Consider the following 288,358-nt stretch of genomic DNA (forward strand, 5'->3'; position numbering starts at 1 on the left):
AGAAAATCAAGAAAATATGACGAGAGAAGTGTCTGAAGACCTGCAAGACATAACTGCGAAGCATACAAGAGCATTGAAAGGACCTGAACGCCCACAAGCTTGAATTGGTTTCAAATGGAAGAAGATTGAGTACAACAGTCTTTGTTTAGCTGCACAGCCGAACTGACTTCTGAGGGATGAAGGCAACAGATAATGGCAACCATCCCTGCAGTCAGACATGGTCTGTATGGCATGGCTAACGGTCACATTCGATCAAAGAGTGACTTTACATTATAGGAGAGCTGACATGAACACTTTTCTCATTGTAGGATTTAGAATAGAATAGAATAGAATAGAAAAATACTTTATTCATCCCCCAATGGGGGAAATTCAAATTAGTCAAGTAGCTCAAAAAATTATAAATATTTACAATGATTGTATATTAGACAACAACTACAATACTACTACTAATAATAATAATGATAATAATAATAATAATAACAATAAATTACTAACTAAATTAATTTGAGAAGAACATGTCAGCAGTCACTGTTAAGAAGCCTTATGGCTGTGGGGACAAAGGACCTCCTGAACCTCTCAGTCCTGCAGTGCAGAGAGATGAGCCTCTCACTGCAGCTGCTCCTCTGTCCTGCCAGGATGCTGTGGAGAGGATGTTCATTATTCTCCAAAACAGAACATAATTTCCTCCTCATCCGCTGCTCCACCACAGCACTGAGAGGGTCCAGCCTTCTGCCTACAACAGAACCAGGCTTTACACTAAAATACAAGAAACTGATGTTAGTTGTGCTTTAAATATGTTATAGAGTTTAGTCCAGGGTGTTGGGAAGGAGGAGCAGATGAACCAGATCTTTACCCTCATGGAGCTGCTGAGGAGAGTCAGTTCACATGTGTTTTGTGGACTTGAAAAAGGCTTATGACAGTGTGTCTCTCAGGGTCTTCTAGGGCAGTGTTTCCCAACCTCTTTTGGCCTGAGTACCCCCTGAGCCTTCTTGTCACACCACAAGTACCCCCTCACACATACAATGCGTCCGATGATTCTCCAAAAGTAGAGCAACACAGTGGTTATAACATGAAAATCATTTTTATCTAATATCCTTAAAGCAACACAATGTAACTTCTCAAAAAGCCCACTATGGAGCTCCCCCTACAGGCTTGGAGGTAATGTACGGTTACACTGTCGTAAATACAACACCCTTTCGCTTTCACGTTTGTTAACGAACCGGCGAGGAGTCAGAAGGTGCAAGCTATGTCAACCGAGAAGGTAAGAGTAATCAAATGTACCTGGGAGCGTGAGAGGGGTCTATTTGTTTTTGCGGTAGGTGTGCCAGAAAGCAAGTCGAAGTACTTCCGCTCAGCTCCCGGGCCGCTACCGGGCCGCTCCAGCAAAGTTACATAGCGCAGTTTTTCCAACTCAGACCCCCGAAGGGTATAGGAGACAGGCCAATCGTAATATTAAAACTCATTCTAGCCGCGCAATTTTTTTCAAGCTGTTATTTTAAGGTAGAAATGTTACATAGTATTGCTTTAACTTGAACATAAAATTCTCAGGCTTTTTGTCTTTTTTAACCTCAGTTGAATTCAACATAAGAATAAAAAACATTTTCTTGAAATATAAATAATTAACCAAATAGTATAAATACTAAATCAAAATAATCTTCCTTTGTTATCTAACTTAAACAAGTAACATTTCTCTTTTTTTTAAGAATACATGAACATAACTCATTTCTCTCTCTTTTTAAGAATACGTTTCTTTAAAATTGTATTAAATAAATAGCATATTACTAAATTCCACAGCAGACATTATTTTGTCCACACATTACGAGCTTGGGACTAAACACTTTTGTGTGACGCCTTAAAAAAAAAACTCCCCGTGCGCCGCGTACCCCCCGGTTGGGAAACACTGTTCTAGGGGGCACTACATTGTACCAGAGTTGCTTTTGCAGGCCATTTGCTTCCTGTATATCAAAGGCAAGTGTTGTGTCTGCATTCTTGTTACAAAGTCGAGCTTGTTTACATGTCGTGTGCATGTTGGACTCCGCCACAGCTTCCTCTTGTCACCATTTCCATTTGTGGTGTTCATAGACAGGATCTTGAGGCATTGCCAGGGAGAGATCTCTGCTCTTTGCAGATGATGTGTTTTGTTGGCTTCCTCACGCCACGACCTTCAGCACACACTGCGTACAGCTGGGATGGAAATAACCTCTCCAAATCTGAGGCCATGACTCTGAACTGGAAAAGGGTGGAGTGCTCCATCCAGGTCGAGGATGAATCTTTCATTACCCGACACCCTCTGATGCTGTTTCAGAGCAAGTCAAACCATTCAGTCAGAGACATCTTTATATTAATTATGCCTCTGCTTTCCACGCTGCCACAAATCTATGAAATCACTGCATGTTGTAGTGCCTCACTCCACATTCACCGCTGCTCATGTGTGAAATGTTTTCTCATGCATCTGCGTGTTGGCCCACCTCTCAGCTCAGAATGTTTGCATCACTTTACAGGACATTGCATCATTGATTTTCATTAATTTCCTGGAGACTTACCCTAACCCAGACTGAACTTTCCAATCCCAGACCTTCAGACATTTTTAATCCCCAAAATAGGAGTAAGACCAGAAAGCACACACCTGGTTGTCACACTCAACCACTTGTTGATTGAACATGATAATGATCATCATGTGTTGAGAATAACATCAGGTTTTATAAAAGTATATACACATCTAAACCTCCTACTGTTTCAAAGCCGTTGCCAGATGTTGTTGTGAGATGCTACACTTTTAAAGGTCAGTCTGTCTTAGCACTCAGAGATGCTCACCGGAGAGGATGAAGTTCATCAAGCCTCCCCTGTACACAGTATAGAGATTACATTCAGAGCAGGTCCTCCACTAGATCATTAAAGAAAAGCTGCACTGCTTCATAGGCCTGGAGTTTGAGGCCAAATTACCAGCTGATCGCTGTTATGTATCACAGTATTGATCTGATTTTCTTTCCCTTTTCACTTTATTTTAAACGTGTTGGACTACTGTAAAATGTGTGCTTCATTTTATCTGATTGAGTTTATAATCAGTGCGTTAGTGAATTTGTTACTATTTTCTACTCCAAGAGGTCTTCACAAAGCCAAGACCGCTCATTGACTTTGAATGTTTTGGGTGTTGACTGTGTTTGCACGTTACAGTTGTATTCATTCGGACTTGTGTAAGCGTGGTCATGTATGTCATTATTTCTCTTTCTTCCGTTTTTATTTCATTCTTTTGGTTGATGATGAAATAGAGTGACTCTTCTTTGATAGCACAGGGGATCGCACTCATCCCTCTCTGGGGCCGTGAGAATAGACCACCTTTATATTACCAGCTGTGTGTGCATTATTATGGGAAACCCATCTGTTTTTTACTCTCAGAAGTGGATTGAATCCAGACTTTCTGGAAAAACAGCACCCGCTGAAATGTGGTTGCAAAGTCCTCTGCCTTGCTGTTTTTCAATTTTATTTGACAGATAGAAAGATGCAGACGAAGTTAGAAAGAGTATAGTATATTTGACATGCACTCCACATAGTGAGGATTCTTCTTGTTGGTGTGTTTTCTCTTCTTGGATGCATGCCACATGCATCTGTGTGTCAGATAATTGAACTGCATAAAAACTTTTTTCCTTTTCAATATTTTACTGTGAGCTCATTATAGAGAAATCCGGTTTTGCCAACTGTAAAAAAGAAAAGTCAAAACTCTTTTAGTCAAGTTGGTAATTGGTCCCTTTGTAACCTACTGAATTAATCATTTTACATTCAGTTCAGTTCAGTTCGGGTAACAGTCGGCTCCGATCCTGTCAGATATAAAAAAAATCTTGAAATGATTATGCAGTTTATGTTCACATAATATCCTTGAGCTCTGGGCTCCCAACCCCATTCAATGAGCAGCCTTTTTCCTCTGATGGTGACACTGTGGGGCTCTCGGTGCCCATTAAAAAGTCTGCTTTTTCTGCCTGGTGTTGATAGTTGAAACCTGCTGGACACAGAAACCTCTGCTTCTGGTTTCTATTCACTTATTTAGCTCACACATTCGTTCAGTCAAACTCATTACTGACCGATTATGACACCCGTTAAAACTCGTGCACAAAAAGACATTTGGGACTGACTAAGGAGGGTGCATTTTTATTAAGACAGACACAGATTTGGGGTATTTACAACAATCACGTACATAGTCTTTTGTAACCTTTGCTTTATCGAGCGCTTGAGTTAATTCACGATTTCTCTATAAATGCACTTATCATTAGACATTCACACGTAAATACAGACAGCGTTTGGCCACACCTCATCTATGCAGTAATAGAGAAAAGGCGCTGGTAAATGTGATGCGCAATTACGCGCGGCCTGTCAACACATACCCCGCACAGATAATGGTTATTTAACAAGCAATGTCACAGTGGTCACCTCTGTAATATTTTTACACAAAACAAATCCATATTTGGGTAGCCCCCTTACCCAGCTGGGGTGATTTTGCTATTGGATTTAGCCACATCACACTTTACGCACGGCTTTAAAGACAAAAAGCGATGATAAAAGTAACATTTTCAGAAGGAGAATCGGGCCTGCAGAGGCTCATATGTCGAGCGCATCCGTGCGTCTTGGTTACAGTTTGCCAACACATTACGCGCCTCATAAAACACTACCCTCTGTGTATCAGACCCCGCAGTTTGTCCCTGAACTCCTTCCTCATGAGGCAGTAAATGATCGGGTTCAGGCAGCTGTTGGTGTGCGCCAGACACACGGTGAGAGGGAACACATACGTGTGCACGATGTAATACGCCTTGTCCCAGTTTGCAACGTTCAGTTTGACCAGCACGCTCCATAGAGTGATGGCATGGTTTGGCATCCAGCACAAGAAAAAAGACAACATGACGATGGTGATAGATTTTGTGACCTGGGATCTGCGTTTGGGGTTACTTGTTTTCATACTGCGTTTACGGATGAAACGCAGCAGCATGAAGTAGCTGATGGAAACGATGGACATTGGGAGGACAAAACCAACTATTATTTTCTGTATGTGATAAACCGCCAACCAGTACTGTCCACCCGGGAATCTCAGCAGACAGAGTTTTTCTCCTGTGACGTTGCTGACTGTAGAGAAAATCGACGTTGGCGCGGTCGCCAGAGTCGCCAGAGTCCAGATAATTGCGCAGACCCATTTGGCGGAACACGACCTCTGCACTGTGCTGTTATTCAGAGCAGAGGCCACTGACCAGTAGCGGGTCACACTCATGGCAGTGAGGAAAAACACGCTGGCGTACATGTTCATCACTGTGACCGAGAGGATGATTTTGCACATCGCGTCTCCAAACGGCCAGCTGAAGTCCAGCACGGTGTCCACGGCCCAGAAGGGCAAAGTGAGCACGAACTGCAGGTCCGTCACAGCCAAGTTGAGCACGAAGAAGTTCACCCTGGACTTCCTCCTCTCTTGTTTGACCCTGATGAAGAACAGGACCAGTAAATTGCCCACCAGACCCGCGGCACACACGACGGAATAAACGAAGCAGATGAAGAACCTGAGAATCGGGCTCCCGTCGGCTGTTACGTCGATGTCCTCCAAGTTGCTGAAGAGGTCCAGCTCCATCAGTGACCGGTTCAAAGTAACGCTCTCATTGTCTTCACTCATAATGTCAGCAGCGAACAGATACTTTAAGAGATTTTAGACGCCAGTGTGCGGTTTATACTCGAGGACAACATTTACGTCCAAATAGAGCTGGATCCTGACTACATCCCAACTATTCTTCTCTGTTTCCATTCCGCCCTCGTGCTGTCCCCTCTCTTCTCCAATCACACAGCATCAATGCTTTCAGCTCGAAAAGAACTGCTCCACCCTCCGTCACTCTTTGATCCAGCCCGTAGGTGGAGTTTTGGTGTTGATTGGTGAGCACCTAATGAGCCCCTCGGTCTTGTGCGCAAAAGAAGGAAACTCTCCCTTGTCGGTTTAAATCCTAAAAATCAACACATAGCGCCTATTTCGCATTCTATTTTCATATATCTAATGATTGACATGTCCGCGTTACGTATGGCGCATGTGTTAAACTGCAAAAGCGCGACAGGACCTGGATAAATGGTGCGTAAATGACTTTTACTGCAGAAAGTGGTGGTGTTTGGGGGGGTGGTGGTGGTGGTGGTGGGGGGGGGGGTGATCAAAACGGACCTCCGACGCCACCTTGTGTCCACTTGTAGGTGTGGCGGGATGGTTCAATTTCATCACTTACATTAAATAAGGAGAAACAGACAAAGAAGTAGCAGAATGCATTTTATTACATCTACTTTTCTACATAAACAAGTAACATTCAATAAGTAAACAATTTCTTCCATTGCAGGTAATAAATATTTGTTTTCACTCAGTATATTTGTACAAACTGACATGGGTTTTCTGTACACGTGTCTTCTCCTTTCCCTCCTTGAAAATCCTTTCTTATTTTTTTTTCTCATATTGGAGCTGTGAAACAAAAACCTGTGAATAAGGCAGTGAGTGCAGATGTCGACTCGAGTCTGACTTTGAGATCATTTATTTTATGTGAGACTCTTTATTGGCCACAGTCATTTTTCTTAATAATAGTACAGCTTTCATTTTTCTAAAAAATATATAAATTATTTTATTCTCTCGCTCTGAACTGACACACAAAAGCATACAAACGGACATCAAACACCCACGTTTGGATCTGAACATTTCCTTTTCAGGGCTCGACATACAGAATATACACACTTTTCCCTTTTGTTTAAGGTCATGACAACTAGAGTTGAGCTGCTTATTAAAGTTGCCAGCGAAGCTCATTTGTTAGAGAGTGAAACATGGAAATCCCATCTCAATAACGACTGCTTGTTCTCTACTACTAACATTTATCACTACTAACACCACAGGAGGAGCGCTGGACTCTGGAGGGGAAGAGGAGGAGGAGGATCGGACTTTTTGGTAATCCCATACAGACTCCTTTTTATGTAGAGCACTTCAACACGGGACACATTCAGCACGGTCTGCTTTCGCACGAGGACACAAGTTTCAATAAATTAAATCGTGATCAAATGCATTTAGTCACAGCGACCGTCTCATCAAGTATCCAAACACTGGTGATTAATATTCAGTCTAACATCAGAGCAGGCCGGTAACACGTCATAATAGAGGCACAAACACACAACTGTTCCTGACCATTAAGACACACTGTCTGCATGACAAGTCGACACTCACAATTGATGGTTAACGCGCCGCTCATGCTTCTGAGTGAAATCCACGCTTTGATTGAAAGCAGCTGGTTTTTAAAATCTTTAAGACCAAGGACAGTCTTTTCATGAGTGTTCACTGGAAACTTCCAATTAATCGAATTTAGACACAGGCTTTAATAGAAAAGGACATTTCAACCTTCTGGCTTTGACCCGAAGGCTGATGATCAAACTGGGTTATGAATCTGTTTAACAGCAACGGTTTTTTTTTTTATCTCAGGAGGAACATTATCAAGTAGTTAAAATGTTCAAAGGGCCTCACATTTGAAAATGTCATACAAGCATATATAATTTTGCTTTATTGAACAAGCTTTTTTTTTGACAATGTGCAGCTAATTATTGCTGGATTTCCATCTGCTTTGCAAAGGTGATCTAAAACACAACTTCCTGTTTTTTTCTTCTGTTTTATCTGCAACTCCAAGTTTGTGGCATGCTGAGTTGATGCCGTTCTCTTTGAAAATGGTGATATTCTCTGAGCATATCAAAGTTTCTGCCCCTGAAAATGTTCAGTTTTCCACTCTTGGTTAAAAAAACACAACATTAATCTTTTTGAAGCACTCATCTCAAGTCTGACCTTCCTAACCCGTCACTGGCTGAGTACTTGAGGCCTATTTTACTCCGACCTAAATGCAGACAGTTGTATCAGCTGGAATAAAGTAAAAATGGCGGCGGAGATGTTTCAGCTGCCTTCAAGATTCACAAAAAGAGAGTTGGTTTTTTACAGATCTTCTGTCCCCTCGGGTCGTATTTTGCCCACAAGTGTTTTAAACTCTGCTTTCGAATCCTGTCCATTTGTTTTAGCTGAGATGCAGCGAAGCCCAGAACACCAGCATGAGCCGCTTTGTGAAAAATAAGGAATGTTTGTAAAAGGAAAGTGTGTATCCGACTAATGAAATGACAAAGATCAACACTCGTGGGATAAACAGCAGGTGAAATGTTCACCGTCTCTGTTTAGCATGTTAATATTTGATCAACAGCGGAGGGAGATGGGAGCAGTACATGAAGTATCTGACTAATTAAAATGTTTCTAGCTGAATGTGTGATTCATCGTTAGGGAACTATGCAGATCATATCAGCTGACCACCTGATCCTGCAGCCCATCCACGCCTGCATTAATTAATACATTAATGAATCCTGCATGTAGTAATTAAGCGTGTGTTTTGTGCCCTTATTAAAAAGCATCACCGCAGTCAGCTCCCAAGTTAATACACAGTCGCATTTCCACGGTGATCACTCTGCAACACCTTTCTGAGAAGTCGTGCTGCTGGCAAATAATTATCAAACGCTTTTTAAATAAAATCATATCACAACGGCTCCCATGTGGCAGTGACTCACTTACTCTCAGCCATGGAAGTCAACAATTTGTAAAAATATAATATATAGACATATGAATACATAATAAATAAAATACTGCACAACACAGGAAATACACAGAACTTGTTCCGACAGATGTTGGAGTCAGTTGGAGAGGTGGGGTTTGGTTCCCGTGAGAAGAAAGGTTCAAAATACCAAGAAGGAGGGAGGAAAGGAGGGAGGAGGGATGGCTCTGTGCCGTCTCCCGGTTAGTTGTCGAGGAACAGGACAGGGGACGTGAGGTGATGGCGCCTGCTGTCAGAAGTGATTATATCGCTATCGCTGGGATAATTAGGCTTTCAAGCGCGCTGCCCGTCTTTAGAATCTGGAAGGAGGGCGTCAGGCAGAGACTGATAACAGCCGACACCGAGAAACCGTTTCAAGGACGCAGCATGGGTAGGGGAGGGTTGGACAGACAGACCAGGACAGGAGGGACGCCGGGTCTACGGGAAGTGGACCTGTTTACAGTGGATCTCTGCAACCCGATGTGTCCAGTCTTAGAAATGCACCATACATTCACGAGCAAACCCTGCACGTTCAGCTGGCTACATCGAGGTATCCTCACATCTGCACGTCGCTCTGACACACCGACGGTCTCGTAGGGGTTTCCAGTTCCAGGCGGGGCATGCATCTTTTAACCACCTGGCTCAGAGCCGAGTCTAAGCCGGCATGCTGAACAGCCCGCTTCCACTTTTCTACCCTTTTCCACAAGTGCTCTACTCTCCGATTCCTCCCCACATGTATAAAGATATCAGTCACAGGTCACAACTTCTGCTAATGCTGGTGCAGATGTTGAGGATTCAGATTTAAGACGTTAGTTCGAAGTTTCCCCAAACGCGCTCTGAAGAACACACATAAACAGGCACTAGTTTAAACTTGCTCACACGCCACTGACGCCGCCTGTGTTTTGAAAAGGCCCGATGCCGCTACAACAGCTTCACCAGGTTTCCTTTCTAACAGTCGACCGAGAAGATGAGACGACAAAGGGACAGAGTGTCTTAAAAACCATCGATCGGAACTGCAGAAGCTGACTGAAAACACTGGCACACAGATGCACTCCACTCTGACTACTGTGATCATTTTCAGAAGTACCTATTTTTTTGGCATTGTGCAAAAAAAGAAACAAACTCTTACAGCTCAAAAGTCTAAATTGGCAAGTATAAATAGTTTCATCTCTAAATGCTGTGTGCCAGCAGAGTCTTTACACGGAGTGAAAGTGAAAACCCAAAAATGGCTAAATTCGGCCAGCACACTCCCCACAGCATTAACCTGAAGGTCAAAGGGAATGCATACATAACTGTATTAAATATCATACATAACTTAAAAGCAGAATAAAATTACAAGCACATGAACAAACTGTAAATTCAGCGTCTGAAAAGTTCTTGTCACCAGAGAGAAAATGCACAACGAATTTGAACATGAGCGACGGCAAAAGAGAAAGAGAATCGAAGTTTAACGTCGGAGCGATGCAGATGGAAAATTCAAACGGGATAGAGAGAAGAGAGAAGAAAAAGACGGCAACGTGGCATTTGTAGAAGCTTTTGTGAGAAGAAAAAAAACTCAGTCCTCCATGTACAGACGGCGACAGAAGCAGCTCACTAGACTGAAAATGTTCAGATTTAACATACAAAAGTAAAGGAGGAAAATATATTTTGTTCTCTGTACACGGCGCCACTCCTTGATTTTGTTAAAAAAGGAAAAGAAAAAGGGCCTTGCAACTTTGTGTTTCTGCTCAGGTAGCATCTTTGCCGTTTGTGCCACGTTGGTACCAGTATAGAAGTAATGTGGGGTCACACGCTGGACACGTTTCTGATCTGAACACAAAGTCCACAGCTGGCCCCTTAAAGTGATGTCACCCACTCATAAAATTAGTGCTCTTCTCTCGCCATCACGACTCCACAAACGTTCAGAGTTTGATGACTTGGGGTCGGTCTAGTTTCTGGATCAAAACCTTACCCTGCAGTCGGGCTGTGATTGGGTTTGTTACTGCATTGACGTTGGGTCCAGAGTGTTTGTTTGACTCTCTTTGGGTCAGTCCAGCGATATGACGTCAGGTATCCCGCCGTAAATGGCTGCCACTGCCGCTTCTGCGCTGCTCCGGCTAGCCACCACCCCGGGGTGCGAGTGTGAGGAGTGTGAGGCTGTGTGGGAAGACGAGTGTGTGGAGTGAGTATCTCGGAGGCTGCCGGACGACACCAGGCTGCTGCTGCTGCCCGAGTTGCTTGCCGCCCCGTTGGTCGGCGCGGTCAGCGAAGTGGCCGAGGAGGCTCCCGATTGGTCGAGGAACAGCTGGGAGGCGGAGGAGGGGCTGTAGGGCAGGAAGCGGTTGAGAAGCAGCTCGTGGTCATCTGAGGCCGAGGCAGCAGCGGCTGCTGCCATGACCATGTTGTAATGCTGCGGAGGAGGAACACAAGAGAGCAGTCAGTGAGATACTGCTGATCGGCTGAGTGAGGAGGAAAGCCTGAAATCAAATGGTAAATGGTAAATGAACTACACTTGTATGGCGCTTTTCTAGTCTAGCTGAACACTCAAAGCGCTTCAACACTTCACCCATTCACACACACTCATACAGCACTAGGTCTACGTCTATACACACACTACGAGCTTTCTAATCATTCACACACACATTCATACACCGATGGATGCATCGGCAGGCAATGTGGGGTTCAGTGTCTTGCCCAAGGACACTTCGACATGTGGCCTGGAAGCCGCAGTCGAACCACCAACCTTCCGATTGGTGCAAGACTGCTCATCCTCCTGAGCTACAAATGAATGGGTGATGTCATCCTCTGGGGTGTCTGGTTTGTCTCCCCACTTCACCTGAGACGTTCTGCGTCTTATTCACCTGTATTTTTTGTTTTAAATCGAAGAAGTCTGTCTTTGTGTGCCTTAGTTTTGCTTCCTGCCCCTCTGTTTCACGGCTGGTTTCAGCTGTCTGATCGCTCGCCACCTGTTTCCAGGTTAGCCTGTGACAGACGGGCGACCTGTTCAGGATGTACTCTGACTGTCACCCAGCCTGAATAACCTTCAGCCCCCTCTGACCCTGAAGAGGATAAAGCGGGTATGAATAATGGATGATTTAATTAATCAATAAAAAATAAGATTGAATAAAGTTTATGGGTATTTGGTATTGCAGTAATGTCTTCCATATGAGCTATTTTTAAAAGGGCTTTCACTTTAAACTGAAATGAAGAGAAAAAAAGAAAATCTCAAAAGACCTACATTTGTTTTGTTAACGTGTTTTTTTGTGAGTGTCCAGTTTCAGCTGAATTAATGAAAAAGAGATTTATTTTGTATCTGGCTTCAATACCAACTTGGCTTCTGTTCATCAGATGAAACTAAGTTAGCAGAGTATGCACAGCTTAGAGTAAACCTTTGTGAACCCAGATGTGGATTGCAGAGGAAACCCTCCCATGACATGAAAAGGAAAAGCTTCTCTAAAGACCCCAGACGAACTGGGTACAAATAGAGAAAAAGCAGGACTGTTGCTAGTAGTGGACGCTCTGCAGAGATCACTTAATAAACACAAAGTTCAATCCTTAAAAGGGATGAAAATATTCCGAACGGAATGCTAAATGAAATCCCAACAGCTTGCTTTATCGTTCACGGGCCTATTACAGTGAAAACACTGAAAGAAAACTGAAGGACATCATGATGGAAACCATGGGTATCAAACATGGCTGCACAGCGTAAGCTGGAGGTCCAGTACAACTTTTAGTTTTTTTAAACCAAAGAAAGAGAAAACAGGAAGTCTTGAGCATGAACACAGCACTACATATAGAGCAAGCAGGCTTGATTCCTCAGAGCTCATACGCCTGGCTGTCACAGCGGAGGCGATTTATTTAATTAAGATGTATTAAGATGTTTTACTGGGGAATATCTGGGCAGTGGTCCCTGACCAGAAGCTTCAGAGAGTTTAAGCAACAAGAGAATGGACCGAAACCAGAGCAGTGAAAGAATGGTTGAAAAAGAGGTTAACTGGTGTTTTGGAAAAGCCTAAGGTTGAGATGTCGCTAAATGACCTGAGGAGGGTTGTTGAATCAAGATATCCTATAAATGTGTGTGAATGAAACAGTTCTGCAGGGAGGAAGGAGTCCAAAGTTCCTCCTCTTCGTTATGCAAGTATGTTGCTTATCTATAGGCGAACATGTGACGAAGGTTTTCACTGATGAGGGAGGTGCTCCAATTTATTAAATTAAAGAATTCACATTCTTTTTCCAGGCTGCACTGCGTGGCTACTCACCACCTTAAAAAACAACTAATAGCGTCCAAGCAGGGGCACAGATGGGATGTTTGAACCGGGGGAGACCAAGCTGTCAACAAATGGCAAGAAGTTATTTTTGAGTAATTTGGGCATTAACTGGCGCTCAAGTAGTTACTTTTGCAATACCCTATGGGTCAATAGTTTGCACTAAAAAGCCATTGTAGAATTATTTGAAATCATTGATAAACAACAATGAACATTGTTAAACTAAGGCCTACCCAATTAACACCAGTCAAACATTATGAAACTGTCTGGAATACCAATCACCCACCAAAACCTCATGCTTTACGCAAAATACGTTTTATCTAAACTTTTGTGTGTGAACTCAGAAGTGGAAACCACGACATATTTTCATAAATAAAAATAAGTATGCATACTGTCAATGAAACTCACATTTTAAATGACATTAGTGGTACTATTAAGAATTCCCTGTAGTGCAGCCAAACAAATTTATTTTCCAGAAGCAGACTCAATGAAGGACCCACAAACATCTCTCCTCCTTTCTTTACCCTGAACATATTGCTGGGCAAAAACGCTCTGATTGTCTTTCATTTCTTCATTTTCTTTCTTTTTTTCTTGAATTGAAATCATCCGCTCCGTCATTGACACGTGCGGCAACACGTTCCTCTCTAGGGCCCTGGGGAGTGACAGTCGTCCCTTTTGTATGTTCATTTACAATGAAACTCCAAACTTGGAGCTCGGAACAATGTGACCCTGCAGTTGAGCACTCCCAGCGCATCCCAGCCTTACAAACATACAAAAAAAGCACGTAACTACTGTTTACGTGAGTAGCAGATAGCATGCATTCTATGTAGGGCTGGTAAAATGAATCGGGGTCACTATGAATCTGGGGGGGGGTCATGTCCCCCCGTCCCCAGTGCCATCTGCGCCCATCAGTTCAAGTATTTGTATTAGTTAAGTCAAACTGTGTTCATCTATAATTGTGTCTTGAATTATATTACTACACCATTTCTTGCAACTCGAAACTGAAACAATCTGGCAATTTGTCACAACTCAGCAATTAACAGGAGCTCCACAGAAATACTCTTCTAAATATTTGTAAGGGCAACATATCAACATGATGATGCTGTTTATAGTTGTTAACTTTTGCTCCATTAACACTACTTACATTGTAAATGTTTTTAGAAACATTGCTCATGAAGATCCATCACAATCAATGTGACCCACAGGCCTTTTATAAACTGATTGTTGTGGAGTTGAGTGAACTCACAAAAGAAAACAGACGTCATCCATAGCGAAAGGCTGCTGAGCCTTTCGCTATAGAGTACAAACTACTTTGTTCTGTAAATATCGCTGATGGTCACTAAAAGCTGGGTTCAAACATCTCAAGTTCCCACAGACTCTTATTTAAACTGTGTCCACTTCTCTCATCAGTACATTTAATTGTGTCATTCGTTAGCTTCACTCCTTCTGATTAGAGAGCTAGTGGAATAAAATGTTATAGTTGATTGGACATTACGCTTCAAGGGTTGGTCTTTAAGAGTTTTACAGTGTGACTGGGTTGATTTGCATTCATGAGAGACTGCTGAAACCGAGTCTCATTAAATTAAGTTTTACATACAGCCCTTATCTAGGTACGTTTTCCACAAATGTCTGAAATGTTTTAAGACAGAGAAACAATTACTATCACAGGTCATTTGAATTGTGGAGGCTTTCTACCCAAAAACGACAGTGAAAACACACAAAACTCGAAGCTTCCAAACATCACAACAACCATGGGTGGCGTCATAGTTGCTATGTCCAGCTTTTATGTACAGTCTACAGCTCCCAATAAATGAAAGACAACCCAAAAGGAATTTTATTATAATCCATCCATCAACAGGATTTAAGTAAATAACAAAAATGGTTTTAGTGACCCCTGGCGGTGTCCATCTGTGCAGGAACTTTGGCTGTATTTGATCATGTTTGGAGGTAACTGCTTTTGGTTTTAGTGAAAGCGACTAACACTGAGGTTTGCAGACTGAACAGTGTAGCAAGTTAGCCTCTTTTTTCAGTAGCGCGTGTGAAATCCCATTTATCCTCACAGTATCAGGCTGGCAGCAGAAGTCTTAAAGGCAGATATCTCATACTCTGAGCGGCTGGCTATTGCCAAGTGAGTCAATGTTTTCTGCAGAAGACAACTCACATTTGTCAAATGTTTTGCTCTCATGTCTCCTTAAATAGCCCGTCAAAACTAACGCACAAGTAGCAGAAACAGGAACGCTGTAAACGTATTATGGGAAATTCCACCAAACATCGGGTTTCAAATCTGTTTTATTTTTAATTTCTGAGTGGCTCCCTCTGCATGAGAGACCCTCCATCACGTTTGCTTTTCAGAGAACATTCAGAGCCCACCAGACTTTGCTTTTGTTTTTGGGAACATTTTTTGGTCACATGTCGAGTTATTTATCTTTCATTCTTCTAAAATGACCCTTTGTCACAGACCACCAGGATTTTGTCTTGTAGCAGCTAAATTTATCCGTATTTTCACATAGCTCGATGAAGCATTGTTGAACGTACCTGATGATTGTCTCCTTGGAGAAAAGAGAAGAAGTTCAACTCTGGAAATCAAGAAAAGTCAAAAATCAATATGACAGATCCAAACATGGAAATGTTTAACAAAGAATGAAAGCCTATTTAAAAATAGGTCAGCTGCTATTTCAAGACAACATTTAAACTCAGATAGTTGTTGTACCGCCATTAAATTTCCTTCAAATGTTACCTTATAATCGTTGCAACAAATTCTTAAAGGAGACATTTCATCAGTCTCCTGAAGTCTTAATGAAATGTCTGTGACATATTTTGGTTAAAATACAACAGAGAGTACAGCAGCTCCTTTTTTCCACCATGAATTTCCACCTCTGTTCACACTGACCTCTCCTCCACATAGGCAGCCTTTGTTTTTAAGGATTGGCCATGCTCGATACCCCTTAAAGCACATTATGAGCTCACAGTAAAAAGCCTGCGAGCTCACAGTAGCACACACAGCAAACCCAGCTCAGTCTATCACCCACCAAACTGATATACTGAAAGGGTTTTTCTAAAATACTTTGATTTCCCTTTTCTGCACTTCGGCCAGGAACAGCTGGTACTGGCCTAAGTTGTTACAACATGCACTGCAGAACGTGACGGCCAAAACAAGACTGGGTTAACACTCCAGTCAAAAGTCATGCTGTGACTCCTTGGCTCCATTAACTCTGGGCTTTACTGTCGGTCCAGCTTTTAGGGGCTAATGTTAAGAACTGTTGCTTATGTGGGCTAATTTCAACCAAAGTTAATATGTTTGTTTCAGTAATGGTGGAGCATTCAATGACAATAACTTCAGTTTTGGGGAAAACATAAAGAATGCCAAATAAAACTCAGACTTAATGGTCAGAATATAAAACATGAAACTGGGACTTCACCCCAAACAAAATTGATGTGAGTTTTAAGAACTGGGCCAATAGAGGCCTAAAATTCTTACTGAACCTTTTTCAACCAGAGGACTCTGTGTGACTTCCAGACCTTGAAAAAAGAATATGGCTTGGACAACAGTAGTTTCTTTTAGGTTCCTTCAAGCACATCCCATATCACGTTTAATAAAAGAAGGTCGGTTGGAATTTGAAAACGACTCGTTGATGTCTTAATGCGCCTACAAGGCAGATTCTGGGTCCAAAGTGATTTCAAGATTATTCAAGCGTCTTCAAGAAACTAAAGTAACAAGCATGAACTATCACAAAATATCAGGCAGACACGGGAGAGGGAATCTAACAGTTACATCTCAGAGGACCAGTGGATAAAATATTGTGAAGCTCAATTGAAAAATAATAATTGCAAATTCAATCTTTTGGAGAGCATTTGGCTGTAGATCCCTGGTCCAAGAATCTCACATTTCAGGCTCCTCTAGGGACTGGAGAAAATGTGGCTCTCAGGTAGCTGATTATTTTCACTTATTTTGGACCTTTTCATAAGCCCTAACTTTTTGGAGAGTCTTTTATACACAACTATTATATTCAAGATAAAAAAAAAAGATGAGGTTTCATTGGGAAGAGCAGCTTTTTGTGTTCCCACACAACATCTGCAAACAATAAAATAACATATTTGTTTGGGATATTAAGCATTGCAGCTAGGAAAGCAATTAAAAAAGAAATGACTCAAACCAGATGCTACAGAGGATTGGTACCATATAATTTATGAATTTTTTATAATGGAAAGAAACACCTTTTCTTTTAGGCCTCAAGAAGTGAAACTGAAGAAATTATAAGAGACGTGGGGAACATATATAGCTTTCTGAATGTCACTCCCTGTCCTCAGAGTTTTATTTTCCTCTTTTTTTCTTCCTCTCATTACCTGGTGTGTTCTTGTTATAACATTAATAAAATTCACCATGTAGAATTTAATAAATAAGGATGCACTGTAGCACTTCTGTTAGGCTAATCCAATCACATTATTCTCTCATTTCTCAAGCAAAGTCTACTAAACAACCAATGATACTAACAAAGTAGAAGCAAGAGGACAGCCGTTTTAACGTACAGCAAATGCAGCATGAGCTGAACTTGAAGCTGAGAGAAGATGAAGAGGAAGAGGCTAGATAATTCTTCTCTGAACTGTTAGTACAGCTCACTGACTGAGATAAGGTCAAACCGAAGAACCCCAAAACTAAGTACCAGGATTGTGTTTGTTGGAGTTTTCTAAGTTGGCAGTGAGTTCAGACACTCAAACACGCACACCGATTAGCCATAACATTATGACCACCTGCCTGATACCTAGTGTGCTCTCCCCATCCTGCCTGCAAAAGAGCTCTGACCAGTCAAGGCGCGGTCAAAGAAAGGGGGATTTTTCTCATATTATGCCCCCTTTAATATTTTCCCCACACTATTTGGCCACATCACTGTACTCTCATCTGATTTATTATGCAACCGTAATTATTTTTAATACAGAAAACTGCAGAATTACTACTTAAACGTTAGTTTGTAGGTTGTACAGATTGTGGAAAGTTGGAAAAGTTTGGACAATTTGAAAAACTGAAACTATGAATGCAAAAAAGACGGATTCAAAAAGATGTAAATGCACTTGAATGTCATGCCACTTTTACTATTTTTTAACAGCTCTCATGAGTATTCACGAATAACATTGAGTCTGCAGGTGTCAATACCTGAAAGGTCGTTGGGGGTGTGGTAGTAGGGTCTATAGTCCTGGATGAGTGGGGGGACAGGAGGGATGTAGCCGGTGTCCATCGCTGGAATGCTGGGGGTGCGGCTCACGGGAGAGGCCTGGTGGTGGAGGTTCAACACACTGAAGGCAGACACAGAAGAAGAGATGAAGATGCCGCTTAATTCGTAATTACAATTTGACTTCATGTCACATCTGTTGCGTAAGTCACACGACGTTCTGTCTCCTCCACTGAACTCAAAGTACAAACCTCTGAACGGTAGCGCAGGATTCATTAAAGTCAAATGAAGCAGCAGATGCTCTGAAGTCGTGATGAATTTTAATCTGGCAGAAAATGCAGCTGTTAAAGTCTCAGGGAGGTCTGGATGAATCCTCAGTGAGATTGTTTGTTATCTAAAAGTTGACTAATCTTTCATGGTCCTGCTGGGTTTTTCAAGCATCTAATTCAGTTTTATAACAATTTCTTATGCTCGTGGAATTATGACTGGCTGAACTTTAATCCTTTGTTCATGCTTCTGTGCAGGAAGGCAGAGAGATTAATCTTCCTCCTCTGGAAAGTCACCCATCTCATCAGACACAAATGTTTCTGAGTACCTACCTTGAGTGCTGATATGAAATGTCAAAAGACACTTGTGTGTTCGAGTGCACAACTCATGAATCATTTAACATGTAGACACACAAATACTCGTACGAGCATCTAAAATGAGCCTGAATTTCACTTTCAATTAACTTGAAACGCAAACTTTGTGCCGAGATGAAATTATAGTCTCGGGTGTGTGTCTCACCCTTTATTAATGACGGGGGGCGAGGTCGGGGACAAAGAGGGACACGCTCTTTTGACAGGAGGAGGCAGCGGTGGAGGCGGCGATTCTGGTCCCTCCTCGTCTGAGGAGCTGTCCAGTGTCAAGTCGATCACCTCCACTTTCTTGCCGTTACTGCTGTTGCCGTGGCTGGAGGATGATGAGCTCAGCTGATCTGAGCCTTCGGACGTCCGACAGGAGCCTGCAGAGCAACACAGACACCTCGGTTTGTGCTGGGATTTTCAGGCGCAGCGCAATGCAGAAAAGAAACCGCTACAAAATACTGCGAGGGTGCAGAAACACATCTACCCCGCTGTAAAAGCAGCTAGAAAGTCTTTGTTACTATGGAGACAAGCGGTTAACGCAGACGCAATATGACTGATGCTTCAGTAAATTAGACAAAGCATAAACAAATAAGCAGAAGGTACAAACACATGTTTCCCCTTTTCTTCCCAACTCTTTGCTCCCAATTGTATTACTTCCAGCCTCCTCACATTGATTTTGTGTAAACTCTGCATTCCTCACGCTCCCCCGACTCACCATCCAGCCCATTGTTGTAGGAAGCTGAGGACACTTCCTGCACTTCCTTCTTAGACCTCATGGGGGCCCAGCTGCCATCTTCCTTAAACTGGATCTCATCACAGTCCATGCAGCTGTTCAGGATCTCCACAAAAAGCCTGAGAGCAAATGCACACATCATACACAAACAAAGCCAAGACAGAATGCAGATATGCACTAAGAAATCCTAAACAAAGGCCAAGCAACGTGGAAAATACAGTCCAATTTAAATTATTTTAACGGGGAAAGTTGATGTCAACACTGTTTGTGTCTTTGTATGAAAGCCTTTTAATACTGAGTGAGTCTTAGGAACGCATGCAACAGATTTTAAAACCACATTTCTGAAGTGGACCACAGTTTCTGCAGTTTGAGCATGTTGCACACTAGGGGTGGGTATTGGCAAAGAAGTCACGATTCGATTCGAATCACGATTCACATGCCACGATGCGATTCTATCACGATGCATCACGATACTTGAATTATTGCGATACATCGCGATGCATTGCGATATTTTCACTGAACATACTTAAAAAAAAAAACAGCCATTACCAGTGGCTGACTGGCTGTGTATGATCTGGATAGTGTCTTCAATTGATACATAACTCAAAGCAAATCAATTCATAACTGCATTTATTGAAACAACTTTTGGAGGTATTGCCATTAAAACAAATATTACTGGACACAAATATTACTATTACTGGACACACTCATCACAAAAAGTGCATAGGATTTATAAAACTGAAAATAACAAAATAGGGATGATCAGTACCGACAAAAAAAAGTGCATAGGCTTTATAAAACTATAAAAAATATATACATATATTGCAAACATCCCTTGAAGCGAAATGCATCAATTGCATGTGTCCTATCATTAAAGGCATAAAAAATATATATATATATATATATATATATATTTTTTTTTAAATAATCGATACTTGGCGTCCAGAATCGATGCAGTAGATCGCGAAAATTAGAATCGCGATGCATCGTCATGACGATTATTTTGCACACCCCTATTGCACACATGAGATCACACTTCACAATACTTATAATACAAATCTTACAGGTCACATATAACCACATCTAAATGAGATTACCCATCAATTATGAGGTGCTCATAGGGGGCCTTCTTGTCACACACAGGACACACCCAGGTGGGCTTTTTCTCATTCATCTGGATGTATAGCGTGGCGTCGAAGCACTGCAGGTGCGAGCATGTTAGCGCCCGGCATGGAATCATCAGCCGCATCTTCCCCAGCTGCACAGCGAGCGTGTTCAGGGCATCGAGAGGAAAAAACACAGCAGGGATAAGGGGTGTAGCAAACACAGATGGCTTGAGAAACACACATGATACGAGATGGGAAGATAATTTGACAGGTGGTCATGTTCATAACTATGAATCACGTGCATGAAGCCGTGCTGAGACTCATGTAAAGAAATGAAAAAACAGACAAAGACAGGAAATTGAATTAATGAGGAGCAGGGACGGTGATTACCGGGCAGAGCAGCGACACTCGAAGGCTGGTTGTGGCTATTTCACTGTCGGGGTCTGCCGTTAGCTTCTCTTTGACTGCAGAGCGGAGGTAAAGAACAACATACATACACATGAATGCCCGACAACCAAACAGATGGACTTCCACTGCATTCTATAAACGTATTCAGGTGCTCCTCATACAGCGTCGGAACCTTCTTATATTGCCTTTCTTACATCACAAAATGCATAATTAATGATGAAATCACAAAATATACTGCACAGCCTCAATGTAACTAAATATTGGCCAGCTAATATCTCAGTTTACAGTCATTTAAAAGTCCACAGACACTAAGAAGAGAGTGAAATAGAGCAAAAACGCACACTTGATAGGTAAAAGTTGTGTTTAAGCTTCCCTCGAAAGAAAACCTCACAGTAAAACAAGTCAATGTCGTGATGGCGTATAAAAAGTTTTTAAGAAGCAAAGATGAGGAGGGCTCAACACATCTTGAACACTGTGTCCTCACAGAGGAGAGGAAGCAGCTTTTAATCAGCTCACAGTTTCAAAGCCAGCATCCAGGATGGTGCAGGGGTGCATTAACGCACATGGAGGAGGTACATCTGTGAGCAGCAAATTATGGAAAATGATGCATACAGGACTGGAGCAATATATGCTGCCATCCTCACTCAGATGTCTTTTTCAGGGAATGCCAAACACGACTCTGTAGTTAAGCATCTGGTTCCAGACCTGCCACCCTCTATAAACATGTGGCTCATTATGAAACGAAAATATATAACGAAGGAGGCTCCGAGGCACTCTGCTTCACATGCACGAGAGATGTGTGTAATTAGGAGCGCATGTGACATATTGTTGAAGAGCAGAGACGCATGCCATTTTATCGATGCAAAGCATTTTACCAATCTGAGACCACAGAGGGAATGATAAACACCAGAATGGAGATGACTCACTTCAAAAGCCTCCTGCTAACCCACGAGTTAATATTTTCCAACAAAATAATTTTTCTTATTAACAAAGGTTTTCGATTATCCAGTTCAGCAAAACTTTAAGCCCAAAAAATGGCTGGTTCAGTATATTCCCACAGATTACTGCGCCATGACATAGCTGGCAGCTGCGCCTCATCTTTCAAGTATTCTCCTCTGTGAGTTCAGTTTGCATGTAAACATTATTGATTTAAGAATAAAGTCAGTGTTGTTAGCTTTTGATTGACACCTCACTTGAGCCTGTAGGAGCCCACATGCGTGGACATATACCTGAATAAATAATTCATTTATCTTTTGTGCTTTGGATTAGGACTGGATAATACATCAGGGTGTCTGACGGTGTCTAAAGGCACCTGTTTTTAAAATGAAATTGGATGGACAGAAGAGGTCCCTTTTTCACTGGGTCCGAACATCTTCAGCTCAGTCCCAGAAATAAACTGACCAAAAAATAAATAAAATAGGAGTGTTATCTTTCAAAACAGACCAAATCAACCATTTATTCCATATCAAACAGCTCTACGCTACTCCTTTGCTTTAGGTATGCTATGAAGAGGCATTTTAGGCTACAATATGTGGACATCTGCACGTTCTTTTTCCAAACCTTTCTGGAAATGGGGAAGTACTTAATAAGGTCGGTATTGGCCCTGGGAGCAATCCAACATATTGAACTGTGTATCTTAAAAAAAAAAAAAAAAGAGAGGCTGTTAGTCCTTACTGAGTGCTCTGGAGTGGTCTGGGTTTCTGATGCCTTTCGCCCGTAGTCTCTGTAACAGCACTGTGGACGACTGCTGCTTCACCAAATAAACTGCCATGGAGTAACTCTGTGGACACACAGGAACATTTATAAATATCACAGCACATCAATGTGTCAGGTGATTACCTTACATCCTGCATAGAGCCGTATTCAGTCTGCTATTCAGTGTAACCTCAGATCATTGCCATCACAGTCTTACTGTCTAATGTGAAGTCAATATTGCTGCTCTCAGACATTTTTCAGTTCAGCCGTGCCAGCAAGAAAGAATGAAAGGAAGGAAGAACTTGTGCACAGGCAGTGTACATACTCCTGTTGGGAAAAGCTTCCTTTATTACCCTTCAGAACAACCTCAGGCTCCACCCAGTCTTCTCTAAGCATTCTTTTTCGGAGGCTTTCAAGGAAGTTGTCGCTGTACCAACTCTGCTGCAACATTTAATGCTCTGGTCTGTCTGTCGTTCTTTTGTTTTTTGTCTGTTAGAGGAACACACAATGTCACTCTGTGAGCTTCAAACTGAATTAAAAGCTTTTGTGCTTCATGAAAGTGTTTTTTAAATATACCGTTCATCTCTTTTAAAACACACAGTCGTCCTCTTCTGTCACATGTCTCTTGAACTTTACTTTGTAATGGGGGTGACAACAAAAACAATAAGTGTGATGGTGTTTCGTACAGTAGATCAGTGCCAGTCTAATTTGTTGAAGATTAGCAAGCAGGTTTAAAAACAATGATTGACTTTTTCCAAAGCTTCTAAGGCTACGTGCCCACGACAACGCTCTGAAGCATAAACGCAGATGTCCGTTTTTTTCCTCCACAATTTATCTGCGTTCTCACGAGTGTCTTGGGGGTGGATATCTGTCTATCCATGGGAACAGGGAAAACGTATAAAACTCATAAAACTCGCAGTTTGCCTATGTAGTATGCACGCCCCGTCAGTCTTGCTGTGAGAATAATACTTGTTGTCAATGTCAGTTTATGAAACTGCCCAATATACAACAACGTAGGTGGCAGTAGCATTTGTTGGCATGATTCATGCATAGTATTTAACGCGGCTACTGCTACACGTTCATCCATATTGTTCTCAAAGGGCAGGCTCAAATTTGGCGGTAGAACGTCAGTAGGCTACTTCCAGATGCGTGTGCAAAAGAAACGTGTGCAAAAAACGCACTTCTGCATTTTGAACTGTTCCTACGGCGACGAGAGGTTGGAAAGTTTTCAAGATCTCCACTCTGGAGGGCGTTTGTGTTTTCTCCGTTTTGAACTCCTAAAAACGCCGTCGCCGTGTCGTGTGCAAGATAGGCACATCTGTCGAAATGTTCTGCGTTTATCTGTCGTTACCGTTGTCGTGGGCACGTGGGGCACGTAGCCTCTGGTGGCAACTGAACATGTTGGTGTCATGTGTGAATTAAATCTCTGCTGCTTCTCCATAACATTTTGAGATGGCAGTCTGATCCGGTTGGACCTGGAAACATATACGGAGCGCTTCCAACATAATAGTGCCGACGCTGTTCAAAAGAATCCGACAAGTCGAGTTGTTAATACGCCCTCTTTTCCAGGTTTTTAACTATGACAATCAGCATCAACATCTGAGCCAAATGAAGGACAGAAACATGTTTTAGCTGCAGCTTCTGCTTCCTGTCTGATCTTATATTAACATTTACAACTACTCCAATCCACCTTTTAGTTCAACACAATTCTACATGTTGGTTAGCTTGATCTGTTTCATCATTCTTACTTTTTTCCATAGCAAATAACATGTTGTTATGACAAAACTGTAACTCTATCGGGACTTACAGAGCATTGTGTGATGGTGCTGCTTAACTTCTGACAAAAGGACAGTCCTCAGGTAAAGCACACACCAACTTTTCCTCCAAGTGACAACAACTGCGCTGTTACAGTAGCAAAGCTAAACCCTCCTTCGCCAATACTGACTGTTCAATAAGCTTTAACATTGTTGTTTAACACGTGGCGTTTGTGGCGATGGCATTTGGGAAAACTGTGACTTTTTAAATCTTTTATGTCATGCCTCACTTTATTTAGTGTCTAATCGTACACGAATGATGTGCACCGCTGCTCTTTCTGTCACATCATGATGAACATTAATGGAAATGACAGTGGGTTTAACAAATTGTAAGGCATTAATCTCTACCCAGCTAGATGATTAATATATAAATATATAAAACTATCTTGGTAGCATATTTAAGTAGATTAAGGAGCACATCATGATAGCTGAGGTGGAAAATTACTATTATTTTTCTGATGTTTTATCAATCAAAACATGCAGGCAATATTCTAAAATGTAACAAGTGACAAGCCAATGGAATGTAAAATAATATGAAAAATAGTTTTTTCACATTAAAAAAATGGAGATAAGAAAGTCAATCTTTTGGGAAGCTGCTACTATTATATGTTAAAATCTGAATTTCATCAAGCATCTTAACAGTTACTGAAACACAGCTGAAGGGTTTGGTTCCTACTCTTCCGATCTCGGCCGTCCACGACACCACGATGGTATTGGGGACTGTGGTGGACAATCTGACCAGTGAGGTAATGTTGATGGGCCGGCTGGGCCGCTTGGGCTCAACACCGTTTTTGGTTGGAGGAAGATAACCCTGGAAATCAGACATAAATATGACGAACATTGTAATTCTCGTGACAGGTTTTTAAAAGTTTCCGGATGTTAGGCGATTGATTCAGGGCTCCTCACCGGTAGGTTACATGGCTTCCCGTTGACTTTCACACACAGATTGGGGGGAAAATGGTCTTCCTGAGGACAGCTCGTCTCCGACAGGCAAAACCGCAACTGAACTTGAACTGAGAAGTCACATTTGGTCCCCGAGATGTCCCTTTGAGGACAGAAATAGATTTCTCATCATGTATATTTACAGACTATTCATTAAAAATGGCAACATCCTGCATTTGTGTGGTTCTTACATTGAGCTGCTGATCTGCTGAACTTGCTGCGGCGTTAACGCAAAGGCAAAACACGTCTCCTGAAACCGCTGGCTGTTGTCTGATGCTGCAGAGACACAGAGAGAAGAGGGACAGGAATGTTTAAAACTGGGGATATCACATTTAAAAAAGAAGGAGTACAGTTTAACTGTCACACATTATATGCATCAAGTTTTTAACTGTGACAAAAAGTTGGCAAATTCCAAACAATCTGTGGCGCTCAGATTAGAAAAATCTTCTCCAAGTAAAAGCAAACATGATGACATACGTAATGGTAGTAAACCACCATGAATCAGAGCAGTACTCATTCAGAATAATAAGGGAAACCTTGTATGCAAGAAATGATTCACTAAAGAAAACCTGGACATCAAAACTAAACCCCACACAGGTGAAGATAAAGAGCTGCTCTATGTATAGGTCCAGCCACAGGTGCTGGAAATAACTGCTGCTACTAAACCAGCCTGCATTAAAGAGATGGCAAGTTCACAAAGTCTAGAAAAGTCTATGGAGGAGGTCAGCAAGAGACAAGGGAATCTGAGGATTCAAACATAACTGAGCTCTGTGTTTGGACTTATGATGTCATAATATACTTTTTCTGGTTTTCCTTAATTTTCACTTATCTTGAATGTTAAATGTCTGCAAAGGTACAAAAAACGTATCTAAAGGAAAGCTGTGACGTTTGCTAAAAGAGCAACTCACTTCTCTGTCCTTTATTTACTTCAGATGTGGCTGTTTTCTCAACATGTTAGGATTCATTATGCAGGAATGAGAAGACTGTTCTTTCATGAAAGTAAGCATAATAAAAGCAAAGCACTGAGTGCAGTAATAATCAATTATTTAACGCTGTAGAGGTTGCATGGCGCAAATTAGCAAAACAGTAATAAAATAAAGCAAGTCAACAGTGGACTTGGACACAACACAAACATTCTTACGCGATATTCATTTGGGCCGCATCACTTTGCTCCCAAAGTTGCATTTTTTTTGTAAAGGAGAGTGGGCTAAGATCTTAACCAAACTTCAGGATGTGTCTTATAAGTCTACATAATCAGAATTAATATGCAACAAAGAGTTTTAAAAATATGGCTTCTTATAAAAAAAAGTGTTCCCAGTTGATCCAGGTGTGAAGGAAGCAGCACCTCGGGTCTAAAGTGAACATCAAACTCAAGTTTAAAGATAACTTGCCTCCTTTAAAAGTACTTTTTTTTTTTTTTTAAAGTAGTTAGATCTCCTTTCCTAAAATAAAAAGATTCCAGCAAGTTGTTATCTTCCCAAAAACAGTAAGCTTGTTGAATAAAATTCAATAAATAGAGAAGTAGAAGGACCATCTAAATGCATTGAAATTAATAAAACACTTTAGTCAAATAAGTCAAAAACAGTCTAAATGTAAAAATAATTACAATCTAAACTGAGCCAAAGTTGTTTTCCAACCAATTAACACCACCACAGTAAAAACTGCTAAATACCTTGACATCTTATTCCCCCTGTTAAAGCGTTTGTGAAGCTGCTGAATCTCAGTGGGAATCTTTTGGTCAAATGACTTACAGAAACATTTAAAACAGTCAGTGAGTTACGGCCGAAACCCATACAGAGAACCTGTGCGTGTACTTAACGATGCACATGAGCACTCACACACACTCAGCTGCACAGGGTACGTAGAGGTAATTTCTTTCTGTGTAGGACGTTGAGGGGGATGAAGTCTACAGTTCCTGTGGATGATTACTAGACCAATCATGTCCCCTTCCTCATAAGCTTTTCAAAAAGCCATTAATTTTCCCAGTGATGACCCATCTCAACCCCCACTGTTTATAATCTGTGTGCATTTATTGTACATCTGTGTTCCCGTGTCCTTTGAGCTGCAGCCTGTTTACTGCAGAACAAAACCAAGAGCGAGTGTGCTTTCGAACAACAGTCTTCCTCCTCTCCGGGCACACAGGTTATAAATAGAAAGTGCGCTCTGCACTCTCCCTCTCCTATCACTCTAAAACTCACTCCCTCTTTGGCAGTGGATTTGGTGGATTTGTTTCTGGTGTTTCAATGCATGTGGTTCGGAGAGATATGAGAAGGGCTGAAATGAGCTTTGACGGAGGTCTTCCTTTCCCTTACCCCATCACACGCAGACTCCCTCCGACAGTCGCTTCTTTAAGATGCAAACACAGTGTCAGATGTCATCTTTAGAAATGTTGTGCGCACACAAGAGTCTGGAGTATTGAAAACTTTCAAGAGCTGAAACTACACTTATGTTGTTCTCTACGTGTCATGTGAAAGGTTATATTGCATTTATTCTATGAGATAATGAGGCTGTTAGCTCGTTTAAAAGGAGCAGTTTGATGTGTTTTTTCCCTGTATTTTCAAAAGTTAGTTGAGAAGTTAACATTTCACAGGTAAATGTGACCTACTATCAGCATGAGGTTAGCATAAACACCATAAGGGGAAACTGTTAGCCTGGGAATGTCCACACGCAACAAAATCTGCCTCCCAGCTACCAAAGCTCACTAATGAAGTAAGTTTGAGTCCCTGTTTACAGAGGAATGACAGGAATAAACAAATAGCATGATGGAAAACAGTAAAGTAACAGCTGGGTTCAAAAGTAGACTTGGAGATGGTATCCTTTTTAAATGGGGGTTTACTCTGCATTGATAACTCTGCTGAAGTGACAGGTTGGTGTAGAGAGTATGTTTTTCTGTTATTAAGTAAAATGTAACATTAAGTTACACAACTCCCCTTGTAAAGCACAAACTGGAGACATTTAGTCATAATCGTTGTTGTGAGAGGCTGACTGATGTAACTAATCAGTGTAATTGCTTGGTATCTCTCATCTGTACATAACCCAACTATGCACCGGTAGAGCTCAGATCAGGTACTCTGTCCTCAGACTGTATTTGTGATTCAGATGTTCATCTGCATTGCAAAGCCACAGAAAATCCTTCCAGACAGCAGACACAGTTTTAAACTTGGCTCTTTATCAAGAAACCCTTCCTTTTTCCTGTCACTCAGTTTGTGACTGTTGACTCAGGTGTTTTTGGTTATAGTCATGACTTTAGGTGTATGCTGGCGCGGATAAGTAGTAAAATATGTTTTGTACTGGAATCCAGATTTTGTGTTTGTTTGCATGCTCTGACTCAGAGCTGAGCATCTCCTCAGAAAAAGTTCCACAGTCTAGCTCTAAAAGGCACATATTAGAGAAATAATCAACTTCAGAGCAAATATTTGGACGTCTGAAGTCATTTCCACCAGAAAAACTCTGAGTAAACACAAGTCTGGTGCTTTGTATGGGGCTGCTTTGCTGAAAACATCTAATTCAGTCTGTCACACTACCAGCTAAATGCAGCCTCCTCATCTTTATGTCTTCCCAACTTTCAATCATGCTGCATTCACTGTACCTTGGAAGAAGAAACTACTTCCCTCTTCTCTTTTGCTTTGATGTTAAAGGCCAATTATCATCACAAGTTCCGCAGCTAGCATAAATTAAACACCTGTATACTGATGAAATCTGGAAACAAGAGACTCCAACCAAAACGTGTTGAGGCAAATGTTTACTGAGGCTAAAAGTGGGGTAATTTTCTCTCAGACTTCTTCTTAATCTAATATCTATTTACAGCCAGTGCAGATACCACCTGCTGGCCATCAGAAAGAAGGCAGGTGTACGGCACAGCCTAATTTCTTTCAGATCTGGAGGCTATGTCCATCTGTTATCAACAGTGGTCCTTTAGGATGCAACCCCTAAGTTCACCACATCCCATGAAGAATAATTACACACACAGAAAACAGTTAGAAGTTATCTTCATTGAAAACAAACGGAATTACTGTTAGGAACATTAGCTATAACAAATCAGAGTATTTAGCACAACTAAAAAGGAGTTTGTATAAGCATTTATATGCAATCACACTTCATGGAGCATCAGATGCTTACTCTGAGGTTTAAGTTAAGGTCACATTTTCCCTCCCTTTTTAGATTTATTTGGGGATTTTTTTTAAGGCATTCTTGAATAGCTGTCGACAGAAGGGGTGTGGGGGTGTGGGGGGGAGACGACGACGACACACGGCTTAAACGGTTGGGGGTCAGACTCAAACCCAAACCGGCCAGAAACCCAGGCTCTGTGCACGCTCCACCTGGTGAGCTACAAAAAATCTGAAGGCACAACATTGATATTACCAAGCACAAGTACTTTCATAGTTTACTTTAAAAACTGCAGGTTTATTTGGAATTTAAGATAGACTGCACGCTTGAAATTGAACTTCAAAATCAATCCGACTGTTTTGAAACTAAACATAAAGTTTAAGAAATGACAAAAATGGGACTATGAATGATGCCTGGTGATTGACTATTTAATATAAAAAGCTGTAGATTCTACAATCTTCAGACCCCTGCTTTACTTTCCACAATGCTGTGTTTAATGATGTCTTTGGAGTTGTTAATGTATGTACAGCAGATGGTGGGAGGAGTGAGAAATGGGCAACATGACCTCCAGTGGGTTGATGTTTACAGTGATGAGGAAACAAATCATGGAGGAACAAAAATATAGAGCCTTCTTAATTTGTATATGGTGTTTAAAATGATACATAAATCATTTATAGAACATGTTTCAAGGTTTAAATGAAACCATCTGCTCATCTGATTGTAATGTTCTTGCAAAGAATGTATAATATTCATGAAATATAAAATGCACAAAACAATAGAGCCCTTTTAAAGTATGAGCCATAAGATACTATTTGGAGCAACTGCCACCGGAGTGGCTTGAACAGTGTTCACAACAACTGAAACAGGCACATAGTCAGTGCTTTCTGTAAAAATGCTGCTTATCTGAAAAGTGTGTTTCATAAGGAAACAAATGGGATGGATATCCAACACAGCAGTGAGAAAATCAACAAAAACCTTCATGTTTTACCTTCTGTTGAATCTGCCAACTGGTCACTAAAACATAATTGCAGACGTCTCAGGTCTCTACACTGAGTCATCCCAGAATTACAAACTTTGGATATTTATGTTTTAAATGTAAATTAATCCTCCAGTGGTCACACTTGTTGTAGAGGCACAATGTAGATACAACACAATGACATTTCTCTGGTTTTTCTACACATCTTTACCAAGTAAGACACTGAAAATATGGGTTAAACTCTACGCAAACTTGCCTGTGGCTACCAGTGCCTACTTTTTACAAAAAGTATGAATATTCTAACAATGCAGCAAGCAAAAAACTAGAAAACTCAAGTTTTGTTCTGCTTTGAAGAGAAGACGTGTGAGCTAAACTTCAGAGAATGTGCTCGGCTCTACAGCCTGTCTTCAGCACAACAAAGCCCAGCTGGAATTTATTAACTTGTTAGTGGCTTTGCTACTTTTCCTCTGCACCACAGGCACAAACGCACAAGGGCAGCCACACATATGTGCACAAACACAACATAAAACAACATTCACAGGCAGCACAAAGGCAAAAAATTCTTTCAGTGTCACTCAAATGTGAAGCGACGATGCTAGAAGGATCCGCAACAAAAGGTCAGATCAGGATGTTACGCCCAGGCGCACAATGTCAAGTGAAAACTTTCCAGAAGTGTTGCTAACTGCACCCCTGGCAGCAGTGATTACCTTTTATTATCTGCATATGGGTGCTGTAAAGTTACACAAACTGGGATGGCTCATTTAGGCGTCCCAGTGCACATACAGGGCTGCTAAGGCTGGCGTTAAAGGATTTTGGTTGGTCTGCCATCTCCATCAGTGTGTGTAGCAGGCTACACGCAATATATGCCACACCCAAGTCAGTACACAATAAATCTCACAAAAAGTGATATCAAATGCATGGGAAAAGCATAATGAGCAGTGGAGGTGATGTTTGAGATCAGCTAAATGGACAGAGCCACAAATGTTTACAGTATTTAGGAGATGGGTCTGTCTAATCAAGCAACTTGTGGAAACGATGATGAACCAACTCAGACAGAAGAAAATAATGTAGGTTTAATAGGCTCTGAGAGATGGAAGCCATTTTGTGCAGGCTGTTTATAGTTGAGTGCAGCCGAGGCTCCTTTTGTTGATGTTCATTTGCAGTGAGAAGGCTGAGTTGTTTACAATGAGATGAGGATTTTACTGTGGATCACACAGGGGTCAGAGCGTGAGCCGGTAAATATCAGGTTGTGTTTTCACATGGAGGGAAGTGGTTGGTTTCTGTACTGAAGGTGTGGAGGAGAATCACCACCAAAGCCTGCAGCGTATTGCTGATAACAGTCTTGTGAAAAAGAAACTAAACTCTCTTTCGAATCTGAGATTTTACACATCAGGACAAAATAAACATAATCTGGCACTTTTCAGGTCAAAAATGACATAAATACAAACTGAGGTTAACTTTGTATGAATAAATAAGTACACCCTATTCTTCAGTGGCATACAGAACCACCTTTAGCAGTAATAACTTGAAGAGATTGTTTTCTGTATGACGTTATCAGTCTCTCATAACGTTGTGGAAGAACTTTGGCCCACTCTTCTTTATAGTGTTGCTTCAGCTCATTGAGGTTTGCAGCATTGGTTCATGCACAGCTCTCTAAGGTCCCACCACAGCATTTCAGTCAGGTTGAGGTCTGGACTTTGACTGGACCATTACAACACCTTGATTCTTTCCTTTTTCAGACATTCTGCTGTAGATTTGCTGCTGTGTTTGGGATTATCGTCCTGTTGATGACCCAGTTTCAGCCAAGCTTTAGCTGTCAGACAGATGGCCTCACATTTGGCTCGAGAACACTTTGGTATACAGAGGAGTTCATGGTGGACTCAATGAGTGCAAGGTGCCCAGGTCCTGTGGCTGCAGAACAAGCCCAGATCATCAGCCCTCCACCACCGTGCTTGACATTTGGTATGAGGTGTTTGTGCCGATATGCTGTGTTTGGATTTCTCCACTTTGGTCTGGTCTATCCAAAGGACAATGGGCCTCATGCAAGAAAATTTTCGTATTTTTATCCTAATTTCTCTCACTTTTTTCGTGAGAGGGTCTCGTACGAACACGCCACGTCAGATTCAACAAATGCTCTTAACTTCAGAAAAAGTGTGTAAACGACCTGCGTAAATGATGAATGTCACCTGTGCGTATTTAAGTGCACGTGCACGAGGATAGTAAATTTGCATACTCCACGCCCAAAATTATACCATATTAATAGCTGTGCTTCCTCTCTCCTGTGCCAGGAAGTGTTGAGTGTTGAGTCATGAAAATGGCATCAAGGCGCAAAAAGAACAACTTTAGGGGCTCTGAGATTGAAGTTCTGCTTTCAGAGATCCAAAAAGGAAAATCTGTCATTTTTAGCTGTGTCAGCAGTGGAATTACGGGACCTGCTAAAGCCAAGAAATGGGAAGTTATTACGAGTGCCGTTTATTGTCACCTGTAGTTGGTGATGTCACCGAAATAAAAAAAGAAATGGTTTGATATGAAAATGGCTTAAAAATGGGGGGCGGTTAATGAGGGGGGTCTTCTGGCACCACGCCTTAAAAATGGTATAATGTATATATTTATTTATGTTTGCTTCAAAGTAATTAAATATACAATCCACGAGTCAAGCAAACTTGATTGGAATAACAGCGGACTATTTTACGAAACTCCTACGACAGCTCTGGATCACTCGTAAATTCTGTTTGCACCTGAAAGAAAATGTAAAATACAAAAAGATTGGTGAATGCACAAATTCTCTAAAATCATTCGTACGCACGATTTAAGAACAAAGCTGTGCGTGCGTACGAACGGTTTTTGCACGAGGCCCATTGTTCCAGAAATCTTGTGGTTTGTTCAGATGCTGCTTTACAAACCTAAGCTGTGCTGCCGTGTTCTTTTTGGAGAGAAGAGGCTTTCCCCTGCAACCCTTCCAAACAAGCCATACTTGTTCAGTCTTTTTCTAATTGTACTGTCATGAACTTTAACATTTAACATGCTTACCGAGGCTAATAGAGTCTGAGATGTAACTCTTGGGTTTTTTGCAGTTTCTCTGAGTCTTGCACAGTGTGACTTTGGGATAAACTTGCTGGGACATTCACTTCTGAGAAGATGGACGGCTGTCTTGGGTGTTTTCCACTTACAAATGATCTTCCTCATTGTAAAATGATGGACTCCAAATAGTTTGGAAATGGCCTTATAACCCTTCCTAGACTGATGGGGAGCTACAATTTCTTCTCTAAGATCATTGCTGATGTCTTTCCTCCTCAGAGTTGTGTTAACACACATCTCAAAGCTTCAGATCATAAAAATGCCAAAACTTCTGCTTTTATAAGGCCTCATAAATTACTTTCAAGCTGGGACTGACGCGCCCTGGTTCCACATCGGTGTCATCTGTGAAAGCACAGAATCAAAATGGGGGAGTTTGACATTGATCTGCTACTGATACATCTCTGAGTTGACAAGAGAGGTAGAAACAGAGACAAAACAGTCCACTGATGCTTGTCCATTCATGGCACGGTGTGGTTTGGTACGATAGGGCACGACATTGTTTTGGTTTTCTGTTGTAGGCATAACTGATACTATCTGACACTTTTTCTTTTTTGGTACGACCTCAGTCGAGGTTCCAAGTGAGCCGAGTTGATACTATAGAGTGACGTGGAAACCCTTCAGAGGGTTGACAGCTCAGAAAGAAACAAAGCCCTGCACACAATTAACACATAAATCTCAGATATCTAATTTGGGAGCAGAGATCGCATACTGTGTGTGCATAACTAATGACGAAACAAGCATGTTTACCAACTATGAGTATTAATTCATCAATCCATCTCTGTTTTTCTGCTGACAGAAGCTGAGCCTTGCGGCAGTCAGTGGTTATAATGGTTATTCAAACGCTTCTGAACTAAAACTCTGTTGCAAACTTGAAAGTCGCTGTACAGGTGGTCACGTTTGCTGCCAGTTCATGAAGTGCATGTGATTACCACCACCTGCCTGCTACACCGCTGACCCTCTTCATGCCCATGGAGGCAGTATGGGTGTGGTCAGTTTTTCAAACACTGCTTACACGTTTCAGTTTGCTCAGGGAGCCTCCAGCAGGGTACTGAAGTCCATTTACAATCTCTCACATTCTGCTGCTTTTAGCTCGGTGTCCCACAATGAACTTGAGAAATCAGAAATGTATGTTTGATATTTACTGTTGCCTGCTTACTCTTAGATGGAGGAGACATGCCATTGTTAATTAAATGTATTTGTTGAACTTGGAGTGAAATTTCTCGTGGTAGCCAAGCTTTAAATACTGTTTCAATCTATTATTTATTAATTCAAGATGACTGTATTTTAATGTGCTTACTTTATAAAAGGGCATCTCATTATTCCTACGGATATTTCACAACACGAGGAACACGATGTAAAGGGAGCAGCAGAGGAAACAGAAACATTCCAAGTAGAACAACCGTAACACATAGCTAACGAGAAATAAAGGCTTGTTTCTAATGACAACCTGGTTCTTCAAATCTTTTTTTCTTTTAGTTACTGACTAAATTATAAAAAAACATTTCAAATATAAGGGGAAATATAGTAATGAACTCCCTGATTTATCAATATGTACACAGGCATTAATAAAATATCAGACAAAGCTGAGGTACTTGAAGGCCACAGTCACAACGTAACACTTCATGTTGAACCGAGTGCAGTGCTGTATATTACAGGACAAATGTTGACATGATTGCTCTAGCATTCATATGTCGATTCTCTAATCATTGTCTGAAGTTAAGGAATAACTGCACGCTCTGCAGGTTTATAGTGTTCATGTTTTCAAAAAATGCTAAAACAGTCAGTTATCCTTCCCTGATAATCATAGAAAGCCTTAACAAATATTGCCTTAAACATGTCGTACTTCAATCACTAACAAAATATTACACAACATAGTCGAGCCCAACTTTTACTAAGAAAAAGTAGTCTGAAATTACGTAAAACACAAACTTTTCTCTGGATGTACTGTTCATTATTTAAGTCCTTGTTACATACATATGAAGATTATAAGACTCTCAATACAGCAGAGAGAACAAAAATGAATTCATTACCAGAATGCAGGATTCTTTAAAAACTCTTTAGATATTCATAATTAAATTAATTCAAATCAGTTTGTGGCTGTTCAAAAGGTTCCAGAGCTGCAGAATCTCCAACTACAATCGACACGTTACACAAGAAACACCATTAGTCAAGCGAATGAAAAGAAACATTGTAACCATTTTAAAGCAAATGTGCAGTAATCTGCATTTCTACAGCACACACAGGAGTTGGTATTAACATGAACTTTAAATAAAAGAAACGCAGAGTTAAAGGATGGAGGATTTCTGATTGTTAAATTAATTAAGCAAAAAGTGAAATGATTAATACATCAGGCAAGCAGATGAATCATTTTTGAAAAACTTGCTAGTTTCTGCCTTACTCAAAAATCAAGGAGACAATATGTACATACATTTTGATACGCACATAAACAAGGAGGTGGAAGGCTGATATGATTTACGTTCTGGCTCTAAAGTCGGCTGTTTGCAGTGCGGAAGGTAGAAGTTTTTACCCAGACATCTGAAAAATATACACGGTGGGGTATTTTCTTTCTCGTGACTATTTTCGTCCTGCTTTTCAATACTTTTGTGATACCTCACAATAACTTCTGCTCAAACCATAGGGTTTGCATTCCTTCTGAACAGTTTATATTTTTGCTCCAGTCCCCTTTTATGGAAAACATTCTTTAGATATTACAGAAAGGAAAAACCATGATGAAAAACGACGCTGAAGGTGATGCATTCATTGCTCGTTTCTCATTTAAAAAAAGCTGATTTCTGACAACATCCAGCTGTTGGCTGTGAGCACAGCTGCAGCTGCCCGGCTGCAAAAAGCCGAATCTGTGGCTGAACATGGATTGGGTTTTGGTTTGGATTTTGACTGCTGAATTGGTTCAATCTATGGCGCGGTGGATATGTCCAGCTTCTGCTGCTTAAACCTGTGGTGCGCCTATGACTGTTGCCGACATAATAAAGGAGTTCAGGAAAACCTGAGCTTCATTAGAGAAGCTTTAAATGAAAGCATCGCTGCACACTCTGAGCAGCAGCATTTAGTCCAAATCACACCAATAAAAAAACTAAAGTTATTGCCAGAATTGTCAACAAGCACAGTAATGTCGTGACTACATCCACAGCCACAGTGACATCTCACGGCTGAAGTCATGATCAGAGTAGCAGTCTGTCAGTGAGGAGCTTGTGAACCAGCTCTAAAAAATTCTGGCCACGACCGCAGCAGCACAGTCATCATAACACAAAAACACATAAGCATTACAGTTGGCATACATGTGAGCATGACTAACACCGCATGCAAACATCAATGCAACCTATAATGCAAAAGTTATATCAACATTATGCAAACGTGCTCTTAAAAAACAAACAAACAAAAAAAGCAAGACTGAGCTACAATTTAAGAGATTTTTAAGAAAAAAAGAAATGATGGGCTGAACCATGTCTGAAGAAAACAACATCAAAATGCTTCATCAGACATTTTCATTCCATTATTTTACTCTAAAGAAGTCGTCTCAAACAGTGAGCCATTATGCACAGAATTCTCATCAAATCCATAATGAACCTGCATCCTTTCCCAGACGATATGCTGATGTGATCAAGTATAATGCATGTGTGATATTCATAATGAGCACAGGGGTGTAGTTTTCTATAAAGGAAGGACAATGATAGGGATGAGACTCCATACAGGGAGTGAGGTCGGCATGGTAATGAAGGCAAAAATGAAGCAGCAGGGGTACGCTGGCAGGGCCAAAATGTGGGGGTTCTAACCTTTATTCCTCAGACAAGACGCAGAGAGCACAAGACTGAACCGGTGGGAGAGATAATGATAGGGAGGGAGAGCGAAGGAGGAGAGGTTAGCATGAGAGTGATAATAACTACATTTACATGCACAAAAGTAACCCGGTTACTGTGAGAAATCAGGTTAAGGCAGGAAATTGAAGAACACGTTCACATGCGACACAGTTCCTCAGTTAATACAAACCGGATGTATATGCAGCTGATTAGTAAACATGTTTCTCCACAATCCCAATGTGTGAAGCATTCATGCCATTATCCAATCCTATTAGTTATATATTCTGCTGCGGCAGAAGAATTTTTAGCATTTTGATTTATGTTGCTGCATTTAAGACCAAATTGAAGGGCATGGTAACTCTTAAAAATACTAGAAAACCATACAGTATATGGATCAAAATATATCAATGTCTAAAACTTAAAAAGTAGGTAAAAGTTAAGACGAGATTAAAGTGATATGGATTTAATATATAACAGTTATGAGGCAGCTGCAGTGAGAACAAGAGCAGCAAGCATCATAGGCTGAGCAAAAATGCTTAAAACAATAATTCAGAGCTGCGATTGTACATTTGTATTTATTGATCAATCTGAAAATCGTGTCTTCAGCTAGTTGGTAAACAACCAGAGCCATTTTTAAGTTGAAGAGTTTTTCTGTAAAAGCACCACAGGAGAAGTAATAAATGATTCTATGTCATATACAAATAGATGAGAAAAAAATAGAGGAAATCCCTGAATGCTAATTTTTGGGTCCACTTATCCCGTCGTTGTCACAGTACTAAAACCAATTAGGAAAGTGTCCGAAATGTTGGAAGAGCGTCAACCGCTACCACTGACGTCTCCGAATCAACCAACAGGAGCAAAGCACGAAGAGACGTTGGCGCCATTGTCTGTAAACGAATGTAAACAGTGTGGATGGAAGCGAAATGAGCTAAACCTAACTTGTGGAATTCAAACAAAGAATAAAATATGAGTCGTTTGTATGATGCGTGCTCCATTCTAGACCAGGGCCACGCAAAGAAAGACGAAGCACACCAAGAGAATAGAGGAGAGTTTTTTTTAACAGATATCCAGTGAACACATTCGCAGACACATTAGGAAACTTTAAGTCCACCTGCTCATGACACCTACTTTACATAAGCTTAACGTTTAAAATCTGTTTTGTTAGATTATCTGATGCCCGTCGCACAGTGTGGCTGGCAGTGAACTTATACAGTTGCCAGTGTAAAGCCAGCTTTAAAAAGGTCACTGCAAATCAATATAGGGGTGTTACTATGAAACGTCTCTATCCTGATGGGACTGGTCTCTTCCAAGGTGAATATTGTCGCATCCAAAGAACGCCAAGGGTCACTGAATAATTTGATGAGCGTCACCTTCTACGTCAGTCAATTACGGAGATTTTGGAACAAAGTGGTACACGGAATTCTCCACCGCCACCTTGACAACACGAAATGAATGAATAGATTTTGTAGGAAATGTATTCCAACCCCACAGTTGAGTTCCTGAGTCTTTGAGGATAAATGTTAGGGTGTAAAGCTTGCAGCTATCTCCCACATGTTGGTGTAACGTCTTACTCAGTCATTTCGTTCTAAGTCTGTAATACACGTGCCCTCTTGTAAAACCTTCTTTGAATCCTGGTTAAACACACAAACCGTCCAAAAAAAACCATCAGATTTTTCCAGAAAAACAAAAGGAAATAAAATTCGCAAACCAAGAGGGCAAGCAAACAAGGGGGGGAAGGGAGTCAGAAAAGATGAGAGAAGAAAGAAAGGCGAGGCAGCAGGAGACACAACAGCAGGGAGGGAGAGAGGACCTGAGCAGTAATCAGTACTGTACTGTATGAAAGAGAGAGATCAATTAGAGGAGAGAGCGCAGATGTCTTAAAGCAGACGAAAGGGAATCTCCACATTTGTCAAAGCGGATGTAATCACACTTATTCAAGTGGTTTTATTGCTGCCCTGCATAAGGAACAGAGGATCATCACCTCAAAGCTCCAGTTTAATTTTTTTAAGCAAATTCAAATATTTTGCTTTGTGTAATGATGTGCAACATCCTCCTCAGAGTTTTTCCTCCCATCACTCATCCTTCCGCGCTTCTCCGAGAACAATACGCCCAACATGCATTATTTATCGGAAAGTGCGATTGTGTTTTGAAAGTATTGCAAGTGAGAGTGATGGGAATGTACGATTCAAATTCGAATAGGGGGAGGGTGTGTTCTGCGGGCACGGGTGCACGCCTGTGTGATTTCATCACTCTGCATGCAAATTTTGACCGAGGATGGCCGCGGAGACGGAAGACGGAGGTAGAAGGAGGTAGAGGAGCCTGAGAGGGATGGAGCATGTGCAGGAAATGGATAGAGTGAGAAAGAGAAAGGGAAAAGGGGAAGGATGGCGTGATGACAGAGCTGCAGGCCGTGTGTTTGTGCATGCATCTGCCGGCAAATTAATCAGTGGATGGTCTCTTACTCTATTAAAATGCTAATGTAGGAAAATCTAGACATTTCCATATATTTGCAATATATCCCAGAGCCCAAAGAGTGTTATTATGCTAAGTGCAGGCTGTGTGCTGGATGAAGACCAATTGCAAAGACAAATCTAACCAAGATAAAGCCCAGATTAAAAGTCTGTTAGGTAAAGAAAAAAAGATCAGGCAGGGAACATGTTATAGAGCTAAAACTCTAGCTATTCATGAAGAGTTTGGATATTTCCACAAGCCTCTTACTGAGTGAAGATACAGTATCTCCCATGAACGTAACATGAACACAGTATTTTCTGACTGGGATTAAACTGTTTCAGATATTGCACAAGACAGCTTTGAGTATTTGATGTCGCTGTGGTTTTGTCGGCGTGGTTTGATGAGAGAAGAGTAGTTGAAAACAGGCGATGTCACATACATCCACAGACCAATCAGGATCGGGAGGTCGGTAAATTGACACCTCTGCAGAGAAAACTGGTTACAGTAATCTTTGATCGCCACACGTCACAAATAATACAGTTTATGTTTAAATATCCTTTTACTTAAACTCTTACCAACATATTTTCGTTTGTACAATTATGTTTTTGCTGCTTTAAGTTCTTCTTGACTGGCTTGGAAGAAGTAAAAACAGTTGCCATCGATTGAGATTGGAGATTTCTACATACAAAATCTCAAAATCTTTAGGCAAGGGACAACATTTAATAACAAAAATGCATTTGTATTTGAAGTCTGAAATGAGTAGGTTTGGTTTCAAACCTACACTTAAAAGTGTAAATAAAAAACGTGAATCCATCGGCCATCTTGACACCACTGGGTATTGTTGGATGACAATTAAGCCTTTTATCGGCTTTTTAAAATGAACCTGTATTCACACTGTGTTTGTCCAGAGATCTGCTGGCTATACCAAAAGTCCTAAAGTTTTTGGCTGTTGTTCTCAGATGCTCAACAGCATCATATGAAAGCTAATGTGTCCTCAGATTGTGATTACTTCCGCTCATCAGTGTAAACTTTTATGATACAAAATCGGTTGTCCTGCAAAATAGAGCAATTAAATCCAAATAGCTAAGTGGATTTATCAGTACATTGAGGATATTCTTTTATTCAGGACCCTGTACAGCTTCGTACTGCCACAGGGAAACCAATTAGAGTTCTGTTCGGGGGGTAAATATATGATGCTGTTAAGTGGAGCTGGTGCAGTGATGAGTTAAACAGGAAATGTGTTGTTCAACATCTAAACTGAATCATTCCACACCAATTCAAAACTGCCCTCAGAGTTACAAATATATTTGTACAATGAAAAATAAGCCTGTTTGTCATGAGGAAACCACACTTCACCCATCTGAAACTAATTCTATTGAAGCGCTTCATATGTAAATATAAAAAGATACAAATAAGACCAAGAATTCATCTATGATGAAAACTGGAAGCTATCATATGGCTGTGTGTGACTCTTAAAATGACTTCAGATGCAAGCAAAAATAACTATCTATAAACAACATGTTGATTTCTAGCATGTGACTTAATGCTGATTTTTTTTGCTTAATAACTGTGTGAATGCTATTAGGAGAAGACAGAAACTGAGGAGGACAATTATTATGGATAAAATACTCAATTACTTTTTTCACTTACACCCCTTGGGAACCAACTATGATATTTTTCTACTCTGAACACTTAGTAAATATAAAAAGATGCTTTTCCAGTAACTTTTCTGCTCCCTATAAACACATTAGCAGAACAACACCAACAAAGTATAAAGTGGATTTTAAAAAAAAATACAAAGTCAACATTTTCATTGCCTGCTGCCATGATTATTATTATTGGAATAATACTAATAATAATTATGTATAAATACCTACGTTTCTCATAATATTTTCATGACAGTTTCACATTTTTCAAGTAATTTTGACATTAAAGAATGAAAGGAAAGGAAACGCTTTGTTATTTGAGTCAGAGCATGCACAAAGGGATTAATGCATCCATCTCTCATCACAAAAGCAACACTCGCACATATTTCTCACCGAGACTGGTCGGCTTGATGAGCTCGTCCAGCATGTCGTAGAAGGGCAGCCGCTGGAGCTTGACATCTGGGTGCACCGGATGTAGCGTGGCCGAGGTGGGCAGGTGGTGCGTGAGTCCAGTCAGCTCGTGTTTCCCAGGACCGAGCAGTGAGAGGGGCAGTAGGGCAGCGGGCGACGGGGCTCCACCGTGTCCGGCGTGACCCTCGTACGCCAGCTGTGTCAGGCCAGCAGGCAACGCTGCGCCTCCTCCCCCGACCATTCCGGCTGAGGCCGGGTGATGCGGCCCAGGCAGGGCTAATTCTGAGTGGGAGACCATTTTGGCAGGGAAGCGTCGTCGGTAGAGCTCTTTGATCTTCATGTGCACGGCAGGGCTGCAGCCGGCTTTCAGCAGATGCAGCGCCTTGGTGAGCAGCTCGTGCTTGCGTCCGTGCTTGTTGCGCCCAGCGTAGCCCAGCAGCACCTGCAGCTCCGACACCCGCAGGCTCATCACCATTTGCTGGGATGAAGGAGGAGACGAAAGTCAAATCAGTTGCAATGGCAATGTTTTTTCTAAATGTTATAAACCATAAGCTTCACAGAAAAGATACACATAGCCACTGTGACGCCACTCATTGGTCTGTGGACTACCAATTAAAGCCTCCAATTAGTCATTTGGACATTTCCATTTTGGGTTTTTGGAGCCAAAAATGGTGTTCAAATCTGACTGAGAATTCTGTACATATTCATGGTGGCGATCATGGCGTTCTACTTTTAACTCATGTGCAAAACTAAAATAGTTTATTACGCTTAAAATGGTGTTATAGTAAACTTGACTCTCCATACAATTGTCATAAATAAAAAGTAGCTCTAGAGACGGACAATAGAGAAGTTTGTGAACCTTAAAAGTTTTGATGTCCATTGACTTTTGTTATGTATTTTCCTGGAAGTGAAACTGCTCTAGAGGGAAAATAGCATAGTTCACAATTTCGATTTCCAGCCCCGCACCACATCGTTTTTTTTGTGGGCTTTGTAGCATCTTCAACAGGATAATAAACTTGTGTGTGGGGCTGTACGTGCAGGGTTCACATGGAGATGTGTTTTTAGCAAAAGAGCAAATCAATTTGTCAAATTCTCTTGTGTTACTTAAAAAAATGGGAAAAATAAGATTGACTCAAGTGGCAATTCTCCTGAATCTCTTCACTTAGAATTAATTTCCTTGCCAGTACCCGAGACAACATCCCCCTTTCAAGGCACTCATGTGCATTCACCTTGATACAAAAATGATAAATTCATCAGTCAGTCTTGAGTTCAACCCTCACCTACATGCACAATTTACGAAGCATCTGAGACTGTGAATCAAAAACAAAAACTTTGTCACCAAAGCACAGCTATTCTAGCCTAGAAATCTAGACGCCCCTAGCGGCCGCAAATGGAATTGGCCCCGGAGCAAATTGCTCCGGGGCCAATTTCGGTGAATCGAATGTAATCGAATATGTCCTGGGTCTCCTTATGTAGTGACACGTTTAATTTACAGGAGGTTCTTACATAGAGACTCAAAAGCTGGAGGGGTGGGGCGGTCGGTGGCATAGTGGGTTAAGCAGCCGCCCCATGTACAGAGGCTACAGTCCTCGCTGCAGCTGGCCCCGTTCGAGTCCCGCACTGAGCGGCCCTTTGCTGCATGTCTTCCCCATCTCTCTGCCCCCGGCTTCCTGTCTCTCTCCAACTGTCCTGTCATTAAAGGCATAAAAAGCCCAAAAAAATATTTAAAAAAAAAAAAGCTGGAGGGGTGGAAGGTTGCTATTCACTGTGAATATGGCGTTGCAGCTCAACCAACGCCTGATGAGCCACAGAGATTTAAATGACATCCAACAGCTTTACAGGGGGACGCTGAGAAAAGCTCAGTGTGAGCAAAATGTTGGCAACAAGCAAGCAGGGGCCAACTGTGCCCGATAGATTCCTAAAGAAACACAAGCATAAAGTTGTCGTTGTTGTCTACAACAGTAGAGCAGAGAGACATGCTTCCTGTGCACATACAGCACTACAAAGTCTTGCCCTACTTAGGTGTAACTTAAACAAGATGCCGTCACAAAAGACAGAAAAATGCTATTTTCAGCTAAAGGAACAGACTGTGCGACAGAAAACAAAAGAAAATTAAAAACGTCCTTCTGCGCAGTATTTTGTCACAATACTGGAGGATGGATTTCATACATGGTCATTAGCCTTAATGAAATGCCTCTATTTGGCTCGATGCCTCTGTTACCTCGCAATGATACCAAGAGACTGAGCCGTATCCTTTATTTGAGATTTCTTGACAACACACAGACTGTTTGGTTTTCCTCCAGGAAATTTTCATTAAACTGTGCAACATAATATAAAATGATCTGTATAGCAGCTTCATTTATGAGAACAGCACCTGCGTCTCAGGAACACAGAACACACACACTTGGAAGCAGTGCGCTCCATGCAGCATTTTTTAAAATTCAAATGAGAAAAAGGATAAAATAAGAAACTTTAGCCAAAAAAGGATTTGCTTTTTTATGGCTCAACTTATGGCTGAGTCTGTAAACCCCAGGGGGTAGTGGGATGGAGTGGCTGCAGAAAGAGCCTTAGGAAAACAAGTCTAAATTTTAGGCTAATCTTAGCAGTATTTTTTCTTTAAAAAAAAGCTGTGCTTTCTTGGATCGGAATAGGTGAGGCTAAACTTTCTTCAAAACAGATAAGATGTGGTGTCATTACAGTAGTTATTTCAGTCATACATAGCAAGAAATAAGAGACATGATAAATGAGGAGTTCAGCAGTGAAGGTGGGTGAAAAAGTTCAAGTAAAGCCTTCATTTGTCTATGTGAACCACGCTGATGGCATATCACAGATTCACAAAAATACACAAAAATGTAAACTGCTGTACCTCCATGTTGAAATCAGCTCCCCACACAACACACACCTACGAGAGCAGGCCGACTTCATCCCTTCATCTTCTTTAATGACAGAGCATGGTAAAACACACACCCCTTAAATGACAAAGTGTACACGGTACCCAGCGTGATATATTCCTTTAAGCAAAACAATGCAGCACTCACACATGCAGCACTTAGAATTTTTGAGTACAGAATATGAAGTAGTAGTATGCTTACAACGGATTAAACCTTTAAGCCTTAGTGACTTTATTTTTGCTTGTTACGTGAGGCACATTCTCATTCGGTGACTTTTGGGTTTTGCATTCAATTGACATTTAAAAAGTCATAAATGACTGCTGTGGGCTATTTTTGAGGATCTGTCAGATTGTGGTTTATAGTTTAAAATGCACATAAAATGACAAAGCAATTCCTAATGAAAGGATTTTAAAAAGAATTAACTGTTAATGAAAATAAATATATGAAGACAAACAAAATGAGCACAAAACCAACACCAACAGTCATCATCCTGGTAATATTCAACAGTGTACAGTATCTATACACTGATTTCTGGTGGATTGACTATCACTGCACAGCTGTATTCATCTAATATGTGTACATATATTATATTTACATACAGTTAGGTTATTTATCCATCTATCTATCTATCAGTGCTCAGCTAAATGTTTCAGGGGAGTGCTATTTGCTTCTCCAGAGAGGGTGCCACCATTAAAAAAGCTCAAGCCTTTTCTGATTGGATCGGTTCCATGAGCCACAGCTGGGAAGTTTATTTGGGGGCAAAATTACTATATGCCCCCCAGTGTAGGATGAGTTACTAAGAAACCAGAGATGTGATTATTAAGAATAAATACAAATACACTTTTTTTTCAGTACTTTGGACATGGATTGACGTGGCGTGGCATGAAAGGTGAAAGGATCTCACAATGAATGTGAGAAACCAGAGAGACTAAATACTGAGGGAAACTGATGAATGAGTGGATGCAGCTGAAGACAATGAACAGGTGACGTGAGTGAACTAATGACCAGAACATGGGGACTGAGGAAAAAACAATGGCAAAACTATCCATCCATCCATCCATTATCTATACCGCTGAATCCATCGGTTGGGTCGCGGGGGGGCTGGAGCCTATCCCAGCAGTCAATGGGCAAGAGGCGGGGTACACCCTGGACAGGCCACCAGTATGGCAAAACTAAAACATGGCAAAACTAAACTAAACATGAACTTAAAACTAAGACGTGACATAAACTAACACATGATAAAACTCAAAAGAACTAAAGACATGGGGAAAACCCCATGGACATGACACGAATACTGGTGTATAAGCGATGGAGTGTAAACGAGGAGTCATAAAACCATTTAAACATTGATTCTGATCAACATATTCATTCCAGATAACGCAGCTGCTCACCACAGTAGTGTAATTTAAGCTTTGCTACAAACTGATGACTTGCTCTGATTGTTCTGCAGTGATGAGGAGAGAACATTGACGCTAAAAAAACAAGGTTTTCAACATTTAAATAACAGTTATCCGAGAAGCTGGGCCTAAACAGTTTAGCTTTCTCATAATCAGCCATAGCCACCTCTGTTGGCATGCGTTTCTCAGGTGAAGCCCCGTTCTTCAGCATCAACAACATGACAACTACATCAGCCACAATGCCGCGTTTTAAGGAGGAAAACTCTGCTGGTAATAGCACAAATGCCCGATTTAAATAAAATTTCAACAGATTACAGATTTAATTTTCTAATAACTTGCCATCCCAAACATATGGAAATAATACAATTATATTCATGTTACATACCAGCTTGTGTTTGTATCAAAACAACACTGATTCAACTAGTGCCATTTCCCAACAAAAGTAATCTAAAGACACTGTAAAGAGAAGGTAAGCAAGTTTAATATCATCCAATTGGAATCAGTCAAATCTAAACCAATTATAATCCAATTTATTAAATCCAAATTATTTCAGATTTAGATTAAGACAATTATATCAATCTCAATGGGCAATTTGTCTGTAGCTTTCCAGTTCATACATTCAGTAAAGACCAACCAAACGTATCAAAAACTGGTCTGGAACAATAAACACAGGCAATAAATAAAAGTGATAAATGAAAACAATGATAGAATGCCAGGACCCCAGGTTTGCCAGCCAAACGCTGCATATTAAATTGTGGTGTGATAAATGTTAGTAACTTCACCTGGCAGCAGTTTAAACGCCATGACTGCTTGGTTTATGTAGTCTCCTCACCCACAATTACATTCTAAATCCTTAATCAAGTAACTGATTTTGCTCTATGAAATGTCAGAAAATAGTAATACTGTAATGTCTTTATATGCACATTGATCACTGTAATCGACTTGTTTAAAATGAAAACATTCTGTTTAAGGCTTCAACGGCACGTCGTCTTGACGTCAGAGCTGTCGATACGTCGTTCTGTTTGCCTCCACCCTGTCATGCCCACGGGACTCATGTTTTAAGTTTCATGTTTTAGGTTACGTTTTGGTTTTTAGTGTTAATCATGTCTTAGTTTTCTAGTCCATGTTTAGTTTTTAGTTTTGCCATGTTTTAGTTTCCCTTCATTCAGTTCATTAGTTTCACTCACTCCACCTGTGTTTTTCCCCTCAGCTGCACTCACTCTCCAATCACTCCCAGCCCTCTATTTAGTTTCTCCCATGTCACTTTGCAGATCTTTGTCTAATCTACCTGACCTTGTTTTCCATACTTACCTGACCTACCTTACCTCCCATGATACCTGTTTTTTTCCCATGATATTCGTCACCTGCCAAGCTAAGTATTTATTTATCCTATGCCATGCCAAGTTCTTTATTTATTTTGTCACAGTTAGTTTTTTGAATCCGGCTTAGCCGCCCGCGCCTTCTGTTTGATTTGTTTTGTGAAATAAACCAAGTCTTCTTTTGAAAGATCCGTGTCCTACCTTCACCACCCCACCCCTGACAGAAAGATCAGGCCAAAAATGGACGCTGCGGACTTTGACCAGTTCTGGGACTTTTACGACGAGATGTAGCGTTGTTTGGAGCGGGACTCCTCCTCGTCTGAGAAACTGTGGGTAGCTGGTGAGCTCCTGGTTTTCCTGTCAACGAGGCGGGGGCTTCAGGGGTTGGACTTCTAACCTGGAGGGCGCGTGGACCCATGCCGGGACTGTGCAGCGCGCTGCCTCGCTGGACGTTTTCGGCTTGGAGCCAGAAGAGGTAGTTGAACTCTATAGCTCCTCCCCCTCCTCTCCTACACCACAGCCCCAGGACCTGCAGCCCCAGGCCCCAGCAGTCACAGAGCCTGACCATGCCACAGAGGCCCCAGGGCCAACCAAGGAGGCCACAGAGGCCCCAGGGCCTGACCAAGCCACAGAGGCCCCAGGGCCAACCAAGGAGGCCACAGAGGCCCCAGGGCCTGACCAAGCCACAAAGGCCCCAGGGCCTGACCATGCCACAGAGGCCCCAGGGCCAACCAAGGAGGCCACAGAGGCCCCAGGGCCAACCAAGGAGGCCACAGAGGCCCCAGGGCCTGACCATGCCACAGAGGCCCCAGGGCCTGACCATGCCACAAAGGCCCCAGGGCCTGACCAAGCCACAGAGGCCCCAGGGCCAACCAAGGAGGCCACAGAGGCCCCAGGGCCTGACCATGCCACAGAGGCCCCAGGGCCAACGAACCATGCCACAGAGGCCCCAGGGCCAACCAACGAGGCCACAGAGGCCCCAGGGCCAACCAAGGAGGCCACAGAGGCCCCAGGGCCAACCAAGGAGGCCACAGAGGCCCCAGGGCCTGACCAGGCCACAGGGGCCCAGGGCCAACCAAAGAGGCCACAGAGGCCCCAGGGCCTGACCATGCCACAAAGGCCCCAGGGCCTGACCAAGCCACAGAGGCCCCAGGGCCAACCAAGGAGGCCACAGAGGCCCCAGGGCCAACCAACCATGCCACAGAGGCCCCAGGGCCAACCAACCATGCCACAGAGGCCCCAGGGCCAACCAAGGAGGCCACAGAGGCCCCAGGGCCAACCAAGGAGGCCACAGAGGCCCCAGGGCCAACCAAGGAGGCCACAGAGGCCCCAGGGCCTGACCATGCCACAGAGGCCCCAGGGCCAACCAACGAGGCCACAGAGGCCCCAGGGCCAACCAAGGAGGCCACAGAGGCCCCAGGGCTAACCAAGGAGGCCACAGAGGCCCCAGGGCCTGACCAGGCCACAGGGGCCCAGGGCCAACCAAAGAGGCCACAGAGGCCCCAGGGCCTGACCATGCCACAAAGGCCCCAGGGCCTGACCATGCCACAGAGGCCCCAGGGCCAACCAAGGAGGCCACAGAGGCCCCAGGGCCTGACCATGCCACAAAGGCCCCAGGGCCTGACCAAGCCACAGAGGCCCCAGGGCCAACCAAGAAGGCCACAGAGGCCCCAGGGCCTGACCATGCCACAGAGGCCCCAGGGCCTGACCAAGCCACAGAGGCCCCAGGGCCAACCAAGGAGGCCACAGAGGCCCCAGGGCCTGACCATGCCACAGAGGCCCCAGGGCCTGACCATGCCACAGAGGCCCCAGGGCCTGACCATGCCACAGAGGCCCCAGGGCCAACCAAGGAGGCCACAGAGGCCCCAGGGCCTGACCATGCCACAGAGGCCCCAGGGCCTGACCATGCCACAGAGGCCCCAGGGCCTGACCAAGCCACAGAGGCCCCAGGGCCTGACCAAGCCACAGAGTCCCCAGGGCCAACCAAGGAGGCCACAGAGTCCCCAGGGCCAACCAAGGAGGCCACAGAGTCCCCAGGGGTAACCAAGGAGGCCACAGAGGCCCCAGGGCCTGACCATGCCACAGAGGCCCCAGGGCCTGACCATGCCACAGAGGCCCCAGCACCTGACCATGCCACAGAGGCCACAGAGCCTCACCATGCCACAGAGGCCCCAGGGCCTGACCAAGCCACAGAGGCCCCAGCGCCTGACCAGGCCACAGAGGCCCCAGGGCCAACCAAGGAGGCCACAGAGGCCCCAGGGCCAACCAAGGAGGCCACAGAGGCCCCAGGGCCTGACCATGCCACAGAGGCCCCAGGGCCTGACCAAGCCACAAAGGCCCCAGGGCCTGACCATGCCACAGAGGCCCCAGGGCCAACCAAGGAGGCCACAGAGATCCCAGGGCCTGACCAAGCCACAGAGGCCCCAGGGCCAACCAAGGAGGCCACAGAGGCCCCAGGGCCTGACCATGCCACAAAGGCCCCAGGGCCTGACCAAGCTACAGAGGCCCCAGGGCCAACCAAGGAGGCCACAGAGGCCCCAGGGCCTGACCAGGCCACAGAGGCCCCAGGGCCTGACCATGCCACAAAGGCCCCAGGGCCTGACCAAGCCACAGAGGCCCCAGGGCCAACCAAGGAGGCCACAGAGGCCCCAGGGCCTGACCATGCCACAGAGGCCCCAGGGCCAACCAACCATGCCACAGAGGCCCCAGGGCCAACCAACGAGGCCACAGAGGCCCCAGGGCCAACCAAGGAGGCCACAGAGGCCCCGGGGCCAACCAAGGAGGCCACAGAGGCCCCAGGGCCAACCAAGGAGGCCACAGAGGCCCCAGGGCCAACCAAGGAGGCCACAGAGGCCCCAGGGCCTGACCATGCCACAGAGGCCCCAGGGCCTGACCATGCCACAGAGGCCCCAGCGCCTGACCATGCCACAGAGGCCCCAGCGCCTGACCATGCCACAGAGGCCCCAGGGCCTGACCAAGCCACAGAGGCCCCAGCGCCTGACCAGGCCACAGAGGCCCCAGGGCCAACCAAGGAGGCCACAGAGGCCCCAGGGCCAACCAAGGAGGCCACAGAGGCCCCAGGGCCTGACCATGCCACAGAGGCCCCAGGGCCTGACCAAGCCACAAAGGCCCCAGGGCCTGACCATGCCACAGAGGCCCCAGGGCCAACCAAGGAGGCCACAGAGATCCCAGGGCCTGACCAAGCCACAGAGGCCCCAGGGCCAACCAAGGAGGCCACAGAGGCCCCAGGGCCTGACCATGCCACAAAGGCCCCAGGGCCTGACCAAGCTACAGAGGCCCCAGGGCCAACCAAGGAGGCCACAGAGGCCCCAGGGCCTGACCAGGCCACAGAGGCCCCAGGGCCTGACCATGCCACAAAGGCCCCAGGGCCTGACCAAGCCACAGAGGCCCCAGGGCCAACCAAGGAGGCCACAGAGGCCCCAGGGCCTGACCATGCCACAGAGGCCCCAGGGCCAACCAACCATGCCACAGAGGCCCCAGGGCCAACCAACGAGGCCACAGAGGCCCCAGGGCCAACCAAGGAGGCCACAGAGGCCCCAGGGCCAACCAAGGAGGCCACAGAGGCCCCAGGGCCAACCAAGGAGGCCACAGAGGCCCCAGGGCCTGACCAGGCCACAGGGGCCCAGGGCCAACCAAAGAGGCCACAGAGGCCCCAGGGCCTGACCATGCCACAAAGGCCCCAGGGCCTGACCAAGCCACAGAGGCCCCAGGGCCAACCAACCATGCCACAGAGGCCCCAGGGCCAACCAAGGAGGCCACAGAGGCCCCAGGGCCAACCAAGGAGGCCACAGAGGCCCCAGGGCCTGACCAAGCCACAGAGGCCCCAGGGCCAACCAAGGAGGCCACAGAGGCCCCAGGGCCTGACCATGCCACAGCCACAGAAGCTGACTTTGCCACAGAGCCCATGGCGCCCCGGCCCATGGACTCACAGTTCCGAGCCCCTCCCTCCCACCCCCAGACTTTGGGGATGTCTGGGATCCATCCCTTAAAGGGGTGGCTCCCCCCTCGTCGGATGTCCGGCCGCCCGCCGGACGGTCTCCGGCTTCTCCTCCTGCCACGTCGTCGGATGTCCGGCCGCCCGCCAGACCGTCCCCTGCCGCCACGTCGCAGAAAGTCTGCCCGCCTGCCAGACCATCTCCTGCCGCTCGAAGCCGGAACTCTCGCCGCATGCCTGATCGGCCACTGCAGCCTCGCCGCCAGATGTCTGGCCTCCCGTCGGACCGCCTCCGGCTTCGAGCCCCTCCCTACCTCCCACCCTCAGACTTTTAGGTCGTCTGGGATCCGCCCCTTGAGGGGGGGGGGGGCTCTGTCACGTCCACGGGACTCATGTTTTAGGCTACGGCTACACGGAAACGAAACGAATTTTTTTTTGAAAACGGGTACGAAAATTCTTGCGACCACACGGAAACGCGCTGCTGTCCAGACGAAAACGGATGAAAACGATGAAACGATGCAGTACACACGCCACTGTGTCACGCCACGCTGTGAGACAATAGAGAAGTGTTAAAATTGGCTCACAGCGTCAACGTGTGACTGACGCAAAAACGTTTTAGCTGTAACAATGGAAATGAAACGAGGCCGTTTTCAAACTTTCCCACTCTGGAACCCGTTTTCAAAAACTATCGTTTTGGGGTAGTGGGAACGCCGGCTCCGTGTGGCCGCGACAGCGAAACGATAAGAAAAAGTATCGTTTACAGTGAAAAACGTTTTCGTGTAGCCGCAGCCTTAGGTTACCTTTTGGTTTTTAGGGTTAATCATGTCTTAGTTTTCTAGTCCGTGTTTAGTTTTTAGTTTTGCCATGTTTTAGTTTCCCTTCATTCAGTTTATTAGTTTCACTCACTCCACCTGTGTTTTTCCCCTCAGCTGCACTCACTCTCCAATCACTCCCAGCCCTCTATTTAGTTTCCAGTCTCCCATGTCACTTTGCCGGACTTTGCCTTTGTCTAATCTACCTGACCTTGTTTTCCATACTTACCTGACCTACCTTACCTCCCATGATACCTGTTTTTTTTCCCATGATCTTCGTCACCTGCCAAGCTAAGTATTTATTTATCCTATGCCATGCCAAGTTCTTTGTTTATTTTGTCACAGTTAGTTTTTTTAATCCGGCTTGTTTGATTTTTTGTTTTTTTTTGTTTTGTGAAATAAACCAAGTCTTCTTTTGAAAGATCCGTGTCCTACCTTCACCACCCCACCCCTGGCAAATCTTCCAAAGTTTTTTAAACGGAGACCTCATAAAGAGTGCACTTTGCAAAAAGGAAAAAGCCTACAACAGCAGCACAACTACTATGCAAGAAAATCTAAAAAGAAAGCATCCTGAGGCTCTCCCACCTAAAAACAGGGAGATGGCACAGCAAGTATTAATAACCTTGTGTTATTTCTAGCTAGGCTAGCATAGCAAAGCTACTACTTTTGATCAGGTTTGCAAGTTGGAGGCAGTTTGTTTCTGCACAGGGCTCAGCGACTAATTGAATTTTAAACAGATTTACAATTATGGCCTTCGAAGATAATGAAAACAAGATAATTGGCATAAAATGATTATTGTGCTGCATCCCATCTCACAACAACGCTCCTGCTTTGTCCTCTGTGATTAATGGAGCGCATCCCTGTCACACACATTTGCCATTAAAGCTCTAACTGACCCTGCACGACTGTGTGGATGTTCAGTTTTTTTATGAGCCGCTTAGAGAAAATGAGAGTCGGAACGACTTATGGAAATTTGCTCATAAGTGTACCTTTGGAGTGTTACTCCATGTGGAGCCCTGGGTCTCCCGTCTGCACCCGAGGAGCTCCACAGGTTTCAAGACGGGTTTTACAATCAAAAACACTCCGTAGTCCCGTCTGTACAACTCCTGACCAACGACTGTGTGTTTCCTACTACCTCCACTGCGGCATTACTCTTTTTACATCCGTTTTCATTTGAAGTTGTATCTCACCCTATAAAGTTCAAGAAAATCTGATGTTGAAGAGACAAATTTCAATTAAAAAGACCCAATAACTTAAAGCTGATTTGAAACGGAGTCGTTTTGTTAAGATAATATTGACCCAAAAAAAAAAAGGTTTGAACTATAATCTTTCAATGAAATATTCATAGAAGCTTGGGTTATTATCCATAGATAAATCACCCATAAAAACATGATTTAACTTAAGAGATAATGATAGTTAAGATTAACTGACAGAGAAAAAAATAAAAGACATATTCATCGATTACAAAGAAAAAGTAGTTATTATTTTGGTTACTGTCACAAGCATTGAATTTGGGGCTTTTGCCTTGAAATGTACCAAAACAATTAATTTTTAGCCTTTTCACAAATCAATTATCTGTTGAAGATGAATGTTATTATATTCTCCAAGATGACACAGTTCATGAGGTTTTGTACCGCCTACGGGAAAGGACTGTTTCCCACTCACTGGGCTTTAACCGAGCCTCAGAGACAGATCAGAGGCTACTGTTTACAGAACAAACAACACATCTTATGTGCACTCTCTCACATACACACTTGTTTCCATCTATTTACACTGATTTGGAGTGGTTTCTGGACATTTGTCCAAACGACAGTCACAAATTTGAACAATAACCAAATCTTCAGGCGCAAAAATTAAAAGAAATTTGAGATTTCCCGTTGTGATACGTACACGCAGAGATGTGCAAATTTTACCTGTAAAAACTTAGACCTGGTCTTTGTCAACACACAGTAAAGGCAAAAAACAGGAGACAGGCAGGCAGGCAGGCAGGCAGGCAGGCAGGAGGCATATGTGAATGTAATTCTAATGTCTTTGGTCTGAGCCACACTGCAGTCATAAAAACACATCAGTCAAACAGACGTCTCCTACAGCAGGAAGCTGGATCACAGGTGCAGCACACGCGCAGCAGCTGTCAGTCTATGAATTTTAAAAATCTATATGAACTGAATTGGTTCAACCCTGGAACTTTCCTCCCCCGACAAAAATGACCAGTTCCACGGAATGTGCACGGAAACGTGAGGGACGTGAAGAAATGGTGACACTGGCTGCCGACCATTTCCTACACACACACGCTCGCCAAGCCCCCTCGCCCGCTATAAACGCAAACACGCACAAAAGGGAGGTAAATACACAAAAGCACAAACACTGCCTCACATAAACCCGACACACAGAAGTCACAAATGCACACGCTTCCACCACACTGCGGATGTGTAACATTCCTCTGGCTTCGAGTAGAAAAAAAAGGAGAACAAATAGAGAAGAGAAAACAGTCGGGGGGGGGGGCGTGATAGAAGAACAGTTCTCTGCTCTCCCTATCTTCTTTTTCCTTTCTCTCATCTGTCAATCATTTATCCTCCATCAAACGCCTCCGTCTCTTTGTCCAACAGCATCTGAATGGAAAGTGGCTTCTGGCTCTGGTTAGGCAGTGAATTATTTGAAATGTTCCACAAATTGCATCACATCTTTTTCATTAGTTAATGTTTCTAAACAGAGGAAGGCATCTGTTCCTGTTCTACCTATAAGATTAGGCTTAAAACTTCCCTCTTCGTTAAAGCTTATAGTTGGGGATGGCTCAGGTGACCCTGAAACATCCTTTAGCTATGCTGCTATAGGCCTGGACTTGTCGTCATTAACTTGTGTTTCTGTTTCTCAGCAGGTATCCTTGGCCTGGTGTTACGGAGCTTGTTGTCCCCTCTTTCCTGTCCTTTTAACCCCCAACTGGTCGTGGCAGATGGCCGCCCTTCCTGAGTCTGGTTCTGCTGGAGGCGTCTACCTGGTAAGAGTTTTCCTCTCCATTGTCGTCACGTGCGCGAGATGTTTCGATGCAATCTGTTGGTTCCCAAACTTTTATTGAATTTGCATTATATGAATTGGAGTATTTTAAAGAAATTAAGAACACCTATAAACAAGGCATTGTTTGCAAGTTAACTTGGGTAAAATCCCAATACCCTTTAATTATTAAAGCAGCAGCTAGATGAAACGGGCAACCTGTGCTTGATTTAACAGCTCGTTTATTCATGACACCGATCAAAGCCACCAATTTAAAGTAATGTATTCACAGCCGGCGTGGCACATGTTTTCTCCTGCTCTTCTGGAGACTATAGAGTGAAAAACATTTTAACTTCATTAATCAAAATGTCCTTATTTCTATGAGAAGCAGGTTTGAACAAAGCATGTTTGTGTGATAATGAGCTCCATTGTACAGTTTTACTAAAACAGCTTGACATGTAGGTGCAAATGGAAGCTGCAACAAAGCAGGAAGGGGGGAAACAGGAGTTTACAACACAACAGGCTAACCAGTGTTAACAAGGGAGATCTCACTCACAGACATAAAAAGCATCGAGACCAGTGATTTTGCTTTAAATCTACCATTTTGTATTTTGGTAAAAATATATCCTGTATACTTAAATGTGAGTTTTTGTGCGACAAATTAGCATCAAACTGATTAGAATTTATCACAAAATGTTGCCATTGCGATGGAAAGGCTCAGAGCAACATGTGTCATTAAAACTGAAGCCCACAAAAACCCCTTCAGGCAGAGAAAAAAAAAAAAAAAAAAGATCTCCGATATTCACCAGACACAACTCAGTTTACAGCTCAGATTACAGACCATTCAAAAACATCAACAAGGAGCGAAGGACACAGCTTTAAACCATTCATAAGCTGGGATAATAAGGCAGCTAGAATTACAATTGCAAGAGAGCTTGCATAGAGACAGACGTATGCTCTCAGAGATGAGTCCAAAATCACCATGGACTGAGAGATAGTGATGGTTTCTGTTAAACAAATCCAAGAAAAGAACGACGACCAGGCCTCAGTGATGATATTTGGTAAAACGTGGCAGATGGATCGTCAAAATCTAATGCTTTTTTTTTTTTAACGGTAATATAGCCCAACTCACATTTATTGATTCACATTTGTTTCTAACTGCGAAGCAAAGACACAAATTTTTGGATGCAAGTCAACTTAAAAAGCAAAAAACGATTCAGGTGACAAAGATTCATCTTTTCAGGTCATGTTCAGGTCTCCGAGCGGCTCTCAGGGCCCTGACCTGCATATGACACCTATGGGATGCCATAGAGAAATGTCAGCTTACTGTTGGGGGACGAAAAGCTGCACTGGCTTCTCCATGTTTATGCAAGTCCAAACATCTCTCTGTATTTGAGCAAATTTATTCTACCCACTTCCAAATATTGTATTTTCAGCAAAAGTCAACACAGCTAAACTTTTCGGAAAAGTTTTACAAATAAACAGAAAATGAAACCTCCGTCCAACTCGACTGACCTGACAGGAAGAGACTTTGAAACGCACTGTCTCAACTTGTAGATTAGGCTGAGATTATAGCTGCTTTTTAACCTTGTGCTCATGTAGGCAGCCACCTCTGTTATCTACGTAATTGTTGACATACTTTCCTGTATACTATGCCTTCAACTTCAAGATTCCACAAGTGAACTGTGATTATACTGAGTTTCATGATTTATAGTATGTTAACAAAGAACTTGGAGTACTTAGTTTATGTTAGCATCAGAGTAGAAAAAGCAGGAACTTTGGCACTGTAAATGATATTTAACACCACTAAATCAATTAAGTTAAATATATGCTCACATTTAGGCCTTCACTGCCTCTACTGGTCATCACCATATTGAATCTGGTGTTAATTTCTGAGGAATGTGCACAACCAGTGCCACAAAAAGCAAAGTAGCCATCATAAACTTGCATACACATAATTAAAAGCAACCGTATTCTCAGTCTTGCTCTTTTTAAGAGCAGCATTGTTTCCCGTTTGGTAACACAAGCTGCTAAGACTGCTGGACAAGCTCAACGAATGCCCAAATGGTCACTTGCAAAGCAAAAAGACGCACTTGTAGTGATTTCTGTTCAAGTCTGTATATAAAACTGTGTTTATGGAACAAATTACTTGACAAACATATAAGTTCTTTGATGAAAAACAGGGCAGGTTGCAGGCTGTAACTCTGCACTTACCTCAGAGAAATCAGTTTTTTTCATTGGTCAAGTAAGCGCATCACGTGCACATCAGCCCAAACAGACACACTCACATGCCAGCCTGTCCTCTGTGTGGAAGACTCACAGCTAGTAAACTTTAATAGCTGTAGGAGGAACAACCAAAAAAACATTTGGGACAGCAAACTCAATCTGACACTTTAAAAAGCTTCACTTCGCTGAACACGTCCACTTTGGCAAAGCTAACAAAGGCAGTAGAGCACGTGGTCCAACACAAGCCGGGAGTCTCTCATACAAGAAAATCATGAAATTCTTGGTATTGGATGACCAGTCATATTCCATAGTCAGAGACAGTAGTTTCAGTTATTTGATATTTCACTTGAGCCCAAGATACACGATACTGAGCAGGAGATGCTTCTTTCATTACTCAAATTGTTCCATATTTTTTCATGCCACCATCAACTGAAAGCTAAACTCAAAGCAACAATCAGCTACTGTGATCCCTTTTAATTGGATTTCATTGTACAAAAACTTCTTACCAGTAACGTGTGGCATTTTATTGTTAGATTTCAAGTAAAAGAGGGCCAAAGCGCTGCAAACCAACAGGTGGAATTTTAGAGAAAATCTAAAATATCTTACCTTCAAACAAAAATAAGCTCATCTGAATCGGCCAGGAAAACTGCAAGTTCATCTCAAATAAGAAAATAAAGGAAAGAGGAAAAAAAACAACTGCTAAACTATGTGTTGTAAAGCAGTAAAGGTGTCCACAAAGAGTCTGTGTGGAGGCTTAATGAGCTCAGACTCAGCAGAGTGAGGTACAGTTTTGTTGTTAGCTGACTAAGACGGGGGAACAAATACACTGCAATATGCCGCAATTTTAGCCATTCCAGTTGGGATGAGTAGCTTTAGACATTAGACAAAGTAACTGTAGTGTTAACTTAATGGCTTTTACACAATCAGCCATTCAGTTCACATTGAACTTGGCTTTATAATGACAGCAAGTACAATGAAACTTCTTTTTCTACAGGGTTTGTTGAGGTAAGTGTGAGATATTTCATGAAAATTGTATTACCTGCCAAAACCCAAAAGCATGACTGAACGGTATCACGATTTTGGTATCTACCAGCCAGGAATAAAATCAACTTTTAACCATATATTTGAATTAATCATAGGAATGTGTTCCCCAATAAGCAGAATAGAAGACTGTATCCAGCAGCAGTGGATACTATATGCCCAATGGTCATACTCCACATAAAGGACTGCAGAGCATTCTATCCATTCAGCACCATTCCACCTTTAATTTGTATAATGTCTCCTGACAGCCCGCTATCAGATAGGAAAGCAACGCACATCACTACATATGAGTGAGCAAATATCCACAGCTTTTTCAAATTAAATTCAAGACTATTATATACCTTATTGAGGAAACAAATTCATTGCTTTTTAAGACTTTTCGAGCCCTGCAGACACCAGCAGATTCTTGTCAGACAGGAAAACTGTGTGTAGGGTAATCATTTTCTGTCCAAAGCAAGTGAGAATGACGGATGGAGGGACGATGGGGGATGGGGAAGAGAAAGCCTGCAGCTGAGCCTCCAAACAGAATGAAATTCTCCACAGCTCCAGTGAAAACAGGGGAGGGAGGGGGGAGGGAGGGAGGGGGGAGGCTGGAGGTGGCGGTTTAGATGGACACATCAGAAAAGATCCACATTTCTGCACCGGTCAAGATGTTAACGCTGCAATGCTGAAGCGCAGAACAATATTTTTAATAGATCATAGACAATACCACATCTTAATTGCAATTTACACAATATATGTGAAACAATTGTAAAAGTACATCCATAATGACAACATGCTGAGGCACAGCAGGCTGACAAAGCACTGTTTGGTGGCATGTAGGCACGTTACATCTGTTTTCATTCACATCCATATGAAATCTAATCTAACGACGAAGGATTCTTCTATCTTAACTCGTAACTGTAGGAAATTATGCTCTTAAGCTCGATGCTGTAAGAGGGTTTTTCTCTTAGAAACGCCACACCTCTCCTGCATTCCACTATCATAATTTTGCGGGTAAACTTTTTGGTTATTTCAGATTTTGTCATTTCCTGGAAAACTTTTTTTTTTTTTTTTTTTTTTAAATCGAGTCATCCTGCACTTAGGAGAATATACAGGCTGTTAATCCAATGTTTTCTTGAATTTTCAAAATGCTGGCAGAGCTTAAGCGGATTTGGGGGTAGTGGCTCTTCATTTCTGTTGAGTAAAACAGGCTTTTTCTGAAGGAGGGTAGGCTCCCACCTTGCCTGTTTTGACGGGAAACATGTAAACACAGCTAAGCAAACAGCGAGGCATTTCATCGGCACATGGGAAGAAATAAAATGCCTGCCACTGTTTCTCAGAGCTGATCGTGTTGTTGTTTGTTTATGCATTTGGCAGACGCTTTTATCCAAAGCAACTTACAGGTAGGCAGGCGGGGTAAGGGGGTCTTGCAGGGGATTTGAACTCAGGTCACCAACATGAAAGGTGGCTATCTTGCCATTACACTTTCCAGTACCCTGATCACATGTCTAATCTGACCAACACTCCAGCAGACATATGGTATACAATGATATGATCATTTCATGTGTTGCAGCTTGTGTTTCTGAAAAGTTTAATCTTCCACGAGCAGTTTTATGCTTACACTTCTTACCAGAAAACACTTTGGGAGTCATGTTTAACTTTGCTGAAGCATTCCGCCTACAGGCTTGCTCCTTCTGACACAAATGTATGACAAGGTTACTCAGATTTATTTGGGAGTTTTTGGATTATCCAAGCCTTGGAAGTGCTCCAAATACCATCATCTGATACAGCACATGCAAAAAAACCTAAAAGGGACTTTTGCTTTTGGGACACCTGAAATAATACATCCTGTTTCAAAACTCTACTGCTGTGATAAAAACAGAGGATTCAGATGAAAATAGCACATGCCCATGTGTAAGAAACGATTCAGGGACACAGGGAAACACTGCTGTTGGTGGTTTAGATATACATCCACACAAAAAACTTCACCAAACATGCAAATGAACTGCCACGTGTCACGTCTCTCCCTTCTCCGACACACCTAATGACCCTCCCCTGCACCGTGAACACGCACCTGTTAGAGCTGCACCTCAGGAGCTGACTGCACTGTAGCCATAATGAGAGGAAACAGGCAGCACGGAGGCCTGTTTTATGAGGAGAGACACGTTGGAACTGGCCACTAGCCGAGCCACACTGAATGGGCTGTTATATCTGTCAGGAGGCACATTGGCTTCCAAAATGGCAGACTGGTTGGCATCGTGTACAAGTTTCTGAGAAAGTCCTGATCGGTACAGGTTACCAGCTCCACATTCTTCTGTTCTGATTCACTTCCCGGAGCAGTATTCTTCTTTTACTTGCATATTTGACCAAATGCGCAGAATTCTTGAGCCACACATTATTTCTTCAGATTTCGCTTCCAAAGAACCAGATCTTATTTGAATCTTTTAAGAGGTTGAGACCAATAATTCTCCAGGCTTTTCTGAAGGTCTTTCAAAGTTTTTGGACATTGGCTGCTTTTTCACACATTTTCAGTCCAGTCCTTGTACCTCATCATTGTAAGAGGGATATGTTTTTGTTTGTTAAGCCACTTAACTTTATCAAGCATAGAAAAAAAGGCTCAACAATGAAACTGTTGTGTCTACACATAAAAGACAATTTAGCAAATAACCTAATTTAAATGGTATATTTAGGCAGTTTGTTACAAACAGGTTTTTGCAGAAAAACATCATTTTCTTACATTCTTTTAGGTCCATCTCCCAAAAAATGCAGAAGATAACTCAGTCTGACAGACATAAAATAGTATTTCTGCACCAAAGCGACTAATCCAAAAGAGCTATTAGCTGAAAACTTGGCATATCTCAGCATTGTGCGCAGTGTGTCCTTAAAAAAAAAAACTGGAAACTGAACAATTTGAGGACAAAGGAAGAAATGTCAGGTCTAAATAACTATCCACAGCGGATAGACAGTATCTGAAAGTGATGTCCTTAAGAAAGAGGAAAAAACCCAGCAAAGACCTGACACAGGAGCTGAGAGATGCATCTGGACCTTCAGCTGATCCATGTACTGTTCAATGAAGCCTCATCAGAAATGGGCTCCATGGAAGGGTGGCTGTCAAGAAGCCGTTCTGAAGGAAGTGAAACAGGGAGAAAAGGCTGAGCTGTGCCAAATGACACAAGAAGTGGACTGAAAATCAGTGGCAACAGGTCTGATGGAGGGATGAATCCCCCCCAGAACCCGGACCTCCACATTAAGCAGAGTGGGATCATGTTAGCAGAGAACATCCAAAGAAGAGCTTTGGGATGTCATTCAAGAACCCTGGAGAACTGTTCCTGAAGTCTCCTTAAAGAAATGACAGAAAGCTCGTCTAAGAGGGTTCAGGCTGTGTTGGAGAATAAAGGGACTCATAACGAATACTGACTTTCCATCTGGTTAGGACTGTACAAACTTTTAATATTGTATTTGCTTTAATATTTGCACATTTTAATCAATCGCTGCAGATATTTTACGTTTTCTTGTTAATATATGAAGATATAAGGGGTCGCTCATGACTCAGCCATTTTCTGCATGCTGCTATTTTTTTCTTATATTACAACTAGAATTGTTTTGAATGGATATCCATCCACGTATCTATCTATCTATGTATCTATCTATCTTTTTATTTGGTTTTAAAACCACCACTGAAAACATTAAAGAGATGCCAAAACGATACAGGACTTCAACAAATGTAATTAGCTTATAACATTATAACACAGGCTCCAGTTTTATTCTTAGAATCAAGCATCTGCTGTAAATCTCTTTTCTCTTTTCCCATCCCGACTTTCCCAAAGCCCAAAATGTCACAGCAGCTACAGTCCAAAATTAAATTGAGCTAAGTTAACCTCATAGAGAACTTGGAAAGTGTGAAAGTATTTACTTTTATTAGGTGTAGAAGTAAAGAATTCTGCTCTTACACCTCCAGATTTCTTTATATAATGTCTTTAAATGATTCAGTTTTATTCTCTTGTTCCACTATATATATATTTAATGAGTTTTTGCAGCTCTAATACATCACGGCCTATGTGGTGGACAAAAAATACACCATAAAATTATTTTTTCCCCACCAAGTTCACATCAGCATTGGCTCAGTACGGTTTATTGGAGTTTTGACTTTTCCTTTTAAAGGCGGTGATCCCTATTTTTCTCATGTCATTGTCATTATATTTTTGTTCTATATGCTGTTGTTTTAAAGCTTTTACTAGGTGTAAATGATCTTTCAGTAAAATTCAGCGTTTAAGCAGTCATACAAGTGTCTTGGCGTGATTATTTCTCAGTGCACATAATAATCATTAACTAAGACTTTGCTTTCTTTAAAAGCCCTGGTAAGTTATTAAAGTGTGTTAGTCACTCACAACACAACAATTCTCATTTCACTCTTGAGCTGAAAATAAGAAGCTTAAATTTAGACATGTTCATCTTTATAATTCACACCTGCACCTGTGTTTATTCCACTTTAATAAGAATTCGGATATCTGTTATGTTGCAAAAATACCTGAAGGTGAGCGCACGCTTCACATCTGGCAGGCAAACAGTCAGAACATGTCCTCACTCACACACAACTCATCAGGAGCCACGCACACAGCGGGAGATCATTAACCTCGCTGTGGTTGCATGTGCTGGCCAAATGGCTGATGTGTGTGCAAAACCTCACATGCACCAATCAGCCACATGATCATCATGCGACACGCGCACACACACGATGACATGTGTGTGAGAAAAATCTGCTGAGAAGCCTTCCAGCTCAGGACCTCCTTCCCAAATTAGCCGAGAGCGATCTGAGAGTTTTTTATAATGATGATTAGCTCCACTAATGTTTAAAAAGAGGCTGGGCTGATAGTTTGAAATGGTCTGTTTTATATTAAGATGGTTTCATTATGTTTTTTTCCATTGCCTGAGGGGACTACAGGACACCATAAATATTTTCCTCCCTTCATGATGACACAGAGAAGTAAAGCAGTGAAATGCCTCCTGACCACACCTTGATACTGACTCTAACTTGCAGCCTTCGGCGATATCCTGCATTCACAACTTCAAACCTTCAGAAAAAAATGTGCAGTCATCTTACGGTGCACTGAACGTTGGATGAAAACATGTGGATGGCTTTTAGAGCTCAAACTGTAATCAATTGCCTGAAACAAACACTCCACCTCTAACTCCATGACACAGTCTCTAAGGTTCATGAACTAACACTTAATATAATTAGCAGACAAAGTGCTGGCACAAGGCAAGCAGAGCTTAACCCACTCAGGTGGAGGTGTTGCACATGAAATGAAAACAGCTTCCTATTAACCGAGGGCTTTCTAAAGAACTTAAAACCAGACGGAAAAACCTCTTTTTTCCCCCACCTCTGATGAAGCATTCTGAAAACATTTGGGAGGTCAAACCTTTGGCCTCAAAATGAAATGTAAAAGCAGGCAATAGTTGCTCCTGGTCTCAAAGTTTTAAGAAGACACTGCCTGAATGCATCAAATGACAAAGTTTGTCCACAGATTTGGAATCAAAATGACCGAGCCAAGGTTTTCTAGTGACATGAACAGCGTCTCAACTCAAGCCTCGATCGGTAGGCACGTGCCAAAACGCACTTACAGATTCACCAGCCAACAAAACTCTATAAACCAAGAATATCTTTTTAAAAACTGAAGTTATGAATTTGCCCTTTGGAGTCACTTAAATGCTCAAGCCATTCAGAGTGACTTAAAGTGCTTATGAAACGAATTTTAATTGTTGGAATTTCACAGTTTTTGCTGCTGATTCTAAAGGTTCCAAGCCTTGCGATTAAAATGAGATATTGTCTGGATAATAATTTATCCGGGAAGTCATGTTAAAACGGGCTCAAAAGGAGCCACATTTTGTGTTTTTGTGCGAATTCTTTTTTTAATGCGTGACGTCATAGGGTTGACACAGAAGTTCTAGTCGTCTAACTGTAATGGCGGCGTCTATGGCTAAGACATCAAAGCACGGCAGAAAATATTGTGTTGCTGGAGGAACAAATGGTGTTAGTTGCAAAAATAACAGCTTCACTGAAGGGATCTCTCTGCACATGTTTCCCAAACCAAAAACTACTGGAACTGAGGCTGACAAGGAGAAGGCAAAGACAAGAGCACGGTGGACAGTTTGTACGGAGGCATCGTCGTGATTTTGAAGTGTCCTCAACATCCGTGTTGTGCTCCGTACATTTCCATCACAACTGTTTCACTAAAAATGTGGAGATAGCGGGAATGGTTGGGAATAGGAGACGTCTTTTAGCTGAAGCTGTTCCAACTATTGACATCGCTGGACCTGGTGTGCCGACGGAGACTGTCCCTGCTCGAACTACTGCTCGGGCGCGAAGACAGGTGAGTCTGAAATTTCCAGATCGGACATTACTGGACTTGTTTTTTTTTATATATAATAATGTTCGCTTACTGTTCGCTTCTGAGAGGCAAGTGTCGACCACTGCTATTGGCTGAGAGCACGGTGGATCGTATCACTGCGTGCTGCCGCCTGCCGATAGCTGCACCTGAATTGCTGCTCGGAAGCAGGGGACTGCTCGCTTTGCTCTTCGGTCTACACACATATCCAGCTAGAATTGCTGTCTGGTCTCTCCGGTGATTGCGCCGGCTACGACATCCGAGGCTCCGTGGATCAGTCCTACCGATGGCTGCTGTCAGTCGTGCCGAGGCCGGGTGCCCATCTCCCTGCCGCCGACCCGTGAGGATCCGCAGACGGGGCCGCGCACTGGAGGATCTCCGACCCGTTAATCCACGCCATTGTTTATTAAGTTTACATTAAAACCATGTTATTATCACATACGTTTTTTTTAAGTGGCTGGATTTCAAAGAGCCACTTCGTTAGGTTTCAACGTGTCAAAGACAGCGCAGCAGAATGCCATATCTGCGAAACCGGCATGTTCAAATCTTTTCCAGTTTACCACAGCAAACATACACTATTGTGTCATTTGATTGATAACATCTTAATAATAATCAGCGTGTAGTAGGAGCGATGGCTGTTTTGTGCCTGTCGATCCTGTGCCAAAAATGGTAACTTTCTTTCATTTCCATTACCCATACGGGAGGTGCAGAGAGCCTCTACAATATAGATATTAAATCGATTTGTGTGGCTTAAATTCAACGAAAGTTTTTCCACATAATGTTAGAGGTGTGTTCTTTCGACCTGCTGATGTTTGTATCAGAATTTTGGTTCCTTTATGAGATATAGGTCCATCAAATGTATGTTATTATCGCAGCCAGCCATACTAGCAAATAAGGGAGTCAACCCTATGACGTCACGGTCATGTGGCCAATTTCGCACCAAAGGCCACATAATTCACACTTTTAAATGGCCGTTTTAACAAGTTATGCCCGGAAAATTTAGTTCAAGTTGGATTGATGGTTTTAGAAAAAGACAAAAATTTCATTTGAATGATAGATGAACATTCGTTTCAGTTCATCTTTAAGGTGATGAACTAAAATGACTGCTGGAGTCAGAAAATGGTCATTGGATAAGTTGTTGCTTCGTATATTTAAACAAAAATGATTGAGACTACAAATGTTTTACTGGGTGTTTGTCTTTTGGTCTACATAACAAACAGGTTAGTGGATCATAGATGCACAGAAAAATCAATGAAGAGAAAACATGAAGCATGTGTCCACGCTGTTTCCTCTTGTTCTCTCCTCTGTGCGCCTTTGTCTTCAATTACATTTAAATGTCAGCATGATTCAATTTAATTTCCATTTCCAACAAAGGGTACCCCGTTCACCAAAGGCTGCCAGTGTCTGACCTAAGTTCAGCCACTCCTAAGCAAAGGTCAGTCAACAAACAATGAGCCATTCAGATCACCTGCTCGGCGTGGGTTTCACCAGCGGCACAGCGGCAGGCTGTGTGGTGTACAGTGAGAATCTGAAAACCTCCTGATGGTTCTCATACAGAACCAAACCAAAACAATCTGCTGCACTTTTTGGTTTTGAGGAGGTGGACAGTGAGGCGGCTCTTCTGAATCCCAAGGGAGCGGGAGATGGTGATGATGGCTTATAATGTTGTGCCGAGCAGCTTCTGCAGGATGTGTGTGTTTGTGTGTGTGGGTGTGTAGTGGTTGTGTAGGCGGATGGGGGTGGAGATAAGGGGGGGTGGGTTGCATGCTACCTGGCCATTATATAAAGCTCCCACTCTCAGCTAGAGGGCTCTGTACTGTGCCAGCTCCCTCCCCAACCTCCTCCCCTCTTTGTCCTCCCATCCCCCCACCTCTTAGCCTTCCAGCTTCTCTGACTCAGGCTTAACTGTGAAATACCTTTGCCTGTTTTTTTTCCCCCCTCCTGCCTCTGTAGTATCAAAATCACCGTGCGCATTGTGGATCAAACAAAAGAGAGAATCTGGGACAAAGATTTGGGTGAGGGTAATCATTCCCTCAGCAGGCTCAGGTCGTGCAGCCCACATGGCCAAAAAGACTTATCTTTTAATCATTAAATGCCGTCCCAGCACACCTGAGGCTACTGAGGTCTAGTACCAACTTGCCACAGGCAGCTAGAGATCTAAGGCCAGTCGTGTCCAGTGCTGAGCGGCACATGTTGTTGACAAATGCTTCACTGATGTGGGGCCAAAACAGTGCAGGTACATGCTGCTGGTAGCAACCAAACAACAGTTTAATGCCACGAAAGTGGACAAAGACAACAGGCAGGAACAGCTCGGACAGAGAAGTACCACTAATGAGCAGAAAAACAAAAAAAAAAATGGCTGCGATTATCACCGACCTCACCCCTGTGTGGAAGACAGAATGAAACAGCTCAGAAAGGAAGAGGAGTACAAAGACACAAAAGATGAAGGGGGGAGCTGACACAGTAGCAGGAGACTGCAGGCGATGCAGCAAACATGTTGCCTGTAGATGCAGGACCACAGGTGGCTTTTGGTGGTTACAATCGGTATTGAATGACTGCTTGTTGTGCGTATAAGCTCCGATCTGTAGTGAAATAAATGTAACTACTGGGTGGGAGAGTGAGTGCAGCCCCAAAATAAGTTTTAAAAGTACATATTTATTGACCAAAATGTTTCACATTCAGGCTTTAAGACTGATAAGAGCACCAATTCCCCTTGTGGGACGAATACAGGTCTTCCTTATCTTAACCCTCAGATGCAAGCAGACAGATGTGAATTTGTTTTGCCGGTCTATATGAAATCTGGCAGCTTGCTTTAGGCTACGTGCCCCACGTGCCCACGACAACGGTAACGACAGATAAACGCAGAACATTTCGACAGATGTGCCTATCTTGCACACGGCGACGGCGTTTTTAGGAGTTCAAAACGGAGAAAACACAAACGCCCTCCAGAGTGGAGATCTTGAAAACGATCCAACCTCTCGTCGCCGTAGGAACAGTTCAAAACGCAGAAGTGCGTTTTTTGCACACGTTAAGTGGGTAGTTCTCCATGAACGACTCCCATATCTCACTATATTTATTTTGGACACTCTCCCAATCCATATTATCCACTGCCTTCCTGGCTTTGTAGTTCAGTGTTGTGTTCAGGAGCAACTGGACCTCATCATCTGTCCAAACAAAGTTTGAAGGCGTACTGTTGTTGCCGCCGCGCTTCGCCATTTTCTTCCAACTGACGCGGAGGAAGTAGCCACAAAACAGGCATTTCTCAAATTTATTAATATATATAACTCATATAACAATACCAAAGGTATTGTTGCTACTGCCACCTACGTCCGGGGCGTGCATACTACATCGGCAAACTGCGAGTTTTATGAGTTTTATATGTTTTCCCTGTTCCCATGGATAGACAGATATCCACCCCAAGACGCTCGTGAGAACGCAGATAAATTGTGGAGGAAAAAAACGGACATCTGCGTTTATGCTTCAGAGCGTTGTCGTGGGCACGTAGCCTTAATGTGCTTTCATATGGGAAGCGACACCCACTGGAATGAAATCATTTTGAGTGTAAGGTAGGGGGTGGGGCGGACCTGACGGCAGTAGGACGCTTACCACTTGCATGCAAGGTGCTTTCACCTTCATTTTGGTTCCGTTTGCTTACACTAAAAGCACATTTAACCTGACTTTTTTAGACTGCTACTGTAAAATAAGTCAAAAATTTATTCGGATTGAAAACTCGATGTCATGTTATCCTGGTTGTGGTTTGATTATGGTTTCTATAGTTACCCTATTGCACAAAGTCTTGCTTCTGCAACTCTGGACGTTCCGTTTTTGTCTTTTGTGTGAGATGTGGGATGGGAGGGTGTTAGACGCAGAGCAGGGAGCACTTCCCCATCTGAAAGCTGCTTTAAAGGCTGACTCCCACCTCGTTAGAAACTGTGGTCCACCACAGCCTGTAGGAGAGTCAAATGCCAGCACCTTCTGTTGTAGTAGTGTACAGAGCTATGTGGGGAAGATAACTGGAATGCAGGTACCAGCACTCTGCGAGTAACATGGGAACGGACTCGTGTTGTTTTAGCAAGAGGACCTGCGCTCCAAAAACCTGCATATAGCTACATGCTTATTACAGGGTAAAAAGGGGATGTTTTAAGAGCCTGAAATGGCTTTGAAAGCTCTACTGAAAACTATACATCTAAATTCTTGAAATAATTAGTGTCAGAGGCAGCACTGATTGACAGTAACACAGCTTCACAGTGACGGTACACTTTGGATAGTATTTGGAAACCCAAAGAAATCTTCATCTCACAACCGAGTGGCAGTGCAAGCAGCTTTATGAATCAATGCAATGTCGGTGTTATTTCTTTATATTTTCTGTTTGCTTCGTTGCCTCAGCAGAACTAATCAATTCCTTGATCAGAAAATAAAACAACAATCTCAGCAAATCTTAGGATGAATATTCAAGGCAAATACAGGTGTTAAAAAGCAAGCACAGCTTTTATGAGATTAACCTGGATAACAAATTAGAAACACAAGCGCTATCCACTTCAGGCCTTAGTGCGGTATCTGCCAATATGAGGAAGGGAGATAAATTAGCATACTAATCTGTTTTCTGACAAATACAGAGGGATTTTCCACTCACAGCGGGCTACTTCCTTAAGAATGAACTGTGTGGTGATTCAGTGCCTTCAGCTGCACTCCCTCAGGTTACAGGTCACTGGAGAGGCCACGACTGCTCAGAACTCAACAGAAACATCTTTCCCAGTTTGCTTCATTCTCTGTGATGCCTTCACCACGAGTAACAATGGGCTGCAGGTGTCACAATCCCACATTACTCAGGCAGAAGACGAACGGGTTTCCAAGAAAGATGAACACCGGGGAATTTGCTTATAGTTCCACACGAGAGACTTTCTTTTCGTCTCCCCTTTTACCAATACGGAAAGAGTTAACTCATCAGTATCTGCTCTATCAAGAGCCACTTGAGCATATTGATTTGCGACTGAACATTAATCTAGCGGCTTCCTTATCTGGATATTTGTCCCATTTTTGTAAATGATTGTTTGTTGTAGGCGCTATCAAGGACTGCTGGCAACACGACCGCACCGAGGGATTCCTGCATACAGCCAAGACATTAGATTGATACGAGACTGAGAACAAAAACCGATGCGTATTATTTGCTAAATGTGTTGCCACGTTGCAGCAGATCATGAGTGAATTACGAGTTGAAAGTGATGAAAATGGTTCTGCACATCGCTGCAGGTGGAGAGACCCATTATCTTTATTTGGAGGGTCTAACAAACAAAGCCACCTCCTGAAGTAGAGTACAGGAATACTCCAACAAAAGACGTTTTTATTATTCATTTATTCCTCTTGATTCACAGCAAAATCTGTCTAATATTCCAATATTCAAATTCCTTCAGAATGTGCCAGGAGGGTGGCCAGTGAAACACCTTTCTCTCTCTTCCAGTTGGAAACACACGACTGAGCTCCAAACTGCTGCCTACTCATGTCCATCTCAAATGTGACATGTTTCCACGGCAACAGGACTGTGTAACAAAATCACCACAGGAGTTAAGAAAAGCTCCGTCTCTCCGAAGCCACACAAAAGTCGATGACGGCCGACAGCGTGCGCTCTCGCGGGGCAAAATTTCTGACAATAATGGAGCTTAAATGCTGGTTTGACTGAGCAGAACGTGTACAACAGAGATCATGTTGCCAGAAGTGACAAAGCACGTTTGTTATCTTCACCCAGCAGCCCCAATGGTAAACTTTACAGAATACTCAGAACATGGAGGAAGGCGATAAACGCTCTTCGACAGTTTGTTTCAGCTGCTTCAACATTAAACATCTCTGAAACAGAAGAAACATGCAACATCTGCACCAAGTTTTGCATCGTGGGATGTTTACCATCTGCTCTGCTCTACCATACGGCCCAACTCTATCACATTCTCATATTTACAGTCTGCTGCTGGTTGGATGCTAGGAGCCATAAACACCATAAACACACTAACGTATGAGAGCAGTTATTATTCACTTGGGAAGCGGCCACCTGAACGTATACTTGTGCTCAAACTGAAAAAGAACGGCGGCGATAATGACAATGAGAAAAAATGGGCAGGTGCAGAAAGGATGCACGGGAGCAGAGCAGAGGGCCTGTATCATTAGGGATTAACCTAGCCAGAGGCTCTACAAATAGACTGTCTCCACCTATAAGCCGCCAGCACACAGGCAGTCATTTGTATTGCCAGGTTGCTGCTGCAGCAGCCTCAGAGAAGAAAGAAGACAGTTCAAAGAAGCTGAGGCGGATCGGGACTCCTCTCAGACAAAATGCGATGCAACAGGACACGTTTGGAAGCCTGGCAACATCAGAGGCTTTCACAAGCACGGATTTTTATCTGAGCTGACTGAGCCAAAGCTTTATGCACCGATCCTGTAGAAAGTATAATAATATACAGCCTGAGGCATTTCTGAACAAAGCATGCAGCAAAGCAAATCCATATATACACTAATGGGCCAAAACACCATAACCAACTCTGCCTAATGTTCTGTTGGTCCTTTGCTTTGAGTTGAGGCCTGGTTGGTTTTTTCCTTTTTAAAATGGTAGTGCTTTTATGTCCTTTAGCTTAAGATGCATTGGACAGTCTCTAATGAAAGCGAAGAAGACAACAGCGTCCCACAATTCCAGGCGGCTGCAATGTTCAAAGCAAAGTTAAATAATTCATAATAATTCAATTGTATTTCTATACGAGGACAGGAGCTTCGAGCATCTTTCAACGAGGCTGAAAGACCGGGTTAGATTTAAAAGGATCTGTTGCTATAGTTAAGACAGCGGTGGCTCGATGATAAGGCTCTGGATTACTGATAAGAGGGTCAGAGGTTTAAGCTCACTGCCACAATTCAGCTCTTGAGCAAGGCCAATTAATCCTCAGTTAGTGCCATCCTCGCTGAATTGATTTAGTAATTCAGAAATTGTTGGATAATAAACGCAATTTTTTAGTTTCAGCGTCTCATTGTGAGGATCTGTTGTTTCCCTTTTGTTCGCTGAACAAGTGAACTGGATATCTGGAAGTTTTGGAGGCACAACTTTAAGACTCCCCAGAATAAACAAAGCAGAGCACTAGTGCAAACATTTTCAACACCTTCTCTCTTCATTTATACTCTCAGTTTGCTCTTTCGACACACTTAGAAGCTCCAGCACATGACAACACATCCAGGTTTCTGTTCTTGAGACTGCATGATGCATACAGAAGGAAAAGACATGTTCTCTTATTCAAGAAAGGCTTACTCTTACCTCAAGTTTGAAAAAAGCAGTGCATTCATGATGAACCAGAACTACTGCAGTCCAGTTATTTATTTAATGCTTTTGTGTTCCTGTGAATATACCCACAAACCAAAGGAGAAAGGGTGGGGGGGGCATTAACTTTCTATTGGAAAGATGACTGCTTTGATGGGCAGTCATCCCTCAATGATAAATCCTTTTTTAAGAGAGTAAAAAAGAAAGAAAGAAATTACAGCTGTGAAAATGGATGTCAACCAAAGGTAATTCGTTTAAAACTCCAGAAGAGTCCAGATTTTTCATTAAATGCAACAAAGCATCGTCGAGTGTGTCAACTGCTGCCTGAAAAAAGCTGCCCAGCTTATAGTCTTAAAAAAAACACCCTCGTCTAAATCCAGAAATCTAAAAATAGTTTGCGTGTCTGTGAAGGTTTAAACTAGAGTTTGTGGCAAACTGAAATAAACCAGCTAAAGTTGATGTTTCGCAGAGAAAGTTCTCGTCTCGACACAGTTTACCCTTCACTTTGGTTATCGATAAGAGAACTGTTAAACAAGCCAACTTTACTAAACACACAGAAAACTTCAGCATTAGACAGTCTGCTCGTGTGTTCAGTTGTGTGTAAATTTCTTGTCTTTACGACACACAGCCCATGTAGAAAACTGTACTTTCCATACAGGAACAGAACATATTGAAACATTTACAGCCTGCACAAAAATACAACATACAATCATTAATTGGGGATTTTCCAGCCTCGACTGGGCAATAAAGTTGCTCATTTACCCTTCATGTTACATTCAAGGGCTGTAAAACTCCAACAAGAAGTTGTCCCCTTAGGTGGCCGTCTTGCACGGGACTGTGAATGGATGCTGGGTGATATGGCGTTCTGAAAGCTGATAGCTGGGTACTCCTTTGGGCACAACTGCGATGAACTCAAAGGACGGCACAAACTACGAATAAAGCAAGGATGCAAAACTTGCCCTATAATGATATGTGGAACAACGTTTAGGAACACAGGCAGCCATGAAGCAGACCAATCAGCCAAGAGTTAACAAATTGCTGTCGACTTTATGCCCCCACTCTTAGAAAGAGAGGAGAGTTTTCTCTGGTGGAAAACCCCAAGTTTCACCAGATGTTGACCACTTTGGAGCCAGAGTTCAATCTTCAAATAAATTTTTTTTAAAAGTCACTTTACAGAAACAGCTTTAAAGTCAAACTAACTTTGTAACAAACAGTATGATCAGCAGTGAGGCGAGTCACGGAGATATCGGCACTGAAGAGACGCAGCTTTTTATATAAACTGAAACACTGAGTTCAGACTGATCCGACCGCCTGAGTTCACAAATGAAACAGTAGCTATGTGCGGTGATATCTTATAATGTGAAGATGCAAGACAGCGGGGAGCTATGCATCAACTCTTCTGCAAATGAATTGAAATAAAGTGGAGCTGTGAGGCCAGGAAAGAATCACACCCACTGTGTGAAAATTACGGGAGGTGTACCGAGAATTGACAGTGAGCTGACTCCATTTTAACTTTTATACCTAAAACATCAATACTTCTGTTGTGAATTCAACAGAGGTTTGAAGTGTAAAACTTTTTGTTGGAAAAACTGGATTAATGGCAAATACGACCACTACCAACACTCTGCTATTGAACAAGAGGTCAAACATGGGGCAGATACTCATTTAAAAATAAGAATATGATAAAAACGTTTCCCATTGTAGTGATATAAACAAACTAATCACATCCACCGAAGTAGCCATCGCCTCATGTCCGTTTACGACTGATTTATTAAAGCTCGAATCCCGTTCCAAGCAGGATTTCTGCTGAGCCCAGGCCGGAGACATTTTCCTCCCAGACATGTTGCCAGTCCCGCGAGATGAAAAGCAGCTTCTCAGTCAGGTTCGCTGCCCTGCTTTGTAGATCTAACAGTTGAGCTGAACTAAACAGGCTCATCGGGGACAAAAAAGCAAGAGTGTAAAGAAATCATCACAGACCTTGTAATCCAGCATCATACAGTTTATCCCAGGTGGTGGCGTTTCATCTAAACAAGACATTTTACTTGTTGGGGCAACTTTATCAGACCCTCTGAAGCCGTTCCGTCAAACAATATTCACCGGCTGGTCATATGCACAAGCTAATTAAGCAAAAGGGTAACAGCCATCCGTTGGAAAACCACTCCTGTGATGTTTCAGCCCGCATAGAGCGATGCAGGGAGTATCTTCTCATTCCTTCAACAACAATATATGAAGATGCATTTTTTGTTCGTGGAAAAGACGGTACTCTGTTTCCGAAGGGTCACCAAACAATTAAGGAGATGGCTGAAACTTGGAAGACTGCGTCAAGGAAAGCCCAACGCATTATTCCAACCCGGAGGAGAGTGGTGAGCCGGTCGGAAGGAAACCTTTAAAAACGGCCATCGGAGGAGATCCCTCAAACTTTTGGTGAAATCAAACTGGATAAATCAACAGTTAGAGCATTTCCACCTGTACATTGCGAAGAAAACTCAAAGTGTTGGGATTAAACAGGTGGGAAGCCTGAAGAAAACCTAAGGAACTGGAAATAAAAATGGCTTCACTTTGCTCGGGAGCATAAACATTGGACCCTGGAGCGATGGAAAAGGGTCATGTGGTCTGATGAGTCCTTTCACAGATGGACTGGTCACCACAGAGTCCGAACCTCAACCCACTGAGAATCTCTGCCTTGCGCTGGAGAAGATTTATCATCATGAAGACAAGACCAAGATGGAAAATAACTGCAGCTCACAGAAACGACGCGAAAGAGGGTCCAACAAAATATTAACGTGCGTGACTGTCAACAGCAGCAGTCTAAAAGCGGCATTTTGTTAATCCCACCGTATTCACTGTGTTCTATTCTCACATTTACCTTTTCTCATGTTAAAAACAACATCACAAATCCCCTTTGCTGGAACTCAACCAGTCAAAAGTCTGCACACACCTTCAGTCGACTTACTGACTGACAGTAGATCAGCGGGTGACAATAACACAACTGTTTCAGCCAAGCAAGAGTGAAAAAATAAACAGTAGGAGCTCCGGCTTTCCAGTTTTTATGATTTGTTTTTCATATTGTTTTGTAAACTGAGTGGCTCTTCAGAGTTTAAACAACTAGGCTGTAGATTTATCACTTTTGCTGGCTATTGTTAGATCTAGAAACTAACTTGCTGGTTAATGAAATAAGGCTGCAGCCAGAAGTGTAGCGGTGCTCGGAGAGGTGCATATATTCTGACTTCTGGACGTTTTTTTGTTTGTTTTTTTTAAGCCGCCCATCCAGCAGTTAAACACCAAGCGTTATAAACAATGACATGAAAGAGTGCTTTTCTATATTTAACCGACCTCAAAATCAGTAATGACACAGTCTAAGATATCTTCAGCTTGTTGACATCGGGAAACAAACACTGGGAGGAAATCAGAATCCCAAATCTGATGTGTGAACCTTATCCACCCATCAAATGAAGGCAACTAGTTCTACTGAGTGAAAGGCAGAGAAAGGTCCATCTTTAAGAAGACAATAAGAATCTCAGCACAGTAATGAATGCGATGCAGACATTACACCACTGGTTTCAGGCTTGTCCTCCAGTGTTCAACTTAAATGATAAAAATGTGAAGTTTGAGCAGGTGCAACCTTCTTTCCAGAGAGAGCAGTAGAGAAGTAACTCATTTCAAACAGGAACTAAAACCCTCTCAGTAAGACTGCACCTGCCTCCCCCCAAACTCCCCTCCAAAAAGCAATAAAGGTGTTTATTAGTGTGCAGCTGAACAGCAGCAGCGTGTATGGATCCACAGAAACAAACCGGGAAAAGTCTAAAAATAGCCCAGGAATCGGATCAATAACTTCTAGATTTAATCTGAAAAGCTCATTTAAAGCAGGAGGCTTCCACAGAGGAGCATCAAGGTGCTCATGTGAAGGCAGGTGATGTTCACAGAGGCTGACAAACAGATTGTGATGCTGATGTAACGGGCACCCGCTGCCAGTGCACCGTTATAAGTTGCGGTGTCTCATTATGCCTGTATCAACAGGTAAAAGAGTCACAGGTATTACCAAACAGGCAGGTTACCGTTACTTCACCCGCAGACGCACGCGGCTTCAGCTCGGGCACAGTGTGCGGTTTGAACAATCAAACTTAGAATCGTTATTAACGCGCTCATGTGGCGTTTATTAAAAACATTCATTTACAAGCATGACGCCGCTGTCATGTTCAAACCGCCTCTCAGTGTACAGGCAGTCCGCGCGGCAAACACTCGCGCTCACGTTAATTTTTCTGAGACTATCCCCAAAGAAGCCGCACACATACTGTTGTGAGACCACGAAAAAACAGACTTATTCGTAATTAAACAGCGCGCTCAGGACGGGTATGAAGGGACTGCCTCCCCGCCAGGAGACGGTGTGCTGAAGAAAACGGTCCGTTCAGCCAAACCACCGCGTCTCAACATCAACATAAACATGCTCGTGCGAGCGTTGGCGCTCGCGGATTCAATAAAGTTCCTGTTGTGTTTGTGCAGTAAACCTAAAATCTGACAAGGTCTCAGCTCACCGAGGCTTAAGCCACTCAACAACTGCGCGACATGACAATCAAACGCCCCGCAACCGGGTAAATTTATAATGATTTCAGGCTGCGCCTTACCTTCAGTTCCGCACTCTCCGCCATCTTGTATTTCTTTGCGCAGGCGTTGTTAGGCATAGCGTTAGGGGTTGTCACATGATTGGGACGCGCAGAGCGGTGCGTGAACGCGCATACGGCGACAGTGATGCATTCAGGAACACAAATGAGGAGAGGAAATACAGCAATAGAATGTTGTAGAATTGTGAGTAGAATAGAATAGAATAGAATAGAATAGAATAGAATAGCATATAATAAAATATCTAAACTATATTGCAGGTAGTTGGTGGGTTATTTAGTTTATCTTTAAACAACTTAAAGTAAAACTTTCACATAAACAAAAGCAATCTGAATCTAAATACGCCCTTAAGTTGGGAAGATGAGACCAAGAGACAACTGTTACTACTACTAATAATAATAACAATTAGTTGAAGTGGTAAAATTATAAACAGATGATCAAATATATTTGATCATTTTTCTTTCTATTTTTGACATTTACTTGCGTTTCATACAAAGTATTGTACTCATGGTCTTGATCGTATGGTTCCCCTCATGTGAATTATCAAAATTTTTGGCTAATTCAAACATTTTATTTATTTTACCCAGTGTCAGTCCTTTTAATCCTATTTATCTTATTGTACAACAAGATTTCTCCCAAACATAACTTGAGACAGATGTATTTGTTATTTAAACATTAAATATCATAAAGTATCATACAGCAGGCTGCAGCAAAATAAGTTTCCAGGTCTTTTACGTTGGTAAAGGTACCAACACACCAATCTAAAACTCTGCATGAAATCGTACTCAAGTAAAAGCATGTAAGTGTTAGCAACAGAATGTGGTTGAAGTATTAAAGTGAAAACACTGGCACAAATCTGAGGGATCACGAGACTGGAAAAAACATATACAAAAAAAAAAAGCACGATTCAGTTTTCAATTCATATCAATCTTTGATACATTGACAACAGTTTGTCGTTACCGTTATCTCGTAAATCCCAACAAAGAGGATCAGGACTACAAGGAATATTAAAATTATATTTCATAAATATCAGAATGAAGTAATATGTTTAGGTTTTGCACACAATTGAACAAATTTAATTATCTAAGGTGGTCTTTTGACAGTCAACACATAGTTGGCTGACAACATATTATGTTTAGGAACTCAGTTTTTCATGGTAGAGATGCATGTGAGGGCTGGTGTACAACAACTTGTAAAATGTGTTGTGAAAAATTCTAAACTCTGGGGTGTCCAGTACATTTTATACTGTTTCTATCATCCAAGGTGACACTGAATATTTTCTGAAAAATTGAATGTGAATTGAGCGTAGGGATGTCGTAACATGACAAATGTGTCTTCAAACTAAAGTCAGACACCTTTAAATAAGGTGAAATTCTCACTAGTTTTAATCTTTTTCAGTTGCTAAACAGGCACCAGTACAGGCATGTGTCGTTTCATAAAAAATTTTTAAATGTCACACCTACCGATTCTTAATTTTACTGTGACATAAATCAACTGCCCTTGTCACAGTGACTCCAATTCCGTTGATCTTAACTTTCAGATACAACATCAACCTAATTTTCGTTCTTACTTTACAGCCATAAAGCCAAAAAGTTCTGTCTATCTACCGTCTATAAAACTATCTGCTGTGGCCATAACAGCTACATGCTACGACTTACTCATATGTGATTCTGTTTCAGGATATCAGAACTTCTTGAGCGCCAGATAAACAAAAGCGTCACTTCAACTTGCACACAATATGAAGTGACAGACCCTACCATCAATCAAGTTCTTCATTCCAGGTTTACTCTCACATTAATTAGGTATTAGGCTTCTTTGTGCTGTAATTTCAACTCTTTTCAACTGACAGTTCCCGTTTCTTAAAAATAATTGATTGTGACCATCCAGGCAGGTGTTTTCACACACCTCACCTGATTCGATCTCTGGTCAGGTGTAAAGTTGGTAAAGCTGTGGTGGGAATTACATTCAGTTGGCAGTTTGTCACGTAGAGCCCTGACTAAAACTAATGCAGGGTGATATTCCCACGTGTTGTGTTCAGATTTTGTCATCAGTGTCTTAGAGAAGCTATGAGACACTGCAGCTTTTGTTGGTGTTAAACTCTAATGCCTTCATGTTCCTGAGTTTAGACTGTGAGAACCTGTTGTAAATGTATGCCGAGTTTACAACAACGAATTGCTGTATTTGATAAAGCAACGGCAGGTAACTGCGATTTATAAATAAGCTTGTTTTCTGACAAGAAGAAATAAAGTGAGAAGATAAAAAGCCAAAAATAAATAAATATTGAATGTGAATAAATGAATATTAATGTTGACCTCAAACTCTACATGGATGTTTCCTGATTACTACACAGGATTCTGGTGTCATTGTGTATGAAACAAATTAGAAAGCTGATTTAAGATATCTACAATGGTTTTGGTGGATATTTTAAAATGAAACCCAGTCACACTGTTACCCAAAATACTGAAATATCATGTAAAAATACCGTACATCAGAGTAGGTACATGATTTAAAAAATAAATCAAATTCTGTCATCTCTGCTGACACTATTTTACAGATATTTGATTCAAATGTGTGGGTTAGATTACAGGAACATCTCTCTGTGTTACACACAACACTTTGACAGCACCACAAACTCCAAATAGACCATACATTTCTGTCATCACCTCACTGAGTCTCAACAAAAACTCATCACCATAACTTTCATGAGTGCTGCATTAGATCCTGGATTTACCTCGGTGTTAACCGCTCACTGTGACTGCAACAAACTCTGTGGGCGGTTCCTGTGTAAATTACCAACGGCACTAATAACTCAACTTCAGTGAAACCACCTCACTGCGGGTGAACAGCTGCGTTACAAATAAATGTGTGAAGTAAACCGGTAACATCAAAGTGCTGCTTAAAACTGGGATTATTTTTGAAGAGAAAACAAAAACAATACACTTCCATTTTGGATATTTTATTACATCTTTCTGTAAAAATACTTGAAATGAATTATATTTCTAATTCTACATCTTGTAAACTTTCTCTATGCTGAAGTTTCTTTCCCTCCCTCAGCAGATGGCCTGGGCTCTAAGGGGTGCTGTGTACATTTTAATTGGCTCCTTTGAGGTCTTCATGTCTTCTTCTATGGTAAATTATATTTGACACCTTTAAGCATGTTCATCTATAACTGCATTGGTTCCCTCTAGTAATTCTGCATGGAGCTTTTCAAACTTTAAAATAAAGACTGTTTTTAGAAAAATGGTTGCACGATGATAAAAATCTAAACAGTTTCTACTCTTACTGATGACTTAAGCCGATCATAAATCAATCCGCCACCCCTAAACACACAACTTTTGGATATTCAGCTCCTCAACAGCACTTTTTTTTTTCTGAAAGCACTGCATTGAGCAGCAGATTTGCTGAACAAAACTACCAAAAGCATTTAATGTGGTCTTTTGATAAGACTTGAATCGTGACACTTTTGGTTAAAACTTATTTTTTAAAGCATAAGACCCAACAGAAACTAGTATTGTCACAAAACTGGGGATAGCACAGCCCAACATTGACCAAAATACGGATCAAGGGGGAGGATAGCATTTAAAGATTCAGTATATTTAGACTTAACAGCATTTTGGTGAAACTTGATGATTAGCATCTAAAAACTCTTTGTTGTTTGGAGATTAAGAAGCATTGTAGTGTTACAGGAATAGACTAGAAGTACAGTATTTCTAAAATTCTGCCTATAATATCAAGAAAAAGTGGAATTTATCACTCGGGTATTAAAGGTGCAGTGCTGGGAAGGCCAGTAGGTGGTGCTCTGTCATTTAAAATGGGGATGAAATCTTCAAAGACACCTCTGAGCTTCTCCTGTACAATTCCCAAGTAATGACGTCCGTGCCTACGGATAGATTTATAGCTCTATACAAATACATACATAAATAAATCAGAATTACACAAAACACATTAAGCTTTGTGTCCAAATCCATTATCAGGAAACACACAAAAGGATCTATTGACAAAGTAGTTGTGCTGCTTGGCTCAGAGAGGAGAATCAGAGGTTTCATTATATCAGCATGTATCGCTGCCATCTGTTGCATTGTTAATGACCAGTGATGGGGCAGGTGTCTCCTGACCAAACATGTTTATACAAGCAATACAAGCAAATGATTAACACACAGGACAGACAACAAATACAGAGAAACAGCTGGAAAAAAAAAGAAGGGTTCTTCTGCTTTTGAGCTGTGTGATATCACAGCGAAGGGATTAGCTGCTAGATGCACTCCGTGTGGCTGATTACTTCAAGAACATGTAATGTGACACGTGAGCGAAATGTTTAATGACTCTGAAATGGATCATAATAATAATAATAATAAAGGATAATACAGTTTTCATGATATAGAATTTCAACAGTGTAACCTTTTAGTGATGAAACATCTTTCATGTTGATGCTGCACTTTTCTATCACATATGTCATTTTGCTTAATGTTAATATCTACCTTTGATACTATGCTTTCAAACCACCCAAAATGTCCATCCATCCCTTTTTTACTATGCCCACTTACTCCAATTCAGAGCCTCAGAGAGGCAGAGTACACCCTGGACAGGTCACCAGTCCATCACAACCAGGGTCAAACAACCATGCACACTCACTCCCAGAGTCAATTTAGAGTCACCAATTAACCCAACATGCATGTTTTTGGACGGTGGGACGAACGCTGAGTATCCGGAGAGAACCCACTACTGCAAGCAACGCATTCGAACCAGGAACCTCCTTGCTGTGAGGCAAAGATGCTAACCTATGTAAATATATATCATGTATTCTAAATATATCAAAGAAGCATGTTTATAAAAACAGGAATGATAGTTGTTGACTAAATCGCACACATAATAGTAAAACAGCAGCTGAAACCCTGAAATGCTGCATACATGTAAATGTATCTTTAACTTTAGCCCTTGAATTATAACCAGATATCAATCACAGAAGCAACTCAAATATTGTTGTATACTGTTATTTTCTTAATAATGTCCAATAAAATCTCAGGTTCTTTGTATTGTAGTATACTTCACATTACTGTAAGAAAAGCCAACAATACATCATGCAGCTGCAATTATGAATTTAGTGTAAGTGAGCAATGAATGTAGAGTGTGATGTCAGCGTATACATTTTGCCGAGAGGAAAAGCAAGACGAAGCTTGAGGAATATACGAGGAACAGCATTCTGGAAGCTGTGAGGGGTCAGGTTTGGATATAAAAGGAGCACCCAGCAAAGGCTCGGCCTCTCTAAGCATGATGGGTCGAGGCTCACCACTTTGTGCCAAACTCAGTCAGAAAATCCTTCACCAGTTCAAACAATATTTCTCAAAGCAAGATTGGAAAAAGTCCTCTAAACATCTACAGTACAAAAATACTGTGAAAAGGCCAAGGTCAGAAACCTCTGCTGAACACAAGTGACCTTCGAAGCTTCAGGTGGCACAGCGGGAGAAAACGTCACGTCAGCGTGAGCAATGTCGCCACACAGGCTCAGGGGTACTTAGGAGAAAAGTCAACACAGTCCATTGCTGCATTTAGAAATGTAACCTGAAACTGTATTACCCTAAAGAGGAAGCCATGGATCAGTTCTGTGGAGAAACACCATCGGGTTGTCTGGACACGAGCTCATCTCAGACGGACAGAAACGTGTTCTGTGGTCAAATGTGTGGTTCTGTGTGCTGAAGATGAAAAACCAGACTGTTATCGGGGGAAAGGCGCAAAAAGCCAGGGTCTGATGTTGTGAGGGTCAGTGGCCACGACAGATGCTCCCATCAAGGTGAAGTCTTTCTCCTGGGAGGGCTGTGGCCTTATCAGTGTGACAATGCCAGACCTCATTCTGCAAGACTTAAAATAAAGTGACTTCACTGATGCATCGTGTGTGCTTGACTGACCTGCCTGCAGTCCAAATCTGTCTCCCACGGAAAAAGTAAGAAGCGTCACGTAGAGGAGAATCAGATGACGGCCACCGTGGACTGCTGAGCAGCTGAAATCTTGTATTCATCAAGGATGGATAAAGATTCCTCTTAAAAAAACTGCAACAATTTGTCTCCTGAGTTCCCAAATGATTAAAAAAGTGTAACTAAAAGAAAGGTTGATTTAACACAAGGATAAACATGAGTTTTTTTTTACTGTGTGCTGCTAGCACATCGTTTCACTTTTGTTTACATGTTCTAAATACAATCAAGTTGATCAGTGAAGAACCTGAAAAAAAAAAGAATTAAAGATTGAAGTTTTTGTTGCATTTTAGAGATATAAACTGTTGTGGTAATGGGGGATTGTATATCCAACAAGTCCAATTCCAAACATGTACCACGGAGTAATGGGGAAACGTGGCAGGTTGCAAACGAGCCTCTTATGACCTGCTCTGAAGTCCAAAGAGTACCATGAAATGATCAGATCAGAAGTTGCCTGTCTTCACACTCATGTGAATTTTCAATTTACAGTTTGACTTTGGAAGGTTTTAGAAATGCTTTAAATCACGTTGAGGAAATGTTTGATCCCAGGTATCCCTGCAGGATGTAATGGGGCCACAAATAGAAAAACAACAAAAAAACAAAAGGAAAAAAAGAGGAACAAGAACTCCCCAAGGGGTAACTAAAGAAACCCTAACAACAGAGACATGTTAACCAACAGGGAAATGCAACATAATCACAAAGAGTCACAGAATATTCACTTAGATGCAAAAATGTCCATTGAGAAATGTAATATGATCACAAGGGGCACGAGATAACCTCAGAGATACAAGATAACAACAAACAGCATAACTTGACTTATAACAATACATCCACACTGTAATAGATGAAAAAAAAGGAAGATAATCACAGTTTAAATCCGACTACAGAGAGGCACAAATGAAAAAATAAAAAACGACTTAAAAAAAGACTAAAAGGACACAAACAACCAGACACAAAATAATTAAAAAGAAACAAAAAAAACCCTGACACAAAATAAAGACAACATTAAATGACCACAAAGGAACAGAAAACAAAATACCCCCCCCCCCAATAATTAGAAAATAACCACAAAGATGCACAAAATGAAAACACACAGATGTAATATGATGACACTTAAACTGTAACATGATCCAGCCATGCTTGTCATCACACATCAGCCTCCATAAGGTTCAGCTAAATAAATAAAGATGAAAGCAGCCATTCATTTCCACTGTAGTTGGGTTCATTCTTCGACCTTGTTAGTATTCAGAGGGAATGGGTTTTTCGCCACAGAGGGCAATTACGCTCACTGAAAATTAACATTCATTGTGCATCAGTGACATTATGTGAGTATCTGTCTCAGTATGAAGCACCCAGGGACTGCGAGCCGTGTAATCAATATCTATTAGTCCTCCCATCAGAAGAATTAGATTTCACTATTGGATCAGTCTGCTCCCCCGACTCGACGTCAAACATTATAAGTTGACTGGACATGTCCTGCAATGATGTAGCTGCTTAATGAAAGAGATCATGTTGAACTCAAATACAATATGAGGAAATGTGATCCGCTCTGAGGGCCCGCAGTTCCGGGCGGAGGCCAGCAGGTGTCAGGCTCACACCGGCGACAGAGGCGAGGAAGTCGGGGTGGAAAGCAGAAAGTGGCTCTCGCCTTTTATTCATATCGACATGGGTATATATACACATGAACAGGAAAGGGATGTGTGATTTACAACAGAAACCAAAATGAGTTCCTTTCAGAACGTTTTTTTTGTTTTGTTTTAAACCAAATTTAAACAACAGAGAAAGTGAGATGCAGCTGTGCCAGTGGCAGTTTACACATTATATTTATACAGGGTCTTCTTATTATAAAAAGACCATAAAATGACAGAAAAAAGTTTTGGTTCAGTCTGCTGTGACTCACAGATGTCTGCGTAATGATAGAAAACTCCCTGAAACAGAGAAATTGCCGGGATCTCATTCCAACAGTACACAGCATCATCTCCTAAGTTTGTATGAAACACAGTCCTGTGAGAGGGAAATATTTTATTGTTTGATGTCAAACCTGAAGGGCTGCTGCAGTAAGTGCTCTGAACAATGTGCTGTATTTAAAACACAAAGATGGTTTTGATGAAAGAATTTGGTTTAGGACGTCATGGCCAAATTGAGAAATGTTGCCCATTTAAAGTGCTTAACAACGTACACAGTGTTACAAACAATCTAAACAATAAGTTAAACCAGATAAATAACAAATATGTGTAAAAACAAGCAACAAAATCTAAATAATGGGATACATTGTAAACTTAAAAGCACAATTATACAAGCCATTGCACATTGTCACGTGATATATATATATATACGTATATAGTGTCGTTTCTTTCTTTTCAGAATAGCTAATAGCTTTGATTCAGTGAGACTTCTCGGGTCGAGCTTTGCAGCTTCAGATCGAATATCCTGTGATTCACAACATGAAACAAACTCCATTTTTTTAGCTGAATCCTGATCTCTTTAAACCAAGAGCTCAATTGTTTTAAAGGAGACGTCGCTGCCAAAACCTTCCCGTTTGAGGAGTGACGTGTTCACTCCGGTCAGTGCTAGAATCGGTGGTATATGTACAGCAGGGTCGGTAATCCTTGGGGTTACAGGTGGGAGGTGAGCATGAGACTTCTCGAGGCGGATCTTTGTGTGTTTCATTTCTTTTTCTTTATCTTTTCCACCCCAGTCTTTTTTTTTTTTTTTGGCTGTGGGGTGATGCCAGATGTCAGACGGTTATTACGGAGGCAGCAGCGGGGGTTTGAAGGTGCAGGCTCCGGTGCACTGACGAGGAGTTAGCATCTTGCAGGAGAAATGGTGAAGGGCGTCATGAGCTTCTGGGGAGGAACAAGCCCATCAGTGAGAACATGTAGACAAAAGCAGAAAGAAAAAAAAAAAAGAAAACAGCTTTGTGTGGTTGTCTTCACCCTTTAGATTGTGAAATTATCTCCCTGAAAACAATATACATCTGTAAGTAAAGGGCAACTTGTTACATTTCTGAATGAAGGAAACCTAAACCTTCATCAGTCAAATAAAACATTTGAGTAATATCATCAAGTATTTAGAAAAATGAGAGAATTTGACATATTTGTGAGTGGCAATTTCCAGCAACTGCTGATCAGTCGGGATTGGGGTTCATGACCAACTTTCTCTTGAAGTTCAGTTCATAAACAGGATTTCTGACAGCAAATTTGCAGCAAAACAGGTTCAGAAAGGTCAAAGTGGGATTTGTTTTCATCTTCGGAGTTCAACGTTCAAACTCAGTCCATTTTTAGTTCCACTTGGAAGAAACTGGACAAATTTTGAAAACAGTGTGCTGGTTTCTAAGGCTTTTGTCTTTTTACTGTCTCATTGACAATGGACGTTAGGGTTTTTTCAGTCCTTTAGGTACACATTGATTCGAAGCTCTTTGAAAGCTTCTTTAAGAACTCTAAATTGGTAAGATTATCTCGATTCTGCTTAACTTTACAGACCTCTGTTGTCCTCTGAAGCTTCTCTCTAAATACCAGATAATTGTGGAGCCTTGTGGAAATCCATCACTGCAGCTTGTGTGTGTTTTCACAGCCAATCTCAAAAGAAAATATCGAACATTTACGCATCCAGAAGGTAGTAGTGTCACACTAAAGGACCAGAAACTGAGGTGGTAATGTTTTCCATTGTTTTGTGCAGGGAAGTGCTATCCTGGAAGCATTTATTCATTTATATTTAAGCCCAACCATGTGTTTTTATCACCAAACGCAAACCATAGTTTTTATCCATGTCTAAAACTAACCATGTATTTTTTTTATGCCTAATCCTAATCAAATGTGTCTGCAGTTTCGTGTAAAGCTAAATGTACGCATGCTATAATCTACAAAAAGAAAATGGCGACACATACTGACTTTGTAGCGCAGATTGTGCCTTTTTTTTTGTGTGAAACTTCTATGTTCTGCGCTGTGTACGCCAAGGTGATTACACATTCTGGTGTGAGACTGTGTTGTTTTGCTATTAAACTTGACTTAAACTCACACATTGAGTATTGCTCGTCCTGCTCTCTCAGCAGTCAGTTTTCTCATGACTAATTTCAAAGTCAACATTATTCTCAGGGAGGGGCCGGTGCTGCTAAAAGGCAACAAAAGCATTTCAGGAAGGAGTCTTAACTGAACACGCAGGTCATGCTTTATATTAATTCCCATAGATCTTGTTTAACTTTTCTGCTTCAGAGACATGCGAAGAAAATTCTGTTAATTTTTCCTAGTAACGTGCTGACAACGCAACCTTCGGTGATAATCATCACACTCATCATCGTCTGTTTCATCCGCTTGAGTAGCCTGTCCTGTGCTCATTCGTCCTCTTGAAAAATATCTCTTAGTTAGGCACATTTGGCTGCATCACCCTGTGACGCCTTTCATTTTTCACACCTGAAGTTTGCTGGGCCCTCCTCGCATCTTTTGCCATTATCAAGGGATGAAGTGAAACAGCTTGTGAAGCCAGAACTCGATTGTATGGGCTCAAGTGCTTTTGACAAGTTGGCAGGAGGTGGGCGGTGTCGCTTTTGGTGGTGTCCCTCAGATCTACTGTAATCCTGAGGCTGCGCAGTCACTAGAGCAAAAGGTGATGCAGATTAATAGGTGTAAAGACTGTTAAAGTAGCCTTTATTGTCCAACAGAAACACAGGAAATACTCCTGAAAGTCCTCATTGGCTACGAGTCCAAATTATGATACTGCCACCACCATGTTTCAGATAGGATAAGCTTTTTATTCTCTACCCAAACGTCACACTAATCATGAATCCGTTTTTCTTGTTACGTTTTTACATTTTCATTCAATGAATGACAGGTGGTGGGGCACGTAGTCGGTGCCAGTAAACCACTGCAGAAGAAGTTAATGATGCGCTGAGATGGCATAATTAGAAAAGCACCAAACAAATTTCAAATGGGGAAAATAAACCAAAACATGTTGGCAAAATGCTGCATTTCTGTCTTTTCATTTGAGGGTATTTTGTTTATTTGCAAAGTGTGCACTGTTGTTTTTTTTTTTTTTTTTTTAAAAATCGGACCTCTTACTTTTTTTCTCCTCAGCAAAGCAGAAACTTTTTTCTCAATTTACGTTTTCTCCTGAAGTTTTTTCTTTTCTTTAAACTTCACGTGGATGAAAAAGCAGCGATAAACAAGAGGGTCAGAAACACAGAAAATACAGACTGTAGTAAAAAAAAAAAAGTCTTTGCACATAATAAGGACTGTGGCTTTTCCCATCGCTTACAGTAAAAATGCTGTTTAGCCTGCGTGAACAGGAGGAACAAACAATGTGGTCAATGGTGCTTTCAGTGCCCGTATGGGCATGTGAGTACTGCCTTAAGAGAGACCTGAAAAGTGTAAACCTCAGTCTGATGGTGTGTCACGGTAAATATTGATCACTGATCAAAGGAGACGTTGAAAAAAAAAGTAACACTTGCACATTTAAGTTTGTAAAGGTTAATGTATCTAAATGACCTCTTAGCTTCTGCTGGATTGCATAACAAGCCTTTCTCTCTTGGTCCAACTCGCTGCACAAAGTGCCCATCAAAAAATAAAACGAATAAAGAATTAAATAAATGGTAAAAAAAAAAAAAAAAAGGAAATGTGAGCTGTTGCATTGCATCTGAAGTGGAGTGTAATGCATGCCGTTTGCCCCTATGGTATTTAGAGTGACCCCTCTGTGTACTTGAACCCTGTATTTAAACTAGCGTAACATTAAACCAATCCTTTAACGGGTGGCATTAGTTGCTGTCTAATGCATGTAACTGATACAGCTCTACATAATGGTCTGTCTATTCAATTTTCCAGAGCATGATTTAGGAGAAAAAACCTTTGCAAACAAAACAATGTGGTTTCAGCTTCACCTTTTGATATCAATTAATCTTTCAAGCTGCGGGAGGAAAAAAATGTGGAGTTTACAGGAAAAAGCCTGGAATTAAATTGCCAATATTTCAATATGCAAGTGTCACCTTTCCGCTTTCGTTTGCATTAAGAGGCTAGTCGGTTCAGTTTGATATGACCTATGCTGTAACTTTTGAGAGAGGCTTTTATGTTTTTCCCTCCATAAACTAACTTAAAGAGCATTGATCTACATCCGTTTGACAGTCAGAGTCTACGCAGGCACAGAGTACAGAGAGAGACCAACCTCGAACAATCTGCAGCTGCTGGACCATTTCCTCTCTGTAGGACAGCTCACGCTTCATTTGATCCTGAAAATTATCTGAAGAGTACGGAAGGCCACATCAGACGGAAACTCTCTGACAATGTGCGGATGAATTTAAAGACACATTCCTGGATTTAAGGCACAAAATGAGCCCCTCTTTTCTAACTCCAGACAAAGATGTGCAAGTCGTCCCTCTGTGGCTTTAACTGACAAACACACTCACTTTTCTCCTACCTTTTAAATGCTGAAATTCTCTTTCCAACTTCTTCCTCAGCTCCACTTGTTCCGCAAGCTGCTTCTGCAACTCCTCTGGAAACAACCATTAACATAAAACACACATGATCCCGTTTATTCTCCACATACTGACAGAATGAAACTAGGCACACACACACACTATTCTTTCCTCCTTCTCTCCCTTCATCAAATTCAAATCATATTCTTTCATTTCTGCACATAAAGATTAGTATGAGTCCAGTAAACCGACTTCAGGTGCGTTTGCGTCCTTAATAACAACCATTTCCCTGCTTTCCTTTTGCTGGCTGCCACAGTAATTGCCATGCATTGCCTGGAGGTGGAGACGATAATAATGGAGTCCCAGGGTTTTTCCAAGCGTTGTAAAATAATTAGCTGCCGTGCCTCGGGGTTATGGCTCTGTTCGTTAAAATATTAATAGCCTCTAAACGATTTCCCCTTACAATAATAAGTCAAAACTCCTACATCTCGTGATTAAGTGGATAACAACTATGGAAACACTGAAGGCCAATAAAATGTAAATTCACATTTAAATTTTGGCACGTCATCTTGAGCAGGTTGTGGGCATTCTGGCTTCATTTCAAATCAATGTTTAACACATATCTAATGTAAATATTAAGATACACACATTTTATGTTTAATAAAAACAATCCCTAAAGGTCAAGTCCAAATTTTGGGTTTATAAAGTGAGAAGCTGCACCTCGTTGGTAAATAAAGAGCTGAATTGATCTGATGGTGAAATTTAAAAACAACAACTACTCGGCCAAGCCCGAGCTGTGTGCACCCGAACTGCGATCACAACGCGATTAATTGCAGATAATTAATACCATCGGCTTCATTTTTTTCCTCTCGAGCCTGAAAAAAAAAAAGCCTCTTACCTTTCGCCATGTTCTCCAGATCTCTTTCATGCACGCTGATGTCGATGCGTAGAGCTCCATCAGCTGCACAGAAGCCACAGAACACAACAATTAACTCCAAAATGAGCAATCTACGTGATATTTAAAAGGCTTCTGAGGAAATACAGAATGCAGCTAAAGCAGTAAAATTTAATTAAAAACCTTGTCTGTCCTTTTGCTCCACGTAGGCCGCTGCAGTGCGTTGGTTTTGTATTTCAGACACGTAATGAACGCCTAAAAATAAACGAGCACTTTCAGTTCAAAGACGCCTCAGATTTGCACCAATACCTGCACCGTAAATCGGATCAGTAATTACCGTTGGATCTGCTGGGGCTGCTCGAGTGTTTGGACCCATAAGAAGACGGCTCGCTCAGAAGCACGTGGCCGTCCTTTTGATGATTGTACACCTGTAAAAGCGAGCAGACAATCGTGTTGAATAACGGGGACCAATTATATATAATTTGCAGCGGTTCTTCACATAATTTAGGCCTTTTTTTTTTTTTTTTTTTTTTTCCAAAAGACAGGAGCCTTGAAATGTATTTAAAGGAATTGGGTTTTGATTTCAGAGGCATTGATGGTAAAACGTCTAAAAGCTGTGCAGACACACATAAAAGGACCACCGTAAATTGGTGTGGCTCTCTTTGATTTGGGTGTTAAAGTAAAAAGTAAAAGGGGCGACTTACTGATCAATTTGGGGAGGATTTCTCTAACGTCGGTCTTATCTGCTGTCACAGCTCCCCAAACACTCCGTGTAATATTTCTGTGTACATTTGTATGCGTGTTTTAATTTGAATTTGATTCAAACTCATTGGCCCCCTCTCTTCTATAAACTTTTTTTTTTTTTTTTTTTTACTAAAACTGCGACAATTCAACTCCCCCTCAGGGGATCATTAAAGTTTCATTTAATCTCATCTTACCTCGTGGAGAGGGGAGCCGTTACGCATCTGTCTGTCCTCATCTGATGACCTAGTGTGAACGGAGTCCTGCGGTGATCCTGCGGCCGCCCGCGGGCTGGACGCTTCAGGGGGCTCCGGGCTCTCCTCAGCACCAGGGGAGACCCGGCCCGGCACAGGAGAACCATGGAGCTCCCCGCCTGGCGAGATGAGGATGGACTCGTCTTCGTCTGGTCCCCGGTTGGACTCCACATCTATGTCCGGGTCCTCGTCGTCCACCATGCTGTCCCTGTCCGGTGACATGGATCTATAACTGGAGCTCTCGCTGATAAAATCCGGGGACAGGTAGCCTGGGCGCGCGCCGTAGCCGTCCCGGTTGCCGTAGAGTTTGGCAATGGTCTCCGCGTCTTTAACAACGGGTCTGAAGGCCGAAATGTAGCTGATTTTCCTCTGAGAGGCCTCGTCCCCGGATTTGTCCTCGTCGTTCCTGGTGGAGGAGGACTGGGAGCTGGAGCTGCGCTCATCTCCGTCCCGCTGATGGTGAGGGTGGTGGGTTATTTCTTTGGGTGTGTTTGCGCCCCGATCACTTTGGTCTGATAAGTCGAGCTCGCTTTGCCGGACGCCCGGCAGCTCTGGAGGAGGTTTGGGTGGAGAGCCCTGAAAGGGCGGCAAGGGAAGGCCGCCAGCTGTAGGCCAAAACATGGGGAAAGCAGGGTAGAGGGTGTCCTTTGCGCCTGGCCAAAAGACACCAGAGACATTGGTTTTGTTCGCATCGAGCACCCCGTCGCTCTTTTTCGGACACAAGCCATAACTAGGGAACCCATAAGGGTGGTGAGGGAACAAAGGTGGGGGGATTTTCTGAAGCATGCCGAAGCTCTTGCTGGGCACTGGGATGACCGGGTAGCTCCGCGCGCTACTCGCCACACTTAAATTAGTCCCCTGCTCCTCGTCGCACCGTAAAGTTTTGTGAGGGTTCTCGGGGGAGCTCCTTTGAGCCAGACTGGACGAGGCCTGCGATTTCAGCTGCGAGGACATCCCAGACCCGCTCATAGGCAGAGTCCTCTTTCTGCTCCCCCCATTGAACATGGCTTTTACATCCTCCCACGCGTGGTTAATATCCTCAGATGGTTTTTTCTCAGTCAGTTTAAGGTGCCTTCTCCACGAATTGAAGTTGGCCGCGTCCGGCTGCAGATACTTGGATTCTGGGGTACGATGGGAGTGGAAAATGAATTTATTTGGAGAGAAATACATGTTGCAGAGGCTGCATTTGATGCACTTAGCTCTGGAGCTATTGTATCTGGCGGGTATGAAGCTGCCTCTGCAGCCCCAGGCGCATTCATGAGACACATCAAATGCGAAGTTTTCTGGCAGCTTTGGTGGGCTGTGCGCACCCAGGAAGGACTTGCAGAGCCTCTCGGCCTCCCGTTTGGTGATCATTCCGCAGCGCCTCGATGAGATGGGCATGGCCCCGGCGCGCCGCAGGAGCTCCAGCTGAACGGGAGTGCACTGCACACAGGTGATGCCCAAAGCCACCCGGCGGTTGTGGATCTCGTTGTAGCTATAGTTTTTCAGCAGGGTGTTAGAAATCTGCGCCAGGCAGAGTCTCTCCTTACCGTCTATGACCAGAGAAACGATGGGCACCCCGTACAGGGAGGTCTCACTCACTTGGTTTGGTTTGAGGGAGCTGGGGCTGGAGAAGCTCTGTGCGTCCTGCTTTAAACTCGGGGAGGAGCTGGCGTCTCGTCCCGCGTCTCGAAGATTTCCGGGCATCGACTCCATCCCTGGAAGCCTGTCAAAGAAATCTGGAGTTTACTGGAAGCCTCTTTAATAAGTATCAAAAAGGACATTAATTAAAAAAAAAAAAAAGAAGATAATTTCATGGGAACAAAGAGCAAATATAAACAGACACAAAAATTACGACTAAAACAAGAGTCCAACATGTTGAGGGGAAAACGCTTTTAAACTACAAAATAGGAAATAATCTCATTATTACTATGATCTTATTCGTGAAATAAACAGTAATGATGGCCTTCTGAAATAACGGCAACAATAACAAAAAAATAATCATAACAAATTTGAAAAGAAGACAAAATAACTAACACGAGCAGTCTCAGGATGCTGTACACACGGAAAAGTGAAATCAATCTGAGCCCTCGTTTATTTCTCTCATCATTTCATTCCTCTGTGTGTTCCTGCCTCTCCTCTCGGGTTCTACGCGGCTTCCTGCGCGGAGGTGGATCTGTGCTGCTCTTCTTATCTCCAAATCGGCTCAGCACTTACGGGGCAACTACTTAAGAGTCGCATAAGATCCTTATACGCGGATAAGGACAGAAGGAAAATTCCGCCTGAGCTGCGCCAATGCGCTTAGCGGAGAGGAAAAGAACAACCATAAGCTGCTTTGCTGGTAATTACACGGATCCAAGCGTGCGTCCGCGTACTGTTAATAAAAGACCAGCCCTATAGCCTATATATAATTAAAGCTTCTGAGCAGATTAGCCTCGGCCAGTTGCTTGAAATTAGGCTGAAGCGGGCCTATCTCACGTTTACCTGCGCATACTTACTTTTTGCGCCGCGTCAATGACATTACGGAGGCCGCTGAAACACAAGACAGCAGTCTGCGGATTCCTCAAGGCTCCTAGCTGAATGAGTATTTTCGAGGCGTAGATTATCCAACATTTGATGGTTAAAATTAAAACGAAACACCCACATAAAACCTGTGAAAGGTTCTTTAAATTTGGGTTGAATGAATTAGAAGAAAGAAAAAAAAAGACTACATACCTTTCTCTCCTGAAAAGACAACACACTCCGCTGAGGTGAGTGATGGGGAAATAAATAATATGAACGTAATCAGGTGGAAATTCAGGCCCGTTGAGTCCAGAGAGAAGGCGGTTAAAAACGAAAAGAAGCTTTGACAGAAAGAAGAAACCTCTGAAGTGGAGTCTTTATTTCAGAGTGTTTCAGAGGAGGAGGCAGCAGCACACAGGACCTCCATCCTGTTGGGAGATCGGGGAGGTGAATGGCGTGTAGACAGGAAGCACATGGCACCTCTCTCCTCCTCCTCCTGCTGCTGTCATGCTGATGTGTAATAGCTCCCCGTCTCTGCACCCCCCCTCACACACACACACACACACACACACACACACACACACACACACACACACACACACACACACGTGCTGACATACGCACCACTTTTAATAATTCACAAACCTGATCAGAAATAAATAAATAAAAAATTAGACCCCTGCTGACCCCCACATGTAGACAAACTCAAGCCTCAAGACTAATGTTTATGAATTTATCCTTTTACTTAATGTAAGAAAATTTCCTCAAGAGATTTGGAGTAAAATGATGAGCGCCAGAATTGAGACTCCACCCAAACTATATATATATATATACACACACACACACACGTATATGTAACATGATGGACCACTGGAAAGGAGTCTGAGCAGCTCAATCCTTTTCTCGTGGTACCTGCAGCAGTAACCAACAATAAATATCAATCCCACTTGTTTTAGAGCACAAGATTCTCCATGATGACATGATGAAGATTTTTCAACTTACAGCCGGTTTAACCAGGGTGACATGACGGATGTCATTTAGTTTATTTAGTAACTGTTTGTTTCAGACTTACAATAAATATAAAATACATATTTTGAGGTCATTAACCAAATAATAAGGGGGTGGTATGAAAATATTTATCTGCGTCATGTTGTTGTTGACGCAAAAATAAGTTAAAAAATAATAACAATAATTTAAATAAAGAGGGTTAGGGAGAAAATCTCCCTGTCGTTGATAAACATGAAAGTGGGATGGAGTTTATCACTTTCACGTGCATATTAAACAAGTTGGGACCTGGAAAGCTTCACTGGGGAAACAGTGAATCTTTTGGATGGTCTCTATGTCGTTAAAGCCGTTCCACTGTTCCTCTGGTATAATCTACTCACCGACACTTCAAAGGAGTCTTCCTCCGCGGCTAAAAATAGGCCCCCCGAAAAATGCAACAGTTTGACTGCTTTGCTTAAAAAAAAAAAAAAAAAAAAGCTGCTTTGTAAAGATTATCTGTTTCTACAAACCTAAAAAAAAAAGCGTTGTAATTAAGCGTCTTCGGTTTATATCTTTTCATTTAGTTTGACCATCACATAATGGACTGACACCAGTGTGTTCAAGATATTTGTTAGTTACCAGTGTACTTGTTTTTTTTTGTTGTTGTTGTTTTTGGGGGCGGGGGTGGGGGGGCTGATAGATGATGCAGACCCCCAGAAAGTCTGAGTCCGGCTCTGCCAACAAACTGACAGCTGACGTAGTGTGAATATAAAGAAAAAAAAAAACATGTGTTTAGTAGGTTCTGGACAAAATGAAATGAGAATACACCTCACACTGTCACCGATGTGTTTGTGTGTCTAAAGTGCGCGTGGAGAGTGAGAGACGAGTGTGTATGAATAGCGTCAGCACGAGCCCGCCTGTTTTACCTCCCTGCAATATTGATGCCGAACCTGATCCTAAGCGCATCCTCTCCTCTTTCACCATCAAGAGGCTTTCCCCCGCAGCCCCCTCCAATAATTACAATTTTATACTGTAATTATTCCTCTCCTTTTAATTATTTAGGCCGCCGACCTGAAAGCAGCCTTTTGTCGCTGCTTATTCCGGGGGAAACGTGAGCTGACGTGGCCGCAGATCAGCAGCGAGGAGTTTTTAATTAGACGTTTCAGCGGTAATTTCAGGCGAGCTCTTTATTGTTCCTGTTGGATACAAATTGCCCGGCCCTCATTGATATGCGCCCGATTGTTTCAACAAACCTTTAACTATGAAAAATTAATGCGCTTCAGGTTTAAGTCATGAGGAGCCCCAACTCACCAGGTGAAGCTGACGGATTATTTATCCTAAGCCCCCCCCAACCTTTAAATAACGTTAAATAATAGTTTGATTAACTAAGTTACAGATTGTGTCTTTGCTCATTTTCGTTTGGCAGACTGGAAACTTTGGGAGATATATTTAACCAACGTGCTCACAACTGTCTCCAATCTTTATATTTGCTCCTTTTTTTTTCTTCTTTTTTTTTTCAAGAGAGAGAGAGCACAAATTTAAGTTTTTAATGTGGATATTAGAGCACGTTCAATCGTTAATTCACTTTTACGCGTGTTTTTAATACCCCGTCGTGTCTTTAAATTTGATTTACATCCAACTGCACGCTTGTCTAACGAGTCTCTGTCTTGTTTTGAGAACAATTAAGTGAAATAAGTCGACAGGCGCGTGACAGTGAAGCAGCTCATGCTGATGGAGCTTTAAGGGAGAATTTATGCCCGTTTTTTTTGTTGTCCTTGTAAGTTGATTTGTTTTTATTGATTGCCTTATTAGCATCTGGAAACCATTTCATTGCCTGTTTGATCACGTGTTGTGTTGCGTTTCAATGCAAACACTTAAAGGACATTACACCAAATAAGCGTCATCCAAAATTAGGAGTCATACTGTGGGGACAAAAGCGCAAACATTTACTGTAACACAAGTGACTGTAAAAAAAATAAAAAATAAAAAATAAAAAAAAAAACGCCAGCCATCCCTGCCCATCCTCTGTGGGACTGAAGCTGAAGCATGATCATATTTCTCTGCTTCATCTTAATGGACGCTGGATTTTTGTCATGTGATGTAAAAAGACAAATCACGCCCAGCTCAATCAGGACAGGTTTAATAACAGCAGCAATTGAGTCCAAATGTTTTATAATTAACAGTTGTATCAGCACCCCATAAAACCATGACCCCTATAAATCCCATTTTAGAGACCAATCAATCCCCCGCTTGGACTAAAGGGCCTATTGATCCCTGCTGCTCGGCTCACTTAAACGCTTTCTCCGTGTCCCCCTTTTTTCTTTTTCTTTTTGTTTCCTGTGAAAAGAGCATTGCGATTGCACTTTTTATTGGAGGAAAGATTCCGCCGAGAGGAAAAGCAATGGCTCGAAAATTAAACGGTGACATTTTAATTACAGGACATTGATAAAGGGATCTGGGTGATGGCTGTGTACAGGGCGGCCGCGCGTCGTCCCGCCTGATGTGCTAATCAAGTCGGACTGCTCTGGAAAAAGGTCATCGGCCGACGGAAAGCTGAGACGCAGCACGGTGGGAATTTGGGAATATGAGGGTCCCGGACTGCCCGAAATGAAGACGCATCTCCAAACAAAGCGCGGTCAATATCCCAAAGAGGGGCCCGCCAGACGTATTATCACCATAGGTCACACGAGGCGCAGCCATAGATCATCTGATGCTACAATTTACATGTCACAGAAAGCGTTTGTGACAGGCGGAGCAGCCACAACACGGCTGGACTGACTCAGTCATCAACATCAGTGCTCCCTGCAGGCTGCAGCTTAGTTAAATCAACACACCAGACCACCGCACATGAGCCATCACGCCGGGTTTATGACCTAAATATGCGCCGAACATTATTTGTAAATACGTGACTTAACAACAATGCCAAAATGTAGGCTTTGCTTCCTCCTGAGATGTGGCCAAAGCTCGGGTTTTCTTCTGTTTTGTAACGTTAAATGCTGACGACTTGACAAGTTGATCATTTTTGTGATACTCGTCAACACACACGCTACAAAAGCCCCTCATCAGGTCTGAGAGGGTTCGTTGAGACTTGGTTCAAACGTTGCTATGTCACAAAATCAACGGGTAAATTTCCCCGAAGACGTGATTTGACAAAATATGTTGAAATGATTTGATCATCGACCTCAAACAGCCTCTTTGTGAAAGACAAACGAGTCATTAAAAACTCACCATGTGAAACGTTCAGCTGTAAAATTTGTAAAGGCCATCCAGCAGGGCAGTATCAATCTGGTTGTTGCCCAAGGGCAAAAAGCCCCCCCCCAAAAAAAATAAAAAAAACAGTCTTAGAGGGGGACATATGCTGGCTGCATACAGAGACCAGTGTGGGTTAAAATAAAGACAAAAAAAAAATCAGTTACATAAAGAATCCAGAATTTCCAGGATTAAAATGGAACATTTCTGAGGAAAGAAGGGGTTATTGTTTGGTCTTGTTGGAGCTGTGTGTAATAATATGTTTATACTCGCCGCTTTCACCCTTGTGCCAAAACTGACATCACGACTGCAACTACTCCGGGCGCATCAAATAAACAGAGTTTTTGTAGCTATAAATAAGCACTGCTAATCATCCTGCCATACAAAACCCTCAATCTTTCCACGTAAAAAAGGAAAAAGCCACACAGACAAACTATGGCATTGTGATAAAGAGACTTTTCACCTGCCCAGATGTTGGTGATGTGAGGACACCCAGCTTCTTCAAGTTGACCTGGTGTATACCATCCCTCAGAAAATGGCCACGCTTCATTTGCAAAGTTTGATTAATCCACCCTCAATCCCAGTGCTTGCCATAAATTTTGCCTGCAGTGGAAGACGAATTATACTGCAATGAGATTTATCGGTGAACACTCTCTGTACATATAACCTTAATGTTGCTATGAGCTTGTGTTTCTCTGGTGTTACGGTGCTCGTTGTCCCCTCTTTCCAGTCCCCTCAAACCTCAAACCTCGGCTCAATCAGCCGAAGCAGATAGCCACCCTTCCTGGTTCTGCTTCTGATGGAGGTTTCGACCTGTTAAAATGGAGTTTTTTTTTCTTTCCACGGTGGCCTCGTGCACGCTCAGGACGCGAAATTGGATCAAAAAGAAGTTTTGACGCAATCTATTGGACTTCTTAGCTGGGAAACTCTTCTTTTTTTTATTTGGCTTCGAATGAACTGGACTAATCTAGATTTAAATGAATTAAATCTGATTGGCTTGAATAGGACTGAGTCTTTGAAAGTATGGCAAGCCATTTTAACATTTAAAAGCTACGTTTGATTATTCAGAAATAACATTGTAGATATCAACAACGTCTTTCTGACTAGTCGCAATTACATTTTGAATAGTTGGACTTTTCACTCAAGATATCTGTAACGTAATTCATCTGTAATTCAGTTTAGCCTCGGCACAACTAATTTACGCTCATTTTGACTAGTCATAATTCCAGTTTCAGATATCTACAACGTCATTTCGCCGAGTCAAAACTTAATTTAAGATATCTGAAAAGGGAAATGTAGAGATCTTGAATTGAGGTGAATTAAAGATATGTCAAACTGGAATTACTACTAGTTGTAATTCAGTTACAGATAACCATAATTCACATTGCGGATATCCGCAACTGAATTGTAGACATCTGTAATGACAAACCCCATACCCAGGAATGGCAAAAGTGATGTCATTTGTCCTAGCAAGAATGTAGTTGCAGATATCTGAAATGTTCTTTTTGACTAGGCAAAACAGAATTACAGATATCTGCAGCACATATCCAGTCTGCCTTTTAAATGTTAAAATGGCTTGCCATATGAAAGGGCTTTAAGGTGAGATTTGTTGCTCTAAAAATAAAGCTGAACTGAACACAAACTCACTCCCGATGCTTTGCCTCAACTTAATGCATTGCTACCTCAGAGAGATTTTTCTACGTGCAGGATATTAATCTACATCCACATTTTGCCAAATGATAAAACCCACATTTTGAGGTTAGAGTGGCGGTGGGGGAATAAACTACGGGACAGCAAATCAGCAGAAAGATTACACTCAGAATCACTTTTTTGTTATCACTCAGTTTAGGCGCCAAAACCACTTTTTTTTTATCTAATGGAAAGTGCCATGAAATGGGTTGAAAAACCCCTTTTTCCATCAGTACATTTGCATCATGCCCACAGTGTTATGGCTCTCTATATGTATCATTTAGTGAAACGAATGAATTCTGATGTAAAATGGTAAACGTGTGACAGACACTGCGCTGTTAAAGTAACTGCAAAACTGCTGATGTCAGCAATATATTTCATTCACATCCACTTTTTGTTTCCTTTGGGAAAAATAAAATGTCTTAACAGAGAAGGCATTTTAAAAGGTTTTTGAATGGAACAAACCTCTATCATGAGCTCTGCAGTGGCTTTGATGAGCAATTACCAATATTTTGAGACATTGGGCCTCATGCAAGAACCGTTCGTACGCACAGATTTGTTCTTAAATCGTCCGTACGAGTGATTTAAGAGAATTTGCGCATTCACCAATCTTTTCGTATTTTACGCTTTCTTTCAGTTACGAACAGAATTTACGAGTGATCCAGACCTGTCGTAGGAGTTTCATAAAATAGTCCGCTGTTATTCCAATCAAGTTTGCTTGACTAATGGATTGTATATTTAATTACTTTGAAGCAACCATAAATAAATATATGCATTATACCCCATAATGATGCTGACATTATTCTGTTGGACTTAAATTATGCACTAATTGAAGGTTAATTTGACTCTGTATATAACAAGGTTAATGGGAAGTGTAACCAGCGGCTGACTTGCTACTTTAGGATGCCTTAGCGCGTCAGGCTAAGGCGGAGACGGACGAATGGCTGACATCGCGATTAAGACTGCGAAGGACTGTGCTGCTGCAAATATGCAGCTTGCTAGAGCCACAACTCCAGAGAGAAACACGCCGATCAAACCCAATTCCACCACACGTCCAGGTCCTCACCACTCTTGGATTTTTGGCCCCTGGAACCTTTCAGAGGGAGACTGGAGACAGATCGGGGGTGTCCCAGTCCTCTGTGAGTCGTGCGCTCCCCTTGGTCATCAAAGCTCTCATCAGTTTATCACCCATGGTACATCAGATTCCCATACACCGCTGTCCAACAAGTACAAATTAAGAGGGACTTTCATCCCGTGGCTGGACTGCCAATCATAATTGGAGCACGAGACACATATACGCATCAAAGCACCCGTGCTGTTGTTGAGCTCACTGAGCTAAAGGCCAGGTGGGTGTGTCTCGATACAGCTGGGGGCAAACTGCACTATAGCCCAGAGAAGGCATGCCAGATTTGCACAATATTGCCATGAACGAGGGTCTCCACCTGAACCAGACCAGAAGCTGTGGTGCCAGAAGACCCCCCTCATGGACCACCCCATCAAAGTGCCATCATGATGAGGCAACAACTGATTGCACGGCTTTAGTTGCAGTCATGGAGCGCCTGCTCATGGTGAGACGTTTTTTTTTATTTTAAGCTATTTTCATATTAAACCTTTTTTTTTTTTTTTTTTTCATTTCGGTGACATAACGATCGTAATTGCTTCCCATTTATTCTCTTTAGCAGGTCCCGTAATTCCACTGCTGACACAGCTAAAAATGACAGATTTTCCTTTTTGGATCTCTGAATGCAGAACTTCAATCTCAGAGCCCCTAAAGTTGCTCTTTTTGGCCTTGATGCCATTCTCATGACTCAACACTCAACACTTCCTGGCACAGGAGAGAGGAAGCACAGCCTAATATGGTATAATTTTGGGCGTGGAGTATGCAAATTTACTATCCTCGTGCACGTGCCACTTAAATACGCACAGGTGTGATTCATCATTTACGCAGGTCGTTTACACACTTTTTCCGAAGTTAAGAGCATTTGTTGAATCTGACGTGGCGTGTTCGTACGAGACCTTCGTACGAAAAAAGTAAGAGAAATTTAGAATAAAAATACAAAAATGTTCTTGCATGAGGCCCAATGGTCCCATTGATAAAGGAGCGGATGTCCAAGGTTATTATCTTTTTAAATATATACAGACAAAAGCAAACAATTTCCTGTTTGGCAGGAGTAGTGAAGGATGCGCTACAGAGCTGCGTCTGAACCTCTCTTCTAACCAACATTCTCAGACATGAAGCACCTTTCTCCAGCGCTGTTAACCGTGAGGCTCACACAGCATAGAGACACTTCTCTGAAGTGACACGCTTAAAGTGAAAGAATCTGTCACTGCAGGACGATCATGACTGGTAACCTCTGTTACAAGAGCATTCAGAGACATATTTCATGTATGGTTAAATAAAGTGAGAGTATAGCAACTAGGAATGGGCCTTGAAAACATACAGCTGCTCTGCTTTCTGGGGCTCCTTTCAAAAAAATTGGATAAAAGACACCAGCTTGAGTGCGTGTCAGGGCCCTGAAATGCTTTTGTGGCTGCGCTCAGATACATACGGCGGCATAATTAATTAATTTTTTAAATTTATTTAAATGGCTGCATTCAGACAAAGACTTGCATCAATAGCATCGTTCAAGGTCTCTGACTGAGAAGCAAAGTACAACTTACCGTAAGTGAGACAATAAAGCTGTAAAGGCCACAGGGAAGACGCGGATAAATATGAGATTTGGATAAATAGGAGGTTTTAGTTTAATTTATGGTGGCAGCCAGAAAATTAATTTTTTTATCTTGATATCAGGGTTATTTCAACATGACGCTCCTGATAGTTCAGTTTGAAGACCCACAAGTATGTCACACAGAGCATACAGGGAAGGTGGCAGCAGGTGACCAAATTAGCAGAGTAGAAACAGTGGCGCCGGAAAGGTTGTGGTGTGTAAGCCAAAAAACCCAAAACAATTCATTTGTGCTTTCTTAAACCTGTCCCTGTGCTAGAAAACAAAGATTTGATGTAGAGTTCATATTACTTGGCTTCATAATTCTGTAACAGCAGATGAGTGCGACGTGGAAAACGGATTCTCTGCATGAAATGCATCCACAAAACAGATGTGAAGTCGACGGGGAAGCGTCTTTAAAGGCCGATCACAGTCATATTTGCAAGGTGCTCGCTACAAAACACATTGGGCTTCGACAGGGAAGGCATGTCATCAGACATGTGACTGACAGCAGACTTTTCCACTTTCTAGAAAACAGACAACACGTCTCTAATCGTGACAAAAATAAGGATAATTCACCTCACGTTTAGGTCGCCAACGTCACAAAGTTGATCAACAGTATTTCTTCTAAAACTGTCTAACACTAAAGAAAGAATCCAAAGATTTTGTAAGATCTATTTGTAAGAGAATCCGTTGTATGACGTCACTAAATGGCCTCAAAACTTAATGCACAGAAACTGTGTCGGTGTTTTTTTATTTCAGTCATCTCAGTTATCAAATGCAGGTGACAGTTTTGATTGTCAACACAGAAATAAAACAGAGCAGTAAAAAAGTAAAAAGCTTTTCCATACCGTGCTTGTATATTGATTGAAGCCATCATTCGACTGTTTTCAGGGCTGCTCGTTGCTGCCTCTGCTCAGCTCTGTGCATGCGAGCGTGTCCTTGTGGACCTGGACTGAGTGAGGAGTGGCTCTGAATAGAGCAGGGAGAGGGGGGGGGAGACACACTTTATTTTAAAAACTCTGGGTGTTTTTTCTGCTTTCCTACGTGAATCTTTCTGTCGTACACAAAAACATCAGGAAACCTGATTTCTGGCCAGTCATTAATGCACGCCATCCACAGATTCTTTGGTAGGTTGCAAAGCTTCCTGTCGAGACCAAACGACTTTATAATTTAATATGATATTAATTTATTATACACCAAATTCAACAAGTAGAGCGGCAGCTATGTTGGCTGTTTTGCCTCTCAGGGGCTGTTAATTCTAGTTTAGATAGAACGGTGACGGGGGCGCATACTTTCTATAAACTCAGAATTAAAAAAGGATCAACTTTGCTCATGAATTACTAAACCAATAAACCGATTTTCCTCAATCATTAGCTGGAGTCACTCCTTTTGAGCTGTGTGCTGGTGAGAAACCAATCACAGACTGGTGGCTGATGTCACACTAACTCTGTTGTACTTACAGGCTATGACTACACCAGAGCACCTTCTGGTTTCTTGAAAGCCGAATTGAACTGTCAGTTATTAACATCTTTATTCACTTTGTAACAATTGGCAGTGTATTCTAAGCTAAAGGAAGCACTTAAGCAGTTTTTCTGAGCGTTTAAGGAAACTCAGCCAGCTCTTATCAAAGCTGCCACTTAAACACTTCGGGGTCATTTTGGAAATGAAAAAAATAACTCGGGTGATGGAGCAGGTGGCAGCGGCTGGTCTGGAGAGACAACTAGAATTCTCCTTTAAAACTTCCCAAAACATCCCAACTACGGCAACAATAACGAGAGCAAAGTCAAAGTCCTTCCAAATCTCACAGATTTGAACAAAAAGCAATAAAAAAATATCATTGTCAACCGGTCAGAGTGAATTTGATTCCCCCAGAGGGAAATATAAATTATGAATGTGTCTAAAAAACCTTTTCAGAATATCCAATTCTAACTAAAACATGGCAATTTCCAAACCCGATCTCATGTCTATGCAAAATAGCATATATTCATATGCAATTTAAATTTGTGACGTGTCACTTTACGCTGTTAAAATATGAATGTTAATGGTGAGGGTAAAAGTACACAGCAGGCGTCTCACAGCAGGCGACACGAAACGCAAACACACAAAACTACAAAAACGCCCACTGAAAACACCACTTGGTGTGCAATGACTAACTTTTTTTTTTTTTTTTTTTTTTTTTTTTTTTTTTTTGAGGCCTCGGTGGAACGCGACGAAAACGCACCCAGCTCAGGGGGGTTCAACCTCATGGGAACGTGAACGTTGAGGTATTTCAGTCTGGACCAAAGGGACAAACATCAAAGAAAAATTAATAAACTGAGTTTTTGTATAGATTATAGAGCACTGCTAATTACACTGAACTTCATTCTTTTTTACAAAAAAATAAAAAATAAAGCCCATTAGTTCATCAAAGCCTTGAGTTACATTCCTGCTACTTCCAAAGCTGCTTTTGCTGAGCCGCCTTTTATCTGAAAGTGTATTTCGGGACAAATTAAGATCAAACTCATTCGTCAGCTTTAACATCTTAACAATAAAAAACGTCCGTGAATGTAATTTAATGTATTATATTTAGTTACTGCTTGGATAATGTTTGTAAATGTGGAATTTCTGAACAAAATAACAATTTTTTCAGTGGTGCAGCATCTTTGTACTTCATTGGGACGCACATCAGGAAAACATCCGGATGAGTTAGAGAGGTCTCTCTGCGGGGGTCTGAGGTTAAATTTCTGCTCATGTTTTACCTCAATGAGCTCAAAGCAGGCGTGTGCACTTTTCCTTTTGGAGTTAATGAAGTTCAACATCATGAAGTGAGAGTTTCGTCTCGTGCAGTCACAATAGATCCCTTTATGTTCAAGTTTACCTGAAGTTGAGGGAAAAAGAAAACACGAAAACGTCCTTGGTGCCTTAAGACAAAACACGGCACGCGTTCTAACCACAATGGTTACGTTGAACTCCGCTTCTGTTCTTTGAACTTCCTTTCACAGGTTAAAACACAAATTAATAACCAAGACTAAAGCAGGTGTTAATTAAAGGTTGACTGAGATTAATTATGAAATGCAAATCATCGCTACACTCTACTGAAGGGTAGCGAGGTGCTCACAGGTTTGGGTCATTCTACAGCAAGACGTATAAATGTCAAGCCATTAATGAGGAAGCCATCACTTTTCTATCCTCTTCAGGTCATGTGAAGAGTCGAAGGCGTCCTAAAGGCTGCTTAAAATTTGTTGTCATTTTAATAAAAACTCCATCTTGTTGGTTATATGCGCTCACACCTCGTTACTTTGCTTGTTGATGTGGGTAGGTCAGGCTAACGCAGTATAAAGGTTGTCGGGTTCATGATTTCAGGAGGCTGCTGGCGGCTAACGATGAACACCTCATTTAATGTTCGTCAGATCCTGCAGATCAAAACGAGATATCACTTGGTGTTTTAATAAGTCTTATCGAGACTCAAAGATGATCAGTTTCAGCAGAAGCTCACCGACTTGTTTGCATTTGAAGAACAGGGACGATGAAAATAAAACCAGGTTTGAAATATTTTGCCATGTTTTATAAATAAGGCTATAAATGACTTACGGAACAGGAAGATTTGGTGTATATTAAGAGCTCAGTCTCACCAGAAACCAAGTAATACGTACATCACATATTGTATATTAATTTAACCCTATTCATGTGCTTTTAGCAAAGAAGAAACGTGGAGGGACACTGGAAAACACTGATAAACACTGGAATAAGTTCAATATTTTTAATCTAACTGCATTCAACTGGTCTGCTAAGCGTTACTACTCATTTTCTTATTGTGTTTCCCTTTTTACATAAAATGGGCTTTAAATCCTCATAAGGCTCCATAAATATCTGTTGCTCATTTAAAGCAAAGTAAGAAACACGCAACGTTTCCGTGCCAGCATCAGTAAACGCTGGCTCGACTTTGTCGCTCCTCCTCAGCCTGGTTTGCTCAGCCTGGTTTGCCGTACGTGAAACCACCTGAGCCAGGATTGCTTTGACGAGGTTTGGTCAAGGCCCGCTTTCTTCTTCTATCCTGGATTACTAAATTCTACTTTTGTGAAACAGCCCTCTGGAGGAGGCAGCGCTTCTGCTAAAAAGCTAAAAAGGAAACATTCAGTTGAAAAGTAAGCGCAAAGTTGGATGACAAAAGATATTGAAGTTAAGATAAGTGGAAACCAAAATCTCAAACGTAGCCCAATAGCTTTGTTTAAATAAACTTTATTTAATATAGTTGGAATATGTGCCAACAGAGATAATTACAGAGAAGGCCAAAGTGAGTCAGTGTTATCACAGAATCTCCTCACGGTTGAAACAGACGGTTGTTATGACTGGAAAAGGGAAAATAAGGAGGAAAAAGACCAAAGAGGTGACATCTGTGGTAAGCAGGCTAAAAAGTATAAAAATAAAATAAATATTTTCACTTTTATAGCAGATTCGTACTTGAAAAATAAGAGTGATGCTGTTGAAAACATCTACAGGTTTCATTTGAGCTGCAAGAACCGCTTAACACTGTGTGCAAACACAACACTCTCCGTATTTAATTGTTTTTGGTGTAGCAGACAGCAAACTATACCTCGATATGTCAGGTGGATGTCTCACAGATCGAGAAAAATGCAAAAGACAGTTTTCATTCATTCACTGCTCAACGCAAGATTTTCTTGTGAAGCAACTTTCAGTGATTTTAGCTTTAAAATGACGACATCTTGGAGACAAACCGTCCCCAAACTTCAAGTACAGGTACGATAAACGGGATAAAAGCAAAAGGCCGGGTCACATTTGCAGCTTTCTGAAGCCAACGGTGGTTAATGTGGGAGGGACTATGACATACAGCTCAACTGCTGGTTGTGCCGTACCGTTCCCCTGTTACACAGAACAAAGCACACAGTGCCAGGAAGTGCTCATTAAACTAAACTAACATGGTTAAAATATGAATTTAAGGTGCTCTGGAATCCTTTCGGAAATTCACGGAAAAATCCTCTCTCTAAAGTTTGACCACAACCAATTTCATTCGAACATCCGAACCAGACGAAGCTCTCATGTTTACTGACGGGACGAGTCCAAATACAATACTTTTTGTTTCAGTCAAATCAGGTCCGTCAGTTTTTATCTTCTGCTGGTAAAATAATGAAAATAATCATACTTTTATTAACAAAAATAAAAAATAGTTTGCACCCAAGTTAAAGCGCTGACGAGTCTTCATCAAAAACCTTTGATTTACTCTTCCTCGGGTCTGGAGACAGCCAGGAGACATTTCTGGAGCTGTTCTACTATTTTCTATGAACTGAATATGGCACAACAGCATCACTCTACGCCACCAGTTCCAAAGACCTGGCCAATGCTCCACTGTGTGGTACGTGTGTACATGCTTGCACTGCAGTTGGGTGTAGAACACATTTCCCCATCTTCTATCTGGATTAGATTCCGTTCTTAAGGACAGAACTAATCCCTTTAAGTGGCATTAGCTGCTGAATGTTTCAGCAATTCTGGAAACTGAATGCAAAATGAAGAGGGGGAAAAGAAATTGCATTGCAGTCCTGGCATTTCCCAAATTCTGAATGTTTGTTCTCTACAGGAGACGTGTTGTCAGGTTTGGATGATTCAGTTATATGCCGATATTTAAAGCGTCCTCACAATAACACACAATAGTTCAACTGAACTGTGATTAACTGGTGCCTTTTCTACTGCATTTTATGTACTGTATGTGTGATTCTCACACTACACGTCATGGCACTAAATTTCCTATTAATTTAATTGCACTTAAACACACTTTATCCATTACATTCGCTTCCATTATGAGAAATCCATGTAATTCACCATTCGGCCATTCTTTGGTGTCGCCTGCACGGCATAAATGTTTTCCCTTTAGAACATCATCAGACAATCCCATGAAAAGCCTCACTTGTCTACAGTGCGTGACCTTTCTTTCTGAAGCAAGGACTTTTTGGTTATAAAGTGAGAAAAAAAAAACAACACAAAAGAGGAGTGTTCATAGTTGTTCTAAGTGTTCTAAGCTGTTCATAGTTTCTTCTTCGTCTTTATGGTTTCTAAAAATACAAACTAAATGTATGAAGTTGCTCCGGGACAACTTCCACCCCGACCATCTTTTCAGTGGTTTTAAATACGAGACAAAGACAAATGAAAGAAACTTTCAACCACATTATAAACAAACTGAAATTGAAAATAAAGCCCCCCCACCCCCCCCGAGTTTTTTTCTTTACGCTCCAACTGTGGGGTGCCACTTCTGCTCGAAATATTTTCAGTTTCAGTGTCCATGTGCACAGACCGATTGCGACTTTGTGGAAGTGCATCTGGCTCCAACTATCTTACCAAGCCGGTCTGTTATGTTGGTGCATTTCACATTAGGAAGAAAAATGGCAACATCAGCACAGCAAGAAGAGGACATACTTGTAGGTTACGCGCATACTTTTAACTACCGTTTTCGTCCTCCTGGTTCATGCACGGTGGCATAGAATAAGGGTCAGAGCAAACCTTTATGGACTTGGGGAGATGATGAAAAAGCATGAGCATCTCTCTGTTACAGCGATAAATTAAAATTGCTGAGGTAATAAATTACAGCACTGAAAAAAAAAAAAACAACAGGCACAGAAGAAGGCAGTTACACACGCGCACGCACGCACGCACACACACACACACACACACACACACACACACACACACACACAGAGAGGAAAAAACCTTGACATTCATCAGTAAAGCACAAGAAGGTCATTTAGATTCCATCACAGAAGCAGAACGCAACTTACACAGAGTATTACAGTCTTCTTTGAGGATTTTTGTCCTTTGATCAGGATCATTTATCTCCCTTCATCAGGTTGTGGTGCTAAAAGCGCTTCAGGAGGCTTCCGAAAAAACTGGAGGAAGCATCGTGACACATGCTAGAAAGAAAGTACAACTGTTTGGACTCTGGATATTAACCCTCTCAGAAGCTGCCGGCTCCTCCACGTTGCAGTGCACAGTTGTTGTTAAACAAAGAAATACATAAAGTTCGTCTCAACTAGTGATTTTTGTCCATATACGTTAAGTCACTTGAACAGTGCGTGTGGACGTACTTGACCCTGAAGCCTTTGATAAAAGTTCAAGGTTTGGAGTCAAACGTCTGGGGTCCATCGTGGTCGGACGGTAGGAGGACGTCAGTGAGGATGCTGAGCTCGCCTCTCCTCCAGACAGCGACAAACCCACATTGACACCACCTCTGCATTTCCATCGTTGTACTGGGCGATGAAGGAATGATCCTACAAAACAAATAAGACACAAGTGGTCAGTGACCTCAATTTAGGAAACAAATGACAGAGCAAGGAAAGCGTGTCCTTCATAAAAAAAAAAAAAAAAAAAAAAAAAAAAGGGAGAATTTAAATGTTTCATTTGAGTCCTAAAACCAACTGTCCAGAGAAACTTAATTAGAGAAATACACACAATCTCTCTCTTTTTTTAAAAAACAGCCTTTAGAAATATTATTTTTCCTTTTTCAATTGGAAAAGAAATCAAAATATTCAATAAATATCTATCAATCCAACTCCTTTTATAACCTTCAGAATGACGGTTATGTGATAAAATGAACTAAAGTGATGCTAAAACCACAAGTAATGAGCTTTCTCATAATAAAAAGTATAAATTCTAACAACTATTAAACTGTTTTTCATCCCCTCTACAACATTAGTTTCCTCATCAAACAGATTGAAGCCATAAAAATGATTGTACCTTGATTTGAAGTGTATGAACAAGCTGCACTAGTTTATTTATTCTAAACCATGAGCCACAAAAGGGTGATAAAACGCAGATAAATTAAACCGGAGCATCATTAAACCCTGTTAAATATTAATGTCCAACAGATTTTAAATGATGGCTTGTCAGGGCATCTTCAAGGAATATTTAGACTCTAATGATCCACATGAGTCATAACACCATGTAAAATGAGCGTTGTTAGAAGAGGTAGCAGCGATTCTGAACACTTATTTTACCACCGTTTAAAAAAGGAATGATCTTGACTGCTGTTTATCAGCTGAGACAATAAATTAAAGTATGTCCCAAATGCGACAGGCAGCTCAGAAAGTCTGTTCAACGCCGACAACGTTCAGTTGCTGAAAGATGTCACATGTGATATCTCACTGTCCAGTCTGCAGCCTCATCTGACCGACTCTCCCGACCAGAGCCGGGGTCGCAGAGGTCACACAGAGGTCACACAGAGGTCACACAGAGGTCACACAGAGGTCACACAGAGGTCAAGGGTGAGGGGGATGTAAAGTGGGACAAATCAACTCAGGCTAAGCAGGAATTTCATTTGAGGTGTCTCGATGTCCAATTAGGTAACCGGTGCTCTGGCTTGTTGTTCAAATGAAACTGTCAACACTGATTTTAGCAACGTCTGTCCATAACAAAAAGAGACCTCTGTTGTAAGCACGGACATTAGTCACAGCAAAAACACACAAAGACTGTTACAATTAAAAAAAAAACTCCAGTATGAAAACAGCCCACTCCAACATACTGGTCCCCATTCGCTGAAAGCAAATACACTGACGTTGGTGTGTATGTGAGCCAAGAATTCAGAAAGACTACTTTCATGCCATGCAAGCAGCAGTTTGATCAGTCAGTCCTCCGCTCTGGTTCTGACTAAAACATCAACTGTCAGATGGATTACGTGACAAACATGAATGGTCTCCAGAAGACGGCGTGGGCAGACTTTTAAATTTGAGCTTTCAATTCAAATATGCTTCAATTTAGAAGAGACTATACATCATTTTAGCCTCGACAATACCAGAAGTACACAGTGTCAGGTTGTTCTGCCCTGTCCTCAAAGGACAAAGGACAGCTTAGCTCTTTAAAGTGGTACGGTAGGGCCAAGAGGAAGGAACTGGCTTGGGAGTTACGGGGTGTCCAATTCGTCAATAACAAACACCTGAATCTTGTCAAAATAAAAACCAGATCTCCTAACAACAATATCACTAATTGCTAAGCCAAAAAGTGGATCCAAAGTGAGCATTGTTGTCGTCAGCTGTTTCTCCTGAGGTTGTTAAATCCCCTCCGGCCACAAACAAACTGGTACAGACCATGTAAGATTAGCAACAAAGTAGGACACACTGGTCCACTTTCTCCCTCCTGAGATAGGTGAAGCTGAGGATTATGTTTAAAAGAAAAATTAAATCACATTCAAGGCAAGCACAGTACTAGAGAAGCTTCTTTTTTTTTGAAAATATCAGAATTTCTTTAGCAAACTTACGGACGCCGGTTTTGCAGCTTTTTTTTGCGCACCGTTGTTTCACGGTTACTGAACATTTAATGGCCGCTGTAGTTTCACATCTTTAAAGAAAATGGTGACACATTCCAGTTTGCTCCAATTGTGCACAAACTGCAGAGATTGCTAAGGACTGGGGGCATCAATCCTGTTGTCCTTCTAATGGGCAGCTGGGGTTAAAACAGTCTGAGGTTAATTACTCTCATATCAGTGAGTCTGCCTGCGTGTGTGTCTCAGTGTAAGACAGGCGCAGTGGATGCTTCTGGGTGCCCCCATGTTCTGGACACCCATCTCATAAATCATTCTTCCTTGCCTCAGTAGAGAAGGAGTGATACAGAAATAAAGTGGGAGGTCCTCGGTGATGGTTTTAAAATCAAGCTGTACAACCTCTGCTCCAGAAATGAACCCGGACACACCACAGACATCTGTTGGCGTTTGACCTGGATGAAGGCGCATGTCATAACAAACGCACTCACACGGGGAAGGTGCACCGTGTGGTGGCTGTGGCTCTGAAAGAAGGGTTCAGACAAATGTCCTGCATTTGTACACCAAGAAGCACAGCTTCAAGTTGAACTGTATTGTATTTTGAGTTGTTAAGAGGATCAGAAAAATGTGGGAAACAAATGCTGTCAGTTCAGAACGTTTATGCACACAAGCCAAGACACAACAGAGACGTTAACTGTGGCCTAACTCCCCACTTCTCCAAGAAACCTACACAGATACAACATGCACTGCAAAATTTGGTCTAAATATGAGTGATATACTATTATAAAAAAGAAAGAAATAAAGGAAGAAAAAAGAGCAGGCTGTCCAGGGAAGAAAACAACCTCTTTGTTCGATCAAGATTTATCATTGAAATCTGTGGAACAGCTCGACTCGTTACGAGGACAAATAGGACAGTATTTCACTTATTAAGTGCTGTACGAGTGCGTGCGTGCGTTTGTGTGTTAATGGGTGGATGAGTAAAAAAAATTGTTTAGGACTTGTAGAACCTGTAACAAATTTAGAAGAACCTGACAAATGCAGGCAGCTCATATGAAAAAAAAATACCAAATGTCCTGCTGGAGTTTTGATGACCAAGGATCAAACTGGTGAATAAAGCCGAGCTAAAGGCAACAGACTGGAGTCTAAGACATGCCTGTTTGTATTCAGGATAAACTATTTCAAATGAATCTATGCGTCAGTCTAATCTAACTGTTTTAAATGTATCATTATGGCATGAAACGTCTCCCATCTCTCATAAATACAGCGAAAGAGGAAAAGATTCAGGTTGCTGCTCTGCTCAAACTTTATCTTGGAAACTTAAAACCTACATTTTTCTTCCCATCTTAAGATGCCATTTTATTCTATCAGATCTTATTTTACACAGCAATCATATGCGGATGCAGTGATCCACCAAACATAGTGTGGGACAGGGATGTAAAGCTGAGGGTGGCCCCTTTTTAAAAAAAAAAATTGTTTTCTAAAAACAAGCAATTCTTTAAAAAGACAATTTTTTTTTAATGGTAAAAATCTTTCTTTCTTTCTTGTGTTTATCCACATACAAGAAAACCACAGAGGGGAAAAAATGCGCACACACACACACACACACACACACACACACACACACACACACACACACACACACACACACACACACACACACACACACACACACACACACACACACACACAATCATCTAGTAATTAAATGACTTACGACTTGGATGAAGCATGAAACCTGTAATGGAAGCATTACAAATACCTGGTGAATAACTACTCCTCAGCTTAGGTGACTGAAGGTGTCCGACTCTGCTGTAGCAGAGCCAAGAATGGAGCAGGACTCGTTTTAAAGTTGCATTAATCACTGTCCTGCCATATCAAACCGGGATAATCACCTGAAACTGCTCTGCTCAAATAGAAATGGCCTGAACCCAGGGGAAATTCTACCTAACACTTTAATTGTTTGAAGCCTTTGAAGGGTCTGTTTAATCTAAGATTAATATATGCAATTTTAAATAACTCAATGTATGATTAATACGCTGAGAAGAAATTAAAAGGAGTTTGAGGCAATTATAACTAGGGACTGGTCATCACCTCATTAGAATAATGTCGGAGGAAACATGGTGTGTAAGAGACACAGAGGAGGGTGAAGAGGTAGATAGAATAACTGGGTCTTTACAGATTTGCATGCTAATCACTGGCTCCCACTGGATACTCGCCTGTGTTGGTTGGTGTGTGCGTGAATGTAAAGTAGTGTGTGTAAACTCTGACCAGTCTTGGTGGACAGGGAAGGTAAAGAAACTTCTCTTAGGAGACTTACAATGACATTTCCCCATTACACTTAATAATACGCATACCTAAGCCACTTCCAAAAGTCCTTCCTCTGTTCTTGAGATAATCACCGCACTTTGAGACACAACATTTGACCTCCTAACTCTTACAAAATAGACCCTGGTCCCCACGCGAAGACCGTTCTTTTACCTCCAGAAACTACTTCCATTTTGACAGCAATGCTTATATTTTACAATTACCGGGTTCCACTCGTTCCAAAGAGCCAAGAGAAATTAAAAATGGATACAAAAAACATGCTTCGATCTTCAGAGGTCAACGTTAGTCACAGAAATGAAAGAGGTAGAGGAGATAAATCAGGAAAATCAAGAGAACAAGACCACCATCTTTCTCAAACCTCCACTACAGAAACAGACGGGATTCAATCTCTCTAAGTTTTAGTCTGTGGCAGATAAAACAGAGGAAAGATGAGAGAAGTAGTAGTACAACAAAGAAGAGGTTACTAACCAAGTGGCAATAACCAGGCTTATAGTGATGTAGAACTGGTAAAAACAGAGCAAAAGTGGATTAAAGTAATGAGAAAATGACTAAATACTCACGTCAACAATGATGAAGATAATAATAATTTACAGAAAGAAAGCAGCAGGTTTAATCTCGTAAATGTTTTTTATTTCATTTTTTAGTTTCTTTAGCTGCTGAGAAACTAAATGTTACAGTTGACAGTTTGAAGTTTTCCAGAAAACTCAGAATTAAAAAATGTCTGAATTCAGAATAGGTTCAACTTGACTTGACTTAACTTGAACTTTGTCAATATTTATCACCTGTATGCTAAGTTATAATAGGGCAACATTATTCGCATCTGGCAAAAAAAAAAAAAAAAAAAAGAGTATTCTTGAAATTTGAGGGTTTCTCATTTCTTGCGCTCTGTACATCCACCGTAATACTTCCTCAGATTCTGCCAGTTACCTCCTGCTCAGGAGACAGACTGTGCTGCAGAGTACTGCACAACTCCAGTTTGCTTTCTGCTTCAGTGATAACCACCAGTGACATTCTCTAAGCTACTTTTGAACCAAATGGTTTCAGCTAACTTCCCTGGTTAGAAAAACACCAGCAGAGCTGAGGTTGAATGGTACTTGGTGCCCGATAAGATATGTGGAGCTCATCAACAGGAACAGACTGGACTTTTGGGACTATGGACGGCCTTCCTAGATTCAGCTTTTTAAAGGAAAGACATAGGCAGAAAGTTTCTGAGTGAGGGAACTACAGAAAACCAACAGAACTGATCCAACACTCGGCAAATGTGACAAGCTTGTTTAATCTATAACAGGAATTTCTCTTTAAATCCCATCTGTAAGTCAACAAAAACCATCAAATCAAGGTTGTTTGTTGTAGAACAAGTTTTAAATGATTGATTCTTTCTTTTCTTCATGCACAAATTTGAGTTCAGCTATCATCCAAACCGACAGAGCTGCAGCAGTACCGCTCTGTAGTCCCAGTATGTGTAAATGGGGTTTACATAAATGAAGACCCAAGGGTGAAATGTGAAAACATTTGGCAGGGAAGGCGCTGACAGGAAAGTTTAGGGAGGAGGGGACACCAGTGATTTGTCACAAGTCTTCAAAGAGGTGCGTGGCTATGTACGCACGCATGTGAAAATCCTTTTCACACGTGTATCCATGTCAGCATTAAGACACGTACTCCTCAGAGTAAAACTGCCTCCAAAGTTTTAAGCTGTATGATAACTGCAACTCACCCCGAAAATGAATGGAAACCACAAATACATAGATGTTGACATGTGCAATTTTAATTTATTTTTACAGAAGAGTCAATGCGACACCTTTTCATTTGCTTTCAGAGAGTTTGAGCCAAAATGTAGCTGAAAAATTCTGTAGTTATGTAGAAAGTACAAGGAAAATGTGCCCCATTGTGTACCCACATGCAGAAGAATAGCAATGAACAAATTTATCTTGAGAGTAAATGGTCACAATGATGATGCGCTTTCTGAGATCATAGTATCAATTTACGGTAGATAAACTAGGCAAGATTAATTAATTTAAAACTGTTTTTGGTCAAAACTTGATGCCCCTCAGTTTCTATCAATATGTGTGTGTGTGTGTGTGTGTGTGTGTGTAAGAGAGAATCAAAACTACATTTGGGCCGAGTCAGAGACAAGAGGGGGCTCCTTTGTAAAAACCGAGGGGCTCATCTGGTGTCTCTGGGGCTGAAAGGGGGTATGAAATTTGTGCGTGTGCTTATGTGTGTGTGCCTATGAATAGACGAGCAGAACAGGAGGGCTGCATTGACAAGGGTGCTAAAAGGCTGTCTGAAGGCTGCTGGCTGGGGAACAAGGGACCAAGAGGGGGGAGGCAGATGGACGGACTGGGGGGGGGGGGGGAATTAAGTGTCCATCAAATCCCAAACAGCATAAGGGTTCAGGGATAATATTTATCCTCATTCTTGCACACAAATACAAACAATAATCTTGGTTTGTTTGTTCAACAAATAAACAGATGACCTAAAACTTCCAACATGTTCTTGCCCCTAATGCTTCATGAATAAGCCATTAGGTGATGCACAGACACAAGAGGGGTGAGGAGAAACGGCTTGCTTAGATAAAAAAAAAAAAAAAAAACAAGAAACCGCAGACAGGACAGGCCATCACCAAATACCTGCTGCACACGTTCAAGGAGCAGGCAGTGGAAAGTATCCTCAGCTAACCGACGTCATTAGCTTATGATGACAGGATAGGGTGTCTACAATAAAAGATGCATTAGGATGAGGAGAGAATAAAGAACACTCACTTTCCTCTCTGATAGCTCACTGTGCGATTCTTTATAAAAGAAGAAAGATCTTTTTCAAATACAGCCGAAGCATTCAGCCTGACACAGTAAGCTCAGATATTTCCTCTTCACTGGGGTCCAAGAAAACAACAGTCAACTGTGCACGTATCACATCAGCAGTTCTATTGGTTCTGCACTATTTTTATTGGTAAATTATCCAATAATTAGTTACAGATGTGCTTTACATTAAAGCAATACTATGTAACATTTCTACCTTAAAATAACAGCTTGAAAAAAATTGTGCAGCTAGAATGAGTTTTAATATTACGATTAGCCTGTCTCCTATGCCCTTTGGGGGTCTGAGTTGGAAAAACTGCGCTATGTAACTTTGCTGGATCGGCCCGGGAGCTGAGCGGAAGTACTTCGACTTGCTTTCTGGCACACCTACCGCAAAAACAAATAGACCCCTCTCACGCTCCCAGGTATAAGGCTAAGCTAGCGCAACATTGTCAGTACGATCATCATGGAAGAGGCACCGAAGAAACAGAAGAAGACGTTGACTGATGAAGCAAGGAAGAGAAAGAGAGAGGCCGACAAAGCAAGAGACCGGACTAGAGTTGCTCTCGGAACAGCCTGTAGGGGGAGCTCCATAATGGGCTTTTTGAGAAGTTATATTGTATTGCTTTAAATCAACTATCAGGAAAACACAGCAGTGTGCATCAAACGTGAGAAACTTGAAAAGATAAAAAAAAAAACTGTTATTTGAAAAATAAGTCAATCTAAATGTATACAAGATGTAGCTAAAAGTAAGCACTGTTTGACGATGTTTCAATAACTAAATGTTTTCAACCATGATTTTTTTTGTCAATACTGTAAGAAACGGTGGTAAATAAAAAAATTACAAAAAGGAAACCACTTTCATTGGTGTGACTTTAAAGTGGGCATAAGTGACGTTCATACTAACAAACAGGATTGCAGTGCAATGGTTTTTTTTACAGGAATATAGCTAGCCTGCACATTTGCTAATATTTAACAAGAAAATCGACTATCAACCTAATTACTGTACCACTGAGATTACTGTCCACCATTTCTGCGCTAACGGTGCGTTCAGACCGGTCGCGGTGCAAATTTCTCACGCGACGCGATTACATACAAAGTGGAGAAGGCGGTGAAATTCTCTGAGCTGAGTGCACCTCCGGATGATGTCACTGACCCAGACACGACGGCGTGTGCGTTTTCCGACGAATCTCGGACTGCCACAGCAGGTACAAGGACGCGATGGTACTTATATCAACCATGGTTGATGACAGAATGAAATGGAGGGAATGGCGCCAAATAGCCCCTTGAGCAAAAATTCGCTCGTTGTTTACTCGCGCAAATAACCCGAGTAAATTCAACTACACCCGCAGCAAAACTTGCGCAAGTGACGCGACGCGAAAATTCGCACCGCGTCCGGTCTGAACGCACCGTTAGACTTCCTGCTCCGTGCACAATCATTGTTCCAATGCAAATAAATGGGAAGAAAGCTTAAAAAAGCAGATGATGGCCAGTTGATTTGAGATGCAGTGTGTTCCACATCTGTTGATCTTTATGTGACTGTTTTTGTGCATGCAACCGCACTCCACTCAAATGCATTAGATCAAAACTACTTTGACTACAAAAGAACTACAAATACTAAAAAAGCTTTCGCCACCAACAATGACCTACAAATACAGCGTTATCATAACAGAAAATACACCAAACTAATGTGCCAGCCAGGCCTCTGGAATGCACAACATGCAAGATGGTGAATGTAAAACTTTAAAGAAAATTGGTCTGAAACTGAAACAAGGGGCTGAACTTTTTTCACCTTTTTTTTTTCCTGTTTCCTGTCCCTGGCGTTCCTTCCATTATAGAATTAACCTATAAAAAGCTGTTCAATTCATTGGGCGCCTTTGCTGAGTGCAGTTAGGAGAGACACTAGCACAGGTAGTTTTAACATACAGCATCAACCTTCTGGGATGTAATCAGACGGTTTAAACATGACTACAATGATGTCAGTAAAAGCTCTACCAGTGATTGGAGACACCACAGCCTGAAACCTGATGAGCAAACTAGGGCTACTACGCGAGTGTGTACGTTCACAAAGCATCATTATTTGCTCAGTGTCTACACTATTCGGAGATTTTCCACATTACTTTTTTGTAGCAGAGAGAGAAGAGAAAGGGGGAGCGGCAGCAGGGTGCATTAACATACAGATAGAATAGGTAAAGAGTTTTAATGTACTCAGGAGGCCGGGGGAATTGAGAGGTAGAGTGAGAGGTGGGGAAGAGAAGAGAAAAAGACAATCAGCAGGCTGGTGTCACGAAGGCAGGCATCCATGACCTTATATCTCTGTTCATCATGTAGAGACAGAAATGAAAGGACTACAGGAGGGAAAAAAAGGTGCGTAAAGAAAAGACAGGCAGGATGGAGGGAAAGACGGAGTCAAAAATAGAAAGAAAGAACTGTGGGCATTCGAAAAAGAGCTCTGGGATCACAATGAATACGAAAGAAGTGGGGCACGGTGAGAACATGAGGGAGCAAGAAAGAAGAAACACTGACACGAGCAGAGATGAACATGCCACGGTCACATATACGATGACCTGACCCAAAGCACCTGAAAACTCGACCAAGAGAAATGCCTAAAAAAGGAGGCAACATTAAGTGATGCCCGAATATCAAAGTTGAGCTCACACTGATGCTTCATAACGGGTGCGAAAATAAAATAGATACTTGGCAAATCAATGATTTGAACTCGGGAGGTCGGGGAAAACAATCCTTTCAGAGTAAGAAAGAAATATCCTTTCTCGTTGTGAAGGATGGGTTGGATGACGGTGAAGGAGCCAGTCGGATTATGAGCTGTTTGGTAACCCTGCAAAGAAGCTGCAGGCATGGGTTGGGTTCCCGCTTCATTCTTCATTAATGCCTCGACTGAACCCGCTCTCACCTGCCACGTGGAGCTTAAACTTCCTTATTTAAGGGTTTCAGTAAACATATTTTTAATATCATGTTCTTGATTAGTGGCTCTGTGACATCTTTTAAAATGTTTAGAGTTAAAAGTGTTTAAAGAGATCTTTTTAGATTAAGTAATACTTACAAAAATGTGTTCCCTCGTCGTTTCAGACACCAAAACTGTAAAGCCAAGTATACTAAATCTATCCAGAGTTGCTTACATTTACTGTTTACTAGCTTTGTTGGCAACTGTAGCCTTTCTTTATGAATTACTGCCATCGGTGCTCATACACAGGCGTGAGCAATCAGTTCAGACACTAATAAAATGCACAATTTGTAATGCGGTTTATTGATAACACTGAAAACTTAAAAGTCGTTCAGTTTGACATCAACCAGTAGCTCAGTTTGTTCCTACAGTTCTCTTTTTATTCCTTTAAATAAAAGCACCAGTCCAGGGACATGCAGACCGTTTAAAAGGTTTAACAACTGGTAAGAAGCATGTCTGTTTAAGTAGGAAACCACACAGAAAACCTTACAACACTACAGTATCAACATGAGCCACTGGACAGTCTGGTTTACAGGATGCCCTGAATCAAACAGGTTTTCCTAAAATAAGTAGCAGATAGCAGATGAGATGGAAACCCTTGTTCCTTCCATTATTTTTCAATAAATGAAGAATAGAGAGATAATTAAAAACCAAAAACACACTCTGAAATATAGCACTTTAGTGTTCTTCGTGGTATAAATACATAAGCACTGGGCAGGGTAAGATAGACTCGGATGCAGACTAAATAAAACCTCCTCCAGAACAGCCACAGAAACAGACTTAGAAAAGTCAAAGGTGACCATGAAAAACATGAAAGTTTTGTTAGAATAAAGATGAATGCTTTGATTGACATGGAGAACGAGCTAATCTCCCGCTTTGCCTAGTGGGCCTCAAATCCCCATTCACCCAACATTTTCCTTTACTCCTCTTTTCTGGTGAGAGACTGAGAACAAGCAGTCTGTTAGCAGCTCTGCATTTACACCCTCCAGCCCCCCGTCCCCACAACACAAGCCTTCACCACTCGTCTCTCTGCGGACCTAAATGTCGCTGTCCTTGGTCCTAATACTGTATCCTGAGTGTGTTGCAACTCTTAAAAGGCAGTTTGTGTAAACGTCTGGTGAGAAGTGAGAAAATCGTGAGGTTCGGCCAGGAATGGAGGCCCGTGGCTGGACTCGTCAGACCCCGACAGAAAGAGCTGAAACTTGCTAAAGTCACTTCTCTTATTTATAAAAATATATCAGCAGAGTCAGAGTGCACATAATCTTTGGCATCTCAATATTACTCAGCTTGTGGCTGCTTTAACTTTACTTACACAATATCTCAATAATATGCAAGTTAACGCTCGCATATCTTGATTAGATTTTTAGTCAATCCCACATCTGATGATAAATTACATCGTTCTAGAATGCGCTGCTGAGGGTGGAAGCACGTTGGAGTAGCTCTGTACCTCACATTGAGATTTTTCTTTTTTCTAAATTTCATTCCTGTTATTTCTTGGAAGAAATTGCATTTTTTGGACAACTGTTCCTTCCTGCCTTGGATGCTGTGCAGCTGGATTGATTTTTCCCAATACTTTTGTATATTTTACTCTTTTGTTACGATGCATAACCATAGCAACAAGGTGGTTTACAACGGGGAGCAGCTGATTAACATTGGAAAAGCAGAAAAAAATCAACAACTGAAGCCAGAAATCCCACTGGAATTGAAAAGGAGGCGTCGTGGATGCAGAGCAGGAGCAAAGAGGAGAGAAAGAAAGAAGAAGTTCAAACCATCTCTGCCATCCGTCAACTTCTATGAACTTCTAGCCTTGACAAGGACTCAGCAAGAATATCGGGAATGTAGCATTATGTGTTTTACTGAGACATGGCTGCAGGATCATATCCGACTCCAGCGTCTCTCTGCCGGGCTTCCTGACTGTACGAGCAGATCGAGATTTAAAGAGTAGCAGGAAAAGGAAAAGGGGTGGATTGGCAGTGCTTGTCAACAACAGATGGTGTCACCCAGGACATGTTACTGTGAAGAGTCGTCTCTGCAGTCCTGACATTGAACTATTGGCAGTAAGTTTTCGTCCATATTATTTGCCAAGAGAGTTCACCAGTGTTGTTTTGGTGGCTGTTTACATTCCACCCTCAGCTGTTGCCGACACTGCATGTGATGTCATCAGTTCCGTTGTTGCTAAGATACAGACACAACACCCCAATTCTTTTGTGGCAATATCTGGTGATTTTAATCATGCCTCACTCTCTGCTACACTGCCAACTTTTCAACAGTTTGTCAGCTGCTCTACCAGAGAAAACAAGACATTGGATTTGTTTTACACAAATGTCAAGGATTCATACATTTCCAAATCAAGACCTCCCCTGAGTAAATCAGATCACAACCTTGTTTTTCTCTGTTCAGCATATAAACCCCTTGTCCAGAGACTACCTGTCACAAAAAGGACTGTTAGAAAGTGGTCACAGGAAGCTGAAGAAGCCTTACAGGGTTGTTTTGATGCAACCGATTGGATTTCTCTTTGTAAGCCACATGGAGAGGACATTAATGCCATGACTGAGTGTGTGACTGACTATATAAACTTCTGTGTGGACAACACCATCCCCACCAGAACAGTGAGATGCTTCCCTAATAACAAACCCAGGATCACCAGTGAGCTAAAGGAACTATTGAACAAGAAAAAAAGAACCTTTGGGGAGCGAGACAGACAGTTACTGAGGAGTATACAGAAGCAGCTCAAAGTCAAGATCAGAGAGAGAAAGGAGGTGTATAGAAAGAAGCTTGAGAGTAAACTGCAGAGGAACAATATCAGAGATGTGTGGTCAGGAATGAAGAAGATCACAGGCCTCAAGCAGAGGGAGGATCGGATGGATGGAAGTCTGGACAGAGCAAATGAGCTGAACACATTCTTCAACAGGTTCAGTTCAGGAACAAGCTCACCATCCTCCCCTCCTGTTCCCAGCCAAAGAGACATCCCACCCTCCTCTGACCCACAGCTTTCCTGTAACATCTCCACCTCCACCTCAGTCATGGATTCTTCTGCTTCCACTAGTTTGTCTTCAACCAAATCAGGAGATGCTGCTGTCCCCTTTGCCTCCTGTTTCTAGAAGTCAGGTGAAGAGGCAGTTGGAGAGACTGAACCGGAACAAGGCTGCAGGTCCAGATGGTGTCAGCCCCCGAGTCCTGAAGGCCTGTGCAGAGCAGCTCTGTGGGATCCTGCAACACCTTTTCAACCTTAGCTTGACCCAAGAGAAGGTACCACTGTTGTGGAAGACATCCTGTCTGGTTCCGGTACCAAAGAAAACTCATCCTTCAGTCATCAATGACTAAAGACCTGTTGCCCTGACATCCCACATCATGAAGGTCCTGGAGAGACTCCTGTTGAACCACCTGTGTAAGCAAACCAGCACATATCAGGACCCCCTGCAGTTTGCTTATCGCCATGGAGTTGGAGTTGAAGACACTATCATACACCTGCTTCAACAAACCCACTGTCATCTGGACAAAGCAGGCAGCACTGTGAGGATCATGTTCTTTGATTTCTCCAGTGCATTTAACACAATTCAGCCTGATCTGCTTCGTCTGAAACTCCAGAAGACTAAGGTGGAGGCCTCAACAATCACCTGGATTAATGACTACCTGACAAACAGACCACAGTTTGTCAGACTGAAGAATTGTGTGTCTAACCAGGTGATCAGCAGCACAGGAGCACCACAGGGGACTGTACTCTCTCCATTCCTTTTCACTCTGTACACTTCAGACTTCCAGTACAAGTCAGACTCCTGTCATCTACAGAAATATTCAGATGACTCTGCAGTGGTCGGGTGTATCAGAGATGGACAAGAAGCTGAGTACAGAGAGCTGGTGGACCGCTTTGTGGCATGGTGTGGGAACAATCATCTCATCTTGAATGTTAACAAAACAAAGGAGATGATTGTAGATTTCAGGAGAAACAGGGTCAGATCAAACCCTGTTTCCATCATGGGAGAAGAAGTGGAGGTGGTTGAGGAATATAAATACCTTGGTGTTCATGTGGACAACAGACTGGACTGGAGACACAACAGTGAAGCCATCTACAAGAAAGGACAGAGCAGACTGTACTTCTTGAGGAAGCTAAGGTCCTTCAAGGTTTGCAACAAGATGTTGCAGATATTCTACAAGTCTGTTGTTGAGAGCGTCATTTCCTCTTGCGTCATCTGTTGGGGCAGCAGCATCAGAACCAGGGACCTAAAAAGACTCAACAACCTGATAAAGAAGGCTGGTTCTGTTCTGGGGACGACTGTGGAACCTCTGGAGACAATAATGCAAAGAAGGATTTTGCATAAAATCAAGAGAATTATGGACAACCCTGAACATCCTCTCCATGAGACTGTTATCGGAAAACAGAGTCTCTTCAGTCAAAGGCTTCTTCAGTTTGGATGCAAAACGGACCGCTACAGGAAATCTTTCCTGCCCACAGCCATCAGCATCTATAATAACTCCTTGATTTAATTGAGTTACATCAACATTTAATTTCCCTCTGGGATAAATAAAGTATTTTTGAATTGAATTGAAATCCGTTATCAGGCGTTTGGGTCCTCACTGTTTTCTCATTTTTAATAGAAAATGATGGGTTTGTGCTATTATTCAAGCAAAACAGAACTTACTGCAGCATCACAGAAAAGAGGGCAAAAAGGATTTTTTTTCTCTCTAAATGAGATTGCCCTTGATGTGTATAGTATGATTCAGCCTTTGAAACACATTCCCGTGTTAATTTAGGCCTCAAAGCCTTTTTTTCTTTACATTGTCCAAAGAAAGTTATTCTAAAGATTCTGAATAGATTTGTGGAAATGAATCGGCTCAAAATTCTTAAATCAAACTTGACTTTGTTCTTGATATGAACACATTATAGGACAAAAAAACATTCTACGGATGGCTAGACCATTCTATGACTTAAGAATGAGCTTTATAAGAAACAGATGAATGAACTGTTAAAGACTACAAGGGTTTTTTCCTGCAAAGGGATTGCCGCGCTGTTCGGAGCCAGAGCCTTAAGGCCTGTACATACTCCGCAAGAACAGACACATTAGTTTGTTTTCTCGAGATGGCAAGAACAAGAACAAAGTTAGTTCTGGCCAGGAAATTTCATACTTCACGAGAAACTGAAGAACTCCTTTTGTGCGACGCTCTCCAAGAACTCCCAAACCAGGGTCGGCGAGAGAGATTTGATTTCTCTGTTCTTGTGGAGTATGAACAGGCCTTAAGGTAGACCCAGCTCTGTGGCTCTGTGTTGACTCTGGCTGTGGAAAACCAAACCAACTCTGGTACCAACCCTAAACCAGAGCCTCATTGGTTGAAAAATAATTTCCATTAGAAATTTCAATATCTTCCATTTACATCTGGTCATTCAGCGGAAGCTTTTATTCATAGTAGCTTTTAAAAGAGGAACAACATTGATTTTAGCAAGGATATCGCAGCTCCATCTATTGAATGTGTTCTGAATGAGTAACAATGCTATTCTGCAGTCAAGAAAATGGCAAGAGGGCGTTTAAAAAAAAAAAAAACAAGATAGAAATCAAATGTGTTTTGTAAAATAAATGTGAGAGCAATTATGACTTGCATCTACTGAATTAGGAAAATAAATCAAACAACGTCTCTAGTTTACAAATGAGACTTGAAAGTTAACTCTGCGGTTTCTGAGAGCAAATTGGAAAGATGGTGAAATGAGAAAGAATTTTGCTTTGTTTCTGTCACACGCACAACAACAGACACACAAACACAAACATTAAACTTCACGGGATTTATTATTCTACTTTCTTTTTGTCAGTTGGTCAAATTTCACAAGGTTAGGAAACGTTATTTTTTTAACCAGAAGGATTTGACTTGTTGTACAGCTAGGCGTGGATCATTTGGGTTGGTTCCAAAGCAGCCAATTGAATGAATTACTCTATAAGTGGGTCTCAATCCTGCCTCAAGGCTTCTATCTGACCTCTTTCTGACATCCTCATTGGTAGCAAAAAGTTCATTACTGTTGTTTCCACACAGCAATGCTAACTTGAAGGGTCCTTGACCCAAAACACCTCAATCACTGCATGAAATACAACTGCAAATTCCAAAAGCTAAAGAGATAATAAAACTATGTTTAATTGAATTATTTTTTGAATGCATGAATACGAACACCATCTGTGCATATTTATTCAAAACCTATATTTTGAGGTCCTTGGAATCCTGTTTAAAGGAAGGCTTGGTTTAACTTACCATGAGGTTATTAGGTGCAGGTCTCTCCTTGGGGTTCCGCCGCATACTAGAAGAATAAAAAAAGATGAGATAAAAGAAGCCACTAAGCAAGCAGTGAATAGTAGTTGTAAGGCAAGGCAAGGCAAGGCATCTTTATTTATATAGCGCATTTCATACCACAGGCAACTCAACGTGTTTTACATAAAGACAAGGCATTTAAAAGAACAGAAAAACAAGCAATTTAAAGAGAATTAAAAAATTAAAACACAGTTAAAAGCAATCAAAGAAGAGGGGAAAAAGAAAAATATAAACTCAACGATAAGCACACTGAAAGGGAAATGTTTTTAACCTGGATTCAAAAGTGCTTACAGTTGGGGCTGATTTCAGTTCTGCTGGTAGTTTGTTCCAGTTGTGTGCAGCATAACAGCTAGAAGCTGTTATGCTGCACGATCTGACCTGAGTCAGTAGATCTCAGAGCTCTACTGGGTTTATACTCTACTAGCATGTCATTCATGTATTCTGAACCTAAACCATTCCGTGATTTGTAGACGAGTAGCAGAACTTTAAAATCTATTCTGTATTTGACAGAATGAGCTGCAGCTATTTGAGACTCTTTTGGGGGAGTCCAGTCAGAAGACCGTTACAGTAGTCAAGTCTGTTGGAGATGAAAGCATGAATCAGCTTCTCCTGATCGGTTTGGGACATGAAACCCTTAATTCTGTAATTGTTCTTAAGTTGATAAAAGGCTGATTTGGTGACTGATTTGATATGATAGTTGAAGGTCAGGTCTGAGTCTATCAGCACACCGAGGTTCCGGTCTTTAGTTTCTAGAGACAGTGACTCAAAATGTTTACTGACAGCAAACCTCTTCTCTTTGTTGCCAAACACAATGATCTCAGTTTTTTTCTTGATTTAACTGAAGGAAATTTTGGTTCATCCACTTTTTGACTTGCTCTAAGCAGTCGCACAATGACTCTACAGGACTGCAGTCATCTGGAGACGGTGCGAGATATATCTGTGTCAACTTCATAGCTGTGGTAGTTGACTTTAGAGTTCTTCAGAATTTGACCCAGAGGCAGCATGTATAGGGTGAACAGAAGCGGTCCAAGAACTGACCCCTCTGGAACTCCACGTCATAGCCACTCGATCAGATTGATTACTTCCAATAGTCACAAAATAACTCCGCTCCTCCAAGTAGGATCTACTACCAAGTATCCAAATACTATTCAAACTGTGATAAGTGCACGAGAGGTGTTTTTGTTCCAACTTTCATTTAGTGAATATATTTAATTTATATAGAAATATACAGGAGGATACTCGATAGAAAACCCTCTACGCCACAGAAACTGAGAGAAAAGGCTGAATACAGACACCACGCAGTTAATTTATTTCAGATGATTACAGGATTTATGTGTGGGTCCTCCATATATACACACATTGGATCCGTCAGAACGACCTACAATGGGGGACTGTGTGCAGTTAGTTGCGAAACTGGTTTATGTATCACAATAAAAAGGCCATGACCATCTAAAAATAGGCAGAACGGAGAGTACTGAACCTGCATCAAAAGCAGGTGCCCGAGTCAGTTTGGAGAGAGAGGTGCCCTTTTTGAGTAAATAAAGCAGCCACGGGGGATAAACAACAGCTGGCATGGGCCACCGGTAAATTCTGAACACGAACATACACACAGTGCTTCCGTGTGGTTTGGGTTTGCGTGTACATGTTTGCCTAATTGTAAAGGTTACAAGTGCTTAATGACTCAAAGGTAAACGGAGGGTAAACAGTGCATTTGTCCTGAAGAATTAGACAAACCACTCAGTCTTTGTTTAAAAAAAAAAAAAAGAAAAGCTTTTCATTTAATACCAGCAGCACTGAAAATCCGGGCTCAATAGTTAACCGGCATGTTCACCTTAATCCCACTGTAAACCAGAACAGCTTTGATCCATTTACAATCATTTGGCTCATATAGTTTGTGGTCATTTCTCAGCAGAGGCTGAGATGGTGGACAGTGAACACACATGAATGCAGTGGAAACTAAAAATCCCATACAACACAGTCAGAAGCTACTGGTCCTTCTGAAAACAAACCGTTTAAATGTGTAAAAGGCCCCGACTCACCACTGAGTGATGAAGTGAACAAACTTCTCGCTGAACTGTCCGACAGGGAGCACAGGAGGGTCCTGTGAAGAGGAACAAACACATTCACACAACAAGAAACATTTTAAGGCTGAAAAATCCTGTCAAACTGAAAAAAAAAATAGTATTAAAGATGGTTTACATCAACAATTCATTATTATTTATTAGGGCTGGGACTTTAGCGCGTTAATTTCGATTAATTAACTACACACATATTGGCGCATTAAAAAAAATAACGCATTTTAATCGCACACTATAACTTTTATTTATTTTTTATTTTTTTGTTTTTAAATACAGACGGATGGAAGCGTCGACAAGAGCGTGGTTGGAATGCGCGTATCACCGCAGCGTATCAAGCCCAGAGGCGGCGCTAAAGCCTGATTCTTACTCGGCGCAACCTCGCTTTGACCCATTCTTACTAGCTGGTCGCAAATGGCGCAAACGGTCACGTGACCCAAAATTCCGCCACGCCCCCCGTCGCAAGCTAAAAAATCCTCGCGCGTCGCAAGGGCGCGCACACAACTTTTTTTCTGACTTCGCGCGAGCTCAACCGGAAACAGCTGACCAAGAGAAAGGAAACATGAACACTGCAGAGACCGCGGTGACCGAGAGGGTGCGCCTCTACAAACATCTGTACGACACGTCTATGAAGTTACACTGGGACAACGTTGTCCCAAAGGACAACGTTTGACAAAGTTCGTCTTGTTGCAAAGGACGAACATTCCACCTCTCTTCTGTTTTTGCCGCAGCCGCTTAGCTCTGAGATACATATACAGTTCTACACCCAGAGTAAATTCATTCCGCATCTGCATCAGATGTGCCAGCCTCTGCTGACGTGACACCACAGGTGGCATTGTGTATGCTTTCTTCGTATACTTTTCTTCGTCCGGTTCTTCAGCTTGTTTCCTCAACAGTGACGCCCGCTGGTCTGGAGAGAACTGCAAATGTGACGCATACTCGGCGCAAACTGCGCTTATGAGCTGAAGGAACTGTGAAGGGGCTGGCGCTTTCGATGACGTCATTAATGGTTCTCGAGCCAGAACAGTTGCGCGGTTGCGCCGAGTAAGAATCAGGCTTAAGGGGTTGCTTGCGGTTGCTATAGCAACCCCAAGAATGTGCTCAGCAACCCCATAGCAACCCCGACTTTGGGGCTAGAGGCAGGTTTACTGCTCACAAAGAACAGAAGTGCGGTGCAACAACGACAACAATATTAAGAAGTAAAGAATCACGTATGTTGCTGCGTGGTAGCCTATCCCCGTTTTTCGTTCTTTAGCTGATAAATATACATATGGAAAGGTATAAAACACCAGCTTTACTGGTGAAATGGCTATCCACATTGTTCCTAGATCTACAGTAGCTGTGGTGATGTCATTCTACAGTCAGCCAATCACGTCTGTTCTAAATTACCCGGGGATATCGGAGGTCTAAAATAATATTTCCATAAAGCAGATTTATGAGATAAATAGAAACCCTATTTAATTGTATTCTCAGTTTAATTCGTTTTTGAATAGTCATGTTACAGTTTTACTCTCATTTTAGCACCCATTCACTCATAACATAGCTAAACTGCAATTCTAAATGGATATTTGGCGATTCTAACTGGAATATGGCGATTTTGAGAATGTCCTTCTTCAAGTAACACAAATAAGGTAGGAAATCCCAGTTGTTTTTCATATGCTCGCCGAAACACTATTATCAAATAGTCTTCTTGTGACTTGGTTTGTTAGTCGACTCTAGGTGCGTGCAGTCTATCTAGAGCTACTTGCTAAGTAGCCTAGTGTCAGTGCAGTTAGCACCATCTTTTGAAAATAACGGACAAACTTTTTACTTTATGTTAGGTTGCCAGCGTGCTTCCTCTGCCATAATGTGATGCGAGTAGATTGGCTTGAGTAGGCTATGTGTCCGCTGTGGCAGCGGACAGACTGGTGTGAGCAACAAGTTTGAACGTAATGTTGTGCCTGTGTGATTTAGCACTGTACGAGGCTACTGTTGGAAGCCCGCCGGGTAGAACTATCTCTTGAAAGTTGTCGCCTACAACTGTTGTGCGTCAGATGAGATGAAATAGAAAGTCCGCGGCTGTAGCTCATTCACTCCCAGCTCTTTTTTTCCAAGATGAAGTTGATCAAAACTTATTTGAGGAACACAGTTGGCAAAGTAGCCTTTGTGGATTGGCTATTTTATCCTTGGTGAATGGGCTATGAATGAATGAGATGGACAGGTATGCCTGTTTTCGCGTGTGTGGTTGCGTACACGGCCTGGACCTTCTATGCAGCTGTTCCACCACAACGCACAGTGCGACATCTGTCTGCTTGTGAGCAGTAAGCTCCGCTGATAACCTAAAGTTTACAGTATGCAAGGCTACATTACACTATGCAAGGCTGCATGCAGACGGTGGAGTAATGGGTCAGTAACGTTGTTGCGTTGATGCGCGGGGGGGGTGCTGTTTTGACTAGCAACCCCTCACATTCATGCAGCAACTGCATAGCAACCCCAACGAAAAATCGCTGGTGCCGCCGCTGATCAAGCCTCAAATATCACCTCAACGCTAAACATGTAGCAGCTAGCGTGGAAGCTAACGGGGCCCAACGCAGCTTAACATCCAAGATTCTATATACTGTGTTTTCATGCATGCTACATTCAGATTTCAAATAGGGATATGTTCTGTGTTTGTTGAAATATTGTTGAAAATGTTAATTTCCTAAAGGATAAAGTATATGCGATTAAAATGCGATTAATTTCGATTAATTAATTTCAAAGCCTGTAGTTAACGCGCTTAAAAATTTTAATCGAGTCACAGCCCTATTATTTATCTAAACCGAAAAATAAGTATGGTCCCACGGAAGGTCAACGAAGAGTAAAACTTTTAAACCTTGTAGCTTACTAATGTACTGTTCGTACTGCACATGTATTATTTCATACTGTGTATTTTCATACTTGTATTTATAATTAGTCACAGTTTATTACTACTCTTACTGCACATACTGTATCTCATTATTTATATACCGCTACCATGCATACGTACATACTCTGCACTTTCTGCTTCTTTGCACTTCTGGTAAGATGCTAAACTGTGTTTCGTTGTCTCAGTACTTGTACTCTGTGCAATGACAATAAAGTTAAACCCAATCTAATCTAAACTAATCTTAAACTTGGCAAATTGGTAATCACACCCATGAAAATATTCATGTGAAACACTATATAAATACAATTCAAAATGAGAACACTCTGGATCAAAGTTTCACTTAGAAAACCTCATAAATAAAACCTTCATGCTCACATCTTTGAGGGGCAACATTTTGGTAGCACCCTACTTTTCATCCTTGCTCTGTTTCCCTTCTTTTCCTAAAGTCCTTGAGACAGTCACACGGAGTCTAACGATTAAAGCTGATAATTGTAAGAGAAATGTGGTGAACATTGCTGGTTTAAACACAATCCAACATCCACAAACAGCTGATTTGGAGATCTGGTAACCACAGAATAACCCGACATGACAGATGATTTGTGACACAGAACTATCGGGAATGCTCGGGTAGAAATCTGCAAAAACAAAATCTAAAAACATACCAGGCAGATAATTAGATGAACCATCTATCACCAGTCGGATTTACAAAGTGCTACCAGTCAATTTACAGTGAAGCCAGTTTGTAAATAAAACTCTCTTCGAGAGAAGAGCGACTTGAGAAGAGCACAGAGACTAGCGTTAAATATCTGCCTTTGCTCTTGTGATCGGTTAGAAATGTTGCAATGGCAGTATCTATACGAACTTATTTAGGAGTCGCACACCTAAAATTTGCCCCCTGGTACCACCACTGTGTTACCGACCAAAGGCAGGATGGCGCTCTCAGATTGTGACCAAGATTTTATCAGATGCATCACCTACAGTGTTACAAGCAACAAACTCAAATTATAGTTGTTTCCTAGTACGGTTGAATCGGTAGAACTTTAGTAGGAAAATAAAACTTCAATCAAGTCTTTTTGTTATCTTTCCCCCTGAGACCCAGCAGAGGACTGCTCACGGCCCAGGGCTAAACACGTCTGTCCCCAATTCATACAAAATAAAAAGGTCATCTTTTCAAAAGTCTCTTAGTCTTTTAGAGACAGATGTACAACTTGGTGGTTACTGTAGCACCCGCATGGAGTGAATTATATAGATTTATCGACTTTATTTTATACATTTCTTTCCACCCGACTCATTTTCAGTGCACCTGCCATGTGAACGGTTGTGGAGTGCATGATGTCAACAATACGACCTCAAAGCTGTTTGGACTGACTTTATTCACAGCGTAATGCTGCTAAGAACAAAGGGAGTGCAGGGAAGCCTTTCAAAGCCAAGGCAGGGTATTAACCAGATATATCTGCTACCGTAAGCTTTGGGTGGGTCGTGGCTCAGTGGTTAGAGGGGTCATCTTCTGGCTGGAGGCTTAGCGGTTCGATTTGCAGCCTCTCTACTTCCCAAACTCTCCCTAGGCAAGACGTGGCACCCCACATTGCGCTTGAAGTGCTCGTTGATGTAAGATTGCAGACTAAAAGCGCTGCATGAATAGAATAACATGCACTCCGAGTCTGTTTGTGAACGGGTGAATGACAAGGCGGGCTGTAAAGCACTTTGTAGAACCTGAAGGGATTAAAAAGGCGTTATACAAGTGCTGGCCAATTATCTAAACATTTAAATATCTGCAGATAAAACTGGACACTGAAACTAGTGTAACAAAAGATGTAAGCAGCGCTAAGCCACTAAGATCAAGGTTACAGTTCTGAATGGCCGTTATTCATGTATCTATTTTTCAACATTGGTGCTTTTTGGTCATTACTGAGGAGTGGTATCTGTGAGTCCTTTCTCTGTTCAATAATTAATTAATTGGCCTCACTGTGCTGAATTGCTTTTCAAATGTTCCTGATAATTCAACAGTTACGCTGTAAGAATCTGGGGAAGAACCATGTAATGTGCATTTGTGGCTTTGTTATTAGGAGAAAATGAAAACTGATGTTTTATGACTGAAATGGGAACAATACAATTAGCAGAGATGTGCTGCTCTCGGTACTTTGTTTACAATAGTATCGACACAAGAAGCAGATGATGGTGCAGAGTGGTGTCATCACCGCAGGTAAGATTAAAAAAAAAAAAACAATCACTTCCCCTTCTGCATGAAAGCTTTAACATATTTCAATATACCCAACACAGAATCTACAAATAGGTGTTTTTCTTTAAACAACTTTAAACTTTGAAATTGTCCCACAAATCTGGCTTATGTCAGACATAAAAAAAAAGTCACGTAAAACTACGTTTTTACTGCCCATGTGTTGGCTCCCACATGGTAAAAATATGTTTTTATGTTTTTTTTATGGATTCTGAATCTATACATTCTAATGCACATTCTGTGTGATTTTTGTAATTATGTGATGAACAGAACTGACATAGATGGCAGTCAAAAACTGGTGTCATCATCTGGATATTTTGATCATTACGCCAATGGCTTTGCATCAACTCAAGAACAATTTTGATAACGCTGCATTGATTGTTGTGCATTTCCGCATTTTGTCCAATCGCACGTGTCGGTTTCCAGAGGGTGACGGTAAAGTAACATAAACAAACAACAAGAAGGAGAAGAAGACACGCGACAAGTCTAAGGAGGCGGATTTATGAACAGGTTAGCTTTGCAACATGCGACACGACGCAAATCCTCTGACCCGGATATGTAAGTATCTAAAGTGCGACAGGCTGAAAGAGCGCACGTTTCACAAAAGCCCCGATATCTCAGTTTGTTGTTGATTTTGGTGGATACCCGCCTTGGTTTAGCTAAGGATAGCTCGCTAATGGCGGCACCTAGAGACACGCAGTTTTGACCCACAAAGAGTTTAAAGTCTCAGCTTTCAAACGAGCCATAACATGTTTCAGTGGCCCTATCACATAATATGCTGTGACTGTACAAAAAACGTCAAAAAAATGGTTTAGAACGCTGGGATTCTACGACATAATTCTGTAAAAACCGCCAGTATTCAAGGTGTTAAAAATCCATCCATCCATCCATCCATCCATTCATTATCTTCCGCTGGTCCGGGGATCGGGTCGCGGGGGCAGCAGCTTGAGCAAAGAGACCCAGACGTCCCTGTCCCCGGCCACTTCCTCCAGCTCTTCTGGGGGGACCCCGAGGCGTTCCCAGGCCAGCCGAGAGACATAGTCTCTCCAACGTGTCCTGGGTCTTCCCTGGGGCCTCCTCCCAGTGGGACGGGCCCGGAACACCTCACCGGGGAGGCGACCAGGAGGCATTCTCACCAGATGCCCGAGCCACCTCATCTGACTCCTCTCGATGCGGAGGAGCAGCGGTTCTACTCCGAGCCCCTCCCGGATGACCGAGCTTCTCACCCTATCTCTAAGGGAGAGCCCAGACACCCTGCGGAGGAAACTCATTTCGGCCGCTTGTATTCGCGATCTCGTTCTTTCGGTCACTACCCACAGCTCGTGACCATAGGTGAGGGTAGGAACATAGACTGACCGGTAAATCGAGAGCTTCGCCTTCTGGCTCAGCTCCTTCTTCACCACGACGGGCCGGTGCAGAGCCCGCATCACTGCAGACGCCGCACCAATCCGTCTGTCAATCTCCTGTTCCATTCGTCCCTCACTCGTGAACAAGACCCCGAGATACTTGAACTCCTCCACTTCAAGTGTTAAAAAGGCACCACACGAAACTAATCACTAAAAATGTGAGCGATGAAGTCCCCTAAAGCACGTCATGTAGAGTATCAGAGCCAGACTGACCCTCTGGTCATTAGCTCACCTCATCTTTCCTTCAATTTACCTGTTCTTAGTCTGCTCCTCGTCATACCTTTGACAGTCAGCCATAAAAGTTGCATTCTCTGTCTTTGCAACAACATTCCAGCAGAGAGCCAAGTTGAAAATAAAGTGTGAAAAAGGGTAGTAACAAGCACTTTTCTCTGGATTACTGGATAATCCATCTTGCAAGATACAGTGCAAAAAAAAGCACCTCAACAGCATCATCGGATACGACAGGACCAATCTGGAAATATCAATACAAATCAAATGAGTTGCCAAATAGCAGCTTTAAGTCAAGAGGTACTCTATACACAAAAATCCCCCATTGGTGAAAAATATGCACAAAAATCATAAAGCCTGCGTTCACAGGCAGGTATTTATTCAAATGCCAGGAATTAAACCTCTTTACAAGTGAAACCCTGCTGTGCCAGTAAAAACACCTCTGGGCAGTGTTCGCCATTCCTTAATGCTCTGATCGGCAGGCTCTGATGCATGAACCCATTTAAATTAACAAAGGAAAGGGTTCTTTCTAATCTCACTGCACTTCACAGTCCTGCTGCCGCCTGGATGAGCAATACATCATAGCACATACACAAACCTGCATCTGCAAACAAATGCCCTTGAGCACTGCACTCTAGAAGCCCCGGCATATACTCCGTTCAGAGTGAGAGATCAAAATAATTCGCAGCCATTGTATTATGGTGTGCATACACACACATATTAAGAACAATTAGACCCGCAGTGTTTATAAAACGTTGACCACACAATTAATCTACGTGTTGTGTAGGTTAAATATCTCTGTCTGCGCCCCCCCACACATATCCGCATGCGCCTTCATGCCCCTTTTTGCAAAACCCAACACTAACACACATATTATGCATGTATTCATGGTTCCATCTGAGTGCAACACTGCTGCAGCTTTGATGTGGCAGCAGGCGATTTTACAAAAGACAAGCAGGCTGATGAAAGTGACTAGGCTGTTTAAATTATGCCTCTGGTTGTCAGAGTGCTCCACTATGAGACAGCACGCACACTACGAGGGTACAAGGGTACAAGTAAATATACATGTCATTGCCATGGAGCAATTATTAGGCAAAATTAGATCAGTAATTACAGGCTTGAAAATAAAGTGGGATTCTTTATTAGTGGAGCCACTTGCAATTCAACAAATAGAAGAGAAGCACATTAATGAGGGAGGACAGCGGACAGATGGTAGGAACAACTGCAGAGAACTTCTAATTTAAGACCTCGGCAGAACAGGGTGAGCAAGATTCTGAGGCATACACAACAACAACTGAGATGGAGGGTATGTAAATGGACATAAATGGAGCAATAAACACCTATTTTAATGCAACTTAGAGGTTAATACACCAACTGACAACATTTAATAATGATCTAAACAGAGTGTGCAGTCACTCTTCTCCTGTGTGTTATAATCTGAGTTGGTGTTTTCAGTGTGGTGCCACCCGGCCCCTGCTGTTCACTCAAGAGTGGCAAACTCTGAATAACTTATGTTGGCTGGCCAAAATGCCACCCCCCCTACAGAGAAAGCAATAAGACACAATACACTTTTTTGCTCTGGTTTGGCTGATTAAAGCAATACTATGTAACATTTCTACCTTAAAATAAAAGCTTGAAAAAAATTGCGCGGCTAGAATGAGTTTTAATATTACGATTGGCCTGTCTCCTATGCCCTTCGGGGGTCTGAGTTGGAGTAACTGCGCTATGTAACTTTGCTGGACCCGCCCGGGAGCTGAGCGGAAGTACTTCGACTTGCTTTCTGGCACACCTACCGCAAAAACAAATAGACCCCTCTCACGCTCCCAGGTACATTTGATTACTCTTACCTTCTCGGTCCACATAGCTTGCACCTTCTGACTCCTCGCCGGTTCGTCAACAAACGTGAAATGTGAACGCGAAAGGGTGTTGTATTTACGACAGTGTAACCGTACATTACCTCCAAGTCTATAGGGGGAGCTCCATAATGGGCTTTTTGAGAAGTTACATTGTATTGCTTTAACAGCTGCTTAAAGGGCTCAAAGTCAGATTTCACTTTCAGTTTTAGTTTAATTTGTTTTGGTCTTCAGTTGCCTAGTGTGACACCTATATTGTTTTTGGAAAGATATCATAGAATCTTGAGTACTAATTGGTTGGTACATGTTTAAATATGAGACTAGGCTCCAATTACAGTTCTCAGAAAGCACACAAACGTACATATATTTTCCAGCGGCGCTGTTTGAAGTTGAAGTACTATTCTAAATGAACAAAACCTGATAGAAAAAGCTGAAATTATTCAAGGATCAAGGATGTTTTCAGATTTTTAGCTGTATTGAAAAATGCTCCTGCTGGAGACAGTTACAAAGTTAGAAAAATGAGCAGTGTTAACTAAATATAAGCGAGCCAGAATGTTTAAGTCTGCTGCATCTACTGCATTTAAAATACTTTTGTTTCACTGAAAAAGGCTCTGTAGAAGCTGCACGATATCTAACCCACCAACATAGATACCTCTGTGGGTATCGACAGAACACAATATACTTCCAACAGTTAAGTCCTCAACCTTTATATTCTCTCAGAGCGACTTAATTTTTCCGGACAGAGTTTATCCTCTTGTCTCTTCCTCGAAAGCACTGAATTAGCTGGGACGGTAAGGCGATGCTGTCTCACCAGGGACAACACAGAGCGTTCTCTCGCCTCAAGGGGAGACGGCAAAGGGCACGGGAAAAATAGTTTGAGTGATGGCTACGTCTAGCTGACTAATGAACAGTTCAGCCCAGGTCAATCCATTACAACCAAAAGCATTTAATTATTAATTACGGGCAATCTATAGACAGTTAAGGACAAGTGACACTGTGTGTTTAACGTGCGATATGGCTGCTGATGGGGGCACTGGGCAGCGGTTGTTGAGGCATTTTGGCTATTAGTGAATGTCAGCAAAAGACTTGGGAGGGAAGAAGAGGGGAAGGTTACGATTGCTGGTTATGACACAAATGTAGGCAGGGTGAGCTTACATATTCATGTGCACAACAGCAGGACAATAAATCAAGAAACAGGAAACCACTGCTTGTGGGTTCACGCTGCACGTTGACCTGGTTTAGTAAGAGTTTCATCTTGAAAACTGTTTGGAAAAATAAAAGCAACACAACAGCACTTCATAATAAACTCCTAATAAAAGGCACATGTGAAGCCAGAAGTCACTTCACCTCTATTTAACCTTTAGCCAGCATTGTTTGAATTTTTTATATCCTCTATATTTTCAACATATTTTCTATGTGTATCTATAATCAAATAAAATAAAACATTTACTGATTAGGTGGCTATGCATTCACTCTGGTCTTCAGGGCTCATTTTCATTTTATCTCTATTCCTGAGCTTGTTCGTGTGTTACAACTTTTTATTTTAAGAAAGTGCAATAAGCGGAGTGATCCTGCGATTTTGTCTGGTTTAATTTTGGCTCTGTAGTATACAGAATTCAGAGATGTGTTGTGTTGTGTGTGTGTGTGTGTGTGTGTGTGTGTGTGTGTGTGTGTTTGACAGGTCCAACCTCTACAGTAATGTGCATGTGCATATGTGTATTGCCTGCAGCAGTTGCATAGGGTGAAGGGTTGACTGAATGGGGAGCAAAGCCGCCTGAGTGGTTTGCTTCATTAGGAAACAAAATATAAGCTTTCCGGGCCATTAGGACTGACTTTAGATGCAAAAGCACATAAGACGACGACTCACCTCATCAACGATGCATTGCAGTAACTGGAGAGGCTGAAGAGGAGCAGAGGGAGATGAGAGGGGGAACAAAAACAAACAAATAAAACAAAAAAAAAAAAATGTTAGCCTTCATGGAATTTCTTGGCAATAGGGGAATTTAATAGTGTGATAAAAAAAGATCCACCTAGATTAATCAAATGCAGCAAGATCAAGCAAATCCAGCCATCAGCTTCTCAATGTTCCTATTTTTCATAATGACACCTAATGTAATACCAGCAGTTTAAGCATGATCTAATATTTTGTTGCAAAAATCCAATCTGAGTGCTTTTTTTTTTTCTTCTTTTCTCTTCAAATGAGAGAGTCAACCAAGAGTGACAGACTATATACAGAGCAGGAGACCTCTAGCTTCTTTCTTCCTATTCTACTGCAATAAACTTACCATTAAGGATCCTTGGTTTTTCTGAATCTGTAGGGCAAGACAGAGAAAAGGAGACGAGGCAATATGTAATTAGCGTGTCATAATCAAGACGATGCACTTGGACACATTATGATCACTGGGAGAAAATTATTGCTTTCCTGTTGGCAGTTTGAGAGTATGTACTAACATCATTTACATAATGAAAACACACAAATGTTAATGGCCTTGCTCTCATTTGTGTGGAATGGGGATAAAAGATCCACTAATGCTAATTTTCAGAGCAGTACTTTATTCCTGCCCTCCAGGTTATCTAAATGTGGTGGGTTGCAGAAGACGTGTAAAACAGCATTGAAGGAGCTTTGCAATGAGCATGCTCAGTGCAGCTGTTTTACAGGTGAAGCAGCACTATCACACCGGCCACATCATGACAAAAAAGATAAGAGCTTTCAATTGTCCGAGGGAAAAAAAGTGAACCGAGAGAAGAACTTCAAGTGGAGAAAAGCACAATAATAACTAAAAAAGGACACAAATGCATTTCATATTTACCACCATGATCACAATCAAAATGTGAGAACATTATGTTCTCAGGAAACAGATGAACTCGATAAGGAACTTATCGCCTATGACCTTAAAAGTATGATACCGCAGTGGAACTGCACATATCATTTGGTTTTCCCTCTCTAAACCCACCCAAGGCTGAATTCCCCAGGACGATCTGTTTAAGTTCTAAAAAACACAAGATTCTAACTTTGTTACAAAGACTAAATGATAGAAGGCTTAAAACCTAGGCTCAGCTAAATACATTGCTCATTTCTCCAAGTCTTTTGACAGTGCATTAGAGCACTTATTGATTCACTCAATTAAATACAGGTTTTCACAGTCTGTAAATACCAAGAGACTCCTAAACTCCCTCAACATCCAGTTTTGCCTGATTCAGACACATTAAAGGCAACTATGGAAAACTAATTTGTTCAGAAATAATTACTAGAACTAAATTGTGTGCTGCTCCAGGGTTGAAATTGGATTGTGGGTGGCTGACTTATTCAAACATAACTGAGGACTTTTTCTGTTTATACTGGGGAGCTTGACCACATATCAATAACTTTTGGTCTTAACTGAATCTGATCATTGTACACCGATTTTCTGATCGGTGTAACCTCATCTGCATGTTCACCCTCAGGGTAAACGTTGCCTAATGTGATAATTAAACCTAAAAAGATTCTCCAACAAGGCATTTCTTCAGTTTGACTATATGTATGACTATATTTACCTCCATTTGTGTGAGTGTGCACCTGTCTGTCACTGAATGATAAACGTAGATGTGTATAACATCAACTTCTTGTGTCTTTAGAGCTTCTACAGTTCGGGAGATTTTCTCATTACATGAAATGATCTCAGGAGTCTCAGCATGAAAGCAGGAAGTCACGAAATCAATGTTTAGATGTCAAATGATCTGTTACTTTTGTACGAACTTAATAAACGTAATCTAGAGGTTTTCTTTTTTTTCTGCTCCTTCAAGATTCAAAGACAATTCTTAAAAGTAAATTGTGATTTTTGATAAAACAAAAAAGGGTAATGCTCATCAATAAGATTGTTTTGATAACTGACAACGAGAGCCCCACAGTGTCACCATTAGAGCTGTAGCGATAAACGAATCTCACGATACGATAAAGGGACAGTGTGATTTGACATGAATCGTCGCTGATTGGACTGGTGGTCCGTCCTTTGAAGCGGAAGGACAACACCGCCAGACAAACAGAAACAAACGTGAGAGATATGCACTTTATATAACATTTTTATGAACTAATTTATCACCGTTTTGTAGAATGTGACCCCCTGGCATTGTATTGTATTATATTAATGTTCTGTGTTTTCACTAATTGGAACGTCTGACTTTTCAATAAAGTTTGCTTTAAAATAAATGAATAAATAAAAATGTAAAAATAAATAAATAATAAAAAATTAAATAAAATAAAATAAAATAAAAAAATTTATACTCGTGGCCGAAAAATCGATACTTTATCGGTTAACAAAATATCGATATATATCGCAGTAAAAATTGATAAAATTGCTCAGCCCTAGTCACCATGGAGATCAGGATCAACAACAAGTAAACCACTGTATAAGCCCGAGATGTCCTACCCTACAAATTATAGTCTCTCTAAAATCATGCAATCATGTTTAGACAAAAAACATTTTCCCTCTCCTCAACTAACAATCTCATGGTAATAATCTCAGACAAATGTTGTGCAGCTTACTTATGACTAAAAGGGAAGGGTTGAAATTAATTTACATCACATGTAAAGTTATCTTAAGCCTAAAAGTTTAACTTGATTGAGTGAAAATTAAAGGCTAATGTTTTGTACTTAGCCTCGTACAGGAGGACGTGTGATCACCTTAAGTGTGTGAGTTTGGAATTGTTGTAAAAAAAGACAGCTAACACCGTTTCCAACACTCCAACAGTACACAATAGAAGCGGATAACATTTCGCTCTGATGTCATCTATGAGGGGACAAAGAAAAAAGAAAACTGCATCTGTACTCCCTGACAGATGCGGTGATGTGTAATAAGGTTCCTGAAATGGGCGTGAAAAAAAACACCGACATGGTGTTTCATCCAGAGATTCATTCAAATAAGTGAAATATGACAAAATGGGGAGAAACAAAAACAAGTATGGAGCAGAGCAAAAAGACAACAAATCAATCAGCAACAATAGTGCTGGCGGCTGTATACACATCACATCAGGTCTGGTGTCTTCAAAGATTTTCAGAGCGAGCCGCGCAAAACTCCATTAACTCCTGACAAAGAATGCAAATGAATCCCAACATGTGGTGAAGTGGAATTAAAGAGACCATCTCTAACCATGACAAACATGAGGTGATGACTTTACTCTGCATGCACACACACACACACACACACACACACAAAAAGGGATGAATAAAGGATAATACATCAACTCAACAAAAAACACAAATAAAAGCACCTCAGGATTTTTAGACTCCTTTTTCAATGTACAGTTTGAATCTTTCAGTGCCAAATTCAATTTTACCATCTCATTCACTATCCGAAATTCTGCTCTCAAACTTATTCCCAATCTCTCTCTTTTATCCTCTCCAACTTCCTCAGCCTGGACTAAAATTTTCCCTGTAAAGTGTAGCAGGGGGTTTTGCACAGACAGCTGTGCCAGAGTTTGAAAAAAGAAATGACAGCTTAGGCCCGAGGACTTTGGCTGGCTGCGCTTGACGAGCTGGATCCAAGAACTCTCGCCACACAGTTCTGCTACAGCCTGCAGGTGAAGTGTCTGCAGTGCCATATGGGCTTGGGGGGGTAAATTAGCACCGAAATAAAGAAAACCGTGTGACGCTGAGGAGCCCAAACAACTGAGGTGTTCCTAATATTTTGTCCAATTTATCAATAGGGATGAACTGCACTTGAAACATTACAAAACAATGGCTGAGTCAAACGCTCATTTCACATATGCAGACACACAGAATGGCCGTTGTGACACTGGCATAACAATACAGTTTAAGTTCTGAATAAATGAACCTTTGCTCCGTTGCTAAAAGCCTTGAAGAACCTTTTCATCATACTTGAACTTAAAAGTAAAAGACGTACTGTATATCTTCCCTGATCAGTCTCACCTGCCATGGAAGCATGCCGTCTAAGTGATGAATTCATTCTTGTAAAAACACATTTTCTGTATAACCTGCTTAAACATGAGAACACCTATGTGAAGTATAATCCTTTAACATGTTAAAACTCAATAACAGTGCATTTTAGCGCCAAACACAGTGTGGTTGTGTGAGACACACCAGCGTTAGACGGGATTAGCTGAAAACAGCTCTACATATGTAGGCGACTCTGGCACCTTACTCAGTTTTAGTTGCACTTCTAGTACAGAATGTATTTGTTTTATCCACTGAAAAACCCGATCTGTCACTTCACCGGGGGACACTGTCCTGACCGTCATGTTTGTGCCGTGAGAGAGAAGAAGCCGAGGCTCCCATAGATCTCATTACAGTGTAGTGAACATTCATCCGATTCTCCCCCTTTCGTTTGGCTCAAGTGCTCTGAAAAGATACCTAAAAGCTGCCACAATTATGGTGGGGAAGACGGTGGAGCATCAAAGCTTTTTCATTAGCATGATGGATTTATCTGAAAAGCAGGTCGTATTCCAAACTAACGGGAAGTCCACGGTTTCCCTGTTTGTGTATGGAAAATGACTGGGACTGTTTTTATCTCTCTTTAATAAAGGCTTTTTTGGCATTAATGGCTTTTATTTGAAAGTTGCTTGACATCCATCAATAAGCCATAAACTGTGATTTGAACCCAGGCTGGTTAGGTTGAGGAACTTCAACCTCTTTAAATGGGGAACCTGCTCAAACAACTGAGCTAGCCCGTATCCCCATTCCGACTTCTTTTAAGCCTTGTGTTTTTAGATTTTTGTAAAATCGTTACATAAGCAACAAAGAACTAATCCTCAGAACAAGGTACTTCCAAGTGATACTACATCCTTTCCAAATTTTTCTGGCATTGCTATGTATTTCTTCAAATAACAGCTAATTTCTCAAGAGGCACACAGCTGTTCATTTCCAAGCTATGTTGCATTGTAGTAAGGAGAGGAGGGCATAAGATTTCCAAAACAGATCTCTACATTCTGTGGCCACAAAGAAATTTCCCAACATTTCTTTAGAAAATCGATCAAGGTTTTGTTTATTTCTGTAAAGTTTCCCCGTAAACAAAGTTCTGGGGCTAGAGGAACAGTAACAACAGATCTCAATACTACCTTTAGGGTCAGCTGTCCTGACGCTTCCCATGCTTTCTTTGTCTGGAATTTTTCAGAAGGGGGATTAATGCACTAATCTCACTGATGGAACAGTCCAACTGTTTACAAAGCCACAGGAAAATAATGAAACATGAGAAACAATAATCTCTGACATTATACATACAATACAACTCTAAATAGTCCCTTGAGCTGAAATGTGGAAATGAATAATCCTACAGTTTCTGTTCTTTACTAAACTTTTGCAGACACGTTGTAAATTTAGGAGCAAACTCAAAGCTGCTCCTTCACATTCTGTGCAGGCGAGCAGCCATGAGGCAACCTGAGGTGATCAGATTCAGATTGCTCAGCGAGGATTAGTGCGATAAACCCATCTTAAAGTACTAATTAAGACTTGATGGGATTGGGAAGCCACTTCTGTAGTCAGCAATTACATTTGAGCAGGATTTTGTTTTAGTGTAATGAGGGGGAAAAAAAAAAAAATGGACCCAGACGGCAGATTTATACATAGAAAGTTGTATGCACACAACTGGTCTTGATTAATTTAAAGAAAAGGAACTAGAATTCCTAGCGAACAGAAATGCTGGTGTCATTTAGGTGCTACATTAACACATCAATACTTTTTTAGAGTGTGGTGGGATCCATTTCTGGATATGAGAGTTAATCAAAAAGTTAAAAACATGTGAATAGATTCACAAAAAAAACCAGCTACACTGAGAACAGAACACTGCCATTAAAAAGAACATGTAAAAACAGCATAATAACAAATATAAGTGCAACACTGATAACGACTTACTTGTGGATAGGGGAACGTGTCAAGTGCCAGCTGTATGGAGAAGAAAGTAATAATTAACACTGCGTGGAATTTTGGAACCTCGAAAAAAACACATACTGAAAAATCAAGGCTTATGTGTGAATGTGGGTACCGTGGAAAATAAAATATAGTACTTGACATCCTGATAAACAATGGGCCTAAATGTGTTATCAATACAATTCAAAAGGTTTTATAGAACTAAAGTTTTCTGTATGGCCACTTGATTATATTGAAATAAGCTCTAAATGGAACCTGATAAAGCAACCAGCCTTGGTATACAGGTATATGTACACCCACAGTAATCCGTTCATGCCCTCTCAATGTCAGGGTCTTAAGTGCATTAAATTCACAAATGCACAGAGAGAGAGAAAATGGTGTAGAAGCGACTCAAGCGTGCGGATCTGGAGTGTTTCAGTCTTTGAGGTAAGCTTAGTGCCCACCTGCTGCTAACACTTCTTCATCAAACAACATCAGCTATTAGTTGATAACCCCCAAACAATTACCACCTGCTGACAACAGGATACAGGGATAAACAGAGAGAGGGCAGGATTGTGGGGCGTTTTTATTAGTGTATGTGTACCATTTTGATTGGAGGGTTTGGTGATAGCTCTCAGACATTTGAAAATTGACTTTAGGAGGACATTTTTCATCTTGGCCAAGTGTACCTTATTGGCAACATTACATTATCAAAATGCCAAATATGTCTTTCCTTGAATACAAATAGACCAACTAGTGGGCTTAAAGATCAAACCAATCCGAGTGGAACTGCAAATGACTTCATTTAGCTTAATAAACATCTACAGCGAGAGACAAAGAAACCAGGACCAGAGGGTCCACTGCTATTAAACTCCATCTTCATCATACAGATAATTTGCCAATATTTTTTGGAGGTGGCTGCATCACAGTGAACTCATACATTATTGTTATAATTGTAATGATATTAAACTGACATTATTGATGGACAAAGGTGAGACGGAAGCATGAATCATTTGTTATAATGCAGAGGGAGAGCTGGAGACAGGAACGGATGCAGAATCAATAGTGTCAGGAGAGACCATGGCAGGGAATTACTGAAATTAAAATGTTATTTGGAAACGCAGTGTCACTCTAGCACCTCATCAACTATCTCTAAAGCGATTAAAAGATACATGCACACACCTGAGTCTATGAGCAACAAGCAGGCAGGATGCAATCTATGATATTTTACAGGAATATGATGTCAAAACGAATAAATTTGACTGTTACTGCTATAACTGTTGTCTTCGTCATACTGTCCCCTTCAAAAGTATTGGAACAGCAAGGCAAATTCCCTTGTTTTTGTTGTTCACTGAAGACATTTGGGTTTAAGATCAAATGATGAGTATGAGACAAGAGTTCAGAATGTCAGCTTTTATTTCCTGGTATTTACATCTAGATGCGTTAAACAACTTAGGATATATCACCATTTGTAATACACCACAGCATTTTTAGGTGAGCAAAAGTAAAGGAACAAATAATCTTAAAGTAAATAACATTTAATATTTGGTGCCATAACCCTTGATTGCAATAACTGCCTCAAGCCTGCGACCCATCGACATCACCAAACTGTTGCATTCTTCCTTTGTGATGCTATTCCAGGCTTTTACCGCAGCTTCTTTCAGTTCTTGTTTGTTTCGGGGGGTTTCCCCCTTCAGTCTCCTCTTCAGGAGGTGAAATGCATGCTCTATCGGGTTAAGGTCAGGTGATTGACTTGGCCAGTGTAAAACCTTCCAGTTTTTCCCCCTGATAAAGTCCTTTGTTTTATTGGCAGTGTGCTTTGGGTCATTGTCCTACTGCATGATAAAATTCCTCCCGATTAGTTTGGATGCATTTCTCCATAAATTGGCAGACAAAATGTTTCTGTACACTTCGGAATTTATTCTGCTGCTACCATCATCAGTTACATCATCAATAAATATTAATGAGCCTGTTCCAGAAGCGGCCCTGCATGCCCAAGCCATGACATTACCTCCACCATGCTTCAGGATCATAAGCAGTTCCTTTCTTTCTCCACACTTTGGCCTTTCCATCACTTTGGTAGGGATCAATCTTGGTCTCATCAGTCCATAAGATTGTGTTCCAGAACTTTTGCGGCTCATCTCTGTACTTCTTTGCAAATTTCCATCTGGCCTTCCGATTCTTACTGCTGATGAGTGGTTTGCATCTTGTGGTATGGCCTCTATATTTCTGCTCTCGGAGTCTTCTTCGAACAGTGGATTGTGATACCTTCACCCCTGCACTGTGGAGCTTGTTGGTGATGTCACTTACTGATGTTTTGGGGTTTTTCTTTACAGCTCTCACAATATTTCTGTCATCAACTACTGTTGTTTTCCTTAGCCAACCTGTTCGACGTCTGTTGTTCAGTACACCAGTAGTTTCTTTCTTTTTCAGGACATTCCAAATTGTTGTGCTTGCTATGCCCAATGTTTGTCCAATGGCTCTGATTGATTTTCCTTCTTTTCTCAGCTTCAAAATGGCTTGCTTTTCTCCCATAGACAGCTCTCTGGTCTTCATGTTGGTTTATCCTCTTTAACAAGAAATTCAGTCTTTATAGGTTTAAACATGCAGAGCTATTTAATGTTTGAATAATCAACCTTAAAGGCAACACCAGGTCAACAAGAAACACCTGTCAGTCACATGTTCCAATAGTTTTACTCACTTGAAAAATGAGTGGGTTCAAACAAAGGGTGGTATGTCCTGAGTTGTTTAACACATCTAGATGTAAATACCAGGAAATAAAAGCTGACATTCTGAACTCTTGTCTCATACTCATCTTTTGATCTTAAACCCAAATGTCTTCAGTGAACAACAAAAACAAGGGAATTTGCCTTGCTGTTCCAATACTTTTGGAGGGGACTGTACATTTCTCACCTTCCTCTCTGTGTAAAAATGCATGTTAAAGCTTGAGGCTATCTATAAATGATTATACCTCCATGAAAGAGATGCCTACACTCCAGACATCTGCATGGATTCCATACTGTTCTCCCGATATCCTCTCTGGCTGTGGGATAAAAACAGGAGAAAATACAGCATAAGATACTAAACGGCATCTTCATGAAGACAAATGAAAAATGACTGGACATGAAAATGAAAGTAAGTGGGAACTCACCGCCATGTATGCATTGGTTCCCACATACGTTTTGGCAATAGAATTTACAAGCTGCAAATACAACCAACAGTGTTAAGTTGAGCAGTTATGTTGAAAATCAATATAAACTGAAGCTACTTTATTGTTCTGCATCAGGGAATAAAGAAAAGACAAGAGGGAGACCTAATTTGCATTACCTAAATATATTGATATGTGAGGTGGATATTTTGGGCTACACTCAACCCTTGCACAAGGGAGCAGGTGTAAGACAAAGGGGACAGGAGTGAGTTGGTGTATGTCATCGGTGACAGGACTGTGATAATGAGGGTCTGTTCCCTTACGGCTTTGTGGTTTTTTTTGTTTTTTTTTTAGTATGTCCTACAGAATGTGAGACAGTGAGGAAGGGTGTGCACGTGTGTAACACAGATAAACAGAAAAACGCGGTTATAAAGACAGAGGACGAGTCAACGCTACATACGTTACAAACTGAGGGTGTAAAAAAAAATCACCTTGAAGATGCCAAGAAAGTGTAGGTTATAAATGAATAACAATTTGCCACAGAATGTGTGTGTGCGTGCATGTGTGTGTTTAAAAAAATGGCAGACAGAGTCTTCAGGGCTGATCTAGGGAACGGTGAAGGTCTGTCCCTGATGATTATGTTACAAAACCCACTTTGGCCCATACACACACACACACACACACACACACACACACACACACACACACACACACACACACACACACACACACACACAGGCAATGACAACGCTATTGTCTGCCACCCACGCTTTCCCCCAATCTACTGAATACATATCAATGAGGCCTGGCGCTGTGTGTGTGGGTCATAATTATAACAAGTGATTTTTTTTCGGAGGCTGCAGAACAATGGAGGAGGGGGGTGTTAATGTGAGACGAAGACCCTTTGGGACAGCACTGATGTCGTGAGTTGGAAATGAACGTTGTGATTGACATGCTGACCACATGCACTCAGAACTGTGCGTGTGCACACACACATACACACACACACTGACTGCACAGGACTGTGCTCACACATCTCTAAACAACCGTTTTTCTTCCTCTCTCTTCTATCCTGCATTCTTTCACTCATTCTCACACAAACAAATCAGCGTACCTGTGTGCTGACACCAAAGTCGCACAGCTTGACTTGTCCTCGGGTGTTCACCAGCATATTGGACGGCTTGACATCTGTGGAGACAAACTGCTTGATAGAACTGCAACATCAGCAACTCTGCTGCTTGTCTTTATCAACTCTGCTCCTTTTTTAATAACACAGCAACCTTACTCACCTCTGTGAAGTATCTTCAGGCTCCACAGATATGTCAGTCCTTTGACTACCTAGAGACACAGGCAGCAGAATAAAATATCTCAAAGATTGACCATTTAAGCTGCGCATTTAGCATTTTGATGAATGAAACTCCAGCCTTTGTCAATGCTCGGTCCTGAAACAGCGACTCTGGGATCTGACTCTGACATGACAGAGTTCAGCCGACTCTAGTCAAACCCCAATCTTGACATTCACAGACTCACAGACTCAGAGGGAGAAATATTTGCTTAAAGCAACAGTAGAAAAGTTTGTGAAACTCTGTGTTTCTGTCTCGCTTTGAAGTGCACCAACCTCTGATATCCACGTTCCAGGGCCTGAAACTGTTCTGGAGCGCCCGGTAACCAAGGAGCCGCAGTTCACAACCTTTTGGTTTAGCTTTGTCTAGTTTAGCTTTAGAGTCGCTTGACATTTTTGTGGTGTTTTTGTAGCCTCTTCAACTAGGGATGTTAACCGATGACCGTATGACCGATGGTTGACCGAATCAACGTCGTCCGGTTAGAATTTTTCTGCCGTCCGTTTAAAAAAAAAACTCACTTTATCTTTAGAAATGTGATGTGAGCATGATCCATCCCACGATGGAAGAACAACCGCAGCAAAAGACACAAGACTAACTTAGCCTACTTGTTGTGATATATTCATCTGTACTTAAAGTGATACTCCGGAGTAGATTCACCCTCATCATTTGAACCGTGACATCCAGCCAAGTAGCCCACCCCAAGTTTTTCCGATCTTGGCTGAACATCAGCCGAGTTACTGAGTTATCCCGAATAGCTTAGTACAAGCGCTAACGGACCCTGGCCGTATCTCCAAAATTACCACACTAAAATCACATGCCATGACACCAAACTTCTACAGTAGTACAAATATGGTCTGTACTCACAAAACGATGCATTTGGAAGTTTGTACATGGTCCAGGAGTTTATTATTATCAACACAAGCCTAATAACTTCTCTGCTGCTAAAGCTGCGTCGACGTCACTTCCTTGATCTGGGAGCTTCAATGTAAGATGGGGGTTGATCTACTACTGTAGACAACAAAGCAAGGCTGCTCAATTCCTCCATTGATAAAATAAATTGACAACTCTACAACATAAAAATTCATAAAAATTCATGTAGAATGTAGCATATACTTTGTTGTCTACAGTAGTAGATCAACCCTCATCTTACTTTGAAGCTCCCAGATCAAGGAAGTGACGTCGACGCAGCTTTAGCAGCAGAGAAGCTATTAGGCTTGTGTTGATAATAATAAACTCCTGGACTATGTACAAACTTCCAAATGCATCGTTTTGTGAGTACAGACCATATTTGTACTACTGTAGAAGTTTGGTGTCATGGCATGTGATTTTAGTGTGGTAATTTTGGAGATACTGCCAGGTTCCATTAGCGCTTGTACTAAGCTATTCGGGATAACTCGGTAACTTGGCTGATGTTCAGCCAAGATCGGAAAAACTTCGGGTGGGCTACTTGGCTGGATGTCACGGTTCAAATGACCCTAGGGTGAATCTACTCCGAGTCCGAACCATCACTTTAAATGGCATGACGACAGGAACTTATTGCAAAGGATTTTGTGCAGCATAGGCTACGCCACAGAGGCTGTTGGCATTCGGTAAGTTTTTTTTTTTTAACGAAGTCATTGGTTAACCTACTTTCCTGTAACACCGCCAAATGCACCGTTCTCTGTGTGTGACTTTGTAACGGGGGCTTTTAACAGCCTGAGTTTGGTGCCGCGTTTGATTCGTGTTTAAAAAGTACCGCGACTGGAAGGGTGCCATTGCGCGTAATGTGTGGCTGTGCGTGTCTGCGCAGGCACAGCAATTATTTTTCTACCCAAAACCCTTATTCCTCCACAAGTACGCCTAGAACTAGTGGTCAATGAATGGGGAAAATGTGTAATACCAAGGGCACGAACTAACATTGATTGTGTGATGGGAGCCTAACCATTCTAAAATGGGGGCATAACTTGTTCCACGCGGCAGAGAAAGACGCGCGACAGGACACAGATATAAATGGCACTTGTAGAATTTTCGGTGACCGACTTTAATCGACTAATGAGGCTCAGTGGTCGGTTAAGACTTTTTTTAAATTTCGACATCCCTATCTTCAACATGGCCACAAATTCATGTGTACGGCTGTGCATGTGCAGGGTTCACAGAGATGTTTCTTTATGACAGTAATGTTACATTCAACAACTGTGGGGGGAGCTAAAGAGCAAAATATTTGCCCAATTCTCAAGTGTTACTTTAACATCAGTATCGATATTCAGCTTTTTGACTGCATAGGATAACATCAACTGATGGCAGAGGGCAACATTCATCTGGTATGTCCTGATTTTGTTGCATTGGCTCCTCCCTTAAAATGATTAGATTTACTAACATTTAGTAAATGTAAAAAATATTAATAAAATCTTTATATAAAGAGATATAATAAAAGTTTTTTTTTTTTTAAAAACATTTGCATGAAGGAATTTGTGCTCATTCAAAGATGGCATAATGAAGAACTGAAATACCGCTACTGCTGGTGACAATGTTGATGTTTAACTATGTTAGCTTAAGAGGCTTCTGCTCGAGGTTGGGTTAAAAAAAATGCTAATTTGATGCTACGCTAATTTAGCTTGTTGCTATTGTGATTGCTAGTTTGGAGTTATATTAATATTAGCTTTAGCACCTACAAACTATTAAGTTCTTCCTAACATAGCATAATTGTTCAATAACTTCAACTATATTTTTATAGCACATTTAAAAAAAACAAGCTACAATAAAAATACAATAAGTAGGTGGACAAGCCAAGATGTCTGTGCTCAACTCGAAATGAAAGCCAAGGAGAAGAGGTGAGTCTTAAGCAAAGACTTGAAAGTAATAACATCCCGGGCAGCTCTAATATTGTATGGAAGGCTCTTCCACAACATGGGGGTGGCAACCGAAAAGACTCGGTCACCCTTATTTCTGAGCCTGGATCTGAGAACATCTAGAATCATCTGGTTTGATGACCTCAGGGCTCTAAAGCCGGAGTTATAGTTGACGCGTCTGTCACGGCGGTGTCGCACCGTGACGTCAAAATGACGTTTCAGGCATGGCGCTTCCCTTGAAAAGACGGCGCAGCGCGTTGTCGTGCACCAGTCGATTTTTGTAACTTGGCTGCGACGAGAATGACAAACCGGATGGACCGATGTGAGACCAGGAGGTGCGTTTGTACAGACAGCTGTACGAAACTGCAGTGAAACAGCACAGGGAGCACGTAAACTCCCAAAACTGGTGGAGAGAGATTGGCAGAACTTTGGGGAAAGAGGGAGAGTTCTGTAAGAATGTGTGAAAGAAGCTACGGGACAGATACGTGAAGGCAAAGAAGAGGGCAGAGACTCTGTTGATGCCAGGGGCTTCAGACCGTCACCTCTTTTAACTGAATTTAAAAATTAAAATTATCCGAATACTGCAGCAGTATAATTAATTACAGTATTCCTGCTCTTCATTGTTTTCTTCTCCACTTTCGTGGTTGTAGAATAGTGGTAACCTTAACGTAGCAGCGCCACCTCTGTGACGGAGAAAATTGCAACGACTGGCGCATCGACTCGCGCCACTATATATTGCGGGCACGAAATCGTGACGTCATCAACACCGCTCGCGCTAGCAGACGCGGCAACCATGCTAGAGCCTTAACAGAGGTGTGGATATGCAACATCTCAGATAAATAAAAAGGGCCCAGACCATTTAAAACCCCAAAAACAAGCAATAAGATCTTAAAAACTATTCTTAAAGGGACGGAAAGCCAGTGAAGTCGAGCTAAAACAGGAATGATATTTAATTGTTTAGCTGTCAATAGTAAATTACAAAAATAATTGGAATTGGCAATCAGCAATCTGTCAAATTATCTTCTTTAACAAGAGTATTGACCCCTAATTTCACAACGAGCACATCCCTTGTCCTGACACAAACGTTTGGGCCCTGTTTTTGTCTTCACATCAGCAGCCTTTCCAGCAAAACTTGCCAATAATTTGTAAAACGTGTAACATGGTTGTCCTGATTCTCATGGGGAATCATCATTCCCGAAAAGCTTTATGTAACCACTGAAATAATAGGACTGCAAATACAAGGAACCAAGGAAATGTTTCTTAATAGAATAACCTGGTTTTCAGAGGATCAAGTGAAGAGCTAAAGACATAGGGAGGATTCTGAAACTGAGGCATTGTGCTCTCAAAATTAAATAAGTTCAGCAAGTTGGTAAGAGCACCAAATAAGTAAGGGGTATGTACTGTATCTAAGTATTAAACTTTTCTAAATGCACACTTCTCTGTGGTGAATTCCTCATTCATGTGCTGTGAAAACTGATTGTAGACTCAAGGCTCCAGTCACCAGTCACCCAACACTCATACACAGCATACTGTGATGAATTAAGAAACCACAAAAGCTCTCTGAAGTCCTGCTGCCTTGAAAGGTTGTGGTGGTATAAGTGCAACAACTGGCATGTGCAGCTTCACTCACACCCTCTTGGGTGCTTTCCGTTCAGCGATAATTAACAACTGTGACAGTGGAAAGGAGGGTAAGCTGTGAATTAGAATTAGCACTGACTAAATGGCTGTCATTGTTTGATTACGGACAAAGTTACAGGAGAGCGACAGAAAAGAGGAGCTGGAGACAGGAGGAGGGTAATGAGTGTGGAAAGGAGTCACATTAATCAACATCAAGGCCATTTCAGTCAGAATGCTAGTTTTAACTGAGCAGAAAATAAGGAAGAAAGGGGAGCATATGAGGAAAACAAAAGTCACTTTGTCTATCACTTAAAAAAATAAGGGCTAATTGAAAATGTCACACCTGTGGTGCCCATTAAGACTACTACTGTTTCCAAGCTTAGAGGGCCTCAGATCTAATAGGTTCAATTTAATACACTGATATGAACAAATGCACCGTTAGATCAACAACATTTTTCTCATTTAAAATGTTTGCCAAATGACTCATTCTTGTAACATTTATATACTGGATATGGACATAAAGTGCTGAGGCTAGACTTTACTTTTATGAGCTCTTTAAAGGCGGATTTTGTACCTTTGTCATAAAAATGATCACCACAAGTGAGCAGAGCAGGGCACATTTTACATTATACGAAAGCTTAATTTTTTTGCACTAACATGGAAGCACACATATTAACATTGTAGCCCTTTTCACATATGGGCCCTGCCCTATTGGTGTAAAAAAAGACATCCTTATCAACCTGCTGCTGCTGTAGTTTTTTTTCAGCCTGACTCGACAGACAGAGTGAGTTTACTTACGGCCACTGCGATCCTCCCAAGCACGTGCTCAGGAATTCTTTTGTAGACGTCCAGTGATCCACCTGCACAATACGACAAACTATTTAACCTTGGCAGTTATTACAATGTAGAATACAGCAAACGTTTCAAATTCTGCACCATAAAAAAAAAAAAAATAATAATAATTATCCACAGAGGTTCATGATTCAGAGGCCATAAACGTAAGAACTAATAAAAGGTGCAATGTTGCTTGAACTTTAATCTGAAAAGAGGATCTAAATGTGCTGGAGAGGCATTTGCCACATTGCTTCAGTCTGAACTCTAAATATATTGAATTAAAAACAAGTACTAATGAAGGTAGAAGGGGGACTCCTAGTCTTACGATGATCTTATCTGATCCACAGGTGAGTCGACATAATGCTTTTTGTTATTACTCAACGTTCCGACACTGTGTTTCCCTGTTTTCAGTGATCGAGTACAAGTGGAAAGAAAAGTTCCATGAAGTAAAAGTGCACCGAAGTTATACAGACTTTGCTGACATACTGGCAAATGTGTGAAACATGGGAATTACTGCATTAACACACTTGGACAAACACGCTCACACACCTAAAAACATAGTCCCCCATCTCACACCAGTCGAGGAACACACATACAAATATTCCTACAAATGCACTTCAGTCAAGATTTATCACGCCCTTGTAGCTTTTAGCACACAGGCATTCTAAGGAGCTCACAGAGATCAGAGACTCTCTTGATCTGCAGAAGTGTAAATGGATACTCAGTAGAGAGACACAAGACTGCTCCTCAAAGTCTTTTCAACACAACTGTAGCTAGAAAGAGAAGAGAGGAAGAGAGACTCACCGTCCATGAATTCTGTGCATATGGATATTCTGTTCTCTACAAAAAAGGCACTGAAGAAAGTGATGATGTAGGGTGAATCGCACTGCAACAAAAACACAGACTATGACTATCAAAGAGCTTGCAAAAATTATTTATTTGAGATAACTTTTTTCAACATTAACCCTCAATATCAATTTGAAGAAAAAAAAAAAAAAAAGTTCAGGAGTTCGACTGCATGAGAGCTTCAGTGAATGGTAAAAAAAAAAAAATTCACATGAAGATTTCACATGATCTCTCAGGCTTAAGGGATTGTTATCGAGGCTTTAAAGTGGAATTTAGTAATATCCTTTCAAATTCTTTTAGCTCTTTATGTTTGGAATGAAAATACTATATTCATCATTGAATTCCACTCACAGACGGCATGAGAGCAGAGCTAGCCATGCAATGTGGATCCATAGATGAATGTTAACGTACAAAGCCCTGGTGATGCTCGCTGTGTTTCAGGGTAACATCACATTTCTTCATGCTCAGTGAGATGCAGAGTTTGGACCAACAGGTTTAGTGTTAAACCTGTTGGTCCAACTCTTACATGCCTTTTATCACATGTATGTGCGCGTGAGCATGCATCCCTGATCACTGTCTTAGTGATTAAGACCAGATGTGATGAATAGCATTTCATTAGTTGGACTCATGATTAATTAACAATGCGGGTGTGGTGGGACAGCGAGATTCAGAGGAGAAAAACAAACAGTGCTGATGTAGAGGAACAGATGAAACCAGTCGACACTTACCTTGTAGAGAATTTCTAACTCTGACATGATTTGCTTCTGTAATTCCACCGTGATATCAAGAGGAATGACCTGCAATCAAACAATGGGCGAAAAAAAAAAAAAAAAAGGTACAGCCTTTGATAAGCCCAATACTGAAATTCTGTTGGCAACACAATGGAGGGATGAGATGAAAGAGTAAGTAAGTACCAGGACTGATGTAAACAAAGGATTCTCACCTTAACAGCTAAAACCCGCTTGCCAAGAACATGATATGCTCTAGAGGAATGAAACAAAAGATTAAATAAAACTGAAGCTACAAGAAATAAAGATCTTTCTTTTTCAGTACATCTTCACACATACAACATGCTTAAGATCGACCCATACATTTTGAATAAAGTTAAACTCAGTGTCAAGAGTCATTTTAAAAACATGTGCATACATCCACATTTTCCACACAATGGTTTATCTCCATGCAATGAAACTGACCATCACTCTAACAATAACAAAAAACATAAGCAATATACAAGTCATACGAACACACAGTTTGCAACATGTTAGTATGATGATGTCCCAACAGTGGAAAACACCACGGAAAGAAGCTTTAATATTGGCCAAAATAAATGACTGTAAAATCTTTTTGTCTGAGAGTTTAGGTCACAATGAAAAACTTGATGCAGTCAGTACCTTAGCTGTCCCAGACAGAGTTTAGAGTTGCAAGTAAAGCAGCAGTTACTGACCGGCCCCATAAGGATTTAATTAGCAAACGCCTTAATACCCAGCGCCGGCTTCAGTTACTGCCCCTGACGGCTCGTTTACGGTAGCGGTGACAATACCTCATGACCTCTTAACATACAATCCTCAAGGACGAATACTGTCCAACAGATGTCAGGTGACAGGGATGAGGAGGGTTTGGTGTACGTCACGCAGGCTGGTTAGCTCAAAGGCAGTCTTAGTACATGTGATACCGGACGCCTCGCCTGTCAATGGGTCAGCCGGAGAGACAATGTGTATGGGGCAAAGTGTGTTTAATGTGTCTAACTTAGGAGTGTCACGTTGCTTTTCAGCCAGACACCTTTAAACTGGCCCAGGCCTTTAATTAATGACACCTATTAGTGCCATATTAGGTATTTATGCACGGTTGGGGAAAACACTGGTCTCTGACTGTAGCGGTACAGGATGTCTTTGATAACAGTCCGATCATTAAAGCCTTAAACAAAATGCAGCACTTCAGAGAAAGCTGAAAATGTACCTTTCAAGCCGCATAAAGTGTTAAAACTAATGCCACATGAAGTTCATCCATTTCGATAATCATGGCAGTTTCCTTTAATCCTGCATGTCATAGGCTCACGTGTTGAAAGATAAGTTGCCCTCCACAAATTATCAAAGAAAAACGTATCATGAAGCTATAATCATAACACAAAAAACCACTGGCCCTTTTTTGACTAAGCGAGAGGTGTAATTTCAGAACAGAGTGACGGAGTGTTTTTCATCCTATGTATCATCAGTCTCTTTACAGATAAGGCCGGTTGCCTTGTTTTCATTTTGAGGCCTCAGTCTTCCTCCAAGCTACAATCAATGCCTGTTAAGCGTGATGACTGCCTCTTAATTAAGACAAGGATGTTAACTGATGCAGGCTTGCAGGGTCAGAAATGTTACCTAAAGAATGGGCAGGCTGTGTAAGGGGCAATCAGGAGTGATACAAGTCTTTAGCACAATGAAAAATTTAGTAGTTGTTACAGAAAAGTCTTGATATGCTGAAAGCTGTATTCAGCCAACTGCTGAGTGTTTCACCTAGTTACAAATTTCACATATGAGTAGCCAGTATTACTGAGCATGCTCACAACTGTTCATTTTCACAAGGTAATAACTAACTATACCTCCAAATTAGATGTAAAATTGTTAAGAAATGCCAGAACTGGAACAGACTCACTTGAGGAGATATTTTACAGCTGGAGGCGAGCTGTGACTACTGGATGGTTAAAGCTTTATTCTCAGACTGCCCTTGACCACCTCAGGGCCCAGCATCCCTGTATGAGTTACAGTGACAGGCTTGTGACAGCGGGAGACTTGGGGACAAGGTTACATAGCCACCCCCCACCCGCCACTTCCCCCTGATCTGACCCCAGTAAACGTGCCCCATTGCCTGGATCTTATTTACACTCCAGCTCGCTCTGTAATAAAAGCTCCATCATGCAGTATTCATAGGGCCTCTCTATATCTCTGAAGTTGAGGCTCTGGCCTCCTGGATCAGTGCTAATGTGGGTATACGTACTACCCTGCCACATGGGTGACATGCTGCCTTTCCTTCCTCCCGACTCCTTCACCTGATAGAATTGGTCTTTTAAACAGACTCAACCCAAAACATAGACATGGAGGGACAGACATGCAAATGAACATGTATGTACAGACTTCTTAATTATCCACCACATTTGAAGGAAAAAGGTGAGTGATTTTCCCTGAATTCCACTGTGGACTTTGACATTGCTTTAGAGAACAGGGCTATTGTGATGGAGGCAGAGAATAAAAGCTGCCCTCCACTAACCCTTCACTTGTTTCCAAATGAAAGCAATGCTGAGCAAAGTTTCACTGTACTTGACTTTGCTGATGATAATCTAGGTCAAATAGTGGATCTAGCAAATATGAAAGAAAATATGAAAGAATCAGTAGACATGTTCTGAATATGTTTCATTTCATGAAGAGAATTACTGCTATCATGAGTGGTTTACTTTATTGGCTCACTGTCAGGCTAGTTATGCACATACGTCTTTGCAGCATATCCAGAACAAGGGAGGAAGAACTGCAACGGTTTAGACCAGCAAAGTACACGTTAGTGTTGTCACATACAGGTTAGGACACACACCACCTGCAGGATAGTGTTACTGGAGCTGAAGTGTTCTTTGTACTGTATGCTTGCCGTTTAAGTGTTTCACGGCGAACGTACCATCCCACTTAAATACAAAACTGCAGCATCAAGTCACACTGCTCTCCATTGAATGCGCTACTCAGTCATTTTCATAAGTATTTCACTTTGCTTGAGACTGTGAAACCACACGATTTTGGCTTTTGCTAAAAAAAAAAAAATTGGAGAAAACTCTGCTCTACCAACACTTTACATGCCACTTCTAACGGTTTATAAACAGTTTCTTCACACAAAGTGTTTCAGCATCTCGCATAATTTTGAGTCATCACGAGAATGTCTAAATAAACGAGCTCCCATTTTAACACCTTTAACACCGCCTGACACCTTTATAACAATCTGGCCTTTTTATCCCATACTGGGATGACTTTTTTTGTGAACTGTCATTGCAAATAAAGTGAACTCAAATGCATTGAAAAGGATTACCCACTACAAAACCTTGGCCTAAATTATTATTTTTCTTTAGCATTTCTAGTGTGATATACAGTGCACAGTGAAAATGAGTACACCCCTGTTGAAAAGTAACATTTTGAACAATATTTTAATACACACACAAGTTATTCCCAAAACGTGCATAGAGTAAGTTTAATACAACATCTGTTCAGCTTACAACAGAAAAGAAAGATCAATATTATAACTTAAATGACATATTTGTCCATTTTTGTGAAATTATGCTGGTGCAAAAGTGAGAACACCCCTATGTTAAACTCCCTGAAAATGGGCCGTGTTGGCCCGAAATGTCATGAAATGAAAAGGCATTAAAAGGGAGGTCATCGTTGTGCGTTTCATCCTTGCCTTACATTGAAATTTTACATTTTGAGTCTGCACCAGGCTAAAAGAGACGTGTGTGAGATTTGACTGAAATCCTATGGAGAGTATCATGATCTGCTTCAGTAGTCACAGTACATGTTGACAAGCATGTTTCTTTTGGTGAAATTCACCTTCCTACTGTTGATGGCATCCATACAGCCCCAAACCATGTCACTCCCACTACTATGCTTGACTTTAAGCATGGGGCACTTTTCTTTGTACAAATCACTTTTTACCACCACACAGGCTTGACACCATCTAAAGCAAATTTGTTCATCTTGGTGTCATCGGAGACAAACAAACTAAGGATATGGATTGCTGGAACCATGTCCTGTGATCTGATGACACCAAGATGAACAAATTTGCTTTAGATGGTGTCAAGCCTGTGTGGTGGTAAAAAGTGATTTGTACAAAGAAAAGTGCCCCATGCTTAAAGTCAAGCATAGTAGTGGGAGTGACATGGTTTGGGGCTGTATGGATGCCATCAACAGTAGGAAGCTGAATTTCACCAAAAGAAACATGCTTGTCAACATGTACTGTGACTACTGAAGCAGATCATGATACTCTCCATAGGATTTCAGTCAAATCTCACACACGTCTCTTTTAGCCTGGTGCAGACTCAAAATGTAAAATTTCAATGTAAGGCAAGGATGAAACGCACAACGATGACCTCCCTTTTAATGCCTTTTCATTTCATGACATTTCGGGCCAACACGGCCCATTCTCAGGGAGTTTAACATAGGGGTGTACTCACTTTTGCACCAGCATAATTTCACAAAAATGGACAAATATGTCATTTAAGTTATATTACTGATCTTTCTTTTCTGTTGTAAGCTGAACAGATGTTGTATTAAACTTACTCTATGCACGTTTTGGGAATAACTTGTGTGTGTATTAAAATATTGTTCAAAATGTTACTTTTCAACAGGGGTGTACTCATTTTCACTGTGCACTGTAGAAGCTATGCCTTGTCCTTGTATGGTAGAGCACTGGTCACATTAAATTTAAAAGGATTCATCAGTATCGTCTCAAATATGGTTTTCCTATATCAGGAAAACTGCCAATATATTGGCAAAATTACAATAAAACATGTATCTGAATAAATAAAGATATAATTAATAATCCTTATATACAATACAATATATTTCCTCATATACAATACAATACAGGAGGATGCACTTTAAAGAGACTGTGACACAATCGGAAAATCTGACTACATTTAAAGGTCCTATGGCATGAAATTTTCACTTTTTAAGGTCGTTTAACATTAATATGAGTTTCCCTAGCCTGCCTACGGTCCCCCAGTGGCTAAAAATGATGATAGACCTAAACCATGCACTGGAAATTATTCTCTGCCTTTGGAAATGTGACCATGCAGGTGGCCTGATCGAGAAAGCTGCCTGTTATGACGTGGCACCTGTTATGACGTGGAGGTTGTTTCCACCCAGAGCCAATAAACTGCCTTTCCCCGCCCACAGCTCTTTGGCCAGCTCATTGAGCTGTATATCGATGTAAAAAATCTGTTTAGAGCTCCTGCATCAGAACCTCTGAAGAGCCAGTGGACAGATTTGGATTTTTTTCTGGGAAAGTGACGACAGAACCGAAGAGATTTGTGTGTGCGCCAAATATTTCACAGACGAATGTTTCCAGAACTTGGGCTAATACAGAGCCCAATAAGGGAGAGCCCAGACACCCTGCGGAGGAAACTCATTTCAGCCGCTTGTATTCGCGATCTCATTCTCTTGGTCACTACCCACAGCTCGTGACCATAGGTGAGGGTAGGAACATAGATTGACCGGTAAATGAGAGCTTCGCCTTATGGCTCAGCACATTTTTCACCACGACGGGCCAATGCTGAGACCACTGCAGACACCGCACCCGATCCGCCTGTCAATCTCCTGCTCCATTCGTCTCTCACTTGGGGAGGGATCTCATTCCCGAGTAAGTAATTTAACGCTCTATTATTGTGTTGCTTTCCTGTATGTACAGTATAGTTACATAGCTTGTTACCACAGGAAAGGGTTTGTATCGTTAGCAGCTAACGTTAGCTAACGGTTAGCTATGCAGCTAATAGCATCTGCACGCTCTTATCTCTTGCCCCTTTCACACTGCGACCCGCTATCTTAGCGGGTCCAAATTGCACCTTCGACCCGCGTCGAGCAATGTGAACGCTTGGCGTGTCAGGGTGACCCGTGTCGCCTGAAGCCGAGTTCAGGGGGAGTTGCCTAGTGGCAGAGCGTCACACGAAACACAGAAAATGCTGGGCGTGTACAATGACGTAGGCACAAGCCATGCGTCGGAGGTAGGGTGAAATACACCTGTCTGCATCAAATTTTTCAAACAAACGATGGCGGGACACCTTGAGAACTCATTTTTGCAATGCATTTCATGGAGATGTTACTTTACGGTGCGTCTTGCTGCGTGGGAAACCGCGCTCTCCCATCTTTCTTGCCAGCCCTTCCAGCAGAGGTCCATCTTTCACCGTCCCCGAAATGTGGCGGAAAATAACGTCCTCTGCTCGGGGGCTGAGGAGCTCGCGGACCTCTTTGTCTCCCCAGTTGGCCATATTAAAAAATGTCTCCAACTTGATGTAGGCTAAAACAGAGTAAAACTTGTCCTCACCTGTCGCTGTTGTTCTGAATCAGTTGTCCATTCTGTCTTTTAAACTCCTCACGTCACGTCCGACCCGCGTCGATTGTGTTCACATCAAACTCGGCTCGGCAAAAAGACTAGGGTCCGACGCGGGTCGAAAGGCGAATCGAGTTGACGCGGCAGCCCGGGTCGGCAGTGTGAACACAACAGCGGACACGCTAAATTCGCGAATTAAACGCGGGTTATTCGGCAGTGTGAAAGGGGCTTCTGTCAACTGGGCTGTTGGAGGTGTTTGCATGCCCATGAGATGGTTAGCTCGCTCATTTTAGACCAAAACCCCCGACTTCAAGCTTCCTGAAGAAGAATGAATCCGCAAATTCAGTGCATTTTATCAGGATAATGATTCATTCATGGTTCCAGTCAAAACGGTCAGTCTGTCTGTGTCGTTAGCGCTGCAGCTAATAGCTCGGTCACTGTCGCTAATGTAACAGTAAATAGCATGAGGTATGCGAGTGGACACCTCATTTACTGTAACGCGAGTGTTGTGTACTTATTTGTTGTTTTGATAGCCGTCCTGCTGTTGGTGTTATGGCGCGCACGATATCTGCCTTTCCCCTGAATGAAATGACTCGCGCTACGTGCATCTTTGCAAACCAGAGCAATCAGCTGAGAATGTCAAAATCCTCACTCCTGCTTTCCCCTACACGCACGCCTTTTTTGCTGTGTCTTGTGTAGCACTTGCTTGATGTTTGACTTTGTTAGGAGAGTTGTTCAGTAACTAGTTCGTCATATTGTCAAAGTAAGCTCATATCAACAGGTTTCGCTAGTTTTACGGCATAGGGCTACGTGCCATAGCGATTCACGAAACATTTGCGCAAGGTACAACGGGCGTAAGTAAGGTCACACCCCCAATAAACAGCTCAATCTGGGGATCCTAAGGAAAGCTCATTTTTGGGACTGGCTGTAATTCAGAATTTTGGGGAAAAAACTCAGATACCGTATTAGGGGACCACTAAAGCCTATAAAAATATTTAAAGCCTCCATTTATTTTCATGCCATAGGAACTTTAACCAAAGAGGTTTGGTCCTTCCATATACAATCCAATCAATGAGGTGAAAAAGAACCCAAAACAAAATCAATGGAGAAAATGGGCTGAGACAATAAAAGGAACAGCTGTGGGTGTCTAAATAGATGTCACTACAACCACAGCCAGGCAAATGTGCTTGTTTTAATTGCACTGCTAGATCCATGAGTCCCAAAGATAGCCTACGTGTCCTTGTTTCAGTATTTATAAGCCATAGAGTTGGTTAGATTGGCGGATAGAGAGTGTGTAATAAAAAACAAAGACGTACTTTGATGGATAGCTGGGTCAGCATGTGGCTATGAAGAGCTGAGGTGTTGGTAACATCCAATTGAGTCTAAATGGCTCTGGGTCATAAATGGGCTAAGAGGTTAAAAGGTGGGAAGCCAATCGTACTCCTATTCATATGTGATAAGCCCAATATGAGCTGGACCAAAAGGCAGAGACTGAGGAGTACATACAACTGGTCTCAAAGCAAGAAAAAAAAAAAAAAACTCATCCATGTTAATAAAATGGCTAAGTTTCTGTATATGACACCAAATTTGGTTAAAATTAGCTCTCAAGATGGTTCAGATAGTTTCTTTCTAATCTGGGGAATAGAAAAGTGCTCTTTTTCTCATTATATATTAAAAAAAAAAATGAGCATCTTGTGTATTTTATAATACATAGTCAGAGTAGAACACCTGCAGCATGGTTTGGCTCCTCCTTTGTCAGTACGGCACGCTCACTGTCAGCAACACAGCACAACGATGCGACTCATAAGAAAAGCTGCCTTCCTAAATGATAATGCATATGCCCCTCGATCAAGAGCTCTGCAGCTACTTTGATGCGCATGTAACTAATGAAAACATTGTGAATGTGTTGGAAAATAATTAGCTAATCCATGTTACTGTTATGACCTTTTGTCTCTGTATGGAAACAACACGAAGGTTGAGGTCAACAGGGATGGACGGCAGAGATTATGGTGATCCTTTCAGCATCCACTCTTCTCATCTCCAAATCCCGGTCAGACCCTTATCTATGTGAAGAGGGACCTGACAATTCTTAAGATGTACTCACTCAAACACTCTTATTGCCTTGAAATGTATTACCTTACTTTTGACATAAAGAGTATTTCAAAAAAGGCATTTGTGGAACATACAGGTCGAGAACATGGTAATAATGTGACTGGAAATGTTAAGATGACAACCCCAGTCAAACTTAAAAGAAACGGCACACAAAGGTTGGCATCGTTCTTTATCAGGAAAATCAAAGGTCTGTGAGAAACACCTTTAATAGCAACTAAAGCATTTGAAAGGCATTAGATATGAGAGGCGTCTTCCAACTGTGATTGAATAACTACAATGAAAGGTGTTGATGAATATGGAGGATGTCAAGGCAACCTAGAGTCACAATTCTGAGTTTCTCTTTGAACTTGATAACATATAGCTGCAGAGTAAGGAAGGCCTTGAAAACTGGTTTTTAACTCTTTCGGTGCCATTGACGTCTATAGACGTCAATTTAAAAAAAAAAAAAACGTTGACTGCCAAAGACGTCTATAGACGTCAATTGCGTTTTTTAATGGAGCGGGCTGGGGGACAATCTAGCGGAGTTTGTCACTAAATCTTAGGCTTGTAAACACTAAACAGAGAATATACTGGCAAAATTACCCGCAAGGTGGCAGCAGTGCCACTTTGCACAAAAAAAAAGAAGCTTGTTTTCTCCGTTTTTTTGGTCAAACAGCTGTTTTTGGTGAAACCAACCTATGTTCTACTGTCTATTACTAAAGGACTGAAAATGGTAGAAACAAACTTTTTTTCCTGATGAAAGAAGAGAGTCTACTCTTTCGTTTGGTAATTTCGGTGTGTACATAGTCATAAGACACAGTTTTCTGTGGGTCTTGGAAAAATCAGTCAAAATACTGTAAAACACTTGGCAGTATGGCTCTCTTCACTGAAAATGGCTGGCAGCCAATGAGTTAATTAGCCTTTTCTACATAAAAAGAAAGAAAGCTGGGTCAGACCTACACAAACGTGGTCATGCAGAGTTCCATGTTACGTGCACGTGTGTCAGTGATTAAGGGGGCTACAACATGTTCAGGGACATGGTTAAAGGGCAACATTTTCAAGCTGCCCAAAAACAGCAGATTTTGTCACCTTCTACTTAGCCTGATAATTCTGGCCTGAAAAAGCACCAACACATTTCTGAAGGTATCTTAATCTAAAAGTAGATAAGATACAAGTTTAAAGAAATTAGAATGGACGTGAAATAAAACAAACTAATACATGAAGAGAAGCATAAATAACCTGGGAGATTTTTTTTTTTTTGCTTATCCTCTCCTTTCAACCATGAAATTTTCAGCACCGATGCATATAGATTTTTTTTGCTGGGCTAAATTGACTGAAAAGTTGTTGGGCTTGCAGTATTGGCTTTCTTCAGTGCAGTGTAACCACTTCTGGTGCCAAACTGATGAACAATCTTATTCTCTCACAACTACAAAAAGCAGGCGCTTAATGGAACAATCTGAAAGTCACAAAAAAAGAAGAAAGGCAGAAAAAAGGGATGGAAATATAAAGAAAAGACAATCTGGGGGATTTTCTAGATAAAAAGAAAAAAAAAAAAGCCTGCGTTTGCTGAGGACCGTCTCAGGCAAACCACTCTGTCAAGTCAAGGTTGGTCTGAGCAGTGATCAATACTTCAATCTCAATAAAACAGCTCAATAGCTAGGAATTGATGGAAAGAGAAAACATAAGGTGGGGAAAGAAAGATAGAAGGACCAACACAAATGTCAACCTTGTCATAACGTTAGCAGGTCAGTAAGACATTTGTCTGGTGGATGGAGCTATTCATGGTGGCAGCTAAAGTGCTGTCCTACACACCGATTAAGTCAATGGCTGTCATACCTTTCAGCCCCAAATCAATATCATATATGTTCGCAACCTTCAAACCAGAATAAATAAATGAAGGTACAGACACAAACCAGCTTGATAGATGTCAAAACAAACACAGAGAGATAAATGGACAAATGCAGGAGGTGAGGGGGTGTGATGAAGAATGGAAAACCCTTCAGAGAACACTACTGTGGAGTAATGTGGACCATAAATGCTGAGCACAATCATTCAAAAGGTCTAACTCTAGGCTAAAACTAACAACCTGAGATATTCTTTCATGCTACTTGCACTGTAAAACAGGTCCAGCCTGACTGAATACATAATTTAGTCGAGAAGGTAGCCTTAAAACATCACTTTCTCACATCAAGGATAGCCCCTTGAGATGCATCATCTCATTTACGAGGGGATCCTTACAAAAACAGAAATATAATCATCAGTCGTACGTAATCATAATCAAAGGTAAATACAAAACAAGATACAAAACATCTAAACACAAAGACACCCATACTACCAGAGGTGTCAAGTAACGAAGTACAAATACTTTGTTACTGTACTTAAAGTGATAGTTCGGAGTAGATTCACCCTAGGGTCATTTGAACCGTGACATCCAGCCAAGTAGGCCACCCGAAGTTTTTTCGATCTTGGCTGAACATCAGCCAAGTTACTGAGTTATCCCGAATAGCTTAGTACAAGCGCTAATGGAACCTGGCAGTATCTCCAAAATTACCACACTAAAATCACATGCCATGACACCAAACTTCTACAGTAGTACAAATATGGTCTGTACTCACAAAACGATGCATTTGGAAGTTTGTACATAGTCCAGGAGTTTATTATCATCAACACAAGCCTAATAGCTTCTCTGTTGCTAAAGCTGCGTCGACGTCACTTCCTTGATCTGGGAGCTTCAAAGTAAGATGAGGGTTGATCTACTACTGTAGACAACAAAGTATATGCTATATTCTACATGATTTTTTATGAATTTTTATGTTGTAGAGTTGTGAATTTATTTTATCAATGGAGAAATTGAGCAGCCACATGTAGAACTAATCAGTTTTCAAATTAAGCTTGCAATTCATATAGTGGCATCTACCTTTTTGTGTGTGGGTTTTTTTTTTTTTTTTTTTTTTTTTTAAAGGTTACTTTATACTTTTATACTTTAAGTAGGTTTTGGAGCACATACGTTTTCACTTTTACTTGAGTAAAGAGGTCAAGGTGATACTTTTACTTTTTTACTTTTACCAGAGTGTTTTTAAACTGCAGTATCTATACTTCTACTTAAGTAACAAATGTGTGTACTTTTGACACCACTGCATACTACACACACCCACAATCACTCACACTTAAAGGGATATGCCACCCCCAGGCGAAATTAAGTGTATCCCCGCATTCCCGAGACATAAATAAGTGTGTGGGAGCGTTTTCCTGGCGACCCAGGCATTGTCCGAATCTCACAGCACTGACCACTGCTTGGTTGTGCGTAATACATACATGCTAGCGTCGCCAGCATCGCCAATCGAAATATTTCGCCCAACGTTAATTAATTTACTTGATTTACCTTCTAATTACTGTGTGAGTGGTGTACTTTCACATCGAGTGCAAATGACTGTAAATCTACACGGAAGGCTGGGTTTGCTCATGTCGGTTTGGGAACTAGTTTCCGGTGCGGAAAAACCAGCCGAAGCACACTCCCCGCTACGTCATTGGGAATCCCCACCCCCGACTTCCTCAAACAAACCAGCGTGAAGCAGTTGGGCAGTTGGGCGAAATATTTCGATTGGCGACGCTAGCATGTATGTATTACGCGCAACCAAGCAGTGGTCAGTGCTGTGAGATTCGGACAATGCCTGGGTCGCCAGGAAAACGCTCCCACACACTTATTTATGTCTCGGGAATGCGGGGATACACTTAATTTGGCCTGGGGGTGGCATATCCCTTTAATGCACACTTAGCAGGTATCGCTTCAGTGTCACTATCCTTTGGTGTCGTCATGTTGGTGCCTGAGAGCGAGAGCCAACCAAAAAAAAACTTACTTGTAAACCGTGCCTCCGTTTCCATGGCCAAGTTGCTCTTGATAGAGGATATCTTGGGCATTTATCTGCAGACCAACGATACAGATACAATAATACTTGTTAGAACATGAGAAGCCATGCAACCACTCTACTGTATGTGTATATAAACAGGTGAAAGAGAGCATGCCCACTCAAGAGAGGTGGGGAGGCATCATTATTAGAAGTTATAAACAAGCCAGGCATCAGGTCACCTCAAGTTCAGCGACATGGGGACAGAAAACAGACGAACTGAAGGCGGAGATCAATATAACACTGGCTATCCAATTTACAAAAGGATATTGTGTTTGGGTGAGCCGGACAGTGACTGATGTAGACTTTAAAGGTGCTTTGTTTGTCATTATCCTAACCTTCTTCAAAAGAAAGAAAAGAAAGATCCGTCAGTTAACGAGATTGAATTAACATGGCATTTCCCTGTTGCCCATTTTGAAATTAATAGTCAAAATAGATCAGCTGGTATTAGAAATAATGACATTTCCAATGTGCTAATGACTTAGTTACACTGATTCAGTTTAGTAGTTTTAACTAGTGTACCGTTCTACTTAAAAATGTGCAAACACCAAAACATCCATCCATCCGCTCGCACGACAACTACTAATCCGTTTTTAAGATGTATGTAATACCATCTCAGAAACAATCGATGATTTATCCAAAAAAGAAAGCAAGAGGACAGGTTTTTTTTGGAGCTGGATTTCCACTGAAGTGCAACAGAGGGCAGTAAGCTGAAAAACTTTTCTTTAAACTTCTGTAGCCACAACAGTTTTTACTCCAGAAGCATCAATTTTCATCAAAATGTAGGAAAATGGGCCTTCTGTCCGACAGTGAAACTCCCTATGCCAGCTGAGAGTACTCTTTGTGCTATGAGCTGCCAAATGACAGGAACCCACCCGACCAATCAGAGCAGGATTGTCATAGTGGATGTTTTATAACTTACTTGCACGTTCACATTTTGTGCTTTATCTATTGATTTTCAAAAAATATATATATATATATAGTTCCTGTGTGCAGGAAAGCCACATTGACAACAAGAGTTAAGTTTTTGGGGATTTTTTTTAATATTTAAACAACAGCCTTGTTGACAAAGTTTCAGTAAATTTTCCATGGCAACGTAGACTGCCTCTTGGCGCTCACAGCTGATGTTTTTCATCTTAGTTTACACACTCTGAAATATTCAGTTTCATTTAAGAGTTTGCAAGAGGGAAAGGGCCGGCAGTTTTAGCAATCCCAACGCGGTGTCCATTTAGTTACAATTCAGTCAGAGCACATGTGAATAAATCTCAAATTTACTGATTTATTGTGTAGATAATTAAACAACTCCTCAGTATTTATCTACATTTGACATATTTAAATGAATGCGTTACAGAATGTAAAATTAAAAAAAAATTCATGATATTCGTGCAAGTGTGGAATATCTTTTGGAATGTAAAATATGCTACGCCACCATGTGCCCCCATGCAGGGGCACTGCAAGAGGCTTGAGGTGGTGAACGGGCTTAACTGTCCTCATATAGGAAGGCATTGCAGGGGTTTTAATTGCACTGCATTCACTGAATTTCAATAGAAATGACTTGACTGAAACAAAGTCGTCATTTTTCTAATATCTGTGCCAGTATTCTTGTCTATGCCGCAGCGCGTGAACAAGGTCACGACCAAAGGGAATCAAGTTGCCCTCCTCAGAAATATTTTTGACAAGACAAAACATTTTTTCAAAGAGCAAATAGTCCCTGGGGAGTTTGAGCTGGGTGACTGTGCTGCCCTTCCATTCACACACTTTCTTATTATTTTGCTTTGTTTTGGTTAATAGCATCTTTGTATGTTTGTCTTCACAGCCACAAGCAGCCCATGCACCACACTACAAACTCCAAGGCACCACCACAGCAAGACCAGCGGCGGTGCAATGAGGTGAAAGAAATACACCTTTCAATATTCAACATTGATCGTGCACTAATTTCACACAATTCATTTCAAATAATTGTGTTCAAAGAAGCACGCGTGACATGAACATCCATATTTCAAAGGCTTAGAATAAATAAATTTCCCATTTCATCTGTTTAAAACATAAACTATCTCCTGTGAACATAAAAAGCATTTTAAGATGAAGTTCATGATGGATTCAAACCAATCTGAGGCTCCAGACAAGCACCTGCAAAAAAGACAATTCCCTACTTGTATTTAGATTATATCAACTTGGACTGACAAAATAAATTAAAAAAATGGAAGGTATCACAAAGTAATTGTAATTGTCTGGACGCGACACATATACAGGCATCATCTCCAGCATATTCAAACTCTTTTGACTTGGAAGGAGGGAGGTGAGGAGAATGAGAAGAAAAGAGATGGAGGAGATGGGGAAGAACAACTCTATTAGTTCAAACCTGAACTAATAGTTCAGGTTCACAAACCTGAGAGGCTGCTGGCTTAATTGTCTTCCTGACACTGGTTAGTGTGTGTGTGTGTGTGTGTGTGTGTGTGTGTGTGAGAGAGAGAGAGGGGGGCAGAGAGATACAGAGTATTCATCCTTGAAACCAGTGAACAGAGTGCTCTAAGTGTTGTACAGTTAGGACACAACAACGCACTCTGTATTACATCCAAACAGTTCCATAGTAATATTTGTGAAAGTAATTCACTTAAACCCAAAAAGCTAACTCACCTGCCCATTCGTCAAGATCCTTTTAAGTTCAGCGGATGACTTTTTTAAGCTGAAAAATAACAAGAACAAACCATCTTTCAGACATCTTTCTCCTCATTTACCATTCAATACCGGCAGTTAACTCCATGTTGTGTAACATGAATTTAACGCTCTGGAAAACTCACCTGTTGTTGGCTATAGAGTCCTGGACAGCATTAGTGCAGTCATTGGCTGGATTAGGCCTCGTATTAACCTGAGGACGAGCAGTCACGTAAACACAAAAGTGAATTGACACACAAACACGCGCTTATTGGTCAAGGCCAAAAGGCAGACAGACAGACACGCAGGCAGTCTCTCTGATGGAGGAAAAAAAACAAAACATAGCAATAAAACACAGACTCCTACTAAAGCTTGGAGGTTAATTGGCGTTCAGAAGACACGGAGGCAGGAAAACAATAAAGAAGGAAGAAGAAAAGGAAGGAAAAATGCATTTGAATAAAAGTACAGGGGGAAATGAGACGGATAAAAATGGGTTGGCAAGGGCTGGCTAGTCAGAGACTGAAGTTGGGGCATTGGAATTTTCAGGACTCACTTGGGATTTTGTTCCTTATAATTTCTATCTATTCATGTGCATCTATGTTTACTCCAAAGACCTCCATACTCAACCCAGATATTGAACACAAACGAGATTAGAGTGTGTAAAGCGGATACTAAAAATAACTCAATAATTGAGGTCAAAAGGCCAATGTGTTGGGTCCACTAAAGCACAGGGATTCTCTCTTTAATTAGTGCCCAGGAAAACCTCATTTAAATGGCACGCAAAGCTCTCCTCAGCCAATTACGTTTGTATTAAACCAGAAGAAAAGAGGAGAAAAAGATTACTGAAAAAACTAAAGTTTTCAAAGAAAGTCATCTTCTCAAAACAGACCCCTCACCTTAAAATAAAGGAAAACAGACAGGGTTCAGTAGTTTTTACCATCTCCTCTGAGGATACATGAAATAAAGCGTTCTTAGTATTTTTGTGGGGGTTAATTTTGCCATTGAAATGCAGATGGGTATAATATGGATCATCGGGAGAGATGGAGGAGGTGTCAAGTCATTTAACCCATGGTAATTAGCAATGACTTTCAATGGCAACATATGCTGAACATAACATGGGAAGGTCTGGGGAAGGCCATTTGGGGGCTTGTAATGACAATTTCATGGTTGAACAATGACATCTTCTTATTGTCTGCTTTTGCTCTAAACAACACTGATATTCCAGCTATCGTAGGGAATGAGAGGATCATAATACTCTGTGGGGGAATCGGGGTTTCAGACCAACATCTTGATATTAACAGACTATAACAGCATGAGAGGCAAGAATACAGGAGGAGTGAGGAGGAGAGACAAGCCCAGCGACAGGCACAGCCAGATATCCCCATACATAAACATGGACGTGGGGAACAAGAGAATGAGTGAAAGAAAAGGAAAGCCTTGACTTCAATTGACATTTCAATAAGTGGAACACAGTGTTACCAATCCATTTGACTCAACTTCCCACCCTCCCCTCCCCTTGTTCTCCGTGTAAGGCAGCCGAAACAATTATTGAGATAGGTACCTTCAGGCCATGTATGTTCCGGATCCCTGGAGTCTTGCCGGCTGAAACAGTAATTGACTAGATTGTAGAACACATCGCTGGACCATTTACAAATGTGTTGGAAAGGAATCAGTTCTTTATAAATAAATAAAATTTTAAAAAAAAAGAAAGAAAAAAGATGAAATGAAATGAAATGACATGAAATGAGGGTTACTGTGAAATTAGTTGTGGACATGATCGTGATTGAGATGTTGGCTCTTGAGACAGTTGGTGGTAGGTAAAGTGGAAAAAACAATCACAGAGTTAGGGAAAAGTGAAGGAGACAGAGAAATAGAAGACAAACTCAGGGTAAAAGAGAAATAAGAATGTTTTATCACTAGGGCCCCGAGGCCTGTTAGTGATCATGTATGACTTTGAGTAGATTGAAAAGTATAATATCCCTGTCACTTTAGCACTTTAAGAAGAAACTCCACAAAGACAGAGATGCAGGCAAGACTTAGCCTGAGCACAAGCTGGCACATTCAGTGTCCTTGGTGCAAAGGAAACACAGATTTATAAATGACAACAATCACAATAAAAGACTGAACCAGTGAATATCAATGTTGTCCAGAAGATCCATTGTATTCTCTAACCACCTCCTACACCGCTTCGTTATCATTTGAAGCTCTCAGCATTACTTATCCATTGTAAACTGTAAAGTGCTATTCTGTACCTCTTGGAAAAATCTGCAGAGGGTCCGGCAGCAGTCCATTCATGCGCTGTTCATTCATTGTGTTGCAGTACTAAAAGAAAAAAGAAAACCGAAATAAAGTACAAAGTGACAGGAGCGCACAGACTTAAATATGCCTAAAACTATTAAAACAGCTTCATGAATTATTAACAAGTTCAAATCTGCCCAATAATCGGAATTCAGTATGAGACAGATGAACAAAAGCCTTGGTGGATTTGGAATTTGAATAATCCCTACACATGCAAAAATGTTTATTTTACTGAGGTCAGTATGAATCCACATTATTCTGACAAATATGAGCATGCTGTGCAGAAATCTGTTGCAGATGAGGACCAATGCCCTGTGGGCTTGTTCTGAGGGACTGTAGCATTAACCCGTTTCTCCTCCAGGTCAACACCTCACCAAACACTCATATCCTACAGGACTTACACAGGCATACGCCCACTCCGGAGCCTCCCAGCCGCTTGCCAAGGCAATGCAATAATTGATGTTTCAGTTAACCAAACCATCTGCTAAACTGTGATCGTGTGTGCATGTAAACGTGTCTGCGCTTATCAGTTCATTTCTCCATGCCCTCTACTTTTGGAGGCTTAAAAAAGGATGATGGTGGTGGTGGTGGGATTACACAAGACAAAGACACTTTAGAAGATGCCTTAATGTAGTGCACACTTAGATGATTTCCTTGTGTTTAATTTACTATCCAGAGTGAACTACACAGCCATCACAGCAATATGTAAATTTGCTCTCTCATTGCAGAGGAGGGAGGGAGGAGGGAGGGAGGACGATGGGACCGGATCAGAATGGCTACCCATGTGGCACAGCTGTTATTAAAAGGCCTATTTATCACTGTCAGATCCCCTCCTCGCTCCTAGCCCTCTGCTTTCACCCCCCGGCACTTTCACTAGGCCACATCTGAACAATGGACCTAATACCAAAAAAACGTGCTCTGTGTGTTGAGGTTCCGGGAGGAGATCGGGCTTCACGTACCTTTAATTTTCCGCTCAGCTAGCTTATTGATTAAGGCTGCAATTACCACCTCATCGGTAGTAGGTGTGTTATTAAAAGACATTCTCCATTGTTGGCCAATAACTAAACAGTGTCCGATCCCAAATAGCATCACTCAGCCTTAAGGGACAAGTGAGAGAAGAGAGCAGAGCATGGGTCTCATCATCATTAGCAGACTAAGGGGAAATGGGAGTAAAAATGGTGGAATTAGAGCCGCTACCTCCAGGGGGAGCTGGAAGAGGAAGATATGAGGTCACATGTTTTTTTTAGCACCTGACATACGCTGGTCTTTAACTTTGAACAGGGGCGTCTGTCTTTCAAGGTGTCGAACAATGATTAGAGATGCCTGGAAGTCTAGCGGGTCTCACCGGAGAATGTAGCAATCAATGTTCTCACTAATGGGTAGACTTTTCACAAAAAAAATGCCCTCTGCACACTCGTGGTAATTAAATGCTGAATTTGAGCATTAATTTAGTTCAGCGATCGGCAGTGTGTATTTTTTAATTTTTGCGAGGAGAGTTTAAAGCTGAGATCTTAAAAAGAAAGAAAAAAAAAAAAAAAAAAAAAATCACACCATGCAGTGACAGCATATTTAAAAGTGATTATAAATTGTTATCAGAAACAATAACACACATATGGAAACCCCTACGTTTACAAAGCGACAGACAAAATGAATTATCCCACCTTTCACCTAACATGCCGTTTCCCTTAACTCCTATTAATTTCACATAATGGCTGTCTGCTCACCTGGAATTAATAACATGGAAGCCACAATCCACTGGGGTCTCTACGGAGGCCAAATGGCAACGACAGCAAACAACCACAAACACACAAAAAAAAAAGCATTTAAAGTACTCCGCTCGTTTGAATTATATTCGAGTGAGCTCAGTATTTTCCAGGTGATCAGCACCTTTTTGTACACTTGGCCGTCCCATGAGTAGAAATCCATTAAAGCACTCCTGGATTTATTTGACAAAAATTTGTGAACAAATGAGTTTTTAAATCTGTGAGCAAAGAAGTGAAGTGCGGATACTAAATATTTGTGCTGGTTAGAATACAGTGCAGATCAGGGTCACACATTAATATGCACCTCAGACATGTCACGTCACCTGAATGAGTAAAGATTGGAAAATTGTCGGGCCACCTTGTTGTCTAAATAACTGACATCAGCAATGGAAAAAACCCACATGGGTCCGGCTCTAAAATGATGCCAAAAACTGTGTTAAAGGACACCAACAGCTCCATTTGTAGCTTGGAGTTACTAAACTGTAAGCGTATTAAACAGCTTTTTTTTTTTTTCACATGGAACTGCAGTATTCTGAAAATATCAAGCCATTCTCTTAATAAACTATTAAACCACTTTATGGAAGGGCAACAGGGCACTATTCATTACAATATCAGCTGGCATCTTATTAGTTTTCATCCAATATAGACTGTTTAATTAATATTACGCTGTCACGTTGGGACACGTACAAACAACAAGCAAAAAAAAACAGAAAACCAAACGCTTGTTACACCTTATCACCACAGATGTGTGACAGGACACACTGTACAGCAGGGCGGAATGACAGAAGAGCCGAAAGTGTGTCAGATGCCTCCGTGAAAAACAGAAGTGGCTGAGGTCAACGTCTTTTATATTTCCTATTCACAACATCTGTCTCCTTTTGCTTAATCACGCTGCTCCTCTATGATACTTAATGATTAAAAAGCAACCACAAGTGATAAAGATGGACAAAAAACAGGGATTGTAAATGGTGCCTGTGGCACCAGTAGCATCATTGTGAGATGATGGGGGGTAAAAGACATCCACAGATGAAAGTAGATTTTGAACAATTCTTGCAGCCCAGGGGGGCTGCTCTTTAATGAGGCAAAACTTTAAGTACTGAATAATAAATAATAAAAATTGACAGTTCATTTAGCTTTCAGTGTACCTCATACAGAAGCTCATTACACGCCATTACTCTTACTGTCCATGGCATGATCAGTAAGTATGGTGGAGTATGAAAATACTCTGCATTAGGTGGTGGGAGCTGAGTGAATGTTGTTCTGTGTGCGCTAGAATGTGCATAGCTGAATATTTCAAACAAATTGAACAATTTGCGATTGGCTTAATACAATTAGATGAGTATGTGATTTCCGAATTTTCTATAAGCTGATATGTGGTAATGAAAACATTGTGTCAGTGCAGAGGAATGGAGTCGTGCAACTCCAGCAGTTATGTACATTTAAAAGTTCTTGGGAAGATAAAAAAAAAACCTTTCATGCCTTTGAAACTGCTAAGGATACGACTCTACATCTTCTTTGTTATTCATTGAAAGGAGATCGATGAATAGGCTGGTCTGGCCCCGCCCTCATCTAGCCAGCAGCTGACATCAGCTAACAGTCAGCTGGGTTACATAGCACTGAAATAATCAGATTAATGGCTAAATTACAATAAGACTGAACCGGGTTACTCGCGATCGGATTAAGACCCCGAGATAACTCGGTTGAAAGTCACACTAAACATGCTTGTAGACGGATGAAGCACGTGGTTAATTGGACTTAGCGTTCTACGCATGCTCGAGATTTTTTCCCGGGGTCGTGACCCAGAAGTCAAAGGAGACAATATTACTGTTGTTGTCGCTGCCGTCAGAAAGAAATCAATATCACGATGGAGAATGCGCCATTGTGCATTGCATTTGTGCAACAACCATACTCACCACAAACGAAATGTAGAGGGACGTAGCTTCATTTTGCTCTTCGTTCGCCATCTTTCTCGAATGCCTAAGTTTGTTGTTGTTGTTGGAAGCGGTCAACAGGAAGTGGCTTTATTAGCAATAGTTGACATGGGTACAGCGCCATATATATATATATATATATATATATATATTTATTTACTGGTACTTTATATCTATATCTATATGTGTATATATATATATACACACAAAACATATTTTGCAGATATATAACTTTTGTATATATTTTTGTGTACATTTATTTTATTACTGAAACCATTTGAAAAACATTTATTTTATTTTTTTATTATTTTATATTATTGCAACAGAACACTCAAGCAGCAACCTGTATTTTTGCTCCGTCAGTTCTATTTTAGAATAAAGATGTGGAAATTAAATTTCTTTTTTGTCCGATTCGTTGATTAATCGAAAAAATTAATCGACCGATGAATTGATTATTAAAATAATTGTTAGTTGCAGCACTATTAGGAAACCAGCACAGTTAAAAGAATGTTCTTGTAATCATGTCCAGTTAGGTCGGCCCTTATTTTATTGGTATCCCCACCAAAAGTCACAGATTTGCTTCAGAGGGCATTACAAGCTGTAAAACGTGCCAAGTGCAGGAAAAAAGGACCCTATATTGATATCCCCGAGAAGGAAACAAAACCTTTAAAATAGAAAGTGAGGAAGCATTAAAAAGACAAAAGTGGAGGGATCTTTCTGTGGAGATGTTCAAACATGCGTCACAATGTTGTTCGAGGTCGGCCTCGAGAGTGAACAGTTTTCATCAGATCCATTTTCCATCAAACCGTTTTGAGCGAAACACAGTCAGGGTTTGTGGGGTGAATGTAGGACGTTATTGAAAAAAAAAAAAAAAAAAAAGGGAGAAGTTTTCTTATTTATTCAAGTACTCACATACGACAGCATGGCTTTGAGTTCTTCGTCACTCCTTACAGTGATTCTGTCTCCCACCTCGTCTTCATCTGAAAAACAGATACAGTTTGGACTGTAAAACAACATAAAACTGCGACACACAAGTGTCCAAACAAGTGAATAAGCTTCTGATGTAGAACTGATTATAAGGAGCAATACACTAAGATTAGTCTTCTGAACTTTTAGCATATCACATATAGGCTACAGTTAGCCAACAGTGAAATGCAAAAATCAATCAAATAAATAGAAGAGTAATCAACACATTAAACATGTTAAATGTAAGGGTCACGTGTTGATACTCAAAACGTACGATTGTTTTGAAGAACAAAGTGAAGAAAAGGAAATAAAATTAAAGCAGGACTTGACATAAAATGACACCAAATGCACAACTTAATAGGCAAAACATTCTATGATTCATGGTGGGACATTAATAGTTTGAACACTAATAGTGTCGCTGTTTGTTTATCTCCATTGAAATTGCAAATACAAGAATGTAGTAGTTTTTGCATCACAAACTTCTCACTTTTTTTAATCCATCAATTGTACACATCAGTAAAAGTTAATCAACCTTATCGTTTCTCGTGTCCTCTGGCAAAAATGATGGATTCACTTCACTTGGAGGATGTTCATTCAGCTTTTTTATTTTGTAAAAAAATAAGTTAAAAAAAAAAAAAAAAAAAAAAAAAAAAAAAAAAAACAACAGACATGACACAAAACAATTTCATTTAACAGCCCAATATTCTGGCTTTATAAAACAAGACTAAAATTATAGTCATTTATTGCCATTTCTTATGTGGTAATTAAAAAAATATTTAATCACCTTGTAATCTGGATTTCTTAAAAACAAAAACCTGCCTATGTCTACATATGCAAATAAATCTGCAGTTAAAAGAGAGCGCTTTCAGAGATTAACTAGCTGCTGCAACTGGCTGATAGAGAGGAAACATGGTCCAAACAAGGGAGCTGTCAGTGGAAATGATGGAAGGGATTATAAGACTCCTTCAAGAGGGTAATTCAGCCTGGAGTGGGGCAAAAGATGTTGGTTTTTCCCAGTCAGCTGAGTCTAAAAGTTAAGCAAGTACAGACAAAATGGGAGGGTGGTAAGCATACAGGCCGACCAAGGAAGACATTAAAGTGTCATCATCTCATTAATTAATTCATTAATTATTATTTTTTCTAAATTTTAATTAAAAAAACATCTAAGGTATGTTCAACAAAGCAAGCCTATGAGGCTATTAAGTAAAATAATTTTCTGTCATATCCGTGTTTTGTCCATTTGTTTCACAAAATGAAAAAAGCTGAATGAACTTCCTCCAAGTTTGGTGATTCCACAATTTTTGCCAGGGGTTGTATTGTACTGATCAGCATCTTTATTTGTGCACAGGAAAATGCTGTTGTGCATTTCCATAAAAAGACATGCAAACAGTTATAGTTTAACATGGTCCAACATGATACACAACATTAAAAACAAAAAGTCAATGTTATTTTGAGATGCATCACAGAGAAGATGACCTTTAACAACGGTGGATTTTTCCAGCACTCTCCACATAGAGCAGCATGTACATCCAAACCTATAACATCTTCTGTAAGTGCAAACCTTGCACTTACAGAACTTATGACACTTTATGACAGTAAATTTAGACTTTTGACTACTATGGGAGTTACAGGACTAATGTTTTGGGTGTGTACACAGCAGTGGGTCCCACTGAATACAGGTTATTCAGAGACTTCAGTACAGTGGCTGTTCACCATTAAAGCCATACAGCTGTGAAACAGAAACTTACATTCAAAGGCCGTGACAGTGGCTTCAGGCATCACATCTCTGATTGCGACCTGAAAAGTTTGGCAGAGTTTATTAAAACAGGGACAGTGACAGCAAAAGTTTAAAGTTGTTGACAGAAGGATAGATTTATAACAGTAAGTAGAGACAGGTTTTTAAAAACAATTTTAAAAAATATTTTAAAAAGGGCATCATTTAGCTATACTGCATGTTAAGTGACAAACTTCAAATTCAAAGTGCGCGTATACTGAAAAGTGCGTGTTTAAATGAAACACGACAGTTAGCTAGCTCCATAGCAATTTTAAAGACTCACCAGTAAGTCATTGAAGTTTAGAAGAGATGGACAGTCCACGGACGAGTCCATGTCCCCTAATGGCGTTTTGATGCGGATCACTATCGCCTCGCGGTCCATTTCGCAGATGTTATTTAAAATGAGCATAAAGAAAGAAGCTTAAACCTCATAATACTCGACTGACTATCGAGGCTAACGAGCTAATTTCCTGCAATGGGTTGCTAACGACACATGCTAGCATCCTGCTCAGTTCAGACACTTCATTGCAGTGATGCGAAGACGTTAAAAACGTTAGCCGTTGAGCTCAGTCAGCGCCAACGACAATGTCACGTCATAACCTGCTGAAAGCTTTAACTTGAGCGGTAAAAGTATATTCGCCGGCTTTCCAAGGCAAAGTTTTATACTGTGTCATATGAGAAATTTAGCCAAGCAGCTAGTCTTGAGGAAACTGCTCCAACGGCGTTTCCGAATCAACATCCGGTGGGGGAACTTCAAAATAGAGGACGTTTACCGACAACCAAAGCGGCTGTCATGTCAGTCTATTTAAATTAAACTTAACCATTTCCAGTTTATAATGTACGGAAGAGTATTAGGGCCAGGCATAAGAAAAAATAATAATATTTTGCCTGTCGAAATTAAAGTCGACATGTCGAGAATAAAGTCGACATGTTGAGAATAACAACCCTTACATTCACTCAATTTACAATCAACAATTAACCTCACATGCATGTTTTTGAAGAACCCGCGCATGCACAGAGAGAGCACCCAAACGCCACACTGAAAGCCTGGGATTCGAACCACCGTGAATCCTGTTTGTTTATCATAGTTACAATATGTTGGAGTACTCTGAATGATTTAGTAAGTCCCATGAACTTAACAAAAATTTTGACATTCAATTTTCTCAGGAAAATCCATGCCATGAATTGGAAGGTTATGGTGAATGGGCAAGGAATGAGCCCTGTGACATTTAATAGCTAACTTGTCTTAAAATTTATTTCAATATTATATCCAACTGTTTTGAATGTTAGTAAAATGCTAAAATGTTAAATGTTATGGATGCTGTTGCTCCCATTAAGGTGAAGGTTATCTCTGGAGGAAAGAAGTCTCCATGGCGAAATTCCACACTGGTGAAAAATGGGAAAAGAGAGTGTCGGAAAGCTGAGCGCAGATGGAGAAAAACAAATCTCCAGGTTCATTATAACATCTATAAAGAGAAACTTCACTCTTATAATTTACAACTGAGGAATGCAAGAAAGTCCTACTTCTCTGACATCATCACCAAAAACAGTCATAATGCTCGGGCCTTATTTGCTACAGTTGACAGGCTAACAAACCCTCCTGTGTTAGTGGCAACTGAACTTCATTCCACCATGGCCTGCAGTGACTTTGCCAAATTCTTCACAGACAAAATCCAAAATATTAGACAAGCAGTTGGTACATCAGCAGCAGGTTCAACATATGTACCGTCTCCACCGAAAACCCGTTTAAACACCATGACACAGCTCCAACCCATTAACAGTAAAGACCTGGAGGACATCTTACGTCAGCTGAACTCCTCCTCTTGCTGTTTAGACATCCTGCCAACAGCTTTTTTCAAAAGGGTCTCAAAGATTTTGGAGTCAGACCTGTTACTGATCGTGAACTTGTCTTTAATGTCAGGTGTGTTTCCAGAGCCACTAAAAATAGCTGTAATCAAACCTCTGCTGAAAAAGAACAATCTTGACAAGACACAAATGAACAACTACAGGCCTATCTCAAATCTCCCATTTTTAAGTAAGATCATTGAAAAAGCGGTTTTTCAACGGCTTAATTACTTTTCAAAACAAAATAACTACCATGACACCTTCCAGTCAGGTTTTAGACAGCACCACAGAACTGAGACTGCTCTGACTAAAGTGTTTAATGACATACGTCTGAATACAGACAATGGAAAAATGTCAGTCTTAGTTTTACTAGATCTTAGTGCTGCATTTGATACAGTTGACCACAATTACTCAAACGACTGGAGAACTGGGCGGGTCTTTCCGGAACTGTAATAAACTGGTTCAAAACATACTTAGACAACAGGAAGTACTTTGTGTCAATAGGTAACTTTACATCTGAGCAGACAACAATCACATGTGGAGTTCCCCAAGGTTCCATCCTGGGACCTCTTCTATTTAACATCTACATGCTCCCACTGGCACAGATTATAAAAAAACAACAAAATAAACTACCATAGCTATGCAGATGACACGCAGATATACATTACAATGTCACCAGGAGATCGAGGCCCTGTAAAGGCTCTTGGTAAATGCATTGAAGAGATTAATGACTGGATGTGCCACAACTTTCTCCAGCTAAACAAAAACAAAACTAAGGTAATTGTCTTTGGAGCCAAAGAGAAACGATTACAGGTCACCACAGAACTTCAATCTATACACCTTGAAACTACCAAGCAGGCCAGAAATCTGGGTGTAGTGATGGACTCAGACCTAAATTTTGAAAAACACATTAAGGCAGTAACAAAGTCAGCCTACTATCACCTTAAGAATATATCAAGGTTAAAAGATCTGATGTCTCAGCAGGACCTGGAAAAACTAGTCAATGCATTCATCTTTAGTCGGCTTGATTACTGTAACAGCATCTTTACAGGTCTACCTAAAAAGTCAGTTAGATAACTGCAGCTTATTCAGAACTCTGCTGCTCGAGTCCTCACTAAGACCAAAAAATTGGACCACATTAGTCCAGCTCTGAGGTCTTTACACTGGCTGCCTGTCCATCAGAGGATAGACTTTAAAGTTCTGATGCTGGTCTATAAAGCTCTGATTGGCCTAGGACCAAAATACATCAGTGACCTCCTGACCCAGTATGAACCTTCCAGACCCCTCAGGTCATCTGGATCCGGTCTTCTATCAGTTCCCAGAGTCAGAACCAGACATGGAGAAGCTGCATTCAGCTTCTATGCTCCACATGTCTGGAACAAACTCCCAGAAAGCCTCAGATCAGCTGAAACACTCAGTGTATTTAAGTCCAGGTTGAAGACACACCTATTTTCAGCTGCATTTGAATAAAGCTCCAAATCTGAAGCTTGAGTTTCAAAACTTAATCATATTTTAACTACTGATTTTATATTGTTCTTATTTCTTTCTTTTTTGTTTAAAATTTAAATCATGCTTTTTATTTCTACTGTTGTTGTTGAATTGTGCTATACAAATAAACTTGCATTGCTTAGTAGGTTGTGAATAATACGATTTAAAGGTGACATTATGCTATTTTTTCTGACAATTTGACACAATTTTCCGTGTTCGTATTGGGATGTTTGCAATGAGCTTCGGTAAAAAATACTTGTTGGTGTAAGCCCGCTGGCCTCTCTCACAGCCCCGTTTCAGCACCTCTGTCCTAATGGTCTCTTTGGAGGGGCAGACAGTCACCAAGTGCTCAATCCCACCCTACTGGTGAGGTCAGCAGGTTCTCAAGTTGTGAAAAGAGTGATGAAAAGTGTTGCTGCAGATACGCAATCTTTGGCAAACTATTGCTGGAACATTACCCTCAAATATGGTTTATCCACTGGGCTTTTAGATTCTCTGAGGCCTCTAGTGACAGATGTAAGATGTATGCTCCTCAGTACAGCTGACAACAGAACATTCCCACCAGTGGCTGGCTTCCTTGGTCGAGCAGGGCAGATGCAAGAGGGCGGGGCTCAGAGGTCGAGGCTCAGTGGAGGAGGTGGAGTAGCATGAATTTGAAATGAAAACAGAATGACTCCTTGGCTGAGAAATTTTCAAATGGTGCACTAAAAAAATGCCAGAGTTGTGTTTTGGGGGAGTTTTTCACTTATTGGTGACTTCAGACCTAAAGAAAGTAGCTTTCTTAGGCCATGGGTGGGTAACAAAAGGATGAATATTTTCAATTAGAAAACTATTTTGACGTTCAGTCAAAATTTAGAAAGCCATTTAGAGATAAATGACAGTTAAGTTAAAAAATACCAGAGCATTTAAAAAAGCTTTCTGTCCTTTTCACTGGACATTAACGCAGCATTAGTATTTAAAGGTTTCCACTTGGCATTAGTCATTAGTGTATAATTGAGTGTAAAACAAAGGAGCTCTTAAAACTGTTGTTGATTAGGGATTTATGATTGAGGGAGGCTCATCAGTCTCTGTGCTCGGAACAGCTCTGATTGCAGATCCAAGAACAAGACATTGATCCCTGAACAAAGTGAAGTCTTGTCTTCTGTTAATTTACAGCGCACTGCTCACAGATCCAGGGTTATGTGTATTGATAAGAGCTTGTTAAAGCTTGCTCTTGCTCCATCTCCCCATGGCCCAGATCTGACAGAAACGCGGCACTTGAAAACAATATCCACGGGGTGTGTACTGCGCCAGCCGATGCAATAGGTTGGGTTTCAGAGGCTTGCAAAACAACCATCCCCTCCCCTGATTGGCCTCAGGATGAACTTTTCTACCATTTTATTGTTTTTTTTGTCTCCGGGAAACATTCAAAATGTAAATGATCCTAATACCCATCTGCCTATTGTCCATCGTCTCAAAGAGACACGCGCAAACTGTTTTCACACAAAGGTTATAAGTTCATTCATCGACCCTTTCTGAGCTGATCTCATCACTTACCCATGTACCTGCAGCTGGGTTAAAGACCCATTGATTTCCATGTAATGCCTGAAATTATTACTTTGCCTAATTGTTACAGGAGAGTAAAGGGGAAACAAAGCAGGGCTACCAAGCGATCTGATTAATGCCTCCACCAGCACTGCCCTCTGATGAAAAGCAGAGGATCTATATGGCACTTTGTCAAACATACTCTCCCAGGACTTGACGTTCGGTCCTTCTGCTTTAGGGCCAACCAAGATGAAGCCCAGTCAGCAATCCACATTATCAGAAATCAAACTCCTGACTTAGCTGGGAGGAGAAAATGGAAAAGGAAGGCCTGCATTCACTGTCTGGTAATTAAGAGCCATTTTATCAGACCTCCTCTCTTGCCCCTTACCTTTTTCTTGTTATTGACAAGCTGCTTAGCACAAAGTGAGCTCAGTTTGACTCTAAATATATGAGGCACACTTATTTAACTTTCTCAGCAAAGAGGGAAATGCAAGTCAACAACAAAGCAAAAAATTTTGTCCAGCATTCACTTCACTCTTATTTTTTGTTTATGGCTGTTTATCGTGTGAAACAAATGCAGCCACTCTTCACTTTTCTTCCTCACCCTCCTCCTCTTCGTCTGTAGATGATTATTATTTCATTAGTCCATGTCAAATGTATTGGTTGGCTTGTTGTGTTTATTGATTAATGAGCCAAAGTCAGCACCGTCTTCTTCCACTGTAATGCTGATATAGAAGATCTGGAAATGCTGTTTGTCTGCTCGTTAAGCATTGATCGTTCCCTCACATATTGACTACTGCTTGGGAGCTTTCTATTTACAATGCTCCTTAACATTAACGATGATTATTCATGTACAAATGTGTGAGCTTGAGCACTATCTGTGGCTCTGGTCTCACAATGTCTCTGGATCTGCAGTGAGATCAGTAAAAAACAAACAAAAAAAAAAAACAGCGTCCCGCCATCTGTCCAGGGCCACGTCCCAACTCAGGTATCCAGATGCAAACTCTCCTGCTGATATAGAGATGTGTCTCCTTAGCCTTGAAGCCTGAAGCCTGTTGTTTATTGGTGCTGCCAGACTCTCTGCTCAGATCGATACCATCTCCCTCAGATGGGCCTTCAACACGCAGGCTCCAAATTGAGGTCAGGATATCGAGAGGGTTATAGCACTTCAGCGGATATGAATTGCCTGAGCAGCTGCGATCATTTGTTACATCTTCCTTTAAAGTTAATCTCAAAGTTGACCTGTGATGAAGCAAAAAGAGTTCGTGAGTCACCTGCATAAGAGTTATGAAGAAATGTGCCAGTTCCCAGAGAAGTTGGTCGGAAAGAAATGGACTGTGTGACTAACTCTCAGGTCTCTGACCAGCCTGCTTTCACTGACATTTCCAGTGTTTCAAATTCACCTCAAACGTTCCCTTTACGGCTGCATGTTGGTTCTAATAAAGAGGAAATATTGGTGCCTTTCTGACCTGCCCATAGGGGGCATAGAAAAATTTATGGGCTGTGTCCTCTCCACTGAAGCTGCTTTTGAACAAAGACTTACATAAATAACACATCACCAGTACACCTGAGCTCTGTTGGTTTTGCTCTTGTGGTCAAGTGACTGTATAAATGTAATTTAACACACTGGAAGCCATGAGATTTGTGAAATTTATTTAGTCTTAACCATTCATTAAATAGATTGGAGTTTCAGCCTAGGAATCTTATGAAATTCAGGTTACAACTGTCCTCATGAATGCCATGACACGTGTGAAAACCTGGCACTATTTGTACTTACTATTCTCAGCATGTGACACATCTTTAGTTACTTAGTTTGGAAACCATAGAGGATAAGTAAAAAGGTTATTGTCTTCACTTCTTCTGGCACCCTCTTGCTTTGAAGGTGTTTTTGTGATCCCCAGATATCACTTTCTAGAAGAAATCAAACCTAAATAAAAAATATTTAAGAAATAAAGTCGTCAGTGATGAAGCCATTTTTTTTTATTATTCTTACTGTGCCATTGCTTAATCATATGTTAAGGCTGGTAAAGTCAGTCAAAAAGCAAATATTAGGGCTGTTGGTTGATTAGAATACTCAGTCGTGATTAATCGCATGATTGTTCATAATGACTCATGAATAACAGGAAAATAATCTCACTTTTTGTATATATGTTCTTAATGCACATCTGCAGGGTTTTGAAGATGAACTTGCCATTCAAAAGCCCCTTTTCTTTTTCTATTTTAGCTTCTTATCCACAAGATTAGACCACATCCCTTTTCGATTTCCTGCACTGTGGGGCGGACCAACGGCCCCATTCATAGAGTGCCTGTGTTAATCTCGCATCAACAAAATTAGTGGTGTAAAGAGGAATTTTTGTTCCCTCATTATTAAGGCATTACTTTTAACAGCCTTAATGAATATGTAACACTTTAAACACTTTCTTTCTTGACTGATAATGCAATAGGTAAATAGATTGCCCTCTATGGTTTGCTTTGCTTCTACTGGTTTTTTGGAGTACAGAAACCGTTTCATAGTTCTTTTAACTATTGGCAGAAGTCCACTCTCTTTTTCAGTCCACACCACATGAATTCAGGATATTTGATAGACTCTCTTTCTTTCTTTGTTTCAGCTCTGTCCCCCTGATAGGTAATCCATAGCATAAGGGATCTGTGACAGAACTTTATATTGACTGGTCTTGACCACTTAAGTGTGCGATAAATGGTTGAACACATGAACGCAGCGCCAGATGATGCCGTCACAAGAAGACCTTTTTGAAGCGTTGACAAGAAATACAAATGCCCTTGATGAGAATCTTAAAAAGTTCAACAAAACACAGAAGAATTGACTGACGGTGAAGCTCATGTTGAGCCTAAATACAAGTTGTACAATTGTAAACGCATAATGATGACTCAAACGCAACCAGAGAAAAACTCCTTGAAGTTGAAATGATATTTTAAAGGTTAAAAGATCCCTCTGAAATGTGGCTATTTGAAAATATATAAAGAACGTGACAAAACAAAACGACGCACAGCTCTGCGGTAAAGTACAGTAAATGAACAGTAAGTAAGAACATTTAGAACAGCATAGTTACAACAGCACTGCAACTGTATATACATGTGCATGCATATTTGCATGACTGTGGCCAAGATGCACGACCTCTCTCCAGCCGCACACTGCTCCAGTGCAGAGTGTCGGGTGGCCTGTTTGTCATCTGAAATATTCATCAAACAGATCAACGGAAAGTCTGGCTGGCTTTTCAGCTGGCAATTTCATGTCAATAATTGATGGAGAATGAGGTAAATGACTCAGTGAGTGTTTTGAGGAGGTCCATATCTTTCTGTAAGTGATGCCTGTGACCTTTGGTGTGTGAAAGAACTCATTGTGGTCAGTGCCAACGTGTCATCTAAAGACTAACATAATGGTAGGTTAGTATTTAGATTCAGAGCTGTATTTTAGTTCCTTTACTTTCTGAGTTTCTGTGTTCTAAGTGTCCCTAACTTTTAAAAACTAATGCGTTATTACAGTTTGGCACAGCGCTGCAGCTGAAAGGAAACTTGACCTCTGTGGCCAAAAACTAAAAATGCATTTCTGTATTTCTTAAGTGACAAATTATTTACATTTTTTGGGAAAAGAAGTAGCCCATCATCACTTATGTGCACTTGGTTTTTAATTCATGGCACACAACGTATCAGATACTGCGGTGAGTCAGTGGAAAGTTGTGACGGAGTTGGTGTGTGTTGGTCCCTTCTGTCAGGAGGTAAGACTGCCAAAACGTTCATAATTCTAAGCCTTCTGCCTGTTGTCTGGCCTTCTGCTCAGAACAATGGATCGTGGCTGTAAAGCATTTCTATGGTTTCAAATAATTCTCTCTGCAGCAGCTGAAGAATACCATGTAATTAAGCTTTACTGTCAGTATGAGGCAATGCAACAAATTCCTTCAGACTTTTAAAACTTTTTGTGATCTTCCTAAAAGAAATTGACACACAAACCATGTAACCTCCTCGATGGTAATGAAAACTATGACAAATCAGGTTTAAAGGCCCACGACTGAAATAAAAATGACTATAATTGACATTCGTTTTTTATTAGCAAACATATTTTGCGTCTTTAAAACAGTGGGAGGAGCTGCCATGCTGTAAGCCACAAAAAGGAGATCCATTATGCAGCAGACGTTATAATAATGAGCGTAATAGATAAACCGAAGTACTTAAATTCTAACGGCTCAACTTAAGCAAACAGCAACTGAATGAAGAAGTGAACCCCGTTAAAAAACAGATTGAAGTTTAAAACTCAAATAAGAGCAGGAAGTGCGTATTGAACAGGAGATCAACTCATGTGTTTCGTGCTTGACAGTCAGGTGTTTATGTCTACCACTAAACCCCACCCATCTTCCATAATCTGACCTTTTTTTGCTTTGAAAACTAGTAAAATCTTCTTTTCATTACAGATTCACAAATTTCTGTGAGACTGTGTTGGGTGGCCACACATTATCAAGACATACCAAGAGTTTAGCTATCATGTTTTCACGCTTTTCTCAACCCTGGCAGTGTGATAATTGTAGAAAAGTCTTGGTTAATCTTCACCCACCCGCTACACCAATGGGCCTCTGAAGAATCCTGATTTATTGTCAGCGGCATTGTGGCTCCACCTCTATATTTCACTAATATAATGTTTCATGTTCCAGAATGAAGAATATGCCTGAAAATGTAGTGCCATTTTTTTCTATTCATGTAAAAGAACTCAAAATTTTGCTCACATTTGTCTTATATACAGCTGTGTTCATTACAAGCAAGCAAGCTTGCTTTCCTAAGACTTCCAATGTGAGAAATCTATGCCATAAATTGCTCACCAGCAAATATATAGAGCAAACGGTAACTTTGATGGAGTTTCATGCTCCAAAAACAGGTCTTGAGAGGTAAAGCATCTTTGTATCATGATGATATCCACTTAAATGTGTCCAGCAGGGTAATAAAGATCTTGTTTAGAGACCGGAGAACAGGTTTGATTTTAATTCAAAATGCAAAACAGATTATACAACTGCTACACTTGCCAAAAATTTGCCGTTTTGGACTTTTGAAGCATGCTATTTCAAGCCCTCACTTTGTGCGTTTTGAGACCGTGTGTGGGGCAGGATAGCTTCTAAACCGCTGAGCAAATATTTTCATGGGTTCATTGACTGATGAGGCCCCTGAAGGTGTTTTTTGTGAAATTTAACGGAACTCCTTGGATACATGTGATGATACATGCATGCAGTAAAAGCCCCCCCTTTTAAGCCAAATTAAATTATCATTTGGGGTATTTTTTAAATTTCCCACATGACATAAACTCATTATTTTTGTAGGCATTACTAATAAGAATGAAAGAAATCAAGAGTAAAGTCTGGCTGGATATGAAGATGAAGGTAATTTGAATCAACACTTATATCCACTGGCATTTGATGGTTAACTAGCTGCAAATTACAAAACAAAATTACTAATATAATTCAGATAAGAAAATCACATATTTCTATGGCATTTTATCCAATAGCATTAAGACTTAAATAGTCGGCCTTTATCTGGAACAAATTAAAAAAGATCTTCAAAATGTCTGTTTTTCTCTTTTTCTTTTTTTGTTTATCAAATCAACTAAGGTATTCTTCCATGTACAAAAGTGCTTTGCTGGGCATTTGATAACCTCAGATGTTTCATTATGAACTTACTGGAGGTTTTGAGAAATTTAATGTCTAATATTTAACAGTCTTTTAGATGATCAAGGATACATAAAAGAAGAAAAGAAAACCCTCTCCACAAGGAAATGCATGAGTGTTTATCAGCCACTGCTGTAGCCATGATTATTGGGTTAAAAACGTGTACGCATGAATGTGTGCGTGTGTTTGTGCACGTGCGTGTCCCCAGTGCCTCATTGTGGGATGTAACAATGCCCTAGAAACACAACCTCCAGGGGTCTTACCTGGATGTGGCGGCCCCCAATTTTTCATTAAAAATTGCTATCCAGCAGCTGAGGCTCCGTTACACCACAATGTGACAGGACTATACAAGGGCAAACATATGCGACCTGGACCCAACCTTCAAATATTCCCCAATAGATGGATCTTTTGCTCCTCTCTATTTTACAAGTTTGAATGCAAATTAATGCAGACCATTTTCAAAGAATATGAGAGGGGTATTGTTGTTGGCCTTGCTGTACTGTTTTCATAAGATCCCTTTGCTCAAGTATTGAAAAGTCTGCAATGTAGAACAGGCGCAAGATTTAAATAGGCTCTCAAAGAAGATTTTTAAGGGTTCAGGTTTAATTCTTTTCTTTTTCAGTCAAAATGGCTATCCATTCATCTATCTATCCATCCATCCATCCATCTATCCATCCATCCGTCCATCCATCCATTTTCTATACCCGCTTAATCTGTCAGTCAGGTCGGTGGGTCCTGAAGCCTATCCCAGCAGTCTCAAAATGACTAAGTGTGAAAATTGTTTAAGATTAACACGTGATGAATTGAGATTTAATTCAGTTTGTTGTTTGTTTGAAAACATTTAACCTGAAATGAATTTCATTTGGAAGAAACCACTTTGAAACAGTCTATTCCCTGGACAATCATTATGGTTTTGCTGGGCATGTGAGAGCAACAGAGGTACTGAGGTGAGGTAATTGAAGTGTCCGTGACCAGCCTGCTCTGGTGAGATTTGAGAGCAAACATAGCAATGTAATTACAGGTCATAAGTTGAGCACCTCAGATCCACGGCAGGCGCAGGGAGAGCTGGGCCTGTCACACCCCCTGACATGTGCACATACTGTACATGCAGACACGCATAAATCATATTTTCCCCTCAGACTGACACAACATTACACTGTCCACTATGTGGCCGTCTGCAAAGTTGTGAATCTTTTAGCTGAAAGTATATCTGAGCATAGCTGAATGGACCTACAGGAGCGCTATCCTCAAGTCCGTCCATATAATACTACCCCCTAGTGGTAGAAGAAAAATCTAAAATGGAATGAGGTTGAACTTAAAGGGATGTGTTTAGTCAGACCTTACTCTAGGGTCATAGAAAAAAGATTTGTATGTAGAATAGTTCATTTTCCATTTAAACTTTTCAATGTAAAATCACAAGTTACGACACTATCAAAAACCCATTCAAACTAAATGCTGGTCCCACCATTAATGATTCTGACTGTGGGCCATGTGTAATTGATTTGGACACAACCTTTACTTGGCGTAACTGGTCCAGGCTGAGTCCGGAACAGCAGCACCACCCCCCGACTCCTACCACCCCAGTCGAGTCATTTGTTATCACCTCATGGCAGCACTGTGCAATTGACCGAGCTCCTCCTGGGTGAAGGGTCAAGCCTTTAAAAGAGAATTACTTCATTGACACAATAAGAGATGACATTTTATTTGATGTCTTACCACCACTTCACTCCCCTCCCACATCCAGACCTGCCCTGCATCCTAACTGCCCCCCTGGGAGCACTGGATCTGTGTGAGTGTGTGTTCAGTCTGGTGAGTGCATCCTTGTCCCTTTCTGCGTGCGTTTCTTTTTCTTTACATATCTTTGTCCCAGTGGACACTATGATTTATCTGTAATCATAATGTGAATAAAGACACCGAGTTGGAAATTATCTCATTGTAATCAAAGGGAAATGTATTTGTGTTTCATCATTCGAGTAGCAGTTTGTATCCGTGTATCAAATGCCCGGGGTGTTATCTATGTGCACCTGTGTGCATTTATTACTGCATCCCTGTCAGGTGTATTTAGAAAGAATAGACTGCAGATGTTACTTAGGATTCTGACAGAGTCCTGGGGCCTCTGTTTGTGTGCGTGTGTGTGTCTGTTTCGGTGTTTGTGTGACAGAATGAGACAGAACATGAGTGAGTGATTGACACCAGACACGTGTGTTACACCCAGGAGGGGGGTAGGTAGAGGCCGTGCAGCCAGTCTGGCAGGTCATTATCAGTGTGTCACCCAGCGGCATGACGGCTACTTCCTTTGAGACAAACCACACAACACACACCAACTCCTTCTCTGAGTCTTTGAGGAATGCCCATCCAAGCCAATCAATTGGGCGATCAATTTGGGACCAACTGGCAATCCCCTACAATCAATACGACCCTTGTTGCATAGCTCCAGAAACGGCACAATGGCTGTGGCACTTAATTAAGTTGTTAATTGCTGTGTTAAGCTTTCTCAGGTGCCCTCCCTAGACAGTAATTGAGAGTGGCTGGACAATTCGGCTATTGGCAGCACTTTGCTAAATTTAATCACAAATCCAAGTAATGGCAGAGGCTGTAACTACGGCGACAGTGTCAGTTTTTATGCAGGAGAGACAGTGCGGTTTGATGCAGTCCAACCTATGGAAAGTACGCATCATGCACGATATTGTTTTTAATGGAGCAAGTTGTTGACATTCAGCCCAGTCTCACCAGAGAACATGTAGTACGTATGTCTGTCAACATCTCCAAAATGTGGCAGATGTTTGGTGTAGGACATGATGGGAGCCACCACAAATGAGAATGAGAATTAAACCCTAAATATACACTTGGTAGGGTGTAAACCCAACTATGTACGTTAATTCTAACCCTAAATATATGCCGGTGGGAGCAAAGTAGAAAAGTGTGAAATACAGTGCAAATTGGGATTCAAAGCTGCAATCTGTCATTAGGGGTTTAACGCCATCCACCAAACCCCTCCCACCCTGTTATAGGGCACTTTTGTTCTAGTCAACAGTGTCAGATGTCGACATCATTACATCCCAACAGGAGCTGCATCGCAGTGGAGAACTGAGGAAGAGAAGCAAAGCAACTGTTAATATTTTTAGGCTTTATTTTGAAATTGCAATGTATTGTGCTGTGGACCTTGTCATGAGAGTATGTTGTGACATCTGGATGATAGGTGCTATACACACCATTCAGCGTTTCTATGGGTGATGACAGCTGTTTTAACATTTTTTAAATCAAAATAATCAGGTTATTTTCATATCCTGAACATCAGCTTTGAGTTTTACATCTAAAATACAACCAAATGTGTAAAAAGTGAGTAAAAGCAATTCAATTTAAACTTGATTAAATTAAGAATAACTTAGGTTTTAATTTCTGCCATCTTCATTTGTCCAGACTGGCTGAGATGATATTTTCTGACATGAGTGCATGAAGAGAGAGCAAGGCAGAGAAAATTGGTTGAAAGGTTGAAAATTGTGAAATCTGATTTGAGGAAATATCCCTAATAAAAACCTCCGATCAGATGCATTTTCCTGGATTATTTCTTGTCAATTATGGAGTTGTCCAAGATCAGAGCAAACAACATAAATTGGTATTTGAATGTATTGTTTTTGTAGTCATGACGTGCTATCAGAAGACAGAAAATACTTCTTCTGAGATCTTGTAGAAAAAAAGTTACCATTTTGAAATTAAAATAGCAGGTGTTGTTTTTCACACAAGTGACTTTTACCTGTTTAGTATGTTCTTTACAAAATAGACCTAATTTAATAAAATAATTAATGTTGATCCTGCATGAGTTCTCTGACAAAATCAAACACTCAACCACCCACATAAACAAGGCCTTTTAACACTAGCAGCGTCTGGGGGGGGTGTGATTACCAGAACCGCCTCCGACCTTGGTGGGGTTACAAGGGAGCTAGACCACTGCTGACTGGCACTTCAATGGTGTTATTAGCGTGTATCCCACTGTCTCCCAGACTTCTGTAGCCTAATCCCATTGCTTTCAACACTCAAATGAAATTTAGATGGAACTGTGTCCTCCATTTCAAGGAACAGTTCCAAACACAGCAGGCATCGAAACTCTTATCCTGCTTTGCTGCGAAATTAGAAAAGCCCAGGCAGAAGCCGAAAGTGTATCAAATCATCATTAGCAAACAGGAGCTTTTACCTCACACACAGTGCAAACGTTTCCACGACTTACAGAGCAACCTGGAAGTGCTGCTCAGCTCTTCGGAGATTTGGTAAGAAGTGCTGGAGTGTAGTGGAGCAGGAAAAGTTGCGGTAGCAGTGAGACAATGAGGAACAACCACTGCTGCTTTAGGCTCTGTGAACAGGCTTGCCATTGATTAAAACAGCGAGGTGTGCAATAAAGCGCAAGGCAAAGTGTTGCCTTCCATATGGACCCCCGAACCCTCAGGCTCTGGCCACCAATTGGGTCTTTCTGTTTGCTGCTGTTCCCTCTTTCTCCTTTCTGCTTCCCTTTTCTCTCCCACTGTCCCCAGATGGTGAAAACAATTTTCCAGCCCTCTGTCTCTCTCCTCTGCTGCCCGCCACTCTGCACCCACAAAGGGCCCTGGCCGTGATTCAACCATTTACTCCAGTAATTAACAGCACCCATACCACAACAATTACAGTCACTGGGCTGCTACGCTCCAGATATACACTGACACTCTCGCACTCAAGCAGTGTTAACGGTGTCACAGTATGAACCAGAAGGAAAGGTAAGAACGGGAAGCTATAGAAATAAAATTTAAATAGTATCAACAAAGAGGTGAGAGCAGCATGCTGGCTCTACAGCAACGATTACATCATAATTAGACGAGACAAAGCTCTCTGTCTATCTAGTGGCAAAACACTGTAATTAGTGCCATGACAGAAAATCAAAGGCTACTTTGTTAGCAGCAGGAAAAATTAACATTTTGGACCCTGAAGCTGTACGTCCTGATTAGAAACATATTAAATCAATGCATTGCTAACTGCTGGACATAAATACATGCCCTACTGAAGGGGCCTATAATTGCGGGAGCGAAAAAGTGGGTTTCAGTATCACAAGGATGTGGAATTAATTGTAATGGCAGCATTATGTGGCAAATGTACACTCCTTTTGTTATATGATGATGCACTTAAATCAGTGCTTTTGCTGACATGTTTTTCTGGAGAGAAGATCAAAGTGTGTTTTACACGGCACAGTCTCATGGGAAATAGTGAAAAAAGGATGAATTAAAAATCTTTTTAGATGTCCTGAATTGCACCTCGTTTTCATTACACTCAGCACAACTTTCATTGAAGCCAAATATAAAAAGAAAAATAATATTTCCTGTCCAAGTGCACCAATGAGCAGAGATACAAACTGCATGAGAGGTGTGCAAAACTTGAGCTAAAGTAATCTAAACCTCTTGCTTGCTGTTGGAAAATACCTTAATGATATCTTTTGTGCAAAACGTAATAAAAAAGAATTTGTGTGCATCCACTTTTCCTGTATTTTTTTCCTAAGACATCCTCGATGATGCATGATGACACTGTAAAAACAAACAAACAAAAAAAAGTGATGAAAGCTGGTTCAGAACTGTGCCCTGTCATGGATGCAAACGATGGCTGTAAAGCCAGTTTAATATTTCCGTAATAGCACAAATGTTAATGATACTATAAGTTGGGAAATAGTCACTAAATATTTTATAACATGTCATTTCTTTTGTTAATCACAAAAGTTTGTGGTTGTTTAAACTGCAGATATTTTACCGTGTCTTATTTCTTGGCCTGCATGTTGGACACATGAGCCATCAAAGCCACATGGGCTGTGACCTACCTAGTTTCTCTTCCTGCAGAAATTGATAAAAGCTTCTTGTGGGAAAGCCAGCTGATCCCTAGTATCTTTAACGTGCCCACAATAGGTTTCGTGGGAATACAACTAATTACTTCACATCTGTATTTATTTGATCCACGTGGAATTCTCCCCCTCGTCACCAGTGCCGAGCCATGCCAGCTTTGACAAACAGTGATTTATCTAACTGACACTTTTGGCGCAGACTCACATCAAAGCAGCGCCAAAATCAATAGGGGAAACATGGGGATGACAGAAAGGAGAAACTTCTTTGTTTCCTCGGAGCAAAACTATCGTGCGTAAAATCCAGCAGCGTAAATAAAGCACGCCAGTGCTTGCAGGTTTGCTGAATCAGGGAAGGCAGAAATAAGACTAAAGCTGTTTGCTAATGGTTGTTTAAAGAAAGACTTTCACAACTAAAGCATATTCTAGGAACTTAAGCTCACAGCACTCAGCGGGAGACACCAGCTCTGATGGAGAGGACGTGCCACCTTCATGCAAGAGCAGCTTCTAGTGACCTCTGTTGTACGCTGAGTGAACTGCAAACAAGTCCGCCTGTTGTGGACTGATGGGGTCCAACAAAACCACATTCATACCAGCTTCTGATCCCAACTTCACATGCAAATATAATCCAAATTAAAGTTTGGAAGTCAGCAAATTTGAATGGAAATTGTTTAATGATTTTGACACAGAGTTAAATAATTAGTTGAGAGTTTTTAATATTACTTACAGCATTGTGAACTACTGGACATAATAAACATGGTGCTGACATTTTTTTTAGGCCTTTTAGGCAAATGAATGCCATAGAAAGTAAACTACATGAAATGTTGATCCGTGAGCAAAATGCTTACTAACAAACTCAAATCAGGATAGTGTTTCAGTGTGCATTGAAAATACAACAATTTCCCGTTGAATTTGGTTGATGAGTTACCATCTCTCCCATGATGCGTCAGAACAGATCTCAGCATGAGACACCACGACCTTTACTTGCCGTTTCCCTCTAGAAGACAAACAGGTCTCATTAAAGTAAAAAAAAACAAAAACCTTTCTATCTTTACAATCTCAAAGATGAAAGGTGATGGCTGCTGTTGGCAAGGCATTCATATCGTTAATTTTAAACAAATGTACATCATAGTCGTAATTATTTACACACAACTTGGAAAAAACAGGACTTTAACTTCTTAATTATTCTTGTTCACACTGCATTGCCCTTGCACACTCTCGCCTTAAGTGCAAATAAAGCCTCCCATCTGTTTGTAATTACAACTACATAATTTCTGTTATTGTGGCTAATCGTTTTGACTGCACATTCGATTAAAACTAATGCAGCGATGGTACAAGTTTCAACTTTTCTGTTCAACCTTTTGTATAACATACAGATGTTAAGAGGAAATGTACCGGATTAAGCTGCAATAGAAATCCTGGACACGTATAAATGCTTGTGTAGGCAAACTTGCACAATATCAAATCTTTTATGGCCCATTTTCCATAAAAACACATAAAATTACACCACTAATAGAAAGCTTTTCCTCCTAGCTAGCATGACGCTTTTTATTTTCCAAATTCCCAAATTAAATGGTGTTTGACGCAAGAAAGTCGAAACCTCCTGTCATCGCCTCCGCTCTTATCGTGTCATATTTCCCTGTGGTGTCCTTGAAATAGGACAAGCAGGCTGCATTGCGGGCGACTTCAATAAAACAGCAAAGAAACGTCATGTAACACCACTTTACTGCATCTCTATGAAAGCTAACAACATTATGAACCCTGGGGCAATGGTGAAAGCTAATGACGGGAGGATGATGGTAACACAGCATTGCCATAGATGCCAATTTCCACTGGCTTGCCAGATGTTAAACATCTAAAAGTGCATTGATCAGTGACAGGATGGCCCATAGAGATTTCTTCATTTGCCTAAAAGAAAACAAGGTTTGACTACTACCAGGTTAGCAGGAACTGAATGAAGCCTAAATCATATGATTTCACTTAATTACATATGTAATAACATCTTGTCTCCATTAATTCAGTTAGTCTGCAACATGATTCCAGAGGCAAGGGGTAGATTAGAGGATCTGATTAACAGAAAATGCATCACATCATGGCGTGTTCACACACACACACACACACACACACACGCATAAGAATGCAATGTAATAGTCAGTGTCGCCCCTCTGCCTGTGGCATGAACCCCTCTCCATTCTCCTCTCTCCCTCTCATGTGCGAGGATGCATGGGACTGAAAATGCAAAAACAAAAAAAGACCTATCATCTTTTCAAAAGCTCTTTTCATCGACCTCGTTGGAAGTCGTTGGCGACTGGATAGCGGTAAGATTGCTGCCCTTCATGTGGGTGACCAGAGTTCAAATCCTGACCTCTGTGGCTGGTCTTGTGCAGGCACACTCCACCCCCCCTGACCTTGCAGCAGCAGTACAAGGGTCTGGTTGAATAGTCTGTTTTCCCTAAATACTAAGGAAAGGACCTCAGGTCAGAAATTCTTAAGGACTTAGATAAAGCCGACCACGCTGTGATGAGAATCCGACTAGAGTTTCACCAAACTGTTGGTTAGAAGCAGAGAGCAAATATTCTACAAAAAGCAGTTAAGATACTTAATCCAATTCAGTCTCATCACAGAGATTACACCAAATATATTTCACTCGCATAAAAAGATACATTACAAAATATTACTTTATTATCGACGTTTGCAATTAAGAAAGCACAAAAGTGAGGCACAAAGGGCTCAAAACACTTGCCTCTTGTCCCCATTTTCATGCACACACATTTCAGTTAGTACGACCGGATGAATACAATTCAGGGTTCCACAAGTTGCAGATGCATGGAACTGAGGGATAGATTTATCTCCATTCTTTTGTGAAGGACGGTCCAGTGTTTTTCATGCTAAAGGAGATAATAAAGGAAGCACAGAAGCTCCTTTCCTTAGAGCTGAAAGGATTCGAAGAGCTCTTATTGAGGCTCATTTACTGCTCAAAGTAAATTAAATTTGTTTATCAATGAGATGAGATGAGATGAGACTTACATCACATCAGACTTGAAAAGTAAAAGTACGATGCTCCAGGTCTGAAAGAGTTCATGTACACTACCATCCACTACATCCTGACTCGTGGTTTCCTTCTATGTTGCTTATTATTAGCTTTGATGTTAGCTGTAATGTTATATCCTCATTTGTGAGTCGCTTTGGATAACAGCGCCTGCTAAATGCATAAGCATAAACATAAACTAAAGACTGTTCAGAGGTGTCATTTACAAGAATCACGTTACTCCCCACTCACTATTCACAAACTCTGAGAAAAAATTTAGATTTTCGAGCAGTTTTTGAATTTCACTCCCTACAAAAACAGTTTTTGAGGCAATGTTTTCCACTGCAGGTCTTTGTAAAAACTACTGCGGTCCACCATCACACAGCAGGAGCAGCGTAAAACCAATGCCTGCTGTGGTCCCTTTATCTATTGCTCCAACTTGGCAGCCCTGATTCATAACAACAGTTACAGTGCGTTGCTGTGAGATTGTTGAATATCTGTGAACTATCTGTGAAGCGTAGGACCACCGACCAGTGCTGAGTCACTCACATGATGCAGCTCCATCCCCTGATCTGGTTAAGGTAACACATTCACATAAGATCCTTTATCAGCCCCCAAATGACAAAGTTATTCCCACTCACAGCCACCCAGATCTTTGGAAATATATCAGTTACTTCATTCTAATCTACTCACAACTGACTCCAGCCCAGCAAGAACAATAACAGCAGCTTTAGTTTCTGTCAAACTGATTTTCTCAGCGACACAAAAGATGACAACCAAATGACAGGGCCCCTCACCCTGTAAACACGAAACAAGCAATTAACCCAGCTATCACCTTATATTCATGAATCGACTGTGGAGTTAGCTGGTTCCCGCATTGCGTGCAATTGTCCCCATTTTGGCAACGGAGACTTTTGGAGGGAAAAATGGAACATCTGGTGGAAGCAGACAGGGGCTGGCGCTACATGATGGGAGAACAAGTGCCTGAAAGCTTCATTATGTCCCAGCTGTTGGGCTTTCTGTTGCCCTCAGCAAAAACAGCCTCGGCAGGATGATCCTGGCAAGCAGCGCAGCAGATTATTTGAAGCAAAACCTTATTTGATGTGGTGTTTTGTCGAGAAAAATAAGGAGGAGCTTATGGAGACCCATAGTGGCCATTAAGGGGGGAAATAATATTTAGAGGCCATGCTTAACTACTTCAAGCACAGAAGACACAATTCATTAATGAATAAGAAAACAGCTGTGGGAATCATGAGGCAAGGAAGTAGCAGCATTGTGTTTCTAGGACATGTTGTGTTTTATTATGAGGACCAAAGCTTGAGAGGCTGCTCTGTGAATGAAAAATGTACAAACTAAAACAAGTAAAGAGTAGAAGCAGAAGCAAACAAATGGCATCTTATGCTCTATGTTGTAAAACGAGGACTCAAAATGATTCTTTCTATGGCCACAGAGGCATGGTGCGACAAAACAGGATCAAATCTGTAAAAGAAAACCAAAAAATGAATCAGGAAATATGGAGAAATTAATGACAGACTAAATGTAGATATAAAATGGAAATATTAACATTTGAATAAGAGCATCATTGATTTCTACATATTCCTTTTACCGTTTCTTCGTTGCTTTATCTATCTCTCCTTTGCTTTTGCTTTTTCTTTCTGTGTTGTTGGAGCCTGGACCTGAAGCTCCATTCCCTTTTGTTCCAGTCAGTAAAGCTATCCACTAAACCAAGACCTTCACTAAGCCACTTCCCCCAGAATTAGTCCTAAATCCCCGTCCACACAAAGTCTTCCATCCACTGGCACTAAAAGGAAACTAAGAACCAAGGGAATTGGAAAGAACAAATTTAAAAGCAACTGAGAAACAACAACAGCAAAATTGATTGATAAATGATTAAAAAGTCAAAAGCAAGGAGGAAAAAAATAAAGATTCAACTCTACACATTTCGACATTCTTTCCCCACATTTATTCTTTAATAAATTTTTCTTTATGTTTTCTCATTCTTTTCCTTATTGACTTTACAGATTTATTCTGTTTTTTGTTTTTTTTCCTCCCATCCGTCAGTAAGAGCTGGTTATAATTGTGTTGCTTATTGGTTGACCTATCGGGGGGGGGGACACAAACATGTTGTGCAACGGGGTGGCTTCATTCTCCTTGTTACTGCATCCAAAGTTTTCAACTAAGGTATCTCAGCCATACTCTGTCTTGGATATTACATCAATCACCATCAGTCTTTTTAAAAAGTCTAATTTATGTAAATGAATAAAAAGATACATTTTCTCATGGCCACCATTGGTGATGTCTCTTCTCTGGGGAGCCAAAGAGCTGCACATGTTTCACCTTTTATCACTCTCCATCTGGTACAAAGGGCACCAAGTGATGCTAACATCATTACTGCTCAAAACTTGAGTAACAATTGCATGTGTATTACACGGTGTGATGAGTGAACAAAGTGATTTCACGCCATGGAGTCAGGCCAGGTGTTCAAGGTTCAAAGGTTGAAGTGTGAACCTACATACCTACCTTGTCTCCCATTTCTAACTTTTCTTCTTACCCCTTTCTTTCCAGCCTGATGCGGCACTGGCGGCAGCAGAAACTTACTCTCTCAGGTTGGACAGCTTGTTCAAGTCGAATGCTATTAGTTCTGGGTCAGCGCCTGGGCTTTCTCTACACCCCAACAACACCTTTTCACCAGGCAGGGATTCCAGCCGCCATTAATCAGAGTGGCGACAGCCCATGGATGTCAGTAAATATGTTTCCCTCACTGACTCTTTTTCGCACCGCTTTTCTTTCCCACTTTCTCTTCTGATTTCATGATTGTTCTTTTCTGTTCTTTGGAGTTTACTGTTGACCTGCTCTTTGATCTTCATTACTTCATTACTGATGCCAAACTTAGAGAGCAGAAGATATACTGCTTGTACCGATATACTTATGGCTGCGATGCATGGCTGACAGAAAAGTGGAGCAGAGGATCGCCTCAAGGGGCAAAATCAAACTCTTATGCTTATTTCTTGCATCATCAAACATTTTCTTACAACCAGCTTGCAATTGGTCATTTAAATGCGTGTTTTGCTTTTTGTTTTTTTTTGTCCTGAACATAATTGCTGGCCAGGTGCTGATGAATATTGTCAGATAAAACATCTAAAAATTCCTTTCCTGCACGGTCAGTACAGCTGACGGGCGGATGAGTGTTGGCTAGCATTGAGGATACATTTTGTGTGGAAGGGTGACATGCAGGCAGAGGGCCAAAAACAGCCATTTGGAGGATGTGGGTGCCCATCACAGCTGGCATACAGGGCCACATACCTGCTGCTGTCCACAGACAGCTGTAATGTAGCCACCCGCGGCTGTGCAGTCAAGTTGGTCGCTGCTGAATGCTGCATTCTGCTCCTCTTCCTGCCTGGCAGATAAAGACACGAGGCATTTCTCACTAAAACATGTCAGGCTGGAGCCAAAGAAGCAAACAGAGAGCAGGAAAGAGCGGCAAGAAAGATGGCAGAGGTGGAGATGAGGAGATAGAGGGAGAAAATGCCATGAAACAAATGGTGACCTTTGCAAAGATGGATTTGTTTACCAACAAATGTTCTCGCTGTCAACACCTGCTGCAGAATGACCTTCACATGGAGACGGAGCTGACGGCTCTCATCTGTTCATCTTCGCGCCCACTCGCCAAGTCCTATCACCCCAGCAGACAACAGAAGGCATGTTTCTTCCCGTATGTCAATGCATGGAGCCCTTTCATTCCAACGCATGCACGTGGGTCCATTTAAACGCTGTTAGCTGTGAGCATGAGGGTCCAAAATGGCGTGCTGTAATAAAAGCAGCAAACACTGTTGGAAAATAATATGGAAACTTATTTTCTTCAAGAACAATAATGATATGTATTGTGACATCAGTATTTTGGCAGCTTTGAAACTAATCATGTGGCACTTTAATGTGTGTGTTGCTTCTTGGCAAAAGCCTTGATCCTGACTTTTTTAAATAGGGGTTTCCTCTCTTTGCTTACAGGGCGAATTTCAGTTAAAAATGCCTTGTTCAACAGCCCGGCTGGAGGGTTATTTGCAAGAGCAAAAAAAAAAAGCATTTGTGAAATATCTCCGGCAGATGAGAGGCACACAGTTCCCTCCTCTGTTAAAGCTGGTTAGTTTTTAATGGTGGCATCTGCAGACTGTTGCCACACCATTCCTTGTTTAAAGCTCAGTCAGTTCTTTGGGATATATCATCCCTTCACTTCTGATCCCTTTTCTTAAAAATTCAAACAAATGTGAGAACATCCAACTGGATAAATTAAAAAGAAAACTACTATAATTACAATTTAACAATTTTACAATTTAAAACCCCTGAACTCGAGGTAGAACACAGGGTCCCTAACACAGGACCACCAGATGAGGAGGCGAAGATAGGTGGTAAATGGTTTTATTTCAACTAAACAGCAGGCGCTACCGAGGCAGGATAAAAGACAGAAAGTAGCTGAACACAACTACACAATGATCTGGCAGATGCCTGAGGTGACCTGAGAGCTACAACTACTGGGATGAGTTGAGTGATTTCCAGGAGACACCTGCGAATGAGACCAGGGGGCAAGACCAAGACAACTCAGGACATCTAGGGGTAATGACAAGAAACAAGAATAGAACAAAATCTAACACTGAGGACTGAAAGCTACAACAGAATACAAGGAATGTAGCTCAAACAAAATACGAAGCAAGAACAAACAACAGAGACTAAACCAAGACACGAAGAAATAACTTGACCAGAGGAAAGACAGAAAACCAATATACAAAAACCAATGGAACATGACACGGCATGTATGTATTTATTCAAACCTTCATAGATGAAGTCAATCAAGACACTGATGCACATGCACCATACTGACTCTTGGGTTCTGGACAAATATATATATATATATATAAAACAAAAAACGCAGTCGTGTTTTCCGAAGCTCCTTTCCTTGTCCTTGTGGAAAAAAAAGGTTATGTGGTTAAGGTAAGGTGGAAGGAAAAGTTCTTAAGGACTCAGTAAAATCCAACAACGCTTCAAGGAGAATTACACTGAGCTGTGATGTGGGTCTGTGGCACTGAAGCTACAAATGCTCAATTTATATCTTACTAAAAGTGCTTTAGATACTTTGTCTCTTCCAATCTTATCATGCTGTTACCTGAAAATGATGTAAAATATAAATCATATCAGTTTGTAACTGATAAAGGACAGAAAAATAGATTGAAATAATTGAGTGTCGCTATAAAAGCTGAGGCTGGAGGAATTGTGGGATGGAAATATCTCCCCTTTTTCTCCAAAAGGATGGTCTGGTGTGTCTAATGCAAAAGGAGATCATTAAGGAAGCACCTGAGGTCCTTTCCTTAGTATTTAGGGAAAACAGACTATTCAACCAGACCCTTGTACTGCTGCTGCAAGGTCAGGGGGGGTGGAGTGTGCCTGCACAAGACCAGCCACAGAGTTCAGAAAAATGAAGGCTGCTGTGTCACAACTTTAAAAGGTAGAGGATGCACCACAGACTGAGTTTGAGAGCTCGAGTAGCAGGAAAAGGAAGTGAACAGTTCCCCCTACAACCCTCACCCGACATACCTTTCATCCATTCACAGGTGCAGCCAATCAGGACAATTTGGTCCACCCGACGCACCACCAAAAGACTTTCAACTGTGAGTTTAAGACCAATGGGAATGCAGGGGCGTAGCAAGCACAGTGCAACAGTACCATAACAATTAAAATTGATGGAAAATGTATGCATTGTGCATGTGAATACATGCTCGTGAATCAAATTTGGGTTATAGTTGGAGGCCCCGTGTCACTGGTATTTTTCAGCAGTTTCCTTGATTTATGTTCTTTGTCTTAAAGTGAATAAATAACAAATAAATTGAAAGATTCATTTACTAATACCATGACTGGACTGATCACCATTTCCAGACACTGAAAAGTGACTAAATCGCTAGACCTAAACAACCGGTTGGAGACTGAATCTTATGTCCAATTTACCTGGATGTAAGATGAAGATCAATTCTGTATAGCCTTTTGTTCAGAGATTTTAAGAATAAATAATTCTCAGTCAAGAACTGAGCCAAAAAGCCTGGGAGAAGCTATCAAAGATGACTTTGAGCCTGGCCTGTTTCTAACCTTTATGGTCAACAGATGGCAGTGTTGAGCTAAAACTTGCTGACTCAGAATGTTAACAAACTCATCAGTGAACACCTCCACAAACCAATGGAGGTATCGTCTTAAAAAACAGGTTTTGTTAGACTAATAATCAGTTAGAAAATAATAATTCTGCATGTTTGCACATCCTTCGAACTGAGCAAATCATAACTGAGACTAGTTCTGTGACACATGCAGGATAATGTGAGGCATTATGTGGTAGTTCAGAAACAAAACAATGATTGAAATAATTTAAGTTGATGATCTGAACATATTTCCCCAACCTCCCACACCTAACTGAGCTTGTATCTGGATGACTAAACTGATCAGGCAATAACTTAGTCATATTTGCCCTGTTTGTCTCTCCTCGTGAGGGTTAATGGAGTGAAGCTCAGGCAGAGGTCATGTAGGAGGCTGCGTTAGGGGCCAACGGTGCGGACGTCTCGGCCTCTGCTTTCTGATGAAGTGATACAACAGAAGAACAGAGTAAATTATAACCCATGATGAATCCAGATTCCTGCTATCTCTTCTCCTCGCTTAGGAATAAATCATGATGCAAGAACTGTGTCACCACAGTGGAGTGGCTTCTGCAGCGTCTAGCTGCTCAGGCTGCTGTCTTTACCTGAAGGGCACCACAGCAAAGGTCGCCTTCGCATTCAAGGCCATGTCTTTCCTGTGTGACAGCAGCAATAATGGTGTGTTTGCTGTGCTTGTAATTACTGCTCCTGAAGACCTAATTATCCACCACATATTGGGAAATACCCAAATTATAGAGACTTTTAGGTGTCAGAGCTACCTGAAATAACTCTTCTTACGCTAACTAAGATAGCTGAGGTATGAAATCAAGTTACTAGTTTTGATTTCTCATGTTGAATCAATCCACATTTAATATTAGGCTCTGAAAGAATATCTAAATGTGAAAATAACCAAACCAACTGGAAAAAAGTTTGCGCTGCCCAGCTTAATTTCTGGGAGGACTATTTGCCATGAATATCCTGCTTATGAGAAAGACTCGTCTGCTCCAGTTTTCACCACAAGTTATAGATTTTATTCATAGACCAACAGTAATACACAAAAATATAAAGCATCACATCCACTTTTTATAGGCAGAGAAAAATAAAAGGTACAATTTTATACAAGAAATCTAAAAAGACCAATTCAGAGCAGAGGAGTGTAAATCACAACTAATGATTACAGAACAATTTAGACAAGGAAAAAGAAACATTATTAGCACTATAGCTTGCAGAGTGTATAAAAATGGCAAATCTGCTTTCAAAATATCCCCAAGTGGGTAATTACATAAACCGTGGGATTAAAGATCCCATCAGAATCAGGACTGCTGCGTTAAGAGGACACTAGAAGCTCTACAGAGAGCCGGCTTGTCTCAGATTGGTAGATGCTACTGTTTCTGAGACAATCCCACAATTTAGTTTGCAGGTTTAAAAGTAATGATTCAAGAGATCAAATCTGCCAGCGTTAATGGTTAAGATCTAATGGTTTTGTCGTTAACTTTTACAGATTAGCACCAATGGGCTGGCACTGATATCAAGAGCCGGGTTCATGTAAATAAACACAGAACAAAAGATTGGATGTCTTGTTCATGCTCACCCGCTGGGTCTTTGTCTGGTGTTGTAGAACCAGAAGGAAATTGATCCACTTCCACTGGAGTGGGTGGTTGAAAGGAAATGGGACCAAAGCCATGACCATGCTTTTATTTTCCAGAGACAGCTTTTACCAACATTAAGTTTTTCCTATTCTCGTTTATTTTCACTTTTGACCTCATTTTGGTCTTCTCCTGCTTCTAAAACCATCAACATTATAAAGGCTGATGGTCACAGTAAAACACATGGATGTACTATATGTACATAGACCTGAAAATAAAAAAAGGAGACATCTGGTTTTGGGACACTGCTGTTATTTACATGCCTATATTCATTTTTCCCTTTGTGAAAAGCTGTGCTTTGTTCTGGAACTGCCTCACAAACTACCAACCCATACCTGCCAGCGGTGTTTCCTGTGGTGTCACAGACAGTTATTCTGTCCAAAAAGAAGGAACCGGTAGCAAAAATAAGTCTCTTAATCTGACCTTTTCACTTGCTTCTTTCTTTATATATTCTTTTCTTCCCGGGTCCTGAGTGCGTGAAAAGTCGATATGGCTAAAAATAAGACCAACGCTATGGACTGCAGAGAGAACACGAACAGAAGCTAAGCCACTTCCTGCTCTCTTCATACTTCAAAGCCTTCATATCAAACACAATTGTTCACAAAAGTATGTCATTTCACTAAAAAATCTGCAGAATAGTACAGTTTTTGAGATGTTTTCAAGTTCAATGTGGATGCATATATTATATACTACAACACAAAAATGCAGCAAAAGTGTTTTGCAAATTGGCAAAGCTTCCTGAAATGAATGCAGGATGTATTTCACATAACCCTCTGACAGCTGAGAACTGCCATCTAATATCTCTGGAACTAATGCTGGAACTTGTTACACGAGTGTGTCATCGTCCTCCTGGTGACGTTCAATGAAATCCACTGTCTTTAGGTATCACGTCAATTCTAAAGAGCTGCACCTCCTGTCTGGTCTTGCTGGAGCATTAAACTGATTTGCCAGTATTCTGACTGACAGTTCGACCGATCCCTTGTCATTTGATTCCGTTTGAAGCGTCAACATGCAGTTTAGCATCGCCAGATTTGCTTTTTCAGAGTAACACTCCACAAAATGACATCCGCCTCTTTCACATATGCCTTTTCAAGCCTGGACTGAAGCGCAACGAAGGTGTGTGAGAAATGTGAGAAAGCACAGAGGTGGAGAACAGGGTTGCAAGGCGGGTTGTAACAGAGGCGAAAACACATCAAGCCAGCATCGTGGAACGCCATCTCACCCGACGCAGCTGATTCCATGAGGCCGGCTTGATGTGTGTAAAGAAAAGACGCAGGGCTGCAGGGCTGAGCTGAGGGACAGCCAAGGGTTTAAAAAACTGTTTTTTTTCCACCTGGAAGATACCACTGATATGTGAAAGAGGCCATCATGAAAACCTGAACAAGTATTCCTGCTAGGCTTGCAGTATATATTCCTTCACAGTGTTTACAAGTGACATTTCCATGATATAAATCACTTTCAGTCCGCCTCTCTGTGTTACATTTGCATAACCAACCAAATGCCCAAACAACAGCAACAAATTCAAGTGAAATGCTTTTAACGTGACCCTATGTGTTTAATTTTTTAATTCTTTGCTCGACTTAAGATCAAGAAATTTCAATGAAAGAGGACAGAAAACGAGAAAATCTTACCTGAAAAAAATGCCATAGTTATAGCCTCTCTGGCCCTTACAGACCATGGATATAAACTACCATCTAAATCATTTTGGACAATACGCTGAGACCCTACTAACATGGTACTGCATTAATGCACTTGTCCCCGTTTGCAACAAACAACATGTATATAAAAAAGTGCTACTGACAGCTGGTGGGAGGAGGGACAAACAGTGGCTGAGTGACGGGGGGGCTCGTCATGATTCAGTACTTGTGTTGCTGTTCTTGTCTCTATGTTTAAGTCTCTGACGTAGGACGTGGTGCACGGGAAATGAGAGGACAAAGGATCCCCTAAGAGACGCTTGAGCACCGGATGCTTGGGGAGCCCATCTGAGTGAGCACCTTGTCGAGCCACTGGAGCGGGCCGTTCAGGTGCAGCTCGATCCAGCAGGGGGTGCTGGTCACTGTCTGTCTCCTGCGACACACACAAGGAGAGCACAAACAGATGTTAAGTAGAGCGAACCAGCTGTTTGGAGTCTGAGCGAACCTACAAAGTCAAAATGATCAACTTTCATTTTAGCAGTTATGTTCGGCAGATGGAAGAAACCGAATGCAAAATTAAATCCCGAACGCTTTCTGAGTCACTCTTTAGCTCCTTAAACACACAGTAATGTTAAAGACACTTGTGATTTAAAAAAAATATGTACGTAACATCTGCATGCTACAGAACTTCCCTCAGCTGTGAGCGGAAAAAACACAAGAGACATGTGTGCGTCTGTGCTCTCGACCTTCAAACCATGCTCCTAAATTTGTAACCCATCCACACACGTATCAGTCGATGGAATCCATCAGTGGTAAATATGAAATGAAGAATAATTATGTTTAGGTTCCACTCTTTTCTGATCAATGCCAAATCTACAGTGTATTTTATGACCAGAGCCAAAACTTAAATAACACTTAAGCAAACATCAGTTTGAATGCATCCCACTCCCAACCAAAGCTAAAATCAGGCACCTTTTGAGATGCACAAAGTGACGCTGAGGTTCTGTAATTCGTCTTTTTTTGAAGGTGTGGTTGTCTTCTCGTGTCTCGAAAAAGAAAAAAAGGATCTCCGTACATATAAGGTCTCATATCTGTTGGCTTTTCCCTGGGTCCTTAAAGCACTCATACAAAAACTACTTCTCTAGTTTTGAGTGTTTTAAGTAGAATACTGAAAGTGGAGTTAATTAAAACAACATGTAAAAAGAACAAAAGAGGAAAAAAAGGAAAAAGAATCAATCCTGGAAACAGAGAGTGAGGTGGAGGTGGTGGAGAGGAAGGAGGCCTGTCTGATCACGTAACCTGAATCCTGTTTTTAAGTGTCTCCACATGTCAGCGTTTGGTCTGGATAGGAGTGGCGAGCAGTCGCTCTCAGCACAGAGGTTTCTCCCTTGTGGAAACCTTGTGTGCAGAGCCAACTTTCAGCCAATCATCTGCTCCCCTTTAATCCCCTCTCCTCCTCTCTTACTATCAGTGAGTCAGACTGTGTGGAAAACAGAGAGGAATGGAAGAGGGAAAGTCTGACATCTCTTTTTGACGCGCCACGTGTTTGTTTAAAAATAGTCTGGCGTGCCACCCGGGGCCTGCCTATTGACGAGGTTTCTGCGACGTCATACACCGGATTCACCAGAGTGTGAGCAGATGTTTGTGAGCGGGGGCGGCTGGATTGTGGAACGTGATTCCCACTCTGTTTCTATTGTCTGCGCTTGCACACAGACCTGCTCTTCGGGGGACTTGTTCTTTGCTCGACAGCATTTATAGAGCTGAAATAAAAAATGGAACTGCAGCTTACCTGTACTCAGCTCCCCAGCCTTTGACGAAGCTCATGCGAATGGTGCACATCCTGGTAAGCTGATACACGGCCTCAAAGCCCTGGTTGACTGACTGTGCCAGCAGGGCAGCAAACTCCTGGTTGTTGAAGATCTTCAAGTTACACCCTGGAGAAAGCAAAGGGGGATGTTTGCGGGATAAATTTAACCAAGTTTTCTCTCTGTTCAACTTCTTCTTGTGCTGTGAATTCAAAGTACTTTAAGGTCTGACCTACTAAGCTTAAAGTGTGTGTAAAAGCCGCTCAGGAACTAATTACATTTATGGTTGTATAAAAGGGATTTGGCACTCAAACATCTTCCTTCTGACAGTAATAGTTAAGTACAAAATGTGTTCAAGGAAAACTTGTAACTCTCCACTTTTAAAAAATCATGTGGTAAAAGCAAACAGACCATTGTGGAAAGGAAAAACTTATTTTTAACCAGGGAAGAGATCTCCGGCCCGGTGGTGTGGTGAGTGATGAGATGTGGCCTCTCGTGATGACACAGCCACAGCACATCTGTTTATGTGCTTTAAATGATTAAGTTGGATTAATTACTGTTTGCGTAACAAGGTCCCTCAGTGTTGTCAGTTTTGCCTCAGATAAACAAAGTGGTGACTTTTACGAGCAGAAGGGTGTTTGTCTGCGATATTCACCCCTGCACTTACAGCTGGTTATCTTCAGAAGGACTAAACTCAGCTATCTAGATTTGGGATGACTGGATCAAACTGCTGACCCGGTAATGAGCGGAGTTTCCTACTACCTCTCCTTCCTCATCCCTTTCTCGCCACTCCACACCCTTTGAAACATTATCTCCTCATTATGTGTCTCTCTTTCTTTTCTTCTTTTCATATTTCTGCAGTCTGTCAGCATGACACACCTGGGGGGATCTTGCAGACGGTGGCAGGATGCCAACCATAACGCTGGTTACAGTTGGGGCTCTGGACGAAGATAGCGCTGTCACTGAGACACTCCGCAAACACCTCTCCTCCGATGTAGTACAGCCGCACACCACGACCTTGGAGAGACGAAAAACAGCACAATAGACACTTCAGATAAAGCTCACTCCACAAGAATATTGGCAGTGATTATATGTCTCAATTAACTTGTTAACTTAATACTTTAAAAGAATATTTTAATCTGAGCGGAGCAATGAGCCCTACCGATGTGTCTGCGTGTTAACTCCACGGCTGCGTTGCGGTTGACGTTGGACAACAGGCCGAGGCAGAAACGCTCTGAGTTGGAGGGGTCTGTGAAGCCATCCACTGTCAGCGAGGGCTGCGAGGCGTGGAAGGTCTCTCCAACTCGCTGGTTCAGCTCATAGTATGAAATAGAGCACCAGAAAGCCGGCTCACAGTATGTCACAGGCTGGAGGTCTGAAACAGAGAAAGATACAGGTGGGTGGCATCAACCCAAATTCTAAAGGAGATACAAAAAGAATGGAGAACGGTGTATAATAATGCTGCTGGCAGGATGCCTTTGAGAAGACTGAATGTGCTGCTCTGTAAGAGCTGTACTGTGTTAGATTTGAGAAGAAGAAAAAGGCTGGAAAGACACTGGAGTCAAGGCTGGGTAAATTATAAGTGGGTGCAAATCCCAGAAATATCATCCAGACAGGCAAACAGTGGGGAGAGACTGTAGAAATAAAGAGCAATGATAACAAAGGAGAGTCAAAATAGACAAAGTGAGGAGAAAAGGGACTGAGGTGGCTGCAGAAAAAGAAGGAAAACACATTAGAGCAAGAACTTGCGTCACAAAATGTCAAACCCATGCACTGTTTCCCAGAAGCCCTCCTCAGACATAATATGGAAACTCAACCCTCACTGATGGGACGCCAGAGCCAAAATGGTCAAATTACAGACTCATCCATGATTGTTTTCAGTAAATTCATCTGTTTTTTTTATTTGCTCTGTTCCCCTTTAACACAGAAAACTCTCTGAACAACTTCAACTTTTTGTCTTTGATGTTCAGAGAAGAAGCAGACAGCACTGCCAAACAAAATGGGCGTCATTTTGTTATTTCACCAGTAGCGTTCTGGTGGAGCCCCCTGGCGTTTTCCCATCCTGATAGAATAAACATAGGATATTGTTATTGATGTTAGTGGGGGCTGAATGGTGTTTCGGCCTTTTTAACAGCTCACATGCTGAGTGGGGAAGACAAAGGCTTCTTTCATCACCTTGTTTCCTCTTACAAAAATGGAGTAAAACCAAACAGGGAATTCCCACCAGGGAGATGCACCACTGAAACATTTGTCTGTGAGAGGGCACACAAACAGACACTTGAACACACTCACAAATACACAGTTCTTACCTAAGTTGCTGTGTGTGGGTGAAACAGGGTTAGGTGACAGGTTTGGGGAGCTTGTGTCCATGCTGTGGGTCATCTGGTGATCGCTGGTCTCTCCATCCTCACTGAGGTAGCCTGGTGGTGGAGTTTCTGAGACGCATGAAAACAGACATGACTCAAACACACACCCAAAAGCAAAAACTTATCACATTTGTGGCAAAAATCCCACACACAGAGCTGGTGGAAATCTCTGCCGTACATAGATAATGGCCGGCTTACTCAACAAAACGCTGGGAATCGAGACAAAGTGAAATAAATGATTAGTATATGCAGAAACTTTCGGTTGTTTCTTCCTTTTCAGTGCAATGGGAAAGGGTTTATTTGTACTTCAGTCCCATGTCACATGACTGGGAAAACAATAAGCAGGGGATAAAAGCTCGTTTTAATGAGGCTGCTGTGCTCGGGGCTACATGAGTGGACATAACTAACCTTTCCTGAACAGTCACACATTTACCTACATTAAAGCCTCACTGAGAGGCTGACAGCAACAACTCGCAGACATAAGGGACATGAGATCGATCGATGCTAAAAAACAGCCGTGAACTCATTCTCAGTCCTGCTGCGTGGCACAGCCGAGTGAAAAATAATTACAATTAATAATTACAAACTCGTTTCAACAAACCACGAACTGGCTCTTAGTGTGAGTCATATTAGGAAGCCTGTACCTGGTATGTAGTTGCTCTGGGGCTCAATGCCAGCGGGGAAGTTGGTGTTTTCAGGGATTGAATGGCTGTAGTCATCCAGCGGTGGGAACTCACTGGGGATTTCTGTGTGTCTGGGCACCAGCACAGGTGGGAGGACTAAAAGATGGACAGAATGTCAGACGTACACAGAGAACACAGCATTCCGAGTATAGCAACAGTGAGTGGTTTTGTTTCTGGGTAACATTGAAAAATAAATCCCGATTGCAGCATAGTTCAATAATAAAATTCTTCAATAAAATCCAATGTGTTCAATAAATTCTCATAAAAAAATTGGCTAAACCCTCTATAAAGGACCATAAAAATGTGCACTGAAAAGACAGGAATACCATTTCAGAGAAAAGTGTATTTACTACAAGGTGAAATAAAATCTCATTTATCTACACAAACTAAAACTTTCTGAATTAAATCCTTGGAAATCTCCTTTTGATTTTCCTTTTTCAAAATTAACTGCATATGAAGAAAAGAGAGACTTTTATCCAAGGTGTCATACCTGGGGTCTCTACTCTCTGGTAGTGGTATGGGTTGACACACACTTCATCCTTCTTTGTGTGGAAGGCGTACTCGCACAGCTCCACCGCTCGCAGCTCATGGTGCGACTGCAGGTCGGGCCAACGCCACAGCCGGCAGTAGATGACGTGGGGCAGGCCTTTCCTGTGGGACACCTGCAGACGGCCATCCAAAGACCTGCAGAGAGTACAGAAAGAAGAACTCAACTATTTGCAGCCTTTGTTTATAAGTGTCAAACCAAACCAAATACGTTTTTTTTTCTTGTGTATTTTGATCATTTCTTGGACTAATATTTGTTGTACTCTTAGATCATTTGCCTAAAAGTGTTTCTTCCTTAAAGAGATATTTGGGTTTTCTTTTTGGTTGTGGGCAGTTTTCATGAATGAGTCTTACCGACAGTACACACGGTTCAGAGCACTCTCGGTTTGGAGACTCAGAAATGAACCTTAACAGATGAGCCAGGCTTAAAGCAACACAGAGGGTTTGAGAAATGCTCAAATGACCCCTTCTGAGTAGCTTTGACTTTATCTTGCCCCATAGGAAAACTAATACAGCCCCAATTCCATTAATCTGGTTTAATTGTACCACCCCACCTTTGATTTTTCTTCAAGGTTGGGACAATATTGTAGCTTTGAATATGAGAGATTATTGTATGATCTGACTTCTTTATTCCCATGCTTTTCGTGTGGCACCTCTTTTTGATTGGTTGTTAAAGACAGTCGGTTTGCTATAAAGATGTATGAGGAGTTTGGGACTCTTTATAGCGAATGAGGGTCAAATAAACAAAACATTAAGTCGAGGGGTTGACAATGAGTGGATATGAAATATTTTCATTCACAGCTTAGATAGCATGGTCTCACTCTGATGGTGTCATATTAGAGTCACGTTGTGAGAACTCTTGGGATTATGTTTAACTTGACCACTATCTTTTGCTAACCCTCACCAAATCGTTTTGGCTCCTAAACCTAAAATTTTTCCAGTATCAATGACATTAGATGTCATAAAACACAAGTTTATCCACCAAAAATGGATCCATTTGGTGTTTGCTAAAAACGGTGCTGTGAAAAACAACGTCCTGCTGATGAGAATATCAGCTGTGAACACACCGGACATAATGTGATGTCTAATAATAAACAACCAGCAATGAGATTACAGTATGTGTCACAGGAATTTCATTGTGTTGTATAACATGTGCACTCATCTGGCATACACTGCCCTTGGCAGGGTGATGTAGGTCAGCGCATAGTAATGAGTGGTCCGTTGACTTTGCGGATTGACATAATGGGGTTGTAGCCTCTAATCTCAAAGCACAATGACCCACGACAGAAAAAAATAAAAACACTCAACTCATCACGTTATGCAAGAGTCAACAGCCACATACGTCCCTTCTATCTTCTATCTCACTGTTGCACACAAACACAGACCAAGGATCAAAACTTTCAAATGCAATTCCCAAATAAAGACAAAGTTAGCTAAAGTCTAACTACTGAAAGCTTAGTCGTACCCCCATCTGGGTGATCCATGGTGACTCCAGCAAGTCCAGCATTTTCATTTTTCATGGCTAAAGCTTTCACTCAACAGTGTCTGAGCTTTCAAAGCAACAAGCTGTATTTTAGTGGGGGCTGGGTATTAAAATTTGCTAATGTTTCTGAGTAGGTCAGAAGCAAGACATCTGTGGAGAAAAGCTGGTGGAGCTCAGAATCTCAAAAGCACCTCCACACAGCATGTACGTGAGAAATGTGTATAAAGCATAAAAGTGATCTGCAGCTAAAATTTGGATTTATACAAATATTGAATTACATTTTTTTTTTTGGTCATTACACTTTGGTGATCAAACATTAACCATAAAAAAGTCAAAGTTTCACTGTATTAAAGGCATTAAAGACACATAACAGCAGGTTTTCCCTAATAAATGATGATAATAAAAACAGAAAGCATGTGTTTGCTCTGCTTTCTGTTAAGACAACTCCAGCTGTGGAGTGATGAACATGTCTGAAGCCCTGACAGTAACACCAGTAGCTTCTGCTGTCTCTCATGTGGCAGATAAGATATGGCTGGTGTCTGATTATGGAACCACAACAACAGAGCACAGAAAAGTGCTTGGTTTTCAATTAAAGTGTTTAGATCAGACATTCAATAACAGTGATTGCTCTTTAATAAACACTGTCTTTGCAAAGCTGATAATGTTCATGTTGATGACATTCTTAACAGTTTATTATAGCAACAATATTCTTTAGCTGTAATTTGGTTAGTGTTTGTGTGGGTCCACTTGTGACCACTGTTCCTCATTTCTACTGCAGTGTTCCTGTGGTTTGCATATTTTCTTATGATTATTTTTGGCCGTTTCCTCTCACTGGATTTCCTAATTTTTCATGTATTAGGACTGACTGCAACAGCAATTCGGACACTTTCCTTCTTTAAGTTGCCTCCTTTACAGAAGAAAGTTACCGAGCTTCTGTCAGTTTAAACGTGGTCAGAGTCAGAATCTATACAGATAATATTCACATTTCATAACTTTGACACAAACGAAAGGACAGAATTAGTAGCTTTGAACAAATAACTATGGCAAACACAGGTTAAGTGCATTTTAAAAAAATAAACACTGTTTAATTAATAACAGCAGCAGACAATGGAATCAAAGGTTGGAACAATACTCTGATGATATCCACAAAAACCCACGAGGGGGTGGTCTTTAATGAGTCATAATGTAAGCTTCCCATTCACTATTTTAGGACAGAAAAAGTAGTCAGAAAGGGCTGATGTGATGTCACTGCTATGTGGTCTCTGTAGATGATTTAGTGTTGAGTTGGACTGTGTGGGCTGACACACATGCACAACCTTTGGTGGCTATACTGGCTGTTTGTGGTCCTGCTAAAGCTGCATCTCCACAGCAGGAACCATTTCCAGGAACCAGTGTTTCAGGGGGTCGTTTCCTGCCCCCCCCTTTCTGACCACAGATACCAGGGGCTAAATTGTGTGTGTGTGTGGGGGGGGTTCCTGACTGTAAAAGGTCCTGATAGAGAAGTAGTCCTTGTGAGATTGCGCTTGCAGTTGTGAACACTTCTGATTAGTGTGGTATTCCCGGTGTCTTATTTCTGCCATTCTGTCTCAGTCATTCTTAAGTTTAATTTGAAGTTTTAATTCAAGAGCTGTCCTCAACAGAATAAAAAAAAACCAAAGTTGAAATAATCTTTTAGCCCCTTGACACCTCTGCTGTTCTGTAAGCTCTGGGTGCTGTTGGTGTCCTTTTGGACTGGAACTATGGTTTTAAGTCAAACTTTTAAATTCTACAACTGAACTGAAGATGTGCACAACAGTAGCACAGTACATAAATTAAACCAGAAACAAACAAAAAAAAAAAATCACCTGGTTAAAAGAATAATTCATGTTTCGGTATTTCCCAAACTTGGACTCATTAAATCTTTCTAAGCTGATGGAGGCTCCGTTTAATACAAATGCAATGTGTACACTATTTAAAGTGTCAGATTAAGTTTGCCTGTTTTTTATTGTGACACAAATATCAGTAAGGCTATTAATTCTGCTTTTGCTAAAAGAGAAATTAAGAACATCAGAAAACCAGAAAACCAGCGGAAGTACATGAAAGTACAAAGATAGGTACCAGAGGAAATTCGAGTTTGATGTTTGGCAGCTGGACATCAATCTAAAAACAGCTTACTTCTACAAAAAAGGATGTGCACAACCACAACGTTGTCTCTTTTACAGTAGCGACAAACCTCGTCAGTTTATTCTCTTACATTGTGGTTGGTTTAAACCAGAGTAAAATGTGAAACCAACAGCCACAGACATGATACGGGCCACTGGAAATACAGGAGGCAGGTCCAGACGCATACTTCATCCCACTCAATCTAAATTACTCGGTTTGTTGAAAAGATTTATGATGGTAGGCTGACTTGATGAGAAACACCTCAACGACAGTATCAATCTCTGCCATTGTTTAAAGGAAGAGCCAGTTGCACCGTGTTAACAGCCAACCTCTGGTACTGCTAAACTCTTCAGAATAATTTGGAGCTCGGTGTGCTCCAGCTATGCAGAAGGGGGGAGAAGTTAGAAAAGCTATGACTCCTCCAAACACCCCGCTGTGCTCCCGTGTATGTTTGAGCGTGTGTGTGTGTCCAGGCTGAAGATTTAAAGGATGTGGGTCTAAAGCTGTCCGATAAGCAGGTTTCAGGCTTCTGTTTACTGCGCTAGTAACGAGTCAACAACAACTGATGCTATTGTCAAAGATTGTTTAATTTGTCACAACCTGCACTGATAAATTAGATTAGTACAGATAATGAGGAATGTTATTAGTGTGATGGTGTGTGATCTGTTAATAGTGTCATAATGTGCAGAGCTTGGGTTTTAGAGCTGGATTGCATGTATTGCATAAAATTTCATAAATCCTGGAAATTCATCACTTAAAATTAGGAAAATTTCAATACAAACTTACTGCAAAATATAATCTGATCACGGAGAAAATGTAGGAAAATGCTCAGAAACACTGCAAGACACACTTACTGTTTTTGTGTCACAAAACATCATCAATGAAAACAACCCTTTTAACAAAATACAGGACTATTTTTCTCTTATTGGGACCTTGTTGTAGCAGAAAAAAAACAACAGCAAATAACAGAATAAACTACAATGAGACTTATTTCAGTGCATACTGTTGTCGAGTTCAAATAAATGGTTAAATGTGGAAATGGGAGAAAAAGGAGCTATGAAAAGCTATGAAAAGAAAGCCTAACAAACTGATCCAAGAAGTGGACGAGCGATAACAAATAACATCACTGTGTATTATTCAGAAAATCTCTCAAGTTATATGAAAGTGACAAAATGCAACTGAGGGAAGAAGTTGAGGTCAGAAGTAGTATCCACTGATGTGTAAAAAAAAACCTTTAGTGGAGCAGGTAAAGGGGGAATTCCTCCCATCTTTGAAAAACAAATGTAGAGTTTAAAGATGAAGTCCGACTTAAGCATGTGTCACTAGATATTTGTGCTTCAGAATATACAACAGTACACTGTAGCACGATGGCATGCAATGGCTGAACAAAAGCAGTTGGCGTGATTGTTGATGAATCCACACAATGTTTCCTCGATCAACACATTCTTACTTTTGTCAGTAAAACTTAAAAAGTAGTTTCCAAGACGACATACAAATGTCCTGTTTGGTTCAATCAAAACTCAAAGATTCCGTCAACAAGGATATTACCTGACGAAAGAAGCAAATGCTCACACAACAGAAACTGTTAGCAGCAAACCTAGGGGAATTTTGGCTGTCTCAGCATAACACATTTCACTGTTTAGGGTTTTTTTTTGGGCAGTTTTCTCACTAACTTTTTCGCAGCATGCAACACATCATCATGTGTGTTAAATGTTTGTATTCAAACTACACAAAAATATCTTTTAAGACTTTAAACTTGACCTCAATTGTAATCATAACAATCACATTTGGAACTTAAAAGTAAAAAAAGAAATAATTTTTATTAGCTATTCAGTCGGAAAAATCCAAGAAAGGAGGAAAAGTTACTCAATGGACTATTGAAATAGTAACTTTTTCCACTCCTGGACTTCGTGATAAACTGTTCTATGGATAACGTTTTTACAAAGACTTTTAATTTGAAACAATAACTTTTTTTGTGAGGAAAATATGTCTAAAACAGACTAAAATATAAGGGGCAATCAAACAGGGACCCACAATGCAAGAAAAAATGTTTTCTAGCTTCGAGCAATAACTTGATGACCAAAAGATAAAACTACAAAAACTCAACTGAAATGTCCAAACCATTCATTTCTGTACTACACTAATCTTTGTGTCTTTCTGTAGAGACAAGAGAGGGAAGCTGGGTAAAACTGCTAGTGTCAGTTCATCTTTAGAGAATCTTCATTCCCTTTCTGATTGAGAATGAAGGACAAAGCATTGATGTTCAAAAGGGAAAGGGACAAATTGGTATAGATTTTTTGCTGGAGGGGAATTTGTGCCATAGTCATTGTGCTTCATGACCCTAAGCTGATGCTGAACCTAACCTTACAGCCAACCAACATTTACGCTTTGTGTGGGTGGTAGGGAGTGTAATCCATGTGGGCACACAGATACGCACACACAAACGTGAGAGCTAAAGTGAGGCAGTGATAAATCTGGTAATCATCTGTGTAAATGGAGTGCTTAGATTAAGAAAAAGGAAGACATGTGGAAATGAGTTGTTGTGATGATTAGTAGATACATAAATTTTGGATAAGTGTGTTTTGGGCTGACACGCTAAACAGACTCAGACAGAGCAGATTGAGCTTCACTAAGCTGGGGAGGAGGGGGGCAAAGCAAATACTTTTAGGCATGCTCAGAGACACAAACACGTACACACTGTGTGTGTGTGTGTGTTTGAGCTGGCAATAGTCCGAGCAGTACCGAACACACACACACAGTCCCTCCCTGTGGGCTTGGACCTCTTGACATGTACTTTTTACAACTCTCTGCCAAGCTTCACACACAGATGAAACTTTAAGGTCACTAAAAAGATGCCAGAACACAACACCAGAGCTGGTAGCAAATAACTTTACATCAAGTAACTAAACGTAGAATAAATTATTTTGAGACATTTTGAGTTCCTCTAAGTACACATAAACATCAGGCCCACTGGTCGCAATCTGTCCTCTAAGAGCAAAAAGGACAGGAGGCAGTAAGTGATGGACAAAGAAAGGAGGGTGCTGCTGGACAATAGGGCTGAACAGCTCAGGGCAGCTCAGAGTGTCTGTGAGGGAGCCCCCGACCCCCCCCCGCCGACCCTGTCCTCCGTCTGTCCCACCATCCCAGCCTGCAGCACTAAGTGGGGGGTGAGAGAAGGCTGAACTTGCCTTTGTGCTTTTCATTAAGTCTGATGCCAGTTGGTCAAGCCATGACTGGTAGGGCTGCAGTCCAATTACATTTAGCAGAGGGATGCTGAACCTCCAATAAAACGATAAAACATGGCGACTTAACCATTCTGTGAAGTTAAAATCCTTTTGAGGGTTATTCTGAAATATGTTTAACAATGACTTTTTCTAAAAGTGTCACAACTCAGTGTTACAACTGTCTTGCTTTCGTTTGCATCCAGAAAAAGCCAGTGGGTTGTTAAGAACTTTAATCATAGCTTAATCCTTTGTTGTACAATTATTCAAAGAATCTGCACTTATGGTATTACAAAGAATTAACTAGAGTACTACATCATAAAAAAAGGATGGTAACAACAATTCGGAGTTCTCTTTGCTTCTTTACAAGTTCTCTTCCTCTCCGAAATGATACGTGGGGTTAATCTGTGGTATCTTGTGGTGGACACCAGTCAGACGGTCAAATAATCCAGTTTCAAATCCATTAATTCTTTGGTCATTGATATAACGGGATGTTCACATCATGGTTATCTTAGGGGTGGTAATTGTGTGCGTTGCCAGAAAAGAATGCTTAGTGTCTGCATGACTGATGGGGGTTGATACTGGATCAAACACAAACTCATACAGGACTGATATACCTTTCATCTAAATATTAACAATGCTTATCACATAATACAATGGTTCCCATTTACATCTCCGAAAAGCTCTGAGAAGACAGATTCTGAGAGATTGTTAAATTGTAATCTTCCTGAGGTGTTTATTTTAATCTTCCAGAGAAATGCAACAAGCGCAAACACCAGACTGATATGTTGACTGCTGGTATGAGTCTGTGATTAGCTTTATATTCCATACAAATTTCTCATTAATTTATACATTAATCGATAATAATCATCAAAATCAATGTTAAGAAAAAAGCAATAGTGGCAGTACCTGAAATAAAACTTCTCAGTATTATATTACCACTTTTCAAACTGTATTTCTAAACTTTCTCTTTTGTTTATTCCATGCTTTAATAACTTATTATTATTGTGAGTCAGCAACAATGAATTTAATAGCAGCGAAAGAGCACAAATGTTGGCGAGTGAATACATTCCAGCAGCAGTGAGGCTTATGCAGATGTTTTGCACACATCTCCCACACTCTCTGGAAAAGCCATCAAGCTTCTCTTTTTCTAACAAAGAGTGGAGTTAGTGGGGGGGCCAACCATATAGTGCGAGAGAGAAAAAAAAGTCTGACTGTGACACACGGGTGATATCATACAGTGCTGAAGTGTGCTGGGACCAGTGAGGGAGGGCCTAAGGTGAAATACGAGACCAGCAGACAGACGATTGGCAGGGCTAGACGACAAATAACAGTCTGGACTTGAAACCTGGGGAGACAATGGACAACTGGGAACCATTTGTCTTCCTGCTAATAATCAATGAGCTGAGCAGCATGGCTCTCTCTGAAAAAAATGATGAATGACTGAGAATATCAAAGATACAAATGATCTATTAATGTTCTATCCTCAGTCGAGTGAAGTTTTATTCCTACAGACAGAAAGAGTAAAGCATGGCCTACTAGTCCAGTGAAGTTAATGTTTGATGTGAGCTGATGCAACATCCCCAACCAGTATCAGATATACCACAAAGTCAAATTTCAAACAGTTTCAAACAAGAAAGTCTGCCATTTTGCAGTATGTTTGAGGTTGGGTATGATTTCACAGCTGATAGCAGCTTGGTATGACAAATCCCAGCAATCACTGATTACTTCTTAAAGCGGAACTCCGGGGCATTTGAAGCGTGTTTCCATTGCTAGAGGTTGTCAAATACTGCTAGTAGGACACAGAGAGGTCCAGATCTGTGCTCCCTGTGTGAAGATCGCTCTGTCCGCACAGCGTGTCATGCGAGGCTAATACGTGGTGGCTAAGGGGCAAGCGCTAACCCTTCCACGTAAAACAACAACTTGCACACTGCAGAAACGTCACACCACTTTATAACCCATCCGACAATAAAGTCACAAGCCTTACCATCAAAACCATATGCATGGTTCTCACATTACTGGCATGGGGACGTTACAAAACAACTTTATAAACAGCATGTAACTCACCGGCTGGTTGTAGGCTCGCGCATGTGAAAGCCCAAAAGAGTCAATGGACGATAATCCCATATACAAAACAATTATCTTCTCTAGAAAAACTGCGTTCAAGTATTTAAAACATTACAACAATACATGCCCAGTAATATTGTTGTAATGTTTTAAATACTTGAACGCAGTTTTTCTAGAGAATATAATTGTTTTGTATATGAGATTATCGTCCATCGACTCTTTTGGGCTTTCACATGCGCGAGCCTACAACCAGCCGGTGAGTTACATGCTGTTTATAAAGTTGTTTTGTAACGTCCCCATGCCAGTAATGTGAGAACCATGCATATGGTTTTGATGGTAAGGCTTGTGACTTTATTGTTGGATGGTTTATAAAGTGGTGTGACGTTTCTGCTGTGTGCAAGTTGTTGTTTTACGTGGTAGGGTTAGCGCTTGCCCCTTAGCCACCACGTATTAGCCTCGCATGACACGCTGTGCGGACAGAGCGATCTTCACACAGGGAGCACAGATCTGGACCTCTCTGTGTCCTACTAGCAGTATTTGACAACCTCTAGCAATGGAAACACGCTTCAAATGCCCCGGAGTTCCCCTTTAATTCCTCACTTTGATTCAAGCCCACATTTTTAGGTTACTTTAGTTACTTTTTATGGTTAGTTTAGACACCATTTGTATTACAACTATACATACACTTAAAGAACTAAAATACCCTTCAAATGGCAAAATTTAGATTTAAATAATGATCCAGCTAAACTAAGAAACCAAGCTTATTAGTCTATATCCAACAGATAATCAATACAAGAGACAAGTCAACAGTCCATGACACGGTTAACACATCCACCTTTGTCTTCACTCAGCCCGCAGGCTTCAGAACTGTGGGAGGAAGCCAGAGCACCCAGGGGTTCCCGTCCAGAAAAATAAAGCAAAGTATGCCAAGTATATGCCTTCCTAAAGAATAAGGATGAATGCTGCATTCTGACTTCACCTTCTGGTAAGCTCACGAGCAGTTCTACGGCAAATTAAACAAATATTCTCAGATGGCCCTTTCTCAAGTCAAAATCTCATCAGACCTCATGGCCTCTTGTGTCACTATTGGATGCCCCTGTCAGTTAAGAACATGTGAAGCTCTTATCTTGCCTTAAGTTTATGGTTTTTACTTTAGTGGAGCTTTAATCTACAGTGGCCATCAAACATTTATGGTGATTTACTGACTCATGGGATGAAATTTGCAGTGAGTTCTAAACCATTATTTAATCTTTAGTCTTTTCTTCAATCTTTTACCAGCCTTGAAAAACCATTGCTCTATTTCTATATCAATACTTTGCACTCATTTCTGAAAACTAATCTTCCTCTCTCCTTTTAAACCCCTTCTCCTTCATGCCAAGTTATTCCCCACACACATCCAGCTGTAGTCCAGCACATGCAGCAGCAGCAGCGGCTGTAAGCAGCCAGCGGAGCACAAAGGCGCATTTGTTGTCTGGTGAACACGTCCATGTGTGTGCGTGTTTCTGCCGCGTGCATGTCCACTCCCACGCAGATAGTGAGCCTGCCAGGGCCAAGTAGGAGCAGAGTTGTCTCTAACCCCTCCACCCGTGGTGCAAGCCTCAAACCAAACAGCAGCCCACGCCCTCCTCAGAGCCCCAGCAGGCAGAGGGAGCATTCCTCTGAGCTGAGTAACCGCATGACACAGACACACACACTCAAAAACGTGTACAATTACAAAAAAATTCATATAGTATTTTCCGTTAAGTTGGGCAAACTGAACCCTCTTACTGAAAGATATTTAATGCTGTACAATCAAACTGTTTGTGCATCATTTTGTCTTTTAAAAAGACTTCCTCATTCAAACATGAGTAGCTTCAATGAAAAATGTCCCAATGCTATGATCACCAAACAAAAAAACCACCACCATTAGTAGCAACCATTTGAGATCGCTATAGTGCGATTCATTCAGTTTCTTACTTCTGGTTTAGAAGGACGTGAACACCATCGTGGAGCTTTAAAACACAAGCATACACGCAGACACATAGTTTGTCTTGACTCACAGCTGTATTCCCCAAGCAAATCAAACAATGACAGCGCTCATGAAACCGACTGAAGAGGGCAAGTGATTCCAGTCGTTAGAGCAGCGAGCCACCCACAGACAGACAACACACATAAACTCTGTGTGACCTGTCTTGTGTCGTGTCCCTGCTGAACAACGCTGTCTCGAATGACTCAGGTGTGATGCTTGACATCAAGTCTGCCAAAGTGAACGAGAAAGTGCGTGTTGTGTTTAAAGGACCAGGTAAACGCTGGCCACACCTAAGCGTACGTAGTTAAGATACAGGTGAGAGGAAAATGAGGTCTGTAGGATCAGTACAAGTCATCAAGAGTCTCTCAAGAAGTAACTATCCTTTTTTTAAAGAATTATTTCTAGTACTTTACCTTATTTACCAATTATTCTATAATAATTCTAATTTTCACATTTTGTAAGATATTTTCAAAATGAGATGCGCGTAGCATTTTGCAACATCTAGTGGAGATAATGCAGACTGCAACCAACTAAATGACCTCTGCTTCACAATTCCTCTTGCAAACGTGTAAGAGAACTTATAGTGGCAACTAAAATGGTAATTCTCACGGGCCTTCGCTAAAGTGAGAGTTTGGTTTGCCCATTCTAGGCTAATATAGTACATTGACACTGCAAAATGTCAGCCTATAAACATGTATTAATCATTCTAAGGTCAAGAATATACTTTTAATTACATGTGTGGGTGTTAATGCTTGCATATTCTGAGTTAGAAACATCAGCTGTGCATGTCTTCAAAAAGACATGCTACGCATATGCAGCGAGGCCGTGTGGCTGGATACCCAACGTCACTGATTTAGGTTTCTTAAATACTATCTACAGTGCCGAGGTTATTGTTTTTCTGTTGTGAGCTTAACTTCAACTCAATACCAACCTTGTTCATCATCTCCATGGTTATTGTTTACAGCCTGCAAATCCAGAAGTTTTGTACGATGTGAGTTTACTGGAATTCTCTGGCAGCAGACCATGTGAACAATTACACCAACAACAGTAACAACAAGCTATAATGACAAACACTTAATGGTTCCACCTTCTCAAATATCACCACTTGCTCGTTTCCATTCACTTGAATCTAAATGAACTTGTATGTAGTTTGGTTTTTCTGTTGTGATAAGCACTTGTCACTCGTTTCTGAAATAATACAGGCTAAAGGTTTGATTTATTGACTGAGCATATAACTGGCAGATAAACAGGTTATTCTAACAATATTTTGTTGAAGACATACATTGATCAGAGCAGAATTTATGAAAATATTCTGACAGTATTTGATCTTTATCAGATAGTATCACAACAGATGCAAGCATGTTTGGTGCATTAGGACTATATATGGTCAGCTTTTCAAATGTCATTATAGTGCGAGCTTAGATCCACTACAACCCAAAAGTGTATGCAAACATTACATCAAATATGATAAGGAACAACTGCTCCAAAATTGGAAAATGGAAAAAAAAATCAAAACAACAAGGGAACGGATGAACAGACTCCTATATGGCAAGACCTGTAGGACCACTGTTCAAACTCTACAGCTTATATATGTCTGGCATGCAAGCATTTAGAGTATGAAGCATGTCTCCTTGGGACAAGCGCTGCAGTGTGTTAGTCTGTGTGTTTAATGTAGTCTGTCACTCAGACACATGCCTTCACGCTTCTTTTGATGTTGGCCTGCTCTCTAACTGAAAAACAAACCGGTTCTATCTAAGCCATTAGTGTCTGTATTCTTTTGCATACAAACCACACAAACCACAGTCTCTCTCTGATAAGCTTGGGAATCCAAAGTATTGCCTTTTGTCAAACAGTCTAACTCATTCTTTTCCTTTATCTAAACCCTAGATATGTGGTTTTCCTTTCCCTTTTATACTAACAATTCAACCCTTTTCACTTGAACATTAATGTCTCATATCTCCTGCACATTCTCATTATAACGACATGCAGTCCCTTCCAGCATCACACAAAATCCCAACTCTTCTCCTTTTATCCCTTGCACACTTTCTCTAACGTTATCCCTGACCCACTTATACAGCATGAGTATGATAACACTTGTTTGGGTTTCAATACTGAGACTCATGAAATGCTACTTTCAACATATTTGTTTGAGAAATAAAGAATTGTTTTCACCTATATTTGTCTGGATCCAAGACACATTTACCTGAGAATGGATTGCAGATTTAGCAAAAAAACCAACAAAATGATTTAAAATCAGTTAAAAAGAAATCTTTAAAACAGCATCCTCCACAAACCACCAAAAACAAAAGTATCTGGTCTTTTTTCCCCTGTCTGTCTCATTGAATTCCCTCTCCTTAACTCTGTCCTGTCCTGGCATGCAGAGGCTTGAATCAGACTGTACACTTGCTGCCAGGAGGGATGTACACACACACGACAAATACACACTCCAGCACTGATCCAAACCCCTGAGGAATCTGCTCCCAAAGGCTCTGAGAAAAGACACAACACACACATACCACAATATATGTATCACACACCTTGAATAATTTCTTTTACCATATACAACCAGCATTACCCTAATTCATCTTGTAACTCTCACACCAATTAATCAGTAATATGTAAATATATATGTCTGCTACAGAATGTTTAACTTCTATACATCATTTTTTGACAAAAACCTGTCTCAGTTAAAACATGAAAAGATTTTAACTGATTGTTTGTGAAGTGCAAAACCAGACAATTCCACACACATGTTAATATCTTGACTGTTTTCAATACCAGACTAAAATCTAATAACTGCTAAAACAGTGCTTACTGTAGAACAGACGCTGCTGATTTATTCATTACTAGAAAACAAACTGACAACAACATCTTTAATTATTTACCAAGCAAAAGTTCTAAGAATATGCTGCTTCCACCTTCTGAAGTGTTACCTGTTTCCATAACTGTAAACACTGTTTTTACACTGTCAGCTGGACAAAAAAAAACTATTTAAAAGGTTTGTGCACTTAGACTCCAAAAACTAAATGAGTAATTGTAAAAAAAAAAGCTAAAATATTATGTAATAATAACTAGAGCTGAGCGATTTTATCAATACTGCAATATATATATATATATATATATATATATATATATATATATATATATATGTCGATATTTTGTGTGCCGATAAAGGATTCGATTTTATTGATGTTATACTAAACAGTGATTAATTAGTTCATAAAAATGTTATATAAAGTGCATAGCTCAGTGGTTTTGATGGCTTTTCTGTTTATAGCGTATTGAATTATAGGTATTGTTTGAGCTCCTTCTCAAAAATTAAAAAAGATGGTTTGTGATTAGAGAATTTGGATTTGTGTATATGGTATTTAATAAGTAAAACAAGCAGGTTGATGATATAATATTGATCTTTATTGTTCGCAGGATGGAAGAGGAACCCAAACAGTACGTTTACATATGTGAGAGAAAAACCAGATAAAATGTTTTGGGAAATGAATGTACAGACATCTTGCCAGAAAACATATGAAAAAGGACAGGACCAGAACAAATGACAAAGATCTTCTTCAGATTGTGTGCAGAGATGTCCTATTTGTATCTACGTAGAAATAACTTGCAGGGATAAAACCTATGAATCATTTTAAAAGACACTTCTTTATTTATAATCAGATATTCCTTTGAACCGGAAGGACATGTTTTCAAAATATTGGCGCCGCGAGTGACAACGTACACGCTGCTATTAAAGAATATTTTGATGCTTGGCATGGATATGACGTGATACTGGATATGCTGTCGACAATTCTCAACATAAACATGGGTCTGCATACGCTGAAGACACGTTTGTGACATGTTTTTTTTTTGTTTTTCAGTTTGTCTGGCGGTGTTGTCCTTCTGGTTGAAAGGACGGACCACCAGTCCAATCAGCCACGATTCATGTGAAATCCCACTGTCCCTTAAAAATTTTTCATAAAATGATGTCAGTGCATTGAATCGTACCGAATTGTTGGCTGAATATTGTGTATCGTATCGTATCGTGAGATTAGCGTATCGCTACAGCCCTAATAATAACAATGTTTGCTAGTCCTAAGTAATTTAGACAAAAAAGGCTTCAATGGTCAGCATATTTATAACAATGTTATTTCTGCTATTTCTTATTACATCAGAAAAATGTCAACCAACAGCTTTCTTGTCAATGTAAAAGATCAATGACTCGTTAGAATATCGTATGCTGAGGAAGAAGCCCTTTAATGAGGCTCCAGTATTCCTTAGTTGCAACAAAACTCGAGGCAGGTGTTGGGTCCATGACAGGGTTGGGACTTATGAGATTAAAATCAGTTTCAGTTCTGGGTGTGAATCAGAATCAGTTCTCCATTTAAAGCAATTTTTCATTAAATAAAATGTTAGCACCACTATACTGTATGGTTCTAGCTCTGAAGCACGGTACCAAAAACCTCTGAAACCTGTCATGAAGCATGATTTAATTCAAAGTTTAGCTTTGTTTGACTAGCAGAAAGAAGCAAAGGCCGACACGTGAGTATTGATCATTGTCTGTTTTTAATTTAAATGATAAAAATATGCTGATTGTAATCAAGCCCTTGTTCGTTAGCAGGATAACATTAAATAAAATAAAAACTGTTACAAATCACTTCAGCAAATACCAACCGTCTTCTGACTGGACGCCACTATGGTTAAAGTCTGGGCACTTTTAGTCTAAACATGATTTGGTTAGGGTTACAGAAAGGTCATGGCTTTGTGATACAATAACTCAATGTTACTGTTAAGAAAACGCAGTTGTTTAGGTTAAACAAAGAAAAAATAACTAGCTTCAGGTTAGAGGGCCTTCAACATCTTGGTGAAAGTCTGGCCATAGTTTCAACAAACCAATATTGACTTTTTAGGAAACAGGAACTGAATATCAAACTCTTGTGCCCAGTTCTGATGTTTTGTTGACCCTTCAAACCACACCGATATCCTCCCACTGAAGACTAAAGACAACTTTACTCCACTCTGCTTCAAATTTACTAACATACAACGCACTTGGCGTATATTTATAAATAAGGGTCCTACTTTTTAAACAGCCGAGGGAAAAACATTTGAGCGCCATCTCATGATCAAGTTCACTGGGTTACCCCTAAAATATCAGAAGCTGGTAGATTCCTGTGGACCGACACACTTTACACAACAATACTTGCTACTAACCCAAGTTTAAAAAAGTCACAGGAGAAGAGAATCTTATAAGAAGAAACAGTAGAAAGAGGGAGGGAGGGTAGGTCAATACCACAATGCCAAAATAGCTTGTTGTTGAGTGACTCAGCCTTGAACTTGGGAGGGAGATTTAGCTTTGCCTATAACATCTTAAAAGAAAGTCAAATTGCTCATTGTCAAAACCACAATGACCTGATAACAACTGCCCTGCCCAAGTGATAGTCAAAGGCTGGTAAACTCTATTTGTGCCTCAAATGGGAATGTAAATCAAAGTGACTGTGATTTATGTTTCATAATGGGATGTGGGCTTTATCTCTAGTGTAAACCTATTGGGACATACACACACATACAAACCCACTGCATACATAAACCACCCACACACAATACATACTTATAAATACCGGTCTAAACCAAACTCACCATGTTAAGATACCAAAGCATTCTAGCCAGAGATGGTGAAGTTATTCTAGCAGGTCATTTAAAAACAGCTCGCCCTTCCAAAATTCTGGTTCAGCTCAGTGACTCTGTGGTCCCTCTTTTCCATTGACTCTAAATCAATACACGACAAGTTATTCCTTCTATTCCACCACCACATGCAACTATTGCCTCAATCAATAGAGAGAGCTGGCTTTGTTGTGTACTCAGCATCACTGCAAACCGTCATCGAGAGCGGTAGTGATGAGCCTCATCAGAAAAGTTCATGTGTCAGAGAGATAGGAGCTGACCTCACCGTGGACAGGCCTGAACATGAAGACAGCTGCTGTCAGCAAGCCAGCCAGTGGGGGAATTAATAGAAACAGCAGCTCTCTGGGGACACTGTTAGCCCATACTGACAACCAGTTCTGATCTGGGGTCATCTTAATGCACTCTGTCTCTTCCCCTCGGCATTAGTGGTTGGAAATATGAAACCTGGATCATGGCAAACATTATTTAACTTTCCGGGTAGGCTTAGCTCTAAATGCTGGCCCAGGCCTGTGCAAGCTGTGATATGCACACTTGTGGAAATCAAGAATGTGGGAGTGCCCTGTTAGGGGGTTTAATTTTCATCTGACACAGTATGCTATTAAAACTGAATGGCCCACCCATGCAAGTGTGATTTTGTTAACCCAGGCAAAAGTTTGGGGCTTTTATTTGCCCTGTGAAACAAATGGAGCATCACAAATACGTAGCTGGTTATTTAATCTGAATGAAACTGTTAAATTGGACCTACTCTGAAATAGTTTGAGCGGTGTTGAGTTATCTTTGCTATTTCCAGGAGGCAAGAAAAAAGAAAATAACTATTTTTGTTATTAAGGCTACTTTGATTTAGACTTACAAGTAACGATACTTTGATAACAGTCTATTCATCCAATCAATTATCCCTAAACTATTGAAGTATTTGCTTGATCCAAATTTCAAAAAGTGTTTGAAATTACAATAATAATTAAGTCCATTTCGTCACTTTCAATCCTTCTGAATTGTTCTGAATGTGTGCTTTAGCTTGTTGTCCTGCTGAAAGACCCAAGGCCTCCTCTTCAAAACTTTTCTGACACGAGGTAACACATTTCACTCTAAAATGCCTCAGTAATCTTCTGATTTCATCTAACCATTATTCTTTTCATACTTTCAAAGCCTCCTGCTCCAGACGCAGCAAGGCTGCTCCTCAGCATGATGGAGCCTCCACCAGGTGTTAGTCTAGGATAGGCTGTACTTAATAATGTAATAATCAAAGCCTCTACTTTTGTTTAATCTATGCAGAGAACATTATTGCAAAGAGATTAAGCCCATTTATACTTTTTTGTGAATTTCCCCCCTTAAGCCTCCACCTGTGGAGCCCTACTTGGTTCAGTGTGCAGCATGTTAGAGGTAAAAACCAACCCTCCGGATCAGTCTGAAGGTCTGCTGTCTTGTTGCCCCCCCCCACCACACACACACACATCCCACACCACCTTCGCAGACATTTCTTATTGATATATCTAACCGTCTCACATGCCGATAAGGTACTTAAACAGTTTTATGAAACAGCCTTTGGAATAATTATTGTAATTCATGGTTTACTTAGGTCTGAATATTAAATATTAAGAAGAGGTAAGATTTGTTTACTTGTAATTAGGTTCAAGGCACTGATTTAAAATCACCCAGGGCATCCAGCATAGATTATATTCCACTTATATAAGAACCTTTTGGCTGCTGGAACCCTAAAACAACTTTGAAGATGATAAACAATAGGTTTGTTCGCATTTATCATTGAGGATTTTCCTCTGTATTTGCACATCAGGGCTGCCAATAACTCTGACCAGCATTGTACCTGTGACAGCCTTTCATTAGGGAGGAACAGTTATTGCATGTTATAAAGCAGAAACATTGAAAGCTTCCAGTAGTAATTTGATGTTTAACGTCAGTGTTGGTTATTTGTACTAAATGATGTGCTGATAGACAAATGGCTGTGTGGAGGCACTGAAGGAAGAAAACCCTAGCTGCCCGGATTCGCCTACGCACTAACAGCGCTAGAAAGCGTTCCAGATTAAGGCCAAGTTATATAACTTGGACTACATTACTGCTTTTGCATTGCTGTATACAGGAGGCTAGTTAATGCGCTGGCTATAGCCTGTTTTCGACGGCATGATTTCGCTCATTAGAGACAACTTAAATTTGTTTGAATACACTTAAAGTACAGTGTATATCTGATGGCAGCATGATGACACGGTAGCTAACCCACAAGACGTTTAGCGACAATTTTGCTAGCTTTGCTTGCGGACATCTGTTCGCTCGTTGAGCATTACCTTCGCCACCATGTTGAGTTATAATAAACGTGAAGGAAATCAAAAGTTTGAAGCAACGACGCGAGGGAGGAACGGGAAATGTCAACGTCAAGTAAAGATGCCTAAAGGTGCAACAGATAGCCTGTGGAGGATATATTTGAGCGTTTCTGTAACAAAGCTGTAATTAAACGTGGAAAAATAAAGACCTAAGTAAACGACACTTTAGCTAGCTAGATAACCGACTTAACGGTCAACACCAACTACCCCCAAACTCTCCTCACCTTGGTATAGTGATGCATTTTGTGTTGATATTCTGGGTGGTGATGGCTTTCTCCAGTTCGTCCAGCTGCCCCGTCTTCTTCAACTTCTTCACCAGACTTTTTACCGCTTTTTCACACCATTTCTCCTCCTGGCCGTTCTGCTCTCCCTTCTTCCAGCCCAAAAGTCTTTTGACAATGGGGGGAGTGAAAGGCAAAATTGACATCTTGAGTTCAGTCAAGTCCGTCCAGTTTCGACAAGTCCGGTGGTTTGGACAAAACGCCCAAAACAACTGCCTCTACGACGGTCCAAAAAGCAGAGATGAGAGCGTTATTTAGTTAAAGACCACAATTGTTGTTGTTTATTAAAGACCACGCTGCAGCATCTCGAGGTCAAACACTCCACTTTTAGCGCACTCGGTCAGGCTGGCTCGAGCTAAGCGGCGGACTCTCTGTGCATCGGTAGTGTGTTGTGCCGTGCATGTATTACTACTCCGCCAGAAAACCTAGTCCCGTCTGCACTTATTCAAGCCAGGGCAATTCAGATAATTCTAAATGAGTCACATCCAAACTACACCTATAACTCAATAATCAAAATGAGAGTGGCCATGTTTGCGTTTTTTCTCATATTATATTCTAATCTTCGACCAGCAAAGTTTTGTGAAGTTCAAAATCATCCGCGGTGCGGTGGTCCGCCGACTGAAGTCTGCTGGAAGTCTGCATCAAATGCAAATGCAGAAGCTGCTGCTGAGACACTCCATTCAGGCTTTAAACTGCACAGCAGACCTGTGGCTCTTCAGTCTGAGCAGCTGGCCAAAGGGGCTGTGCTGATATTGCACAAGCGCTGCCTTTTCTCTGCTTACTGAGAAAATGCTGGGCCTAAATGAGCTGTCACAATTACATAAATCATTTGATTTGGTTATGTAATACTGAAAGTTCTTTGAAATTGTTCTCTGGTGTTGATTTACTTTTTATAGCATATTTAGGATATAGGGTATAGATGGAATGTCAACAACATATAGGCTTTGTTTGACCTGTGGAAAATGTATTGTTCTACAAATATGCTTGATTTGTACTTTGTGATTTGTCTCCAAACCAGTCACTTTCGGTTTAACTATGTATCATAATTATAGTCCACAGAGTGCCATGACGTTCTTATTTCCCCCCACATTGTCAAAAAGTTTAGACTTTCAGATTTAAGAGGAAAGCATACTCATTGTTTGTGTCTTATTCTTAGAAATCAACATATACTTTATTGTCTCCCTGGCAATCACAAGAATACACAACTGTGTGTGTTGGTTGTGTATAGACTTGAGGTCTGAGCATCACCAGCACAAGACTTTCCAATAATTTCTTCTGGGTTGTTTGTCTCCACATGAGTGAATAATTTCAGAGCTGCTGGAAGATGCAGGGTGATAGAAATCATGGCACGCACGCAGAAGATGATCCATTTACTTGCCTCAGCTTGTTCGAGGTGCAAACAGACGACTTCCTTCTTCTAACAAGGCAGCAATTTAGTTTTTGGCTTGATAGACAGACACATGTATGTGCTCTCCTATATGTATGTGCCCACCCCCCCCTTCCCTCACACTGACAAGTGTCAAGTGCCAGATGCACAACAGAGTGTGTAGTAGTGCTGGGCTCACCACAGAGAAAGTAATAGTAGGCTGGCTCAGGGTGTAAGGCTACTTTTGTTCTTTGGGCTTCAAAAGAAAGACTTTATTACATTCAGAGCACTTTCCAAACGTGGGTGTCTTACTAGCAAGCTCTTGAAAGAGTTGTAAACACTGTGAATGCTCTGCACAAAGAAGCCGGTGAACTCTAGGTTTTCCATTGCAGTTCTTGTAGTAAAATTACTCACAAAAGAAGGATAACCTTCCACTGTCAAATTGCCTACAGTCAGCAGATATCTGGATGGTGACTGAGTGCAAACACACAGTCGATGCCTCCACTGACAGCTCATAGTCATATTAAAATGGTAGCATTCACTTGTGGTTACCATTTTGGTATGTGTTTACAGGCGCATTGACCTGTATCCAGCTGTCCTCCGTACATCGCATAGTTTGTGCTAAAAATACTGCTGGCTTTGGGCTCAACAGGCCTTTCCTTTAATCTATTTTGGGTTACACAGCAGTGTATTTTATTTTTTTTTATATACTAAAGACATTTCAAGGTTCTTTCTTCATGTGTAGAGTTGAATGAGCTTTCATGAAATATGATCAAAATAAATACTTTATTTCTTTATTTCTTTATTGGAAATTCCAAAACTTACCTTTTATATACAAGTTCCACCACACACATTAGTGTGAATAAATGGTTATATCTAGTGAGAAGGTTTAAAAGCAGTGGTTTTTGCAATATAAATGACCGACAGCTCCTTGTCTGTAGTAATAATCAAGTCTCCAGCTGTTAAACACACCAGCCTCTCCCTCTGTGGTGTGTTGGCAGGTCGGAGGAGCGTGCTGCCATGTGTCACATGTTGAGGCCCTGCGGCCTTCTCGGCACCTGTTTACGCCCCCAGGGACACGACCGGCCAAGACAGCTGGTTTGTTTTGGAGAAGAGAAGAGTGAGACAGGGCGGATATAGGGGTGCAGGGTGGGGGAAGGGATTACAGATGGGCCGCAGTAGATGGGGGGAAGGACAGAGTTTTAGGGGAGTGGGTGTGCTTCTGTGAGAAGAATTACTGAGCACAAAAGGCACGTCAGCAACACTGAATGGGCAATGACCATGTACAATCCGATGGATGATAATGATGTTGGGCTTGTTTGAACCTCAGGGGACTTGGTCCAAAGTGTGTGTGTGTGCTTGTGTGTGTGTGTGTTGTGTCAGCTGGTGTCCCAATGGAGAAGAAAGGTCACAAAGAATAGAAGCACAGAGTCTGTGGATGGAAGTGATAAGGAAGCAGATGACCAAGGTTTGAACAACTTGAAGAGGAAATTACATTCACAAGCAAAACATTGAAAGACATATTTTCAACGAAGAAAAAAATTCAAATGAACCCACAAAGAAAAAAACCCTCCAGAATTCACCAGAAGTTTCCCTTTAACAAACTTCAAGCTGTGTGAGAGATACAGGATTGGTTCATCTGAGATATAACATCCTTTGACTGTGAACAAAGGCGTATGAAGGGTATAGAAAATGGATGGATGGATGGATGGATGGATGTTACAGTGTTTTGTATCTTTTTTAAGAAATTAGACATTTTATGTGTAAAGAGGAAATGTGTAAAGTAAACAGGAACAGTAGCTGTCAAAGGAACTTAGCACATTGTAATTTTAGCTTGAACGTTACGCTGTGTGCTCCCACAGGCATTTTCTTATCTATAAAATGATTCTTGTTATTCTGCCTTCACACAGAACTAAAACCTTCTATCTAAGCATAATTCATGTGGAAAAGGGGCATTTTATCACTGAGTGGGATCAGACGTAGAGATTAGGACTCCAAAATGCAAAGAGAAGTCCAAACACTCCAAAACACTTTTAACAATCTAATGAACTGAACAAAGCACACAGTGTTGAGAGGCAGGAACTCCAGGGAAAATAAAATGACATAAATCTGAACATGAGGAAAAAGCTAGCAGAAACACAAATGAGCAGGACCACCTTGTGGAGGAACACAGATACATAAAACAGTCTGTCGAAGACCAACGGCGTTGTGGCGAAATATACACTGAGGGAAAAAATGACAAACAGACAACAGGTGAGATGCTTATCAGCAAACAAAGACCAGGCGTGACAAGTTAGGAGTAAAATAACAAAGGAAGACAAACATCTGGCACATGTTATGACTGATTATTATTGCTCCTGCTTTTCTGATGTTTTTTTATGATTCTGGGTTTTATGTGGTCCATTCCTTATGACATATACATATATTTTATTTGAATATATCATTGAGTATATTGTCCCAGGTAAGCTTCTGTGTGTCCTCACCAGATGGATTTTAAATCTCAAGAGTCCTATCTTCCTTTATAGATAAATGTTAACATTGAAAATAGTTGTATCTTAATGGGGAATAAAGATGAACAGCACTGACACATAAGTAAAACACAGATGCCACAAAACTATGCTTGAATACACACACATTCACATCTCTGGAACCACAGGCAGAGGAGGAGGAGGAGTGGCAGCCATCTTCAGATCAGGGTTACTAATCAGTCCTAGACCCCCCTGATTGTTGTTGTGTATCGTCCACCTGGCCCTTATGCTGAGTTTCTGTCTGAATTCTCAGTTTAGTTTCTTTTTTTTTATCTCAGTTGGTGCTAAGTATAGATAAAGTCATTATAATGGGTGACTTTAACATTCACAGCTTAAATATTCGTTTTAATTCTATTTTAGATTCAGTTTTATTTTCTCAAAGTGTTCACACACCTACTCACTCTCTTAATCATACCCTTGATCTTCTGCTGACTTATGGCATAACCCTGTCTTATCTGACCATTTTTGATAACTTTTGAGTTTACATTACTTGACTACACAGCATCTGAGGAGAAATGTATTTATGGTACAAGCTCAGGATGGGAGACGAAGAGAAGTTTCGGTGCATTCTGTTGGTTTCCTTGGCCAGGCAACTTTTTCTTGAATTGGCTCTTGTACCAGTTTGGAATTCAATTAATTTGACTGGGTTATGATTGCCCTGTGATGGACTGGCGACCTGTCCAGGGTGTACCCCGCCTCCCGCCATAGGCTCCAACCACTCCGCGACTCTGAGTTGGATTAAGCGGGTATAGAAAAAAAAAGGATGGATAGATGAATTCTGTCACGATCACGTTGTTTTTTGTTTCTTTGGTTTCTGAGTCTTAGGTGAGGGTTGAGCAGGTTTCCTGGGAGTCTGGATTGCTCCGGCCATCACACCCACCTCATCTGCCTTCATCAAGACACCCTTAGGAGCTGCAGGAGCAACCAGTCTTCACCAGATTGTCTCCCTTCCCAAGTGGTAATTCCCCCGACTCCTATATGCATTGTGAGTTTATTTCCAGCACTTACCTTGCCTTGGTGTCCTGTAGAACTGCTCCCGTCGTTCTCTCTCCGTGCCCTGGTTTCCTCGTGCCAAGATTGGCACCCGCTGTTGGTGTATTAACGCCAGCCTGCTTCACTCACCTGCCTGCTCGCCCTGCAGCCGACTCAGAGCCACTGCTCCACAGCCAGCGCCCTCCCCTCTCTCTCAGATTCCCTCCTGGATGCAGTAAGGATAAAACCAGACATTACATCTGGAATATCATTATCTGGACTTCTCCTAAGTACCTCTCTCCCCCCTCAGAGTACCGCCTTACCTAGATTCTTCTGTCAGTCCACAATCACCTCCTCCATACAATAAACTCTGTTAACCTTTATCCTGCCTTTTTCCAGTGTCTGCTCTATGGTCCAAGTAACTTTAAGGTGGCTAGCAACCTAGCCGTGACAGATTCTGATTGTACATTGAATAGGACTCTAATTGAATTGAATTGGAGTGTATCTTTGAATTGCCTTGAGATGACGATTGTTGTGATTTGACACTATATAAATAAAACTGAATTTTATTCAACTGAATACATGTTTGAGTAAACTGATACTTCATCTCTGAAAAATGCCAAAATTAACAAAAAATATCGCAAATTTCTCTCTGGTTAGACTTGTGTGGGAAAAAATGCAAACATGATTGCGTGCGTGCATTTGTTGATGTGTGTTTGCAATATATCTTTTTATGAGTGTATGGAGCTCGGGGCAAACTGCTGACGACGACATAAAAGTGTTTTCACAGAGCTACTTGGCAATAACAAGACTGCGTTAGCTCTTGAAGACAGACATCAATCGCTCAACAGCTCTTGACAGCTCCTCCAGCGATACTGGAGTACATGGCGTACCAGCGGCTCAACGTCCTAACGGTTCTTCACACATAAAACACACTCTACCACAAGCAGCCAGCTCCTCCTTTTTCACCCCAATCATCTGAAGTGATCTGTTCTTCAGGTCTTCAGCACAGATGACAGTTTGTTTTCTCTTACTGCTCTTGCTTTTGTTTGCACTCTCTTGACGAAACACTTCTTTTCTTTTTTAGACATTCAAATTCCTTGCTGTAAATGAGTTTGTGCCGGTGTGTGTTTGTGTGTGTGTGTGTGTGTGTGTGTGTGTGTGTGTGACCATTGCTCACATCAGATAATCCACTCGAGCACAGGAAACAGTTCTTCATTCAAATCCTCTGTGAGAAATCTTTTGAAACTTCAAGCAGTTGTGCAACCTACTGTGCTATGAATAACAGGAAGACAGCTATTTTTCTTCTGGGTCTAATTGCCTGTCACATAGAAAAATCCAGAGAGACGGCATGCACAAGTGCAAACCATCAGTAATGGTAGGCTTAGTTGAAATGACACTCAATTTACTGGATTAGGAAAACTTCTGATGTTGGTTTGCTTTCATTGTTGATTTTTTTTGTTGTGCAATGCTCATACACCTGTGCCACATATATTTATATACACATAATTAGTTATTACAGAAAAGCCCCACTTCAAATGTACATTTTAGATATTTGGTTGTTATTTAGATGATGATGACACATAGCCTTTTATTTTTTTCTGAATTTAAATCAGACAACAAAGTAATGGGCTGAATGAAGATTTCTAATATACTGATAAGAGTGCACCAAAGTTAGACATCAGTATGAATAGCACTCTCCCAGGGATTCCTCTGTTTCAGTGAGCGATTGTCGGACAGATGCTTTCAGCTATAAGAAAACACAAGAGTTGCTTGCATCAGTTCAGTTCTGGTCATCTTGTCTTATTTAGCTGGTTCACAAGAAAAATAATAATTTCACGGCACTTTACACAGAGAATAACTTAGCAATCCCCTTTAAGCAAGCATTTGGCAATAACAGAGAGAGAAAAAAACTTCCTCATCTCCTCTTCAAAATCAAGGAAATGACTATTTTGGGTACGTTTTGATCTTGGGGGATGATAGGACATGGTAATGGATTGCCTTATCTTCAGGCCATATGTTCATAACAAAGTTGGTTCAAGATGTCCTCTGAAAAACTGTCTCTTTTTGTAAAGATTAAAGAGTGTGTGGTTAAGTATTCTGAAAAGAAAAACAAGTTTTTTACACATTTGTGCAGATAACTTGACTGTCAGTCTCAATGTTGTACAAAGTAAAATTCTGAAATTTACATTGAAGCAACAAAGGAAATAATCGATCTTAAAGTAAGTGTTTGTACTCATTTATTATTTTGTTTATGACTGTATTTGATATATATATGTATGCACTTGTTACATTGTACTTAACCGTTTAGTCCTGATAATATAATATACATTTTTTATTAAAAATGGGGTGGTAAAGTTTGGATTTGGCTTATGGTAGTCTCTAGAAGTCAGCTCAGTTTCACTGTCTTGGATGCTGGTTTAATGTTACCAAAGTACAGCAGCAATAAAGAAAAGTTTGCCTGGCATAGGTTGGATTGGAGAAATGTACAAGAAAAGGCCTTTGATTCTTTGGATTTCCATTGTCTATGTTGATTATTTTACTCTTCTGTACAACTACAGTTTAGATTTAGATGCTAGATTTATTTTTGAACATGTCAGAAAAAGAAAACAGTAAAGAAGAAATAAAGAGGTAAAATGTCATACCAATAAATAACAATAAGAAGAGAAGAATAAACAACAGTATAAACTATATTTACTTGTCCAGCTTCAATGCACAACTCAAATTCTGTCCAAAATGGAGTAGGGGGAAGTATAATGAGTACTACCCTAATTGATCTCAGTATTGTCTTTTTTAGGCCTAAAAGTGGTCTAATTAAAATATTTAGGATAATGAACAAATGCAAAATGCCTGGTATTTCAGTGTATCGTGGGTGGAAAAACAAAAATCCAACAAACAAAAAAATGTGTATATGCAACAACTCTATGTCCTCTGTAGAGGCCAAGCCCCTGAATCTTTATAAGTTTTGGTTTTGGAAGGAGCGTTATTGAGAGCCCTGTTGTAACAGACTGTTATGAGTCAGTCATATGTTTATTACTCATCAACACTGTACGACTCTGCTGATGCTACTTCTCCCTGATACAACGTGAGCTCACATGTGTGGGCCCAACACATTACTCATAGTAAAGTCAAGCGTTTTCTCCTCCCTTTTACAGTCGTAGTGAACATTATCTTCGTGAGTATTACTCCAGAGATAACCTGCTGGACCCAAGTTAACTGATTCAAAAACTTGAATCAGTTGTTTGTCTTGTTTGTCTTTCAGTGAGGTCTGAAGAAGAGCTGCCATGAGTTACCTCATGAGTCACATGTCACTATAAATGACTGCTGGTCAATCCCTGTGAGAGCAAATTTCCTGTTGTTAGCATGCCTGCTTAATCTCATTGATAGCAGACCGGATATTGAGTTGAAGTTATTTCAGTTTGAGACAGTGTGCAAAGGGAAGTAGCACAGCGCCCTCTGCCACAAGGTACACTGTCCTTTGGTGTCATTTAACACGTTGTGCACTCTCAGAGTACCTGATAAACAATACAGTAATTGGACAATATTTTTTTAAAGAACAGCAGCAGAAAGGGTGTTATCTTGACTGGAAAATTAGTTTCAAAGCCTTCCTTCACTGAAATTTCTTTCATGTTAACATGTTCGATGCAATGTTATGAGGCTATGGCCTAAGGAATAGCCCTCTGGACACAATTGCACGTGTTCTGTTTGTGATACTGACTGAGTCATGTTTACTTTGTCGTAAGCGGGTTGCATTAGAAAAAGCATCTATTGTTCAATGTCACAATAACAGTTGACTGAGTTAATTTATTTTCTGTGACCTGTACTGAGCCTGAAGTAGAACTACATACTAGTCACTGAGAGATGAGGGCAGAATGATAACTCTCAGCCAGAACTTACTATACTATTGTTATTGGGAACAAAGAGTATTCTAAACCCACTTCTGCCTCAGTCTTCAGGATGCCCACAAAAACATAGTAAATCTTACACTTACAACATATAATAGCAGGCCCCCGTTGGGCTGGCCGGTTGGACGGGTCGCAGGAATGAGGGTCTTTCATTAGTAATATCATTAGCGTTGTTGTTATTAATGACTGCTCTGCTCAGACTCATGGGAGACGTGCTTGTTTCCTGCCGTTTCCATAGCGAAATGGCGCCAGAGAAATATAATGTGTGGCGGGAGTGCGTGACAAAAGGCCGAAAAGCGTGACTGCCACGCTCAGATACTTGAGGGCCCTGTATGATAGTTATACCGGTCCACACTTCCAAATGTTGCAGTTTTACACAAGAGGCTCAACAACTGAATCATCACCTAGTTTTCCATTCTCGTTTCCCTTTGTCTATATGAAGATGGAGCTTACGTGATTATGTATATGTTCATCATCTGCCCACACTGTCACCATGTGATTAAATGAAATTGCTAAGTGTTGCTGCATGATGACCACATTCACCGGTGAGGTTTTACTAAATAATAACACACTCAGCGTGGCTAACTGCACAGCTGAGTCAAGCTATGGTTACAGCCAGGGTTTAAATTGGGGCGGAGCGTTCCGGAGCGCAGCTCCGCCTCCTCACTTTGGACGGACCGGCAAACGGAGCTCCGCTCCGCCTGCTCCAGTGTTCATATTGTAATGACTCCACGGAGGCTCTGAGACCGGCGATTGCCGAACTGCTCTTTATTAAGTTTTACACTCGCAGTACAATCACAGAACACGGGTGACTCTCAGTCCTGCTCCGCAACCAACCGCAGGAGAGCACCAAACCTGCACACAGACTGGCCCACGCCCAGTCCTCTCCTCCAATCACCGAGTAGCCCCTGACTGATGTGTGTCTCATAAAACAAGTTATAGTACTATGCCCCTATACTCGTTTTTTAAAAAATAAATAACACCGAAGCTTCGAAGCATGCTTCAAACTCGCTGGAGAAATTGTCTTAAAAGCAAAAGAAACCGTTTTAGCCCTTCTACTGTGCAAAAACTACTTTCCTTGAATAAAAACACGTGAAGTAACACAAGCACCCTCTTTATTACACCAAGCACACTCCCAAAGAAAATATGAATGACAAACCAAATATTTTCACATTGTTTTTAAATTGTTGTGTTATTATATACAGAAGAGATGTATCATATTTGCTTTATTTGGTGCAACAATCGCTACTGCCAGTAGATGTAACCCAAGGGAATTGAATGAAGCTTCGGGTAGTGAACCACTTTATGACACAATGGTTCAAAATGATTCAATTTCCATCACCAGCTGCAGGTTTTCATCCCAAATAGGCAACAGATAATCAGATAATCTTGACTCAGATAATCAGCTGATCTCAGTCTGCAGATAGTTGATTGGTCAAACTGTGTGCTTATATATATATAGGTCTATATATATATATAAAATTATCTATCTAATATATATAATTGTTTCATATATATAATTATATATCTAATAATATATTATTATAATTGTTTTATATACATAGTTATAATTGATTCCTTATTTTAGGCAACTCGGTGCTGCTTGCTGTTTGTGAATGTGCTGCATTGTCTCCACCACCAGATGGCACCCGCAAAGGAGTCATTGAGCTCCGCCCCCTCAATGTTGAGCTCCGCCCCCTCAACGTTGATCTCCGCCCCGATCTGCGGTCTGCAGTCAGGGGTACTCACCAGCCCACACCTGAGTGACATGACCTGCGGTCCAGTGATTGACAAGGAGAGGAGGAAACAAGCCAGTCCATGTGCTTTTACCTTGGTCGTTACAATATATTTTTTTAAAAATTCAATTTTCAAGTCTTCTAAAAAATATTATAATTGTCAGGAAGGTTTGTAAAAAATTACGCTGAAAATAAAAGCAAGTTTAGGTGAATTATACCACTGTGCACATGCGCAGAGCCATGCCATCACAGCATTATTCAATCCAGCCAGGCAGGCAGTGCAACATGCGCGTCCGAGATTTTCTCATCAAGTCGTGTCATTCTGAGTGAAACGAGTTGGTAGCTGTCTGTGCTGTATCTTCGTGCTAGTTAAATATCACATCAGAATGTTTAAAACAAAAAGAGTTGGCTAACTGATTGAACGAATGCCTGCTGCAACGTAGCTTTGCGTATGGAAACTAGCAAACTTCTCTCTTGCTAGTGAGACAACACCAGCCTGGATAGCGTGCTCGACTCCCAATCCTATGAGTTTGGCCAAAGTTATGAGGTCGCTAAACTTCGTTATTCGTTACAAATGAGTTATTCTAATGGAAAGGATGAGTGGTAGCCTACTTCAGCATACATGGGCAGTGTTGGTAGGGTAGGCTTTTGAAATACTTTTTTTTTTTTTTGCTTCGCTTGTTAATAACATCAGATGGATTCAGGGCCACAATGTCTTTAGGTAGCTCAATTCTTTTTTTTTCTGTACTGTAGCTCATGTTGATTTTAACTACATTCAAGTTTGTGAGCCAGTGCATAGTGGACCACCCCCACATACATTGGTATTTAACTTGATTTTTCTGTTCAGACGCTGTAACTCTGACAATGAAGCACTGAGGGACTTTTTCAGTGGGTTATGTTGAGGTCATTTTGGCAAAAAAAAAACAGCCATATTTAATACATTGGATTATAAATTCCTAAAACCTGTGTTTAGAATTGGTAACCATCATATTGCATGCATTTAACAGTAGCACTGTCAAGAGCAGCAAAGGAGTTAGGATAGCAGGCCCAACTGCTAAAAATGTCTATTTCTAGAAATTCAAAATGGTAGACATGGAGAAGATTAATTTTTTCATGTATGAAAAGTGCAATTTTCCCAGTCATAATAAATACTTAGAATCTGATGGTGGTGGTGGTAAGTATTTGTGAAAAAAGTAAAAATTGTGAAAGGGCAGCATGAATTCTGGAAAGAAACTGCTAAAAATATTACACGGTGCACCTTTAAAGTTATGTTATTGTTGTGATATGTGCATATGAGATAAATAACTAATAAAGAACACATAATGTGAATTAACGATGTGTTAGTAGCAGTGTATTCACATAGTAGAAATGTTTCGCGACATTGACCACTGCGAGTGAAGGGCTCCCCCACTTTACAAAAGCCAATTTAAACACTGGTTACAGCTCGATTGGGCCATTGAATTCGAACACTGTCCTTGTTCCAGTATGCATACACGTTTAGCCCTCTGACAAAAGAAACAGAAAAGTATGTAAATGACAGCAGCTTTTTGGGAATTAGGCACTTACTCTTTACTGTTTTTACAGAAAGATGCAAGGTGATGGATCTTTGGAGCATGCAGAGACTGCAAAGGCGTAGTTAAGTCTTGTTAAGCGTCTACATGGAGGAGTGATTTGATCCCCAGATTAATTATCTGAATTATTGGAGCAACAGCAATGGATTGCTCCCGATTTCCAACACATCACTGTCAGAATTAATGTTAAAAGGTATAAAAGGGAAAGTCTGCATCATAACACGTATGTATAGCAGGGGTAATGACAAAGTGACTTTAGGAGCATGTGTGAAACTCCACATCCTCCATCAACTTAATCCACATTTTTTTTCACTAATATTAGCTAACACTATTTTGTGCCCCATGTTATATTTATGTCCACACACAGTATAATTAAAAAAAGAAAATGTCATATGAATTGATGCTTTATTCGTTCTGTTGGAAATCAATGAAACTTTTTATCCACAAAAATCATTCAAATCTCTCAATATTTCATCCTCTTGTGCAAAATAATTAAAAACTTATACCCAGTAGGCTGTTTGGTAACAGAACCCGGTCCTAAACTACTAACAGATGTCAGCAAAGCTGAAAAATTCAACTGTTTTTGTCACATTTAGTTTGTTCAGCCAAGTTTGTCTTAAATTCGCAAAACTCAGAAAGAAGACTTTGAACATGCTGCAGTCTAAAATAACTGCTGCATCTGTCATCAATCATGAGTTCCTTTCACAAATATTTCCAAATGTACTCCAGTGTAAGGCTTCTGTTGAACCCTAATAATCATAATTTGAACATGAGTCATTTGGAAGACTGACCTTTGTTGTGAGGTTAGGGTTTCCTTTCTTTATTACTAACTTTTTCATTTTTTTTTTCAGTTGTGAGCCCTAAGTGACTTTTCTGGACATTCCGTTTTCCATCTATTCTATACAGATGCTTTATCCTGCTCAGTATCAGCCTATTCCAGCGGACACTGAGTGAGAAGCGAGACTAATGGACATAGTTATACAGAAAACGAAAGAAACAAAAATTTAGTGCAGTAACACTTTGCACATGTCTGTTGGCTCCACGTTGAAAACCAAGAGAAACTGACATAAAACCCTCTTTGTTTCCTGTAAAACACAAAGTACACACTGTTTAGTGCGTTTTACAGAAAATCAAAAATACACAAGTCATCCAAACACAGCTTCTGAATTTCTGGAATACGTCATTTACCTCCATCTTGTTGCTTTTCTGTATCACAGTAAAAAGTTTCTTTCTGACAATGCATGGGATTTCTGCATCGTAATCTTGTTTTACTTCAACTTAGAAAAAAAAGTAACTTCTGAACAGTCAAAACTTCCACTCTGTATGGATATTAACCTATATGCAAAAGAATGTTTGTGTAAATGAAACTCATTTACAAGGAAACCAAAATTTCTCCTAACACATTAAGGTGTCTCAGTAAACACAAATCTGATTACTCCAATAAAAAATAGTCACTGGCTTTCATTTGGATGGCTGTGAACATGTTTGAGTAAGTGACTGATAGTACAAAAAAAAGAATAAAAGTTGAATTGCACCACCTAGAGGTAACTTTGCTTTAATACAACTAATTTTCCCACACCTTGTGGAGATGAGACAAAATTAAAGAGAGAAGATTTTTTAATCTATCATACAAAAATTCATCCATCCCATTCCTGTACCCGTTGTAACCTCTTCGGGCACAGGGAGTGGGCTGCAGTCTGTCTCTGCTGACATCGTTCAAAAAGGTGGTATCCACCCTGGACGTGCCACAGTCAGATGACTCACACATCAAAACAAACAACCATTTGCCTTTTCCTCTTTGGGAGGAAGCTGAAGCACCCGCAGAAAAACCCAAGAAGGCAAACTCTGGTGATACATCACCCCACTGGGATCTGAGTTACCAATCACAGGCCACGTTCTGTGAATTAGAATAAAATCCAAAAATTCCGTGGGATTTCCACTGAATCCGATGTTTTACAGAGCTCTAAACTGGAGTAGAATGACACTATTTTCCTGTTTTAACGATAATTGTTTTAACGATAATTGCACATTATCTCTTACATACCAGTCCTACATTTGCATTTATGTGACAACAAAACCCTCGATCTTAGATAGCATATGCAAAGAAGATCAAGCATTTGGTCACACACCATTGCTTTTCTTCGTGGCTGATATAATTTCTCATTCCCCTGAGCCCCATTTACACTCTTTCACAATATGCAAATAATGTCCCTCGGCTACCATTGTATTTCTGCGCTTGAACAGTATGAGAGAGGAGCATTTTTTTTGTTGTTATCAGATTCCAGAAGCCTTTAAAATGGCTGCAGCTGATCAGAACAAAGAGATCATGACTGATCTGCCTAATGAGGGTCCCGTGTGATGAACACATGGAAATGAGATGTTCATATTTGTACATCTCATCTAAATTTATTCCCTTTTTCTATTCACCGGGATTTAGTCATTTTGAGATAAAGCAAGAGAGCATGATTGGCACCTAAACACTCTTTTATCTTGACAGTAGAGTAAAAACCACTTGGAGAATATTTCATCCCACCAAACATAATGATAACATCTATCTTATGGAGTCTTATTTCATTACAGTAACTGAGCTTAATGGTTTTGTTTCATTTTGTTTTCAAAATGAAAGAATGTCTAAACTTCATTCAAAATCATAGCTTATGAAAGTTGTTCTCATGCCGACTATTTTAGCATAAAAAAGTATTTTTCCTTCTCAAAAACAGAGGCCTGTTGGAGCTCCAGAGCCGTAGGTTGGTAACCATTGATCAAATTAGATTTTTGTTCATTTCTCCACAAGGGCTTCTCCTACGAACCATCTGCATCTCCACGGGCCTTGCTGCCTTGGACTCTGTTGCTCTTGGAGTCGATGAATGATTAACTGAACGTGTGAGCTGCCCTTCCACTGTTTCTGCTTTCTGCCTTTCTGTTGTTACACTTCAGGAGTCGGTGCTAGACCGCATCTTTGCCCAGCTGCCTGCTTGTAAGTGTTTAAAGTTGAAATAAGGTTGTGGACAGCTAAGTCAGTGTTACAGTTGTGTATGTGTATCCCCGGTGTTTGCATGTACCAGCAGTTGCATAGGATGTCAAAATGATTTTTAAATTTTTTTTTTTTTATTATTGTTGGTGTGGATCTGTCTTTCCATTTGTGGTCACTCAGTCTTGTGGATGTAGTAACTTGCGATATGTCAACATTTGTGTTGTGGTGATGACGAATTTGAGGTACATTACCCGCTGATACTTTTGGTAGATGTGACGTCCTCTTCAGCAGCTCGCTGACAGCTTGTTACACTCTGGCCACATGATGGCAGCAAAAAACCACTGAGCTGACATAAAAAGCTTTAAACCTCCACTTAGCAAAGTTCATCTGCAAACAAAACACATCCGATGAGGACAGTATTTCACTCCAAGTTTGAAGTCTGATTTTTATAGATATTTCATAAAACAGTCATAGCTGGTATTGATTCTGAACTGCTGAAGAATTTAACACCAAGTGTGTCTGTGTGGTTATATGTTTCGGTGTTAGTGTGCATTTTTCATAAAGAATAACATGTGTCTTGTAGTATCTAGGTGTACTTTATGTTTGTACGCTCCTGCTAGCACTTTTTATGGACTGTTGTGTTTCTAAATTAAAAGGCAAAGATATGGCAAAAAGCCTGACTGTAAATGGACTGCATTGATATGGAGCAGTCTATAGTGTTTCCAGTGCTTTTTCTCTGTCATAGACACACCATTGAACACGTCAGGATCAATGTGGAGTTCAGTGTCTTGCTTAAGGACACTTTGACATTTGGAGTGAGGAAGCCAGGGTTCGAGTCACTGACCTTCGGACTGGCAGATGACTGTTCTACCTCCCGAGCCACAGCCTCTACGGACTGTGTACCCATTCCTCCTTTGGAGCCAGACAGTCTGACTGCTGGTCTGTCCAGCTATCTGTCCGTCTGTCCCTCCATTCAACGATGCCTCATATCTATGTAGAACAACAGTAATGCGAGATTTAGATACTTTAATTTGGCCACAATGTCATGTCATTATCTTGCATATTGTGTGTGTATGTGTTCTGAAAGGAGAATCTATTCCTTATACCCAAAAGGGATTTGCATATTTGTGCTTATTATAATTGCTATCGCAGAAAATAAAGAGTGATATTTAAGAGCTTGAAAGACTTGTTTCCCTTAGTTATTGCCTTTGAATCATGGATATTCTAACTGACTGCCATGAATTTTCCTGTATAACACAGAAATGTGTAAGATTTCTCTCTTTTCCCTGATTCACATCTCATGAATCGGGAAATTCACATCTTGTACTTCCTTACTATTATGGAGTTCTTACTGTTATTGGAAGGAAATGTGTGTGTGAGATAAACGAGAAAGAGAGTCAGCCAATTCAAGTTCAAACACTACGCTGATGAAAGTAAACATGGATTAGAGTATGTATCCGGAAAAGAGATCAGAGGCATAGTTCAAATCAGAACTTTCGGTCTGGATATGATCTTAGAGAAAAGATAAATTACATGAGTCCTCAAACTATTTTAGTATTGTCAGAACACTGCAATTGTGAAGGAAAACGAGTATGTAATAGTATCTGTCGATTGGGCAGCATTTATTTTTGTCATAAAATGCAGTTCAAACCTTGAACTTTTTAGGAGGTCTTGATTTTTAGGATTTTCCAGTGAACCAAAAAAAAAAAAGTGTGGACAAAAGACAACAAAGAGACAGAACCAGGGAGAAAAAAAAAAAGAAATCTTAATGCAGAAGTGAGAGTGAACAGCAGCACTACAGGGCCTGTGATGACAACTCCTTCAGCAATTTTAAGAACATCAGTACTTGAGATGATGTTGCCTTGAGGGCTCAGGCTAGTACGTGCAACACCAGCAGACTGACAGTTAAACACATTTTTCTCACCTCTCCCTCAGCTTGATTGACAGCATTATGAAAAAGCAGAAGAATTCCTATTAATACACGTTCTATTGCTTCACTCACAGCATCTCTTGTTCAACACCCAAACTCTGCTTTTGAAAAGCTATCTGGTTACTGCTGCAGGAAAACAAGGGGTTTTATTTTCTCTTGTGAATATGATGATGGTAAAATGAGTTCTTCACTTTCAAACATGTCACCCTCAGAGCTGTAGTCTACAAAATGTTGCTTTTGTACTACAGAAACAGGACCTCTCAGTTCCCCCCTTTTATTTTTGTTTTTAACACCTTACTTGAGACAAAGGGTGAGAGATGAAAAATGGACATGTATTTCGGACTGGTTCAAGAGGAGGTCAGACAATAAGGCTTTGTGGCTTTAGCTAGCCGCCAAGGTTCAATAAAACGCTTTGATATGAGGAATAATGTCTGTGTGTGTCAAAGAGAGAAAGAAAAGAAGAAAGGAAAAGAGATGAAAGAGCCACATTTAATGTCTCCAACAATTTGGGCTTGTCTAATAAGGAAACCAATACCACAGTTTGCAGAGGTCATGCATGTAGTCGCTTACAGCACTTTACATGATAATTATACTTATAAAGATGAAAGGCGTCATGGCTGGTCCATTTCTTTTTCACAGCATAACTAGTTATATTTAATCCCCTTTATGAATGGCTAGATTTACTAGAGTAAATGCAGTTATTGAGAATTTACTTGAGTTTCATTCTAACAAAAATTTAAAAAACTGAAATAATCTTGATGGCTGTATGTCATGTCCATGGGGTTTTTGCCATGTTTTTAGTTCCTGTTTAGTTTTTAGTTTTATCAGTTTTTTTTAAGTTTATCTCACGTCTTGGGTTTTAGTTCTTAGTTTTTACCATGCTTTAGTTTTCTGTCTTTAGTTTTCAAGCTCATGTTTAGTTTTTAGTTTTGCCATGTTTTAGTTTTCCCTCATGCCTTAGTTTTCTAGTCCAGGTCTGGTATTTAGTTTAGCCATGTTTTCCCCATAGTTTCTGTTGCTTTGCCATCACCTTCATTCACTTCACCTGTTTTTCCCCTCAGCTGCACTCATTCACAATCACCCAGTTCCCTATTTAGTTTCCAGGCTCCCCTGTCATTGCGTGATATCCTTACTTGATTTTCACCCCTTCACCCCACGCTACGGCTTCACGTAAAGTTAAGTGTATTCATGTTATTCCAAGTATTATTCCTTGTTTTGTTTTTCCCTAGTCATGTTTTTTGTCCCACAGTTTAAGTTTTTGTCATCCGGCTCAGCCGCGCCTTTTGTTTAACTTTTTCTTGTGAATAAACCCAGTTTCTTGTCTTAACCTGAGTCCGCATCCGTGTCCTGCCTACCCACCCGTTGTGACACTGTATAAGGCTGTGGGGTCTTGTGAGTTGCATGAAATGTTTAAGGGTAAAAAAAAATCTGACAAAAAGTGGATAATGCATCAACCAAAGCACTACAACTGGTTAGAACTAACGCACATTTACTCCAGTAGCCTTTTCTTGCGCAATTTTAAAAAGCAAACATAAGGATTGAATGCCTTTTCTTAATGTCACATGGTGTCAGCGCATTGAAATGTCTTTATAATGAGATGAATATCAGCATGCTGACATCACATTAACACATCAGTAAAATGAGCACATTATCAACTGGATAGGCTGGACTCAGAGACTACAGTCACTGCCAATGCAAACACCTCATCTCACAGTTTTAAAGAAACCGTTCCTCAACCAAATTTGATTAAATTCCAGTCCAGTATCACTACAGAATGTGTTATACTGTAGCTATGTCTATCCAAAGCATCATGGTAAAGGGTTTTGCAATTGTGAGATGGCCACAGCAGCCTATTGTTTTATATAGGGAAGCATTTGTGATGTAAAGTGTTTCTAATGCCTAAAGCTAACTAATCATAGTAAAGTTGTAAAGTTAATGAATTGAATGTGTTCAAAATGTAGTTATCATTTTGTCTGCGAAGCTAGTCGCACGTTAAGATGTTTTAACATACTGAAGGCAAATTTCAAAAGGAAAAAGGAAGATGGAGTTATGTATGTTTATCTAAGATTATGCAGATTCCCACAGAGATTAATGGACAACTGGTTGACTTGCATGCAAACACATGTATGTTAAAACAAAGTGTTAACATTAGTTGTCATCACAAAAATTTTCACAGCAGCAGTACCGAGCATCTGAGTCGATTGAGCTACCAGGATAATGCTCGGCGGAATTGTTGCTGGCGTGCAGGGTGCTGCAAATGGAGGAGTTTTAACGAAGGTCAAGTTCCCTTAACTAAGATTCCCTGAGCAGGGCTCGGGGGTATAGTTTATGTACACTGTGGACTGAAATACAGCTATGCACGTGCTTAATAACATGATAAATTTACAGAACATGGAACAATCCCCTGCTGACCTGCACTGTTGCTACTATAATTTTTTACTATAATCTTTTTGTATTTTCCTCTCAGGTACTGTACACAACATTTTTCCCTGACAGATTTTTGATGAGGAGGATAATTGACAGTCTTTAAATGATGCAGCTTAATGAAAATGATCATTTTTACTGTTATTAAGTTCATAAGTGTGTCGCCAAAGGCTCATTCTCCAAGCTGATTCCCGTCAGTTTAAAATGCTGCACATTCACTTCACAGCTGCCTCTCACACCTACCTCCTTCCTCTCTCTTCTTTTCTTTACTCTCATTATGTTCATGTATTCTCGCTGTTATGCGTTTCATCTGCTTTTCACCATGTCTGACCATTTGTGCTTCTGTTCTTGCATTTTGTTAACAGTTCCACCTCAGCTCAACTACCTTCAGTTAAAACTCTGCCAGCTGTTGTTATGAGCAGGTTTGCAGTAAGTTAAAACAAGATCTGCTTTTCATGAGAAAAAAAAAGGGTCAGCAGCAATTAAAGGATGCCTTTCACTCTGTTTAGGAGCAAGTAGCTCCCACCTAGAAAAAAAAATGACACTGTATACACAGTTTCACAAGATCTGAAATGAGCTGAATGGACAGCAAAGGGAAAATATAGCATTCATCAGAGACTAGAGAACCAAGAGAGGGCGGAGACTGCTGAAGTATCCCCCAGCAAGAGGAAACCTGAGCAGGGTCGGTACTGAGCTGGAATCGACCGCACTGGTATCCACCAGAGCCAAAACCTCATTCTGGAAGTTTGGAAAGCAGAGTAGAGTGACAGCATTTCCTGCATCCATTTTAGAGTCCCACAATATGGAAAACATTTGAACCTCTTAAAAGAGAAAAGTCAAGTCGTACATTGGTTGCGTTGTAATTTCTTTTGGGTGGTATTTTGGATTTTTGTAAAGGAAATCTTTTATCTGTGAACAATAACAAATTGAAAACAGGAGGAGTGTTGTTTTCAAACGTGATTGTGTGGCTTCAGCACAGAATTGTTCTTTGTTTTGCGCCTGTGAAAAATAATACATTTCAATTTCTATGAAAGCAGTCAAACAATTTCTGTCTCTGGAAAATGTGCAGCAGCTATTGTCTGGGTGGTGTGGATCTGCGCCAGCATAACCAGGCATGATATTTACACTAACCACTACTGAACCGCTATTTAACCACCATATGTTGTATACATTCTCATGGTTTTCAAAGCTATTACTGCATCCATTTAAAAAAAAATCTGGGGAAGGGCAAAAATGACATGTTAATCCTGAGCTTTTGTTTAACTTTCATACCGATCCTGCTTCTCTGTGACATTAAGGTATATTCTCATTGAGAAGCAGATGTTAAGAATATTTAGGTATTGTTTTTAATGATAGCTGGATGATTACAGTATACAGTTTTCTCTAAAGGCTATCCATTTGAAACAAAATGTCCTAAAAAGTTCAAATTTAAATGCAGCCTCTTCTTCATCCTCCTGTTTTTTCTTTTACCAGATGGAAACTGGGCGGATGGACAGCACCAGGCTGCTACCCACACTCAGTGAATGGTTGGATTGTTATTTTTGGGCTCTTACCACAGAAACCCCCAATTAAACCACAGTTACATTTTTGTCTGACAAGAGAAAAAAGAAAAACTGTAGTTTATGTGTTGTATGAATGACTAAATAGTAATTAACTTGTTTTAACTGTCCGTCGGCCGTTTGTGTCAAAGTTCCATCGGATGTCAGTAATACCTGAAAAGCCACATTTTCAATGGTCATGACTTCCCTTCTTTCAACAAGCAGCCTAAAAACCATACAGTGACAGAATGGCAATACATTTTTTGGTTGTTTTTTCTTGGCTTTTCTTTTATACATTTAATCAATGTATTAAATGCATTTAATAAACTATAAATAGATACACAAAGACACGTGCAATACAGCCAAATACATTGTAACTATACATACTTATATGATATCGATAAATCTCTGCATTGTTTTACCCATAAAGCTTAGAAAATGTCTGTCCAGATCCTTGTTAAACTATTTTGCCACAACAATTTTTGTGAGAACAAATCAATTGTGTGCGTATGTTCTGTATACTGAGGAAACATTTACAATTAAAAGACAAATAATTCAATAAGTCAATAAGTTAGTAGTAATAGTCAGTGGTCTGAGCAATCACAATATCTGCAGTTGCACCCAGCACAGCCGGGCAGAGCAGCTGCAGTGCTCCTCACAGTCAACGGCTACAGTATACTGTTGCAGCTCTGCCCTCTGAAAGGAGTAATTAGCAATAACTGCATAATGTTAGGGCCACATCATCTCTCCTTTCTGTGGTGGCGTGTTTTCCTAAACTGGCAGGGAATCAGAGCAGGATTGGGCCAACATGCTAAAGGCAGTTCTGTATAATTGCAAGAAGCGTTTGCAAACGTTTCATGACTTATTAAAAAGCTCAGAGAAGGACAATTTGAGACATGACGGTTAATTGCACAGGTACTCTTCAGTCAAAGAGTGACTGCTTTCATTAAAACTTTTTAAGACGTATATTAGTTGCTTTCCATTACCATTTCCAGTTTGCGTCTGTCTCGCATATCAGTTTTGGTTTTGAGGAAACCGTCAGATGAAATGGAAGAAAACACTCTTTGGGTAATCTAAGGGGTTAAACGGGAGCTGAAGAGTCTCTTGGCTGCCATTCAAGAGGCAAGTAGCTTCAGGCGGTCCTGGTTGTGGCTCACAGCAGCTGAAAGAGAGGGCTGTCTACACCCCCCTCCCCTCCTGAGTCTCTGTCTCCATATAATTACACTATGGCTGACAGACATGGTGCTTAAAGTAACAAAACAAAGACAGACTGGAAAATAAACAGCACCTCAGTCATTCACTGAAAGGCTGAGCCTGAGATGTGTACATTGCTGAGTTTTATACTAATAGCCTAATGGAGACAGGAAATAGTTTACAGTGAAAGCAAAGCAATGTCCTTGGATGCCATAAAGATGACAGTCACTCATGATATTACTCATTTTCATATATATATATATATATCAGTGGCGGCTGCTGACTTTTAAAACAGGGGAAGCCCATATTACGCATTCAGGGTTGTAGTGGCTGGTGCCATCCCAAAGCAGAAGATAGCAAAGTTAAAAAGAATTAGTTATAACATAGCTGTGTCTAGTATGACAAGTATGCCCAGCAAATACACAGAAAGAAGGTATAGACTTTAAAATTCACACAGCAAAGCCAAAATCAAGTATGATCGATTCTAAGGCCTATAAATGGCTGGATCAAAATCTGTGGAGCATTTTTTCTCTCACATGATGGACAAACACTAACTCCAATCATCACGACACAGCCCCTCATATTGACACGCCCACGTCTAATCTAACCCCAGAGACGCCGGGCAGCCTCGGAAGTGATGAGTTTTTGTCGATTTAGCCAATGATGACCTAGAATTGTAGAATAAAACTTGACTCTCCCGCCCCCTCCTGAAGCCGGGCAGCCCTCGGCTCGGAAGCCCGGCTGTTAGTGGCGGCTTCATAACATGATTTCCTCAGTGAACGGCGGCGATTTCAAAACAAATCACTTAATTAAGCTACAGGACAACATGTTGTAGTTATGAAAGTAAATGCAGTATTGGGCATATCTTGTGTTTTGTGAATAACTGTTTTATCGTCAATTTAACAATGAAGATGTAGCAATTTCGCCAGAGAATGGGAGAGGCTGTCCGGCTTCCCCTGTTGTCTCTGAATAGCCGCGGCTGTTTTATTTGTATTTATATATATAAATGAGAAGTTACACCAGAACTGTTATTACTTCTTTATTTCCGTTGACACAAAAGAGTCATGTTCATTTCAGTTAATAGTTAGTTTACTGTTATTTCATGCAATACAGTTTAGAATTAAAACAGAAAAAACTATGTTTAGATGTGTTTATATTTGTGGGAAAGAAAAAACAAGTAAAAACAGATGAAATCTGTGTTGCTTGTCGTTTTCTGAATACCAACGTCACAGTTTATCAGTTCAAAGGTGCTTTTTGTAAAAAAAAAGAAAAAAAAGAAAGTGTTTTAAACATCAAAAACTTCCACTGCAGCTATAAACAAAATTGGGGGGAAACAATAGCTATGAAGTTGAATAGAAAAAACATCTTTGTACTGTGCAGCTGAGATATGTTATTTTGGGGACAGACCGCATTTTATTGTAATCACACTTGTCACTGCAGTATCTAGTCTGCTCTGGAGACAACAGAAGAAGAAGATCCTGGCAAGCGAACATTACCTTTACTGGAATAGAATAGAACAGAAAAAAACTTTATTCATCTCCCAGTAGGGGAAATTCAAATTTGCCTAGTTGCTCAATTTAAAAAATATACATATTTACAATGATTATATATAATAATTTTAATAATGATAATAATATTAATAATAATAATAATACTGGCGGCCTGTCCAGGGTGTACCCCGCCTCTCGCCCAATGACAGCTGGGATAGGCTCCAGCCCCCCGCGACCCGCAAACTTTATTAGAGCAGAGCGACAGTCTGGAAATGCATGAAGCAACTGTGAGTTGACATGAACTCTTAATCAGTGGATTTTCAGTCCTAATTTCTGACACGTTCAGCTATCTGACAAGAACTGCTTTATGCAGAATTTTGCTGAACTGATTTACACTTAAACTTGACTGTTTTTACATAAAGAAAAACTTTGGAGCATGTACAGATTGAGGCCCATTTGAGTCACATTCAGGAGTGATTTTACTTATCTGTCCAGTTTTTAGAAGCTTTGATTTAATGGGATTTTGGAATAACAGATAAACATGTCTACATGCATTTCAAAAGTCCGGTTGCGGTCAGACTGAAACAGAACAGTTGGAATTGCTCCTTCAGATTAATATTAATCATGAATATGTTGCAGGTAGATGTTTTTGTATTTCTAGATACTTTGAGAGACAGTCAGGGTTAATGACTACATTCAAACACTTCAGGGATGAACTGAATTTATATGGTAATTTAGTAAAAAAAGGAAAATTATTTTCTTTATTTGTTTTATTTATGACAGCTGGGATAGGCTCCAGCCCCCCTGCGACCTGACCAACGGATTCAGCGGGTATAGAAAATGGATGGATGTTTTATTTATCTATTTCTTATGTAAATCAATCTGGAATAGGAATAATAATAATAAAAATATTTTCTGGTGAAACTCTGCACCTTTGTGGTGATTCTTTTTGAACTACAAAATCAATCCCTAAAAACTGCATGATAAACGCGAGGCAGGGTACACCCTGGACAGGCAGCTAGTTCATCACAGGGCCACACAGAGACAAACGAGACAAATAACACTCACACTAGGGACAATTAAGATTTAGACAATTAAGACACCAATTAACCTAACATGCATGTTTTTGGAAGGTGGGAGGAAGCCGGAGTATCCGGAGAGAACCCACGCACACACGGGGAGAACATGCAAACTCCACACAGAAAGGCCCCAGCCAGGATTTAAACCCTCTGAACCACGACACCACTGTGCAGCCCCAATTTTTGTCTGAGTTGACGTTTACCGAAGACAGAAACCAAGAAGATTAACCAATTTTTCTTTGTACGTCTTTGTATGTCTACGTGTGAATCCTGCCTTGAGCTGAATGCATATTTTGGTTTTTGGCCACAAGTTAAAGGTAGGGCAGGAGATCCTGGATTTTGAGTCCAGCGAAGCTGCATTTTGAAAATACACAGGTCAAAAGTCCCAACCCTTTTCTTCACTTTCCCCCCGAAGCCACGCCTCTAGAGTACATGAACGCGCACGAGCGCTGTTCTGACAGCAAGCATCGATCGTTGCAGTATTTAGTATTTATTATATGCTAACTATACGTTTAATAATGCTAGGTGCTAGCCAAGCTGGCTCTAGTTTAGCTTCCTGCCAAGGTTCTGGACGCGTAATTCGTTCACGGAGCAGGGTACGCGCACAGGGGGAAGGAGGGGGAGGGAGGAGCAGATTGCAGTTTGAAAGACGGGATCGTTGACGGTCTGTTCACAATGATTGGATAGTGTTTTTCCTAGATTGAACGTTCTAGAGGCCACTAAAACTTTTAATTTTTGTGTCAAAACTTTTAATTAATTGGTTGCAATGGGGGTGTGAAGAGTATTTCAAGCAACATGTAAAAAAAATGCTCCAGAAAAAGAACCCCTACCCCACCTTTAAGGGACCACATCTGCCACAGAAGTCTTGACAGAAATAACTGACTACGTATCTTACAGAATATCACCAAATGCGAAGACTGGCGTCAATTTGGTAAAGTTTCATGGAAGGCGTTGTTCTGATGCTTAAAATTAACATTTATCTCTTGCTCCTGATTTGTTTTATCGGTGAGGTAACTGAAAACAATAAGCTGGAAGGTTGTAATAATAATATTATAAGGATGAACTGACCTGAGCTTAAACTTAGTTTGTACACTAAAAACAATTCAAATAAATATATTTATATTTAGATGCCTGATGCTTTTGAAATTGCTGGATTGCTATAACTTATAGTGTTTTGAACAACACAGTATTGGATCTTTACTCTTCTTGGTAAACTATTTCTTTGTGGCTGAAAACTGTCTGAATTCAGACTTTTTTTTTCTGTTTTAAAAGAACCGTATCGAGAACAAACATAACAATATTATCTGTATGCCTGACGAACAAGTTTTTAAAATCGCTGGTTAACAATTAGTGAGAGACTGCTTAAGATCTGTCTGTCATCGTTGTATGGATGTGAGGATGACAATAATAAATGCTGACATGCAATCAGCCACAAAACAGTGAGGAGGCATCTAAGCTGTCTGCGGTTTCACACACACAAGAGGGCTCTCTAACAGCAGAGGTATTGATCCACGTCCACTCCGAGCAGCTAAGTGACAAAACACTGTCAAGATGACGATGATGGGAGAGATGAGTGTGGAGTATTTCTCTTTCGTTATCATACTGTCAGGCCTTGTTAAAGCAGATGCATCAGTACATTGCTAATTGGCATTTAAATGGCTACTTAAATAAATCCACACAATTATATTGAACAGAATTAAAGTATCAGGAGTAAAAGTAATGAAATCTTTCAAACTGGATGTAGTCTTTATAAATGTATCAGTGCATTACAACGTAATATTTCACTGTTGTATCCATCAGGGAGGAATTTTAGCTTCTAATTTCCAACATTATGTGAGCTTGGGTGTGGGGAAGGTAAAGGTTGGACACGGATGCAGACTTATGAAAGGAAAACTGGATTTATTATACAAAAAACAAAACAACGTTCAAACGAGTGGCGCGGCCTAAGCCGGATTCAAAAAACCAAACTGACAAAATAAACAAAGAACTTGGCATGGCATAGATAAATAAATGCTTAGCTTAGTGAAGGGGACGACGATCATGGGAATAACAGGTATCAGGGAATGTAGGCATGTAGGGCAAAGATCCGGCAAGCTGAGAGGGGAGACTGGAAACTAAATAGGGACTGGGAGTGATTGGAGAGTGGGTGCAGCTGACGGCAAAAAACACAGGTGAAGTGAGTGAAACTAATGAACAGAGTGCAGGGAAACTAAAACATGGCAAAACTAAAAACCAAACATGGACTGAAAACCAAAACGTGACCTAAAACATGATAACTACAAACATGAGTCCCATGGCGTGACACTTGATCAGGCTAAGAGATCTTCTAAGAGATCGAATGATCTTGGTCAGAAGGTGATGGGGTTTAGAGAAATGGCTTTAATTTATCCAACATAAAACAATGTATTTTACAAGATTATGTGCTTTTATGTAAAATCTGAAAACAGTCAAATTTCAAGATGTTTCTCGTAATCCATTTTTCTTTGCCATGTAATGATTCAACTCTTTAATGTCCCGCTCAAACATTTGGTAGAACACATTTTACAGTCAACAGGTTTGTTGTGTCACTACTATTTAAAAACCTTTACCATGAAGTGTCACCACAACTATTTGTAAAAAAGCATTAATTCTAATTATCATTATCAATTATAGATGATACCATCATCACAATACTAATTTGATTTGTTTCGGTTAGATAGCTGCTAGACTTTTGTACACGTGTTCAGGTTTTAGTGAGATGTTACTCATCACAGCCCCTGCAGAGCAGGCAACCAGACAACAGAACATCTGCTGCAGTCCTGCCCTCCTCGCTCCACCAAGCGCTCCGAGAGAAAACCTGGCCCGATCCTACCCCAGAGGCCCGGAAACTCTACGGAGAACTGGAGGATCTGCGACATACTGCCACCTTCATGGAAAAGACAGGGGAATCCATCTAAAAAATGATGAACGAGACAACGACGACTCAACACAAAGCTGCCTTTTACTTTACTTTCTTCATGTTTAAGTCTGTTTGCTCCAAAGTACTTAGCACATTTATTAACATAGTGATCACTGTATTTTACAAAACATGTTCTGAATATAAGAATTTTTATTACATTTTCCCTCACCCATTGCATTTGTTGGATTTCTATTCTGAGATGATGAAGTCTTTTCTAATCTTACAAAGCTACATTATTAATAACATGTCAGCACATCCTGTTAAAGTGCTCAGAGTGGTCCTGTGGGTAGCTACAGGAGGGAACAACTCATATTTGTATCAGCAAATTCATATACCCACACAAACAAATGCCTGTATGAATGCATCCTGTCTGTTGGCTGTGCAAGTATTCGTCACCTGAGCTACGCCTGTGTTGAAACAGTTGAAATAGATTTCAGAGTGTGTTTGTCTAAAAGGGCTGAAACAGCTGGGGGGTTGTGCATTCAGTGACAAATTGCAAATCAGAAAAACTAACCTATGAAAAATTAAAGATCACCATTTAGAAGTCAGATTTGTTTGTCTAGCCATGAAACATTTAATAAATTACATTTAGAGCATTTTTTTAGCTCATTTCTTTCTTCAGCCAAGTGAAGTATTGGCCAGCTGGGTTAGTAGCAAAGCAAAAAGCAACAGGAAAAGAGTTTCAACTTCCCAGTTTTGAGAAACAGCGAATGGAGCACGATTTGAACTTGAAGTTGGAAGGAGATAAAGACATAGAGGCTGGACAGCAACAGATTTGTGATTTACTTTTCACCTGTAAATCTGAAGAAAAGAGGGATTTTTTTTCACAATCATTTTTTTTCTTTTACATATATCTATAGATATATATATAGATATAACTATATGTAGCTATAGACATGTATGTACATTGAGTATTTTGGTGCCTAACCAAAATGTTATCAAAGTGCTTTTAATGTGTAACAACGTAGTAGTAAATAAATTCAAAAAAAGGAAGCAAATAACAACCTTGTCAAAGTTAGGCTCAAACAATCTCTTTATAGTTTTAGTTACTTGATCATAAGCCAGCCCTATAAAAGGACTTCTTCCTGTTGCCATTCACTGTTTGAGCTTCTGGTGCATCTCTTACTGCTGCACATGGATAAATGGCATATGCAACAGTTCACAATGTGTCAGAAAGTAATGGTAAAGGAGTAAAAACTGACAAGCGTCAGTAAGCGACGAGCCGGTAAAGGGAATGTGTTGCCGTTTGCGTTCCAGTTTTTTTTAAAGTTCTTCCTGTGAAAGGCCCAGTCTGCTCTGATTGGCCAAAATGCTCTAGTGCAGCTGGTCATTCTGTCATTAATATGTGTATGTGTTACATGTAGATTTACATAAATAATAGAAGAAAATGAAGACAGGACAACAAAACATTTTAGATAGCTCAGATGAACTGCCCTCTATGAGAGGGGATGATTCCTTTTTAGGTGTGGACTTCGGATTTTGTAACTTTGCACAAAAACCATGATATAACCCCTTGAACTTGCAGTCCTTTCATGGAGCCTCAGCCATCAGGACCATGTATCTGTAAATGACACACTATAACTATAAGGTATGCATTATCTTTAGTTAAGGAGTAAACACCTTGTGTGTTGTGTGTGCATGTTTCTTTCCAGCAATCATTCATCTTGTTTGTAGCAAAAACAGTAAATGTCTTCCATTAATTTACCATGCCTCATGTACTCATTAAGATAATTATAACATCATAATCTGTACAGGGATAATTATACAGTGAAGGGGTGGAGCTCGAGAGCCTGTGGCAGAATTAGCCAGTTTTCCTTCAGTTCACAGTGAGGTCAGCAGCCACCACAGCTCTGAAGACGAGGGCCAAAAAGCCTCCTCCACCACTCGCTGCCTGGGATCCATTTCACCGTCTTCATGACTCCTCACAAAGCAAAACAATTAAGAGAGGAGACTGGGCCCGGGTGTTCTCAGATGAGGAAAAAAAAAGGGAGAGGGAGATGGAAGAGAAACATGGTAAGCTTTTGGACAAGTCCTGCCAGCAGCAACTCTCCCACCCCAGCCCCTCCTCTGAATCCTTCCATTGTATCCAAACCACAAATCCCACACTTTGCCTGGAAAAGCAGAGAGGAGACTTGACTGAAATACACACTGGAATTTATTTTTATTTTTTTTTCGGTGTGGGGTGTGTGGGAATGCCCAGAACTTTTAGAAAAGAACAAGTTATGCAAATAAGAGTTTAAAGTTGATATGCTGTTCTTACAGAAAACAAATGTCTGCTTTCTGTGTGCATCAAACTCTTTTCAAAGCTTCGACTTCAAGCACACAGTCACTCTGGAGAGATTGTTGAACACTGTAAGGTTGAATTTCTTGTTTTTACTCAGGAGTTCTGCAACTTTGTAATCAACATCTCTACTTTTCAGGCTAAAGCTAATAACAGGTTTCAGCAAGCAGCCTTCAGAGGTTCGGGTCAAAACAAATATGCCTGAGCAGAGCAAGGGCTAGCTGCTGCTTCCCCTCTCACACTCATCTCTTGAGAGGTTATAGTTTTTTAACTGCCTTCTTTTGCTTACATTACCTTTTCTTCTCATTGTTCCTGCTCAAATATAAATTTCCATAAATAATGGTGTTGTCAAGATGCCATTATGCTATAAACACAGAACTCTCTACTACTGAAGTTTGGGCCTGAGCGCCCTGCTGTGGGTTTTTGTGTAAACTCTCAGTTATGCTCTTTATTTTCTTACCACTGGCAATGTCAATCTAAAAGCCTTTCTCTGTTTTCCATTGCTGCCGGTGCTTTCAATGCCAGGGAGATAGTTAACACTTAATGACACAGTTTCAACATATTTTTAAAAGAGTATGTAGTGTAGGCATAATAACATCTTTTGTATGAATAAAGAGAAGAAAAATAAACATGAAAGCTCATTATTGAACTTCAGAAACAGTATAATCAAATTAATCTGAGTTCAAAGGTCCACTTAATCACTTTTCAGAGCTTTCAACTGCATCTCAGGATCTCCTCGGCAAAAAGAGCTGTTTCTCATGTCATGATCTAAAGCTACTTACTTGACTTAAGGCATTTTGCCATTTGTTAGTAGCACTGTGAGCCTATTCATGCAGAGGCTGTGCTTTATATTCCACAAAGTAAATGAGTTTACATTCCTTCATTTACTTTGCATGTGTGTAGAGTGACAGTAAGCTGTGCAGCGGTTAGAACAGAGCTACACCAGATAACCTATGCTTCACTATGTGTTCTTACCAAAATAAAGCCATGCTATCCACTTAATCGTATGTTGGCATGTTATTTTATGTGCTAAAATGATAGCAGCAGAAATGGGTTTGTTGAAGTTTCTTATATAAGAAAGTAACATATCTTCAACCCAGTAAATGTCTTCACTTTCAAATGTTTCCAGAGGAATCAGAAACTTGTGGGAAACAACACAAACAGCAACAAAATTGTAGTTATTATGTTTTTCTGGGGCAACCCAAAGCTAAAAGCTACTCAGAAGGGGGCCACCAGAAAAGCAAAGTTTTCAACACCTAAAATCAGATCAAACCCCAAAATAATTTATAGCGCTTGAGCAAAAACTTCATAGCAGATTTCTACACTGTCACTTCTGAATTACTGTTGTTGACTTTGTCATTACACTTTCGATCCAGGTTGCAACATCATGTTGCAAAATGGACCGTGTTAAACGGCCCCACTCTGATTAACTGCCTGAGGCAGAGGTGGTGTAAATATCCAAAATGTAATGTTCGCTCAAACCAAAGTGAAACTACTTTACATGGTGAAAAATGTCCCTTTCTGTTGGTTCTGAGTAGTTCTTAACTTATGCTTGTCCAAACAGAGAACACAAGGTGCTTCTCAAAGTTAAGGATGGATCCAATGTCCAGAATCTCCTAAAGGATGGCTCTGTGTATCTTCTGCACTCTCAAAGCACCCACGATCTTTTGCGCACGTCCCTGACTCCGCAGACAGGAGACGGATTGGTGCAATCTGCATTTAAATGTAATTAAGTTTGTTTTCACTGTATTTGTTGACACTATAAAGGTGCTGGCTTCATCATTTTTACCATCAAAGGACAGCAAAGTATACATTTCCTATATAATTGGCTGGTAGGTAGCAACCAAACACTACAAGCTATTTAACAGCCACGTCCCTTTGTCAGCTGTTGTGTGTAGGGCAGTTACACTGTACACACAACAGCTGTCATGTCGTCTGCCCACTTGTCAGGACTGTTTCATTGTGGGGGTTTTTTATACAAGGGATGACTATTTCTTTGTTGAAGAAGGATAAGGACCCATACTACCGAGGAAGCATCTTAGGCTTTGAGAAACTAACAACTCAGAAATATTCAAAGTAATCATTTAAATGATTTGGCTTCTTCTAATGCAATCTTAAACTATTTAAAAATACTTTTTGCAAGGTTTCACAATGAAACGTAACACCACCAGCAAAAGCATGTCTATACGCTCTAATGAAGACAAAAAAAGGGGCCTTTTACTTCATTTGGCAACACAGACCAAATTCACCTCATTTAATCAGCTAAACGGTGTTTGAATTTCACAATTTAACAAGTAAATCGTGCAACAAGAATTTGGTGACGACTTATTTTACTGTTTTCTCTCCCAAACTGCTTCCAGGCCAGAACTTCCGAGCAGCTTGTGACACTTACAGCACAGAAAACATTAAAACAACTCTTCTAAAAGAAAAAGCTAAATATTTTTGATTTTTTTTTTCCCTCTCTCATTAATCCATTTATTGCTCTGATAAGATACATTTAATTTTGTTAACTTGTTTTAATGGTGTGGTTCTCGATAAGCCCTCCCAGGGTTTCTAACCTCTCAAGCACTGATTCATTGCAGCTTATCATTTATTATCTATTGTATATATATTTTTGTGATATACTCTTGTTGTAATGTTTTATTAAAGTGCAAAAAAATAAATAAAAATAGAAAAATAGAAATAGAAAAATATAATTTTCTAAAACCAGCACCATTTCCATATTTATCCATTTAAGGTTAAGCTGAAGACAGAAGATGTTTAGCTTACCCCAACATAAAGACTGAAAGCCTGCGACCGTCTTATAAACATTGAAATCTGCAAACTAAACAGAAGATGCACAGATGAGTGACAAATTTAAGGAAAAACCTGAACCCCTGACCTCTTCAATGAAGGAATCCAGTGGCTCTGTTCTGCTGTGGAGGACGTTTTGCTGGCATTTTTTGGACCGATTTGTCACCTTAGAAACAGTCACTATTGTCATGTCTGCGTCCCTGTGTGTTCTGTTTCCTGTTTTATTGTGGCATCTCATTCTGTTTTCCTCTTCTCTGTCTCCGTCAGTTTTCTCACTCTGATTAATGCTCATTTATCTCACCTGTGTCCCATTGTCGTATCTGTGTTCAGTATATATTCTCCCGGTTTTCATCCATTCTTTGCCAGATTGTCCCCTTTGCTCCCTATCTGTCCAGTACTCTCCCAGCCTCGGTTTTTTCCTCGTGCTACGTTTTCCTTGTGCTGTGTACTTTGTTTGCTTGAAACTGTTACAACTATAAGTCAATACTAAGTTGTTTTGAGCTATCTTCTATGTCCTAATGTAACTTTTCTTGCCTGATGGAATGAGCTGTCCCTTCCAGGAGCACAATAATCTCTTCCAAAAGGCATAAGTGGTCACTTAATAGTTAGATCAGTATGAAATGTATATGAATCACAGCCATATCTCTGCCAGTCTCAGCCAATCTGTCTTCTCTGAGAGGAATAAAGCATCATATGACTTTTTAAAATGTGATAAGAAAACCATTCATGAATCCTATTAATAAAGAGAGATGCTTAATTATAACCCTGTAATAGTAGTCAAACAATCACTCAAGACCACCACAGAAACCTCAATTAAATACAAATACTTTATTGACAAAGTGTGTGTGGCATACGTTTTGATGGATTTGCTAAATTATGAGAACATAAACCAAGTTTGTCTTAATTTTACAGTTTATGTTTGCAAAAAGACAAAATGAAATTCTGTAATGCATATATAGAATCAAAGTGCATATTCTTGTTCCTTTTTTATTTTGTCCATATACACATTACACTATACATAAATAATTGCATCGTAAAAATGACTCAAGTATTTACATGTATAATATATTTTATATAATATATAAATTTTATATTAAATCTAGGTAGATTACAATTAGGGTACTGAGTTGGGACACCTCCTGTGATGAGTCTGTGAGAGCCTCTGTGCTATCTGTGGTTATTGAGAAGCACCTCCAGCCAGCAAGGACAGGAGGTGATGAACTGTCTTGAGTAGCAGGGGCCCCATCCTTTAGCAAAACTGATGCGGACACTATGGGGGTCCCAGGGCCCCTCCTGGGTCTCAGGCTTCACGCCGTGCTCCGTCATCCAGCTGGAACACTCATAATCAAACACCTTGAGGGAGAAGCCCGGCATCACCCTCTCCACACTCAGCCCTCGAGCACTGGGTGGGTCCAGAGTGGGTGAGTGGACAAACACGGGGTGCTGACTCCGATTGTACACCCACACTCCGTCCGGCTCACGGCTCAGTGCGATGCCGAAACCGATTTTACTGCGAATCTGTTGCACACTGCTGCTTGCGTTCCCTCCACCACCGTGGCTGTGATGTCCGTGAAGGCCCGATGTGCCGTGGCTGCCTGGGTCATCCCGGCGGCTGTGGTAGGCGTTGGCGTGGAGCTGGCCGAGGCAGAGGCCGGTGCCCTGAGGTAGGTCATAGAAGATGCTGAGCGAGGGATCGTAGGCTGGATAAAGGCGACCCACACGGGTGCGCTGCTCCCAGTAGGCAACACTGCACCAGTGAGAGCGATGTCCGCCGGAGGTCGAGGAGCCGAGGGAGGTACCAGTGTCTGACAAGGAAGAAGAGAGGTGGAAGAATTAATGTTTGCATCATTTACTGTGCACATCTGCTCATCTTGTTATCTTACCAAAGTCAGCAGAAAGCTGCCTAACACGAGAGAGTCATCAGCTGATCTGGTTCACCAGAGTTTTTCAGGCTTCTAGAGCTTAGATTCTTCTTCCCTGGTCTGTTTGTGTTCATTTGTTTCAATAAATTACTTTCAAGAATAACCTTCGCATGGACTCCCCTCGCGTCTACTCAAAACAAAACAAGCAAAATTCCATCCCTTCCCTTCGTCCTACCACTCTGCCCCACCCTTTCATTTAGTATATTTCCATTTATGCTTGGGTGTCCCATTTCTTTTGGGTATCAAGGGTTACTGATCATCGAGACCTTCAAATGTGGGGGAGTGGGATTGGACGTTGTGAGACCACCCAGTTTCACATGCATTCCTGACAACAATAAAATATTTCAGCTCAAAACAGCAGAAAGTGGCAGAATGATTTCATTATAAATGTCGTTCATCCCACAGGTCAAACAAACAAAAACATCCCACAGCTTCATGTGCAAAGTTCAGACCAACCGTTTTACCCACAGACCTCATAATTCTTCATTTAGAAAAGTTTACTTTCTCCATTCTTTTTGCAATTCCCCTTAAGATTGTTTTTTTTATTTTCTAGAAAAAAATATATAAAAAGTCCTTGTGTCTCAATACATGCATGGAAAAATAAAAAATGACCTGGAAAGTCACACTCTCTCATAGGTGCCCAAATAGGTGGTGATCTAATGGCTGCTGAGACTACTGTTTATGGTAATAAAGCAATATACAAATACAAACCTATGCTGCAGTGCTTATCTTTACATATTATCACGTAAAAAATAAACAAATGACATGATTAAATGTCTACCACATAAACTATAAAAATGGATGGATGCAGCATCTGGGTATGAAAAATGAGGGCCAATGAGGAAGTGTCTTTAGCCTGTATTCTTACTAATGACCAACAGAGGGAGACAAAAGAAAAAAGTAGGATATAAGAAAATGACCCTACTTTTTGCATAATTTATTAATTCAGCAAACATTTTCTTAATAGGTTTATAGTCTCAGTTGTTAGTTCTCTGTCTTATTAGGTTTTCAAATCACAGTTTCATTAAAGTGATAGTTCGGAGTAGATTCACCCTAGGGTCATTTGAACCGTGATATCCAGCCACGTAGCCCACCCGAAGTTTTTTCGATCTTGGCTGAACATCAGCTGAGTTACTGAGTTATCCCGAATAGCTTAGTACAAGCGCTAATGGAACCTGGCAGTATCTCCATAATTACCACACTAAAATCACATGCCATGACACCAAACTTCTACAGTTGTACAAATATGGTCTGTACTCACAAAACGATGCATTTGGAAGTTTGTACATAGTCCAGGAGTTTATTATTATCGACACAAGCCCAATAGCTTCTCTGCTGCTAAAGCTGCGTCGACGTCACTTCCTTGATCTGGGAGCTTCAAAGTAAGATGAGGGTTGATCTACTACTGTAGACAACAAAGTATATGCTATATTCTACATGATTTTTTATGAATTTTTATGTTGTAGAGTTGTGAATTTATTTTATCAATGGAGAAATTGAGCAGCCTTGCTTTGTTGATACTTTGGAGATACTGCCAGGTTCCATTAGCGCTTGTACTAAGCTATTCGGGATAACTCAGTAACTCAGCTGATGTTCAGCCAAGATCGAAAAAACTTCGGGTGGGCTACTTGGCTGGATATCACGGTTCAAATGACCCTAGGGTGAATCTACTCCGAACTATCACTTTAAGAGGAAAATGAAGTGAGTTGTAGGGACGGGGCTAACTTGTGATAAACAAGTTGCTAATGTTTGGGCGAGCAAAGTTTTAGCAGGTTCTCATATAAATCCTCTCACCGTTTGTAATGTAAAGTTAAACTAAAAACAAAAAAACAAGCAAACAAAAAACAAGATGGCAACAGCAAAAATACCCAAATCAAAGTTTCAAAACAGCCCTGCACGTGTCAGGGAGAGACGTCACCATGGTTATGTCCATGTTGTATAGAGAGTCATTACTTGTTCTATGAGGCCAAAAAAAGGGAAAAAAGGAATTACTGAGGCGAGATAGCAGTTGGCCAATATTTCTGTCTTAGAGCTCTTATACACCAAACATGCTTTGTGTTTCTGAGTAATGTGATACAGAGCTGCTCTCTTCTGAGTCATGATTATAAGTTAGACTCCAGTTTCTTCACTCAACACGGCCATTTTGTTGAGAAATAAAGATGGCAAGTGAGAAGAGATTGTGTGTGACATGTCAAATTCTTCTCGTGCTCTCATTAGCTATGCCTAACAGCCAATCATTGTGAGTCCTATCCTTGGCAGCCGCAAAGGCCAGTTCTACAAGAGATGGGGTGAACCCACCAAGAACTCAAAGGGAGACAGAAGTCCGCTGATGCTCTAGATGTGCCTTAGTGACAACTGTTGGCATGTCGCTCTGCTCTAAAATAATCCTGATTCTCATAAGCGCAGTAGTATAAACCCAGCAGAGCTCTGAGATCTACTGACTCAGGTCAGATAGTGGAGCCCAGAGTTCAAACTAGACATGGTGAAGCAGCTTTTAGCTGTTATGCTGCACACAACTGGAACAAACTACCAGCAGACCTGAAATCAGCCCCAACTGTAAGCACTTTTAAATCCAGGTTAAAAACATTTCTCTTTCGGTGTGCTTATGGTTGAGTTTATATTTTTCTTTTTCCCCTCTTCTTTGATTGCTTTAATTTTTATTCTATTTTTTTTTCTCTTTAAATTGCTTGTTTTTATGCTGCTTTATGCTGTTCTTTTAAATGCCTTGTCTTTATGTAAAGCACATTGAGTTGCCTGTGGTATGAAATGCGCTATATAAATAAAGATGCCTTGCCTTGCCTTGCCTATCATCTGACCAAATCCCCATTAGAAGAAACTTAAATGCAACATCTGTTCAGGGAGTTTGGCTACACTTACATGTATGCTAATCATCCACCGAGAAAGTTAGAAGCAGCAGAATGTCTTGAACGTTTTCTCACACAGTATCAAAGTCCACAAAATCAAATTGTTGGATGTATTTTGGCAAGTAATTTGCTCCTGTGCATGTCCACTGCGACATGGACGGTGGTCCAGTTGAATAGCCAAGTCAAATTCCAACTGTAGCTCAACTCAGCTGAGCACATTACGTTACTGATCGTCACATGGCTCGACAAACAAAGAATGGTCTGAAAGAGATCAAGTACCCAGATTGGACTAAATATAAGTAAAAAAAAAAACTATGAACTACCTTCAGAAAGCCTGGAGAATTATTTCTAAATACCACTTTAAAAGATTAAAAGAAAGTCTGACTCCATGGAAGCAAAATGTAAGAAGTGAGGGGTGGCTGATGACTGTTTTTTTCTTTTCTTTTTTCAACAGTACTGTACCTGATTGGTACTTACTCAATATTATATGATAGACTTAATTTTCACCATTCGATAATCCCGTTATATTATGAATGGAACCACTTGTTGTAACTTTGTTTGGCATTTAGTCAAGCTTTTCCCTTTAATTTGTCACCCATCTGTCATATTTGGAAAAGGACACTAAAACTGTCAACGCTGATCACCCGACTTCCTCAACTGACATTGCTCAGCGTCACCCTCTGTAACTCTCCTTCAGGTCCGGAGTTAAAGAGGAGGTTTAGTGCAAAAGAGAGGGGAGTTGGGGGTTGAAAGCATTCAGCTCTCTGTCAACCTAGCACAAGCCCATGAACCCCTGACCCCCCGGCCCTCATGCTATCAGCTCACATTAACTCCCACACAGAGTGATGCCATTATTTTGCTCCAGAGACACTATTGACACAGAGGATTTAAAGACCCATGTGCTTGTGGCCCCATTCCTTTCATATTCCAGCAAACACCCCCTCTTCATCCACCAGGGGCCAGAATGGTGGCAGCCCTTCACCCATTAACAAGCTGCATTTTGGGTGAAACCAGGACCTAGATTAGGTTAGGTGTGCTGTATTTGCACAGCCGCCATTTTCATTTCAGGGGGACAGAAATACGTAGGGGTTGTTGGTACAAGCAGGAGGAGATGAGTGTTTGTGCACACACATACTCGCACACACACACAATAAAAGATAAGATGGGGACTCATACATGCACATGCACTCACACAAATTGAGCCTTCTGATCCAAACAGTGCGGCTATAACACACACACATGCTCTCGCACACAAAATTGCGCTTCTCATCTGAGGCCCACATGTGTCATTAGTGAATTCCAGGCTGGCTACTCCTGCGGTCTGGAGTTTTTACAGCTCTCCAAAAAGAGAGCAGGCTGCTCAGCTAGCACGATCTTTCTATCTCTCTCTCTCTCACACACACACACACACGCACACACACACACACACACACACACACACACACACACACACACACACACACACACACACACACACACACACACACACACACTCACACACTTTTACAAGCTGTGCTCTTCCCTGTAATAAGGCAACACAAACTCGTCTGGGGGAACACAGGGAGACTTTATGAGCTCATGATCAAATTAATTCCCAAAGAAAACATGAAACAAACTGGGACTTTTTGGTTTTTTTTAAAACATATAGCACACTTTAATTTCTGTTATGGTGTGTAATGAATGATTTTGATAAATTTGTAGCTCTTAAGCTCATTTCATAGCACACACAGCATATTGTAAATAGAACAGCGTCTACAGAAAATCAAAAAATAGAAAACTCTAGCTCTGCTCAGGCTTAAACGTTGGAATAATCAATATCTATGATTATCTTATTTTAAAATCTTTATAGCCGGTCTTAACACATTTAATTTCTTATGCTAAACGTTTTCAGTGCTTCATAGTTTTCAGTTACGTTTGTGCGGAGTGATTTGGGTTTAAAGTGTCTCTGTCCACTTATTTTATCTCCATATTTTACTGTAAAAAAAAGAGCGATGATAAATACATTTCACGCTGCTGTCTCCGAGCTGATTTTTAGCCCCCCAAGGATGCAATGATAAAACACTAAATCACTGTTTTAATCAGTGTTTGACAGTCTGAGGGGAACAGCGAGACATGTTTAATGTCTCTGACACAGCCCTTAGTGTCATCATGTTCAGCCTGGCTATCATCCAAGCAAAGGTATAACAAGCTCGTGTGAGAACAACTGGGGAGGGAGGAAGAGGGAGGAGGCGGGAAGAGCAGAAGGAGGGAGGGCAACAACCGACTTCTTCAATGGAATTTTTAAAGAGGGGTTCAAACTCGAGGTTATCAGCGTGTTTATGTTCGAGCGGAGGAAGTCGAAACACTGTGCGTGCCTATGATGTGAATGTGCATGCCTGCATCTGTATGAGAGGGCTGGCAGCAATTACAGCGTCCTGCAAGCATTTAAGCCAACCGCCATTTAACAGCTCTGTTTACCAATTAGATAAGTAGCCTTTGTTATTTCATTTCAAAATCACTGTCTCTTAGTGCCAATCTCATTGAAACGTCCACTAAACTTCACAGCTGTTTTAAGAGAAGGCCTAAACAAAGGTGGCGAGATGAATGGTGTGTCCATGAATAAAAAAAACTGATGACAAGCTGTAATGTCATTAGAATCTGCCACTTGAATTTATAGGGTAGTTTTTCTAAATGAAGAAAACAATGGTGATCAAAGTTCAGGATTCAGACATTGTTTCCTGCTGGCTCCCTGACAGTTATATCTGGACTTCAGACGATGACAACAACAATCATCTTTCCTCCTTCAGTTTCCTCAAACTTCTCTTCTTTTCTAGTCTTGTCACAGCTGAACAGATAACAAAGGAATACCGGTAGATATTTTACATATTGAATAAAATGCAATAACATCTAACTTCTCTTATATCTCTTTTGTTTAATCTGTACTGAATTTCACATGCAAAAAGAACAACTTGCAGTTTTAAGGCAGGTTATTTGTCATTTCTTTATTAAACACTTCCAAAGTCACAAGAGAGCTGGTGGCATCAGACTTTCATGCACTGGGCACCTTTTAGCTATTTTGTTTCTATGTGTAAGTTTGATGTTATGAGAGGGTGTATTTTAAACTAAAACATTATAATCTTTTCACCCAGTCCCAGTAGTTTTTGTGTCTAATCCTCTCAAGTTTTATGATGAAACCACGCTAAAAAGTGAGAGTGAAGAGGGAAATTCAGTGGGACTCACTAGAGACACAAACTGTGGTCTACAATCCAAAAATTAGTGAAAATTCAGAATCTCTTCTAGGACGGAAGACCTGTGATTCATTCCACCTACAACCCCTTCTACCTCCTAAAGTAGAATGTATACAGCTCAGTCTCAACAGAAGTTGCACAATCCAGGCTTAAAAATTTTTTTTTGGTGGGCAATAGTTTTGTGTAGGGCGGTGTCACTTGACTGGAACTGGAACTGGTAATAATGAGTATAACACTATAACACTAACAATATAACAAATACATATATATACATATATATATATATATATAATTTTTTAATCTTAACCATTTTCTTTTAACATTTAAACCTAATCATACACATTAATCTAAGCATAACCATGTACTTTCAGCTCCTTACAGTTACCATTAGTAGGTGGGAATAGTAGAGTAGTAAGTAATTACAGATGGACAGCAGAGGTAGAAAAGTGAAATGACTGCGGAAAAGATTGTGCAGGGCAGGATTTTAACCAGCAATCTCACACTTGAAGGGCAGAGGTTTAACACCACCCACCAATCCCAAATCCAATAGTTGTTTCCTAGTCAAAAGAGCCAACTGACATCTTTATTTTGTGAGCGCCAATGTCGTCATGCTGCCACAGGAGTGGAAATGTCATCAGTATTGCGACGGGTGTTGTATTACAGCAAAGAACTATGGAACGAAAATGCAGCTATTGTACAACTTTAGAGACTTTACTTTTAAGTATAAGTATATTTCAATGGACCAACATACGTATTTTACGCTCTGTCATACAACTGCATCGCTTTATAACATAAGGCTGCATTTGCTCCTTTTTTTGAGTACCACACCAAAGGACAACTTGATCGTATCCCAGACCCCGTATCATTTGATGCCTTAAGAATAAGAACAGGTTGGCTGGCCTTGGCTGGTGATAATTTCCTGTTGTCTCCTTTTTGGAAATCAGAAATCTACAGGATACAACATGTTAATTCGTGTTTTGAAGGTGATAGTAGGACGATAATTACCTTTGGAAATACACAGGCTAGCTGTTTTCCCCGTACTTCTAGTCATGATGCTAAGCGAACAGACTGTAGATTTAGACATAATAAACAATCATGAAAGTTGTCTTTATCTTCCTCTAATTCTCAACTTAAATAAACCAAATAATAATATAAAAATGTGTGCCTTAATGTTAAACCATTCCTTTTAACCCTGCGCTTTTCCTCTCCCGCCACCCTGAGCAGTAGTGGTTTCTTCCTGCTAACCTTAACCTGCACAGAAAGGAATGAAACAGGGGAGGGAAAGAGTGGAAGTAGAGGAGCAGGGAAAAAGAGGCAGAGAGAACTTGCCAAGCATAACCAGCATCCACGGAAAAAATGAAGAGAAAGAAAGAGACTGTGAGAAAAAGAGGGAGGGAGGGAGACCCTCGTCTTTCATCCAGTGCCAAGGATTAGATTCCCCTCCAGTTATTAGACTCTTCCACTGTGCTGAAAGAAGTGGGTGGGTTGGGGAGAGGGAAGAGGAGGGGAAGGAGGTGTGAGGGGTACGGGAGGGACGAGAGGGGAGGATAGAATTTAGCCACTGACTACTGTTGGTCGCATCTAAGATGCTTTGTTATGGTTCCACTTCCTCCTGTTTCCTGCCAAAACCCCCCAAAAGTAGAAATAAAATCAATTAAGGGGAAAAAAACAAACACCCCTCCCTGCCTACAAATGGTAGATTCTATGTTGTTTGAGACAACTATCATTACAGGGCAACTTCAATCCAGCAAGCCACATTTAAGCTGGCGTCTCGACTATCTCTGCCATCAGCGAGCTGCCTTATCGCCAGACAAGGCCTTTACAGTCGAACACAACTGGGGCTCTCGCTCACAAACACATACTTGCACACACACATTTCCTTCGCCCTGTTTTTCCATTGTAAACTTGATCAAGTGATGAAACAGAATGCACATAGTAATGTTTTTCATTCAGTAACACAAGATGTGTACTGCCATCCGGACGTGTTCCTTGAACCCAGAGGGCCTTTGAGTTACAGGAAAGTTAGTGCATGTCCCTGTAAAATTCCGGGGAAGATCTTGGAGGCAGAAAGCTCCTCCAAAAGGAAGAGAGAAAGTAACTAGTTTCCTGCATTTCCGCTGCTACATCAAAGCGCCAAACAACTCAGGCCAAGGAAATACCTCAGGTTTTGAATATATCCCTACATCTCCAACAACTCAGCTGTCATGTCTAATGTCATCCATTAGCTGTCATACCAAGTTCTTGTTGTCATTGTAGCCGTAAAACGGGCAAGTTCAAAATGTGGTGATCATTTTGGAGGAAATTCTCCAATTTGCTGCCATTTGGTCCACACAGATATTGACAAAGACAGCAGCTCCCTCTTAGCCCATATGGTGTCTGTGAAGCTCCTCTCCATGCAGCTCTGCATGTACCTGGAGCGATATCCAGGACAGCTGCATGAATTATGACATCTAAACAGTTATACAAATCAGCCTGGATTAAGACATTTAACTCTTTCATGAAGATATTGCAGCTTTACAAATAAATGATTGCTGAGATTGCTCGAATTACTGAAACAAAGGATGATTTGAATCTGAATAGAGGGACAGGAGCAAACTCAAAGTAGCAGAGCTCTCTGGTTGACAAGTCTCCCCTCCCAACACATTCCTGGACAGGCCCTCTTCCTCAACACTTCCTCCCCCCCGCTCAGCCAGTCACAGGGGTCAAGTTGACAAGTCTCTCATTGATCCTCACGTGGCCTTCACTCCTCACAACATAATTACGCTCATTTATTGGTGGAATAGATCCATTTGTTCCACTATGAATAAGGAATTATGAAATTCCTCCTCAAACTTTATTTGGATGAATTATCTGAATGTGAAACTGCTGTGAAGAGGCGCTGCACAATGCACAACCAAGACTCTTGACTCACACAGTCAAGGGGGGACAAAAAAATAGAACTTTTGACAAACCTTAATATGAAAATAGAGCAGAACAAACTAACATATTTCAACCTCATTGAGATGACATTTTTCAACAGTCAGAGGATTAAACACTGTCAGTGCGGTTTTCAGTGGGTGAAAGCTTTGCACAGACGCAACCATTTGTTCTCACTGACAGTAGGCAGCTACATGTCCTGGAAACGAATAAAATGTTAATTAAACAAAGTATTTGTTTGAGCTCTACGGTGCATTCAGAGCTTACAGCACAGGCGACAGTTTGTTGCATTTCATAGTCAGAGCCTGCCGACATCTGCAAAGAATCTTTAGGTTCAGCAGCATGGCAGGGTTCCATTAAAAGCCAAATTGCGAGTTGGCAAAAACTCTGAGGGAACAACGGAAAGCCACAGCCAGTCCTGTAATTTAAACCTTATTTTAAATTGTGATTGCCTGACAACATAGACTGAAAGAGGAGGAGGAGGAATACAAGTTACAAAGACATAAAGAGGGAGAGCAAAAGATTGTGGGCAACCAAATACATAGGTGAATATTCTGTATAATGTAAAGAACATTCTGATGAGTAGTACTCTAATGACGACTACGTAAAACAGCAGAAAAACTGGGTTAAAATCAGAGAGAATGACACTCTTAACAGCTTAATCTGCGCCTGTGGACCTCTGCTAGCCTCAAGTATTTAACTCAGAAGAATCCAAGAACCAGCTTTCTGCATTATAATTGATGTTTAAGCCTTAAAGACTTAGAAGACTCCATCAGTTCACATTTAACAGATTTTTGATTAAATACAAAAGACAAACTTTTAAATAATGGCTTCAAATGTCTTCACTCAGACCTGTTAAAAAAACTGACAACACCACAAGAGATTAACGCTCCTTTATTCCAAAACCCTTTTTCAGACATGAACGCCTTTTCATTAATCTAACAACATATCAGTCTTTGGCTTCATGTCTGAAAAGAGCACCCTAATCATTTCTCTTAACAAGTTGTGATGGCACTCAAACTACATCGAACCCAGTAATGTTTTTGTTGTTTTCATTGTTTTCAATGCATACAGTAGTGAAAGGTCCTCAGTTGGCATATTATCTGCTCTTAGAGAAACAAACAGTGACTTTCAGACTTCGCTGCATCACTTTCCTACCACAGTTTTACTTTCCATTATTAGGTGCTGCTTTAAGGTATTTAACAGTCCCTGAGCCAAACAATATGGGAAAAAAACTATGGTTATTGTTATAATATGTGTTTTTAGTTTTATTTATAGTGATGCCTCTCTGCTCTGTCTCACAGCAAAACGTGAAACAGTCATGTAACAGAGACTTTTGTCATCATGTTGATGAAAACATTTGCTTTACTTTTGTACTACCCAGCATTACTTTCAATATAATGTGTTAACATTAGCCCCTTTCACACTGAGGAATAACCCGCGTTTAATCCGCAAATTTAGCGTGTCCGCTGTTGCGTTCACACTGATGACCCGGGCTGGCGTGTCAACTCGACTCGCCTTTCGACCCGCGTCGGACCCTAGTCTTTTTGCCGAGCCGAGTTTGGTGTGAACGCAATTGACGCGGGTCGGACGTTGGCGTGGCGTGACGTGAGGAGTTTAAAAGACAGAATGGACAGCTGATTCAGAACAACAGCGACAGGTGAGGACAAGTTTCACTCTGTTTTACATCAAGTTCGAGACATTTTTGAAGATGGCCAACTGGGGAGACAAGGAGGTCCGCGAGCTCCTCAGCCTCCGAGCAGAGGACGTTATTTACCGCCACATGTCGGGACGGTGAAAGATGGACCTCTGCTGGAAGGGCTGGCGAGAAAGATGGGAGAGCGCGGTTTCCCACGCAGCAAGACGCAGGTGACCAACAAATTAAAAGCCATGAGGAACAAGTTCCATGCTGTTAATGACCATAACGGCATGAGTGGCAGAGGGCGATTGGACTGGCCATATTTTGACATGTGCCACGCCATCTGGGGAGGAAGCCACTCTCTATTTAACCCTACCTCCGACTCATGGCTTGTGCCTACGTCATTGTACACGCCCAGCATTTTATATGTTTCGTGTGACGCTCTGCCACTAGGCAACGCCCCCTGAACTCGGCTTCAGGCGACACGGGTCACCTAACACGCCAAGCTTTCACATTGCTCGACGCGGGTCGAAGGTGCAATTTAGACCCGCTAAGGTAGTGGGTCTCAGTGTGAAAGGGGCTAATGAGACATCTGACGTAATTTTGTGTGTTAACCTGAGAGTGCGGGACTCAGCCACCGGTACTCCAGGAAAAGGATATTTTGATGCGATACAATATTAGCCGTGTTGTTTTTCTAACCTGAACAGCCTCATTTTAAATAACTGACCATAACCATGTCGTTTTTAAAAACCTAATTCTATCCAGTGTGTAAAACTGTGAAGAAACATCAAGCGAAAGTAAAAAAAACTAACTAGAATTACTTGAAAGCACTAGTGATCAGGACAGGACTCAATCTTGGCTCTTGATCTTGGCAGCCTGATGCGTAGCGCCATATTCCAACCCCTCCCACCACCAAATACAATCATGAAATACAGAGACAATGTGTTACTCTTTGGAGTTACATTTTCATGGGCATTGTATGAACATAAAAAAAGTCTTATTTTGCTGTGAGACAAGATTAGACTTACACACAGTGGACAGCAGACTACAGAACAGACAGTAAACCCAGGTAAATTGAGTTAACAACACCTAATCTCGTTACTGAAAGTGCAATAAAATCTTTCCAAGTAAGAAACTAATATGGCACAACGTCACAATCCAGACGCGTGAAATCGCCTTTAAATGTCAGAACAGATCATTTTCTGGATGAAGGCGGGAGCATCCGCTGTGTCTGGGAGTGACAAGTTTTAACTTCTGTCATGTATTCAGAAACTTCTGATCACAATAAGGCGTTGCTCCTCCAGACAGCAGAGTAACAAAGATCAAAGTTTTCCATCCATAATTATGTCTTCACCCAGTGTGAGTCCTTTATTACAAAACCTGTTCAACAAGCTTGAACCTGAACAAGCTTAAAGCTTGAAAAAGGACATTTTAAACTGCTACCATCCACTGTCGGTATGTGACACACAGCCTCCGCATGCCTGTCAGGCTTATATTAATAGCGTTGTCATTGAAGATGAAGAAAATCTGAACTTGTGCATTATACGTCACACACGTACTGCGGAGCTTTCCATCACTGTCAGATTTGGGTGAATCAAGTCATGAGAAACTGACAGACAGAATGATGAAGCCAATAATCCAAACTATCACATCTGAAAAGAGCTAAAAATCGTTGCCACAAACATAAATCAATCTGTCTTAGAGCTGTGTTTAAGAAAATTGGGAGAAAAGGATCAGTGTCTCTTACTTTTTACACCAGAAAAAAAGGGTTAAAAAAAAACGTCACAAATGCAACTTTGGTGGAAAGGGCCCGATTAACAGTATAACTGAGACAAATGAGGAGAGATTTATTACAGATGGAGTTTTTCATCTAACATGTAGCTAAACATTACCAAGGAGTTTTGCTGTCCAAACCTGACCTAAATATTGATCATGGAAGTGAAACAGCACAAAGTAGTGGTCCCACATGGGACACAAACCTCTGTCTCTGGTGTGAATGCTTTGAGTTTGAGACATTTCCCCACAACCTTGACCCTAAATGCTAACTTTCTCAATGGTTTATACTACCTCATATTTACAGCCTGTCAAATATGCCAAAAAACTATATCTTTTCGCAGCAAAAGAATAGATGCAGGACTCAGACAGGTACTGGGAGAAAAGCTGCCATATCATTCAAATGTTCTTTTTCAAATTGGTTTGTATGGTTTAAAATGGCAACAAACCACAATATTTCTTTAAACCTTAATCCCTTGGGGTCAGTGCCTCAACACAACCATAAAAAGTTTGACCAAACTGAAATCCCTGTGAGAACATCGTGAATGCATTGTGTTTTGTAACCTGCCATCTTGAATTTATGTTGCAGGAAAACACCGTTTGCATGTGTTACATGCTGTGACCAGTTCCAGTGCATAAAAATACAACCCCTGATTCCAAAAAACGTTGGGATGTTGTGTAGAATGTTAATAAAAAGAAACTGGAACAATTTGCAAATCATATAAAATATTTATTAAAAATATGCAATCTGAGTTAATATTGAATTTGATGGCAGCAACAAAAGTTGGGGAGGAGGCAACATAATGGTAAAAAAGTAAGTGGCACTCAAAGGAAACAGCTGGACAAACATGTTGCAGCTGATTAGGTTAAATGGCAACAGGTCAGTAACATAATTGGGTATTTTAAAAAGGACCTCAAAGAGTCTTTCAGAAGTAAAGACGGGCAGAAGTTCAGCAATCTGCAGAAAAACTGTCTACAAATTGTGGAACAATTTAAGAATAATGTTGACAGCGTAAAACTGTGAAGACTGTATATTTCATCATCTACAGTACACAGCATTATCAAAAAGCTTCAGAGAATCTGGGCACATCTCTGTGTGCATGAAACACATCCAAAAACCAGGATACATGTGATAATCAGGCCCTCAGGCGGCACTGCATTAAAAACAGTCATAAATCACCGCATGGGCTCAGGAACACTTCCAGAAATCATTGTCTGTGAACACAGTTCACAAGATTCGGAAATACCACAAAAATCTTTGGGCTACAGCTCATTTAAAATGGACTGAAGCAAAGTGGAAAACTGTTCAGCAGTCAAATGAGTCCAAATTGTAAATATTTTTTGTAAATCATTAATGCTGCATCTTCTGAACTAAAGAGGAGGGGGATCATCCGTGTTGTTGTCAGCACTCAAAAGCATTCATTTCTGATGGTACAGGGGTGTATTTGCGCCTATGGAACTGGGACCCTGCACTTCTGGAAAGGCACCATCAGTGCTGTAAGGTGTACACAGGTACATATGCTCTGATCCAGCTCTTTCTAACACACCTTTTTCAGGTAAGGTCTTGCATATTTCAACAAGGCAATGTCTATTACAACAGCCTGTTTTCATAGTAGAAGATTCCAGGTGCTGGACTGTTCTGCCTGCAGTCTAGTCCATTCACCGATTGAAAACATTTGGGCATCAAAATAACAACAAAGAAGACCCAGATCTGCTGAGCAGCTACAATCCTAGTTCCTAGATGTTAACAGACTGTTGGTAAAAGAAGAGGGAATGCTACACACTGGGAACCCTGGCCCTGTCCCAACTTTTTTGAGACATGTTGCTACCGTCAAATTGAAGAGGAGCTTATATTTTTCATGGAAAATAGTAAAATGTCTCACTTCAAACATTTTATATGTTCTACTGTGAGTAAGATATTGGTCAATGAGAGTCAGTTTTTTTTTTATTAACAAATTATTGGAATTAGGGCGGTAGCTCCTGAGTGGCAAGAGTCCTTCTGATTCTGATATTCAGCTTAAAAACATCAACTAAACCAGAGCTGCAAAGGGACAGAAGATCTGACAATACAGATCTCAAAGTAAGTTGTGTGTTGCGTCCTAGGTTGCCCACCCTGCTTATAGTGAAAAAGAGCCATGATGGAAAATATTTGAGGAAATGGCAAATGTTTAATGGGCCAGCGCTTGATGTTGAATTCCATAGTCTAATGTGTCTCAGTCAGGCATAAGAGCAAGTGTTGTACACGTGCCAGCAAACAGGCTGGAGGTTCAGGTCACCGGGAGGACCTTTCCAGACTCAAACAAACATATTCTCACTGGACACAGCAAAATGTGAATTTATCTTCCATCTTTGCCCTAATTTTAAATCAGAAGTTGTCAATACACTTGATAACTACATTTGAACCTTTTTTTCTGAAAAGGTGTCTTGGTTAAAACTCGTGCTTCGATGAGCAAAACCTTTGCTTGAAAGCAGGGCCTCGGTAGATGATTTACAAAACCTTCAACTGCGTTCACCTGCACTGACCTGGAGAGCTTCACACTTACTGGACTAAACTCACTAACACAGCACGGTGCAGTCAAACTCTTACAACTGCCTCCTTCCAAACCTCCAAGAATGTCAGCTCAGTTCCATGTGTTTCTTAAGTATTAACAGCGATATGTTCAAACATGTATCCGATGTCACTCTCCCTAGCTAGACCCCCTTATCCCCCTCCCACTTCTTTCACTCAAAGACCCTTCTCCCCCTCACCTTCCCAATTTCCAAACATTCCTGGGCTGTGCCACATCAGTCAAAGGGCCAATTCATGAGGTTAATGCTGCAGCGAGTGCAGACAGGGCTTCGAGACAGGATGTTTGGCTGATACCTCACTCTGCTTAAGCAAACAAGCCCCCAAAATATGATTACTGAGGGCAGAGAAGGAGCAGTCCTTTTGTCTCATTTTAGTGCATCCAGGCCACACTAATGTCCACTAAGTATCATTGCTTTACTTGTTTCCACATGTTGAAAAGCCAGAGCCTAATGACGACAAGGTGAACAAATGTTTGACGCTTCCAACGGTTCCAGTTCATCACTAACTCTTTGGCCTTGTTCCTCAAGACTTTCGAACCCATTATAACAAAAATGATGCCATCTACAGTTAACAGATGGTGAGAAATATAATGTTAGCAGCAACATGCGGATGGGATACTCAAAACAAATGAGAAAACAAAAGTGGAATATGATGTGTGCTGCAAAGCTGAACGGGATAGATGGAGTATGGAAGATAGATGAATGAATGAAAGGCGTAGTGCCTGAATCAGCTTAGAAGATTTATTACTGCATGTATGGGCATTTGGACAAAAATAACTTCTAAAGTTAGTCCCATAGTTCCAACTATAAATCGTATCAACTCTGTCTCACATACTGATACTGGGTTAGGATCCCTTGGTGTCACTTTCTGAAGGAGAGGTGCGTGGGAGTTTCTGACATCGAGCAGCAAAGCTGCAGGTTAAAACCGATTTCATACCCCCTGCCTTGCTCTCACCTTGTAAATGTAAAGGAGAATCTTCTGTGGCCACAAAATTGTGAAAGGCCCTTTCTTGACCCAGTGTTTAGAGCCACGTTAAAAACATGGTGGTGCAACATCACAGACTACAAGTAAGATGATCTGTGTTGTCTGTTGATAGGAGTGGCTCATTAAAATCTCATCAAAACACAACAATTTGAACAATTTTCATTTAACTCTATTCTAATGAAGACATACCAACTGATATTGTGTTGCCGTCCTGCCAACAGATCCCCATAATTGTTACACACTAGATCTTTAATGCACAATGTACCCTTTTGTCAAAATTTTTCAAATTGCATGGAGCACACACTCTTGGAGGAAAGCTCTGTGCTCTATCCCTCCACCAACCCTCCAACCTCAGATTAGCGACTGTTTTGCAACAAGATGCAGGTGTAGATCACTACTTTTTATGTTAAAAAATCATTACAAAGTGCATCAAAATGTGACGACAAGGACTTCTGATCAATCAGCGCGTGAAAAGTCTGGTGTTATATATCGAGGTTTGCCCTAAAATTTCACCATATTTATCAGGCTCATTATTTTTGGTGCCAAGTTGCATGTTCTTTGAAACAGTAGTCAGAATGATGGTGAGAGCAACAAATTTCCGTAATATGTTTATCATCACCGAGGAGATACTAAATATAAATAGTGCAGACAGATTAAGTAATTAGAGAAAAGCAAAACACAAGCTTTTTAAAATACAATATCCAACATACCTGTAGCTTTAAGTTATAGATGTGCTGAGAAGGTAAAAAAAAAAGCAGAACTATTCATCCCACCCAACAAATCGCGTGATGGGTGAACGGGTATGTGTGCATGTGTGTGTTTTTGTTCTGATAGAGCCCCTATGTGTGCACTCTGAGACGATCTTATCACAGAGTCAGACAAAAATTCCTCCCTGTCTCTCTGCCTGTCACATGGACACACACAAACGCACTGACACACACACACACACACACACACGCTGACAATAAGCAGCTGAATGACACATTTTGTTGGAGTCACAGACGATCCAATGTCGATTTAAGCGCACTAAACTTCCAGAAGTCTTTCCCTTTGTCAAAGCAGGCCTATTTGCTGCAGTTTAAAGGGAACGCCAACTGATTGAATGATAAAAGAGGCCAGGGCAAAGGTATGTATGGACCACACCCTGATGTTTCTTCATTTTCTTTAAAGCTAAGCTACATGGCTGCTTTAAAGGAATAATAGAGGATGCTAAAGTGCTTCAGCACATGTTCAGTGCTTGTTTTTGTTCTAAAGAAAACATCACAGGCTCTAGATGATAAACCAGAGGATTACTTGCACAAAACAAAGATTCATTTAAACCAACATCAAGGCTTTGGGGGAAAAAAAGCTACGGTAAGTTCTTTGATACATGTTGGAGTAGGCTGCACGTTCAGCTTATTTCCTGTTATTCGCCCGGCTCTCGCTCCAAACAGGAGTCCTATAACCTGTCAAAGTTAACAACAAAAGCTACATGCAGATTTCTTGGCTGCCTCTGTTTATCCAAGTCTAGCTCCTACTTATGCTTTTGGCCTGAGCTCCGCTTCTCGGCTCCAGTGTTCTGGTGAGGGGGGCAGGGGATCAGAGACCACACACACACACCCAGACTCGAATACACACACCACATCTCGTAAGAAAACCAATGTATTTCCGCTCATTTCAACAGGCAGACAATAGAAGGCTCCCTTTCTTGCTTCTCGGCTTGGAGATGCCTCAAAATCACAACCTAGAACTTGAACAGACTGAATGATTTTTGGACGTGGCTTCCAGCTAGAACACTTTTTCTTCTAATTTTGTTGGTGTGTAGTAATGATTAAATTATCTTTATGAATGGGCCTGGCTTGTCGGAACTAAGGAGTTTACAACAGTCATGCCAGCAAGGAAATACATTATTTTGTTTATATATATATGTATATACATATATATATATGTATATATATAAATTAAATCATGAAAAAGTGCTTTTGAAGCATCTTCTTTATTCAGATTTTTGGTCATAATTTTTGAGAGTTGACACAATCATTGGGAACACCTCAATGAATAACTTTAACTTTAGACATCAACTTTACAGAAAAGGTCTGAAGTTCATTTCTGCAAACGACCAACCAAAAAATTCTCCATTCAAGGTGTACTGCTGACTCTTCAGACAGGTCCGAGATGCCGTGACTACACTGCACAGACTTTCTAGGTGCCCATTCACCTTTCAACGCCATCCACAAGTGAGCCCAGGGAGGCTTGATTGAGTGGGTTTGTGGGTTTCTTCTAACGCTACAAGGACTTCTCCACCCGACCCCAGCACGTAAACAAATAAAGCTCCAGTTTCATCATCTAGAGGGGGCTGTTTCCTGTCCCAACGCAGGCCTCAGCCCCCCTCTTTCCACATATACACATGCACACAAAACTCTAGATCGCCGCCTCGGCTCGGAGCGGCTTGGGTCCCCCGCCCCCAAAAGTGCCAGCCTCTTTCCACTGCTCAATTGCAGACAGGAATGAAGGGATTTGAGGGAAGAAAGAGGGAAAGAGGGGGATGGGTGGTTAGAGAGGCAAAGGGGATTGGGAGTATGCACGGGGATCTTATTGCAGCTTCGTCCCGGTGAAATATTTTGCTGTGGAGAAAGCGTAGACGAGGAAGGAGAGACAGAAAGGCTACACTGCTGCGGCATCCAAATAGTGAGACCCCAGACCCCCACCGAGCCCTCCATGCCTCTCACAATAGGAGCTTTATGTGTCAGAGTTTTTGGTTGTCTTAGCAGCCTTTGAAGATAGCAGGAAAGCACAACATGATAACACCAGTAAATAAAATTCACCCTCTTGTGTAAACACTCAGAGAGGATGCATGCATGTTATGTAAGTTTCGATTAATAAATGTGTGCGTCTGTGTCACGTAACTACAAAACTTTTTTTCCCCTCCACTTGCGCTTCCCAACTTATCTGTGGCAGAGGCTCCCTCTGCAGAGATGCAAACCAGCTTTGATAGGCGTACATTGCTGGAACAAAAACACCTGCACGTTCTCTGTGTCCAGGTACTGCAGCAGGAATAACAGAAGACACTCACCTGTGTAGTCTCTTGGCATGATGTGAGGCGGACTGGTGAGGAGGTGGGGCGCAGTTTCAGTGTAAGACAGAGCAGAGTCTGGTATTTAAAAAAGCATAAAATACAGTTGAGGAGTGAGAGCCAGATAATTCCCATGTTCTTAAAGCTGTTTATCAATAATAGGTGTCAGGGATTGATTAATCTTTCAGGTTATTCCAAATATTTTTCGAGTTTTGGACTGTTGATGTGACAAAAAAGTTTGTATACCTAAGGATTTTACAAAGAGCAATACAATGTCTCATTGATCAGTTAATCCACAAATACATCAGCCCTTTTGGGATTGTGCTATGAATGCCAGAGAGTCGAGTGCCTGTTTGCACAAACAGAGCCTCACTGGTTATAATAGATGTCACTTTCAACACGAGCAGCTTTGCGAAGATAATCCGAGTTTCCAGTCTAAAAATATGATGTGACGACACACACTGTGTCATTTACCGGTTTGTAATGTGGTAGCCTTTTTTTTTCAAACTCACCCAGTGGCTTGTGTTCATCTGAACAGGGCAGAGAGTATGGAGGAGGAGGCGATTCTGAAACAAAGACACGGCAAAGTTAATGGCTGTCAACTGAGAACAAACAACTGAGAGCATCATGAGAAATGTTTACAATTTGCAGGTTGGTTTTGTTGCTGTTTAATCTGTTGAGTCTGAAGCACGCAAGTGTCTGTCGAACATGCTCTTTCAACACACCAAAAGAGCCATTTCAGTGGGGATACGTCGACTGAGAAGAAAATAATATCCTACAAATGTCATTAAATCACAAATAACTTTGCTTCCTATGTCTTAAAGCAGAACATTATTTTTCTGCAATCATTCATCCGGGGGAACTCATCAGAAACACACATATCTTCCAAAGAGAGGAGCTCTAAACCCGCACAGTCCTTTCTAAACAAGGAGGCTTTAAAGCAAATGGCACCGAAATGGAATTGTAAAAGAAACCATTGGCTTCTATTTTATTTGTGTTTCACTTATTTGTCTTCATAAAAATATGTTTGAATTAACCATCCACATCCATCTGTCAAATACACCTTCATCAAATTGTATTAGATTCACCCTGGGCTTCACTTCCATAGATGTTTTCTTCTATCTTCTGTTTGTGTAACATCATCACCGGCACTTTCCATTAGATAAAATAAGACACGATTTAAGAATCACTTTTGTATGAAATCAACTCTAAAAGCTAAGCAATGCTGCTGCTGCTGGGATAGTCCCTTCAGTCAAAAGTGGACATGGCTTTGTGGCTGCGGCCCCTTTAAGAGCAGAGCCAGTAATTGCCGGAGTCCTCAGCCAGTCAGATACCCAGCGAGTCAGTCTGGCGCCAGCACTATGCAAACTGTATATTATCGGCACTCCTTCACCTAAATAACAAGAGGAGGACCTCCTTGTCAGAGGGAAAAGAACTGAAGTGCAACTTGAGAACGGCCTTCCTTTGGATGATGTGGGAAGCAGGAAAGTTTCGCGAAAAATTTAAATAAGTGTGTAATGTGTTTGGAGAGTGCCAAAGTCAAATCTGAGCAATGAAAAGTTTATAAAATTAGGACAGGTCGTAAAACATGAAAGGGGAGATTGTGCAGCACGTTCCGCTTGAAAATAACACATGTAAACCCTGGAATCGTTTTATAGCATCATCAGCAACAACTGGAGAAACAGAAAAAAAATGTAACTGGTGTTTTTTTTCGTGATTGACACTGTATTCGAAAAATAAGAACATTCTTCCTCAGCTGCAGGCCGCAGACAAGCAAACTTTATCTAGGGGAAATACCCATTTATTTCATGCTATGTTTGTACAATGAGCCATCAATCTTTAGGTGGCTTTAAGTATAATTAAATTCCAGACGCACTTTAATAAGATTCCCCCTTCTTGCAAGGCCCTCCACCTGGTGTTGGACCTGCAGGGCTATTCAAAGAAGTGACAGGGGCCCTCTTGGAGATATGTGAT

At 41.1% G+C, this 288,358-nt stretch overlaps 6 protein-coding genes across 10 annotated transcripts in view; all 6 read right to left on the reverse strand.

The window, feature by feature from the left end:
* Positions 1-4,141: 4,141 nt before the first annotated feature.
* On the reverse strand, positions 4,142-5,830 carry rxfp3.3a1 (relaxin family peptide receptor 3.3a1). The gene has a single exon (XM_075476080.1). The coding sequence runs from the start codon at positions 5,642-5,644 to the stop codon at positions 4,658-4,660; it is 987 nt and encodes a 328-aa protein (XP_075332195.1). The 5' UTR covers positions 5,645-5,830; the 3' UTR covers positions 4,142-4,657.
* A 446-nt stretch (positions 5,831-6,276) lies between these two features.
* LOC142390366 (E3 SUMO-protein ligase PIAS1-like) lies at positions 6,277-76,765 on the reverse strand. 3 transcript variants are annotated; one of them, XM_075475869.1, is made up of 13 exons: positions 76,722-76,765; positions 41,800-42,295; positions 25,525-25,609; positions 25,298-25,436; positions 25,038-25,202; positions 22,557-22,662; positions 20,865-20,938; positions 20,466-20,626; positions 19,351-19,487; positions 18,796-19,012; positions 17,994-18,133; positions 15,380-15,420; positions 6,277-10,989 (listed from the first exon to the last, which is right to left on the reverse strand). In XM_075475869.1, the coding sequence occupies exons 1-13, from the start codon at positions 76,743-76,745 to the stop codon at positions 10,627-10,629; spliced, it is 2,148 nt and encodes a 715-aa protein (XP_075331984.1). In that variant the 5' UTR covers positions 76,746-76,765; the 3' UTR covers positions 6,277-10,626. The 3 variants fall into 3 exon arrangements, with proteins under 3 accessions (XP_075331984.1, XP_075332065.1, XP_075331929.1); XM_075475950.1 differs by lacking the exon at positions 76,722-76,765 and adding an exon at positions 43,324-43,391 and having other exon boundaries at positions 25,068-25,202; XM_075475814.1 differs by lacking the exon at positions 76,722-76,765 and adding an exon at positions 43,324-43,391.
* Positions 76,766-84,308: 7,543 nt separating this feature from the next.
* On the reverse strand, positions 84,309-94,037 carry LOC142384250 (SKI family transcriptional corepressor 1 homolog-B-like). 2 transcript variants are annotated; one of them, XM_075470358.1, is made up of 8 exons: positions 93,670-94,037; positions 90,916-92,680; positions 90,315-90,405; positions 90,161-90,232; positions 89,981-90,043; positions 89,085-89,159; positions 88,833-88,907; positions 84,309-85,525 (listed from the first exon to the last, which is right to left on the reverse strand). In XM_075470358.1, the coding sequence occupies exons 2-8, from the start codon at positions 92,668-92,670 to the stop codon at positions 85,431-85,433; spliced, it is 2,226 nt and encodes a 741-aa protein (XP_075326473.1). In that variant the 5' UTR covers positions 92,671-92,680; positions 93,670-94,037; the 3' UTR covers positions 84,309-85,430. The 2 variants fall into 2 exon arrangements, with proteins under 2 accessions (XP_075326473.1, XP_075326465.1); XM_075470350.1 differs by having other exon boundaries at positions 84,309-85,528.
* Positions 94,038-106,288: 12,251 nt separating this feature from the next.
* On the reverse strand, positions 106,289-179,995 carry map2k5 (mitogen-activated protein kinase kinase 5). 2 transcript variants are annotated; one of them, XM_075475416.1, is made up of 23 exons: positions 179,558-179,995; positions 179,249-179,297; positions 177,447-177,514; positions 172,795-172,864; positions 172,104-172,144; positions 170,689-170,756; positions 170,525-170,573; positions 167,840-167,904; positions 155,773-155,812; positions 155,558-155,626; positions 154,788-154,869; positions 153,948-154,009; positions 148,651-148,699; positions 148,476-148,549; positions 147,365-147,415; positions 147,185-147,256; positions 144,220-144,249; positions 143,427-143,468; positions 138,662-138,688; positions 138,244-138,276; positions 127,734-127,795; positions 125,638-125,683; positions 106,289-109,339 (listed from the first exon to the last, which is right to left on the reverse strand). In XM_075475416.1, exons 1-23 carry the CDS (start codon positions 179,681-179,683, stop codon positions 109,238-109,240), a joined length of 1,377 nt encoding a protein of 458 aa, XP_075331531.1. In that variant the 5' UTR covers positions 179,684-179,995; the 3' UTR covers positions 106,289-109,237. The 2 variants fall into 2 exon arrangements, with proteins under 2 accessions (XP_075331531.1, XP_075331601.1); XM_075475486.1 differs by lacking the exon at positions 143,427-143,468.
* A 25,862-nt stretch (positions 179,996-205,857) lies between these two features.
* Positions 205,858-233,401, reverse strand: smad3a (SMAD family member 3a). The gene is made up of 8 exons (XM_075475599.1): positions 232,663-233,401; positions 213,462-213,655; positions 212,933-213,067; positions 212,232-212,357; positions 211,085-211,297; positions 210,802-210,939; positions 209,907-210,051; positions 205,858-208,550 (listed from the first exon to the last, which is right to left on the reverse strand). Exons 1-8 carry the CDS (start codon positions 232,863-232,865, stop codon positions 208,427-208,429), a joined length of 1,278 nt encoding a protein of 425 aa, XP_075331714.1. The 5' UTR covers positions 232,866-233,401; the 3' UTR covers positions 205,858-208,426.
* Positions 233,402-266,246: 32,845 nt separating this feature from the next.
* LOC142390275 (mothers against decapentaplegic homolog 6-like) overlaps positions 266,247-288,358 on the reverse strand; it is a 23,692-nt gene continuing 1,580 nt past the window's right edge. The window contains exons 2-4 of the mRNA XM_075475702.1: positions 286,897-286,950; positions 286,385-286,462; positions 266,247-267,243 (exon numbers count right to left, since the gene is read on the reverse strand). Of these exons, the coding sequence (XP_075331817.1) occupies positions 266,606-267,243; positions 286,385-286,462; positions 286,897-286,950 (770 nt within the window). The 3' untranslated portion in view covers positions 266,247-266,605. The remainder of the gene's footprint in view (positions 267,244-286,384; positions 286,463-286,896; positions 286,951-288,358) is intronic.

This window comes from Odontesthes bonariensis, chromosome 1 (genome assembly GCF_027942865.1).
Source record: "Odontesthes bonariensis isolate fOdoBon6 chromosome 1, fOdoBon6.hap1, whole genome shotgun sequence".
Lineage (NCBI taxonomy): Eukaryota > Metazoa > Chordata > Actinopteri > Atheriniformes > Atherinopsidae > Odontesthes > Odontesthes bonariensis.

Excerpts from the sequence above, each read along its gene's own strand:
- rxfp3.3a1 (XM_075476080.1), bottom strand. The coding sequence starts at position 5,644 with ATGAGTGAAGACAATGAGAGCGTTACTTTGAACCGGTCACTGATGGAG.
- LOC142390366 (XM_075475814.1), bottom strand. The coding sequence starts at position 43,365 with ATGCCACCGACCGCCCCACCCCTCCAGCTTTTGAGTCTCTAT. Across the intron at positions 42,296-43,323 it reads TCCAGCTTTTGAGTCTCTAT|CAAATGGTGATGAGCCTGCG; the intron begins GTAAGAACCTCC and ends CCTTCATCCCAG. Across the intron at positions 15,421-17,993 it reads CACCCCCAACGACCTTTCAG|AGTTGAACTTCTTCTCTTTT; the intron begins GTATTGACACCT and ends CTTGATTTCCAG.
- LOC142384250 (XM_075470350.1), bottom strand. The coding sequence starts at position 92,670 with ATGGAGTCGATGCCCGGAAATCTTCGAGACGCGGGACGAGACGCCAGC. Across the intron at positions 88,908-89,084 it reads AGAATTTCAGCATTTAAAAG|ATAATTTTCAGGATCAAATG; the intron begins GTAGGAGAAAAG and ends CGTACTCTTCAG. Across the intron at positions 85,529-88,832 it reads GCAGCTGCAGATTGTTCGAG|AAGCTCATGACGCCCTTCAC; the intron begins GTTGGTCTCTCT and ends GTTCCTCCCCAG.
- map2k5 (XM_075475416.1), bottom strand. The coding sequence starts at position 179,683 with ATGCTCATTTTAAATAACATCTGCGAAATGGACCGCGAGGCGATAGTG. Across the intron at positions 179,298-179,557 it reads TAAACTTCAATGACTTACTG|GTCGCAATCAGAGATGTGAT; the intron begins GTGAGTCTTTAA and ends CAAACTTTTCAG. Across the intron at positions 155,813-167,839 it reads AACGGAGGCACGGTTTACAA|AGCATATCATGTTCTTGGCA; the intron begins GTAAGTTTTTTT and ends TCATTCCTCTAG.
- smad3a (XM_075475599.1), bottom strand. The coding sequence starts at position 232,865 with ATGTCAATTTTGCCTTTCACTCCCCCCATTGTCAAAAGACTTTTGGGC. Across the intron at positions 213,068-213,461 it reads CCAGAGAGTAGAGACCCCAG|TCCTCCCACCTGTGCTGGTG; the intron begins GTATGACACCTT and ends TCCATCTTTTAG. Across the intron at positions 212,358-212,932 it reads CCAGAGCAACTACATACCAG|AAACTCCACCACCAGGCTAC; the intron begins GTACAGGCTTCC and ends CATGCGTCTCAG.